This window comes from Lepisma saccharinum, chromosome 1 (genome assembly GCF_977018435.1).
Source record: "Lepisma saccharinum chromosome 1, izLepSacc3.1, whole genome shotgun sequence".
NCBI classification, from domain to species: domain Eukaryota; kingdom Metazoa; phylum Arthropoda; class Insecta; order Zygentoma; family Lepismatidae; genus Lepisma; species Lepisma saccharinum.
The window spans coordinates 173,275,882-173,564,239 of NC_139229.1; the positions used below are offsets into that span (position 1 = coordinate 173,275,882).

Here is a 288,358-nt window from a genome sequence, read left to right on the forward strand (position 1 = left end):
CTGATCTTCTTGGAAACCGTCATGGAAATCTGCACCGCGAACAGGAGTATTTAGAGTAGCTTGAAGTCAGCTTGGAAATGGAAATATGTTCACTAAATAGAACGTAGAAGCTTTTAAAAGGGGGAAATATATTGACGAGGCATAAATTTCGTGGTTATGAAGACAAAACAATCAAAGTACAATAGTACTGTGCTACAATTTTGAATATGTCAGTCAATTTCAAAAATTATTTTTCATTGATTCGTGAATCGCTGATTGTATCGTGTCGTGGTTAAATAAACTTCCTTTGTCAAACAGACTAGTGCCCACGCTGTCGTTTTGACAGTGGCGCAACTACAGGGGAGCAGGGAGGCATTGTCCCCCAAACCTTCGACGGAAGTATATTCTAAGGGGGCAAACGTTGACGGCCAAGGGCATTTCCAGGGGGCACATAGGAGCAATTGCCCCCCCATTGATTTCAAATATTGTGCAAATAAAAATACATTTCGTAAAATTTTCTTGCACGCTTCGCTCGCACTGTCTGGTTTTCTCAATCTCGTCAAGTTCAGAGCCGTAGTTAGGGGGCGGCGGGAGTCGGCCATGGACGCTGAGCGATCTAAATTTTTAAAAAAAGCTATAAAAGAGAGAATGCCATTGCGCCCCGTGAAATTATTTGCGTCATATTAAATCAATATTCTTTTCAGTTTGGAAAAATTGGATCTAAAAATTTTCATATACGCTTTTCTCGCAATACAATTGTTTTCTGTAATGTAATATATTTAGGCAATATACATCTGTTGTACATATATGTATTGAATAAATTTTGAATTTGTACACAATTTAGTGGCAGCATGTTGCATATGTATTTTCTTATTTTATGTCGCTCCATGTTGCATATGTGTTCAACATATGATGTACATGAAAGTTATACATGTCATGTGTACGAAAAGAATTATAATCAGAATGCATTTATCGTGCATTTTCTGCCATTCAAAAATACAGTTTGTGTGATTGTGTTCCATTATTAGCTAATGTGAAATTGAACGTGTTGAAAAGATATTTCAAATAGTTTGACCAAGCAAATACTTTAGCACCGACTTCTACCCCCTTTTTGCGTAATTTAAGAGGATGATAACGTTTTTGATGCTGCTGCTGCTACTACTACTACTACTACTACTACTACTACTAATAATAATAATAATAATAATAATAATAATAATAATCGTTTATTTTAAGTGTTGAGCACAGTATGAAACCTTATACAGCACTAAGTCAAATACAAATACAAAAGCACAAAGTTACACGAATAAAATACATAAGCTGCAGAATAACATAACATAACAAGTTAGCATATCCACACCTCAAGTTACAGTTTTCAATGAGATCCATTATATCTCTGATACTAATAATTGTTTATTGTTATATAATATTGTGCAATTAACTGTGTATTGTTCTAATAATAGTAATGATCATATTTATTGAAGTGATGATAACGATTAAACAACCACTATGTTATACAAAATTAAAAAATTGAATACATAATTATAAAATAAAACAGTGGATCCTACAATTTTATACATCAACATAAATTCAAATTGTAGGTTTCAACAAGATCAGCTACTAAACCTCTTGCCTTGTTTAGGCATGTGACAATTGAGATATACCTATGGGAATATCTGGGAATTTTATAAGCTATATTATTCAAAAAGTATTCACTGTCAACTTGGAAATTTAATATCTTCTCTACAAAATTTAACCTTCTCATTTTTCTTCTTTCTCCTAAGGAAAACATATTCAACTGTGATAACCATTCAGAGTAATGTTGGTCATAGTAATTTTTTTTAAACTTTGTGCATAATAACCTGATAAAAAGTTTTTGAACTGATTCAACTTTTTGAAGGTGACTGGTTGCAGTCAAAAACCATAATTCATTTGCATATTCAAGAATAGGACGAACTATCGTTTTATACAGGAATATTAAGGTATCTTTCTTTTTAAAAACTTTCCATGAGAAAAATATATAACCAAGCATTCTCTTTGCTCTTTAGCAAATTTCTCAAATGTGCTCATCAAATATGAGAGAGGAGTCTATTACTATTCCTAAGTCTTTATGACTGTCGCACACTTGGATTTTATTTTCATAAATAAAATAGTTTGAGACTATATAATGAACTTTCTTAGTACATCTTAAAACTTTACACTTTCTCAAGTTAATTTCCATTTCATTAATCTTGCACCAATATGTCATTCTATCGAGATCAGCCTGAAGTTGAGCGACATCATTATTTGTTAAAATACTCTTAAAAATTTTTATATCATCTGCATATAGTAAACATGTGCTAGATTTAAAACATAATGTAACATCATTGATAAAAACAGCGAACAGAATTGGGCCAAGTGGCGACCCTTGAGGTACTCCACAAAGTATTTCTTTTTTAGAAGAAGTTGTTTCACCAATCTTAACAGAGAAACTTCTATTTACTAAAAAGTTGGAAAACCATTTCAGAAATCGTGGTGATAATCCCATTTGGTCGAGTTTGTAAATTAATAGCTGATGGCTGACACTATCAAAGGCTTTAGCCAAGTCAATAAATAAAATATCGGTCTGGGATTGCTTCCTAATGTTAGATTTAAGAGAGTCTATTAAAACCAATAAATTTGTGATAGTAGACCTTTTTCTAAAAAATCCATGCTGATTTCCATCAATATATTGTTTAAAAGAAAAAGACAAATAGTCAGCAATTATGTGTTCAAAAACCTTTGCCATGGAATTTAATATAGTAATTGGTCTATAATTGTTAAGATCATTGGCTTTTCCATCTTTGTTTTTAGTTACAGGTACAATAAACACATTTTTCCAGATATCTGGAAATATTCCAGAAGTAAGTGACATGTTGTAAATTTTAGTTAACAATGGTACAAAAACATCTTTGTTTGCTTTCAAAATAAAATTAGGTATGCCATCAGGACCTATAGAAGACCTGCCTTTTAGTTTCTTAATTGTATCACTTACATCCTTTTCCAAGATAACAGGTACATCAATTAGGTTGGTGTATGAATGAAGATTAATATTTTTAAAATTTACATGACTTCTTTTTGAGAAAGATTTGTGAAAAAGCTCACTAAAAGCATTAGCGATATCATATTCATTGAATAGTACATCATTATCATAAATAATTTCAGTGATAGTATTTTCTCTCTTCTTTCTATTAAAGTGAAACCAAAAAGCATTCTTGTCACCATTAACATTGTTTTCTAAGGAGGAGTAGTAATGCTCCTTTACATTAGAATATTCCTTTTTAACATCTTTCCTTAATTGGGAATAAGTACTGTAATATACACACTTATTTGTAAGTTTAAATTTATCATGATACCTTCTCTTTTTATTGATCATTCTCTTAAGTTTCCTTGTCATCCAAGGCAGTTGATTGTTTGTTCTTTTAACTTTTGAAGGAATATTGTTTTTTAATATTGCATACACATTTCTAGTCAGTTCCATAACAGATTGTTGTACATCATTATATATTTCAACCATATATGGTAAATGCAACAATTCATTATAAACATTCACATAATCACCTCTGGCGAAATTAAGACATCTATAAATATTATTTTCCCTTGTATCTATATTGTCTTTTTTAGACCTATGCAATTCAATATAAAATGAAAACGGTGGATGAAACTTATCAATTTTAGATAAAGGATGTTCATTAAAACTAATGTTACAAGTGGAAATGTTAGTAAGTAGAAGATCTAAAACATTAAAAGGCAGTGAAGGGTCATACGATACATTGTGCTGAATTAGATTTGAAAGTGTTGCGATTTCAACAATTTTTTCAGCCTTTCTTTTAACATAATAATTAGAACAATACAAATTTCCAGTAGCCCAGTCAATTCCACCAGCATTAAAATCTCCAACTAAAATTATTTTATTGTGTTTCATTAACATTTCTTGAACTACCCAATCCAAGTAGCTTGCAAACAAGTCACAGTTTAAATCAGGTGGCAAGTAATGCAATCCTATTATGGTAGGATCAGAATTATTTGACATTAATTTTACCCAAATTACATCCAATTCTGTAAAAGGTGATTCCAAGATCATAAACTGAACCTTGCTTTTGATAAATAAAAGACAACCACCACCACCAGATTTCTGTTTGTTTAAATCCAGATTTCTATCTTTTCTGATCACCCTGTACATTGGATCTAAATCTATAAAATAATCTCTATCTTGTTTACACCAACTTTCTGTAAGAAAAATTATGTCATAATTTTCAATATTTATATTGCTTACTAATGTTTCAAATTTGGTGTTAATTCCTCTAACATTCTGATAAAAACATTTAATCATATTATTACTAAGGAAAGAACTACTTAGTTTTTTGAAGTTGAGTTTTCTCCAGACTTACTGTTACTATTTGTATCAGATACACTTTTGTCTTTGTTGGCAACTATATTGTCATTTTTCAATTCGCCAAAAAACCTTGTTACTAATACCCCCTTAGGCCAGATATTTTCATCGAATAGTACATCATAGTCATCCTGGGAAACAGCTACATGAAAAGAAGAGTAAGAATCATATTTAGTTTTCAGCCTTGTACATATCATTTTCTTTACGGAAGAAGTTTCAGCAATATATTGCTGAAGGTCAGTATTTGAAAGTTCAGGATGAAGTCGAGTCACAAATAGAGCTCTTTGAGGAAAAACCTTGCGTTGCACTGCTAACCTAGTAGATGGATTCTGACCTTGCACTGATTTCTTCACGTCGTTCACCTGTTTCTTTACATTTTGCAAGGTCGAAGCTTGATGAGTGTTTTTGGAACCAGATGTATTTAAAACCTGGTTGTTTTCTATCGACTGCACTGATTGACCCAGAAACTTATCAGATCCCTTATCTGTGCGAGTTTTATGAGCTACTGTAGATAAAGGTAAACAAGGAGTACTGCGGGGCATTCCGATTGTGTTTTGTTTTTCTTTCGGAAGATTCGTTTGAATTACGTGTGCATAAGTGTTTTGTAGAATCTTTTTTTCTTCTGTTTTCATTAGTACTTCATTCTGTTCTTTCAATACAATCACTTCGGCTTTAAGAGATTGAATTTGATCACTTAAATTCTGCACTGTCGAGATCAATGTTGACATAATGTCTTTAACATGGCAGCAACTGAAACAGTTTACATTACCTGGCTTTTGTCCTCCAAGTTGATGTTCTTGATCAATATCATCTTCATCACTATTATCACTATGTATTGCCATTTCTTCATTATTTTCTCTATTTATGTCCATGTTTTCATTGGCACTATCGCGAGCAGCTACACGATTCACCGGAACGGGTCGTGGCGTCACAGGAGTTTCATCGCTACGCTGTTGTAAACATTTCGTACATTTATAGGTAGATATGTCGTTCACCATAAAAAATTCAACTTCATATTTAGAAAGTTTCAAACATGGTTTAACGTGAAACCTTGTATTACACAGACAACATGCCAATACCTGTTGCTTTCCATAAATTCCTTTGGAGCAAATTCCACAGTGATCAGAGGCAGGCGCCATGTTGAATTAATATTATAATAATTATAATTATAATAATAATAATAATAATAATGTCATTTTTACTGCTACTACAGCTATTGGTACTTTTACCCTGGTACTTGCCCCCCCCCCCCACCGACAAAATTCGTTGTTGCACCTCTGCGTTTTGGAATCCATGGATTCCACTTCTAGCTGGTGGACAATTTAGTACTTCTCCCATTATAATTGTAGGTGCAGTAGATATTAGCTTATTTGAGCATAAAGTTTACGTCTAACAAACTACATCCCTTGATAACGAATATAAAATATTACTACCTTGTTGATGGGCAATGTACATTGCTTCTTTTTCTTCTTATTTTGAACCGCCCCCTGATGCGGAGTGGTTAGCACATCGCGTTACGACGCAAGGGGTCCCGGGTTCGACTGTCGGCTTGTGCATGGATGTTTGTGAGTCACCATTCATTAATTTCATCATATCATCTCATCACGCATCCCATCTTCACAATTAGCCAAAATTGGCACAAAAGCGGAGTACAATAAAGCAAATCAATCAATCAATCAATTCGTATTTTGGTTTCTTCACGTTCCAATTATACTTCTCTAGAATAGCAACGATAAAGATACATGAATAAGGAATAGGCGAGGGAACACAAAGAAAAACCCATATCTGGGCACATGAAACTTTTCATTTCATTTTCTCTCCCCAAAAAACTATTTCACTTCATTTTTTTTTCGGAAGAAATCCGTCATAATACGGTCAGTGTTTCGATTAATAAATAATCACATGATAATCACATGCGTTTAACAGAGTGGGTTATAGCAAAGATACTACGAATATCATATGCTACTGCTGCCTACACCCCATGTAATTCGTCTCGATTTTAAGAGAACACAACGTTGCAATTACCAAACATTTAGTTTAGTTTATTTTCCGTCAAGAAAATTTGTTGATTGAACCTCTACCAGGTAAATGGAAATCTGATCGTAATGATATGAATGCTGTTCTTTTAACGAATGTGGTTACAGTAACGTCATTGTCAATAGGGGAAACAGTCGAGTACTCGCTTGCTCCTACCTGTTTGCATATGAGGCATCGATACTGAATGGGAATTATTAAATTATTTCATTCCCATTCTCAATTCCTTTGCCTCTGTCTACATATCTATACATAATGTGAACACTGAGAAATATTTGACGGCATATATTTCACAAGACCTGGGTAGTATGAGGGGATAGCAACAACAAGTAAATTAAAAAAGAGGAACATAGATAAGAAGAGGAATAAAAAGGACTGATGTGGGGTGAGAGGGCAATATGTTAAGAGAAACAAGTATGTTGTAAAAGAATGCATGCAAATACACACACACACGCATATATATATAAGAAATGTAACTGATACTATAATTGAGGAAATATTTAATTAATTAATTGTCAAGTGCCAAAAAAACAATAGGAAAGTTAAAGAAATATACGATTGGCATGCAGACACTGCGCTGTTTTGTTTCACAATGTCGAAAACATTGGCAGACTACTTTTAGAGTTCTATCTTTATTCATCACATCAATCAACAACTTCTAATATTTTTTACGCTTGCCAGATCTTATCCACGACATCTGACAAAAACCGAATTTTTCGTACCCTTGGTTTGCGACATAGTGGATACATATGTTCTTTAAAACTAAACTTGGTACTGTAAGACACACCAGGATCCGTTATTTTTTATCCTCTTGTTACTTTGCTTTCCTCCCGTTTGACAGTGAAAGTTTTTATGTTTTATGTATGCGTCAGATATTTGGCCTCGAAACCACTGGAATATTGCTAAGTTCTCATTTTTATTTAAAACACAATCGATTTATGATAAAATTACATTACTTGATTATTAAGGGATAAATGTTGAGAAATATGCATGTGTGAAGACAATACAATAAAATTGGTAGTTATCATTCCATGGACATAATTGAAGGGAAATTGGAAAGATCAAACTCCACTTTTCAGTTTTTAAACCGAGCCCGGAAAACAGTAGATATTAATGTGTACGTGTATAATGTCTAACAATGAGGGTGCAAATTGAAAAGCACTAAAAGCCCTCAAATAGGCAGACAAATGGGCACAAAAATAAATAAAAAATAAGCACTTCAAAAAACACCCTAAAATCAAAAGACAGATTAATATTTATTTCCCACATGGGAAAAATATGTAATTTTATGTAATGGCCTTGTTTAAAACTATCAGCTGGTTACGTGATTTTTGCGGCTACTCCGAAAACGTATCCAGGACAGGGTTTGTTTTTCTACCTATCACTTTTAAAAAAAGAGGATGAGCAGTGCTCGAAGTGAGGGGGCATGGTTTCCCCGAGTTAGCAACATTTTCACAGATCATCTCCCCGCTGCCACACTGTTATCATGTCACCACGTTAAAGTTAAAGTAGGTCGGTATTGCTGCTACAGCCGTTTTCATCTTTTTCTTCTAAGAGAACTACTCCGCGGCGGAGTAGTTAGCACTGCGCGCTACGATGGCACAGGTCTCGGGTTGGAATCCTGGCCTGGATAGGTGTTCTTTGTGAGTGTCCCTTCTTCAGTTTTAAAATATCATCACTAGGGTGCGGATTTTTGCTTATTTGCCTTCTTTATTCCTTTGCAGAAAAACATAGGCTTTAATGTTTAAAGTTCGTTTCATGGTGTTTATAGTCCGAAAACGTTTAGTGCGTATAAATGCCTATTTTGAGGGTTAGTGTCTATTTTGCTTAATCGTGCCTAAACATGCCTATTCTGCCTTTTTTGATAACTTCAGCTTGTTTTATGCGTCTTTGGCTTTCCCTACATTGAAGAAGGTTAGCCATTGGTTACATTGAACTAACTGAAACATGGTATTCGCCAAATTTGAACCCACTACTTCTTTTTTTCCACCTGAAATTCTCTAGTGTCAACCAGTACTCATCTTCTTTGTTGAGCGTGTGACAGGAGATAGGCAGTTACGTGTGGAGATATCGTGTTCATATGTTTAAAAATGCCAAAGCACAAGGCAGCCAGAAGTGTATTAATCAAAAATGGATTGATGCAGAAGGTTGTTTTACGGTTGAAAACTTGATTTTTGTTATTTAGCGCCGCTTTTCTCCACGTTTGGCTAATCGCATCGATGAGGATGAGTGATATGATGAAACTGATGAAGAGACACTCAGAAGCAGTGGCGTGCACAAGGGGGGCTTGATGGGGGTTATAACCCCCTTTCGCAAAGTATTCCTAAAAAAAAGAACGTCAAAGGTAGGAAAATATGACAAAATGAGGGCTGACTACCAAGAAAAAATATACATAACCTCTCCCTTTCGAAAATCCTGGGCACGACACTGCTCACAAGGAACACCCATGCACAGGCCGGGATTCCAACCCGGGACCCCTGAGTTGTAGCCTTGTTGTACTAACAACTCCGCCACGGAGGTCGTCCCCACACGGAAAAGTAATTTTCTGTCAAGCTTGTATGAAGCAGACATCTTTAACTGTTAAATTACTTCCAAATAAACAATTTCTTTCACATGGGAAATATCACATGTACCTAGGTACTACATATGTATAGTTTTATGTATTGCACTTGTTCAAAACTCTGAGCTGCTCACGCATAAATTCCCACTCCTCAGAAAATATTTTTCTACCTCTCGCGTTGTTTGGGAACAAGGATAAATGGTGAACAATGCACATTGTGACGAGCCTTCAGCTTACATTACCTCAGTTCTAAATGTAACAATACTATGTTATGTGACAAACTTCTTTTAGTGGCTTTGTGTTGAATATGGAGAATTACACTAATAGCGTGTCTTGGCGCTAGTTGCGAGGATGCCATCCGCTCGCATGCCGACTCACTTCGAGCACTGACACTAAGTCAAACGATATTATTTATTCTAAAATGTTATGCGCATACACAGATGAACAGCTCATCTACTCGTGCAAAAAGTGCAAGTAAAATACATTCAAATAAATAAATTAACCAGGTTGTGTTATCCTAGCTTCCATGCAAATGATCATTTCATTCAAACTATTGTCAATTCTTTGTGAAATATATGTGCGCAATTAGTACAGTGGGTAACAGAAATTCATTTCTCCGGAGAAATTTTAATCGGAACATCCTTTAAAATATTTTTTGTTAAAATGGTGCAAATCCTTTTTTTCATCACTTCAGAACAATTATTCACGTAACAATCGTTAGCTCAAGTTATTTCTGCGAGAATTACTTTAACTGACGATTCTCTGAAATTTGTGAATTGTTAGCACACTTTTATATGTAAACTGGAATGCTAATACAGTAAGCATGTGCATTGGAAGTAAAAAATGCCTATTTTAATGTATTTTTATTTTAGTTGCCTATTTTAGAGTCCTTTTAAGTGCCTATTTGCACCATTTTGGTGCCTATTGCCTGCCTATTTCAGAGGATTTTAGTGGCTATAAATCCGTACCCATACATCACACATCCTCATCTTCGAGACCATCCAAGAAAATGTAAGTAAAATAAACAAAATCAATCAATGGAAATTCGTACATTAGGCTAAAACTTAATGAAGATGTTTTCAGGTTTAGTTCTGCTCCGTCCAGTGTGTCCGATATTGAGCTACATGTGCAAGTTATACTTCTTGTAAATATATCTGCAAAAATATACCATTATATTAAATTTTAATTTCAAACTGTGAAATGCGAGAAATTTCTCAATTTTCAAGTAAAATCATAATAATTGTATTTACCACTTTTATTCTCACCATTTTTATCGTTGCCATTTTATCCGCTTGCCATTTTCAATTTGCCACTTTTTCCGTTTCCACTATTACCTTTGCCATTTTTACGTAAATTCCACCAGTTTCATGCCCAATTGTTTCCAAGTTATGAAAAAAAATTGCACCCTTAAAATAAATTGTGGATGTTCCCAATAAAATGTATCTGAAGAAATGAACTTGGGTTACTCATTGCGCTGATTGCGCACATTACACCAATACGTGAGCTGTTAATTTGTATGGCATTACATTTTAGAATAAATAGCATCGTTGACTTATGCAACACAAAGGCACTACACTAAGTTTTTCACATAACTTAGCATTGTTTCATTCAAAACTGAGGCAATGTAAGAGGGTTCATCTCGGTGTGCATTGTTCACCATTTATTCTTGTTTCCTAATAACGCGATAGGTAGAAAAACATTTTCAGAGGAGCCTAAAATCACGTACAGAGAACCTGAGTTTTGAACAAGGATATTTTGTAAAACTATATAGGTATGTGTATGTGGGATAGAATATTTATTTGTATAGTAATTTAACACAAGCTTGACAGAAAATTACTTTTCTGTCAGTGGGGTCGATATCCGTGGGGAAGTGGATAGCACAGCAAGGGTTCCAGGTTCGAATCCTGGCCTGGGCATGGATGTTCTTTGCGAGTGTTCCTTCATAAATGTCATCATGTCTTCCCTCATCCGAATCCTCGCGATTAGCCAAAAGTGGAAGAAAAGCGATGCTGAATAACAAAAATCAAATTTTCCGTCGGTGGTTAAACAAACTTTTGCAGAAATCCATTTTTAAATCAATACACATCTGGCAGTCTTGTGCTTTTGGCATTTTCAAAAATATGAACATGATATCTCCACAGATAACTGTCTACTTCCTTTCACACACACACACAACAAAGCAAATGGGTACGGATTGACTGCTACAAGATTTCAGGTGGAAAAAAGAAAGGGTAGTTAGGCGGTAGGTGTCGTTATGTCCACGGTGATGACTGATGAGTCACCAACAGGTTGTCCAGTTTGCTTACCCCGATTGAGGCTTTGTCAGTTCAACGTCAACGAAGGCTTCCATTCAACATAGGGAAAGCCAAAGGCGCATAACAAAGCTGAAATAAGCAAAAATGGCAGAATAGGCATTTTAGGCATGATTAAGCAAAATAGGCACTCACCTAATAGGCATTTATAGGCAATATAAAAATGCGTTTTTGGACTAGAAACACCATGAAACGAAATAAAAATATTAAAGCCTATGTTTTACTACGAAAGAATGAAAAAGGCAAATACGTAAAAAATCCGAAAGCTATTGATATGTAAACATCTCACTTCATCCTCTGCACAAATATGTTGAACTTGATCTCACTACGTGACAATTACTAGACTTCCATGGAAAAGGAAGACTTGCCCCGCAGGTGTTCAAAACCCCTACCTCCACCCCATCCTTTGTTGTAAGAGGGACAGATTCGATTTGAAGAAAGACATTCATTCTTGGAAACCATGATGGTAATCTCACAGAAGGAACAGGAGCATTTACTATAGCTTGGTGAATGAAGAGTTTTGAAGACAGAGTGGACATGGAAATATAATGTACTGGGTGGAAGTTTTTGAAAAGAGAAAATGAATGAGACAGAACAACAATCAAAGTACAAGTACAATAGTACTATGTTATAATTTTAAATATGTCAGTCAATTTCTACAATTATTTTCCATGGTTAATTGTATCGTGGGGTTCCCTATGGTTAACTCCCATATAATGTAGTGCCCACGCTTTCGCTTTGAAATCCAAGGATCTCGGGAATCCACTACTAGCAGACACACAATTTGCTTACCCCACTGGCGTACGCGGAGGAGGGGGAATGGGAATAAGGGGCTACAACCCCTCCCCGAAATTTCTTGACAATAAGAAAATCTAAAGAAGTTGGGAAAACTTCCCTTTAAATTACCCTCCAGCAACCATTTTTTTTCTTTGAGTTACTTCTGAAACGAAAGTTTAAAATAATTATTGGAGCTCCTATGTCATGAAAAGGGAAATACAACAGCGAGGCAGTGGCGGCGATTAGAGGGCGAGGGGGCAATTGCAACCCAAATTTTCTTGATATCAAACCAGAATTGCCAATAATGTTATTAATATCTTGATTACTATTTGTATTCTAATTTAAATAAATAGTGCGCTTTCATGTGCTAACGAATGCCTAAAAGATAGTACAATTTTGTTGCTGAAAAATATTTTTTTGATTTGTGGCGATTTTATCATGATATCAAGACAGAATCGCCACAATAAACTCATTAATATCTTGATTAATATTTGTGTGCTTATGAAAATACATAGTGTGCATTCATGTGCTAACTATGTGCAAACGTTTGAGATATAATATCATAATTTATTAATATGTGGCGATTTCCACTTGACATACTTTTTTCCACCGCCTCACCACTCACCATCACCAGTTCCAGGTAGAAACGAAACGGCCTTGTCATTGTGAAGGACTTTTAATTCAATGGAAGCGTCACACTGTAAATTGTTCGCATGAACCATTCATAATGCGCAGCTCTTCTTAAAATCGTGTGCAATGGCATGCGAACTTCTCTCCCTAGACATCTCTTTGATCTCGATGCGTTACCGATGCGCTAAACAAATTTTAATACATTTTTCTAACACCTCGAAAAGGAGCAAATTGGTACAAGAATTCAGTCATAACCTTTTACTGGTTAAAGATACGTCGAAAAAACCTCCACCATTGCATTTCTCGTGAAATTCTAGCCTGATTTGATATATCATATCACCCCCTTCCCATTTAAAATTCTGAAGTTGAATTCAAGATGGTTGACATCAAGATGGCCGTCGACCACACGGTGGCGTCAATGTGGTTCCTTCTTGGCCTGATAACGATTGGTCATCACCATTTCCATGTTGCGCGCTGCAGTGGCCTTGTACCGGGGGTGTTAAGTGACTTTTTGAGCCACCCTGTACAATTAAATTCAACACATTTTTGTACTTAATACATCATTTGTATTTATTCTTTTACAAACAAAATATAGTTCCACCAGAAGGGAATTTTGCAGCACATATTACTTGCCCTATTTGAGAAATGTTACACCTTTATGCCCATTCGGTTAACCTGCTCATTGTCTCTCCTACTAAATAATATAATTCTAATAATTTGGATAATGGCCTCTCTTGGCTCACCAGAACATGTGCACTTAGAAGATCAAAATCAAATCTTTCTTATTCTATAATTTGATGCACATACACAGATAAACAGGTCATATAATCGTACAAAAATAAAATAATGCAAATGCTTTCAATTAATCAGGTTATGTTATCTTAGCTTTCATGCAAATGAGAATATGATTAAAATTATAATCCATTGTCAATGAAACATTTGTGCGCAATTAGCGCAATAGGTAACACCATTTAAAATATTTTTTTTTGGTTAAAAGGATGCAAATTGCTTTTCATCCCTTTTTGTGCGTACAATTGAACACAAAATTGCATGTAGTCCAGTTTCGCCTAATCCCCTTTGCCTAACTGCTTATCGGCACAGTACGCGTATAATGTGATTTATGAAATTTAACGGTCTCTCCACAGGCCGAAATACCTGTTTTTTCCTGCTGCATTTATTGAAAAAAATTGTCTTAATATATGTACATTTAGAAACTTTTTCGTTTTACCTACTTTATACCCTACTGCCTATATCTTTACTTTTTACGCCTGTTTTTTTAATTTTCAATGACATTTTTAGAATGTGTTTTTAAAAAATTGTACATAACTTAGTTTTCTTTCAAAAACATTATTTATTAGCACATTACGATGTTGCCAGTTGCCAGAAACAATTACAAAGCTGGGAAAAAGAGGTGAAACTCTTATCCATTAAAGTCTTGGAGGAATCGGTGCAGCTACTAATTGAAGTATCAGGAGAAAAAGTTAGCTGTTGCAGAAAAGTGCAAAGGTGTAATGAGTAAAAATGTAGAACTGGAAAACTTGAAAACGATTTGTGATATTCTTAAACGAGAAAAAACATTTTATTCACGATATGAATCCAGTTCTTACAATAGCCTATTTCATGGGTGGTCAAATGAGATCATTCTCGTTATGAAAATCATTCTTTCTGACAGACGGCTATCAATGAATGTTCAAGAAAGCAAAAAACAAAAAAATACTAGTGGTTGTGTGTAATCAAGGCAACAAATGAAAGTAAATATGTTGTTTACTAGTTGATTTTAAAATGAAATTATAGAGATAAATTATTTGGAACTTTCCCACTTTATTTTTGTTTATTGTGCCTATTTTTTAATTTGGTGCCTATTTTCCACATTATAAATGCCTTTTTGTCTGCCTATTCTAACCAAAATAAATGCCCGAACTCCGGTGCAAGTTATGAAAATCATTCTTAGTTATCCTTGATATCACACACCTGGTTAGGTTAGATAAAACAAGAACAAGCAGAACATTAAGCGTCAATGAAGCAGCTTAGAGTTTCTAATGAGACTAAAGTCAGAGATTGAAGGGGGACGAGTGGAGGATTGTTTCTGCTTACTAAAAGATAGACCAAGAAATGGAGTCATATTTTCCTTTATGTTGTAGAAAATATAACAGACACCCCCGGCTGCTGGATTGTGTGACAATGCTCCTTTTTCGGAGCAACACCTGACTATTTGGCATGGGCATATGTTGGGAATTGTTTGGTGTTTACTTGGATCAAAATTTCCCTCATTCCCCCTTCCGACCGGTTTAGGCGGTTAGGCGAAATGGGATGCCATCCGAAATTGGGGTATTTGTTCAAATTGGCCAAATGGTTAGTGCAAGTTCTTTATATCAGAATTACTTTAATTCACAATTCCCTGCGAAGATGAATTATAATTAATACCAGTGGCGTGTCCAGGATTTTCGCAGTAATTTCTATCATTTACTGCCTTTCACTTTTTTAAAGTAATACTGGAGCAAAGGGTAGGGGTTATGAACCCCACCGATCCCCTCTTGGCACGCCACTGATTAATACATTTCTGGCTGTCATATCCCTTGTCATTTTGAAACACATGATACCTCCTCATACAACCACATTTTTTCACAGGCTCAACAAAGCAAATGAGTACTGATTGATTCCCACAAATCTTTCAGGGGAAAAAAAGAAGGGGAGAGCTGGCGTCGTTACGTCCACATATATGATGAGTCACTAACAGATTGTCCAGTTTGCTTACCCCGATTGAGGCTTTCAGGCAGTTCAACGTCAACGAACGCTTACATTCAATATCGGGAAAGCCAAAGGCGCATAACAAAGCTGAAATAAGCAAAAATGGCAGAATAGGCATTTTAGGGACGATTAAGCAAAATAGGCACTCACCTAATAGGCATTTATATGCAATATAAAAATGCGTTTTTGGACTAAAAACACAATGAAACGAATTAAAAATATTAAAGCCTATTTCTTACTAGACCCGGTGAAGGAGGCACATTGTAGTTCGGATCCAACTTTAAACAAGAGGTGGTCATTTTCGTTCAATCTCCCTCACCTTCATGCCTCGCCCTCACACGCCTTCACCCTCACGGCTCGCCCTCACCCTCACATGGCCTCACGACTCGCCTTTCACCCTCACGGATTTTCCTTGCCCTCGCCCTCACCCTCACACGCCCTCACCCTCACAACTCGCCTTTCGCCCTCACACACCCTCACCCTCACGACTCGACTTCTTCCTCACCCTCACACGCCCTCACCCTCACGGATTGACATGGCCCTCACCCTCACATGCCCTCACCCTCACGACTCGCCTTTCGCCCTCACCCTCACATGCCCTCACCCTCACGACTCGACTTCCCCCTCACCCTCACGCACCCTCACCCTCACGGATTGACATGGCCCTCACCCTCACACGCCCTCACCCTCACGACTCACAGGTCGCCCTCACCCTCACACGCCCTCACCCTCACGATTTGCCTTTCGCCCTCACCCTCACACGCCCTCACCCTCACGATTCAGCAGTCGCCCTCACCCTCACACGCCCTCACCCTCACGACTCACCAGTCGCCCTCACCCTCACACGCCCTCACCCTCACACGCCCTCACCCTCCCGACTCACCAGTCGCCCTCACCCTCACACGCCCTCACCCTCACGGATCGATCTCGTCCTCACCCTCACACGCCCTCACCCTCACGGCTCGGCTTCGCCCTCACCCTCACACGCCCTCACCCTCACGGGTCGATCTCGCCCTCACCCTCACACACCCTCACCCTCACAAGTCTTCGGAGGGTGAGGGTGAGGGTGAGGTCTGCCCTCATGAGGGTCGCCCTCCGGAGGGTGACCACCTCTGTCTTGAAGTGACTCCATAGGCATGCGCACGGGGGCAATTGCGCACATTTCAGAGACAATTTATATTAAAGAAACTTTAAATACGTACCCAATTTAGTGTTAACATTTTACTTATGTATTTTCTTATTTTACGTCGCTCCATGTGTGAAAGATATGTTCACATGAAAGTTTTCTGTCCTTCAGAAATACACCCTGTGTGCTTGTGTTCCATTATTAACTAATGTGAAATTGAACGTGTTGAAAAAATATTTCAAGTCGTTTGTTCCAACACAAATGTTTTAGCACAGACTTCTGCCACTTTTTCCGTGATTTAAGAGGATAATAACATCTTTGATACTACTACCACTACTACTGCTAATAATAATAAAACTGTTATTATTATTATTGGCACGTTTGTACTGGTATTGCCCCCTCCCCGACAAAAATACGTGGTTACGGCTCCGGGTGTGCATTATTTTTTATACAATCGAAAACTATCCTGCTTCGTTTTCTGGCAAATTTATTATTATTAACACTCACATGCTTGACTGATCGATTGATTTGGTGTTTCAAGTCCACTTTGTGCACAGAAAGGCTAATGGATTGGACCTACAGTTTAAAGTAGAATCCGAACCACTATGTGCCTCCACTGGGTATCGAACCGGGGACCCCTTGCTTTCACATGATTTATTCATTTTGCTGCCTCTATGTTGCTGCATTACACACACACCCACACACACACACATATCAATGTAATAAAAAAAAAACAGACAAAATTATTTTTTTCTTTCCAGATTCCATACTGAACTTTACTCAAGGCTTTTGCCCCCCTTAATCAGAGGTTATGTGCACACCTTTCATCTAGCTCAGTGGTTTCCAACTTCAAAAGGTCCGAGGGCCAAAATTATATCCAGCAGTTGATTGGCGGGCCGCATTTTTTTTGGAGGGGGGGATTAAAAATTACAAAAATCATAAGTACTGAACTGAAAATGTAGTACTTTTCCATGACCTAAATGATGCATTAAAAACAATGGAATCACAAATCAAAATTGTATAATTACAATTTATTTCACAAAAACCCAATACTAATGGATGAATTGAAAGAAATGAATAACACGCCATACAAATAAGAATCCCTCATAGTAAGCAGTGGCGGTCCCTCCATGGAACAGAGGGAACAGGCTGTCGCCCTTTTTAGCTATTTAAATTATCTATAATTACATAATAAGAACACTTCTTTCTTCCGAAATCAACACGCCGAAGAAAAACTTTCACCGTGACTGGACGTTTGTTTACTTCACCCACCCTCCTCGTCCCACGCTCTGCTGTCTGTTGCCGAGTATTTCCGACCACGCGCGAAGGTAAACGATCCTCATGGTGCCACGGAAGCTGAAATCTCTAGCTGTTCCCTACGAGAGACATAGCGAATTCGTTTTCCTTCGAGTTTTTGCTATGTGCTAAAGTTTAATTGCGTCGTAGTGATAGTTTTGAGTGTAGTAAGTCTATAGTTTCCTAATCTCATTGCAAAATTGCGTCTGTCATTCATAACGAACTGGAAAAATCTTCTACAGTCTAAGCGTCTGCTAAATGCCTTGGCTAACCGCTGCAAAATAGTTTCCGAGGGAACAGCTCGCATCCACCTGTTCCACCAGCCCCAAGACGCACGCAGCGGCAGGACAAAGCGAATGTTGCGAGTGTTGTATGATCGACCGGCTGAAGACGAAAGCTTTTAGTTCATTGAACTTTACAGAAAAGACAGCAAACCAACACCTATCCTAACCGAAATAAAAACTAAAACTAAATCGTACACAAGGCATTTTCAAACAAGTTACTACAACTCTGTAACTGTATACTCTTCCAGTGGCAAATTATTGTTGTCCTTGTTTGTTCCCGAAAAGGGAGTTTGAAACAGTTCGGGTTTTGTCACAATTTCTACAAATGTGGTGGACGCATGGACGTCCGCAGGATTTTTTTCCAGGGAAAGCAAAGGAAGGCATTTTTTTTCAGGGGACACAAGCAAGGTACCTCTTCCCCAATGATAGTGTTGTACCTTCAAAAAAACATTGCTTAAATTTGAATTTATCATATTCATGCAATAATTAACACATATTATTGTGGCTGAAATGAAATTATATGTGACAAATATATAATTTTTGGTTGACTTTCATTTTCCGGGGGGGGGGGGGCGGACAAGGCCCCCCTTGCTCCCCTTCTGGACGCCCATGAGTGGACGTCATAAAAAAACTCGGCCATCTGATTGCCATTATTGCATTGAGGACGTTTGAATTACAATGCTCAAGTATAAAAAAAAATGTCAACTTAATCTACAAATAGAGAGATGAAACCGGTTTCGACAAAACATTTTTTCTCTGATCACTCATAAATTGCTTTTATTAATGTTTCCTATGTTGCGCATCAACAATTTTGTTTTTAATGAGTAGTGTAAAATACAATATAACCAGCGCAGGAAAGGATGAGCCCCTCTCAGGCCGATTTGGCTACACTTAAAACAGGCTCAACATGCCCATATGAGCTTTTTGCTCAAGTGTGGAACCCCGTCTAATCCAAGATTTTTGTGAAAATGCCCTCGGGAATTTCCCGTGAAATGATGAGCCCCCTCAGATTGATTTGCCTACACTTATAAAAGGCACTTCTGTGAGATTGTTGTCCATAATCCTGTCAAAAATATGCCCCTCCTCATATTTTTTTTGACCACACCTGAAACTACGCCAAACGTATTAACACACACACACACACACACACACACCCACACACACACACACACATACACATATTTACTTCCGGTTTAAGTTCAATTGGGCACCAGGCTCAACTTGTATATCTAGTATTAAGATAATATAATTTTTCTAGAATTGTTCTGTGACTCTCTCATTTCTTACATCATAAACATATGATTTTTCACCTATGAGAATAACACTACATATGGTGTCATCAGGTAATGCCTCATGGAATTCACAGATAATTTTAATGTTTGTCCTGTCATTCACCACAACTTGTTTCCTTTTTGAAGCATTGATTACAAACATGGGTCTCTGTGCTTTGAATTCATCTGGTGTGTAATACATGTCAGTATTGCCAGTAGTGACCCTTTTGTATGCTGTAAATGCTTCATATAATTTAAGGAAATCATCCTTGGAAATGTCTAAATTATAATTTTCTCTAGGGAATACCTCATTTCTGCCATTTTTAAGATATATGTTCTTGATGTTGCAGTTATCAAATCTACTTGAATTTTTCTCCTGATTATTGTGTCTTCCATTCTGAAACAATACCACCACAAAATCCGGCATGTCATATTGTATACTGGAGAATGAATTTGTAGCATCAAACTCATAATAAGTACCAGTTGCGGGCTTCTGTACACATTGATATGTATAAAATTGTAAAGGAATCTGTGGATTTTTTATTATATCTGCTTTGTATTTAAGAGCATAACTGGCCTCATATTCAACAACTGGGATTCTTAGCTCCATAGTCTGAATAATGCATTTGCCCTCATCAGGTAGGGTATTGGGCAGAGCTTCCCCTGTAGAGTTTAATGTGCTGTACCTCATCAAAGCATTATTATCATTGGCAGCTCTTCTAAATGTGATTCTTAAACCACCCTTCCACATTATATCTTTGTAATCTGAGAAGAATCCTGGCAACAGGCGCATGGGGAACAGCACTGTGTGGCTCTTGGATAATATTTTATCACCAGCCTCAAATCCACCAATTTTGTAGTAAGAAGCCTCGGTTTTGGATAATTTTAGTGTGGCCAAAGCTGTGGAGGTAATGCCGGGATAATCCACTCTGTTTATAACAACACCATGCTTTCTGATCTCAATTTCAGAGAACAGATGCGGCACAAAATTATCCACCAATCTTATATTTGAATTTGCCGGATAATCTGTTCCATCGAGCTTTACAACATCAAATTTGATGTATAGATCTGCTCTGTGGGGGTGTATAAAGCCATCCCCTACATCAAGATCAACCTCAATTTCTGTGTTGGGTTGATTTAAATTTGCAAATGTCCTCCTGTTTGGGGGGAATGATTGTAGCTCATAACTCTCAATATTTTCCATTTTTTTTTGTATGTATTTTTATTTAAATATTAATCTCTATGATTGCAGTTGTTGTGGCTCCAGCAAAATCAACTAATTCTTCTTTTTCATTAGTGACCATCAATTCAATATTATCTATTCTATTATGGCACACAGGAAAATATAATGTTGGGGATGGATTGTAGATGATGGGCTCCATAAATTCAGAATTAGGTTTAAATGTTGCAATGATGCCAGTTTGCTTGCCATTTGATTTGGTGATCATACCCTCAGCCACATTACAGTGAATATTTAGAGTCTCTATGGCTAAGAATTTAGGTATATTAATAGCAGTGTGTTTGATGGCCGGTTCAAGTTTTGTGTTGTTCTCAAAGCCTAACAGCTCTCCTATAGTACCCAGATCTACTATTTCTGTAGCAGATACAATCTCTACTCTGTGAGTGACAGAATTTTGAGTTAATACTATACCTCTGGGTAAATGAGCATTTAGAGTGGACAGATTATACTGCCCTGGAGTGATGACAATTTTTTGATCCCCTACTGCAATTGTATTGTTGTGGTGTGTAATATTAGGGATCAAGTACATGCCATAAAATGCTCTGAGAGCTATTGTTTTGGGATACACTATGTCATCATGTAATTTGAGTTTCAATATTGAATTTTGGCTGGTGAGATGGAATACCCCCATGATGTTTCAGATACAACAGGGCCTTTTGAAAATTTTCAATTGATGGTTTATTTATTTGAGACATATATCTAAGAACAGATAAACACAAATGTCCGCAATTAACATCTTTGAAATTTTGAACACGGGCATTATTGTAATAAAGATTAGCTGAATTTAGATATTTTATTAAATTTTCAGGTGGAACACCTCCAAATGAATCAAACACAAATGCCTTATTGTTTAAATACACTCTTTGTTGAGTGGTTGTTCTGGTAAAGAATCAGACATGTACACACCTCTAAAATTTTTGATGCCCAGTGGCTTGATTAAAGCTTCAATATCTTGGTTTGTAAGCGGCTCTTGTTTTTTTTAAACTTATTCATGGCTCTCTTAACACCTTTGCCTTTTTTCTCCATGGCCAGGTTATGGCGCTTCTGCTCATCTAATTCTGCATTATTTTTCTTGGCATCTATTACTGTTTTTGCTATGGCAGCTGATCCCCCAGCCAAGCTCACAACAGCCCCAAGTGCTGCTAAGATGGCAGGGATAGTAAATATGAAACCCCCCACATGTGATTTTTTTCTTGATTGCTGTAATTTTTTTAATTGGGGGGGTACTAAGCAACAATTTCATACCATGTCCCTTTGCAATACAAGAATTTTTTTTCTTGCGCTGCTTTTTGGTCAAAAGGCTATCAATAGGCCCAAGAGATTTGAGACCTGCATAAGGTATTTGATACATAACACCCTTGGCCTTCATTGTAGGTTTATTATATACATATTCACAGCCCCCACCCCAGTTTTTGTTTGGTGCTCATAGCTATGGTGGTTCCCAATGCTGCTATTTTTTCACTTAAAGAAGCATCTTTGCTTACAAATCTACCAAATGCAGCCTCTTCTAATTTCTTGTCTGCAACATGTCTCTTGTCAAGATCAGTATGTGTGTTGTATGCTATGTCATGGTCTCTACAAGCAGCATCTAGGGGATTTACACCAGGATCCCCTCTGTTTAATCTATGATCCAATTTTGTGCCTGGACCACAATACTGATAGCCTGGAATATGTAGTTCAAATGGCAGCTTGTTTATAATGTCATTAACCAGGGCCCAACCCTCAGAAATATTCCAAAATTTAGGTGGTAGAGTATTAATAATTTTTATAAGATATCCAATCCCCTTAGTGTCATTCACTATAAAATTAGATAATTTGGTGCTTATCATGTCCATAATTCCAACCTTTTCATTGTAAAAATTGTGGTTCCCAGCATTTTCCTCCCCAGCTATCACCAATAACCTATCTACAAGTTTACTGACATCATCAACCCACACAAATTCTTTAGGCAGGGTGTTGTATTGTTTGATTCCACTGCCAGTCTTGATCTGTGACCATATGGGCTTGATTAAATTATTGTATTTTGCCCCACTGCTAGACTTGACTCTTTTTTGTTTGGGATCATTGTTCTGGTATAGAGCATCTGATTTTATTAATATTTCTTTGTAATGTTCATAATCTTGATCTGTATAGCTGCCAGGCCTTTTCCTAGTCATCAGTTCCCACAATCCAGGTGTTCCGAGATATTTAACAAAACCACCTCTTTGTCCAAGATGAGATTCTGAATATACAATTATATCATCTCCCATAAATGTTACTCTGAAATTGCCAATTCTATGTATGATGCTACCATCACGCTCTGTGTCAGCATATAAGCCAAAGACCTCATCTTTGTTGTCTTTAGGTGTGCTTAAATATTTTTGAGCAAGAAGACCCAATTCAATAGGATCCTGAGTAGCTTCAATTCTTCGAGGAGCAATAGGACTAGGTGTATGAATACTGGAAAGTGGGGTGATTGGATAATCTAATATGTTCCTTGCAGCTACAGGTACAAGCTCTGTGATCAAATTTTGATTTTGCTCTGTAACAGTTTTGATATTTTTACCTAATTCACTAATAGCATCAATGATAGGCTGTTCTGTTTGTTTGTGTTGTTCATAAATTCCTCGGTTCTGTGATTTCCATCCCTTAAATCTTTTTACAAGATAATCTCTTAATTTAAGATCATCAATGATTGGCCTTTTCATGGTTATTTATATATGTTTCAATGTCTAGAAAATTGTTGATTTTATTTCTGTATTTGCCACTATTGGGTTTTCTTGTCATATCAATTGTGACAAACCCATAACTGTACTGGTTCCAGCACCTACTGCAAAACTTGGAAAAATCATTGTAGCTCAAGTCCCCACCTACATATTCATCATGTATGTGTTTGAGGTTGGTATGATCTTGATGAAACACACATATAAAATTGCTGTTGTCTCGGATCAGCTGCTTCGGAATTTTAGAAAAAGTCTGTGCCAGGTAGAAACAATCAATGTTTTTGTGCCGCCCCTGTGTAAAAAAATTTCTAACCTTGTTTTGATTATCCAATATAATGTCATCAAACACAACAACAGAATTATCGAGACATTCATGGAGTGGCTTAACATCTGGTTCAAAAGTGGCAATATCCAATCCATCATATAGCTTCATCAGCTGCTGATATTTTAATTGTTCCAAGCTCTTAGAGAAGACATACAAGTGCCTGTTTTTCCAGTCTAACCATTTGGGTGCCAATAAAAAATTATCAACCATTAGTGTAGTTTTACCACAAGCAGATGGCCCAACAATAAGACACCTAATATTATCAGGCAGCAAGTTGCCATTTCTCTTATTCTGTTGTTCAGGTTCTGGCAGCCTTTTTATAACATCCCAGGTGCTCATATTATTATTTTGTTTGCATCGATCCAGCTGTGTTCTGGAAGTCCTAGCCATTTGACAAATAACTTGTTGCTTTTTCTGCGGATGATTTTTTCTATGAGATATGTGTCAGGCTGTTTAGTTTTGCTGAGCTCTTCTTCATAGAATCTGCCTTTGACAATTTCTCCTCGATGATCCTTTATTATATATGTGTTAAGGGTCCCGGGTTTAACTTGAACCACTGTAAATAATTCAGTGCTCCAGTTTCTTGTAAAGCCTCTTTTGAATAAGTGCTTATATTTGCTGATTCTTACTTGATCACCCACCCTGTATTTGGCCTTTCTTGTTGTTGGCTGGTATTTAGGATAATAAACAGTGCTGATCAATTTTTGCTCATCAGATGAAGTTACTTCAGAGGGTTTCATGTTGATTGTGGAATGGACCGAGTTGTTATATTTATGTAGAAGTTCTGGAAGAATATTAATCCATTTATAATTATCTTGAAGTGTAAATTGTTTATACATAAGATTTTTTAGGGTTCTGTTGAATCTCTCTACAATTGAGGCCTTGAGATCACTGTAACTCGAATAATGTTGTATTGCCTGGCTTTTAATAAATTGTTGAAACACTGAATTATAAAATTCTTTGCAATTATCTGTTTGCAAATAGCGCGGTGATCTTCCACTCTGATTGATGATTGTTCTGATGGCTTCTGTAACACATGTTCCAGTCTTGGATTTGAGTGGCACAGCCCAGGCAAATTTTGAAAATGTATCTATGACAGTGAGTAGATACTTGTAGCCCTTGTTGATTTTGTCTAAGTTTTTCAACTGTCCACTTGCCATTTCAATCAAGTCGCTCTGCCATAAATCATCTATGCCCTTTGTGACTACTGGGAGTCTCTTAAAATTATGTCTGGCCTGTCTGTGTAATTCATCAACAATAATTTTTCTAGACATAATATGTAAACAAGAATATTGCAACTATGGGGTGTTCAGCAGCTGATACTGCAGGATTTTCTAAATATAATTTGTCTCCTATTTGTATTTTAAATTCCAGAGAGCCATCATCTTCAACATATGCTGTTTCTAATGTATTGGGATCTGTAAAATCCTCCAATTCTACACTGGTGATTTTTGGTTTGTTGTCAGCATTTGTTATTGATAAGGTGGGGTAGTGGTGTGCCTGTGGTTGTAGCCAATATTTGATCTTGATTGGCCTCAATGTGCCCCCAATAAAAAACTGGTAATAAAATTGTGCAGGGGACAGCATATATATTTTGCCACCTGGTGTAAATGGAGAATCATATTCTTTGTTGGGGATGCTGTACAATTCAAGAATTACTGTATGTTTTGGATTCTCGATTATGCCTGTTATTTCTTTTTCTGCTGTAAGCAATCTGCTTGTTACAGATTCAAGGTGCTCATTGATGGTCCTAACAACATCATCATGGCCTGGCTTGATTTTTATGTCCACAATAAGTTTCTTGTATTGTTGCACAATCTCTTGAAGCTGGGTGGCAAAAACAGACAGAGCATTTGCTTGATTGGATTCCATGGTTCCTAGCTGTTGCTTGATATTAGCTACAATTTGTTACAAATTTTCAACAACTGCCAATTTTGAATTTTGAGCAGTAAGATCATGGACCTGTCTTCTGATATCCTCAAACAGGGCATGCAGTTCATTAATATGTTGATTGGTTGGTAGAGTGGCCACTGTCTGAGTGAGATGTTTGATCTCTGCTTGGATATTCTTGATATCTTCTGATTTCAATATCCTATTCACTGCCCTCTTAATATTTTTAAGTTCCTGTGATGTAGGAAGATTTGATCATGGCCGTAGGCAGGAAAAAATTTCGGGGGGGGTTCATTCATAATTGTTAACATGGGCGTCGCCAGAAATTTGAATAATAGAAATAATAACAATAATTGTACAATAATAATTAAAATTTCATAATAATAATAAAAAAATATTCCATAATAATAATAATAATAATTATATTATTGTTATATCCTTGAGGAGACTTACTCAATCCAGCAGATGAGTGAATATCCAGCACAAGTTTTTTATTTTTTTTTCACGTTTCATACAGTGTGTACTGAAATGCACAATTATTATACTTCGTCATTAAACTTTAGATACCTTCAAGAGAAAAGCTTTAAAAGTTAGATGGAAATTTTAGTCATAAAGCTTTTGTTGTTTGACTTTAAAATTAAATTTTTGGAATTTTGAAAAGTGTGGAACCAGTTATTCTTTTTAAAAACTTAGCCTGGTGCATGGATTGTAACCTCAATCGCGAACGAAATGCGCTACAAAACTGGAGATCCTAGGTTTGAACTCCTATCAAGGGGGATTTTCGACTTTATCGGACAGGGAATTTAAAAGCTGGAAAGGGAATTTTGGGACAATCATAAGGGAATCTTCAGTCTATATTCCTTGTGACGCAGGAGCAACACTGGAAAGATGACAATAGAAGTGATAATGGAGGGGTCGCGGGTGGGTTAGGATTCTGAGAATAAATCCTGTTTCACTCAAGTTTCAGAATTCCAAATGTATGAAAATTCTAGCTCGATCGTTTCAACATTGTCTCCATGTATTTTTGTGATGCTTCGAAAAAAAAATTGAAAATTTGTTACAGATTTTGGTTTTTGAACTTTCATTAATCCAACATGTCAGAAGTTTCGGGGGGGGTTTGAACCCTAGAAACCCCCCCTCTAAATACGGCCATGGATTTGATACTGTATTTTGCAAAGATTCAAGTGCCAATTTTACATTGTTTAATTCAGAAGCATCAGCCACATTTTGCATAGCATTTTGGAGCAGGGCTATATCTGCCTGAGTGGGTGTGGATTGTTGTAAAATTTCAAGTTTTGTTTGAATATCATCAATCAAATGATGAAAATGAGATAGTTCAGATTCAGTGTTGAGGTTTTCAAGCTTTGTGATTTGGTGCTGGACACTAACAAGAGTATCTACAATAACGGGCAGGCGAGATTCTAGAGTTTCTTGTACATTTGCCAAATCACTTTGCACTGCTGCTATTGTACCTTCAAGATGGGTTATGGTACTTTGAATTTTTCCAAAATCTTCATATGTTTCAAGTTGCAGCTTAATATTTGCTACACTCCGAGTTATTGCACTCAAAGCATCAGAAGATGGCAAATTGTTCATAAAATTTTCAAGTGTCTCAATTTTTTCTTTAACCTCGGCTATGGCATTGTGCAGAGGATCCAGATTAGGTATTTGGAGTGATTGAATCTGTTCTTTTAGAGTGGAAATCACTAGATCAAAATCTTCTTGTGATTTTATGCTTTGGACAATTGTTTGGAGCTGTGCCTGGGCATTATCTATTTGCTCTTCCAATTGTTGTTTCAATTGCTCAGAATTGGTGGCCTGGGTCTTAAATTTGGCTTGAAGAGCTGCTACAGCTTCTTCTAAACTTTGAAAATTATCTAATGTTGCCAGATCAGTATATTTCTGAAGCAGCACTTTGAGTTCAGAATCAATTTTAAGAAGAGGGTCCATGCATTGTGATTGTAAATTTGTAATTTCTAATTGAAGACTGGCATTGAGTGTGGTTTGTAAAGCTTGTAAATCACTTCTTAATTTCTTGACTCTGACATCAAGCATCAGAATCTCATCACTGTGATCTTCATGCCTTGTATGGCCAAATATATCATTAGGCATTTTTGTTTTAGTGGTTATTTATTATAGAGTATCTGATTCTTAATTCTATAAAAAAGGGTATAAGCTTGTCATATGATCCCGGGACCTCAATATATAAGCAGTCACCAGCAGAAACAGTATAAACAGTGCCAGAAATCATGTTTGAGTGCTTAATTCTATAAATATTTCTCCCTATTGAAATCTTGACATTGCCCTCAGGGGTTGTAATAAATTGCAATTGCCCACCTACAGGTAATTGGTAATGATTTAAATTATTGTTAAATATGTACAATGTTTTGCCTGTTTCATCATCAACATCTGTAAGTATGCTGTTCAGATGAATAATTAAGAAACCACTCAGTTTAGATATCATATCAGAAGAGGGTTGTGGTGTCGGCAGGTCCATAATACCTTGTTTTTTAAACCCAAATAAGTTCATAGGCATGTTTATTTATTTCAAATCATGCTCTGTGTTTGGGCATTGATTGCCATTTTTCAAATCACAATGCCCCCATGGTAGAGTATGTATGCCACATGATAAAATGCATCTCTTATCATCATGTGGGTCCAGAGCCACTTTTCTTACAATATTGCTAGTCAATAAGTGATCCACACTCTGAATTCTGGATTCTGATGTTTTGATTGTGCTACATGATTTGAGACAATTTTTATAATCTTCAAATTGGAGCTCTTTTTCAACAGTTACTCTGCCAATGCCCTTGGCTTTTTTGGCAACAGCACCACTACATGTTTCAAAACTGTACATCTTGGCTCTTAACCCAGCAAATGCCACAATAGCATCACCAAGTGTCTCATCTTTTAACTTGCCAGGCACCTTTTTGTTGTGGTGTTGAATCTCTGTATGTTCACTGGTATCAAAATATTTAAACAATTCAGGCTGTGCAATATCTTGATAAACATCTTCTGTTTGAATATCAAGAACAAAACTATCCGTGTCCATGTACATCAATTTTACACAATCACCATAAAAAGGTTTCAACACATCATAATACAATTTTAACATGTGTAATTTGGCCAATTCCAATATCACAGCCCCTACATAAATAGGTTTATCAAACTTAATTTTTGTTTTTTTCATGTTGAAAAGTGCCATATTTTCATCATAAATTCTTCTATAATTGAAATTAGGCTTTGAAACCAATTTTTTGCTCCGGCTGGGGTCAGTAATTATTTTAACATCGGTATGTTTTCTGACATTTTCAATAGTTTTGCCATATACAGAATTGACCATCAATTTAAACAAGGCCTTATCAAATTGGCTCAATGCAGATGTTCGAAGCTCTGTGTTTGTATCAATATATGGCTTCAACCATTTTAAGTGCCTGAACCTCAAAACTTTTCCAACTTTGGTCACTTGAACACCATGATGCATCAGGAACTGGAGGTTTTTGTAATATATAACATAACCCTGTTTTGGCTCCAGTGTCATCATCAATTTCTTCTGTTTAGAGCCAGGTGAGCACTGAACCTCGGGAATTGGGGGCAGATCAGAAAATTTGTTGTGTAAATCATCAGGAATTGTCAGATCAACCTCTAAGAAGAGGCCATAGTCACTGTCATCAAAATCCTTAAGATTCTCAATATTAAAATCTTCGACCCATTCAAGCCCTGCATATGGCAGTTTATCCATCATGGCATAACCATAGAGGCTGTTTGCATCTACATACAGTATATAATTTGATGGCAGTGCTGGATCATAATCAGGAATATATTTGTTATTTGCTCTGGCATATCTCTGAGAACATTGCACCATGCCTCCTCTTATACATTGTTCCATAAACAGATACATATCTTGATCTTGGATCAGATCCAATTGCATTTTAGTGTTTAAAAACATTGCAGACCATGCTAGGCCCGGGGCACTGTAAAAATATATTGGATCTAGTTCATAATTTTGCATGGAAGATTTTCTGAATGCCTGCAGTATATCAGCTAAGAGGGTCACATCAAGTTTTAAATAAGCCTTGTGATAATCACCAAATGTCTTGCATTTTAAATTGTTCCACATCAATTGGGCATGGTGATAATCATCATCAGTGATTCCAGATGCTCTGATTTTGCTGTAAAACTCTTGTTGTGGTGGCAGAGAACACTCATCAAATTTAGAAAAATCTGTAACATAATCATATGGATATACACCCTTCCGCCTAATTAATTTCAGGTCCTGATTTGGAAACAAAGCACATGTGATTTTGAATTGATCATCAGATAATTGAGTGGCCAGTGTAGCCAGGCTAGCCAATAAAATTCTGTAAGAATCAAGAAATCTTTTGTGAATAGGAACACCATTAACTTTAATTATTTTGTTAATGGCAATATATTTTTCATCATTTTCAGCTAAAATATTTAAATTATGCTTCTCAAACCCCTCGTACCTGATCAGATGATGGAAATCATAATTGGATGCTCCATGGCAAAATATAGGGATAAATTTTGGTCTCTTGATCTTAATATTACAGCTATTACACAGGGCCATTAAGAATTTACCATCTGTATGAGAATGGTGTTTCACCTTGATATTTATATCTGAAAATTCAGAATCACATACCGGGCATTTTTCTGCATTGTTGAAATCTTCAATCTGTTTCTCTGTTAAAGGCAACATGGGTTTTGATTTTAATAAAATATTAGATGCTATGTCATGGCACTCATTTTCTATTCTAAGTGCAAATTCTTTGATGGCATCTGCTCCCATGTATAAATTTTCTTTACTAACAACACCATCCTGTACAACCACATAATAAAAGCTGGAAGGTTCATGTAGCTGGTATGGTGTAATTGAAGATTCTTCAGGATCTGGATTGCAGAATGCAAGAGGTTTGAGGTTTGATTCAAAATCACAGACAATATATGCTGGGTGTTCCAACAAGGCTTCAAACTTTTTGAATTTTGCTTTTTCACTTGGATTAGGCATAAGCATATGAACAGGTTTATAATTGCAACAGTATTTCAGATGCTCAATTAGCTTGTTTTTAGCAATTTCTGCACTCACTTCCCGAACCCCATTTATTATTTTTTGACCATCAAATACACTTAAACATCTTCTACACAACTTGAATATTGTATTGGATTTGTCTAGTTGTGTTCTCACTAAAGCTTCAAGATTATGTATCAGAGTGTAATGATTTGTGCCATCTCCTTTAATTAAGAGCAGATCAATCGGAATAGCAGATTCATCATCAAGTGTACTGATTCTGAGAGGATCTATCAAGCAATTGTCACGGCCAGTGGAACAAATAAATACATTAATAGATAATTGTTTGCCATTGATGTGCCTGGCCTTTTTTTCAAATTTATCAATATTCTGAACAGGCATTGGATATTCTAAACCCTCCATTGCCTCATCAAAATCATTTTCATGTTGTTTATAATAAGTTATTCGCTGAGGATCCTTTGAAACTGGATACAAAGCAGCTAAAATACACCACAAAAAGCATTTCTGGTCATTATTTTTTATATTAACCACGGCTGTTTTGTTTTTGATATTGGCAGGTAATGGCACATAAGTGGAACCTTGTAATGGGTTGAATTCAGAAATATTAACATATAACTTGTGTGGAGATCCGCATAGGCTCCATCCAGACTCTTTTGCAGCAAATTCAGTGTGTTTAATATTCAATTGATCTATCAAATTGCTTATTATTTTGTCTGAATTTGTATTTGAATATATCGGTACAGTTTCTGTTATGTGGGACTGTGTAAATTTTGTGCCATTTGGCTTCTTATATTGTGTAAACAATTTGAGGGACAGCTTATAAGACCCATTTTGTTCATTTAGAATTGCCTGCACATTAGGATTTACACTGTTCAAAAAATTCTTAATGCCACATCTTGGCTCTGATACAAACCGGTAATCCCTTAATTGGCCTTTAAAACTGCTATGGATGGGTTCATAGCGTGGCTGCTTTGCCGGTGAAGCATTAACAGGTGTTTCATGCTTCCTTTTCAGACCAGATGTAGATGGTTGTGGGGGCAATGTTGATAACTGTGCAGAGCAAGTATTTTTATGTGTATATGTGAAGTATTGCATGCTATATTCTCTATGGCATTTAGGGCATATTTTTGTGGGAGTTCTGCATTTGTCTGGATTACAATTCCTTTGATGCCTGGCCCAATTGGGGCTGGATATATTCTTTTTGCATTGATTACAATATTTTTGATTTGGCATTTTTGTTGTTGTTTATTATATACAATTTCCTGGGGTCCAAATCAAAATTCTATGCTTAATAAAAAATATCAGTTGGGTTCAGCAGTGTGATTTGTATATTTTGTGTGTGTATGTGTGTATGTGTGTTAATATTTTTGGCTTTGGTATTTATATAAAATTTCTTGGGGTCCAAATCAAAACTTTATACTTAATAAACCTATGACAGGTTGTCAAAAATTCTGTATATTAAATCAAATAGATTTGTAATTCAATTTATACAGATCTGCAATATTTTTGTGTTTAAAAAATATGAGCAGCACTGCAACAACACATCTGTACTCTTCAACAACTTTTTCAATACTGGCTGATATGCAATGCAAAATCTCTTTATATACCCTAAGCACGGACCGCATTGAAAACATCTGAAACAATAAGCCAATCAGAATTTAACACGTCATCACATTATGTCATAAGCAACCAATCAGAAAACAACACGTGTCTAATGCATAATATTGGGTAATAATTTGTTGCAAAACATAATGCAACAGAAATAAAGCAGAAATAGGCCACAAGTGGACCGGAAGTAAATATATGTGTGTAGGTGGGTGTGGGTGTGTGTGTGTGTGGGTGTGTGTGTGTGTGTGTGTGGGTGGGTGTGGGTGTGTATGTGGGTGGGTGTAGGTGTGTATGTGGGTGGGTGTGGGTGGGTGTGGGTGTGTATGTGGGTGGGTGTAGGTGTGTATGTGGGTGGGTGTGGGTGGGTGTGGGTGTGTGTGGGTGGGTGTGGGTGGGTGTAGGTGTGTATGTGGGTGGGTGTGGGTGTGTATGTGGGTGGGTGTGGGTGTGTGTGTGTGTGGGTGTGGGTGTGTATGTGGGTGGGTGTAGGTGTGTATGTGGGTGGGTGTGGGTGTGTATGTGGGTGTGTGTGTGTGTGTGTGTGTGTGTGTGTGTGTGTGTGTGTGTTAATACGTTTGCGTAGTTTTAGGTGTGGTCAAAAAAAATATGAAGAGGGGCATATTTTTGACAGGATTATGGACAACAATCTCACAGAAGTGCCTTTTATAAGTGTAGGCAAATCAATCTGAGGGGGCTCATCATTTCACGGGAACTTCCCGAGGGCATTTTTACAAAAATCTTGGATTAGGCAGGGTTCCACACTTGAGCAAAAAGCTCATATGGGCATGTTGAGCCTGTTTTAAGTGTAGCCAAATCTGCCTGAGAGGGGCTCATCCTTTCCTGCGCTGGTTATATTGTATTTTACACTACTTTAATGTTTTCTTTACATTATATCATATTTGCTTTAACATTGGTATTTTCATAATTTTAACGTGCTTCATGTATGTGACTTCTGAAATTTTTTAGCATATGTTTCGTATGTTTATTTGGTTCATTTGAACAAGGGTTGAATTTTACTTGGTCTACTGTATTATATTACGATAGGTATGGGAGGGGAGGGGGCAAGTGCATGTCACCTGTTCCCCTGCCTGATTTAGCACCGCACGCCACTGATAGTAAGTGTTCAATGTGAAAATTGAGGCCGATCTGCTTCTTTTATTTGGAATGTCCACTTCAATGTCTGTTTTTGAAAGTCTCAGAAGGTGAAGCAGTGAAGAATCTGCCAGTCGGCTTCTGTAGCTGTTCTTGATGAACTTCATTGAAGAAAAAACACTTTCACACGGGTATGTGCTGCCGAACATCGATGTCATTCTTTGCCCAAAACTACGAAGGTTTGGAAAGCGTTCCTTTGAAAGGTATTCGAAAAACTCTGGCACCTTTTCTTGCCTAGTTTGAAGGAACACATCACATCGCCTTGCAAATCACACAACTCAAGTTGGAGAGAAGCTTCTTGTTCGACGTTAATGCCAAGAGGATTGCTAAATAGCTGGATGCTGCTTTTAAGTTCTTCAAAATCTTTAATCTGGAGTCAAACTCATCCATTATTTCTTTAATATTTGCACTGAATTAAAAAAAAGTCCAGTGTTTCTTCATCTTCTGCTAGCCGCCGACAGCTTGGAAAATGGACAGGTTATTCCTCTCCAAAATAACGTTGAAAATCTTCAGTTTATTACAAAACCCATTTGTGTTTCCCATTAAATCTGACACCAGCTGGTCTCTTCCCTGCAGTTTCATGTTCAGTTCATTCAGATGACCTGTGATATCTGTTAGAAACGCCAGTTGTTTAAGGAAATCTATACTCTGAAACTGTTCCTTCAGTAAAAATAGAACGTATTTTAATAAAAATACATAAAATTAATGTATTTTGCAAACTGACTTTACGGGCCGCAAAAAAAAAAGGCATTGTGGGCCGCCAGTTGGAAACCCCTGATCTAGCTGTCTAACTGTGCATAAGGTGAACATAATTCAAAATTCCAATTCATATAATAGAAGCTACAGAGCTGCCTAGAATATATTTTCAGAATGGAAGGAACTAAACTCAAAGAGTTACTTTAATGCAATTATTTGGCAAACATTTTACCATGACATGTTTAACATACACATAATATGTAATTGAAGATTAAACCTTTTGAGTCCAAAGGCCATTTTCACAAGTAAGCCTCACGGTCCCGAGCCGATTTTGAGCAAAATGCAGAGTTTCAATTAAATGAGTGTAGATCGGAGACTAATTGCCCTAGAGAGATCAGTGATATACCGTTGTACGCGGAATGAACCAGAGATTCAGACTATATGAAATTTATGCAAATTCGGCGTATATATGGAGGGGGAAAGGGGGGAAATCCCCTGAAAATACTATTTTTTTAAAAAAATTGGGTTTCGCCCCCCTCCCGCCCCCCCCCCCGAAAAAAAGTACATGACAGTGTCGACATGCACATGGAAATGATTGCTGACATGTAAGGAACACAAAAATATTTGCATTATTATCATATGACCAATGTAACTTGAGTTGTACCCCCAAAAGGAATGGTCAGCACACCACTGATTCAAGCTTCAAAATGCAGCGGTACCTTGAAATGACTTTAGCTCAGAGACTATTTGCCCTGGAGATATGAACGATATACCGTTGTACGCAGAATGAATCACAGATTCAGACGATATATAATTTATGCACATTCGGCGTGTATATATGGAGGGGAAAGGGAGGAAATCCCCTGAAAATACTTTTTTTTAAAATGGGGTTTCGCCCCCCCCCCCCGAAAAAAAGGATATGAAAAGTTCAAAATGCACATAGAAATTATCGCTGGCATGTAAAAAACAGAAAAATGTTTGCATCATTGTCGTATGACCAATGTAACTTGAGTTGTACCACCAAAAGGAATGGTGGGCACGCCACTGATTCAAGCTTCAAAATGCAGTGGTACCTTGAAATGACTATAGCTCAGAAACTAAATGCCCTAGAGATATGAAAGATATACCGTTGTACGCAGAATGAATCACAGATTCAGACGATATATAATTTATGCACATTCGGCGTACATATGGAGGGGGAAATGGGGGAAAATCCCCTCAAAAATACTTTTCTTAAAAAAAATATTGTTTCCCTCCGCCCCCCCGAAAAAATGTCAAAATGCAAAATTTATGCAAATTTGGCGTATATATGGAGGGGGAAGGGAGAAAACCCCAAAAAATTATTTTAAAAAATTGTTGAAATGTTTGAAATTTATCTTTTCCCTTGAAAAGAGACGCAAAAAAAAAGTCCCTTTTCCCGCCTTTTCACCTCCATTTTCATGAAGAAAAAAAAAAGGTGCAAGAAACATTTCTGTTAAATACATGTGTTAGGAACAATATAAAAAAATCGAAATTCTAGCCAAAAATAGAAAAATTATAACGTAAAAACTACGACCTTGACACAGTGTCTCGATCGAGACGCTTGGGACCGTGAGGGTTACTTTTAGGTATCTCGATCGAGACGCTTGGGATCCAAAAGGCTTTAGGCACACACAGATGTACTACGTAGAAAAAGTTTCAGCGAAAAATCCAGGCTCGACCAGGACTCGAACCTGGGTCTCTGGCATACCGTGCCATTTCTCTAACCACTGAGCTACCAAGCCGGCCAAGCCTCACCTGATTTTTTGCTATCACTGTTTTACCTGCGTGGAATCGTCTCTGCCTGTGCTACCGCAACGGGATCTGTTGCCTTTGAAACACAGTAGACTTCGACGTTGCCTGGTTCCTCCCAGCGTAGAGATGTTAATAACTGAAGATTAGGTACACACAGGAGATGTACTACGTAGAAATGTTCAGCAAAAAAAGCATAAACTACATAATATGTAGTTTAGGACTGTAGCTGGGCCAATAATTTAAATTTTAAGATTTTGAGAAATTTTTACACTTGCAAGAAACCATCGAGCATTGTTATCCTGTTTTATTGTTGTAAATATTTGTGAAGGCATTTCAGGGGTGGGCAAAACTTTTTTTTCCCAGCTTCAAATTAGAATTTTTGGTCATTCCATGTCAGTTCAACCAGGGCCTCCATGTCATAGTCTTCCACTTCAATGAAATTTGACATGATAGTCCAATCATATCTGGCATGTTTGTATTCCAAATGTTAGGTTTCTCCGAAAAATAGTTCGACTTGTAGCCTGTCGAAGAAGGTGGTGCGCAACAGAAAATGTGAAGCAAATCTGAGAAATAAGCCTTGGAGCTGACTTCAGGACTCAATCCCTTTGGAGCTATTGATCACAGCCCAGTGATGTACACATCTAACCAAGCTCCAACCAAGGAACACATGCATTGTTTCTAATACCCACAGCTTGGTTACATTAGCAAATAAAAAAATCCAAAATATGCCGTAAAAAGTCTTATGCATATTTGGTGCATCTGGATAGAAAGCTTAACACTTCAATATAAACATAAAAGAAGATTAATAGCAACAGAGATGAAATATCTCAGAAAGGTGGTAGGAAAACTAGACGAGATGGTCTAAAATTAAAATTATGGTACAGCCTCAAATTGAACCAACTGAGGGGATAATAAGAGAAGCAATGATGTGCGGTGACCTCAGCACTTAGGGTAACAATTGATCATGGCTTTAAAGCATAGCGTATCCTCCCCCACACCCCCACCCAGACATCGAAATGAATAATTTCAGTCTTGTTTCAATACAGACAAAAGAATTTAACACATTTCATGGAAGTGGTAATTTGACTTGAAACCTAAATTTTATTTATCTGTATCCACATGTGCAAATACCTGAATCTTCTATTAAGTTTCACTTTCAAAATTAAGCACGATTTGTATCTAACATTATAGTGGATCAGTCCTCATCCTCACTTTCGCAATTAAATAGATCTGAAATATAAACAAATGATAAATAAACAAATACAAACTGGAAACTGTGTTATGATGGCCATAAATCCCCTTTTGGACTTAATTTTCTTTAAAAAAATAAGTAATTTTAATTATTTTTACCACTTTCCTACCAATGATGACATTCAAAATATTTTTTGCGAGCTAGAAGAGAGAGAGAGAGAGAGATAACGGGAATTTTAAGAAATCACTCCTTGAAAACAATAAGCACTTGTAACAAAGGTCTTGAGTTCAAATTCCGAGTACGGTATGAATGTTTGATTTTCCTCATCATTAGCCATTTTCATTGTTTCATCGCAATTAAAGTTAAAAAAAACAGAAAAGTGATGTGAAATGACAAAAATGTAAATCAGCACGAGAAAAGAGATATGTAATTTGACCCTTGTACTTTGTACCCTTCACTGTACTTTGTCTGACAAAGTGCAATATACCAACCCCACACTCCACCACGAATATACAAATTCCAGATTATTAGGCTTATCAAAATGTATTAACGAGTTCTCGTACTTGCAAACAAAAGATTAGTGTATATAAAGATAATACTACTAAAATGAAAAATTGAGGGTTTTTTACTTAATTTCCTTTCTTACTTGAGAAAGAGGAACTGCTTCCAGTAATTCGTCCACACACAAATTACTCACTTTCTCATTTCATAAATAATAAGACTTAAAGCCATATGCTATTACTAGGGACATGAAGTTTCTAGTTTTATTTTTCCATGAATTCCAATGTTATTTTTTTTTACTGCAATTCGGTGTTATTTTTCTCTATGCTTAAGATTTTCACATGGTTTTTATTCTGGACAATTGACACAAATTTTAGTTTTAATGACCAAAAAATATGGCTTACCTTTGTGAAAAATGACCAAATTTCTTCTATTTGGAAAACTATTTGATCTCATCAGCCACTAAATATGAAATGTTTATTGAATGATGATACCCAAATCTTTGAACACAATAAAACACATCATATTTACCTTACAATGCCAAAAAAAATCCTTCTGCGACCGTTTTGTGTACACACACATATACATACCCTTCCCCCACAAAACAAACCTGTTCCTCTCCCTGAAAATTTTCCCATTCCTATGAAATATCCCTTCTGAGAAGATCCCCTGAGCAGATTCTATTTCAGGACGAGGTTAAACACTGTCAGTCATGCCTGCGGCAAACTGCAATAAATGAAGCGTGATGATCTCTTTTGAATTGAACTATTACCAGTTACACTACAAATGACAGAATAGTGCTTCAGGTAGTTCTTTTTGAACAGAAGACTGTTATTCTATTTATATTGCATATTTTGCAGCATTTATAGCATTAAGGTGTAAAACTCTGTTTTATTCTGAAAAATGGCATAATTTGCATTATTTCGCGCGATTCCGAAACACCGAAAACTTGCCTCCTTTACCTACCAAAATACATTTTAAACACTTTATTTTGCTTTCCTCAACTTTTCAGTATTATCGTTAAAACGAAAACTTCACGTCCCTAGCTATTACACATAAATATAATGCAGAAAATTTGTGATATAAATATTGGAATCACTCCCCCAAGCTTCTTGGGTGAAATTAAAGGGACTCTAGGGGGGGGGGGGACCAATCTTCTAACACCTTATATAGGCAATAGACTGGGGCACCTGAAAGCATGGGCTTTCAACCATTGCACTGGCAGTCGGGTTCAAGGCAAGGAGGTGGGGGAGTAAACACAGAAATCTTCTCTTCTCCCAACAGGTTCTACCAGAAACTAGTCTGTCTTGTGGTCGGAAAGCCCCCTAGGGTAGCTCCTTCCAGCCTGCCTGGCAATCGTATCTAGGGATGAGAAGAACATGAAACAAAGTGTTGCACATGACATGTGGCTTTGAAAAGACAATAAATATGGCAATTTAAAAAAAATTACATGAGTGAGATCAATAATCTATCACTCTAGACTCGCTACTCCTCAGTGTACGTCACTGGAGAAGGACATTTTAATCCTGTACGTAACAGCCCATGAAGGGCCTTAGCTTACCTACCGACTGCCGGTCTCCCTCCCATGCTTTCCTTCGTCACCTCTAAGCGTGCAGATCGTCAACCAGTATTTGAATAGTCGGGTGGTCAGCCTGACGTATCCCCAGCCATTATAGTAGGCCTCCGCGACCGGATTGCGCTTACTCATTCGAAGCTCCTAAATTTTTACTCACGACGGTAGGTTGCCACCAGCCCTATACACAGGCCGAAAATTCCCGGAGATTGAACCCGGGATCGAACCCATGTCGTCCCACAGCCGCCGTCGAAAGCAAGGTGCCTTAGACCGGACAGCCATGAAGGAGGACGGAGAGAAGGACATTAGGTTAATATATTCATGTTAGCAGAATGGAAGAAGAGGGAACCAAAGCAAATACTGGAAGCGAGGCCAGAAAGTAGTAGAGGAAGGAGAAGACTTAGAATATAATGGGAAAAGAGGGAAGTCAGTATTGGAAGTTAAGAAAATGGCTTAAGATAGGAAAATGTTTAGAAGATGGCTGAAGGACCCCCAACGCCTAACAGCGCAAAGGAAAAGAAGAAGCATGATAGAAAACCAGGAAGAGTGAATTCAAATAGTGCCAGGGCCGTATTTAGGCCCTAGGCTGAAACTGTGGTACGGGCCCTACCAGGAGGAATATTTTTGAAAAAAAAATTTCAATTGAAAACAATATTTTAATTTTAAGTAAACATGTTAGGCAAATTTTTTTGAAAATAATATTTCAATTGAAAATAATATTTTAATTTTAAAAATAACATATTGTAATTTTAAGTAAACATATTAGGCAAATGAAAGATAAAAAAAAAGGAATGTGACAAACAAGCAAACTTTACTTACGAGATTTAATTCAAATACAGTACTTTCCCAAACAATGAGACTTAAAATGAAAGTGTCAAATAATCTTAGTGGCTAATTGGTTTGCGCCTACACTTCATACTAATGAAGCTACTTATGATATCTTCATAACTTAGTTCTGTCTTAAAATATAACTTTCAATGCTGAGCAAAGCCAAAACGTTGAGCCTGCATTCTAACATAAAGGTTCGAAGCCTGCTTTTGATCAACTTCAATTTTGAAAATGACTTTCTCCACTGCTGTTTGTGACCATAAGTGGCAGACAACTACATTCTTAGAGTGACCTCGATATTAGGAAAACAATCTTTGACTTTTTTTCTAGGAGTAGTTTATACATCCACCTCTTCTGACTAATGACTTTTTAATTTTCCTCATCATCTTTTTGAAACTCGTGGTAAAAAGCCTTGAACTGAATAAGTTAATTTCCCATGATCATCTAAGTCATTGTTATATGTTTCTACTAAGTTTTGAGCTCCTGCAATTATTTCTTCATTAGTAAGTGTATCCAACTTGTTGAGAAACCAAAAATGGGTATCAACTAGTTTGTATGCCTCAAGCCTCTGCCGCAATGAAGATTCAAATTGATCTATGACAGGAAGGAAACTGTATTCGAAATTTTTCTGATGGGGTCAGCTCAACTTTCTGGTGATTTGGACACAGTCAAGAGGTGCCAAATGCACGTTTATTTTGCGCTATGTTTCACTTTCATACTCAGTGCAATCAGCTAACTCAGCAGCTTTCACCACATATTCTTCAAAATTATCCCATTTTGTTCCTATGAAGATTCTTACCGACGTCAGTGCTGAGACGGCTGTGTTCACGTCCAATCTAGGGTTCTGCAGAGTTTCACTAGTTTTGTTTACTTGTCCCAAGATATCAGCCCAAAATGTTGTAGAGCCCCATTTCCATCTTTGGCATTCTGTTATGCAAACTTAGAGCAGTAACACGTGATTATCCTGAATCTCTTTTATCCTCTGAAATTTCAAAAAGTGAATTTTTTATTTCTTTATAGCCTCGCAAGAGGGCTTTTGTAGAATCTGCTTGGCATGACCAATGTGTTGTTGTTGTCCTTTTTGGCATGAGAATGAGTTTGTCAGTTTCTGCTTTTTTCAAGCAATCTGTTAGAATTTTATATTTGTTAGTTGAAACTGTAAAATATACATCAAGTGCTTCCAAAAATTAAAAAACATCTTCTATGATTGTAAGAGGACCCGCACCACAGTATTAAAACAGAGACATTTTTTTTTATTTTAGTCTAATCACAATTAAAATTTTAAACAGGTTTTGTATTTGTTTCTTTGTGCGGGCCCATAGGCTGCAGCCTAGATAGCCTGTGCGTAAATGCGGCCCTGACTAGTGCACTAGATTACAGACTACTCACAGAAATACAGAGCAATAAAATTACAAGTAATTTTCTAACTGATGTAATCAGCAGCTCTAATGGCCATTTTTCATTTTCCTGGTTGAGTCACATTATTTTCAGCCAATACTTTTTGTAATCCATGATGGAGATTTAGAGAAAAATAAAGATCTTGACCAGACCCTTGCACTGAACCCAGGCAAGTAGTTTTACGTGTGTAGGATCAGATGGTAAGTTATTTTTACCATATTTTGAGTATCTTATTTCTTAAAATTCTTCACCGTTTGAAAGCAATTTTTTCATTACCAATGGAGGTATTGATGGCACAATTGAGATACTGATCCAGCAGTGTTTTCCTGGTATCCAAGCAACACAATCTAAAACTCCTCAAATATCTTGTCATTATGCCATGGAGTGCACTGTAAGCAATTGCAAAGAAAAAATCAATTTTACTTTCACAATTTGATAGATTTCAACCTCACAATTGTTATGTAAATTTGGAGAAATATATTTAAGATAAATGGGTACTAGCCATTCAGAAAAAGAGTCCAAATATTAACAAATGCAATTCAAACAGTTTATCACAGAATGTATTCTTCGATTTTTCATATGATACACATGCATACAACATGCACAATCATAAAATTTAAGGCCATAAAACCAATTAGCTAATAAAATATTATTACAATAGTGAAGCAGCAATGACTTTGAACAAATAAAATCCATTAACATGCTCTAATAATTATAATATCCAAAGAGAAAAATAAATTTATTTCACCATTAAGAAATATATGAACATAAAAACTCATTGAAATATCGATTATTACATTTGAAATTTAATACGATCAAGTGTTCCTAAATCATAAATAATTCTCCTAAATGTTTATAAAATCCAGTATTTATGAAAAGAAAGTATAGGACTGACCATTAACCTTTTATGTGTTTTGTTCAGTTGCTGCAGATCTAGTTTAATTTATCACTAATCTGCCAATCAGTTACAGATTTATATCACACATTTTCCTAGTTACTTTCAATTAACTTGTTAACTATTATTATGCAATACTTTCACTTGCTGTTTTCATACTAATAAGTAATGTTTATTCTGCAACTATGGTAGGAATTACATCAAATATCCAATGATTAAAAAATGAAATTTTAAAGCCAAGGTAATACAGCTGGTAATGATCTTTAACTCAGACAAAGGGTATGGCCTTAGTGTGTTGGCACAAAATCATAAGACAAACACATTCAAGTACCAGGGCTGGCTCCACGCATTCATCATACTTGTGCGATTTAACATTTATAACTATTTATAGAAGTTTCGATTTGATAAAATATTTCCATATTAGTATTAATCACACTGGTGACAATAAAATGTGGTTCGTTACTTACACTAAAAGAATTGCATAATTACATTTTCTTACAATACAAGAAATGCTTCATGAACTGCATTAATGCTCATCTGTGTAACCTATTACAGAAGGAAGCTATACAAAAAAGAAAAATTCGCCACATATTCTAAAGGCACTTCAAGCAATATCTTGCAAATACTAGAAGAAACATTCTTGACAAAAAAACAAATAACTTTTTCCTTTGAGGTCAGAGGCTCTGTTAAAAAGTAATTTTACAAGTTTACAACACTCTGTAAATATATTGTTACTTGTATCAGTACAAGCCCACAAATCACGTTATCACACACAAAAATTACAGTTGTTTTATTTTAAATCTGTGTGTTGCGTTGGAATTTCTGGGCCTAGATTGATACAGAAACATGTTCCTTCAGGGTGTGGCATAATAAATAAGTTACTTAGATGAAGGTCAAGAATAGTAGGGAACAAAGTTTCAGTCATGGTTAAAATTATTCGAGTTTGGATGAAGCTGAATTACAGAAACAAGACTTTTGAAAGTAGTCTTTGGAAAATAATTCTTTTTGGAAGAATTCAAATGCATATTTACCATTTGTACTTGCAGAATTATTCATCCTTTAAAAAATACAATAATACCTGAGATATACTATGGCAGAGCAAGAATTAAAGTTCTTCAAAAGAAGAAAAATAGATAAAATGAAAGGGAGAAAAAAAGCAAACAAGCCTGGATTTAGAGCCTCCACTTGCTTTGAAAAGGCAAACAAAATGAAAAATGATAATATTTGAAATGTGGTAAAAATATCAGAAATAATCAATCATCTCATATGACTTGGGCTAACATGTAATATTGTTGGCATTTGAGAAGGGTGCTCTGCAAGTGTGAATTTATAGCAGCATTTGAACCTCCACAATTGAACAAAAAAAAGATGATAGGTAAATTAGGATTACAATGTGTGTATGAAATGTCTTGCATGGACTGCACTAAAAAATCAGTAAGAGAAAGTGGAAGCCACATGTTAGAGAATGAGGAAAAACCTGAAGACACAAAAGTGGGAAATCTAGTGAACAGGTTTTGAAAGAGAGCTGAACCACACATGCAAATATTTCCAAAAAGGAAATTGGAAATAAACAGTAATTTACAAAGAGTGGAAGGAAGTTGGAAAAAAAAATAAGGATAGGAGATGCATGTATGTATGTGTATGTATGTAGTCAGATGTACTAAGAGGAACTGTTGATTTACATAGTTATTATTTTAAATTCAGTTTCTTCAATGTTTACTGTGGTTGTGATTTATTAATGAACAAGAAGACAAGATATCCTATGCATTATATATAATTGAAGAAACCTGAACATGCAGAGCTATTACCATCATTTTTTTTCTTTTAATTACATCTCTTGTAATCTGATTACATCAGTTTACACCCAGGAGTGAAAGTTATCTCAAACCAGTTTGTAAATACAGGACTGAGGAGAGAGTAGGAGATAGGAATGATCGCTGAAACACTGGAACTACCAGAAGATGCCTGGAAAGTGGGAATAGGAGGCAGAGAGATGCTGTCGAGTTTTAGTCATTGAGGCCTACCTTTTGAAGTTCAGTGGCCTTGCGTAGATGTAATATTTGCCTGGCTCACAATGTGTGTGTTTATTAAAATGAGTTTTTTGTGTGTGAAAAAAAAATAACCCCACTACAATAACATAAAAAAGTTAGACATTCTTCTGAATGGCTGAAACTATATTCATACGACATAGGTGCTAGACTTCCATTGAACTGAATATTGAAAGTTTGCTACCAGAGAGAAACATGCAATAGACAGGGCTCGAAAAATCCCTGTCGCCAGGGCGACTAAAAATTTCAGCCTGGCGACTGTGATCTTTTGCTGTAATATGTACGAAATTTTGATGATTCCAAGTTCAAATTGCAGTAGAGCGTAAGTTAGCAAATGTTTTTCTTTCTTTTATCAACTCCATAGAGTCAGTAACAATTTCTTACCCTTTGTCCCCCAACACCCCATTTCCTGCTTTCTCAAATAATTTAGCAATGTTTCGAATACCGTGATGCTCAGCATCTTATACAGTGTGTTTCAAAAGTCGCACAACACAAACTTTGGAAATGTATATCATGAAAACTGTAAGAGATATTTACACCGGGTTATCTGCATTATAAAGCCTCATCCATTCAGATATTTTTCAATGCTTACAATTCAGTTCACTCCGTATAAAAAAATTATATAAATTAATAACCGACGGAAAGCAGCATTCAATTTTTTTCCAGAAATGAACTTATGAGTAAGAAAAATATGTAAGAAATGATCGAAGGGTCATAATTAGACATTTGATGACTGATGCCATGTCAGTCTGTCATTTGCGACAAATATTGATCATGTGCAACATTTGATGAATTTTTGACTGGCGATTTTATGGGTTGAGTGAAAAGTGCTATTTTTTGGGCCATATCTCCATATATAGCAACACTAGCAGGTCGAAATATTGCCCAACGTTGCATGCAACATGTGTCTAAGTATTGGCTATATATTTAATTGAAAGTTGTAAATTAAGATTTTGTGCCGAAATAGGACTCTTGAGAGAATCCTAGGCTGCCCCTGCTTACATTGAATTCTCTTCGCTCAGTTTCGCCGCTGCTGTGCCTGTTTTTTTAAATTGATTCAGCATGGTGTATTCATTGGAGCAGTGCGTGTGCATTGCTGAAGAATATTTTACTACTCATTCTTACACTCACTTGCAAGGGGTTTTCCATTAAAAATGCCCTGCTTCTGCTGTACCTCACAAAGCAACTATTTTACAACCAGTCAAACACCACCAAATTATCCCACAAATTGTTGTTCAGATGTTTTCAGCAAATTAACAATGTTTTATTTAAAAATAATGTAATTGCATTTATTTAGATAAATGCTAACATAAATTTATGAACTCAGTGATAGCCTACAGGATTAGTTTAGTGCAGAAAACCCGGCGTAAATATCTCTTACGATTTTCATGATATACATTTTCAAAGTTTGGATTGCGCGACTTTTGAAACATACTGTAGTATGCAGATTTACTAGTAGGTGGTTTCCTGGCACCTGATTTTCAGAGCTGCCACCTAGCTCTGAAGAAAATTTTTCGAGCACTGGAAATAGATAATTCAACACCTTTGTAGTTACTGTATAGTCAGATAAATTTGGACTAGTAAAACTAGAGCAGTTCATTAAATATTACTCTTCCACAATACATACATTTTGTCACTAATATGAATACCTGTTTTAATGACCTTTACAATCCACACGTTACAAATCACTTTCTATTCTGCCTGCAAAATGAAGTTAGCCAGTAAATAATCATGAACAAATTATTACATTGTTCTTGAGCAAAGCCAGGTTATTCATAACTAACACCAAGTATAAAACATTATGGACATTGTAATGGCTTTACTTTACTTATCTCCTTTAAATCCCAATTTCCATTTTTAAATCACCTGATTATACATTATACACCATGCTGTATTCTTGCAAACTGGACATTGTGTTTTCCTTCTTACTTGTAATAAACAATGGCATATATGCAAAATAGTATACAAGCTTATTCACATACAAGTTTCATAAAAATATATATTGTACATGAACAAAAATATATCTAGGAATATACCTGAAGAGCAGTACAATAGTTTAAACAACATTCCCACTGTTAATTAAAAAATTTCAAATAAATAACTGCACCTAATATGCCTAGCTCAAGAATTATTATCAGGACCAAAATAATCTTATTGGTTATCACTTTGAAGTACATTTTCCTCAAAATCCTACGAGTTTCACTGAGACCTTCATCAGTGTCCCCAAGTCGTCGCTTTGTTCGCAGCAATGTCTCTCGTTGCTGCGTAAGTTCATCGACCACCTGAATGCCAATCTGTTCAGTTTCCACAGCCGTGCGCTGCGACCGTACCAAACTGTCCGAAGTTCTTTCAAGTATGGCTTTGCCTTCCAACACACGCCTTCGGTTGTCATCTTCTGCACTCACCAAAGCTGGAGTAGATGAAAATCTTTGATTACCACCGTATGGGACACCTAAATTAGATACCTGCTGCCGGTATTCACGTGATATCCTTGCCACCCTGTCTCGCATATGGCCCACCTGCAGCAGCATCTCTTGCTTGTAACTCAGAGGAGCGAGTCTGGCTTCGGCCTCCAAGTCTTGCAGCTGGCCTTCAGCTTCCTCTATCTGACCTTCAATACGGCCCACCAGATGCCTTCTCTCCTCACCAAAGGCATTACCAAGTTGATCTCTGACACTACGCTCAACTCCATAGCAAAGTGTTTGCAGTCCATCGTGTAAGTCTTCGAATCTTTTAGAAGACATTTTTCCACTGTCAAGTGTAACCCAGTTTCACACCATTCAATTCTTCAGTGCTGGAAAGAAAAGTGTACATGAATATTGATACAAATACTTTATAATTTATACAATTATAAGTAATGAAATGGAATTCAAATATTAAGAAAATTGTTTCTTGATATAGTCCTAGTGAGGTAGTATAGTAATTGGGGGATTCCGAAAACCAAACTGAAACCAAAAACTGAACTATGGCAATGTAAAATACTAAAACATCATAATGGGATAACCCGTCAATACAATGAAACCTGAAATGTTTACATTTTTAATATCGCTGAGCACACAAGGGGATCCTTGACTGAGTGTGCCCCCTCAAGAATTATACTGAATTACTTTAAATTGCTCAATTTAGCTTTTTTTAATGTAATATAAAATGTGTTGCAAAGCACGGAAACCACAATTAACCAAGGTATGTGATCCCAAATTATGGTCTGCATAATGCCAGCTGAAGACTGTTTTGTCGCATCTTCACTTTTCATCAGAGATGAGTTGACGACGTTAACGTGTTCCTTACAGGTTAATGTGTCATGTTCCAAAGCAATGGATCTGAACTATCAACATTAATAAAATGTTCGCAAAAATCTTGTAGTGCACTAAAAATCCATATTTGACTTCAAAGATGGACATGCGGCAACACAGAATTCAGGTGGCAAAAAAAAACTATCTCTGGATACTTTCACAGATTTTTAGCATAAAAACTATTTATGTGCACACTCAAATAGCTAACAAAACATGTGCAAATGATAATGCTACAAAATGCTTAGCATGCCAAATCTAACAACATAAAATTATTTACACCAATTAATCTATCAATCTTAATGATAGATTTGCTTCTAGCTTGGTTTCACAAATTTTCAGTTCTTTATGTTGATTTAATTTATCTTATAATACATTTTACACCAAACTTCAAATGTTAATTGTTCATTTGACTTTTGTCAATAGTATTTTGTGTCTATGAGCCATCATGTTGGGTGCTAGTTGTACAAAGCCTACAGGTTGGGTTGCTTCAGACTAAGGTTAAGGCTTGGCTAGACCTTTGGCCGATGCTTTAACAGACTTTAGCCATGAAACTATTAATGTTATCTAGGCAACAGTGGAAGCAAACTTCATGAAGATTCACGTGAATGTTCTTGAAAGAATTATAAGCTGATGTAATTTTTCAGATTTTAGAGTATCATAAGGTAAACGTCCCTAATTTCGACAATGTGCCTAAGTTCGACAGGGTATTTGAAAAATCGTAAAAGATAAGGAAACTATGAGATGCAGAAAATTGTGTATGTATCATGCGACAGTGTACAGGTTTACCTCACGTCGTGAAAAGGGCGGTTGCACCAGATGAGACATAGCAGCAGCGCGGGAGAAATTGTGACGACACTATTTGCTAACTGCGAAAAATCAACTGATTTTTAGTGGATTTCGTAAGAAGGTAAATTTTCTACGTAAGGTTTTTACCAGTTTTGTGTTGTTTCAAAACAAATTTCAATACTTTATTATTGTTTTAGAGCCATTTTCTGAGTTTCCTAGTCTGTTGCGGCAGACAAAGGTTGTTCATGTAACAAAATAAGGGGGGTGTCAAACATATGAGCACAAAAATGGATGGTGCACCAAATTTCGACAAGTGTTGAACCTTATTCGAAAATACACAATGTTGGGTTTTGATGTGCATTGAAAGGCATGTTGTTTACCATTTATGAAAATACCAGTTTCATTGCCCTATGGCAATTGCAACATTAATCCGACATGGGGGTGTCGAAGTTTGGTGCTGTGCATGTCGAATTTTGGGACATTCCCTGAAACGTCATTTCTGGGCTTTTTGCATACTTTTTCTCTCTTGTGTCATTGCTATTTCCATGAACTCACTCTCTTCCTGCGTCACTAAATGTGAGGGACCTGAACTATACAAAATTGCAATAATAATAATACCAAAAAATGTCATGTTATAATTAAGTGTTTATATTGACTTAATGTGATAAACTGAACTAAAACTCCATGCAAATTAAATTGCCGAATGATGAAAATTTTGTCTTGTGTACGATTTTTTAATGTTCTTAACAATTCTGTGAAAATGTTGCAAAATTGGCCTGATTAATGATAAATATTACACAGAACTAAAATTTGGCCTCATACAGTACACAATTTTCCATGTTCTACGATTTTGTGAATAATGTAGGAGTGTGTGGGACAGAATTTTTTGGGTTGGGGTGGGAAATGTTCAAAATTTCACAAAGCTCTGGAAATTTCGAATTCTACACATCATTTTCACTTTAAGTGATTGTTTTTGCATTTCTGGTACAAAAACAAACAATTTTCGATAAGTTCTAGCCATTTACAATGCAGAAAACATCAAGGAACGAAGGTTCTACACCGGAGCCGCTTGATAATTAATTTACATTAAACTCAGCCTAATTTGTTCCTTACTTTAGTTTCATTTGGCCAAGTCCAAAAACTTCCAAGAAAGCAAAGAGAAAGACTGCCTGCTGTGATTACATCTCCTTAAATGATCAAATACTTTACAAAGGAGGAGGATTTATTTCGTGTTTTAAGTCCACTTTATGCACAGTAAGGCTAATCGGGATTGCATCTACAGCTTAAAGTTGCATTGGAGATCGAACCCGGGACCCCTTGATTACAAGGCGATGACGCTACCACTGCTAACAAAGGAGGAGAAAAAGCATCAAGTAGATGAGGCAAAAGAGCTAGAGAGCTGAAGAAACTTGCTGCACAGAACTAGAAGACAGAGTTTAGGCAAAAAGGGAAAGAAATGGGTTGATGTGAGTGACTCAGAATCTTCAGATGAAAGTGCACTGTCATTGAAAGAATGTGATTCTAACTGGCAAGAGGAGGAGTCACATGAAATGACATTAGAGATTGTCAATGAAAGTGATGTAAAAGAAGGGGATTTCATTCTTGTGGAATTTTTAGGGTGGGAAAGAAATGCATCAAAATTTACTTACCTCTGTGTTGTTCAGGAGATCCTGGAAGATGTAATAAAAGTGATTGGACTTAAGAGTGTTGATGTGGCCAAGAAGGAATTTGTCACCAATGAAAGTAATGTTTCATTCATATCAGACCCTCAAACTATTGGTCCTGTTGAGTTGCCAGATTTGGTAATGAAGGGGGAAAGGGTCAGATATGTTTTCAAGAGAAAAAGTAAATGTCTAAGAGTTAGGTCTCTGATTTTGAGGACTCACACCTAACTTCAGACAGAAAGTTGTTTTGCATTTGTTTAAAATTTATGTTAATTAATTATTAGTGTTATATATAATGTTACCAATATCACAGATACCAACAGCAATTGTTCCTTAGCATCTAGGCTTGGCTAAGTAAATGTTATAATTAGTCCTCAAAATTTTTTCCTTGTTTTTGATACACCGTTGGGAATCACCCTGTAAAACTATGTTTCAAAGTTGTAATATAAACGCAATCAACATTTTCAGTGTTTTATTTGCTTAAATGTACCTAGCCTTTGGCATGGTAAGTAATTCATGTTAATATTTTAAATTTTGTTGAGCATAAAAGGGGGGGGAAGGGGTAACAACAAATCTTTTTTTGTTCAGTTCATGTCCTGATAAATCTGTAAATTTAGTTGAATATAATGAAATGCCAATAGAAGGATATGTGCAGTTATTGGTATTATTAACATCTGCATATTTAGTGTCTGATGTTGAGATATAAGGGGGTGTCGAATTTTGGTACACAAACTGTCGAAATTAAGGACAGGGTGTCGAACTTAGGGACATATTGTAGGATTCACTTTTTGATTTTTTAATAATTATGTAACATAACTGTTGGAATGCAAAATACTTTTTGGGTGAAAGTAGAATCTTTAAACTTTCAGGCAAAAAAAAAAATACTCGCATTTATGAAATATGAAAGCCACAACAAGCAATTAACTGCAAACATTTTCCTTAACTTGTCGAACTTAGGGACGTTTACCTTAGCAGTTTTTCGAAAGATGAGGAACATTTCAAAAAGCTGCCCTGGAATCGACCAAAGGTCCAGCTTAAGGTGAGGAGTTACAGTTACGCACCATGTGCGCATTTATTTCAATATCATCAGAATGGGCAATGTTACTAAAAAAATGTAAGAGTATGAATTTCTTCCCATGTTGCAAGTGGAAGCATTTTTTATGTTTATTATTAAACTAGACACTGTACTTGAAAAATATGATGAGTGAGAATTTTCAGAATCCCATGTATTCCTTATGGAGAAAAAAAAAACTCAACTTCAACTTGCAGCTAATCAAATGGAAGTTTGTACTTTTCAGCTGGTCTGAAGCTTCATCAAACTGCCCCCTTTCCATTGATATGTTTTTCTATGCCTTTGGAAGTTTGATATTCTGAAGAGAACAAATCAAATAATAACCCCCATAAGTGCAATGTATTTCTCCTTGCCTCCTACCGGCATCCTGGCAGTGTTGTCAAACCTAATGTGCATAAAAGAGCTAAATTTCACATTAAATTGAATTAAAACTGACTTTCAAGGAGCTAGATTTACAAAGGCTGGATAAAGTTCTTCCTAGGGTAATTTTAATTTTAGGTGTCAAAGGGGTGGGTGCACTGCTATTACCGTTAACTTTAAAGATTGACAATTTATTCCAAGTTTGCCGGTGGCATCACCCATCTCAACAATCCACCGATGGTCGTATGAAATCGAAAAGATAGGATTCTCGGCTAACAATATTACATCATCTCCACGGTGCTATAATAAAGTAGCTGGGAAGGTAAGAAGGGGTGGGGCGACGCAGCCAATATAAAAATATCACGTCACGTTCAAAATGTATACTCATGGCAAAAATTGATCTATGTGGACCGGAACCAGTGATGGTATCATAGTGGGGCATGAGGGAGGGTGCCCCAGTTCACAGCCAAACGAGTGCATAATAGAGCCAGATCTGACCCCAAAAGAGCTAAGTTGGCAACACTGACTCGGAGAGAAGAGCCTGGTGGAAACTTTCTGCGTGCCCTTAACCTTAACACAGGTACATTACTTCACTACAACACATCTCTGTGAGATAAAAACAGGAAACATTCATAAACAACGTAATCTCCAAGAAATGGCTTGTAACGTGTATGCTTTATAAAAGAAATCCCACACACTGACAAATCATGAGACCCAGTGAAAAGAGCACAAAGCTAGTTTCATGAAGGTAGTCACTTTGTTATATATTATGTTCAAACAATAGATAATATAAACCTTTACATGTCAGAAAAAAAAATATTGGGGAATAGAGGACATCTGGCAATCCTACATAAGCACAAATTACTTACACTAGGTACAGAGATTTCCATTCATAACTATACCATGTAAGCACTGTTTCCAAAGAGTAATCCTTCCAACTTTGGCAACCAAATATTTGGGTCTACAAAAATATGGCTCGAGTTCAGATTGTTTAATTCTGATTTCATCATGCTATGCAGGCATTTTTCCATGGTTCGATTTCTATTTATGCCTGTTAGCATATACTTCAGAGTTTTAGCGATTACTTACTGCTTGTTTGGTTTCTGACTTCCGTATACTCCTATATGTTTCTTCGCTTGCAAACAGGCATTTGTTTACTGTTGTCTTTGTTATGGACTGCTGCTGCCATCTAGGTAACCTGTGTGATGTAAAGGGGTTTCGTAGTTAGGTTAGGCAAGTCAGGTTTAAGGCTCTTAGAGCCGGTTTTTCAATGTGTGATCAAAGTTCTGGTTGGGTAAATAACTAGGGGTTACTGCAATTTTGAACTTGATCCGTGGTTCATCCGGAGGTCATTGATATGACTGGTAGTTTCGAACAAACATGGCTGTCTCATCGGAAGGAAAGATTGATCTTCAACAGGCGATTTCTCAGACACATTGAACGAGAAATAATGATACACTGGTGCAAAAATAAACTTCTTGTGCTTGGCAGAGTTCAAATGAAGTGTGTAGTAACAGGTAGAACAAAGGAAATTGTCGCCAGACTTTGATTTGTGTACATGCACCGAAGACATCTATCCTATCATGAAGCCAGTTTCAAAGTGGCAAGTTGGTGTAGTGGATAAAGGTAGTAGCTGGTAGTGGAAGTTCCATTTTATATTGCGAGTTCAAGAGAGGGGGGGGGGGGGTCAAGTCCTGCTGCAGGCCGTTCTTTTTATATACATATAGTTCACTAATCACGTTGGACATTGATTCTATATTTTATTTTGCACAAATTTAAAATAAAAAATTATAAAAAATTGTTACTTGGAATATCGTCGAGTAGAGATACTGTGTAAAAGTTGGCTGCAAAGTTTGAATGTTCAATGAAAATATTAAACTTCTCTGTGATGTGACATTCTCCCGGGTACGGTACGTGTACAAACTGGGATTAAAATTTTAGTCATAATATATGTGCAAATGTCAACTTATTTTTTTTTATTACATAGCTAGTATTTGCTCTCTCGTTCCATAAGAAAAAAATAACTATTTATACCAAATTACCATTTTGGTTTTGTGAAGTGGATCTGTTTCAAGAAAAAAGCCAAATGTGCAATAGGTTTTTCTCCTCATGTGTACTTATTTGTAGGAACGAAATACGTATCATATTGGGTTCTGTATTTTCAATGTAAACAATGAATTTCAACAACCACATATGTCTCTTATTGTAGTTCTACATTTTTACACCAGGCGAAATTTGATTTAAATTTACACACCTAGATGGCAGTGGGATCGAATTTCTCAATCAGCATTGCAAACTCACAATTGTTACGCACCGAACTTAAGGTCAAAGAACCTTTGGTTATTTTTACATTGAAAAACCATGTGTTGGTTAAGACTGGAGGTGAACTCCAACTGGTAGTTGGCTCACCAAAAAGTTGACCAGACATTGAAAAACCAGCACTTAGTATTCAAATAACATCTAGGATCGGAGCAAATTGACAATATAGAGAAAGTCTCCAATTTTGTTAATTTCCGGCATACTAACTAATTTTGGCCTCCTAATCACGAATCTGTTGTAAAAAAAACGGGGGTCACGTCTGGAAATTTGAAAAAAGCAGATTGAATTTTTTTTATGTATATAGGTGTATATGCGTAGTTTTACGAACGAAAATGTAATCTCCTGTCATTGTTTCCAACCACGCCGTTGTTTTACAAGGAAATGATTTATGATGTTCAATTCTAGTACGAACCCTATTTTTTTTTATGAATTTCGGGGTGAGTGCTAATGGAACCTAACCTAACAGGCCTAACCTAACCTTGTGTGAATGCTTTGTGGGGCTACCCGTGGATGGGTTTTGGGGTTAACGTCAATGGTTTGTGGGGCTAACGAACAATGTTTCATCAAAATGTACAATTTCCAGACGTGACCCACGGTTTTTTACAACAGATTCATGATTTGGAGGCCAAAATTGGTTAGTATAACGAAAATTAACAAAATTGGAGACTTTCTCTATATTGTCAATTCTTACCCTAGGATCTTTAAATGCTTTTGTGGCTGAGTTAGGCAGGCCAAGTATAGGGCTCTTAGCATTACAATAATTTCCCTGGTACCAGTTTCTTAGATCGGAGACACATTAAAATCGGATATTTTGTGTTTCGTACTTACCAATTGTGTATTGCGGAACATAGTTCAAGGTGCCATTATGCTTTTTACACGAAAACAAACACTTTTTCTACTAAAATAACGCATTTTTCTAAGTGCTACCGAACGCACATAACGGTGCGATATTGCTTCTTTTGTTTTCGAATATCAGTGTTTCCAACATTCTTCGCCGAAAAATACTTACTATCGTGTTCATCACGTGTGCAAATTGTACATTATGCACGGGTAGCTGATGGATAGCCTCACGAACCATTCCGATAAGGTTACGTTAGGTTTGGTTAGGCAAGCATAGTTAAAAAAAGGGGGGTTAGAAACAGTGACAGGGGGTTACGTCATCCAACGTATGGAGCATCCGGTTCACGTGTAGGAAAGCAATGGCAATTGTGCGTCGGTGAGATATTTCTATTGAAAAATACATGATTTCCAGGTCAAATAGATTCCACGATGAAAGAAAATACATCGACTAACGTTGGAAACCTTAGAGAAACTCATTTCCGTAAGTAGTTTCTTCTGTAAAAATGAAGAAATGTGTCTCCGATGTATGAAACTGTTACCAATTTCCCTACATGCTTTCAACATCTCATCATGTTGGTGCTAGTCTCAAGCATGAAACCCCTTAGGAGCTTTGTGTCAGCAGTAGTCTGTAGAACTAGTCTGCCTTGTCGATGGGAAGCAGTGATATTTGCATAAGGTACCTTTTACATCATCTTATCGCCGATAAAGAGGACTTTTCGGAACTGCAAACAGTACTAATTACTTTCAGAAAGCTACAAATTTATTTTCACAATCATTTCGCTATTCCACAATATTCCTGCTCATCTATGAACGAAAGATACCTTATCGTATGCGACTTTGCAAAAAAAACCATTAAACATTCGGAACCGTTACCAACATTTTCTTGAAGTTCATTGATATGAGTCAGTCCACCTTTTTCATCATTGCACATATTTCTGTTAGCAAAACTAATATATATTTTTCTTAACAAAAATAATGGTAACATTAAGAACATTGCAGGGCAGTACTCATTCGTGTTTTTTAATGGACAAAACGTCTCTAACAGGTAGTTCATATAAAAAGCTAGCTTCTAACATATAAAATCAGCTCATGAAACACCTTAAATTCATTGTGATGAACTAAGTTACATACAAATAACCTATATAATCGAAACTTCTTACGTACAATTAGGAAGTCTTTTACTAAAGTTCACAACCATTAAGGACGACTAAGAAGCTAATTATATTCTAACCAAACACCAGTCTCCCTAATATTTTCTTCTTGCATTCAATTAAGTACAGATTGTTCTTTGCAATACCTACATCAGTAGCATCGTATTAAACTCGGAACGAAAATGATTCTATAAATAACTTTTACTGAGTGTGAAAACTTGCATTGTTCGAGAGCCAGAGGTCTGGAATCTTTAGACTTTTATTCCACATAATGTTTTGACTACAGCGCTGTAGTTTTGCTGAAGTTCTGACGTCAGACGAGGAATGCCTACGTTAGGGGTTGTGCGAGATCCCGAAAAGTCGGGACTGGGATCGGAAAAAAAAATTCCCGTCCCGATCCCGACTTCGGGAAATGACTTCCCGACTTTTTGGGATCCCGAGCTGTCGGGAAATACCGAACGGTCATTTCAAAAAGTTCTTAATTCTCGACGTTTCCTGCATTGCAAGTGTCTGGAACTTATTGGAAATTGTTTGTTTTTATTCCAGAAATGCAAAAACAATCACTTAAGTTGAAAATGACGTGTAGAATCCGAGATTTTTAGAGCTTCGGTAAATTTCGAAAATGGCGAATTTTTCCCGTCCCGACCAAAAAAATTCTGTCCCGCACACCCCTAGTTAGGTTAGTTGAGTTGAGTTGGTGTTTTAAGTCCACTTTATGCACAGTACGGCTAATCGGGACTGGACCTACGGTTTAAAGTGGGATCCGAACAGTGACGGGGAAGGGAAAAGTGACTGGGTGGGCGGAAGGAGGGCGACAAATGATGTTGGGAGGCAGTCACATTGTATATTTGTGCTACACAATGTTCTTGGGAAGAATTTTGATATGTACGAGAAAAAGCGAACCTGCTTCTAATGATTGAAGAGTGGCAAATCGTAAAAAGCATTCTTTTACCTGCCCGCGATACAAATATATTTCTTGTTCCTATCTTGTAATGTATTTCGTTTCATCTGACATCAGTGCGTGCGAATACTTTTGCCTCTTCCACTTCCTGGCTTGATTTGCATTTTAAGGTTCAAGTTCAATACATTTTCGAATAATATCCCCTCATTTTGAAATTAACTTCAAGAGTATCGAAGAAATTCCCTTTGGTAAGGTTTGCCTCAGACTCATCATCTCGAAAATCAAGCCCCTGAATAGTAAGTAAGAAACCGCGATGCATCCACAACAACTGACATCTAGTGTCGGCTTTCTTCAATCACTTATGGTCCCGGGTTCGATACCCAGTGGAGGCACTTTAAACTGTAGGTCTAATCCCTATTAGCCTTAATGTGCATAAAGTGGACTAAAATCGCCAAATCAACCAACCAACCAAATGAAGACTAAAATTGGTAAACGCTTAAGTGCCACAAGAATTCAAACACCGTTTTCCACGTTAAACTGTGAAATGTGCCATGCTTTATAATGTGGTAAACGCGAAATGTGGCTGGTAGGCCTCGAAGTAGTTCAAAGGGAGTGTAAAGAGGTCACTAGTGTAAACGTTCTTACGAGCTGATGTGCTGAACGATGCGATTTTCCAACACTTTTGCCTTTGGCACTTTTAGTCCTCAAATCTTGAATCATCTTTGAATGTATTTTATTAAATAGAGTTGTCATTAACGACCCACGATTATAATAATTTGCCCGTACTACAGATGATGTTTTGTGGTTTTCAGAATGTTCGTGATGTTTTAAAACCATCCACATTCAACGCTTTTTTTTCCAGTTCTTTAAACTGGTTAAAACTTAGGTTAATTGAATGAGAAATGACCTACGGCCAGGTCGGCGCTCCAATCTTGAACAATAGTCAAAAACACACACACACACACACACACACACACACACATACACATATATACAAAACAAATTAATATTTTTAGTCAAGTTGGTATTATAAGCAGGAAAAGTGATAACATGCAGATGTTAGAAATAGTGAAAATCGTCATACTCTTAGAAATGAATTCTCTTATTATTCGATATTTCATTAACTTTAATTGGGGGCGCCCGCCACCTGCCCCTCCCCCTCTGGCGTCGTCACTGGATCCGAACCACTGTGCCATGTACCTCCACCACGTATCGAACCTGGGACCCCTGTTAGATTAGGTTCCATTAGGATAAATACAATGAAGAATTATTATTTAGGCTAAGAGAACTTAGCATAGCTAGCCTAACCTAACAACGTATGCATTTAGCCTAAAATTAAAAAGCTTTCTCCCGTGAAATCAGAACACAAGGTTGCAAATTAAGAACTTGTGATAAGGTATTTGGTGTAAATAAGTGTGGTTTTATCCCAGTCACTAGGGGGGGGGGGGTTCGAGATGAGGATATTCGAACTTTCCGGACAGGTTGGTGGATTCTCGTACTATTCAACTTGCTGACAAGGAAGTAAGTGAAGAGAGATGCTTACGCAAATGATTTCTACTGAGGAGGATGTTATTCCACTTCGAGGGCCGCATGACCTTGACTGCAGTAATATTTGATGTAATAATGTTCATTCCATTCAAAGCATATCTCCCAAAAATAAAGCACTTTTTTTTTTTTAAATATTTCAGTTTGCTTTGAATTCCATTAAGTATTTTTCTCTTTGGTGGTGAACATTGCTTGATCATTAATAATATATTATTAATAATAATTAATAACGTTAAATAATCAAGTGCAAAGTAGCAAAAGAAAATCAAATTACAATTAGTTATATGTCTCCTTTAAAAATAATGCTTTTATTACACCACGTAATTTACACAGCGGCGGCTGCTCCTTAGGTGGTAAAGCTGCACAACCAACACATATTTCTTGACATACATAGATAATTATTAAACTTATTTTGTAGAGAATGTTAGTTACATAATGCAATCATACGGATCTTTTTCCAAGATATTTCTATTGTTGTGGTGGTGTACTTGGTTTCTGCCACTTCAAGACGGCATTAGAGGTCTCCCCATCATTTTACAGGCGTTTCGGGCACTATACCTGCCTTTCCCCCATCCCAGTGTATTGGTGGCAGGTGGTTGCAGGCCATTACACGCATGTCAAAGGGAACAAACATATTCTTGTCTTCTGGACAGCACATTTGCATTTAACATTTTGTACAACACGATCGATTGATTGATTTTGTTTTTTAAGTCCACTTTATGCACAGTAAGGCTAATCGGGACTGGACCTACAGTGGGATCCGAACCACTATGTGCCTCCACCGGGTATCGAACCCGGTACCACGTTATTACAAGGCAACGACGTTACCACTACGCCATTGGGGAGGCCCCTTGAGAGCTGAGTAACAGCCGACTCCGTGGCGGCGTGGACAGCGTCAAACTTTGCGATGTCAGCTCCAAACTTCTAACCCTGGTCAAGGCATGGATGTATCCAAAGGGATGTATCATATTATTTGTCGGTCGGGTTCATCCATTTCATCTGTTCATCTTCATCGTCGCGATTAGACCACGAGGTAGAAAATGGACATAAAATAAACTCAATAGAAGTGGATGGAAATAGATCAATAAACGTTTCCCGATCCCATCCTATGTGCTGGGGGACGGGGTTCAGGTGGGTGTGTCGTTTGAAGGGGAGACATTTTTTCTGCTAATTCTTATATGAATAAATGCTCGTAAAATACACAATCACGTGCACACACAATATGACAAGAGATTTATGCAAATTTATTTTCTTTCACTGCAACCACCAAAGTACCGAACCATGAGAGTTGCCACGGATATTTACATTTGTAAATACACTCCTCACAAAAAGTTTGGAATATTAGGCAATAGGTGATAGGCACTTTGGCATATGTCGGCGAAAAGACGAGAACGTCCACCAGACAGACACCATGTGTTGTTGCATTCCATGGCCATGTCTATCATCTATTGTCTAACGTAACAATACTCCAAACTTTTTGTGAGGAGTGTCTGTTCTAGTAATTTATCAGATAATTCTGATTTAGTTTCCATAAGCTAATGCTCTGATTACATAACGATAACAAAAAAATAAGTCAAGGTATTTAGGGGTTTTGTACAATGCGGGGGGGGGGGGACTAGCTAATTATTGCACGTCTGTCCTCTCTTCTGTCATCATCACTTCATCACTGATACATTGTGGTATTCTGGATAAAAAAAATCACTATGGGACCCCAATATTTTACTTGCGGGGCGTCACAGAAAACTACGCTACTTCTGTGCATACAGCCTTTCCAAAGGAACGTGAATGTACCCTACCTGGTAATATCCTAATTATAGATATACTCATATAAAACTGACACATTTCATTATCAATGTATTCGAACAAGAATTAAGTTAGCAACACGTTATTGCATCTGCAATGTAGCATAATTATGGGAGTTTAATAAAATTTATATTCCGTGTTGAAAGTGTTCTTCCCCTCCTTCCCCTCCTGAAGGCACAGCTGGGAAAGTCGTTCCATGTTCCTAGTTGTTCGTGAATAGGCTGTTGTCAATACACGTTCGTAATGCTTTTCTTCAATTCGTGTTTGGTACGTGTCACCATTCTGTTGAAAATACCCTTGACGCAGTTCCATATCTTTCATTTGCTCAACAAACACCATGGAAATTCGTAGCGTGTACTGCACTTTTACAGCAAATGATACAATAAGACGATTAAAGCTATACCAAATACTGCACAGCTGTCAACTCTCTTGAGAATGTATAATTGTTCCAGATGTCCCGCGTCATGTGAGACTAACAAGGAGTAGTACGATCAGTGGCGTGCCCAAGGGGGTTGGTGGGGGTTATAACCCCCCTTTGGCCCAATATTCCTAAAAAAGAGTGTCAAAGGTAGGAAAATATGACAAAATGAGGGTTGACTACCAACAAAAAGTATACGTAACCCCCTCCCCTTCGACAATCCTTGGCACGCCACTGATTACGATGTATTCCTATTGAAATAAAACGTGAATGAAATGTGTTAGTTTTATATGAATCACCCTGTACAAGACCGTATAAAAGGGCGACAAATCAGCCATGTCGTCCCTCCTGCCTCCACTCGATCCTCAAAATATTTTAACGTGAATCTTTAAAAACCTACTAATATAACATTGACGATTTCTTTCAGATTTTGCAATAATTTCAATTTGTGTTTGCATAAATGGGTTGTCTGTGGAGAGAGGAAGGCTCCAGAAGGCTGCAGTTTGCAATATTTGTTAAATTTAGTTTTATAATCATAGACTACCAGACATCCCAATTTAGTTGGGACAGTACATTTTTCTCAATCCCCGTCCCGACTTTTTTTCGAACTGCAGTCGTGATGTTAAAATATCCCTTTTTCTTTTTTTGTTACTTACACATGTTCTTCATTATAAGAATCATTGCTAATACGTATAATAGATATATATGTATATCTTTACTTTACTTTGCTTTTGTGCTACATTTAGCTAATCGCGGAGATGAGAATGAGTGATGAGCAATGAAATCGATGAAGGGACTCTCATACAAAGACCCTTTCCCAGGCCGGGATTCGAACCAGTGACCCTGAGGTCGTAGCGCGCTGTGCTAACCACTCCGCCACAAAGGTCAGAAATTTGAAAACACTGTTAACTTGTGGAATACAGTACTATTCGAATGCTTCTGAGAATTGAATGTGTACGCCGTGTGAAAGTCTTTGTCTGTGTAAAGGCCCGTTTCCATTACCACAAATTTGCCGCGCAACATGACACGGGTCATGCGACGCGGCATGTGCTAATTGAAACTGTCTGTAACATGCCGCGGCGCAAGTGCCGGGAACAAAATTGCCCCAAACTATTTTGACGCACAACATGCGCCGCGGCAAGTTCCTGGGGCACGGGCACGGGCATGCGAACTAGAATACAAACAGACGACGCAACAACAACCACGTGCTCGCTGTTCGGACTGAAGCGGCGTCACGACACAACGTCCTGTTATTTGAGTGTATATTCCTTTTCCTGAATGTCTGGAGAAAGAGAACGCGAACGCGTCCTGCGCGCACGTTCCGGTGTGTGCCTCGTCCAATGAACGCGCGGAGGGAGGGGGGGGAGCGCTTGCCATAACCACAAAACTCGCCAGAGTTGTAGGCTATTCGCGATTAAAATTATCCGATATGCCATCTGGTGAGATTTTTAGGACCCACTCCACGTAGGACCTCGCTGCGCTTCGCCGTGTTGAAGCCGTTCAAAGCATGGGGAACATGCGAAAAAGTAGCATATACTGTTCAGTTTTTTGCTCTAAATCGTTTTGTGGTTCAGGACAAGTGAAAAGCTTACATGTGTTTTCCACCCCGTGGAATCAACAAAATGAAATGTTTAAATAAATCAGGGAAAACAGAACTGATTGACATAACTGAAATGCGGCAAGGAAATTACAAAGGAGTCTGTTCACTCTATTTTCCGAAATAATATTTCGGAAAGATGATTTTATTGCCATGATAGTAAGTTTCAAATTCTTCTTTATGAATATAACATTTTTTTTCAAAACAATGTATTATGTATGTAATTTGGAACAGGTGCAAGTCGATTAAGTGCAAAGATGAAAATATTTTGATAATTAATTAATGTCCGTAATCATAAAAATAAGTCAGAAAAACATAATTGACATGCTAATGTTGCTGTTTCACTCAATATGTCAATTTTCAGTGAAGACTGAAAATAGCCTCAATGAAATTGTTGTTATTGTTATTATTATTATCATTATCCGGTGTTGTTATTAAACCAGCCTACCTCTTTGGAGAAAAAACTGCAACAGCATGTTTTCATTTATTTCGTCCCAAGCTTTGCAATACAGGTGAATTGCTTTATTTTCAAATCATTTCTGAGAGCCCCAGTTAGGCAGTTACAACCGAGGTGCAGTGCAGATGAAACAGCGCGCTTTGAAAAACCAGTTCGTATACATTAGTTTCGTGTGCGTTTCCCGTGTTATTTTTATTATCATAATTAAATGCTTGGCTCTCAGCACAGCTTCACCTTCGTTATAGTTCCTGGAATTCACACCGCATTCGCAATATTTAAATATAACGCGTAATTTAAACGTTTCTTCCATACCAGCAATGACAACACGCTGCTATTACGTACTACCATATTCTATGGTACTACTACTGAATGTAAACAAATATCTATCCTACGTAGAGCGGCCATATTGGAAGCGACACTAGCGCTCAGGTGGTCATTTTAATCGCGAATTGTCCTTTTTACACAAGTTAAAAAACCATCAAATTATTACAATACAAGAGAAGAAACATTGAACTTCTCTAAAGCTACACTGCGGTCCTGGACTCTGGTGTTGTTGCGGCCGTATTTTGCAGAAGTAGTTTTAAATTGGAAACAGTGCACTAAATGACGCTGGAACGTGTCAGAATGGAAACTAGGCTTAAGCGACTGTGTTGCTGATTGTCGGGCCGGGCGATACTTTGGACCATGCTGTTGCGATTCTACAATTGTATGTCTAACTGCAATGCAACCATACCGTTGGCGTGTCACATCTAATATCCCAACAGCATTTCACCCAAATGTCAACGTCAACCTCACTTTCACGTAGTACACACTGGACTGCATTTTGCAGTTATTTGGGGTGCCTTAATGGGAGTTTAAATTGCCTGTCTGGTCAAAGTTAGCCTAATTGTCGTAACTTCATGTTCCTCTGAGTATACGGTCCTATAGATATATATCATGCATCAAAGCAAACCGTTGCCTATCACTCGTACTCACCTGAGGACTGCCTGAATTGAAATCACAAGATGAATGAAATGCTTTGATCAGAAATCTTTATTCCAATAGAATATCATAATTTACAAATTTTTACAAGGATCTTGGTTTTTCACCACCAGTCATCTTCTGTCTGGCACATAATCTTCATGAATTCTTCTTCATTCACTGAAAAACACACGTTGAATAATTCAACATATCAACTCTTTATCTTAGAATATGTTTACTTTTCTAAGAAATGGGCTTGTGTGCATAATAAATATGTATATGTAAGCACGTACAATGATGAGATGAATAAATTACGGGTGCATGGCAAGGAATGAAAGGGTTCCATTGCGGTGATGGAAATCTCGGTTAACTGCTCTTTAACTCTGTAGAATTTTCTTCATATGAAGGACGTTTTTAAGGGGGGGGGGTTTCAGTCACTAAATGACGCTGGAACTAACCAAGGAAAATATTTGTTGCTGTTCAGTGACGGCGATTCGGGTAAGTGGGGCGTCATTTACCCCCCAAGAAAAAGTAAACAGTCCTTGCGCACTCCCGCCCACCTCAGTTTTGGCACCAAATCGCAGCTACTGTGTAGAACTTGCACAGGGGTGAGGATTAGATGTGAATATACAGCTTTGCTTTAACAATGTCTGTGAAAATTTTTGCGTATCACTACTAATAATAAATCAACATAAAAAAATATAATACTTCACTTTTCATCGGCTGGACATTACAACTTTTTGTCATTAAAAAATACCCATTATTTTTTTTACATTAATTTCTTGGTAGGACAGCTGTTTTGTGATCTTAACCAGAGCCGGGGGCAACTCGGGCAGTCGCCCAAGGCCCGCGCTTCAGGGAGCCCCGCGGCAGATGAAAATTATTGTTCGTCTGCGGTTTATTACAAGTTGTAGGGCGCTGGTGCTTCCAATTAAGCAACTAATTTGATTTTTCACGACTTCATCAACTTCATGGATTGTTTCAACGTAGAAATATCCAAATTTACTGAAATCATATTCTAAACAAAACACTTTCTAAAAATCGTGTTCAAATAATTCAATCAAAAATCGTTCATATAGAATGTTCGTTTAATTATAGAATGAAATCACGAAGTTAAAATATTATTTTATATGAAACGATATAAATTTCCTAGTGTTAAAATTCAGTGGAAGGTAAACAAATGAAAATTATGATAGAGAACGTTATTGGATATGATTAAAAATTGCCACTTTGATAGATATTGAACACATCCAATTTTGTAATTAAATATCATGAACGTCGCGCCAGTGGCACATCAGAAATGGAAAGAAACACTAATTTAGAAACTTTTATTAGCCTCCCATAATTCTTAGGGCCTCCCCGAAGGCGCAGTGGTAGCGTCGTCGCCTTGTAATCAAGGGATCCCGGGTTCGATACCCGGTGAAGGCACAAGTGGTTCGGATCCAACTTTAAACTGTAGGTCCAGTCCCGATGAGCCTTACTGTGCATAAAGTGAACTTAATACAACGAATCAACCCAACCCACCCATAATTCTTTGTTTGGACCTTCAACATACGTTCTGCTTATTGCCCTTAGGTAATAATACGAAATGTATACATTAATTGTTTATTAGTTGTTGTTGTAGTAATGTTTAAATTGTGATCGTAGAGGTCGCCTGCACTTCAGACTAAGGAACAACAATGGTCATTTTTATCCGTCCATGCAATAATAATAATAATAATAATTAATAACTAAGATATTTTATTATTAATAATATCTTAATCTAATAAACCTATTGATTGTAAACGTTATATTATTATTATTATACATATTACTGTAGTATATGATACACTTGGTTCGGACCTACCTTCAAATCTAGTTCTAGGTACTTGCTTGCTTCTTACGCAATAGTTTTAATGCCAACTCTAATAATTTCATATATCTTATCTAAGGTGTTTTGTTATTAAATTAGTTTATGAGACTTACATACGAAGATAAGATAATTTTCCATCGAAGTTCCAGAGATGTCTAAGCTTTCAACCAGAATCTTTCATAAGGAAGGGGTTCTTCCCGCATTCAGGCAGATATTCCACCGATTTAATTTTTCAGAGTCGTCACCATCTCGGTATCGTCGTCGCCTTGTAATCAAGGGGTCCCGGGTTCGATACCCGGTGGAGGCACATAGTGGTTCGGATCCCACTTTAAACTGTAGGTCCAGTCCCGATTAGCCTTTCTGTGCATAAAGTGGACTTAAAACAACAATTCAATTCGATCAATCGTCACCATCTCCACCTACAGCCGAGTCAGGGTCTGGTTCGAGTACTGGTCTGGACACTCTTTTGTGATTCTCTCTTTACAAAGTTGATCTAATCGCTATTGATCCTTATCTTCGCGATTGGCAAACCAGAGAAGCGATATAAATACAAATACAAAAATCTTAATTAATTGACGATTTACATTAGTTTTAGACGCCTCGGGGCAACCGTGCCACTTACGGAGCTTTCAGACCGAAGCGACACGCCAATCTGGATGTGTCCCTCGGACTGGGTCATTTGTCAATATCGTGCATGGTGCATCGTGTCTCCTCGGTCTGTTGGTAGCGCATGCGCAATAAATGTTTTTCCACAGGTATTGTCGCTTATCACTTCGGTGTGAAATCCCTGTGCCGCTTCGGTCTGAAAGCTCCCTGAATCATTTAATGGTTCCATTTGTAATGGGGGCCTTCCCGTTTTGTGTATTGATAATATTGTCACTTCGTAATCAAGGAATCCCGGGTTCATTTCCCTCTGGACGCACATAATGCCGAGGTTCGGATCCCATTTTAAACTTTAGATGCAGTCGCAATTAACCTAGCTGAGCATTAAGTGGACTTAAAAAAGTCATTATCTTTTGACTTTTTATATAAAATGGTTTCACCCTCCTCCTTTGCCAGAAATAGTGTAGTAAGCATGATTAACTCCAATACGCTTCCTAAAGCTTGCTATACAAGCAGCTTAAATTTTGCTTGATTTCAAGGCTTTATAAGATTCATTATTCAGAGTGACATTGGAATTTCAGTTTGATAACAATTCATTAAATAATTAGCGATAGTCAGCACACTGTCATGTGGAAGAAATTAAGTTGTATAGTTGGCAGAGTGCGTAGAGCAGTCGACTCACGATCTCTCTATCAAAGGTGCCAGGTTCGATTCATAGGTTTCATCTGTCATCATTCATCCTCATCATAAGTGATACAAAATCGACGTAAAATAAGAAAAAAAAATACAAAATACCTTTACCATCTCCATCGCAGTCAAACTGGACAATCATGTCCATTAGCTCTTCGTCTGTAACGTCCTCTCCTATTTCCACAGCAACTCGCCGTAGGTCGCTAAATGTTATGCCATCAGATTGCCTGCTGCTGAATAATTTAAATGCCCGTTTCATGTCTTCGATCGGATCCTGCCTGATCATCATATCTGTCACTGAAATGTGTAAGTTTAACTTTTTTTAAGCTCTTATGAATCGATTGCACATTTATCTTGTTATATTACACGCTATTCACACTTGTAGATTATAGTGAATGTAGTATTATAAAAATGTCCAAGGTGAGGGGGATTCCAGTAGGTTCTTTCTAAATATAAGAATATTATAGTTATAGCATTTGCAACCAGATGCAATATAAAGAGGGGGTAATACTCCCCACTCATTGCTGTACGTACAAATACCTACCTGATTATATCTATACTATATGTCCGTATTTTTACATATGTTTTAGAGAGGCCAGCACTAGAATATTAAAAAAAAAAATACCTGAGAGACTGTATGATAAACAGGATCACTGTGCATCAACCTGAAATCGAACCCTGGACCTGTTACTATAACAGTAGCCACTACGCTATCGGTGAGGCCTTATTCGTCTATAGTTTTATATGACAATTGATCACATGAAGTGCTATTGGCAGGAAGGCACAAAAAATTTTTGAAGTTCCATCAAAAAGTTCCATGTCAATGTTCAGATGTCGCAACAGTTTCCGGTGTGCGTTTTCAGGAAAATGGGACTCGACGATGTCAAGGTGGAAATCACGAAATTTATGAGTCAGACTAAGAATCACCGTATCTTTTGAAGAAGGATGTTACATCAACAACCAAAGATTGTATTTTACAAAGTTAAAGTTGTCGACCAGTCTTTCCATGAATCCAAGGGGGTAAGGGCAGAGGTAGTTCGTGATTGGCAAATTATTATCATGGAATGTTTTCTTTAAGAGCTTGACTATTTGGTTAACGTAAGGTATGGGTGATTCCTTGTATTCCTTCATCATTCATTATCGGCGTCACAATCCAATTATCCTAGAAGCTATGAAAGTCACGTAATATAACCCATTATATATATATATATATATATATATGTGTGTGTGTGTGTGTGTGTGTGTGTGTGTGTGTGTGTGTGTGTGTGTGTGTGTGTGTGTGTGTCAGGCGTGGTTGGCCCTATAGCGCACAGGATCAGTGAACCCCCACTTATAATATTTATAATATACGGCATTTACCTTGAGAATGGACAATAAACAATGTCTTTACCTTTTGACAATTTTCCGCTAAAATTTCTACACAAGAAGGCATGTATTTGTGTCCGTAACACGGCAAATTATATTGCTTAGAAAGAGAAACCGCGAGTCGGCCGCCCTCGTGCAGGCCCTCAGCTGAACCCCCACAGGAGAGCTCCTGCCATAGGGAAGGTTCGGGCGACAGGCAGAAGAAGCTCGGGTAGCTATATGAGCAAATGCAAAATACATGGAAGAGGATATTGAGGAACCTCGATATCCAACCAACGGTCATGCGCAGTTCGTGCTCTCTCAGAAGCCACAGCAGAAGCCAGAAGGTCCTTGCTGCAAGCGAGACCCAGCTGGTTCCTCCCTTCCAGTGTTGCCCTGTGAGGTTCAAGTTTGAAGCGCATTCGTTACATATTCAATCTTCTCTGTTGAATAATTTTTGTGCCGAACTTCTTGGCATAAATGTAAAATTGGGCAGATAAGGATGAGTAGAAATTAATGAAAGCTGGAAATAGACGCGATGAATTAAAATAAAAGAAATACATTACTAAAATAATTCGAGCATGTATTCAGACTTTTTTCCTTAAAGATGGAAACACTTCGGATATGTGAAAGTAAAAGAATGGCGCGATCTTAGACAAGAAAGGAAGACGTGACAAATCCTGTCGGTGTCAATGTTTCAAGTTTATAAGTTTTCGAAGTGCTTTCATAGTTGTTGCAAAGTATTGATGCTCCGAAGGATGGACTATGTTACGTCATTTGATGCAGTGTAGGTGTTGCCGTCTGCGCAGGTAAGAAATGACCGCTAAAATGCATACAATTAACGGAAACAAATTTTCTCGTCTGTTGAAAGAGAATTAGAGATAAAGCGGTGCTGGTCGACCAACTCCAAATTTGAAAAAAGAAAAAAAGCTGTAGCGTTTCAATGATAGGGTCTCACGTATCTGGTACGCACATGCCATTGGTTGCCATTTCCCTTTAATAATTGTAGAACCATTGTGAATATTCGTTTTATAATTGCAGGCATGGACTTCCGAAGGGAAAAAAGGGGTCACACCCGCCTGGAAAATTAATGTCAACGTAAAACTATTTATTATCCACATATAATTTCATTTCAGTCACAGTAACTTATGATAATTATTATGAAACTCTGCTATGAAACCTCATTCTATGAAATAATTATATATAATCTTTTAAGCTCCCCCTCCCCCCGATCCCTTTGTTTCGCGACGAAAGTATTTGCGGAAACTGAATATGTGACATATGACTTCGGTGAACCCCCAGGAAAATAATGCACGAGCCGCGGCTGGTGTGTGTGTTTGTAAATAAAAGAACAAGTTCCTTGTTATGTATATACATATGGGGGAGAGGGGTGTATGAAGAAAACTTTTGGTTTCCTAATTTTTTTCAGGAGGTCGTGATACTATTCCATCTTCACTATTTCGTGTCATGAAAAGATAAGTGCAAATAGAAACATAACTTACTTTCAAAGGAGAGAAGATAACGCTGGATAATTTTAATTTGTTACAAATAAATAATTATGCGTCACAAGAGCAGTCAAGTATACAAACGATAGGTTCGTTCTCATCAGATAAAAGGTTTTATATTAATTCAACATCGACATTTCCTTAATACCAATCAATATCATACTTCACGCAATTTAATGTGAACGTTCCAAAAGGTTCAGTGTGAATCATCAGAATAGAATGTGATAACGTTTCTGGTTGATTTGTTTATCATTGTAACCACATATTGATTGTAGTTATTTCAACAGGAAGAATTGTCGATTTCATCACCTGCACAGTGCAGTGACTCCAATCGCAAACTGTTAAAAATTCGCCACAGAATTTTTTCCTGACAGCCTCGGTAGGATCGACACAAGAAGTTACGTGGTACCAGTGGCGGATCTAGAAGATACAGTTGGGTTGGGAGGAGCGAATTTCAGGAGAGCTCACCTCACCGATAATCAATTCTAACCTACACTAACACGGTATGGTTCTGCTAGCTGTAACCATGCTCTAGAGATCATATTTTATTTTTATTCTTTTTAGCAGCGATCCAGATCTGGAAGAGATGGTTATTATTGTATGTCGTCATTACCATAATTCCTCCCATTATCACGGTAGACCTAACGATCAGATGCGAAGAGTATTATGAATAAACAAAGAAACAAAATCACTTCCCTGCAGGAGTCTCGGGTTCGATTCCATTTTGAGACATCTTGCAGAGTATTTCGAATCCAAATTTAAACTGTAAGTCCAGTTCGGATTATCGTATCGAGCAAGAAGTGGGCCTAATTTAAACTTTAAAAAATATTCTAGTGGCTGTTAAACTTGGTGATAAAAGACAAAGCTGTTGAGTCTTGAAAAATATAAGGCATAAAAATATATCTAAAATACATGGCAGTTGGGGGGTGCGATCACCCCTATCGTCCTTCCCGTGGATCCGCGCCTGCGTGTTACCTAGTGTCTTGGGTTATTCTCGAGTTGGAAATGCCTGTCGTCTCGAAGGGCTATTCTCGGCCTCGTATGGCGTTAATACCAAAAGCATGATATGAACAATATACACAACGTTTCACCGCACAAACTTTCACAGCATGCAAAAGTCAAAAGTTTTCTACTTTTTTGACGCCTTGTTTTGATTTTCGAGAAACGGAATTTTATCCTGAATTTATCTCGTTCTCGTCTCGATTCGATTTTTACAAGCCTGTCTCGAAAACAGACATAAGCCTCGGTGTTTGAACACATTCAGTGGTCCACAACTTTAGGGTTCGTGTACTGGTCGGACTTAAGTGTTGCTTTGTTAGTGTGTCTTCATCAATTTAATCTAATCAGCATTCATCCTCATTGGCCTCAAGAGCCAAAAAAGGAACGTAAAATAAGACAAAATACAAAAACTTGCAATACATGCGAATCATACTTATTGAAGGGACCGGCTACTAAATTCCCGTAACCGAAACTATAAGTTAGCATCAGCAATATACTTACTAACATCATAAAAATCTTCAAAACCAATTCTCTTCTGGTGCTTTCTGTCGTATGTTTTCATTATCTTCATTACATCTTCCTTTTTTACAGAAAATCCCAAAGCTCTCATGGAAGCTTTCAACTCAAGATAATCCAAATATCCATCACGATCTGAATCAAACACTTCAAATGCCTCCTTAATTTCCCTTTTCTTGTCTTCAGAAAGTACTCGAAGTTGCTTTCTCTGGCCCTGACCCGAAGAACTACAAACTGTAACAATTCAATAAAACAAGAACCCTATAGTTAAAGAAAACTTTCAAAAATGTGATTACGAATGAATGGGGACATCACACGTCAAAACAGAAGAGGGAGCAGAGGATGGCTACTGCCCCATACCTGGAAATCAAATGCAGAGGAAAAATTGCGAATTGCATAACGTAATGTCAATGCATATTACGTATAAAATTGTAAGACAGTTTTGTTTAATTCAAAGATTATATAACAGTAATTATCAATGTTTCAAGTAAATTGCATCATAATCTGATCTAGAGATCTAAAGTTAGGTAACTATCAATAGTTATTTCTTTGCATTAGATACACTTTCAGATAAACTGCAAAAACAGCGTTATGTGTTGTTGTTCGTATTTGTAGCCTTCACCAGAAAGCACACATGAAAAAGAGTCCAATTAATAGATAACATATAAAATAGATAACCCGTGGCTCTACAGCCCCGTTAGGGCCTTGGCCTATCACCCGGTCACGGATATCTCCTATAACGGCTGGGGGTTCGACGTGCTGACCACACGTCACCCCCATTACTGGTTAAAAATCTCCATACCTCTACGTAGGATTGTGGGAGGGAGACTGGCAGTCGGGAGATAGGCCAATCGATAAAATAATAGATAAAAACAAGAATAAAATTCATGGATAAAAATGCTTTATAAATACGCAAGTTTTTTCTTTTACCTGTATTACATGCAAAATGTTAAACAATTTGATAGCAAATTACGAACACTTGGAATACATAGCTATTCATAAAGACAAGTTTAAAAGGAAACTATTAGTTCAATTTTAATACTGTTATTTGCAGTGTACGTTACCTTGTCTTGCAGCCATCTTTGATATGTATCTTTTATTTATTTTTCTGCAGCAGCTTCTTCTTGTTTCACGTGTTTCACCATCACCACTATCAGGATTGACTGTTTTTGCCCAACAAAATCCTTATTCCACAAGTTTTAAGGGATTTCAAATCAGGCAGGTGCTGATCCATGATCTTTCTGATTTGGACCATTTTGGGTGAACGAATGTGAATCATATTTTAATCAAACCCCGAACAAGGGTTTCGGATAAAAATAAAATTTGTCCTATTTTTAGGACACGTACAGTGGGATCCATGAGTATTATCGTGCAAATTGTCCATCACCGTGTTCGTGCACTTTATTTGACCCAATAAGAGCTTCAAGAATTAAGAAAAAACTCAAAACAAGCTGTTGACAACTTCTGCACCAGCATACATAAAAATCCATTGCTTATAAACACGTAGCATGTAAGAGAAAAATTAATCAAAATAGTCATGGACAATTTGCAGGGCAATACTCATGGATCCCACTGTACAGTGGGATCCTTGAGTATTACCGTGCAAATTGTCCATGACTATTTTCATTAATTTTTATCTTACATCCGATGTGTTTTTAAGCGATGGATTTTTATGTATGATGGTGCAGAAGTTGTCAACAGCTTGTTTTGAGTTTTCTTTTAATTCTTGAAGCTCCTATTGGGTCAAATAAAGTACACGAACATGGTGATGGACAATTTGCTTGGAAATTATCGAATACCATATTATCGAAATTCGTGTTTTAAAGTGCGTACCGGTATATCTCTGGAACAAATGAAGACAAGAAGATGGAAACGAACTTATTTCGAAGATAAAGAGTCAATAATCCATATAATCTGCCCCGACACCATGACCTCTTAATATTAAGCCTTGTCTATCAAGAGAAACTAAAATGTTCTCCCCACTACCCCTTTACTTTCGCACTGCCGCTCAATCGCCAGCACTGCTTTCGTTTCATTTATATCGTGATATTTGCCCAATGTACAGTCTGATCTTCGGTGGACCATGCCCCCCCCCCTTTCCCTCTCCAATACTCACTATCTCTTCTACTAGTATGGAACTCTTGTTTAAAAAATTATCACGTTTACATGCTGTCGCAAATTTATGAGCTTTGCTATTTCAGTAGTCCTTGACTTGAAAGTCATTGTTAAAAATACTTTGCAATTTATTTGCACACAATAGAAATAGCCAATGACTTTAAGATGTTACATAACTGTCATGACGTAACAATGACTATTGTGGACTTTTTTTAAATCCTGAACTTTTCAACTTCGTGTCTTTATTCGCAATCATTAGAGGTGTGCGGGCCAATTTTTTGTCGGGACGGGAATTTTTTTAATCCCGACATTCGGGACGGGAAAAATTCGCCATTTCCAGACATAGTCGGGAAATTTTCGGAATGGGAAATGTTCGAAATTTCCCCAAGCTCTGAAAATCTCGAATTCTACACGTCATTTTCAACTTAAGTGATTGCTTTTGTATTTCTGTAATAAAAACAAACAATTTCCGATAAGTTCCAGACACTTGCAATGCAGAAAACGTCTAGAATTAAAATGATCATTCGGTATTTCCCGACTGCTCGGGATCCCGAAAAGTCGGAAAGTCATTTCACGAAGTCGGTATCAGTACGGGATTTTTTTTTCTGATCCCGGTCCCGACATTTCGAGATCCCGTACACCCCTAGAAATCATACAACTTATTCTTCTCTAATCAAATAGAGTATGCAGCTTTTTCCTCGTTTTAAGTATAATTTCCACGGAAAAGGAAGGCAATAACCGTAATTTAGGAACAGACGCTTCTATTTAATGACCATAAAAGAAAGTAATGAACATACATTATAGTGGAACCAGAAGCAAAAAAGCCTGCGCAGACCCGCGACTCCTGTGCACCGTACCCGCGTGAAGGGGAGTGGAGCAGGCACGTATCCAGAGGGGGGGCTCAGGGGGCTCGAGCCCCCTCCGAAATGTTTCGATTTACACTAGATAAAATGAGTTTTTTTGGCTTGTGTGTGTGAAATAAAATATTGTGATTATATTTTAAGGAGAGATATAATTATCGACGAAAGGCGGAGAATTTTCTAGAACCCTGAGGGATAACCCTGTTATTGATAATATTGTATGTAAACTTTTCTTGCTCTTACGGTGTTGTCGCAACGAACTTGAGCATTATTTAAAGATTTGTCAGCATTTGGAAGTTGCACAACAAAGCACTGTTGAAGGTAGCGCCACGAGTCGGGCGATTCGTTGCGTTACTAATTCTCTGAAAAGCTCGAGAGGGAACGTTCTTGAATAGGAGGTGGAGTCGAACTACTGGCGGAACATTCCAGAATATAATATGAATATAAATACACGAATTCAATTTCACAGTTGGTCTGTACAACAGAATTATTCAATAAGACTTCAGGAGTAAGTGTGACAGTGTCCATTGACAATTTTATAAGATGTAGATATTCGGGGGGAAGGGGGGGGAGAGGACTAGTGATGCATTTTCCTGGAAAGTGCTGAAGTCTACCACTAGTACAAGTTCGGGTCCAAAGCTGAAGACACTGCCGACCGTGTAGTGCTAGTTTCGGGTCATGAGCCGAAGAGATCGAAGGTCTCTAGTACAGTAAATATTTCAACAGTAATGGGCATTGGAGCATCATTTATTTCTTTTCTAAAAAAAGAAATAAGGTGCACAGATCGACTGAAAATCTAAGTTTTGAGTGACGATTTATTAGTGACCTGACCAAGTTTCGTGTATGCAGTCCGAGAGTTTCGTGGGTTAAAAAAGGACTTTTAAGTCAACTGTTTTGGAAAAACACTCAACACTAACTACCACAAAGAGGCAGCCAGGAAGGCCGAAAATTTTATGAATGTCGAGAAGTGAAAGCAAGATGATGTTGCATATGTGGAAATTTTAGCGGAAAAAGCAAGCTCGACCATGACTCGAAAACCAGGGTCTCTGGCATATACCGTGCCATTATTTGTTCTACCAAGTGAGCTACCGAGTCACCCTTGGCTTCGCTTGATCTTTTGCTGTCGCTGTAGAGCAATGGCACGGTATGCCTGGTGGAGCCTGCATTTTAAGCTAAAATTTCTGCATAGCACATGTCTTGTGTATGCCCAACCGTAAGATGTTGCCTGTTTAATTAACAAGCTGAGAAAGGGGATAGAATAAAACTAAGGGACATTCCCACCGGTTGACAAGATATTTTTCTTCTGTGGTCAACACGAGCTGCCGTTTCAAGGTGACAATAAGATTGACTCACCAGGTTTCACACCGAAGCTTCACAAATCGAACACAGGCTTGTGCAGCCTGTCGTGCCGCTACGGTGTGAAAAGTTTCTGTTGATTGGGTCACTCATTGCAAACGACGTGTGTGTGCCTTCGGTCTGAATTCTTCCTAAATCTTGAAGATCCAAGTCATAAGGATGGAAAATTAGGATTTTTGTTAAAATTACGTTTCGAAGGCAGGCGACAACACCATAAAGGATCATATCCAAACCTGGGAGAACACATTCGAATAGATTGTCCATTGCATAACAGCTTCGTGAAACGGACACACATACACATACTGAGATCGTTTCGGCACAAACACAACATTCGTACTTTGCAACAGAGGAGTCGAGTGATAAAAATGTACCCATGTCACGTTCTGAAAGAAAGAAGAAATTACAAAACAAAGAAAACAGCAGCTTAGACAGTGGCAGATTTAGGAGATAGTTGCTCTCCATTTTTGGCCCCACACTATGGCTTTTTAATGCTAACCTTTGTCTACCAAGAGAAAGTAAACTTTTCTTGCACCTCCTTCCTTCCGTTTTGGAACTGAATCGCCCGCATCGACCTTAAACCTTGCGAGGTTCTATCTATACTCCTGTAAAAAAATTATATTTAGCCCTCCCCGAAAAGAATTTCTGGATACGTGCCTGGAGTGGAGCATGCTTCCTTTTGGCCCGAGTTGAACGGAAGAAGGGAGAGGTGCGCGGAGACTTTTCGGCGAAGGTTCTTTTGTTTTATGGTCGCTCTACAGCTAACCTCATGTCATTATTTCAGATGATATCATGGGTAGATTTACTTCGGTTAATTTCTACACAGTGATATGCACTTTATTTTATTTTAGACATGTCGTGCTTGTTCATGCATACGTATTAACTTTATGTCATATTTGATTTCTACTTGTCGGGGAAGGGACAAGGCAATATTGTCAATGTCATTGTCAGCTCGCCTTTATCTAGCAAATGTTGCAACAGTGCCTTCCTGTCGTCTTGCTTTTTTCCCTTTTTTTTCGTGTAGTTGCACAGACAACTAAAGTCATATTATCATCTTTCATATTTTGTGCGACTTTATTATATGGTCTGAATTTTGTTGAAGTGGGTATATATAAATAATTATTATTAATTTAGTTTTTGCAAATAACATATAAATCAACCTGATGTGATGAAGTTCTTGAATTTCTTATGACTCATTGATTTCCGGTGTTAGGAACACTGGGCAAGTGGGGTCATCCTAACAAGATGGCAAAGACGTATGATTATTTATTTAAATTACTGTTAATTGGAGACTCCGGTGTTGGTAAAACGTGTGTTTTGTTTAGGTTTTCAGAGGATGCTTTCAACACAACTTTTATTTCAACTATAGGTAAGTATTGCTCATATTGGGTGTGTGCCATACATTTTGCTGGGTTCATTTATTGTTGTAGATTTGGATTTGAAACGAATGAAACTGTATTGGATAATAATAATTTAAAAAAATGTACATGCAATGTTTAGTAGGTTATGATTAAACTTCGTTCGCTGCGAAATATTCTCGTGATTTTTAGAATTTGTTACTGTAATGTACATTTAGCCAGTTATGCCTTAATTCCAAGCTTCCGTAGAACTCGCATTAACCCTTGTAATGATAATTGAATTTCGTAAATATCTGGTCACTTATCTTATTTTAAAAACCGGTGCACTTGGTTTTGGTGCTATTCACTGTTTGGTACTGTACTAAAGTGTAACGAATAAAATAATGGAAGAATTCTTCCGTGCAGCATCACCTATAACAACAAATGCATGCACAGTTCATCCTGTTAACATTGTGTACATCTCAGTAATGTTTTATGCATTACTTTATCGGTGTAAAGTAATATTAATGAAGGCTAGCTTCTTTACAGAAATCAGAGATGGAGAATTTATTACAGAGCTAAATTTGGAAACTTGTTTCATTAATAACATCAAATCACAATACAGGCAATTAATGGTGTACTGATGTCTGTATTTAAACATTATTGGTCAGTTCTCCAAATTGTTCTTGGAAACATAATTTATAGTGTCTGAATTTCCATTTCTCAATTTAGTGTTCCCGTTGTAATGAATTTTAAAATTCTCAGCATGATCCAATTTGCATTGAATTATTTCTTAAATAGAAGACTATTTTGGTTAGTTGTGTGTGTTATGAACCTAAAATTTGTTTCAATGGCATCTAACCAAGATATTATTTGGTCCCAAAATGTGCCCCATGTATTATAAAAACCAATTGTACGCATACTCCAAAAAAATTACATGCTAACAGCACCAACCACACTCCTAACCTAACAGCAAAATTATTAACACCCCTAACCAAATAAAGCCTATCATATATATATATAAGAAACAGAAATATGCATACACACTTTGAAAATGTGTTTTTTCTGCTATGTGGTTTCAGGATGATATGTGCAAAATGACACATGAATTATGTACTATAAACACAGCCCAGACCACCTTCACCATTTCTTTAAATAAAGTGTCATTATACACATAAATATTGGTAAAACTTTGGTATGGTCCCAACGGATATCTTCATTTTTACACAAAAAACTACTTACGGAAATTAGTTTCTATAGCATTTAGAAGTTCGTGGAGGTATTTTCTTTCATCGTGCAATCTATTTCACCAGAAAATCATGTATTTTTGAACAGAAATATCTCTCCGACTCACAATTGTTTTTCCTTTCATTTCCTTGCACTTCGTGAACCAAATGTTGCAAATGTTTGATCATATAACTCCCTGTCAGTGTTTCCAACCATGCCGTTTTTAGCAAGAAGATGACAATTTTAACTATGTTTGTCTAATGTAACCTAACCTTGCCATGCATGGTTTGTGGGGCTAAGCGTGAATGGTTCGTGGGGATTTTTTGGTTGACAAGGTTGGAAACACTGCATACCCAATGATGATGTACCACGCTAGTCAAGCTGTCTCGCCATATTGTGTCTTACGGAAGTGAAGTAAGGAACAACAATAATTACTCCTCATGTCACAAATTGAAATTATTTTCGTGAAAAAAGCAAAATACCACCTTGAAGAATCTTTCGTAATGCAGAATAGGTAAGTACGAATGTTAAAAATGACTGAAGAAACTAGTGAAAGGTGTTGGGACCATACCGAAGTTTTATCCTAAATATTAAACCTAACCTACTTGTGGAAATTATAATACACTGGTGTGCAAAACCTAAGGAAGAAAGTAAGTTTCACATGCTGTGTCAGTTACAAGCGGCATAGATCGGTGAAACTTGAACCATACATACAAAGTAATGTTACAGTATGATACAGGAAAGAACAGAGAAAAACACGTGATGATCAGAACAGAAAATGACATTTTTACGCATAGACCGGAAATTACACGGAAGGCACTGCGACTCATGATGGCCCCGTGACATTACAGAAGTAATGAAATGGTCCTTAGAAGGGTGTGTGATCACCACGTACAACGATGCATGCTCTGCAACGTGCTCCCATGCTGCTCACAAGGTTGGTAATGAGTTCTTGTGGTATAGTAGCGCTGTTGTCAACTGTTGGATGGTTGTTGGTGCATATGGACGTGCTGCAAGACGTCTCCCCATTGCATCCCACACGTGCTCGATGGGATTCAAGTCGGGGGAACGGGCAGGCCACTCCATACGCCGAATATCCTCTCGTTCCAAGAGCTCCGCCACTTGCGCTGTTCTATGCGCTCGCGCATTATCATCCATAAAGATGAATTCGGGGCCGACTGCACCTCTGAAAAGATGCACGTGGGGAAGGAGAACAGTTTCACAATAACGTTGACCGGTGACTGTACCGCGTTCAAAAATTTGGAGCTCGGTACGCGCATGCAACATTATGCCTCCCCACGCAAGAACACCTGCACCACCAAAACGATCATGCTCGACAATGTTCCTAGGTTCATTGCATGTTCCCACCTCTCGCCAGACGAGTGTACGTCCAGAATCACTACTCGAACTGAATCTGCTCTCGTCTGAGAAGAGAACGTGACCCCACTCCTCCTCAGTCCAGTCCTGATGTTCTTGGCACCACCGCAAACGGTGCCGCCGATGCGTGGGTGTCAACGGAACACAACGTAATGGCCATCGGGCAAAGAGACCACACCCATGCAGTCGACGTGTCACTGTGGATCGTGAGATGGACGAATCGCGGTCCTGTTAAATGTGTTTGCAATTCCACCCGCTGTTTGACGTTGGTCCCTGCGTGCCTGTTGCACAATGTAGCGGTCGTCCGCTGCTGTAGTTGACCGTGGTCGACCACCACCTCTTCTTTGCACGGCAGTGCCTGTGGTTCGGAACGCTCTCCATGCACGTGAAACAATGCTGTGGGCAATCCCAAACTCCTGGGCCACACTCGTCACACTTCGTCCTTCTTCCAGTTTCCCGATGATTCTTCCCCGTGTGAACGCATCCAAATGTTGTCTCCGGGCCATGTTGTTGTGAGTAACACCACCACAATGCACCTTAACAGCCCTCTGACTGACACACACTGTCTCGTCCCATTCATTCAACTGCTTCGTGTTGTTGGAGCTGACCCATTCGGCGCAATGGTCACGCTGGCGTTATGCCATGCAACTTCTTGGTCCCTGTGCATGTGTAGTCAACCTCTGGCAACATGCTGCCGGGCTTTCATTCATTTGCACTGACTACGAAATATTTTATGTTACTTTATCTATCTCGTCCTTAGGTTTTGCACACCAGTGTAGTATTAATCCTAATGCTCCTAACCACAAACAATGTAAAATCACTACTATGTTCACTGCCAGTTGTGCACATGGGTCATTTCATGTGAAATCACCCAATTGAAACACAAGAAGTTACTTCATAGTCACAGATTTACTTACAATTATTTTTACTGATAGATACTTGGTCCAATATGACAAATATGCAATATTAGACTTGTCCAACAAATATGGCAAAGTTGTAGGGTCGTCACCTTTTAATCAACCACCTTTTGATACCCGGTGGAGGCACAAGTGGTTCAGATCCCACTTTAAACTCTAGGTCCAGTCCCGATTAGCTTTACTGTGCATAAAGCGGACTTAAAACACCAAATCAATCAATCAAATATGTTGAAAGTTACAAATCTCCCAAGTTCCTTTTCTTTTATTGCGAATTCATGATGCTACGAATGCAATTTTTACATGGTTTGATTTCGATTTACGTCTGTTGACACATACTGCGGAGTTTTAGCAATTACTTTAGATTTTGTTCAATATATGGTTAGGTTAGGCAGGTCAGGTTTGGTTCTCTTAGCTTTATAATGAGTCCCTAAATGCATTCTACTAAGGTTTCGATTTACTTCCAAATTCATTCCTACTAGTCTACGATATTTACTGTCACTTGTCAACGGAGAATACCTTGTCCATTGGAAGCACGCATGCTTGTGTAAGGTAATGTTTAAGTTGTTTTTTTCAACGTAAGTAACTTTTTCGAATCCAAACAGTGCTCCTTACTTCAAGGAAGGTTCAAATTTCGTGTGACAATGATTTCCAAAATTCTACGATAAAAATCATTAAACAATCGGAACTGTTACAGTTACAAATTTTTGAAAATTTGAAGATTTTCAGAAATTGAGTGGACAAACTAACTCTCCACATGACACAAAATATGCCATATCTCGGAAACTATGTGGAATATTGTGATGATTTAGGTATTGTTGGAGAGAAGAAGGACAGTACTATCTCTAGTTAGTACCAGAGCCCGGAAGTTTGGCAAAATGCCTCTTTATCTACTGCATATATATTGATAAAAATTTTCCGGATATTCGTTTTTTATGTTGTTTCAAATGTTTTAGAAGCCTTTTCATTTTGCCTATTTCTAATTATAATGCCCTTTTCTTTCAATTTTTAATGAAATTTGACCATTTTTTTAAAAAAAAATGTGTGTGTAAATTATTTTCCTCCCAAAAAACGTTGTTGGCATTTATTTTCCACCATTTATTACGTGAATAATTTTCACCTTATTTAAGTAATATTGAACTCACGCATGTTTCAACATTGCTGAAGGAGAAAAGTGTGAGAAAAAAGTATTTCATGCTGAGTTAGGTTATTAACATTTCCTTGTGCATGATTGACTGCTGAAAACCTGTTGCAGAACTGCAAAATTACGTCATCACGTCCAGCGTCCGTGTCAGGAGGTTATTGACACTTCATAGATAATCCCTTCCTCTTCTCTGTTTTCCTTTTTCTTGCTGGAAATGAATGGCTATGAGAAGGATGATAGACTGGACATAATCAGAAGAAGGAAGAAAAGTGGCAGGGGAGAATTGGAAGAGAAAGAAAAAGAAAGGAGGTTTGGAATAAGGAGTATGGGGAAGACCACAGAAAAGATATGCAAAATGCAACACGAGAGAAAAAGGACATGACATAGAGTGGGATGAGGCTAAGCAGATAGGAAGGGATAAGAGAATACTAGTAAGAAAATGGAAGGAGGCCAAGGAAATAGAAAAGAAAGGTGAAGAAGAGACAATGAATTACTCTTTTCAATGCCTTTGTCTTTTTAAGTATATGCTTCTACTTGATGTGAGCTGATAAATCTGTTCGTGGGTCTAAATTTGTAATATCAAAGTCGATGTCCATGCCATTTTATGGTTGTTACAAGCCTTTAAACAAAGTTTTTGTTGTAATGTATTGTTATAACTGTAACATTGATCGAAAACTACAAATAATTGTCTGGGTGTGTGTGTTATCCTGAAACATTACATTAACATGTATAAATGCTGGTAATAACTATGAACATATAAGAAGAAATATCACATGGAGTTAGCCACAATGTGACGTGATACGTAGTACCACATAATACCATTATTTTCACCACTATAACATATCTCCACAAGTTAAAAACAACATGAAACTTTCTTCATAAACCATGCTGAAATTTCCACTTTCTCGCAGAAGTATGAAGGGTCACAAACATCAACATTGTTATTACACTGAACATATAAAATGGATGATAGAACAAACACAATGGAAATGTTGAAGACATCCTCGTTTGATATCAGCCAGTTCAGTTCTGGATATGCTCATAAAAACTCACAAGCTTATCCATAAGCAGAACTCACCTGGTTGATATCCCGAGAGAATCTCATCAACATTCACCGCCAAGAAAGCTTAAGGAATTATTTCCAATAAACATACATTTGACATGACCCAGGATTCAAACCTGGGACCTCTGGCATGGCAGCACATTACACAGACCACTCCACCATGAAGACCAGTTTTAAACAGAAAAATAATTTTCACTGTGTTTGTACATAATGCATTTTTGCACTAATGTCAGTATTGAAATCAAATGCCATTGTTAAATAATTGTCATTCTCTTGCAGGTATTGATTTTAAAATTAGGACAATAGAACTAGATGGGAAAAAGATTAAACTGCAAATCTGGTAAGTTGTCTGTTATGTTGTATCTGATGTTATTGGTATGAAAGCTGGAAATAAGAACAAATATAAATTATCAAGTCCATTTCTGGGAAGTCTCAAGTCACACATTTTCTTAAGTGCATACTGATTGCTAACTCATTTTAAGTATATTCTCATGATTTGAAATAAATTGCATCAGTTTAAGTTTTAACATACAATGTTCCACAATTTTTAGTAACTATTCCAAAATTGTATCGTGCTAATTGTGACTTATATCAATAAGAGAAAATATGGGTGGATCAGTAAGTTAAAATGTCTAAAAAAGTGTGGAATGAGTTTACTTATGAGTGATTGAATTCCAGATCTTCCTTCCAAAGGTTTCAGGACTGTTTCCAGTTCTTTCTTAGGGATGGGTAGGAATTAAACCATTAACAAGGCTAAAAATAGAAGAAAATGAATCAAGGTTATGATCAAAGTGGTCTTAAAAATAATGCAATGTACAATTGAGTGCCTTGTCAGTAGTGTGTGTTCTGTAATTTTTTTATCGCAAGAAATTTCAACACCTCCAACAGCTTTTTTTATTCTGTAAATATATGAGGATGGTGTATATTTAATCTCGGAAATTTGCCCATGGTGTCTCCATCTTTGCATATATAAAAAACATTAACAACATATATCTTGTGGATTATTATTACATTGTTTAGTCCTTTCATTGCTTCTGTTTCGGTATAATGGCACAAAAATTCATTTAAATTAGAGGACAATAATAAAAAGTGTGCTTTTTTATTTACAAAACATGTCTTCAATCATTGTGCCTCCATTACCTATTCACGTAAGCATTTAGTTTTATTCCACTCCTCTCCCTCCAAAAATAAAACAAATCCATTGAATATACAAAGCAAACAGAATTTAATCTGGTAATCACTGATCATAAGCACATCTGCCAGCACTACTCCATGTCATGAGCAACAGTTGACAAATTGGTGCTCTTTGTGAAACAAACATATGTAAATATCTGTAACAGTAAAGTAGTTCTGCATGAAAGATGCAGTTTGCATTCAATGTTTCTTTTAGCCATACAGTCAATTCTTGTGATGAGGAACAAGGCACATGTATAATCAGGGCTTGAAAAATCCCGGCCAGCCTTGCGACTGTGATGTTTTGCTGTAATATTGCAATTTTTTCAAATTTGCATGTACAAAATTTTGAAGATTCTAAGTTCAATTTGCAGAACAGTATAAATGATTTTTTTATCAATGTTGTGAACATTCCATGGAATCAGTAACAATTTCTTACTCTTGTCCCCCACCCCCATCTTCCCGCTTTGTCTTTGCTAGTACTTCGTAATTAAATGCTCACATGATTCAGCCATGTTTTGAATTCGGTGATGCTGCTCAGCTTCTTATAGTATGCACAATTGCTAGTAGGTGGTTTCCTGGCACCTGATTTTCAGAGCTGACGCCTAGCTCTGAGGAAGATTTTTCGAGCACTGTGTATAATGAAGAAATCGGCATCTAGTAATCAGAAGTTGGACACACTAGTATATTTGTTAATTTGTTTTACATAAGCCACTGCTTCATTTTCTTTGATAACGGCGAAGTAAGGTTAAATTAGCACACTGAAGCAAATGAATCAATGTTTTAACAAGATGTAAATAAACCACTTTTGGCAAACATCTTCCTCACATTTTATGTCTACCTGAGCTGAGGATGATTCAGATTCACTGTGTAGAAATGGTTTAAAAGTTTTGAAATATTTCCGTACAAGCAATTTATAGATTCATTTGATTGTGTACTATTGTTATTATTAGGCAGTCTTCTTCTAAGATATAACTATACAAATGTTATATTTGCATTTGCAGGGACACAGCAGGCCAAGAAAGGTTTCGCACAATAACAACTGCTTACTATAGAGGAGCCATGGGGATAATGCTGGTGTATGATATTACAAATGAAAAGAGCTTTGAAAATATTAAGAACTGGATTAGGAACATAGAAGAGAATGCTTCCTCAGATGTTGAGAAAATGATGCTTGGTAATAAATGTGATATGAATGACAAACGGCAGGTATGTAGCATTTACACGCTGTAAGAAGAATGTAGGGTGGTCCATAAGTATGGAAACATCTATCTATGTTGAGGAAAACATGAATTTTATTTCCCTGTACATATTTTGTTAAAAAAAATGGGAAGGTGGTTACATATCAAAATGGACAAAAATTTCATAAGTAGAGCCTGGATAGTTATGCACTAAAATGGTGCAAACTATGCAAATAAATATGAAAAAAAACTTATCTTTTTTCAGTAAATTCAAGAACCTTTAGATGTACACAGATATTTGTTCTTTTTTCAGCTCATACGATTTTGGATGTAATAAATGTAAAAGTTGCAGTTCTGAATTCTTCCACTCACACTTGTTTACTTTACACTACTATTTTATAAATGAAAGGAGAAATACATTACTTGCAGATCATGATTGCACTTATTCTGTTTCCAGCTTTAAAACAAAGTAGGTGTGACCAATAAGTTACCGAAATTTGTATTAGTGCATACCGTGCCCACTTTCTATTCGCCAGCACTTCCCCCTTCCTCCCAGCGTACGTGTTAGCTCCAGTGTCAGTATTTTCCACAACGTGTCAAAACTAGAGTTAAAATGAACACTGTTGTAAATACGAGAGATGAAGAAAATTTAATAATATAGAGGTAAAACACTTGCCAATGATGTCGGTTCTCATCAGTGGTAATATACCATGTAAGAAGAATTCACACAGCTGGCCATTGTAGCGGAGTGGTTATCATTGCACACTACGATGCCAGGAGTCCCGAGTTTGAATCTTGGCTTGGGCTTGGATGTTCTTTGCGAGTGTTCCTTCATCAATTTCACCATATCATCACTGATGCTCATCCTCGCGAGCATCAGTGGCATCATACTGGCCCAACCCAGTTTTCCCCATGCAGGTTTTTTCAGAAAAACCCACCTTGAAAAACCCCAGTCAGAAAGTGTTTTTTTAAGAAAATGTAAATTATTGCTTTGAATACTTGTCAGGTTCTACGATTGTCAAAAAGTTTTGAATACTTGTAAAGGAGAGCTTATAATGCCAAAAATAATGAATGTAGTACAAGTCATAGTGGGTTTTTCAGACTACTTTCCTCAAATCATGATAAAAATGGACTTTCAACAGAAATAAAAATAATACATATCCAAGGAACAAAAAATAAAAAAAAGATCAGATTTTTTTAGATAAATCATTTGCATTGTAACGTTGAACAAAGTTTATAATTTTAAAATGTTTTAGCTTTTTGGTTATCAGTCACTTCCTTATGTGGGGGAAGTAATAGTGACACATAATAGTTTCACTGTGGTGATACAATACATTTATGAACAAGCATTACAAAGGAGAATTGAGTACATTTTTTGAAATGTCGTTAATTGTGGCATAATTAAATCGGAACATTCTTTAAATGATTTTTCTCATTTCTCATCATAATGGGTTGCTTGCCTATGCAAGATGAATATTAATTATGTTTGTTTAGTACCTTGTTACCCATATAAGTCTTGCACCTTCATGATCTACCACAACGTAATTTTTTTCTTTTTTTCTTCTTACTTTTTAACAGTGTATAGGGTACACAAGTAAATACAGTGTACATGTATACTTCCATATTTTGATCATTTTTGACATTTTCAAACATTTGAATAGGCTATAGTTTTGAGCTTTGTGCATGAAACTTACAGGAGCATTATCTACTTGCACTATATTTTGACAAAAAATTATCCAATTATGGTGCATGATTTAGGAGGAGCATGAGTTAGGGTGGATGAGCAGAGGGATGTCATCAGTTTAGTGGCCATGATAACTGCAATACATTTACAATCATTTCTAAAGGTAAAATTATTTCTGCAGCTAGAAAACTTGAGTAAAATTGGACAATGTGTTTCAAGATGGTGGATGAAACACTGATTTTCCCCATGTTGCAGGCTCTATGCTATGCTCTACACTTTTTTTTTTGTTCAAAACTGTCTAGAATATCTTTTCTGAGTATAAGGAATTAAACTGAGTCATTTTAGAGATTTCATTGGTCCGCAATTTTGCAGTAAGACTTTTAAAATAATATTTCATAGCGTAGGAGAGGAGTGGTGGTAAAATCACAAATGTATTTATGATAACCACTATAAATGGAAAGCTTTTGAGTTGCAATTTTTATAGTTGCAAGATAACTTGAAGGATTAGTCTCACATTCTATTTGCACAAAATTGGTCATCATGTTTAAAAATAGTAGACGACAGACCGGTTTAACATGTATTCCAAGAGCTTTAAATTGTGCTCATATTTGACTAGGTTACATTTTCGTAGATTAAGAAAACAAGTCTCAGCAATGTTACGGCATCACTTGAGTTTTAAGCCTTTAATAAAACCTCTGTAATATAGTGCGTGCTTTAGGAAGAGTGGGGATAAGTCACCAATTTTGAGACCATGATAACTGCAGCAAAGTTAGAGGTTTTTAGCTGAAATGAATCACAACTAGATACACCTTGGGAACGATTTATTTTTTGCATTTGTTCAAAGCATTTCAAGATTGTAAATGAAAAATGGATTTTTCATATGCTGAGGTAGATTCCAAATTCTGGTAACTTTCAAATGCCTAAACTACATTTCTGGAGATTAAGAAAAGAAACTTTTAATAATTTTAGACAATAAATGTTTTGAAATATAGTGCATGTTTGGGGAACGTTGGGGACCAAATTGATGGTCACTGATGTTTTGACCATTTGAATTGCCATTCTCATAGCAGCCAGATATTTTGGAGGATGTATAAGTTATTCCATTTGGACTAAATCAGCCAGACAATTAAATGTGGCAAAATTGTAATTTGGTATGTTAATACATAGATGCTTGAAACATCCAGAAAAATAATGGGGAAACATAACTGTGATAAACTGTGAAATAACTGTATTGAAGCAGATTGAAAACATTGTGTTGCATAATACAGTGTGTTTCACAGTAGAGTCTTCCACAGAGTGGCATCCATTACATTGGGCAGCGAAAGCATGTCTGCCGGCAAACTGGATGCAACGTTCACGTAACTGGAACCGCTAGCTATGTAATGAAAAAAACTCATACAATTACATTGACAGTTACAATTAAAATGAACCTTGATACAACAGGTGTTGGAAATAATGTCCTCCAGCTTCCAAAAATTTACGGCATTTTCTAAGGAAATTTTCACTAACACGTATCAGTTCCTCTTCCGAAATTGCTTCAATTACTCTCCTGATATTTTCTTTAAATTCTTCTATTGTATGGTTTCAGGTTTAAAAGCTTGGTAGCTCGCCATGCAGACATTATACAAATGTCTGTTTCTTGTGCAAGGCACCGGAGGGATTTTTGAAAAGTGTGTACCAAGCGTGTTCCAACGTCGTCTAGTTTCTGCCCAGTAAGCACACACCGCTTCTTATCAAGAACAGACCGAGTTTCCCTAAATTTGCTCATAAGTTCTCGAACATTGTCGATGTGTGGAACATGAACATTTGGGAATTCTGCTGCCAAACGCCTTCTGACTTCCCTACAAGAATTCGTAATGACATAACAGTCGTACATAAAAATGCGTAGTTTTAAATTGTACGTAGCATTATTTGGACAGCAGAAAAGCAACAGTAATACATAAACTAAAACAAAACAATCTAAAACACTTGTTAACATCTTAACACTTCAAAAACATGTGCAAACTGGACAGCAGCCATCTGGATACTGAAGCACTAGCACATTCCGTGCCAAGGTCAGCGTACAGCTGTTGGTCTAAATTCCGGCAGATGCCCTCCCACCACCCGGCATGTTAGTCGGCACTTCACGGAAGACTCGACCACCACCCGGCATGTTAGTCGCCACTTCACGGAAGACTCGACAGAGAAAGACACTGTATTTTTGGATTATTTAATGGTCTAAATATGGAAATCAACAAGAAAACTGCACAATTAAGTGGGGATATTTTTACCTTTATAGACAAATGTATCTAATTATGTAACTTTGCATTTATAACACTTTCCTTTCAATTATAGGTGAGCAAAGAAAGAGGAGAGCAGTTAGCAATAGAATATGGCATAAAGTTTATGGAAACAAGTGCGAAGGCTTCCATCCATGTAGAAGATGCTTTTTATACATTAGCACTAGACATAAAGGCGAAAATGGAAAAGAAATTGGTAAGTATTTAACAGTCCATTCAATTGTGTAAAACAAACTGCAATGATATAAACATGCGTAGAAAATACAGGGTGATTCTTTATGTAGTTTACAACTTCAATAATTTATAATTATTTATTGGAACCACATACAGACTTGATTTATATGTCATTACGCAGCAAAAAACTTCAAGTTTTTTATTAGAAATCTGTTATGGTTCAATGTGTGCATCGTTGGTCATCCTGGACACATCCCAACGAAAGTCAATTTCCGGCCAAACATTAACCAGCATTTCAGGGGTAACATAAGCAATGGCTGTTGTGATGCGATCTTGAAGTTCATGAAGGTTATGAGGTAGGGCAGGGGTGTACACCCTATCTTTCACAAACCCCCACAAAAAAAGTCGAGTGGAGTGTAATCTGGAAACCGTGGCACTTAGCTCTTTCCGCACCAGTGAAAGTCGCCATTTTCAACGATAGACTGGTGGTGCCGCATGTGATCAGCTCCGCAACTACACACTACGTGAGTCAAAACTTGAAGTGTCTTGCTGCATAATGACATATAAACAAAGTCTGTATGTGGTTCCAATAAATAATTATAATTTATTGAAATTGTAAACTACATAAAGAATCACCCTGTAAGTTAATGTTTTATTTTTATTCGTGAATAATAATGTATTGTAACAAAATATAGTTGGAAAGCATAATAGGATTAAAATATAGCAGAAAAAAAATAACATAAACTATTGAAATATCCTAAAAGAGATCTGACCGAAACCATTGTGAAAGTTTCGGTGTGGAGTCTTATACTGTAACATCAGTTCTTTCCATGTGGGCACACTTTTAGATTATTTTTCAAGATAGAGGAATTATAGGAGCTCCACAACGACACCTAATCAGGGGATTCTGGGATCGATCCCCAGTTGAGGTACATTTCACAATGAATCGGATCATATTTTAAACTGTAGGTCTACTCCTGATTAGACTGTCTGAACATAAAATGGACTTAAACCAAGTGTAGATTTGAAATGAAGATGTTTGTTTCAGGTACCTTCCCTTCTGTGAATCATTATTGTTACCTGATTATACCAAACATAGAGGTAGTTTAAATGCATTCTGAATATCAATCCAAACTGTTCAAAACAGCTGGTGTATACAAGCATGGCTAGGGCTTTCCCAGGTTCCAGGAATTAAGTTTACATTTAGTCTTGATGCAGGTGCAAGTAGGAGAAGGAAAATAAATTCCTTTTCAGTGAGCCCTTGCTGCCCCACAATAAAGGAAAGTGATTAAAAATTTTCAAAATGTAGCACAGCCATGTACCTAAAGTTGTGCTTAGTAGAAAATTGATCCATAGTTTATCTCTAAAAAAAATGAAATGTATTAAACACTCAACTGTTCCCAAGTAGGCTATTGGTTCTGGCAATGGGCTGTACATCTTGGCATTTGAATTTTATACCATAAAATACCACTCCATGAGAAAATATTACCTTTTTTTTTTTTTTTAGAATTTATGGAAAATAGAAAAACAAGAAGCTCCTTAAAGATTTTTTTGTCCTGTTTAAGCCCTATTATATGCATGGTGAGGAAAATGGTTTGCCATACACGTCTATATAGGGTACCTATAATCCATTACATACTGTACTACTAAACTAAGTATCCATGGTAGATGTGCTGTTTTAATATTGCATATGAAACATCACTTATGCAGTAAAGTAATTATTGCCTTCAATCCAGCTTCATTTATTGTTATTGATTTGCTTTATTTTACTTCACTTTTTGTACCATTTTGGCTAATTTGCAAAGATGGGAATGAGTGATGATATGATGAAATTGATGAACGGACACTCACAAACATCCATGCCCAGGCTGGGATTCAAACCTGGGACCCCTGTCATCGTAGCACGATGTGCTAACCACTCTGCCACGGGACCTGGCCCAGCTTCATTTAGTATTACATAATACAATTATATTTTTTTGTGGTTATCAACACAATTTCACATGGTTGTAGAACTATAACAGTATTACACTTTAGAATTTTTGATGCATTCACTTCAGTTCATTGCAGGGGCCACAGGAACCTTCCCAATAGGAAATTCTGTGTAAAATTTAGATTTTCTTATTCTAAATGTTTGTTGCGAAGGCGATACAGTTTTTTTCCGCACGTGATCATGATTTTTTCATAAATAAACAAAATCAACCCCAACTATCTATGGTAAATAGTTGTCCTTTTACGATTTTTTTGGTGTGTGTGTGTGTGTGTGTGTATGCATCACTGCACATTTGAAAATCACATACCTGAAACTCTCCCATTTCGAGAGGCTAACATACATAAAAGGTATGTATAATCCTTGTATGTGATTAATGGTTATAACATACCATTACAATTGTACACATGCCTAATATCGTAATGAACTTTGTATACATTCCTAGTGCCTAATATAGTAATGCATAAAATTGTTTTTAATGGGTCTAACACACTGTTTTTCTCTTTTCCTTCCTTCCTTTGGATGTGGTGATGGCAGAAGGTAAAATATTATATTGTTTTAGTTGCATCCAGCTAGCATGCCAAGCTTGAAGTGCAGGAACTTATGATAAAATATGTACATGCAGTGATAGTGTTTTTTGTTGCTTGTGTAAATATTGTGTAGAAAGCATGCCGCTTTAATCATTACTTACCTAATTAATGATTCATATGAGGAATGTATCAATCCTTTTGTAACTACAGTCTGACATTATCAGAGTACAAGGTGATTAACAAAAGGCTGACTTCCGTCTTGAAACCTTACCTTAGAAATCTCTACATTCAACACTTGTTCATTATAAGGTTGATCCGTAGTGCCATTAAATGCTAGTGTATAAAAAAATAGTTTTGTTTTTAATAATCATTCTCTATACAAGCATGCTTGTTGCTAGCTAGCCTTTTTATTTCTTATTCTAAGGAATCAAAACAGTAATTTACCAAGCTTTTGTGCAATGAATGGATGTTTGTGTCAACCTTGTATTCTCCCCATAACATTTTCCTTACCTGTGTAAAAACCGGTCCATAAAAGGAAACGCAGCACACAAAAAGATAAAAAAAACTGACATTAACTTGTTAACTTTTCGTGTGGTGTATTTGATTTTATGGTCCAGTTTTTATACAGGTGAGGAGACATGATCTGTTCAGCTAATGGCATGAGAACTTATTTATATGGACATTTTTCTGATGTCATATAAATACATTGGAATGTAGATTATACATTTTTCAAAGGACTAAAACTGAAGCACTTACAATGCTGGGAAATGTAAATGTGGGACTGAGTCCATGGACGTCTGCAGGATTTTTTTCCAGGGAGGGACAAAGGAGGCATATTTTCCCCCATAATAGTGATACCCCCTCAAAAACCACTATTTCAGTCTGAAATTATAATTTTTGTTCAACGAAGTTATAATAATTAACATAAATTACTGTGACTGAAATGAATTTATGTGTGAAATATATAATTTTTAGGTGTACATTCATTTTTCCAGAGGGGTCGTGCCCTCTTCCTGACGTCCATGACTGAGTCTACAACTTTGATATGATACCAATGCCTAGGGTACAGTGGTAATCACAAGGTCTGATTAGAATGTCTGAGCATAAAATGGATGTAAACAAAACTGCCAAATCACTATAAGCATAAGAGTACATACTATTCCAAAATGTATTAGTATTGGCTGATACCAGTGGTATCAGAAAGGTTCTGTTGGATTTTATTTACTGATACTGGGCGATGCTTTTCTGACATTTTGGTCTTTTGCTCGGTCTGCAAAAGTCCTGCACAACACTTTTACAGAGTCTAATTATCCTGGAAATTATGAAAATTGAAAATTTTCATTTACTTTACACTAATATTGTGTGAAGAAACTATTCTGTGATTACGTAACAGGTAATTTATTATTCTGATGTAATTCTTGAATATTTTAATGAAAACTCAGGTAAATTGATGCTAATACGTGGGTCGGTCGGAAAAGAACGTTACTCACCTGGACATGAAGGGGGCTGTCGACCCACTGTACCCCCTCGAGAATTACGTCGATTTTTTTTAATCGACAGATTTCAACGTTTTACGTAATATAAAAGCGGTTCCAGCGTTAGGAAACCACAAATAACTGAGATATTTGATCGCAAAGCATGACCCTCGTAAGCACAAGAAACTACTATTCCGGACTACTATCGCTAATTTTTCCCGTAAAAAATTCCCAAACAGCAGCAAAATTAACACTCCTGGCGTATCCTGACATTACTACGACCCCAAATTTTAACTATGTTTGCCTAACCCAAAATAAACTAACCTTACCATCCATGGTTCGTGGGGCTATCCATGAATGGTTTGTGGGGCTACCCGTGCATGACGTCAGCGCCAAATTTTAACTGCAAATTCGTGATTACGAGGTCTACATTTTTGACTATGCGAAAAATGAAAGAAATTGGGAACTGTCCGGTATTGTAAAATCATGCCACAACCATTTCCAATACAAACGAGAATATATAATTTTAAAAAGTGCTAACCTTAAAACAATGCACTTTCTGCTGCATGGTTGCCCGGCCGAAGAACGCCACGATACTGAAAATCTCTATACACTCCCCAATATGCATTTTCAATGAATAGCACTTAGCCACTTACCACACTAAAAATTCATGCCCACCTTGCAAACAAAATCCCAGTACCATGTGACATGAACCGAAAGATCGTCTGCAGTAAATCTCATATGGCCTGACGTAACAACAGTATTGCCAACCTTCAATCTCAGATATTTCCAACACAAAACACAAATAACGTAACAACATGTTCCTTCATATCACATGCAGATGGCAACGATGAAAATGACGTCATAAATAGTCCCATCAAAAAAACTCTCATTACTCCACTATAATACATCTCCTAAAGCTAAAAACAACACAAATCGTTCGTATAGAACATAATCTTCATAAATGACACAAAAATCATCACCTCATCGCGGGGGTACGGAGTGTCGACTGTACCGACATGAAGATCCCACAGCAGGAACTTGACATTTTTAGGCATGCTGGTCGTATTTTCCCCCTACCTCAATATGTCGATGCCATCTGTCTGGAAGCTTCGTAAGTGCCTGACAGAACCAGTATTTTGGGCCCGTAGAACAACAGAAGTGTACAGCCTCCTGTAAGTGCCAGTCATTGATGAATTTCCGTGTCGCAGACAACCAGTATCAGGACAAGGATAGACTAACCTGTAGATGTCAACCGTGCAACGAGATTTGCAAACGAATGACACACAGGCTAAGGGACGAAATCCGGCAGAACCCACTTCCTTTTAAATAGGTTTTTTCCCCACCGTTTCTTGTATTGCTGGTTTACTTCCCGTTAGGTTACTGAATGCATTTCTTGCTTTGTTTTTAACAGTACATAATGTGGCTGGTTGTAGCTACGTCATTTTTCAAAGAATACGTGTGATCCTTGCACCGCTTCAGGACAGGAAATTACATCACAGATTTTAAACACAATCAACTCTGAATGTAGTGAATACAGTGAAACCTCGATTTTACATTTTTCAGGAAACCAAGCTGAAAAAACTTAAAATGCAGGAAAATTTTATAACATTTTTCTTGGTTGGAACTACAGCACCTTGAATAACGTAGTGTGGAAAACGACCCAAGAAACTGGTTCCCCGAGACGATGACAAGTAGATGGCAGTGCGATCGACCCAGATGCTAGTTTTGTTATGAAAGTAATGCGGCTTAGTTAGTTTTTGGAATATATTGTGTAGATTTGTTTCTCTAGAAAGGCAGGAAGTGAATTGATGGAATAGAATAGAATAGAATGGTCTTTATTTAAGCAGGCGTGTTTCGGCCTCATGGGCCGTTCTTACAACCAACCCTTGTCAAAGATACAATAAATGAATAAAAACAAAAAGAAAGAAAAAAACATAATGATCATGATAATACAATAAAGATAATATAAAGATTATACAATGATAAAATAATACATTGATTAGATTAGTATATATACTGTTGAGTAAAGATAAGTAATAAGTCTTCGGTAGTTCAATGTGTATGCCGGGGGGGGGTAGGTTAGGTATGCATTATATGATGTATAAGTGCAGGTGCAATTGTTAACATATGAAGGTTAATTAAGTTGTTGGGACAATAGTAAGTTCTTCAGATTTTTCTTAAAACTTTGATGGCAAATAATGTTAGTCAATGGTGCAGGCAGTTTGTTCCATTCCCTGATCCCTGTAACAATGATGGACTTGTTATATGTGGCGGTTTTATGTTTGGGGATTTTTAGATTGTGCTTGTTGCGGATATTATGTTCGGCTGATGTTCTATGAGAACAGATCTTATCGGATAAGTATTTTGGGGAGCCACTCTTAAGTATTTTGTGCATCAAGGTGAGTGTTAAGTATTTTCTTCTATTGTTAATGTTTAGCCAAGAAAGTTTCTTTAAATAGGGGGATACATGTTCCTTTCTGTTTAGGTTAAATATGAAACGTATACAACAATTCTGAATTTTTTGAAGTTTATAGTTTAAGCCCTGGGATTAGAGGCACATATTTTTGGTAAATAAAAAAGCAAAATTTCGGTACAAAAACAGAGTCAATTTCGGGTTCAAAAGCGGTAAATAATATAAAATATCGGTGTTATAGCGGTGAAAAAATGGATGAAAAGTGGTATATAAAAATACATATTGGTTTTAAAATTGTGAATATAATCCTAAATTTGATTTAAAAACTACATTTATTCCACAGAATTAACATTTCACTTCTAATAGCACATTTATGTAGTTATCAGAGTATTAAGTTTATTTCTGTGTAAAGGAGTCCATTTTTGCTTCTCCAATATTAACAGCAGAAATAATCACTTTTCCGGGAATTGCATAACTCTCAGGATAATTCAGACCTCGGAAGGTGTCGCGTCGGTGAATAAACCCTGAATTTCGTGTTTAAGAGTTAATTTCGCTTTTTGCAGTTCATTTCGCATTATTTCGTGACAAAATATGGTCACAAAATGCATCTCACAGCTTTCAAAAACATAAAAAATTAACACTACAATGTGTTTTTTCAAATTTCGTTTTTTCGTCAAAAACGAAATATGCATGCCCCTACCTGGGATATATTACTGTACACTGGAGCGCAATAGTCTAACGTGGATAGGACGAGTGATTGCATAAGACGATCTTTAACATTAGCGTCCAGAGCATGTTTTAAATGATACAAAGATTTAAGTTTCCCCATACAGTTTTTCACAATAAATTCGACTTGTGGCTCCCAATTTAAGTGTCTATCGAACACAATCCCCAAGTTTTTGCTTGTATCCACTTCGCATAGCGGTATACTGCCAAGAGTTGGAGGAGAAGGTGCGTTTTTGTGAAGTTTCTTAAGTGTACCATGAGTTCCTATGGTCATGAAGCAAGATTTTGTTGGATTTAATTGAAGGGAGTTCCTCCGTGACCAATTTGTTATAGCATCAAGGTCGAATTGAAGTTTGGTCATCGCATTATCGTAGTTTTCTGTATTACACTGAATATAGATTTGCGAATCGTCAGCATACTGATGGTAGTGGCAATATTGGACAGCGCGGTCGAAATCAGCTACGTAAATCATGTATAGTAGAGGACCCAATATACTTCCTTGAGGGACGCCTTGTTGAACAACTAACCATTTAGAGTATGTGACTTCCGGTTCCCGATATTTCACACGTTGTTTCCTGTTGCCGAGATATGATCGAAACCAATTTAACGCGTTTCCGATAACGCCATAGTGATACAGTTTGGCCAATAACAATTCATGATTGATCGAGTCGAACGCTCTTGAATAGTCCAACAAGACTAAAAGTGTAACTTCATTTTCATCTATTCCTTTACTTACATTGTCTACGATATCTACCAGCGCAGTGCAAGTACTATGCATTTTTCTGAAACCAGATTGAAAGTGTGGTAGGAAACCTTGAATATGTGAAAGTATTTGTTCATAAATTACTTTTTCAAGTATTTTGGACATTGTGGATAGAATGCTAATAGGTCGTAGATCTTTTATTTCCGTGGGGTTGGATTTTTTAGGTATAGGTGTTACTTCGCATTTTTTCCACTCTTGAGGGAACCAACCTTTGGAAAGGGAAAGATTAATAATGTGCGTAAGAGCTTCTAAACAAAAGGGGATGCAATACTGTAAAATAGTTAGGTTTATGCCATCATAACCGCACGCTTTCGATTTCATTTTGTTAAAAATTTTACGTACTTGTTCGCTACTTACTGGGGTAAAAAAGAACGTGTCATTGTTGGGTTGCTCAAGATACGTGTTGGTTTCATCAATCACCGCTGCATTGTTATCTGAGGGTGCACTCGGCTTAACAAAGAACTCGTTTACCGCATTCGGCCGAAATGTATCTGGGGAGAGCGCATTACTCTTTTTATTTGGTAAAAGTCCCTGGCTTCTGAGGTTAGACCATAAATTTTTAGCATTTTTTACATTCATATTTACAGTTTCGTTATAGTGCTTAAATTTTGCGTTTCTGACTGCTTTTTTGGCTCTGTTTCTGAAGTATTTGTACGATAGGAGAGCGTCTGGGTCTCCTGTATTTACATATCTCAGATGAAAGAAGTCGCGCAACTTCCAGAATTCCCTTACTTGATTTGAAATCCAGGGGGCGGGAGGTTTGGTTACACGAATTTTTCGCTGGGGGGCGTGCTTATCTATTAATCTGATAATGTTATCATTCAAGGCCTCCACCGCTGCATCTACGTCCTCGTTTCTTTCGATTTTGCACCATTCCACATTTTCCGCGTCTTTACGAAACTTGTCCAAGTCCATGGTTTTGAAATTTCTAATTTTGATAATTTTTTTAGGTTGCTTTGGTGTGTACAGGTCAAATATGGAGTATGTTATATGGTGATCTGTGATTCCAGGTAACTCGCTCTGCCCAATTTGCTTTACAATTAAATCTTGTGAACAAACGATTAAATCAATTAATGACTTTGACGTCGCTGTCACTCTGGTTGGCTTGGTAATTAATTGTTTCCCGTGAACTTCCTTGATTATACTCTGAAGGAGTCTAGTACTGCTTTCGTTTTTTCTTAACATGTTGATATTCCAGTCGCCTAACGCAATGAAGTAATCGTAATTTAAGTATAGGTGTTGGAGGATATCTGCTACGTGACTGATGTGAGTATAGCTGACATTTGGGGGTTTATATGCTACCATAAGTCCAATTTTTTTCCTATCGATAGTTAATTCGATTACAAGGTACTCTACGCCGATATCATTATTAACGAACCCGTCTAAAAGTTTCCATTTAAGCGATTTAGAAATGTATAAGCACACACCACCTCTAGATTTGTTTAATCTATCTTGTCGAACTAATGTGTAATTTTCGAAGTCTACTATATTATTACTAATATTCGGTTTTAACCAGCTTTCTGTAATGGCTATCAGGTCAAAGTTTAAGTTCGATATCATTTCTTTAAATTCATCTATGGAGTTGAGTAAACCTTGAATATTTAGATGACATAATTTAAAGCCATTTTCAGATCTATTTATTTCAGCTTCGAGCTGTTCCTTTATATTGTAATTGCTGTGGCGGATATTAATGGGCGACTCTTCAAAGTAACTGGAGTGAATTCTGATTGGGAGTGGCGTTTCTGCACCATTGACTACATTGGTAGGGTCATTTATATTTATCGTTTCCTCCACTGTTGGTCATGAAGTATATATTCTGTCCCAAGTGTGAATTGCATATTGGAATAACAATGAAGATGTGCATACGCATAAAAAAACAGGTGCTAGTTATCATAGTGACTTATTACTACAATCAAATTTTTAAAAATGTAAAAAAATAAATGAAAAATTTAAGAATAAAAAAGTAAAAATTAATATAAAAATGTGAATACTGACACAAAAAAATAAAAATAAAAAAAATGAAAATATTTGTTGATTAACTAAAAATGGGAGAAATATAGATTTTTGAGCTTGCCGATATATTCTGGCGTGAGTTAGAATACAAGCTGAGGGTTGTTTACATTTATATAACAGTCTATTATGCGACAGGTTCATGCCCTCCTTTCGCCACCATTGAGGAATGCAGAGAGTATTGCAAGCTTTGTATGGTTCGGCGCGGAATGTTCTCCTGCATTCCCCTACCCTCTACTTTTGACTGGTCACCGTTGCCCGTACGTCATTGATGGGGGAAGCAGTTCCAAAAATAAACACAACCACCGTTAGGAGGGGAGTGTGGCGGAACAGCGTTACTTTCTGCTGAACTTTGCGATGTCCTCCGGGTCACTAATCCTAACCACGTTTCCGTTGTGTAGGGCAAGTACATTCCCATCGGTTGTCCATACTCGTTCGAATATTTTACTAAGCCTTACCTTGTGAAAAAGGTCCAAATTTGTTTTTGTTAGGTTTTCAGTTATGAAAATACCTGTCCCTGTAGCCTTGAGGTTGTAGACCAAGTCTCTCTGGGCGTAGGTGACAAAGCGCGCAATGATCGGCCAGGGTTTGCCATCACGTCGCGGTGCTCCCAGTCGGTGAACACGATGAAACACATTTTGTGGCACTTTCACTTTCACCTGCTCATTGATGATTTTTGAAGCAATCACTTCACACTTTTCACCCTCACTTTCATTGATGCCATGAAAAACAAGGTTCAGGCGACGGTCATATTGTTCCAGGGAATTCAGATCCTTTCGCACTTGCTTCACTTGCTTGTCTAGCTCAGAGATTTTCCTCTCGAGATCGTTTTTTACTTCTTGAATGGCATCCTCCACTGCAGATTTAATTGCAGTGGTCAGCGCTGGTTTAATTTCTTTCAACACCGCATCACTTGCAAATGCCAGGGCGATGCGTCTGTCCAGGTCTCCGAACTGTTGGTTGAGTTCCTTCGCTATGGCTGTCGAGATGGAGTTTTCAATCCGTTGCCACTCAGCTTTGCTGATTCCCATTTTTCGGGCAATACTGCTCTTAACAATTAAAAAAAATACGACAGAGTAAGTACTTGTGCTGCAGTATCCCCTCCTCCGTGCAAGCTCGAGTTGGGTAGACGGACCCTCTTACATGCGGTTCACAGCGGGCGACTCAAGCGGAAAGAGAGAGCTATTCATGCACGTCCGAACTCCTTGAAGGCTGACTCGAGAATGTTATTATTTGTGGAGTGATTTGCAGTCACGAAATGGCATTAATTTGGAAAGAAAAGTAAAATAAAATTAATAAATAAATAGCATGTGTAACACAAGAAGAAACATCGCAATGTGATTCCGGACGTCAGGTCTTGGACTGTGTATTAGTGTTTATTTTTCTATGTTATTAGAATATAAATAGTATCCAGAGAGATATTTCATACCGAGGCGACAAACCACAAATGTCGCTTGAAAGCGAGCAGTCGGAAAGCAATGCAGCCTTTCGAATCGTAGGGACAAAAGCTCTGACTGCATAGTTTCCTCAAGGAGATTTTACACCAAAGCGACACGCGACAAACGATACGAGGATTTCACACCAAAGCGACACGGGTCCTTCGGTCCAAGGCAACTTTCACACCGAAGCGACACATGTTGCTTGGAAACGACGGTTGGTGAAATCCTCAAGCGATAAGTGTCGCGTGCCGCTTGTTGCTTTGGTGCGCAATCTCACTAAAGCAAGACATTCATTGCATCGCGTATGCGCGAACAACAAACCACGGCAACATGTTGCAAGCTATTGAGGAAATGGCCCAGTTTGAGCGACACAGAAGCGACAAAGCGACACGTGTTGCTTATCGTGTCGCCTAGATCTGTAGTTGTAATTTTACGGTTTATCGTGTCGCCTATCTGTTGTTCGCAAGCAACGCTTGCTAATAGACTGAAGGCACCATGTCGCTTGTCACTTAGTTGGGAACTCCCCCTATAGTGCGTCGCTTCGGTCTCAGCACCCTTCCTTTAAGGAGCTTTCCGACCGAAGTAACAAGTTGCACGCGAATACGCCATATGAACGTGTCGTTTGCTGTTTGCACCCTCATGTGCAATGAATGCTATTTTACAGTCTGGAAGTGTGTGTCACTAGTGTGACAGTGTGAACATCCCGTGTCGCTTGTCCCATTGGTTTGAAAGTTGCCTTACAATCATGTCGATGGCACTAAGAAAGTTTTGTGGGGTTCCCCTTGTCGTTTCATGCAATCATCATTATCATCATCGCCGCGATTAGTTTAAAGCGGAAGAAAATATACAGTAAATATCAAAAATACAAATGCTTCAGTGTGTATATCTTTAAAAGAAATGATGATGATAATAATAACGAACCTAATTCATACACAAAAATTTAGTTGCCAAGAGCATTCCACGCGTATTTTTTCTCCCGTATTATTAACGAAAGTATGACGATAACAGGACGTGGTCGACTGTCTAGAATGTTCGTTAATATCTTCGCGACCACTGTACCAAATATCATAGCAATTATCACATTCATAGAAATGCTTCATGTAAAAGAATCAGACGTTGCAGCGAAAACTCCATTTACTTCCATTATAAGCAGTCGAACACCAAGCACCGGGGTCAACACCAGCGCCTCTAGCGGATCATTTTTGAGTGGAACCATCCAGAGAGCGCAGAAGCATGCCGTTTTCCACACTACGTTATTCTAGGCACTGTAGTTGGAACCAACAAGGTTGAATGTATAATGCAGGAAAATGTAAAATCCGGGAACATTGGGGTTCCACTGTATTCGGCTATAGTGAGCCTAAATCGATATACATGAGAAATTTTGTTTAGAGTGAACCTTGAAATTTGATTTTATTGAGCCTAAAAAGTGCAATGTCTATGAAAATTATCAGCATAAGTACAGTACTTCAAGACAGACGTCTTATATTTGAAGACAAAGAAACAGGTTTCTTTATTTTTTGTAGCATGCAGAGCCACTAAAATGAAATGGGGAAGGCCAAGAAAATGGGCAAAGGGGCAGGGTTGTGACTCATGGTGATGATGAAACACATATTTCAAGGAACAGCCTGTCTCTGTCTGTGAAGTTAAAAATTTTGAAAAGTGAGTGTTAATACATTGAAGCTTAAGGTGCTTTGATTGGATGATAGGACAAACTTTATTGGTGACGTCGAACATGATCTTTCGGAAGTAGACTTTGTTTGAAAGTATGGTTTAAGTTAATCAACATTAGTAACATGCTTAAAAACAAGGACTAAGTTCCGAGTGCCTTAGGTGCAAACAAGACACAAGTAAAAATAATTAATTAATACATTGTGTCAGTCAAACTACTTCCACATTGGGTCTTATTTCCTCTGTCACTAGTAACCTAAGACATTTCCCTTGTGATGAATCATGCAAATGTTTGTGTTATTTTCATTTTGGTTATGTTTAACATACTCTTCTGTGCACTTTTTCAGGAGGCTAGTAATCCACCAAAGGGAGGACACCAACTAAAAGCTAACGAGCCACAAAGGAAACCAACGAGTTGGTTATCAAGATGTTCATTGCTATGACACATGCACAGAACTTGCTCCTTGCTTTCAGCTCTTCGCAAAACACATGCAGCATGTAGTCTTTGGTGCAAAACCTCTGCAAGGCTGCAGAAGATATGAACTTTTAAAATAAAAGAAAACAAGTAAATTTGTATGAGACTGTGTGTCCTGGCCTGGGTTAACTTAAAACAAAAATAATCCAACCTCCACATCGCAGGAATGCGAAGTGTTGTTCATTTTGAACAAAAGATCTTCATACTATTTGGGTCCATTGGTAGGAACCATCTCAATACAATGTACACTCTAACTAGGAGGCATGATTTATATATAGAAAATGTAATTTTTCATAATATTGTTTCCTTCTGTCGTATTTTGGAATACAAACAACAATTTTTATAGAAGCAAAACATTGTCTTTGTAATTTTCCTCTCTCTAATATTGTATTTCTTTTCTACCAGATTTTCAGGATAGATATACTTAAGCAGAACATAAAACAGTATTTTTCCAAGCTCTGAAAAGAAGAATTATAATAATGAGAAGTTAAAAGAAAATTTTTGTAGTGTTATATTTTATTCATTTTGTATTGTAACTAGGTTCAATATGGGGAAAATACATATAAACAATACCAAACATGTTTTTTACATGCATGTAAAATTAGCATGAATGATATTATTTGGGATATGTGCTGGTACATACATCCCAGAGTTATAAAAACAATTAATAAAGCCAAATAATTAGGTGATAATCCTGTTAACAGGTATGTAGTAAGGCACTTGACAATGAAAAAAAAAAGAATAAATTTTACAAGTTTTGTATATTACTGTTTATTGTATATATTGAATTTTTCTCCAATGCTTTTTTTTCAATTTGTTGAAATAATAATGTATATTTCTGTTTGCTGGAAAATATCACTGTAGCACAGAACACTCCACACTGACAATACTGCTATAATTCTCCAGGTATTAATTAAGAGGTATGTGTTGCAAGTTATGGGTAAGCAGTATTTTGTGACATAATTCAGCAGGTCCCCAAAATCCTTTCAAGTCCAAGGTGAATAGAAATACTAATGGATGGAGAAACAGGGTTTTTTAAAAATGGACCATTTATAATAAATAAATAATGCTACTGTAGTACAATGAGATGCAATTTTGAAAAATGAAATTGTTGTAATTTTTTTTTGAGCAAAGATTTTTTAATATCTTTGTGAGTAAAAATTACAAAGTGTATTGGAACTAAAATAATTGCAGGGAAATGTTTCTGCAGATTCAAATGCCAATACTCTGATAACTTCTGTGATAGATAAATTTTACTGTTGTTCTGGGCCCGGTAGTTGTATAGTGCTAAATATTATGATGTGAGGTGACAGAAAAACAAAATCAATGATGGCAAAACCAACCACATACTAATGTTGAATAGACAAACGTGTATGTGTTGTAATGAGTACAGCAACTCCAGACTTTTACGCCAACTGTATTATTCCAGTAATACTTTGGATCAGTTGCAAACATTTATTCTGAAATTTTATACACTAAAATAATAGAAACTGGGGCCCGGAGGTGTATGACTTGTTTTATTTTTAGTTTAACTTGAGTAATTCTTTGTTACAGAGTAAGCAGTCTTTTTTCTTTGCATGGTTGTAGTAAATATAGTGGACTGAAGTAAGTGCATGGGTACATGTAGGAAGTATTCAGCACCCTTTCCTGTCTTATTTCTCTTAACCGTCTTCATCTTTGATTAAGCAAAACTTGGCCTTGGGACTGGTTATAAGCATGGGTGTAATGTGTACATATGGGAAATCCATATTCTTTTCTACAGCTATTTATTTATACATTTTTGTTATTTATTTATTTATTCATTAGCTGGATGTAGGGTGTATTATTTGTCCTGTTTTGCAGAAGTTAACTTATCTTCTTGTACGTAGAAGTAGTACAAGATCATAAATATTCTTAAGAATTGAAGTTTCATTTTTTCAATATTGTCTGTAAGAGAAGTTTCCTCTCATAAATCCATTTTTTTTTCGGTGTCAAGACATTAAAGGCAAGGTTAATCCTAAAAGTATGAAGCAGTTTCCACCATCTTAGAATCTAAGCAACATTTTCAAGGATTATGGGTTGGTTGGTATAAATTCTGAGATTCTTTACATAGTCTTGGTACCAGTGTAGCAGGTCATATGTTGTATGAAGCATGCTCCTCAAGGTTCATTTATTGATACAGTAACAGTCTATATAGTGTTGCTCATATATTGTGACCACTTTGTTCCAATAAATGTCAAACTACCCAGTTACATTTGTTGTCTAGATGTTACATCTAGAGAAAGATTTAGAAAATAACTCTGAATGTAGACACTAAAACTTCAGCATATATTACCACACACTAGTAGGTCTTCCAAGAAAGACCAGTTCAATTTGAACCTGTCTCAACAATTTTCATGGTATGTATGCTACATAGTAACTATAATGATTAAACATATATTTTCATATGATTAGATACATTCATATATGCTGGTGGGAGAGATGTTTGCAATGTGTGTGAACAAGACCATCCCCGACCTTCATGCAAATTTACAAAATCACTTCAAAACTTCCTTGTGTGAGTAAAATATTTAGTGTTCACAAAAATCCAATCCATGTCTTACCATATTTAGTCATATAAAGCTTCAGAAATTATTGTTGCAGTTAAGCAAGCTGTTGCTATTGTGTTTCAGAAAAGACTGAATTTTCTCAAAAGTATCCTTTTCCATAATACAGAAATGTATACACCTAACTATCTCACATACAGTATATTGTATAGCCTTATTGTTTCCTTCACAGGCATGTAACATCAATATAAATGTATGTAGATTTTATTTGCTTTACAGCCCGATCCTGTGGCCGAGTGGTTAGCACATCGTGCTGCGATGCCAAGGGTCCTGGGTTCGAATCCCGGTCGGGCTTGGTTGTTTGTGAATGTCCATTCATCAATTTCATCACTCATTCCCATCTTCGCAAATTAGCCAAGAGGCACAAAACGCGAAGTAAAATAAACTAAATCAATCATATTTGCTTTACAAACATCAGCAGGATATTACTCAATATATAGTATGTGTTTAATCCTTTTTCCATATAAAGTAAAGTAGATAATAATTACATGCAATATAAAGTATCAGAATATGTTAAAATTCTGGAGTTTCACAATTAGTAACTACGTGAAATGTATTTTTAATAAATTATATACATGGTGACAAATTTTGTGATTGGTTTTCCAGCCATCATTGACTAGGCTCTCTCTTTCTAAAAGTGTATCTACCTTGTGTTCAACATTGTATTTGGTAATAGTGATTGTAGGATAATGCTTCCCATTATACAAGGTAATGATGTGCTGTACATTTTGGGAACAGTGCACTTGCAAGATGTTGCAACACATATAAGCATATGTCAAGTGCACTTCAAAATATTATTGATGCTACATCCTATATTTGTATTGAGAAGAAAAAGAAACATTTGATTTTTCAAGACAAAATATAATGTACATAATATATAATTGCTTAGCATTATTTGATACTCTGACTTGAGTTGTCCTTGATTTTATCAGCGGTATTAGTGAAGGTTCCATATAGTATGGTATTTAGAATTTCCAGCTTCCATGAAATCTAAACATGTATATAATTTTGTTTTGAAATTCAAGGGAGTATTTATACCTGCATTTTTCAAGTGTGGTATTATTGGTACCAATTGTATAGTGGGTGTACGTTCAATTTTTTTTGTATTTTTATGTAATTAATAGAGGATGTACAGCATTATAAACTTACGATTTTTTTTCTTTTCCTTATTTCAAGAGCTGCATACAACTTTTAAGTATTGTGTTGAATGCACTATTTTAGCTGGTGCTTCTTTTTTATTTTTCCAATAGTGCACCTTTGCTACACAATTCTTGTAGCTGAATCACATTTTAGCAGATGCTGCGCCAGAAAATTTTGATGGTGGACATGAGCCATGGGGAACAGATAATAAATTAATGAGTTTCATAAACATTTATTCTCTCTCCTCCTCCCCATTTCTCTCGAATTCCTTTGTATTTCTATCTCCATTTCTCTTTGCTGTTGTATATCTTCTTATTTATTCTTTTCTGTTATTTTGCTCCCTCTCTTGCTTGCTTTCACAAAGACATTCATGCATATAAAGAGACAGGATTTCTAATTAAAATTTTAATATAACTTTCATTAATATTCCTCATACAATAGGATTTCTAATTAAAATTTTAATATAACTTTCACTAATATTCCTCATACAATCCATTCATCAATTTTCTCATATTAGTGTGTGTATCCACTCCAATCTAGAAAAAGTGTCAAACTGACGCAATACCGTCACGAGTACAAAACCACTCATCAGGTGTTGGACCTCAAGAGTTGTTGCTTCTCAGGTTTTCCCCTCCTCTCCATCATTTCCTCCATCTTTCCTATGTCAATCTTGATATAATATCCCTATTTCTTTCTCACTTACGTTTCCCTTCTTTTCATTGTATCCTCCATTTATGTCTTTCAACTGCTCATTGTGTACTTCACTTGGTACAGTGGATATTTTGTCTCGTGCCTTTAAATTAACCTTTAGACTGCCGGGCGGGTTTTACGGAAGTAACCCCTGTTTCGCCGAGGCTTTTCCATGCGAATTTTAAATTTGTACTTTTTGGAGAAAAATCGTAAGAACTCTGGTACTATGAGAGCAATCTACTTCGGATAACTTTTGTTTTGCAGCTACCGTGTGCAATTCGGAACATCGAACCAAGGTTTTTTTTGGAGTTTCCCCCTCTTCCCTCGCAATATGGGAAGAGACATGAACTTGAGTCTTATTTTCAAAGAACAACCCTGCATTCCTCGCACTCTATGCTTGTTGTCCTGGTTATCCTTTGTCTGTAGCTTACCTTGCACCTCCTGCGGGAAGTCTTTCTAGGCCAATGCTTGCAATCTCATAACCTCGGGAGGTGCAAGATCAACGGCACCAAGCAAAGGCCTAGAAGGACCAGCCTGTTCCACAATTCCCCTTCGAGCCAGGTATTCGATCAAACCTATCCGGAAATCGCGATGTGAGCATTTCCGGGAGACTTTTCTGAGGAGGATGTGGGCATTGAGGATGGATTGGTTTACCAGGTAGAAAAATAGTTTGTTTGTCCACTTCATTTTCAGTCTGCCAGTCAGGTATGTGCATGTCTTCCTTGTCGACGTAACCCATATGTCTATTGTAGTCCATTACTATCTCGGGTTTCAATTGGTTACCGTGGTCATCAGCAAAGTTCCCTTGTGCAGGGGGTTGTTGAAAATTTGTCAGCACAAGGACGTCACGTTTGTCGGCCCAACGTACAGCTGTCAAGTCTCCCTTCGTACGTACGTCCAGGTTGCCACGTTTTGTCTTACTCATCCTGAGGTCGATGGGCATGGAACGCCGATTCTTATTGACAGTCCCACAACATTGCAGTTGCTTTGTTGCGAGATCATCAAAAAGTTCGGGGAAGGAAAAGTAATTGTTCATAAAAAGTTTGACTAATTCCTTGAACTCCCCTACTTAGTTCCATGATCAGGGCATTGGTGGCTGTCATAGTTGGAGTCTGTCTGGCTCTGTCCTTTCCAAGATAAACCACAATGTCATAGGCATACCCCAAAGAATCACAGAGCAAGTACAGCTTGAAGCCAAATCGCTTGTGCTTCTTTGGAATATACTGTTTGAATAGTACTTTACCTTTGAAAAGAACAATAGCCTCGTCAATGGCAATGTGTTCAGTCGGCTGGTATGAGTCAAAGTACCTTTGTCTGAAATGTTCCAAAGTCTGTCTCAGTTTCCACAGTCGGTCGCTACTGTCTGCCGGGGGAGAAGAATTGTCTACAAAGTGGAGGAAACTGAGGATATGCCGGAAACGGTTGCAGGATAGAATACTGCCGACCCAAGGAGTCTGGAAAAGATTTTTCTGCCAGTAAGAGTCGAGGTTGTCATGCTTGTTATGTCTGAAGTAAAACCAGAGAGCAAAGAAAAGGAATAGTTTGCCTAGGGTAATTGGGGGGGCTCTACCCTGGTCTGATGATTCTTGTCAACAAACTGCTGGTAGTATCTGTTGGATTCTACCAGCAGAACCTTGGAAAAAAGCATCCGTCCAGAATAGTCTGAAGGAAACGAATGGCAAAGAGTCTGGTGTCAGATCAGGCATCTTAGGTCCAGGTCGGCCAGTGAAGGGGAAAGGATTTGGACCCTGAACATGAGAGGGTCGCGGGTCCCAGGTTAACGAAGCTGATGATGTTGATGGGATGGCATCATTTTCATCCGAAGAAGATTCGGATACATCCCCCAATCAGCATCATCGTCTTCTGCCCCTTCGTCACTCTCAGGCCCTAAATTCTCACATTCAGTGTCCATGTCATCCAAGAACTCGGTAATCTCCCTCTGACTCAATCCCTTTTTCCCGGACATGACGACCAGAGCGCCAGATGAATGAAAAAAAGTAGTTAGGCAAAACAAAAGATGGAAAGGACTTACCACAAAACCAAGGAATCCCAAGAACACACCAAACAAACAAGGCACAAACACAGAGCGATTGTTGTCGCCACGAGAGACTGGCCGTATCTGTTCTGCCCTTTCTGCAACGCAAAAATAGGAAAAGGGTGGTTGTAGGGGGAGGGGACGTTGGAGGCGAACAGAATTGCACCGTCGGACCAAGAATTCCCCGAAAATGTATTTCCTTCCTGTAGTCATCGTGCAGTTTGTCTTCGCTTGGTCTATATTTAGCCTCGGGTCAGGCTAAGGACCGGAGGCATCGAAGAGACCACCCTGGAAGGCAATGACAAAAGATAGCTCGGGTTACCCAAGCCTGGGTTGAGGAAAACCATAAAATTCATTGTGTTTGTTTCGCAGCTGTCAAGGTAAACCTTGGAAATGTGGCATGGATGTGTTGCGGAAAGGAAGGGAGTTCATCCATGTGACTTTTCCAAGCTTGATCTAAACCTGTGTCAGTGTTTCCAACCAAACATAAAAGTATGTTGGTCCAAAAAACACATTAATTTTGTAATCAGCAAAATAATATGAAATCATATCAAAATCCAAGTTGGACCTTACTTTTGATGATACGAATTTGTATAAAAATCCAAGTAAAGGTTAAAGAAGGAATTTTCCATAGTCTATACTTTTTGTAGCCTTCGATGCCTTTTGAATTTGTTCCGTATTTGTCGCACGAATTAAACAACATACTCTAATTTGCTTCGGAGTGTAGGGTCACCTTTACAAGATATCCAAATGTCAAGCTTTCTTCCATGTAGTAAACCTTGGACTGCATTTTGCAGACTAATGAGGCTCTGGCATCTGGACTCAAAGCCAGTATAATTCTCTGAGGGCCTTGTGTTACATCCTGCCCATACATTTGTGATTGTTCCTTCATCCATTTCATCTTCTCACAATTTATCCTCATCTTCACGATTAGCCAAAAGAGGCAAAAGTTAAATAAAACAAATCAACTTATCTAATGTGCTTCGTTCACCTAACAAAGTATTTATATGTGTGGAACTAGTGCCACTCCTACGAGACTCAAGGCCTCACACAAAACCTAAGGTCCTGTTCATCAACTTGAGCTCTGGGGAGAAAGTATAGGAATTGACCACGAAGGCAGTGACGACTCCATAATCATAAGGAGTTCTCCACACTTCAAAAGTAGTGTTTACAACCACACTTCATTTCTTGCTATTCACAAGAAATGTTTTATTCGACAAAAATATAGATCGGCCTTCTAATCTAACCTACTACAGCTATGTTTGCTTAGTACACAATTCTATGAGCTCCTTTTCTTGCCATTTCATTTCCTCTCCATTTCGTAACAGAAGTCGTTATGTTAAAATGTCCATCCACCCCTATGGTATAATTACGTATATACGTTACAGTATTGTCGATATTATATTTTTTCACTAAGGGGGCCCAAATATTTTACTTCTTTACATGTTTTGTCTAAATAGTACACAGCTCTTCCAGTATTTTGTCACTCATGAATATGTCTCAAGAATTGCATGTGCAATACAACACTATCTGGTTTCTCATGAAAATCTTTGTTGAATATTTTTTTTAATTTTATATATATTAAGCAATAGATCATGCAAACATTACCTTAATGATGTGGCCCTGAATCGAAAATTGATTTTTCTCGCAGACCAGATAATTGTTTGCAACTGTAGGTCGCAACATTGAAATTTTGCTGCACCAGCCTGCTTTTTTGCTGACTGGTTTTGTCACTTTCCACAGAGCTTAAGTTGTCGTGCTAAGACTATAGCAGCAAAACTATTTGAAATTTAATTTTAGATTTGGAAAGTTTGTTTCAAAACTGCCCATCTTTGTGTGCAATTATTAACGTACTTTTGAAAATAATGAACTACTACTACTGTGAATCTGGTCCTGGCAACCCTGGGAAGTTGGTAGCACTAAATGGCATATACAATGCTGCTCACATCATCTTGCCATTTAGTAATCATGGATCAGAGGAGTGATGATACAGTGGGGTCAAGTTGTGATTGCACGCGATATTTAATCTGGAAGCGGCTGCGCGGCAATCGCAACTTCACGATAAGATTGAATACCCTCACTATATATCACAAATTACAATTTGTGTCGCACTTCTCGCACGACAATGCAGGAGTCAACAGGCAAAATCGACGAGAAGTGCGAGACAAGCCCTGTAAGAAAATGCACACACAAATATACGTAAATGTACGTGTAAAGTCAAAGGGTCCAGCAATGAATAACATGCCATGCCTTCTTCATTGCGTTAGTTTGTCCTCGAAAATCCGTATCTTATTCACCCTCCTTATCGTATATGTCTACGATTATCAAATGGTACTTTTGTCTTCAAATTATAATTGCCTCGTAACGTGTATTTTATATATATATATATATATTGACTTACTATAGATTATAGGTAAGGTAAAACTACAACTTATGTTTGTCAATTATCAACAACAAAATGCATTACTCAATTAACATATATGTATTTCGTAAATAACAAGCAACTCGTAAAAGAGTCCAGAATTATCAAGGTCGGTATAAGTCAAATTGCAAGTTCACAAAGACGACGTGCGTCCACGTCAAAAATTCCTAACACGTCCTGCGTGTATATTTAAATTCATATCAGTTAATCAAACACAATTAACAATAGGTAACAAGTACGCGTACGTGTCTTTAACCCGACCCAATTAAACAATATACATTAGACAATTAGACAATACCTTTCAACTATCTTCCAGATGTGTTAAATACACTGCAAATCTTCCTTTATATTGTCACGCTAATTTACTTTATGATAGTCGTTTCACCCATTCATTAATATTGTCCCAATTCTCCCGACTTTTAATGCTAATATTTAAAAAAAAATGGAAAGGTGTAAATGGAACAACAGTCCCGAATTGACTAAAGGAGGGGTGGAAGGTTCGTGGAACGTCAAACGTGGGTCGAAGAATTACATTACAAGATCGACAAAATGCAATTAATACGTTCGTCCACTCAAAAGGGGAGTACACAATTGTTAAGAGATCATTTACGTCGACAATAAATCTTTAGCGACCAAAATAGTATTTTGAATCCATGGTCAAGCAAAAGTTATGCAATTCAGTTCTCGCTAATTTGGTCAATAGTTTTTCTTAGTTCACTTAGTACATTCACTGCACCCAAAAAGGCGACACAAACAAGGGGGGGAAGGGGAATAAGAGTACAAAAAAAAAGGTTTTTTTTTTGAACGGCACCTTATGCGTGATAAAAGGGCAAAGGGGGGGGGGGCGACCTGGAACGATGGAACGATGTTATTAAGTCCCTATAGCACAGTAGAGAGTTTTACGTACCTAAACCAACAGTGTTCAGCCTCTATAGCCATGTAATGCAGCACTCCGATTATTGTCCTTATTCTCTTAGTAGTGGCCCATTTCACGAGTGAAACACCAGGAAGGCTTCCGTCCACCAAGGCAGCATGCTAGGTACGCCTCTCGCCGGCCAAGTAGAGCCAAAGGGTTGTTGCCGTTCCGTTCCAGTCGATAGAAGCGACTCTGAAGCACTGCTGAGGTTTTGCGCACAGCCGCTTGTACCGAGTCTGCCGCTAGAGGCAGCACCGGTAGAGCTATCGAGGACAACGGCCTCTGATGGCCGAAAATTGAACTACGGATATTTACGTCGAATTTTCAGTTTATGTAATGTTTATAATATGTGGATATTAAAAACGTTACAGCAGCATGCCTTTGCAGTCAAAGCATATTTCAAGGAACGGTGACATTGCATGGCCCCCAAGATCACCTGACCTCACAGAATATGATTTCTTCTTGTGGGGTCATCTTAAGAGCAGGGTTTACCATACTACACCTGCTATGACAGAACTTACGGCAAGAATACGAGAGGAAATTGCCAGGATTCCTGTTGCAATGTTACGTTGCGTCATGCACAATCTCTCTCTCGCAGACTGTAGCGATTTTTCCGCAGAGAAGGTGGTTATCTTCCAAGAAATCTCAATGGTATGAAATTCAACAATGGTGTACTCTGTATTATTCACTGATCTCAGTTCCAAAATTTGCTGTTCTTTTGAACCACCCTGAATAAGTATGGTCCCGGTGGAGGCACATAGTGGTTTGGATCCCACTATGAACTGTAGGTCCAGTTCAGATTAGCCTTTCTGTGCATAAAGTGGACTTAAAAAAAAACTCAAACTGAAGGAAGTACGGTAAACACAGACAATAATAAATAAATATTCTTTGTTTTCTCCCAACATTTGAATGATCGATCTTGAATATGTAGTTTTAATAATAATATGAGTTTTTTTTTTAACTGTTTCTTTGTTGAGGGTTAATGAAGGAAGTTTCACAGGAGGTTTTCCAAATTCATGTGTATGTGAATCTTTGTGTTAATTTTGCATTAAACTTTCCTCACATTTCCTCAAGGAAAAACTGAAAAATGCTACATATAAAGGAATTAATGCAAAATGAATATCGGAAAATCGATGCCATTACAGAAATGATCACTTGCTGAAGTATATCTTGACCTGACTGATCCAGGAAAGAGAGATGCTAAACATGGTTCAATAGAAATACTTTAAATATACTTACCATACAAGCTTAATAAGTCATCTATTATTCAAAATGCTGGGTTAAAGCAGCCTGGTCATGAATCTAAGTTCCTTCCATACCATATAGGAGTAACTTGAAAATGATTATTTTATTTATTTATTTGCTTGCTTGTAGACATTTTTATCATATAACGTATGATTTTTTTCTCTACTCTCAGAAAACATGCACTTTGCCATATCCACTCAGTGCATATGGCACTGTGTCAAGAAGGCACATTATAGGGGATGTGGGAGTAGGGCCTACACATTCTCGATTTTGGCCATTTTGGAGGTGATATGATCAGCACCATGATCCTGCTGCCTTTCCCCCACCCCAGACACATATTTATTTGCTACATCCAGATATTGCATTAGTTTCAAGTTTTAAATAAGGAATACAATTAATTATAGAAAGTATTATCCACCATCATATATTGCTAGGGTTTCCACTATCTTAGTAAACTAATGTAAATCCCAACACAGCAGAATTTCTTATAGGACGGTAATTTATGTACCTTTCTAGTATCAACAGTATTCATAAGAAAAATATGCATGGAGAGACAAGAATATCTAATTTTATTGAAGCATTGTCATTTTTCTGAATACATACTAATTAATACTTCTCAGTCCCTAAAAAATGTAGAATTGAGGTTCCACTGGTGGCATATAGTGTCTAATAATCCTTCTCCAGACTGAGATATAAGGCATTTGGAGCAAGGTTGCTGCAAAAGTCCATCCTCTTGCCCAATTTTGGGGGAAAGGTGAAAACAACTTTTACGGGGTCCTAGTGTACATTAAGTGTGCTACTGTATCCTTAAGGACTTTCAAAAATTTGTACCATTTGGAATAAATTACATATTTTTTCAGATCCTGTCAATCAGCCTAACTTAGATTTTTAGAACTTGTTTATTAAAAAAAAAATACAAAACACTCACTTTATACATGCAGAAACTTTACAATACAACAATTTGTCAGCAATGCAACATGGATTCTTTAACAAGGCAATATGAACTCTGCTTCTGATGATGATGACTCGTGCTCTTCCTGATCATCTGCGAAAAATTGTCCCTTAACCATCTCTGTAAATATTCAAAAGAAGAATTGATTAACTTAAAGGTCAACCTACAGGAACAAATATATCTACTACTATCACTATGTGAACTAAAATGTTGTATCACAACATTCCAAATGCAGAGTAAACTGCTCTCATCATATGCAATAGGTATTTTCAGTTGAATTAGAAAATAAACTTCAGAAACTTTAATTCAACTTGTGTGTGAAGTGTGGGCAGAACACCTTTTGAGTCCCAAGGTCTTTTTCACATGTAAGCCTCTTGGTCCCGAGCCGATTTTGAGCAAAATGCAGAGTTTCAATTAAATGAGTGTAGATCGGAGACTAATCGCCCTAGAGAGATGAGTGATATACCGTTGTACGCGGAATGAACCAGAGATTCAGACTATATGAAATTTATGCAAATTCGGCGTATATGTGGCAGGGTGGAGGGGGCTAACTTTCAAAATTCCAAAATTTCGGAAAAAAAATTTGGTTCCCACACCCTCCCCTCAAGAAAAAAGTACATGACAGTGTCGACATGGAAATGATCGCTGACATGTAAGGAACACAAAAATATTTGCATTATTATCATATGACCAATGTAACTTGAGTTGTACCCCCAAAAGGAATGGTCAGCACGCCACTGATTCAAACTTCAAAATGCAGCGGTACCTTGAAATGACTTTAGCTCAGAGACTATTTGCCCTGGAGATATGAACGATATACCGTTGTACGCAGAATGAATCACAGATTCAGATGATATATAATTTTATGCACATTCGGCATATATATGGAGGGGGAAAGGGGGGAAATCCCCTGAAAATACTATATTTTTTTAAAAAATGGGGTTTCTCCCCCCCCCCCCTGCTCCACCGAAAAAAGGATATGAAAAGTTCAAAATACACATAGAAATTATCGCTGGCATGTAAGAAACAGAAAAATATTTTCATTTTTGTCATATGACCAATATTACGCGAGTTGTACCCCTGAAACGAAAGGCTTGTACGCCACTATCTCAAGCTTCGGAATTGAGCGAACTGCAGTTACATTGAAATGACTATAGCTCAGAAACTAAATGCCCTAGATATAAGAAAGATATACCGTTGTACGCAGAATGAATCACAGATTCAGACGATATATAATTTATGCACATTCGGCGTACATATGGAGGGGGAAAGGGGGGAAATCCCCTAAAAAATACTTTTTTAAAAAAAATGATGTTTCCCCCTGCCCCCCCGAAAAAAATGTCAAAATGCAAAATTTATGCAAATTTGGCGTATATATGGAGGGGGAAGGGAGAAAACCCCCAAAAATTATTTTAAAAAATTGTCACCACCCAAAAAAATGTCCTCGCACTTGACACAGCGTCTCGATCGAGACGCTTGGGACCGTGAGGGTTACATTTGGGTATCTCGATTGAGACGCTTGGGACCCAAAAGGTTAAAGAGGGCAGTTAGAACACCTGCACTGTGAAACACTTAAGGGCAGGGAAGGAGGGAGGATCATACTTTCAGAGGAAGTAGAAGTTTGTCATCCCATCTCTAAAGAAATGCAGTCTGAAGAAGAAAAATAACATTTACGCAACCACTTCTCCTGTACTGAGTCTCTTATGTATATTGTATTTTTTTTTAATTTCCTTTGTGCCATTTTTTTTTTTAATTAATCGGGGTGATGAGGGTGAAATGGTGATTGCATGAAATAGATGAACACTCGCAAACCCAATAACACAACTGCTCAACATGTTTAGCCAGTGAAGAAGGCTCGCAAGTTATAACCAACACCATGAATCAAAGTGAATACAAAAAGATTCAGACATAGCATTTAATGCTATGTACCTGTAAGTGTGCAAAGCAACATTGAAAAACATTTGATTGTTGTATTTTGTTTTTTTTTAAGTATTGCACTATCATAGGATTTAATTGTACCTTTGCACGATTGATAAGCTGTACCTTGACCTGAAATATATTACAAAAGAAAAAAAGTATATATATATTTAAATCCTTAGGCTCATAACAGTAGTTAATTTTTTGTTTTCTATTCCTTCTGGTTTATTGTGGAACCCATTGTGCTTGATGGAAATGGGAATAAAAATTTATTTTCATATGATAACTTGATTCTTCCCCTTAAAAGGTACAAAAAGAAGAGCTTATAGCACAATAAGGTCTGATATAAGGTAAAGGTGAATATGAAGGTGCTCTTACATAAAAACATGTAATTAGGATTAGTGAACACCTGCACAATACTAATGCTTTGCAGAATAGAAAGGTTGACATCTTTTTAAGTGAGGACAATTTTTAAGAGACCATGGTAACAAGGATAGAAAAGTAGAATAAAAACGTGACAAAAGTGCTTGCTTATTTTCAATCTCATGAATGGACAACATTGTTGCCATGGTTATATCATCTACCTGCCGCACTGGGTGGAATGCACTGAGTGATCAACTTGCACCTGCCACCAAAGATTCCAGTTTTTGAGTTCCGGCTGGCCATTCTATTACTCTCTAATTTTAGTATTGAACATGTACCAGAAATTTGAGAAGACATATCGTCCTAAAATTTAAAAACACTTATGACAGAAACGCTATGTTAATAATATGCAAAAATGTTGTGCTTTTTATGCATTAATTTTGGGATATTGCTTGAATATGTGTTACCGTTCAATGATTTCGAAACTCTCAAATCAAGTTCCCTTTTGTTGATCGTCTCTGCAGAATCCATGTCAATAGGGGACAGATCAGTGCTTCTGATTCCAGGTGATCCTGTTATATTCATCTGCTTCTTCCTTTTCAAAGATTCTCCTTCTCGAATGATGCTCTCGAGCTGCAGCTGCTCCACCTGAAAGACACAAATTGTTCCCAAGTCGCTAAAATGCAAAATCAACTATTATAAAAGTACAAAATTCATTAGTAGCACCCAGTTTATAGGCAATAAAACTGCCCGAATAAAGCAGGCAAATAGGCTTCTAAATAGATTTTTTTTCTGGAAAAATTGTCAACTTACAAAGGTACAAGGACATTTCAATTAAACATTAACAAGTTTTAGTTTGCACTATGAAAGCCCTAGTTCAATACACTCAAAGGATAACTATTTGTTAGTATGATGAATCACACTCCTTGCTAACAATTTAGTGATTGCTCACATTTCCCCACACCATTTTTCTGTTTATCAAACTATAGCTATGCTAAACTTTTAGACCAGTGTATAATAATATATATATTATATAACTCTGTGTGTGTGTGTACAATTTTGTAAAAACAAAATTCCCAGACTTTTTCAGACCAAATCAGTACAGCAATTAGTGTACATGAATGTATCTAGAAGAAGGTTACTACATTTCAGCTAAACACTCACTTAGAATTCAACTTAATCAAGTTTTTGAATATTAACTTTCCATGTAAACATAATAATATGTTGGGTAGGGGGAGGGAAGCAATTAAGTATCAGAAGTGAGTTTGTGTATAATACTTGAAAGGTTTTTACCAATGATTAACAAAGAATTCCTTTCTTTTCCCTAAAAATTCAAAACAAATACAATGAAAATAATGCATAACTAAAGTAAAATTTAGTAACATATTACTCCAAATAACTATTTACCAAACTCTCCCAAAAAGAAAATTGCAACAAGAAAGTGGTAAATACCAATAACCACTTATTCTAGTAGATTTTGACACCATTAACCCTTAAAGGATGGGCCGTGACATAGGTGTCAAAGCAGGCATGTATTTCCCTTAAGGATGGTTTGTGTAGGGTTACCAGATCGCTGTAAGGGAAATGTAGGACATGATGTCCCAAAACGTAGGACATTAAGTCAAAATGTAGGACACAAAACATTCTCAATAAATAATACATATTTCTACAGAACACGTTAGAAAGTAGTTGTAAAATGACGCTTTTCAGTTTTAAAAAAATGAATTCTTAATGAATTTTTAAATGCAAAATTTCAAAACTTGCAATCATACTAATCAATGCACCTCTTACTACATGATTTAAGTGTTACTTCTCAGAGAAGATATTTTTTATCAAAATTTCATGTTAGTCGAACTATATTTATATTAGAGTGGACAGTCGAACTCTTTGAAATTATAGAGATCAGTACCAAACATTTTACAGACTTCATGAAAAAAATAATTTCTCTTGTGAGTCTGTTGTGTTGATTGTAATGAAAGAACTCTCTCAACATTTGAATTATGACCTGTAATGGCAAACAAATATTCAGCAATTACCGTAATTTAAAATGGTTCCAGAAGTTTCATCTTGGGTAGTTTTTAGATCAATAACAGGGTGTCTACCAAAATAACACATCCAGAATTCTGGACTTTTCTAGACCTTTTTTTCCATTTTTCTTAACTTTTATTTATTCGACCCCTACTTAGGTAAAGTTGGAAATTTGTAATTAAAAAAATAAATATTTATTTAATGAAAACCTCTACCAAAGGGCCAGTTAAGATAATAACTGAAGCTGAACTTATGAAGAGAATTAGATCTGCTTTCTCGTATTAATGTATCCTGAACTGTGTTTGGCAGCAAGCGAGGATTTGACGTCTGGACTCACATATAATCTTATGTGGGGCTTGTATTGGTTGTCCCTATATGTTTGAGATTATCCCTTTATCCATCTTATTGTAAAACCATTCATCCTCATCTTCGCGATTAGCCAAAGAGACATAAAAAGTTAAGTAAAATAAACTAAATCAACCAATCAGTCATTATGATAGCAAGAATTCTTGACCACAAGAATAATTTGTTGCCTTTTTTATTGACTTTCTTGACCTACTTATTGATTTCTTTACTTTTTCTTGACTTCCATGACTTTCTTGACTGGCAGACACCCTGAATAACTTTGTTCTCTATACCCCTGCTTTACAATCAAATTATATTGAATAAGAATAGGCAACACCTTATTCCATCAGTATAAACCCTAATGCAAGAAATTCTGTTCAGGCATTGAACAGTGACATCAGAAAGTGGTCCCAAAACTTTGTTCATTAATTGTTTCAGTTTTCCCGTTTGTTTAATAGCAGGACAAACTTTTTCTTTCTTTTTGGACAATGACTGAATCAAAATAAATTTCACTATTGAGTTTGGAAGCGAGTCCATAGACTTGTAACTTGCATGATTTTTTTCTGTTACATATTTTCCTAATTAATATTATGCGATGCTCAAAATGTAGGACATTTATGATATTTTTCAAATTCCTCCCGGATGCCAGACATAAGGCTAAAATGTAGGACATGTCCGGAAAAAACCGGACGTCTGGTAATCCTAAGCTTGTGACACTGGTGTCACAAGCAGCTTTTTCTCGTAGTATGTTATTTTTTTAACATACTGTAACTTGGATAATGATCGAAGATACATGTTTTGAGTTCTGCATGAGTCTAGAGGTATGTCATTAAAAGTTAGTAAAGTTTAATTTCATTGACACTATTGGGAGGGGGGGGGGGTGATGTCCGAAAAATTAATTTCTTTGTGATTTATTTTCATTGGTTTTGAAAACATCACTTCTTTCTCAATTTTGATGTTTCAAAACACACTTTTGGCAATAGAAGTACAACCTTCAGACATTCGATGAATTTCAAGTTTTGTGTAAAAAAATAGTTACTTTCCCTTTTTCTTCTTCTTCTTCTTCTAACTGATTACGGAACACTTATATTTTTTTCCATCAGGATTATAGCCCAAAGTATACTAAACAAAATGAGGTATATGTTTCCTCTAACGTTCTTAGACCCGAAAATATAAAAATTAATTTAGAAGCATGCAGAATTTCAAATTTCCCGCTGAAAACACGCTTGGCATTTATGCAAACACCTCAAAAATCAGCCTCGGCATCTAAGGATTAAGAGTTGAAACATAAACTCTTTCTGGAGCAATTAATGTAAAAAATTCTGTTATAACTACCAGTAAAACTAAATGCATGGCCATGAAATTAGGCAGGTGGCAGGAGTTTGCACTGTTACCACCTCAGTGTGTTCGGAGGTTTAAGAGAATGAAAGATCTCATTGTAGAATTTAGTCTTTGTAATCCATGTGATACAAACTGACATTATTTGCTTGACAGGTCCGGATGACACAAAAGTGCCCCGGAAAGAGGTTAGTCTGAAGCTCGAACTAGGCAATGCAGCCCGGTTGACGTTGCCCCACAGTGCATGGAAACCAGTGACTTTTGCCCCACTCCTTCGCTTCACTTGTTCCATATGTGGCACCAGTGCAATTCTTCCCAGCTGGCTATTTTCATGACTGCATTTAAGTACAGTGGATTCTCTTTAATTCGAACTTGGATAACTCTAATTACTAGGTAATTTGAACAGAAATTTATTCCCCTTGAAGCCATCATTAATGATGTGATGTTTTTGTTAATTCAAATTTCACCTTGGAGTTTGAATTAAAAAGTCCCTACTGTATATCAAACTTAAGTGAACTTTGTCAACTGCAACAAATTAAAAATTCCTTGTGTGTCAATTTTCTTTTGTTAAAAAAAACTATTTTTCTTGCACTACTACAAGAATGTTGATTTTTTTCAGACTTTTGCAGAAAAAGTTTATTCCTTGACTTTCCAAGATATCCTGACTACTAGACATCTTCATATGTTGTAAAATATTATTTGTCTGTCAAAATTTGTTTAAAAAATTTAACGTAATTAGCAAGGAGTAGTACACCGGCCCCTGGCCCTTATAGTTCTCTTGGGGTCTACATCATGGGCAGATTAAGGAAGGAAGGAAGGAGGGCGTTATCTACTACCAAAATAAGTTCACAACAAACAATAAGTTTGGCATGCAATGTTAATTTATCATTATCCATTGTGTAGTGCTAGAAACTATACTTATTCTAAAACTACGTTTCGGAAGAGCAGCTAGTCTCTCGTCTTCAGTTGGAATTTCTTTTGCCGGTGGTGAAAATTGACCCTACGACAGACTTGTGAATTTTACTACAAATTCATTGCTCTAACCCACTACTCCAGGGTGCCTCCCAGAATTCTGTACAAATTTTTGCTACTATTTATAATTTTTGAGGAGAGGGAACTGTATGTGCTTGAATCCTACACTAGGATGACTTGTAGGGTTTTGGACCATTGCTATGACGGCTGCTTCTTTCATATTTCTAGTTTCCAATTACGTTATTTGTGCAGTACTGTTATGTTGCTCCTTCTGGCTACCAGAACAAGTCCTGGTACTCAAATAAAAACCCAATTATGCTTATACTTCATACTATTGTAACATATGTAATAACATAAATAAAGTGAAAAAATAAAATAAACGAGGAACTGGTAAATTCTGAGCAAACTGATGCCCTGCACTGGTTTATATATTTAAAGGCACCAGGGCACAAAGTGCATATCCCTGAAAGTAAATGGGTGGAGGTGGTCAATCTCAGGAGGTTACCCCCTTTATATGTATGTTATGTTGCTCCACTGAATTCTATGTGATCTGTTTCACCTTTACATCTGTACCACTTATCATCTATCCTTTCCATCATCCTGATTCTTCATGTAAACTCGCCTGCATTCACGTGGTATGTTGTGTATGCAGTTTTTGCTAACTTGTATGGGGTTCTCTGGTTTGGTGTTTGATAGTATGCTTCTTGGTGTCTTTTTACTGCTGAATGATGACCTGATGTCCTAAGTTGGAATTTTAAACCAATTCTACTATCTTTTCTGCAGGGAGGTATGGTATGCATATTATGCCTTTTGAGAGTCAATCTTTTTATCTCGCTGTTTGTCTGTGGATGGCTCTTTTTGTTATGGTTGGTGGATACCCATTGAGTTTCACTGTATTTATGATATGTTCCTGTTATTGAGTCTTTGTCAGTTATGTTACGCCATACTCCCAAAATGGACAAACAGCATATTACCATGTGACAGTAGATTGGAATGCATTTCTTGCATCAAATAAAAATACAGTATGTGTCAGTCCTTAGAATTTCTGTGTAAACACAGCGTCAATTTATAGTCTAGCAGTATATTTCTAACAGGAAATTCTAACAGGAAATATGATTGTACAGACCCTACCACAATGAGCTTCTCTCTGATGGCCATCATCTCATACAAACCATGAGAGTGGAAAATTTTGCATGGAAAATTATGTTTCATCTGAACGAGTAATGAATACGAGTACGTGGAATCATTTATGACAACTCTACATGTGGTAACTTACTTTTTTCTGGGTGTTGTGTATAAAATATAACTAACTTTTTTGTGTGTGTTGTGTATAAAATATAACTAATTTTGAATGTTATAGTGCAGTAAAGAATAGGATAAGAAATGTATTGGAAAACAACTTGCATATGGTTATGTTCCTGTGTAAATAATATAGAATTATCGTATTGGTCATTAACAATTATCACGAATAGTAGTAGTTGAAAGTTGGCCACACTGATGTAATATCAGCAACCCACTTCTGTCTTCTTCGCAAAGATGAGTGTGTCACATTGTTCGACTAGTTTTGAAATCTAAGTCTGATGCCGATAGCAATTTTGCATTATTGTTCGGTTAGGATAGTTAAGTTTGATGCTCACAGTAATTTTACATTCTTCTATGAATTTTGTGTGTTTTTTGTGTGTTGAACATACTTTAACAAAAGTGGTGCGGGGTACAAGGAATTGGACGTATATTGGTCACACTGAAGGGTTAAGTATTTCGCTTATTTGTGATTTATAAAATCTCGGGAGTAAATTTCAGACTTTGTACTGTGTGCCACTTGACACATTTCGCTCCTGCAACCATATAGCCTGCTTTACATTGGTTGATTAGACAGGAGTGTAGCTGGAGCAAGTAGAGCAAAGCTAGATACTCTCCCCTTGTAAACAACTGGGTAGATTACTGGGGCCAGTACTCGCTACAGTAGTCAGGACAGTCGAGTGGCTGTCCACGGAGTTATTCGGACCGATTTTACTATACCGGACACTTCCCCATTTTTTCTCATATTTCGCATACTCAATAATTTAGGCCTCCTAATCACGAATCTGCAGTTAAAATTTGGTGCTCACGTGGAAAACAAGTGGGTCCGTGATCGCAATAGACGTGTCGTGGATGCATGGTGAAATTCAGGTAAGCTTTCCGTATCCTAGAAACGAATCTCTTCAAATTTAAAAGTTTGGGGCTCATTTGGGGGCAGGTGACTCCGGCCAATTTCTAACATGCCTTTAACAGGGACTCTAGAGAAAGCCGAGGAGCAGAGCGGAGGGTGCGCCACGTTAGCGGTTGGGGGCAGTAGGTTAATTACCCCGGAATCCGGAGCCCGGAATCGGTGGGAAATTTGGAAATCGAGGGTGTAGAAATAAGAACTTAATTTAGATTATTTTGCTATTTCCACATGTGAGCGCCAAATTTTAACTGCAGATTCGTGATTAGGGGGGCCAAAATTAGTGAGTATGCCGAATTTCAAACAAAATGGAGAAATTCCCGGTATTGTAAAATCGCTCCCCGATGTTAGACAATGCTACAGGAACTTATTACGGTAAGTAGTTAAAATGAAGAAATCTGTTTGAACTATAGTAAATTAGTACCATTCATCGTAATGTGTAGATTAACAATAACAAAAGCCGATATTTTCGGCCCCTCAAAGTGTACAGTGTTCGATCTCCGGTGGAGGTACATGACACAGTAGTTTCCATTCCATTTGAAACTGTTGGTCCAATCTCTATTAGCCTATCTGAGCGTAAGTGGTCTTAAGAAAAAGTTTGTGGTGAACACTACGTATTTACCTGTAAGCTATGTAACTGTGTTTTAACTTTAAAGATCATGTCTCGAATGATAACTTCCTCCTTCGTGAGCATTCTCTGTTCAGCAAGCAACGTCGCTAACTCTGTCATGCTGACTGCTTTCTTTACTGTCCAACAAAAAATATTTCACAACACTGCACAACCACAAATCATATCATATGTTCTCCCGTCTGTCTGTAGCGTCTTCACTGGAATTGGAAACAAAAGATGCCAACCAAATGTTTCACTACTACTGGTCGCTCAAAAGAGGGTAGTCGTATTTGAAATTTTCTTTTTTATAGAGGTAACGCATTATATAAGTATTATTTTTCAGTCTTCCAAATAATAAAAATACTCAATGAATGGGAAAAAAATGACAGTTGTATCATCAATGTTTGGAACAACAGGAAACAAGCTAACGAGAAAGATATATTAGTTTGCTGCAAACAATTAGATGTTTTATCGTCTTGTCACCAGATGGTGTTGACGTAGTGAAATAATGGAGTAGTAACAAGAAAATTGTAGACGTTTATGTTGAATTATGTTTGTTTTGTCAGTCGTTTGATGGAGTAGTTACATTTTTATAAAGAACACTGTGGTTATCAATAACTATACTTTTCATTTGTGATGCTTGTTAGTTTAATGGAAACAACAACTCGAAGGTAGCAGTTTGTCTGCTAAAATCTCTGGCCTGGTGGTACAAAACATTAACCAGTACAGGATCGCCAATGTAAGTTTTATTTTTAAGTTGTACGTTATTTATGAACATACTTTGGTAAATTTCTCGTATCGGACAAACGGCTGAAATTTGCTAGTTCATTTAATTTGAATATCCGTACTTACGTATTCTGCATTGAGAAACATTGCTGAAGGTGGCATTTCGCTTATTTCACGGAAATAAGCTCTATTTGCGACATATCGAGTAAGTTTTCTTCGTTTCTTTTTGCCTTCAGTAACACGCAAAATGGCGGTAACAGTTCCACTACTGTACTCGGCATGCAGTATTTCCAACCCACTGCACCCAAAAATACCTATGTAACCCCACAAACCATTGATGCATAGCCCCACGAACCATTCATACATAGCCCCACGAACCATTTCCGGTAAGGTTAGGTTAGGTAGGGTCACTATAGGTTACAATAGTGAAAAATTGGTTTCGAAAAAAATATGCGTAGCCCAACACACCATTCTCACATAGCCCCACGAACCATTGACACATAGCCCCACGAACCATTGATACATAGCCCCAAGAACCATTGACACATAGCCCCACAAACCATTTGTGGAAACGTACCTTCTTCAGTTACAAAAACATGTGTTTGGAAACACTGACCGGGATTACGTCATCAGACACAGGTTACATCCACATGGAAGTAAATGGATGCAAGAGCTTTCGTGCATCGGTCACACATTTATATCGAAAAATAGATGATTTACCGGGAAAATTCAATGAACGATGCAAGAAAACACTTCCCCGAACTTCCACAAGTCTAAAGAAACTGCATTCGGTAAGTAATTTTTCCTGTAAATTTGAAGAAAGCCGTTTGTCCGATACGAGAAATTTACCCATACTTTTAAGTAATATGTGTATATTGACGTATAAATTAATAGAAAATAACACTTATAAATTACACTTTCACTGTTTGAAACTTCCTAGATCTGAGTGGAAATGGAGTTATTGACGTGAGAGGTAATTAATTGCTTAGTGTTAATTTGTGTTTAACCTATGTAATATGTATCTTGATGTGTTGGAATTTACTTTTAAATATTTACCAATCTAAGAGAACATCACTTTCCAACACATTTTAATTTCATGCAAATGAGAGCAAGCAGAGAAGTTCCACTCAGAATTTTTAAGTACTGGATTACATTTATACCCATTTAATTATTATTATTATGCCCCATAACATATGCAATCTCGGAATTACGAGCCAAATGAACCCTTTTCTTTCACCCCCATTGTTTCCCCAGCGCTGTGAAAGTAATTGCCTTCCCTCCACTGTCCTACTTTTACTGTTGTCTTTTTTATGTTGTACTGTTACAGGTCTAATGTATTTGAGTCACCACATATAGTAGCGTAAATAATAATAATAACTAATTTTGCAATAATGCAACACACATTTCCAGATTTTAGCAACACAGCACAAACCTTTGTATTAAGCAGTCACTTCCCCATCACTAAAACCACTGACTTTTCCTCACCACCAAGGGTTGAACACTAGCAACATCACTTCAAGGCCAGAGCCATGAATATGTTCATTTTTTTGGTCACAAATAAACTTAGTGTGGAATTACCGTGTGTTGTAATGTTAATCACATAACATTAAGTCTAATATAAAAATCTCAATATTACTATACAGTAGTGGCTCACTGTTTGGATAAGCTTCCTTTCGGAGCAAATTAAGAATATAGAGAATATCTCCAATTTCGTTAATTTTTGGTATACTAACTTCTGTTGTTAAAATGCGGGGGTCACGTCTGGAAATAGGGGAAAAAGCCAATATAAGTTCAGAATTTTTTTCGTATGAGTAGGGTATAGGGAAAACACATTTCACTCATTTATTTCCTAATTATTTACATTTCTAGTTACCTGTTATGCATAGCGGAACATTTTTGATCGTGGGATTTTGATTTTTACACTGAAAAAAGCATAATTTTTTGCATTACAAGTATTTATTGTTCGTTGCTAATTCACTTTTGTTACACATAATATGGCAGGCAAATCTTGACTCTCGTTGTCTATCGTCAGCTGATATGCAGTGTTTCCAAATTTATTAACCGAAAAATGCCGCACAAACTATTCACAGAATGTTTTTAAGCAAAAATTGATCCACAAACCATTCACGGAAGGTTAGGTTCAGTTAGGTTAGGCAAACATAGAAAATTAAATTGGAAAAAAAATATTCACAATCCAACCTTCACACATCATCTTGTAAAACTACTGCATGGTTGCTACACTAACAGGGGGTTACATAATCGAACACACAAAACATTTAATTCAGGTAGTCGACATAATGGTCGCAAGTGCTATCTTGCATTGCAGATACATTTATGTCGAAAAATACATGATTTACCGGCCGAATAAGTTGAACGAAGGGAGAAAACACTTCCACGAGCTTCCAAAAGTCTACAGAAAATCGGTTCCATAAGTAGTTTCTCCTGTAAATTTGAAGAAATGTGTTTTCACTATACCATACTGTAGAAGAAATGTGTTTTCACTATACCATACTGTAACATTTTTTTTTAAGCTGTATTGCTTTGCAAACAAAATTTTAACTAAGCTTGCCTAACCTAACCTTACTGGAAATGGTTCGTGGTGCTATGCGTGAATGGTTTGTGGGGCTACCCGTGCATGGTTCGTGGTAACATATATATACATAAGTGTACAATTTTTTCATGTAACCCCCGCATTTTAACAACAGATTCGTGATTAGAAGGCCAAATTTAGTTAGTATACCAAAAATTAACGAAATTGGAGACATTCTCTGTATTCGTAATTCTTACCTTCCTTTCTGCTGGTATAGTGGTAATGACAAGCAGCCAGTGACAGCTATATCAACTTAAAGATACATGCTATCAGCACCAAACCTGACCTGCCTAACCCAACATGTTTTTTCTTGTATGTACACATTGCTAAAGACTATGTTCTAATAATAAGGATATCAAAAATGAAGTAGAAAGGCTTTTTAATATAGCAAAAGAAAATGGCTTTCACACTAACAGAAGAAACCAAATCAAAAAAACAAGTCGCAAGAAAAACTAAAGGAAAAGAGAAATACAGACAAACATGACAAATATGTCAAAAATAAATTTGTGTGCATTCCATTCCACAAGGGATTCTCACATAAAATTGCCAACATTTTTAGAAGATTTAATTTCAAAATTGTTTTTAGATCACCAAGAAGTTTGGAATGTACATTTAATGAATTCAAAATGAGAAACTCGCTACCAGATGTGGAAACCACAGGAATATATAATACAGGGAGGTTATTGCAGCATGCCACCGCAAGAGCGTCTGCCGCTTGCCGGCCCAGTCATGCAACAGGTGCCGGCAAATTGCGTAACAGATAGCCCGTTACACAAACCGCTTGTTTTGTAATGTTTCCACTTTTCACAATTATAGTTACAATTACAACTTAAATAAGCACGTACCTTGTCGTAAGGATGCTGGAAAAGGTGTCCTCTAAAATACAAATATTTCTGGCACTTTATTTTTGACATGTAATCTTTCTTAGACACCGCGATAGCGTCGGCCGCTTACCGGCCTTGTCATGCATCAGGTGCCGCCAAATTGCATAACAGATAGTCCGTAACAGAAACCGCTTGTTTTGTAATGTTTCCACTTTTCACAATTACAGTTACAATTACAACCTTATTTCAGACATCTAATCTTTCTTAGACATCTCTACTTTATCCTCGGTTGACAGAAAGGGAAGACAGCATCGCGGCGCATAAAGCAAACCGTAAGTGTAAAATTATATTTAAAACTAATAATAATGATGATCACTAACCTTCTGTGTTATAAATGATGTTGAAAATGACCTCCTTCAACACCAATACATTTCCGGCATCTGCGTATGAAATTCCTCTGAACATCCATAAGCTCCTCAGGTGTGATTCTGGCAATTTCTCTTCTTATATTTTCTTTTAAATCCTCTATTGTACGCGGGTTATTCTGATACACTTTGTTTTTTAATGTTCCCCATAAATAATAATCACAAGGAGTAAGATCGGGGCTACGAGAGGGCCACAACTCAGTACTGATAATTCTGTCCTCAAAAATCTCGGCAATAAAATTAAGTGATTCATAAGCAGTGTGAGCAGTAGCAGAGTCCTGCTGAAAAAATGACTGCTGGCATTCAGTGTCCGTTAATTGTTCAAAAAAAGGTTGTAGTATGTCTCTTCGATACCTTTCACCATTGATAGTACCTTCATAAAAAATAGGCCCTATTATTCTGTGCGCATTCAAACCACACCACACACCAATTTTTGCAGGATGGAGCGGAACTTCATGCACAAGGTCAGGTTTTTCTGCGCTCCAATAGCGATTGTTTTGTGAAATAACTCGGCCATTCAATTCGAACCAAGCTTCGTCTGAAAATATGATTAATTCTGGATTTACTCTGCCAGCAACAATATTATCCAGCATCCAGTTACAGAATCGAACTCTAGTCGCGTGATCGCGCGGTTGCAATTCATGAACCACTGTAATTTTGTAGGGTTTTAATCTAAGTAATTTAGTGGCATTTCGTGCTGAGGATTTTGAAATGCCTGTTTCCTGAGCAAGCCGACGGAGGGATTTTTTTGGAGTATGTTCAAGTCGTTCACCAATTTCGTCTAGCTTTTCTTCCGTAAGAACACGTCGTCTGGAAACACGTTTCTTAGGTTCAAGAGATCCTGTCTCTCGTAATCTTTTAACGAGGTTGTAAACAGTATGTCTGTCCGGAACAGGATTGCCAGGAAATTTTCTTGCGAATCGCCTGACTACTTTTCTGCAAGAGACGCAAACCGAAGTGAACACGTCTAAACAACTGGTAGCCGACAGCTGTCGCATTCGCGTAGTATCGAGAGGCTTCTCGCGGCTAACCACTACTCCGATAAGCCGCTGACGCTCTTGCGACATCTGAGGAATTTCGCTTCTAGCGTCGGCTCTATAGACACTGGATGGACCAAATTTTGAGGGAAGCACAACAAAAGACTACTCTATGAGGATATGTAATGCTCCTGCCGCAACTTTGAAAAAAAAATATGGAAATTACGACGTTCAGAAATTTTGCGTAATTACGGGGAAAATAGAACTTTGGGATTTGGCCCCCGTTTCCCCCTGGACTCACAATTGTCGGAATTTACATAAAATGTTGCTTTTTGTTCATTCTTACATTTAGAATTTAAATTTCTTAAAAAGATGCAGTTGTTGAGCAGTTATAGCCTTTTATATTCAGTTTATCCCATAGTAGCAAAAGGGGAAAAGTGCTTATTTCAAATGGCGCTCTCAGAAAGAAAAACGCACACAGTGTATGATCGCTACTTTACTTCAAAAATATTCACACGTTAAAATTAAGTGACACTGTTAAATAATTCGTTTATCTGCGCTTTCGTTTTGCATAATAATGTATACGTAACCTCCCCCCTCGAAAATCTTGGGCACGCCACTGACTCTAGTGTTCAAAAGGATTAATCTTGTGTTATCTGCAAAATAAGAGTCACGGTTTTGTTTATTCGAAGGCAAGACAAGAATGAAAAATTGAATCCTTTATGTTGGATGAGTCATTGCTGTCAGAAGCGATATGGGCAGAAATAAAGTGCCAGAAATATTTGTATTTTAGAGGACACCTTTTCCAGCATCCTTACGACAAGGTACGTGCTTATTTAAGTTGTAATTGTAACTATAATTGTGAAAAGTGGAAACATTACAAAACAAGCGGTTTGTGTAACGGGCTATCTGTTACGCAATTTGCCGGCACCTGATGCATGACAAGGCCGGTAAGCGGCCGACGCTCTCGCGGTGTCTAAGAAAGATTACATGTTAAAATAAAGTGCCAGAAATATTTGTATTTTAGAGGACACCTTTTCCAGCATCCTTACGACAAGGTACGTGCTTATTTAAGTTGTAATTGTAACTATAATTGTGAAAAGTGGAAACATTACAAAACAAGCGGTTTGTGTAACGGGCTATCTGTTACGCAATTTGCCGGCACCTGTTGCATGACTGGGCCGGCAAGCGGCCGACGCTATTGCGGTGGCATGCTGCAATAACCTCCATGTATAAGTTGTTCATGTTCAAAGGATTATGTAGGACAAACAGCAAGGAAAATGGCAATGAGATGGCATGAACACGATTTGGACATTATAAATCTAAACCCAAGAACAGGTTTGTCAGCTCACATCATCGAAGAAAAGCATTTGATTAAAAATGTCTGGGAAGCTTCGTTCATTGCAGAAGAACACTGGAATAAATTAAATAATGAAAATGGTAACATAGATCCAGTATGGAGTTTTCTTTTTTACAAATGGAGTAAGCCACCATCTTTAAAATTTAATGTAACAGAAAATATCAAGAGACTTTGTGAAAACAATGATGACTTTGCATTACCTGATGATATTTAGGATTCATAATTTTAAATAAAAAAGAATGTGATCAATTTTTTTTATCTGAAATAAAAATGAAACAGACTGCTTCTTTTCACAGTAAAGTTGCTATACTACAACAATGTAACATTGACAACATCCATTATATTAGGGATTCTTTTTGTTTCAAAAATTGCTAACCATTGTTATAACTGTATCTTTAGTCAAAATGAAAATAAATGTCTGATGAAGGGAGCGTGTGTTCTCCTAAAACGTCACAGCGAAAAACTGTTTTCTTATGCTTGTAATAACCGTAAACTACAGGAAAATAACCCAACATGTTTATCTAAGGTATTTGATTCATGTCTGAGTAGGTTAGCCAGGTCAGGTTTGGTACTTTTAGCATATATATATATCTCCCAAGTTGCTATAGCTGCTTGTATGGTAATGCTGTCACTTTGTAATCAAGAGGACCCAGGTTTGATTGTCAGTGCTTTGATATCGCTTTACACTGTAAGTCCAGTTCCAATTAGCCTATCTGAATATAAAGTTGATATAATAAAATATTTTTGTCTTGGTGTAAATCTCTGGCTGTGCACCTACTTTAATCGGTACCCATGACCCTCTGTACCCCGTAGAGAAAGTGAAATATTTTTTTTTGCATGATATGTGAAGATTTTGTTGTTTATGAACATTTTCAGTTGATTTTAGCTCGTGGAAATGTGGCGCATGATGATATGTGATGTACGTAAAACATCAAAATCTGTGGATTAATACAAATCTTGACGTAATTGTCGAGGGGTTACGGTGGGTAAACAGCTACCTTTATTTAATCTTTACTCGTAATAGAAAGTTGGTGCAAGTTCCTAAAGGTGAGGAATTTTTGTAGTAACTAGTGGAGGGAGGTGAGAGGTATATGAGCTGATGGGCTATATTTTTCTTTTAAAAAAAGTGATACACGAAAAATAAATCATGAACAAATAAACAGCTAACTACTAAAAAATAAATCATGCCCCATCTATGCATCTATATAGTTTGAAAACCTAAACTCCACTTTCAATGCATAATGAGTACTAGGCTTACCTCATTTTCTGCTTAACATTTTGACAGTTCATTTCTCTCTTCATGGTTCTTCTATAAGTGTACTTAACTTACACTACCGACAAAAAGTTTAAGACCACCATAAAAAACGGCCAAACAATCAGTATGGAGTGTTGTATGGAACCAACGGTTCCTGTCCAAGAAAGACATGATGATGATACACATGGAAAATGCAATGTAGTCTAGTTTTTGCCAAAATGGAAAGTGACAAAAACATGCTGAAGCTGGCAAGATTGCAGCTGTGTGCGTGAAACCGGTCAGTACGGTAGCCAGCCTCATGCACATCCTTATCAATAGCTCAGGGTCAGTTGCTGTTCATGCAGGCGACATTGCGAGCCCATTATTGTGTGTGAGGTGTGCAAGGTAAGTGGAGCTGTGTGAAATGGCCCGTCAGTTGAAAAGCGTGCTGTGATATGTGCACTGAAAAATGAAGGTTATTCGGAACGCGAAATAGCAAGAAAACTGAATATTTCCGAGACTGGTGTTCATTGTGCATTGGACAGATACTGTAAAACCAACAGTCATGCTGACCGTGCACGTAGTGGAAGAGCTCGTGTAACGTCTGCAGCTGACGATAGATATATTGCAGTAACTAGCAAACGGAACAGGCACCTAACAGCACCAGTCATCGCTGCTTCCCTGAATAACAGCCTGTGTCTGTGTCAACGTTGAAGAATAGGTTGCGTGAAGAAGGGCTGCATATCAGAGTAGCTGCTAGAAAGCCATTGTTACAATGTGTGAACAAGACGAAACTATTGGCCTGGGCTAAAATGCACCAAGGTTGGACTATGGATAACTGGAAACGGGTACTCTGGACCGACGAATCCAAATATTAATTATTTGGCAGCAATAGGCGAATCTTTGTCCATCGAAAGGTCAGTGAGAGAATGAAAGAAGAGTGTCTTGTTCCCACAGTGAAACATGGGGGTGGAAGTGTAATGGTGTGGGGATGTTTTGCCAGAAACCAGATGGGGGACCTTCATAAAATTCAGGGAACATTGGTAAAAGAAGGGTATCATCAGATATTGGTGCACCATGCCATCCCCTCTGGTCGTCATCTTGTTGGTAATGGGTTTATTTTTCAACAAGATAATGATCCCAAACATGCATCCAAATTGTGCACGTGGTATTTGGAATGCAAGGCAACAGAAGGGGCATTAGTTCTCATGGCGTGGCCACCACAGTCTGCTGATCTTTCACCAATTGAACTGCTATGGAACCAAATCGATAGGGACATCAGGAAGAAGTTACCCAGCTATGGGAATTCATCAACGATGCCTGGCGTAACATTCAACAATCCTATCTGGACAAACTATTGGAGCGCATGCCACGTGTTTGTGCTGCTGTCATTAAGGCCCATGGTGGACATATTGATGAAAGCAAAATAAGAAGTGACATTAATATGTATAGTGGATGTACCTATGTTTGTACATTGTCAAGCAGATTCTTACATCTGTTTCTTGTACATTAATTATGAAATACATTCATTTCTACTGATTTTTGGCACTTTTTCCTGGTGGTCTTAAACTTTTTGTCGGTAGTGTAAGTGTACTTTACTAGAAAGCATTGCTTTTTCTCCTCTATTTTGTTCTGCTTCTCTGTGCCTATAGACTGATTACAATGATAGTGAATGATGATCAGATGAAACTAGTGAAGCGACACTTGTAAATAAACATCCATGCTAGGACTTGAACCTGGCAAACTTCAGTGGTGATATTGTGAGTTGACCATTCATCACACTCAACCAGGGAGTGTCTCAATTACAAATAACAGCTCATTTTTAATTTTTTTTTTTTTTAGGAATTCTAACTGTAAGTAGCTTACTTTTAAAAGTAAGCTGTAACTACAACAGAGTTATTTTTTACAGTAGAAGTAATGTTATCAACAGTTACTTTGACAATGAACTAACTTTAAAATGTGGGTAAAAGTTTGGTATATCGGAGACACATTTCTTCATTTTTACATAAGAAACTACTTACGGAAATGAGTTTCTGCAAGCTTTCCAACATTCGTTGAGGTATTTTCTTTCATCGTGGAATATACGAGGTGTGGCTAGAAAAAACCCGGACTGTTGCTACAAAATCTTTTATTGGTAATTTTGTACAATATGAACATTATCCCCTTCAAAGTACTCCCCTGCACTATCGATACACTGCTCCATACGAATCTTCCATTGCTGGAAACACTGCTGGAAATCATTTTCTCAAAACCATGTTCATGACCTCCGTCGCTTTTATTTTCACAGATTCTACGGTCTTAAATCTGGTTCCTTTCAGTGTTGATTTGACCTTTGGGAATAAAAAATGTCGCACGGAATGAGATCCGGTGAATAGGGTGGATGTTCTAACACTGGGATCCCATACTTGGCCAGTAAAGCCTTGACTGACAATGCCGCGTGGGCAAGAACATTGTCCTGATGAAGAATCCATGACTTGCTTTTCCACAAATCAGGTCGTCGTCATCTTACTCGCCCACGCAGGGTCGTCATCACCGTAATAAAATAATGTTTGTTGACAGTTTGACCTTCGGGTACACAATTCGAATTAATTCACCAACATTTGCAATGTTTGATTCCATTTTTGATGTGCAAGACCGTCTAGGACGCTAGTCGTCCGCAATCACTTCTCGTCCTTCTTTAAACCTTTGAAACCACTCAAACACTTGAGTGCGTGATAAACACTCATCTCCGTACACTTCCTTCAACAAATCATAAGTTTCTGTGGTAGGATATTCCGATTTTCATAAGAAACTTCAGATTGATACGCTGTTCCACTTTCACACTTAATTTTTTTTTTTCGACGGAGCCAAGATGTATGGTTCACTTCGTCCACAAGCTACAGAGGAACTGAGCGCCACACCCTGGGCAATCACACAGTCGATAGGTAAGATATCACGTTATACACTCATGAATCGCTTGACCTTGACACGCTTGCCATTTGTCGACAGCAATATCAATCCAGTTTTTTCTAGCCACACCTCGTATTTGACTGGAAAATCATGTATTTTTCAAGAGAAATAACTCACATACGCACAATTGCCATTGCTTTCCCTACATGAACTGCATGCTGTGTACATTTGATGACATAAGCCCCTGTCAGTGTTTCCAACTCCTTTTTTTCACTATGCTTGCCTAACCTAACCTTATCGGAAATGGTACGTGGGGCTATCCGTCAGCTACCGTACATAATGTACAATTTCCACCGGTGACTAACACGACAGTAGGTATTTTCAGTGAAGGAGGTTGGAAACACTGCATACCCACAATGTGAGTCAAAATGTGCATGCCATAATGTGTGTTACAGAAGCGAAGAAAGGAATGAAAAAAATCACTCTATGTGAAAAATTGTCTTTGTTTTCGTGTAAAAAGCATAATGGCACCTTGAACTATGTTCCGCAATACACAATTGGTAAGTACGAACCATGCGAAACACAAAATATCCGATTTTAATGTGTCTCCGATATACCGAACTTTTACCAAAATGTGTAACATGGGAACGTGTTTCCAATCATGTGTCTTCTCTGGGTGCTAAGGTGAAAGGATTTTCATGGAATCACCCAAGGCAAGGAAGTTGGGTTTTGTTGCATACCAAATTTAGAACATCCACACTTTACTGTAATTCATAGTTTCTAATTTGAGTTCATTAAATTTTGCACACACAGGAGATGTACTACGTAGAAATTTTCAGCAAGAAACGCAGGCTCGACCAGGACTCAAACCTGGGTCTCTGGCATACCAAGCCACTGGTAGAGAAATGGTACAGTATGCCAGAGACCCGGGTTCGAGTCCTGGTCAAGCCTGCATTTTTCACTCAAAGTTTCTACGTAGAATATTTGAGGGTTTTGGGTAGATTGCAACATTCATTTGGAATGTCGTAGTCGAACTAGAAAGAAGTTTGAGGTCTGTATAGTACATAGTAACATAGTAATTAATTTTTGGAAAAGGGTCCAAAATGCTACGTTGGCTGTGATATTTCCATTTCTATGTATATGCATCAAAAGGGTTAACTTAGCTGACTAACTAGCTCAAGGAATAAGTGTGGAATATTGTGCAATTTCCATGAATAAATTGAAAGTGCATATTGCAACTTCTGGTTGCATGCACACATTAACTTCTTTGTAATTTTGCTCTCAAATGTGTTCCCATTGTTGTAGAATATCTGTAAGTTTGCATTGAATAACATAAGAATATGGCTTTTTTTTTTTTTTTTTTCAACATGGTGCACTTTTCTTTCATAGAGTACCCCAGTACTTAGCAAAGATGCCTGAGACAAGATTGAAAACTCTCTACATGGCCAAATCATTTGGTGATTTGCAAAAGAAGACCAATGTCCCGTTTACTAATGCAAAAGCAAGAATGTGAGTATACAATTATAATAATTATACTTAAGGTTTTCTTGTTCACCAGGGAGTGAATTTTTATTGTCATTCTCTTTGCTTTGTGGATTCAATACATGCAGTAGAAGACTGGATATTCAGGAAAACATGCTGTAGATTAGGGATCGCGAAACCGTCGGATCGCGAGCTATAACTGCAAGTTAAATCGAATGTCAATTTAACTTGCAGTTAACTTACATGCTATCTGGGCGGTAGCTCGCAAGGGGTTTGGATGCAGTACTCTGTGGGTACGAGCAACAATACTAAGAGAAACCTTAGCAATGTCTTGTCTTAATGCTGATTGCACTGAGGGGATATGAGACAATGGTATTCTCCCAGCTAGCAAAATTTTCTCAAAGCATTCCCAGCTGTCTGTGTCGCCATGTGAAACCATAGTAGTGTATCCCTAAGATAGCCTCAAGGCTTGACCAAACATCCCTTCAGCTAAAATTTCCACTTCAAGCTCTGGATGTTATTCATATACACGAGTCCCAAGACCCTTTCTCTCTGTAGTTTTGCTGTATTTTAATGCTACTAATTAAATATATGTTTCATGTAAACTTTCCAGGAATGGTGTGTTGAAACAATAATGGCACATTCAAGTAAGATGAATATTTTTCTTTCATTCGGAGTGGGAGGAGAATTATTTCTGTACATAAATTGAGGGTGACAGTGTTTGCTTATTGTTAGTGCTCGAAGTGGAAATTCCTAGCTGAGGGACACTTGGTTAAGTTTCAAATTTGTTTCCTTCAACTGGGTTGTCAATATGGTAACATACTGCTTCACAATGAGGTTTGATGGTCGAGTAGAGGGGGAGGACTTCTACGACGTTTCAATTAATTGCTGCCTAAGATCATGGAGTTTATTGAAGAATGTGGCAAACAGTACCCACCCTTTGACATTCCTGATGGACATAACAGAAGAGCTGGATGAACTTAATTTCCAACTGCAGGGCAAAGATAAGTATTGGCAGAAATGATTTCCAATGTGTGGGCATTTAAAAGGAGATTTAAGTTGTGGGAAATGAATCTTACTTGTGTTGATATCCAACATTTTCCCTGTTTGAAAGACAAGCTGGAAATGCAGCCATCACAGCCTTAGGGTAAAAACATGGTGAGGCACAGGGACCTTTGCTCATTGCACGGAGTCCGGTCAAGTCATAAAAATGTCAGGATATAATGAATGAACTGGCTGTCGGACAGGCACCTTGAACACCATCGCACAAGCTTGCAAACGATAACTCTGTCAAAAAAAAAGTGGGGAAAAAGGAGGGTGTCTTCCAAAAAAAAAAAAAAAAAAAGAAGTGACCTTGAGTGGACCAATCACGGAGCCATCCACTTGAAACAAGGAATGAGCGGGGCTCCACTATGTTTTCCCTCGTTTAACTCCATGGTTTTGAATTACTGGAAACTTGTCCCTGCAAGTTTCTGGCGACGAGCGATGTGCTTCACTGTGTTTTTACCCTTACTGTAGTAAATACAGTGTTGAAATGCTTTCGTGTCTGAGAGAGCAATTTCAGAAACGTTTTCAAGATAAAAAAAAAAAAAAATCATCTTATGCAGCAGTTCATCACATTGGCTTTCATGGACATTGATACTGAGAAATTTTCAAATTGTGTCATGCAATGTTCTAAAAAAGAGACTCTGCAGCTGAAATGGAACACGTAGTGTGGAAAATGACCCAAGAAACTGGTTCCCGGGACGGATTACAACATAGATGGCAGTGCAACCAGTACAGCTGCTAATTTTCTTATGAAAGTAATGCATCTTAGTTACTATTTGGATTATATCGTGTAGATTTCTTTGCCTTAAAAGGTGGTATGGGAATTAATGCAAACAGTTATATTTGTGGAGTGATTTGCAGTCACGAAGTGGCATTAATTTCGAAAGAAAAGTAAAATAAAATTAATAAATAAATATCATGCATAACAAGAAGAAACATCGCAATGTGATTCCGGACGTCAGGTGTTGGATTGTGTACTAGAGTTTATTTTCTATGTTATTAGAATATAAATAGTATCCTGAGAGATATTTCATACCGAGGTGACAAATCACAAGTGTCGCTTGGAAGCGAGCAGTCGATAATCAATGCAGCCTTTCGAACCGTATGGACACAAGATCTGACTGCACCGTTTCCTCAAGAAGATTTTAGACCAAAACGGCAATCGATATGGGGATTTCACACAGCTTAGGGTCCTTCTGTCCAAGGCAGCTTTCATACTGAAGCAAGACGCGACACATGTCGCTTGGAAACTAGCCAATCAAGAGCAACAGTTCACATCGTTGCTGCATGACTAGCAGCACAGGCCAGCATTCGGTTGGTGAAATCCTCAAGCAATAAGTGTCACGTGCTGCTTGTCACTTTGGTGGGCAATCTCCCTAAAGCAAGACACTCATTGCATCACGCATGCGCAAACAACAAACCACAGCAACATGTTGCAAGCTATTGAGGAAATGGCCCAGTTTGAGCGACATACAAGTGACAAAGAAACACATGTGGCTTATTGTGTCGCCTAGATCTGTTGTTGTAACCTGCGGTTTATCGTGTCCCCTAGATCTGTTGTTCGCTCAATTAGCAGCAAACGCTTGCTAATAGACTGAAGGCACCATGTCGCTTGTCACTTAGTTGGGAACTCCCCATGTGGCACGTCGCTTCGGTCTAAGCGCCCTTCCTTTAAGGAGCTTTCCGACCGAAGTAACAAGTAGCACACAAATACGACATATGAATGTGTCATTTGTTGTTTGGACCCTCATGCACAGTGAATGTTATTTTACAGTCTGGAAGTGTCTGTGTCACTAGTCACATCAGTGTGAACATCCTGTGTCGCTTGTCCCATTGGTCTGAAAGTTTCCTTGCACTCATGTCGATGGCTCTAAGGAAGTTTTGTGGGTTTCCCCTTTTTGTTTCACGGAAGTATCATCGCCGCGATTAGTTTAAAGCGGAAGAAAAGAGACGGTATATATCAAAAATACAAATGCTTCAGTGTGTATATCTTTAAAAGAAATGATAATGATGATCATAATAATAATGAACCTAATTCATACACAATAATTTAGTTACCAAGAGAATTCCACAGAGTGACAAATCATGAGACTTGATGAAAGTAGTACAAAAGCTGGATTCACCACTTCATTACTCTAGGGTGACCAGATTTTCTGAAACAAAAAGCATGCGTAAGAGGGGATTGCAGCTATATCTAAAGGAGCACAGGATCAATCAAGTTCATCCCCCCCCCCCTTGCAAAGGAAAAGTACGTGTCTCCTGAAATATTATACAATTCTCTTTAACCAATCAAGATGTGCGAAATTTGTAGCTCCGCTCTTTATCTGTTTTGCGCTTGTGCTAGTACGAATCTGCGTAGTGAAAAAGTGTTTTCCACCTTGTGAAATTGCAGTTAATGATGAGAACATATGTTGAGATGGCAATTAAATGGTTTTATGTTGCGAGTAGTTGTTTGTTTTAAGTCCACTTCATGCTAAGCTAGACTAATCAGAACTGGAACTAGAGTTTGAAGTGGAATCCAAACGATCAGCCAGGACAAAAGCAGCTTTTGTCACATGATCAATTGGCTGGTGCCAGTATAAAATACTGAAGGTAGTAACAAAATAGGGCACAGGCTATTGGAGAAAAATATTTGGCGTACTAGTTAGAATGCAAGGGCTTAGTCTAGTTTAGTGGCAAGTACTGCATTTAAGTAGAAAAGGTAATTATGTAATGTATACAATCGGTGTAAACCAATCTCTTTTTGGGATGGTTCTCAAAGGTTGCAAATGCAAACTCTAGTTGACCACAATTCTATTTGTTTATTCACAGGCTGGTTCAGACAGCAGAAAAATTGTTCCTGAGTGCAGAACAGGCAAAGCGAGCTGGAGATGAAGAACTGAGCTACATATTATTCATGCGATATTTAGGTATTGTTACCTACATACAGAAGTCTGACGAATGTAAGAAAGACCCAAAGTTTTTCAATTTGCAGTTGGGATCGGTCAAAGTGAACATTGCTCTTGACAATGCAGAGAAACTGAGCCAAAGTTTGTCCGAAAGGTTAGTGAATGCTGAGAATTTTTCAAGACATTGATACGCACATCATTTCTAGATCAGCTTGTACAATAGCATTTAAGGGAAGTGCATCACCTAGGAATTTCATCTTTCTAGCCCTTTTACGTATAACCAGACAAGTAGAATTAAAAGCAAAGGTTATTAAGGCTGAACCAACACACTTACTATTTTTCACTGATACTGATATTTTAATATGCAAGAACTTGAACTATACCATATCAATCTGCCAGGTTTTATTTTCAAACATTCATCGTTCAGCAATGATGATTTTGAAGTGCCTGATGATATTTGGGATTCATAATTTTTAAATAAAAAATAGTGTGATTAAAATTTTTATCTGAAATAAAAATAAAACGGACTGCTTGTTTTCACAGATAAGTTGCTATATTACTGCAATGTGACATTGACAACATCCATTGTATAACATTCTTTTTTTTAACCATTGTTATAACTGTATCTTTAGTCAAACTAAAAATAAATGTCTGATGAAGGGAGCGTGTGTTCTGAAATGTCACATCGAAAAACTGTGTTTTTATGCTTGTAACAACCATATACTACAAGAGAAATAATTCTATAATGCAAGCAATGCATACATACAAGAAAAACTGTCATGATATTTGGCTAATATATATATATATTTTGTGTAAGCGATATATCGATATGATATTTGGCAATATATATTGTGGAGGTGATATATCGCTGATATCACAATACGGAAAAATATCATTTTGTTTGTGCGATATTTTCTTGATGATATATCACAATATCAAGTTTCCGACATTGTCCATCCCGTAGAGCTAAATAAGTCTGAAGGGGGTCGTGATTCCAATACCACTCCCCTCTACATTTGGTGTGCCTATGCCTGCAGTTCATGATGGCATCATTTGTTTATTGGGAAGGTAGGGGAAGGGTAATGCAGATTCCACATGACACAAACCATTCTCTTCAGGTTTCAGGTCTAGGGTTTTCAAATAACATGAAATTTTAATGGGTGGTGCACTTTCTTTGACCATCAATGTAATTGTGATGTAATCTTTTTGAGCCAAGGTACTAAGTGATTCAAATATGACCGGGACTGATTCTTTTTACCAAATCAAATCCCTTATTGTCAAATACTTATTTGCACATGTCACCCTTCAAAGTACTCCCTTCCAGAGTCCATACATTTTTTTCCAACGTTCTGGAAGCATCTTAATGCTGTTTTCATAAAGGTTTTTCAGTTGGCTGTGTATCCACTCCCTAACACTGCTGATGACGGCGTCGTTATCTGCAAACTGCATGCCTTCCAAGTCTGATTTAAGCCTTCCAAACAGGTAGAATTCACTTGGGGCCAAATCGGGATTGTATGGCAGAAGGTTCCATTTCAATTTGCTGAGGGTTGCCATAGTTGTTTTGGCTGTATGAGGCCGTGCATTGTCTTGAAGGAAGGCTACCCGCTCAAACACATGGGTTTGTGACAGATACACTAACCCATACTGTTGTTTGAGTCTCTGCGAAATTTCAGATGACTGGACGTTTTCTCCAACAAGAAATTTGCTCTCAATGTGTTGTTCCAAGCTCCGCGGCACCTTCTGTTTGCTCATCATTCTAGCAAAGCTCAGAAACGACTTAACAGGTTCTAACCTGCACGGGAGGGAGGGTGGAGGTTGTGGCTCTATTCTCCCAAGGATGGACATGGCAGGTTGTTTTAAAAAAAAAAATCAGTCCCTGTCATATTTGAATGACCTAGTACTTCTCCATGCTATGTTCTGTTATTGTTCTCATCAGTTAATGGTAGAATAAAATTACTGTCTCATGATGCTAATTGGTTCCAGATTTGAATCCTGGCCTGGGCATGGGTGTTCTTGTCAGTGTCCCTTCATCAATTTCATCATGTCATCATCACTCATCCTCATTGTCACAATTTGCCAACAGTGGCAGGAGAGCGACACTAAATATCAAAATTTTAAAACAATCATGCTACTTTTCGTAAGGTGAGGACAAAGTCAACTCCAAAAGAAATTAAGATATCCCCTGTACGCAACAGAGTATGTGTGGTACATAGTTGTAAATAGTGGTCATTGCATTTTTGATCCATTTTTGTTACAATAATATGTAAATACTAAAGGTGTGCTTGTGCTAATAATTTAAGCTTACTGGCGTGTCCAAGGTAAATAAAGTTATTCAATATTTTGCATTGTGACTTGTCATCACACGTTGACATTCTAGATGAATGTGCAGTTATTTCCCCTTTGATTTTATCAAAGATGACAATTAAAAATTATGTTAACAGTGATCAAATCCTTATATGAATGTTTGTGACAGTGTTTCTATATTACCATGTAGTGCTAATTTGACTTTATCCATTGTGTAGTGCTCCTACTTTTTATGCTGTATTTTGAGAGAGCACCTCTTCCCTCATCTTCAGGTGAATAAATTTCTATTTTGCCATTGGTGTGGATCAAAGCTACACCTGCAGTTTGTTCCAAATCCAGGGTGCTAACCAACTTCTCCACGGTGTCCTCCAAAATTCTGTACTACATTTTGCAACTTTTAAGTTACTTTTTCCATTTCCAGGGAAGAGAGGGGGTGCTTATATTTCCTTGAATTCAACACTGGGATGGCTCATTGGTTTTTTGAGGCAGGTCTACGAAGGTGGCGGCTTTGAGTTTCCAATTTCGTTACTTATGTAGAACTATTATGTTGTTCCATCGAATTCTCTGCAATTATTCTTGGCTACTTTCAGCTTTTCTATTTTTCCTTTCCACGTGTGTGCTTCTTGTGTTCATCTATCTGCTTTTCTAGAGGGTGTGAAGTAGGGTGGTTCGAAAAAATGCTTTTTTCGAAATTGGCTTATGGCTGGTGCTAATTTTTGGCCAATTTGGCTCAATAATACGTGTGCAAAATTTCAGCTCGATCAGTGCATGTCTTCAGGTGCCACATTGTACCTAAAGTTTGAAAAAAATTGAAAAAAGTCAGTTTTGGTGAAAAATTTTAAAAATATTTTTTTTTCCCCTAGTGATGGTATTTTGCATGTAGATCAACTCTAAATGATGTAAAGAACTCTAGAAATAATAATAATGGGCATTGCCGGACCTCTTTAGGCATACTTAAGGGCTAAATTTAAACCAAAATTTGCGAAAAATAGGCAAAATGTGTGTGTTTCTTTATTGCATTTGTGTTAGTTGTGAATAAATCGAGGCGCATTTATTTTTGACAACAACTTACATCTTTTATAATGTGTTATCTGCAGCTCTTCGCCTATTTTCAAAAGAAAAACTTTTTTTTTCTGAAAAGAGCCCAGAACTCACCACGAGGAGGTGGCTGCAGTTCGAGTTCCACCCACCCTCCCACCCATGCATATATTGGTTTAGTACACTATGCAATGATCAGGAGGTTTCTGTATTCCTATGTAGTAGTTTAGTATCTGACTTAGTGGAAAACTTCGAAATATGGTCCCGAAACTTCAATGTTGCCAAAATTAACTTATGGGCGCTTCTCTTTGCCACACACTGACGCTGCCGCCTCCGTCACAAGCTTCACATGTCTTTCGACTGCTTGCGTATGAGCTGGAAAACAGGTGATATCTACTCCCGGATAAGAAGCTGATTTTATGTTGTCCTGAAGTTGTTCCAAGCTTAAGTGTCGTGTCAACGGTGGTTCAGCCAATTTGCACTTAAACCAATCAATCATGTCGACGTATTTTTCTGCATCGACCTTCTACGGCACTGTGAATTCTCGGGTGGCTTTCGGAGATGAAGATGTTCTTACTTTTAGGATTCTCCTCCAACCAAGTACCCTTATGTCTGGGTTGTCCTCGGAAATCATTGTCAGAAGGAGGTTTTCCTGTTGGGCAAACCAGGCGTTTCGCTGTAGGACAAGATTGATTATTTTTCTGTACTTGACGTCCATGCAGCGGGAAGCGGATAAAAATCTCCACAGGTGTCGGCCTCGTTCAACACACGATGGCTTTTTCTTGATGGAAAACCAAATAGGAGCATACACGTTCACAATGTACTGGACGAATGCCTGCAGCATTTCCGACGTATTCTTCGTTGCAATGTAGAGACGTAGTATTCTATTGGCAGCTGTCAGCCACCTGGCATGATGCAACTTTCCAGGATGCCTCTCAGCCAATCCATCGTCGCATCGCTGGTCGAAACCGCTTTACAGATGCACAGGAGATACCTTGGGTCGGATGTTAGGTGCTCTTCTGTTAAGTCGTCAGTCCAAGACACTGGCACAAGCTGAAAGCGTTGCTCCAGCTCCAGCATATTCTCGCAACCTTGTAGTGCCACTCCAATTGGCCCTGCGAGCATAGTAGGTCCAGTACTTTTTCCGTCAATTTCTTGAATTTCCTTATGACAGAAGTAAAAAGGCCTACGCCTTCCAAAAGAGATCAAGCTAGAAGAGCAGCTTTCCGTTTAGAAATTTGGGTTCTGTAAACCGCACTGGCGAATTTAGGAAGTTTCAGTCTCTTTTGCTGGAAAGGTTCTGTCGAAGTTTTTGTCTTTTAGAAGGGTTGAACTCCTTGTCTGAATCTGAAGCTCCCTCCATCTCAGTTTCATTTGTAAGAACTGCAGCGGTAGAACTTGAGACACCTTGCATGATTTTCATTTGTTTTAGATCTCTCTTTTTTACGACGAGTCTGTTTTAGTCGACGTTCAGTCTCTTTTATGTCTAAGCTTCCAATAAACATCTTCCTTTCAGTGCACTGATCAATCAAGAAGGGTATTTCCAAGGAAGGAACTGATTTCCTTTTTCCACAACTGCAATGAACAAGTGGGTTGACGCACTTACATGTTGCTATACCAAACAAGCTATTAGCAGTCTTCTGAAATTCAGCCAGTTTAGAAGCATTTGATGGCCTCTTTAACGACTTCTGAAGCTGACGGATTTGTGAATGATACTCCAATATTCGGGCTATGATTCTCTGTTCAGTTAAGACAGCTTCCAAATCTTGATTACTTTACGGGCAACTAACTTTGCTATTTCTTTGGCAGATGGATCCTTCTTAGAATCAAGCTCTCTTTTAATCTTCTCTATCTCCCACAAAAAAAAAGTTTAAGGACAGAAGCCACAGTCGGCAAGTGCGCTTCATAAAGTTCCTGTGGTACTCCAATTATGTCGTGAACAAAATCACTGGATCTCAAAATTGTCCTCTTGGCCATTGATCCACGATAATGAGCCACTGACACACGTGCCACGTCCAAACACTACAGTCAATATCACTTAACGAAATCAAGTCACTTTTAGTAGTAAATGAAACACAATACCAATAACTAATACTTCCACTTAAAATAGTTTCACTAGAGTATAAGAACGATTGATGTTAAAACTGAAAACAAACAATGCACTTCTGAATGCAAGGAACTAACCACAACCAGACCACGCAATCACTCTGGCAACACTAGGAGACCGATACTAATCTGTTGTCGACGTTCGCAACTTGGGCGAGTGCATTACGCATTGCACCATAGTTCAGATTTCGCATCAAAGTAGACTGGCCCTTTGTTTTCTTTCTGATAACACTTTCTTAGCAATAACATGGTGACATAGTTATTAAGGAATATTGTGCTAGTCGTGAAAATAAAATATTTTCAGATAATTTATTTAGTCGGTGAGTAATGAGCTAAACTCTGGCGTGATCAATGTAAAAAATTATTGCTTCGCACACTTAAACACAAAATACATCCTTAAAAAAAATTTAACTAATACAAAATGATAAAAACCTAATATATCTGTACATAAAAGTTCTTGTATCCAATTCAAATCACGTAAAATAAAAGTCCATTAAGCCTATTTTTCGCAAATTTTGGTTTAAGTTTAGGCCTTAAGTATGCCTAAAGAAGTCCGGCAATGCCCATTATTATTATTTCTAGAGTTCTTTACATCATTTAGAGTTTATCTACATGCAAAATACCATCACTAGGGTAAAAAATATATTTTTAAAATTTTTCACCAAAATTTACTTTTTGCAATTTTTTCCAAACTTTAGGTACAGTGCGGCCCCTCAAGACATGCACCTATCGAACTGAAATTTTTCACACATATTATTGAGCCAATTTGGCCAAAAATTAGCACTAGCCGTAAGCCAATTTCGAAAAAAAGTGTTTTTTTGAACCACCCTAGTGTGCAGATTCTCCTATGTAAGCTCTTCTACATTCCCAAGGTATGGTGCATGTGAAGTATATGAAGTGAGGGAAGGCCTTGTACAATAATTATACATTTGTTATTTGTGCTTTTAAGGTACAAGTTGTTGAAGGAGCAAGAGAAAATGGACAAGCTGCTTATCGAACAGGAGATAAAAGATGCAGAGGAAGAAGAAAATAATAGGAAACTGGAAGAGATTAAGAATAAAAAGGGCATTCCAAATGGGATTCCAGGTAGATATGTTTCTTAAATAAACTTACCAATAAGCTTCAATAAACACCTTGTTATCATATACAGCAGTGGCGAAGCATGACATTTTTACGTAGTCATCGCAAGACTTGCAAAATGTCAGGGTCAATCTTTCAACTGGTGTTAATGATAACAGTGTTTGTACGTGACATGTGAAGTAGAGATGGCCAAATCCATTTTTTTTTTCTACAGAGTGTATAATCATAAAATAAGGAAGACGAAACTTTCTTAATAAATTCTACCTGGAAAAATGGGAAGATTGTTAAACCTCTCTCTATGAAATTGTGATTGCCTCCGAAATCTGGGTAGTAAAGTTTTTGAATCGAGATTTTAAATTTTCCTGAATCCTGATGTTTTTGGCCATCCTTGGTGTGAAGGTAAAATATGTTGGGGAAAAGGTTCTGTCTGAGTAAGTGCGAGGGGCATGTAAAAAAAAAGGGCTGATTGGTTATTACAGAGAATAAAATCAAGCGAGAAAATTTTTATTTTGATGCTATACAAGTGCATACCCTGGCTATTTTTCTACATAGTCACCATGACGCTCCAAGCATTTTTGGTACCATGGAACAAGTTTACGTAGACCCTCTGCATAGAAATCGGCCGACTAGGATCTCAGCCAGTCTAGAACTGATGTCTTGAGAACTTCTCTATCATCGAAACGTTAAGAAGCAAGCCACTTTTTGAGATGAGGGAACTGAAAGTAATCACTTGGGGGTAAGATCGGGACTGTATGGTGGATGATTAAAATGTTCCCATCGGAATTTTTGAATTGTCCCAACAGTATGGTCAGCTGTGTGTGGGCAGGCATTGTCATGAATAAGCAGAATTCCAGACCGTAACATCCCTTTTTGGTCCCAAAACAGGGTTGCCATGATTTTGCGATGCAAAGATGTTTGCTTGAATTTCTTCGGTTGTGGTGAACCGGAGTGACACCATTGCATGGATTGCTGCTTCGACTCACCAGTGACATACAATATCTAGGTTTAGTCTCCAGTCACTATGTGAGAAAACAAGTCATCCCCATCCTTCTCCCAACAGGCGAAAAAATCACGTATTGATTTCATTCTTTCATCTTTGTGAGTGTTTGTCAACATTTTTGGTACCCACCTCGCAAACAGTTTGCGATAACCCACATTGTCCGTTACAATTTGGTGAAATGTTTTATCAGACACTTCAGGAAACTCCTTGCCTAGATCAGTAATGGTGAAATGGCGATTGGATCTCACTTTCTCATCAACACGTTGCACAAGGTCGTCCGTCTGAACACTAGGCCTGCCGCTCCGCTCGTCATCATGTACATTTCAACATCCTTCCCGAAAAGCACAGCACCATTGTCTTACCTTTCGTTCACTCATTACTGTTGGCCCATAAATGGCACACGATTCCAGATGAATGTCAGCTGCACTCAGTCCTTTTGCGTTAAGGAATCTAATCACCGACCTCACCTTGTATTTGGCAGGATTTTCTACTACAGCAGCCATTTCTACTTCCTGCTACTCGCACGTACGCACCTCCACACTGAGAAATAGACCTCTGTTGCAGGCAAAGAATACTAAAGCATGCTTCTGTGCAAGTGCAGCTTCGTCAGTGTTGCCAGTCCCAAGTAAAAAAATTATCGGCCCTTTTTTTGACATGTGCCTCGTATTTATGTCACCTCGAGAACAAAAATCTTGATGAGTCTTGTCATTTGTAAGCATTGTAAAGATAAAACTATAGAAAGTACTTCATATTTTGTAAAGCAACAACATTTTTTTCAGAAATCTATATTTGAAGTGAAATTAAAAGGAGCCATACTATGAAGAAAATACAATGGATCCAGAGCTGCTTTTTTTTTTATTCAGTTCTTTCTAGCACTAACAGTCGGGAAATTTATGCTTTTGCTTACTTACATTTTTTTCTATGCACAATTACTTTCATCTGTGTGTAAGTTGTGCTGCGATGCTCTTCAATATGTGTTTTTCTCTTAAAAACAAGATTATAACACCATTAAGCTTTGTTTCCACGATATGAAAAACTCAATATGCTGACCAAGGGAGAAATTTATTTTATTATAAAACATAAACTAAATATAACGTTTCAACCTTCTAGCAAGGTTTTTTTCAGACTCTGCACCAAGTACAAATGTAACAAGGTACCAAACCAGGCGATATATATACACAAAAATTACTCCCCCCAAGACTATTAGAAAGTTGTTCTGGAACATTCTAGCAGGTGGCTTTCCCTTGTCAACTGTACTTTCACCTGAAAGGCTAAACATTTTCTTCCATATGGAATGTGGTTGTACTCTTTATCTCACGCTCTTTTTCCTTCATTCTTCTTCCCTCCTCTTTCTCTCTTCTCCTTTTCACTCTTTCTAACATCTTCTTCCATTCCTTGTTTATCTTCAATCCCCCATTCTAGTTCATTGTGTCTTCTTCACCTTTCTTTTCTATTTCCTTGGCCTCCTTCCATTTTCTCTTCTCCCTTCCTATCTGCTTAGCCTCATCCCAATCTATGTCATGTCCTGTTTCTCTCGTGTGATTAAATATCGCATTTCTCTCTCTCTTAAGTCGTACATCATCCCTATGTTGTTTCAACCTGTCTTTCAGCCTCTTTTTCGTTTCTCCTATGTACACACTCTGACATTCTCTACATTTTACTTCGTAGATAATCCCTTCCTCTTCCTCTTCTCTGTTCTCTATTTTCTTGTTTGCATTCTTCGCTATTCTTAAGATGCTTCTCCCTCCCTTCCTGTAAGTTTTAATGCCCGCTTTCCTAAGCACTTTGCATATCTTTTCTGTGGTCTTCCCCATACTCCTTATTCCAAACCTCATCTCTTTTTCTTTCTCTACCAATTCTCCCCTGCCACTTTTCTTCCTTCTTCTGTTTATGTCCAGTCTATCGTCCTTCTCATAGCCATTCTTTTCCAGCTGTTTTCATAGGCTATTTATTTTGCCTTCTTTTTCACATTCTTTCGTGCATGTTTTCTTGATTCTGTCCTCCATATTCTTTATAAAATTTCTTTGTGTCACCTCACTTACATCACTTCTTTTGTGGCAGAATACCCCTGCTGCACACTTCTGATACCAAGCGGTTACAATTTCTTGTCCTCTCTTCCTATTCATCAATATATCTAGGTAGCTTATCTTGTCTTCTTCTATTTCGAGTTCCAATAATATCCCTCTTTCTTCATCTTGAATTTCTTTGGCAAATATAGATATATTGATGAAAAGGAAGAGAGGACAAGAAATTTAAACCGCTTGGCATCAGAAGAAATGTGCAGCAGGGGTATTCTGCCACAAAAGAAGTGATGTAAGTGAGGTGACTAAAAGAAATTTTATAAAGAATATGGAGGACAGAATCAAGAAAATATGCACGAAAGGATGTGAAAAAGAAGGCAAAATAATATATATGTAAATATTCTGACTTTTTTTTTTACCTCTTCTCTAAAATATTTAAAAAGCAATATTTTTATTATTTTGCTTTCCCATCGCCGCATCATCGACCAGATCCGGCCTCGCCTCTGATATACAGTCATAGACACTTCTGGGTTGTAACAATCCCGTTGAACCCCACAGGGGACATAACAACCCAGAAGTGTCCATGACTATACGTTCATTTAAATATCAGTGCATTATTAAACTTTTGCATTTGCATTACCTTATCAATTTTGTTTGTATTAATGCTTTGGTCTGTGGTAAAACTTATGAGAAATCAATGTATTATAATCAGACTTGTGTATCAACAATATAGAGTGCTCATGAAAAGTTGTGTTTTTACTGTGTTAAATGCCCCCCACAGTTGAGAAATGGTTTTCATTTAACATATTATGTAAAATAATATTAGAGTGATAAGTTGGCATCTCTGTTTAAGGTACATACAGGCTTCGTCAAACTAAAATGTCCTTCGTTTCCCCAATCTGAGTGAAAACCACAGCCATAAATCTAGGGGTGTAGTGCACACTGACAAAGGAGAGCTAGTTAGTAGTTGCCAAGTATCATGCCTCTCCCACTCCCACCCCTAAAACAGGACAGAGAGAGTGTGGCACAGGTGGGCATTCTTTCCTTGCACCCTTGAACATTTTTCGAGAGTGGTAAAAGATAGGGTGACCAGATGCATACATTAAAAAAAGAGGACAGACATGGTGAAAAAGGAGGACAAATCACAAAAAAAGAGGACACCACAAAAAATGCAAATATATTTGTCATTAATCTTAATTTAATCACTATAAAAATCTTACCTACAGTTTGCTTACACATACTTATCAGATGATCTGATTTTTTCCAACAACTTTGGAGTTTTTAAAAGATAATCGTAGAAGTCAATACAAGAATATTCTTTGAAATTGTATTGAATCATGATAAGCCCCTTTACAGAATCTACACTCAACCTGTTCCTTTCATCTGTCCATTGTGTTGATATTAGTGAGAAAATTCTCTCCACATTTGCATTATGTCCAGGTATCGAAAAGAAATATTCTGCTATCTTTAGAAGTTCCGAATGTCAGTCAGAAGACTTGCTTGATTGGAAATATGTGGTCCATTTCTCGTTACAGCTCATATTTTGTAATTCAGGATTACCACTAACAAACTGCTTCAAGTTACAAAATTGGTCAAAACATTTAACATCGTCAACGTGAATTGCTTTGGACCCTAAGTATTTCATACATTCTTCAACATCACTGTACTTCAGATTTGTTAAATTCATCCACTTAAACTCATCAAAACTTTGTGACCACTTTTGTATGTATTCAACACAAGACTCATACAGCAACATAGCATCCTTCATGAATTGTTCTACCTCTTTAACAAACCCATCTTTTTCAGCACTTTCAATAATTTCTCTTACCTTTAAACAAAGAAAGCTACCTTCTAATCTATTCGTCAACACCTGACAAACATAACTAAGAATGTCTATAATCTCAAGCACAGAATTTTGTTCTTTTTCCAATTCTTGGATTTTAGAATGGAATATGCCCATAATTGAATGTAAATGCAACAAATAAGCTTTACTTAACCTGTTTTCAAAGAACTGAATTAAAATTTTATGTGGCTTAAGTTGTGACAAGAAATACGATTTTAATGCCGTGAACATTTCCAGCACTCTTTCAATGGCAGGGAAAAGTGACAACCACCTTGTTTTGGAATGGGACAGCAATTGCTTGTAATTAATATCAACAAACTCGCAGAAAGACTTTAGCTCCTCTGTTCTAACGGTATAAATTGAAAAATAATTGTACATTTTCAAGGTTATACACTCTATGTCTATTGATAAATTATCAGCTCCATGCTGTACAGCATTGTGTAAAATATGAGCTGGACAACCCACACCTAATAGATTCTCATTTAGTGATTTCTTTAGGTTGCCGTAAATATTCTTCCCTTCTCTTCGATTGACTCCTCCAAAATTAGTATTTGTATTTTCCCCTGCAAAAGCTACACACTTATCTGACAAACCTAGATTTTCTAATGTTTCCTTAACGTAACTTGTTATGGTTTCAGCTTTCTCATTTGGAGTTGTCTTTAGTTCAATTACTTTTGTTTTGATGCCACCCACTTTGTAATTGTAGTACTGTATTAGAATAGGAAACATTTTCATACACCCATGGTTACTTCCATCAGTTGATACTCCAAAACAAGAAATTCCCTTCAAACACTGAATAGTTACATCTAAGGAATGTGGAGCAATAACATTATTTATAATACACCGAGTATTTGTTCTTCCTGTCGATACTTTCTTTGCAATATCTGAATCACTGTATATAACTTGATTTAATTTTGGTGTACAATCCATAGATCTGTAGCTAAAATGGTGCCTAACTGTATGAAATGCTAGACCTCCCTCGGCTGCAAGTACACGATGAGCTAGCGCTGAAGTAGACTCTTGTTGAAGAAATATCTTTTCCAGTGGAGTTGATGAACTGGAACACTGAAGGCTTTTCTTGTGTTTATGGGATGCAATATGATGTTCCAAATCTTGACTACCTGTAACAAAATATTTTAATATTAGGGCTCGGAAGTTGATGACCTAAAAAATGTAAAAAAAAAAGACCACCCCTTAACAATGAAAGCTTGATTTTTCACAAATTACAAGAGTAGTTGAATAATTTGATAAAATCAGTTTCATGGTTTAAACTATGAAAGAAAAGGGAAAAAAAGCAGTTAAGTGCTAATGTAATTTTCTATAATTTTACTTCAAGGTTATTTTAAATACTCCACAAGTCATTCACCTCCATTCAGAATGGGCCTTGCATGACAGTAGTCAGTCAGAACCTGAAAATACAGTTTTGCTTCGTGAGCAATTGTGCTGATCACAGACCACTTAATTTCGGTTATTTTGCAATTTGTACGCGTGACCGCCAAATTTTAACTGCAGATTCGTGATTAGGAGAGCAAAAGTAGTGAGTATGTCGAATTTGAAACAAATTGGAGAAACTCCCGGTATTGTAAAATCGCTTCACAATCATGGCCTAAAAATAATAGTGCCCTCTTGAATTGACCATATTTATGATTAATGGCATACTTGCTAATAAGATGACCATGTGTGGTAATTTGGTTCTAGTTAGATATAGCGAAAACACATTTAACTCGTTTATTTTCAAATTAATTTCATTTGTACTTACCTCATATGCATAGTGAAACATTTTTCAACTTGGGATTACTTTTTTTTTTCAAATCTTGATTCACGCTGTCTATCGTCAGCTGATATGCAGTGTTACCAAACTTATGAACTGATAATTGCCGCACAAACTGTTCACAAAGGTTTTTCAAGCGAAAATTGATCCACAAACCATTCACGGAAGGTTAGGTTAGGCAAACATAGAAAATTGAATTGAAAAAAAAAAAAAAACCTCGCACGTTATCTTGTAAAACTACTGTGTGGTTGCTACACTAACACTTATTAACTGAAAAATGATTGTTTTTAAGCTAAAATTGATCCACAAACCATTCACGGAAGGTTAGGTTAGGCAAACAGAAAATTAAATTGAAAAAAAAAAAAAACGCTCACACGTGATCTTGTAAAACTACCGCGTGGTTGCTACACTGACAGGGGGTTACATAATCGAAGGCTTGGAACATTTGATTCACGTATTCCACGGTAATGGTGGCACAAGCTATCGTGCAACGGAGATACATGAATGTCGAAAATTACATTATTTACCGGCCAAATAAATTGCAGGAATGAAAAAAACACTATTCCCAGCTTCCAAAAGTGCACAGAAACTCAATTCCATAAGTACTTTCCCGTCTTTTCTCCTGTAAATTTCAAGAAATGTATTTTCGCTATATCTAACTGTTACCGGTAATTTATGTAAGGTATGCTAGCAAATGCATTTAAAATTCTTGAAACAACTGGGAGAAAAAAATGATACTAAAAATGCAACAAAAACAAGAATAATACTGCAAAAATGGACTAAAAACCAAAAGGGCAGAAAATGCAAAATAAAAACAATATTTTCTGGTTCTGACTGAAGTGAAACAGACTAGTTTCATGTTTAGTATTCTCTTCAACGCCCAGAAAAAAGATGATTTGTCAATTCCCTGACCCTATTTATGATAGCTACTCAATGAAGTACTATGTAATGAATAGTGTTATGATTAATAATAATTGCAATTTCGTTCCATCACTATTTTTTTAGCATTAAAAGTGGCATTCGATCGATTTCGATGCTTTTTGCAATATGAAATGTGTCTCAGTGTATGAAAACAACAAACAACAGATATAGGCTATTTCATCCTAAAGTACTTCCACCATTTATTCTTAAAATTTGGCTGTATGCACACACTATAAAAAAAAAAAAAAAAAACCTTGCAAATGATTTATCACACCTAACACTCCAAACACAACAATCTACAATTATAAACACTACTAAATCTCAAACAATCTAAAATTGTAAACACTACTAAATCTAGCCCTTGTAACGGTAATTTTAAATTTTGGTTTCGTTTTCAGTACGTCGTGTTTAATTTGCTTTATTTGATAATACATTTTAATGTAATGAATGGTTGCAATGTTGGAAACATGACTATTACTTTCTATATGCAAACATGTGTTCTTACTACGTATTTATCTACTTGAATTATTACATGTACCTACCTTTGTTTGCTACTGAGACGTAAGTTCCAGCAGTGCATATCTTACATTCAGCTTCATATTTGTTTCTTCCTTCCTTAAAAGCAGGATATTTTCTTCCGAGATCGTTAGTGAATTTACACTTTCGCTTCGGCATTTCATGAAAAGAAAATTCTCACCACATTTTTCTGTATCGCTCGTATGACCCACGTGTATCATAGATAAAACTTGCGGCGAATGAAAAACTGCACTCGTAAACAAGGTTAATGCACAGACTAAATGCACACACGCTATATGCGCACAGATTAGAAATAGGCTATATACGTTTCCGCTTGCATCTGGGACGCATCCAGTATCTACGCGTTCAGCGGGCAAAGCAACGAGAAGTTGGAATCTGATGACTGATTCGTGTAAAGTGTTCGTGGTTCGGATCGCAGATGATGATCAGTGAGCATTGCTCGAATACTTAACACGCCAAGTGAGGTTTTTGGACGTAAAATAACAAGTGGTGATCGTTATGCGTGGAACAATTTCATGAGCAGTATATTGACAATGGTCCAAAAAGGAGGGCATTTTCCGATTTTTCAGAAATCCGTCCGGACGCCGGACAGACACCGAAAAAGGAGGACATGTCCGGATAAAAGAGGACGTCTGGTCACCCTAGGTAAAAGATTATGTTGTCTTCATTCCTCGCTCACGTACATGCTGCTGGGCAATGCAGTGACCATACCCAGAAGAGGGCTGACTGCTGTAGACAAGAAAGGATGTGGCAAGGCGTTTGACTGTCAACCCTGGCATGCATTGTGGTTTCTGCATGAACAGGGGTGGGGTAAGGACACTATAACATGACGAGTTCTTTGATTTAACTTACGTATTGTATTTTTTGTATGTCAAGTACATTTGTTCTTATTCTCTGTTAATTGTACTAATTGGTGAACTGCTCATTCCAGAAGATGATGATCAAAGCATATGTATTTCTTCAAAGCAGTTGTACAGATTGATATTGGATGGGCAAAAGAATATTCTTGTGTTGGATGTCAGACCAGAAGCAGACTACAAAGCATCACATATGACACTTGGAAACTGCATAAACGTACCAGAAGAGATTGTTAAGCCTGGGTATGTACTTGTATTTTTTACAGTAACATTGTAATGTTAATTTGAGTGTGTATGTTTAGAGATTGGACCATTAATTGTTACGGCTGTTATCAACTGATAATGGAGTATTCCTAAAATAGCCAATTCTACTGATACATTGTTTCATTTTATAGCCAGTAACTAATTCCCATATTTTTATCAATGATGGATTCTGGGTTTGATACCTGGTGGAGGCACACTGCACAGTGGTTCAGATTCCACTTTAAACTGTAGGTCCAGTCCCGATTAGTCTATCTGTACATAAAGTGGACTTTAAACAACAGCAATTCATTTATCAGTGATGAAAAATATTGGTGTGATTTTAATAACTAATAGTATTCAACAGAAAGTATAAATGTGGATGGTCATAATGAATATATATGCTGATTTTTATGGTTTGGGTAACATCCTGGATAAAAACAGCTTGACGCTCTTATGAGAGCATGGAAAGGTGCAGTCAATTTTATTGTTATTGTATTTGATATTTCTGTTACTGCTGCCATGTTGGCTAGGTGGCTGTGTCAGTAAAGGGCTTGATACATTCTCCCACATGTGAAACTTTTGCTTTGAATCCCAGCTGGCTATCAGGCTTATAGCAGGGAGAGGGATGTCGGTCTCATCTGTTAACACCCCCCTTGTGTGAGATGTTTCAGAATAGAAAAGAAAAACATTAAGTTTATGTGAAATTTATACATTCTATTTTTTTAAATTTCATTTATTTATTATTATACAGCCCACCCACACCTGCATATAAGTAAATTTATCTAGTTTATGTAATTTTTCACTGTACATCAAAAAGTAGTAGAGATACTACTACTTTTTATATATATATATATATATACACACTCCTGAAAAAAGTTTGGAATGATGTTATATTAGACAATAGGTGATAGACGCGACACGGCCTTGGAATGCAACAACACATGGTATCTGTCTGCTGGACGTTCTCGTCTTTTCACCGATATATGCCACCATGTCTATCACCTAAACATGGTGACATTTTGATCATTTTTGAGTTACAAATTAAAATGTGCCATCCTTCTATTTTCGAGTGAAATTGCCATGTCACACAATTTGCATTGGACTCAGTGAAGCCTTCTGAAATTTGTAAACACAACACAAAAATAATTTATGTACAATATAGCTTCTAATAACCTTTTTTCTTAATGAACTCAGAAATAACCAAATTGTCACTTACCATGTTTTACAACCAAGCCCTTCATATATCAAAGGAATAAATGCCAGTGATTAATCTGCAATTAGAGCTTTGTGGTGTTATATTTTTCTCTCTCTCTAAACAGAACAAGTGCAGCTGGTATAGAAAAAGAACTGCAACATGAAGCAAAAGAAAAATGGAAGATCAGACAAACCTTTGACCTGTTAGTGTTGTTTGATTGGAGAACCAGAAAGGAAACATTCTCAACAACTTCAAAAGTCTTCCTTCTGAAAAACATTTTGTTGAAGGTAAATATTTTTTTTCCAGGGCTTTATTTTTGTATAAATGTAAAGGTAGACAAATTTGGTGTTAATGGAATTTCTGACCAAAGGGCAAAGGTTTTGCAATTTCATAAATATCATTACATCAAATTATTGCAGTAATGTTCTGTTCCACATTTACACTATCTGAACATTATTTATTTCTAGAAACATGATGTTATGTAATATACAGTGCAAAAGTCGGAATCACAAACCTTACTGCTGCAGGGTGGGGGAGAAGGGAAGCAGAGGAGCCGTTATATAATACAGAGGTGTTCACCATCCGGATGGTGACATCATAAGGGCAAAAAGAACAAAACATATTTTCATTTAGCAAGAAGACGACGATCAAAGTAAAAAATTATTTTTTCTTTCTTCGAAATTTTTATTTTTGTCAAGCCCCCACGTAGGCAATGCTGGTACAAGAGCATTCAAAATTATTGCCTGCATTATGTGTTCCATTCTTGTGTGAAGAATTGCACATTTTGTGCTGATTCTTTCAGAGAGAAACATGTTTTCGAATGTAAAAACCGGGCTTGTTTTCTGTGGGAAATTTAAAATCTCCCCCTCCCCCCTCAAATATAGCAAGAATGAAATTAAACTTTTACTAATGAGATACCCCAAGGTTCATGTAGCACTCAAAATGTCTATCTCTGAACATTACTTGAATATGTTCCCAAAATCAAAAACATTCCATGTGACGTGTGTCACATTAGGTGTTTAATGATAATTTATATGGAAATTAGTGCAGGGTGATTTTGCTTCCTTAATACTTACTTACTTACTTACTTATTCTAATCCTCTTCTACCGATTGGTGTCGAGGTTTTGTAGAGAGCTCGCCATCTGTCACGATCTTCTGCCAACTTCCTTCCTTCACTCCACGTGATGTTCCTCCTGCTCAGGATATCCTTCGTTCCCTCATTCCATGTCCTACGTGGTCTTCCTTTCGGTCTCTTTGCATCCAATCCTCCCATTCTTGCTTCCCATACCTGTTTAGGTATTCAATGTTCAGGCATTCTGCTGAGGTGTCCAAACCATCTGAGTTGTGCTTGCTCAACATCCTGATATATTGGTTTTGTGTTTAATGTTATTCTGATTGTTTGATTTCTGATTTTGTCCCTTCTGGTCTTTCCCACTGTTCTCCTCAAATATTTCATTTCTACTGTTTGTAAGTTTTGTTTTTGTTTTTCATTGATTTGTACACAATCATTTTTGTTTTTTGGCTTGTTTCCTTTTTCCCTAAAAATCCTTTGTTTATGGCATAATATAATCTGTTTGTATTCTTTATTCGAGTGTTTAATTCTTCATCTATTTTTCCATTACTATTGATTGTAACACCTAGATACTTAAAACTTTGTACTTGTTTTAGCTCTGAATCTTCAAGGCTTCTTATGCAGGGTTTTTCTATTCTCCCTATCCTTAACACAGTTGTTTTATCTTTGTTTATTTTCATATGTTTCTTTGACATATTACGATTTATTATTTCTAAATTTCTTTGTAGGTTTGCTTGTGAATTTGCAAACAATACAATATCATCTGCATATAAAAGTTCAGATACAGTTACAGTTTTCAGTTTCCAATTTCCTACTTTGAATTTTCTCATCTTTAGTTTTATTTCTTTCAGAACATCATCCATTAGAATGATAAACAAGTATGGGGATAAAATATCACCTTGTCTTACTCCTGTTGATGTTATGAATTCCTCTGATCTGTTATTGCCAGTTCTGACATAACATCTATTTGTTCTGTAGAAACTTTGTATTGCTTCTACTAATTCTTTGTTTACATTGTTTTTCTTTAGGGTTTTCCATAGCTCTTGCCATGGCACCCTATCGAAAGCATTTTCCAAATCTATAAAGCATAGGTATAATTCTCTATTGTATTCTATAACTTTCTCTATTATTTGCCTTATTGTAAATATGTGATCTTGGACACCTCTACCTGGTCTGAATCCACTTTGTGTCTCCTCTAATTTATCCTCTATTTCATGTCTTAGTCTAGTTTCCAAAATTCTTGAATAGACTTTGCCAGGCACACTGAGTAGTGAAATACCTCTGTGATTTCCGCATTCCCTGTTATCTCCTTTCTTATATATTGGTATTAGTATTGATATTTCCCAATCTTTCACTATCTTCTTTTCCTTCCATGCCACATTTATTATTCTGAGCAGCAAATCTTCTCCTTCCTTTCCCATATACTTGATCATTTCTGGTGCAATGCCATCATGACCAGCTGCCTTTCCTAGTTTCATTCTACTAATAGCTTTCTTTAACTCTTCCCGTGTGATTACTTCTTGTTCTACATCTAGTATATCTGGTTCTTCAGGTCTTCTCTCCTCCTCCTCCTCCTCCTCTTCATTTGGTACGTTTCTTTCGTTTTCACTTAACAATTTTTGGAAGTAGTTTTTCCATCTTTTCATTATTTCTTCAGAATTTGTTAATAATTTCTTATTTTCATCGTATATAAATTTTAAAGGGCAATCTTTTTGTTTCCTCATAACTAACTAACTAACTAACTCTCTAGCCTTCTTAAACCCGAAGGTTCATGGCTGCAGCAACACAGGCCTTCCATCTGTCCCTATCTTGAGCAAGATCTATATACTCTTTTCCATCCCTACCGATTTCCCTTAGGTCCATCTCGACGTTGTCCCTCCATCTTCGTCTTGGCCTTCCTACTGGTCTCTTACCATCATATTTACCAACAAGAATCCTGAAAACTCCTCTTTCCTCTCCCATTCGTGCCACATGGCCTGCCCACCTAAGTCTTCTTGATTTAATTATTCTAATAATGTCTGGACATGAATACAAATTATGTAGTTCTAAATTATGTAACCTTCTCCACTCACCTGTCTCCTCATCCCTTTTAGGTCCAAATATTTTCCTAAGGATCCTATTTTCAAATACTCTCAATTTATGTTCCTCTTTCAATGTAAGGGACCAAGTTTCACACCCATATAATACTACAGGCAAAATTACGGTTTTGTATTTTAACTTTGTTTCCTCATGTTCTTCAAAACTTTGTGCCCGGCCCTGTGGCCGAGTGGTTAGCACATCGCGCTGCGACGCCAAGGGTCCCGGGTTCGAATCCCGGTCGGGCTTGGTTGTTTGTGAATGTCCATTCATCAATTTCATCATTTCATCACTCATCCCCATCTTCGCAAATTAGCCAAGAGGCACAAAACGCGAAGTAAAATAAACTAAATCAATCAATCATTCAAAACTTTGTAAAAAGGTTTTTGATTTTCCTTACGATTTTGCTCCATATTTCTTCCAAATTGCTCCCACATTTCTTTCTTTGCCTCTTGAACCACTTTCTTCACTTTATCCCTCTGCTTTCTATATTCTTCAAATGCCTCCAGAGTACCCACAGACAGGTATTTCTTCCATTTTTCTTTCTTATCTTTTACCTCTGCTTCTATTTCTGGATTCCACCAATTTGTTATCTTCTTCTTGCTTCCTACTCTATATGTTCCACATACTTGTTCAGCTTCAGATATTATTGCCCCTTTCCATTTACTCCAGATTTTTTCTAAGTCCTCTTCTCTTTCTTCTACATGCTCATTCGCTAGTTCTTCTTTCACTTTCTTTCTAAATTCTTCTTGAACATTTTTCTCTTTCAACTTGTATACCTTTATCTTCTCTCGTATGTTGTAATTTATCGTTTTCTTCCTTCTATTCATCCTTGATGTCTTACTTTTAGCCCTATGGTCATATCTAATATGAGAAGTTTATGACCAGTGTTTACTTCTGGCCCTCTTTTAACTCTTGCATCTCTTATGAACTTTTTCATATCTCTCCGCACAATGATGTAATCTATTATAGATTTTTCATTTCTACTTGGTTCTTCTCTAGTATATTTGTGTATGTCTTTATGTATATACATAGTGTTGGTGATAATCAGATCATTTATTATGCTGAGTTCCAATAGTCTCTCTCCATTGTTATTTATAACTTCTTCTCCATACTTTCCTATTACTTTTCCCCATCGATCAGTTTTATTTCCCACTCTGGCATTCATATCTCCTAGGATAATAACTTCTTTATCTATGTCTTCAATAGTTCTTTGTAGTATTTCATAAAACTGATCTTTGTTGTTTGAAGTTTCATTCTCGTTAGGGGCATATACAATCACTAGAGTTAATTCTTTCTGCTCTAAAATGTCTACTGTCATTATTCTCTCATTTATAAATTTCCATCCCTTGACATTTTCCTTTCTATCTTTATGTATCATACATGCCACTCCTGATCTTGCTCTTTCTTGTTTTGGTACTCCACTGTAGAATAGAAGAAAGTTTTCATCAAGTTCTTCAATTCTTTTACCTTTCTTCTTTGTTTCTGTAACTGCAAGGTATTTCACTTTTGTTTCCTTTATCTCTCTTACTAATTCACATTCTTTCCCATTTAGACCCCTTACATTCCATGTTCCAACATTCACTGAGCCATATCCTCGCCAATTCGTCGTCGTCGTCGTCGTGATCTATCCGGCTTGCTCTCTTGTTCTTCTTTTAATCATTGTAGGTTCAAATGTTCAGGGGATTGGCCTACAGCATTTTAGCCCAGTGGAGGGGCTGCCTCCTTTCTGCCTCTGGGCTTGCAGTGAGCATAGCTTAGCTGTTCTTAGCTGTTCTGCTCTACGTTTTACGGGTAGAGTTAAAGTCTCACACTCCAACCCCCAACCTGGGGGACCAGGATTTTCTTTCGGGGTTTACTCCCTTAGCCTTTGAAGTTCCCCTTCTCCACAAGGCAGTGGTTTCCCTCTTCTCCCAAGAGGGTGGGTTGCCTCTTCCGCCATCTCTGCCGTTCCTAAGGTCTCCTTCTCCGCCACATATGTCGTTGAGGTCTTCACCGTAACCCTGGCAAGGGGCCCTTACAAGGTGCTACCATCCGGAGCCAGATGGACCAAGGTTTTTTATAGAGGTATTACTCCTCTAGGTTCCTCCGCCTCCTCAGCCGTTGAGATGACCATCCATCTTCTTCCGCCTTTGGAGCCGTTAACCTGCTTCCTTAATAAAAGAGAAAAATACCTGAATAACATAAGCACTTTTTATTGTTACACCTCTGGATCTCCTTACTTAATATTTATTTATAAATCCTTAAATTTACAAGTAAATGTATGATGCAGGGAGTGTGTTGTGTCATGAAATGCAACAATCTATAATGTTTATGTTCTTTTCAGTAAAAATGTATTATTCAATACAAACTATGCATGCATGCATGTGCCATGGCTGAAATGAAGTCCATAGAATAAAATATAATTGAAAAGTTTTGTTTCCTTATGTATTTGTAGTGGGATCCAGGAATAATTTATAAGAGAGAACCATTGCTGTTGGAAGGAGGATATGAAGATTGGTTGCTGACTTATCCTCCATATTCATCCAATCCAAATGTAATTTCGCCTTTTGGAGATAACGGTCCTTGTTTGGATGATCTTCTAAGTATGTATTATCAAGCCTAATTGTTTTTTTTTAAGTTTTTGATTCCCGTAACAACTATCAAAAGTATTGATGCTATGCCAGTCAGATACGTATCTCAAAATTCAAGGGAATTTGATGCCAACTCTGTGGGTGAGCATATTAAGTGGTCAACATAAGATCTTACCATCAAAGTTCCCAGGTTCAAGTCCTGGAGTGTGCATGGGTATTCTTTGTGAGTGTCCCTTCATCAGTTTCATCTAACCATCAATCATCCCCATCATGCAATTAGTGAAAAATGGCCTAAAATAACAAATTACAAATACAAGATAATTTGATAATATATGCAATTAATTCCTGTGTGGTTAATATAATTACATTGGAGGTAATTATGACTTCTTTAAAGTAGGTATACAGTAGATATATGTGAAACACATGATCTTACTTTGTAAGGTTCTTCAGTTCTCGCCAGGGCATTGACATTCGTTTGTGTTTTAATTTAATCATCGTTCATGGGCGTGGAAGGCAAAGGGCCAATTTTCGAAATTTGCCCAGACTACGTGGCATAATTAATGTGCCATTTCCTAAGAAACTATACACTATATTTCAGTTCTGTCTTTTTTGTTCATTAGTATACCTCTAAAGGTATTACATACTCGAATTACAAGACAATGTATCCGTTGTTACTATTATTAACAAGAGCCGTTATACCTTGTGACTTTTATATTTTAATGCAGTCTCACAAGTTAATATTGTCTGAATTAAATTTTGAATTGATAATTATAATGTATATTTTACAGATGACATTGAGTACCCAGTACTAAATGAAAACACGAACGATGAGTCTAGTCTCTTGAGTGCAATGCAAAGGATTGAGCAGAGTCAGTATCCAGATATTTCATCCCTTGTACATACACCGAGTGTGAACAGATCAATAAAGCCTCGCACTTCTATCTCCGAAGACCATTTCAGTAGTTCAGACATGGCGAATCACTTTGGTAGTGACGGGGATAACAATAGGAGTTCAAATTACATGCCCGTTGTGGACAGAAGCTTAAAAGCAAAGGCAGTTTTAACGTACGAGGAGCGTGCGAAAGCTATCGAAGACATTTTAAAAGCAAAGGAAGTTGTCGCGGATAACTCTGTGGAGCTTGAAAGACAAAGGTTGAATGCTGAAAAGGACTGGGAAATTCTTCGCATAGAGAAAGAGAAAGAAGCAGAGGAGGAAATGAGAATGCAACTGCAGGAGAAGGAAGAAGAACTGATTCGGAAGATTATAGACCTTCAGGAAAAGCAGCAGCAAAAGGTAAGTTGATATTATTGCTTGCACTGGCACCAGGAATTTTTGAAATAGCAATAACTTTGGGAATTTTTTTATGTGAAGGGGAAGGTAAGGCAGAATTTCAGTGTGAATTCAAGCCACAGTTGGATGTATCTTCCAAATTAGTTGTAAAACTGATATTTTTTTTATTTGCTGTGGTTTTTATATTTATTTCCACAATTTTTTTTCAGTTAAAATTTTTATTGTTTTTGAAGGTTCCAACTGTTTTTATTTGCTAATACAGTTGTGTTCAGGTTCAAATCACTGTTATTATTCAGGGTTCACTGGAAACCCTTGGAAAGATGGGGAATATCAACCTATGACTAAAGAAGTCTTTGTAAATTACCTGAATGCATGGTCTGAATGTGGATTTCTTACATATTTGTAAGCACTAATTTTCTAGAACAGGTGCTACATGTAAAATGGAATGCTAAATCATCATTAGTAGCCAAAAGTGACAGAGAAATGACGTAAAATAAACAAAATCAAATGAAAGAAATGCTTTTTTTTTCCTATTAACTGTAGCCAGTTGTTGATTGTTTCCACTCTAAAAATGTACTGTAAACTGAGTTGAATTAAGTTAAAACACTACAAAATAGCATGGAAATTTCTCTTCAAATATCTGGAGAAATCTTGGTCTCTCATGGCCAAGTCTATCATATTTCTGCAATATATTCATGGTTGTTCAATTTTGTATGTGAAGTGTACATGCATGCCAAATGCATAGTAAGAGTGTAAAGTATATCTTAAAAGAGTATTTCGATGCTTCCTTTAAAAAAAAAATTGAAACTATCTATTCTCAATTCAACGCTGTATTGGCCAGATGCCTCAGTGGTCAAGTAGAGTGAGAATAGGGCACACGATCTCAGCATGGTCCCAGGTTTGAATCCTGACATGATGTTCCTTTGTGAGACTTTCTTTATCAATTCCATCCAATCATTGTTCATATCCATATTCGTAGTTAGCCTAAAGAGGCAAAGAGGCAATGTGAAATAATCAAAATGAAAAGAAAGTCCATGTTGCAACAACTCCTAAAGATCCAAGGCCTGTCATCGAATTTTCGTTGGCTGATGTATGTTCATCTCATTGGGTCTGATCTGACCAGAGAAAAGTATGAACACATGGCAGATATACTGTATTTCTTTTATCATAACTTCGAAGTAACAATAACTTCATACATTGTACCTGTTGCATGTGTTGGATATAATTTCAACATGTGACATTCTTACTACATCTTCATCCCTTAACTGGTTGGTTGATCACCCACCTTTGCTGACACATATGAAAGTGAGGTTGGCAGTCGGTAGGTAGGCCCTGGCCTTCAAGGGCTTGTGTCATGCGATATTATTGTTTTCTTTATTATTATAATAATGTTAATGCACATCCAAGTGTTCACTCACTTTCTAAAGTTTAATTTCTTTGTGCAAGAAAATTGAAGCAAAGTCCATAAATTCTCTGTAATTTTAACAATATACTGCTTCCATATTTTTTTGTATACGCTCAATGCACAAAAAGTAGACACATGTATTCACTTCTAAACATTTGATTTATCCCAACTCTGTGCTTGAACGGTGTTACAAATCTTATATATTTTCCAGGATAAAGAGAATGAGTTACTCAAGAAGGAGCTTGAAGAGTATAGAAACAAAGAGCTGGCACAATCTAAAACCCCTCCAACTCCAGAGAAAAACCTGGTGATAGAAGAACGAAGACTTCAGGATATAATCAAGACTAAGGAAGAAGAAAGGAAGAAAATAGAGAAGGAGCGTGAGACAATCATGAACAACAGAAAAAATAAAGACCAAAGACAGGAAATGGAGTAAGTTGCATTCAGTATAAATTGTAGACAGACAATAAGCTAATTTATTTACGAATATAGGATATGCCATATTTGCCGGCTTATAAGATGTACTTTTTCCCCTTTAAAATAGGTCTGAAAAACAGTATCTTATACGCCGATACTCAGTTTTTGATTACATTCATTTCTGGAAATCTTCTCTGCTCTGATTTGGTCGATTTTCTTGCAGTGTGTGACAAGGAAGATTAAAATATATTCTTTCCTAGTTAGATTAGGTAAGTTATTTGTTGAAAGTAGACATACATACTACTTTATATTTGAAATACTGGAAATTAATTACAAATTCAGTGCCCGCAAATACGGTACATTGTGCCAGCCTCCGTGGCAGAGTGGTTAGCACATCATGCTATGATTGATGTGCCTGGGGTCCCAGGTTTGGATCCCATCCTGGGTGTAAGTGTTCTTAGTAAGTGTCCCTTCAACTTTATCATATCATCACTCATCCCCATCTTCACGATTAACCAAAAGTGGCAGAAAAGTTAAGTAAAATAAACCAAATCAATCAATTCAATACATTGCTTTACGTGGACTTGAAAGTGGGACATCAGTGCTAGATAGAATTTTGATATTTTAAGAGAATCCAATTTGATGTTTTTGGTACAAACACTTCTGTTAATTAAACTGTTCTCATACTGTATGGCATTAGACTTGAACTACTTTTTTGTAACTTTGTGGATATTTTTTTATTTTATTATATTAGTTGTTTGCATATTGGTAGGATTTGCTTCTTTTTTTTTTACGATGTTTGAGCATAGGATTTTAGGTTATATTTTGTAGGGGTCCATGTTCTAGTGTTTCAGAGACTTTTCTGGCTCCAAAATGTCAGAATACAACTACATTACAACAATGGTTAAAAGTCTAATTCCATACAGTACGAGTCAACAACAACTAAGCACCTATGATGATGATCTACAAGGGTCGTTCAAGGTTGACCAAGACTTTACTTTCTAGAAAAAAATTGGAAAGTCCTACAAGCACCAAACTATGTGAGTTTTTCAAAGAAATCCCCCTGAGCATCCAGGCATCATGTCAGATCCGCGAGTCTTTTGACGTAGAAGAAAGTTGACTGCTGTCAAAGGTCTTTTCTTGCAAACGGCACCCTTCATCAATGTGCAGGAATACTGCTCATTAATCACGACCCTTTCCCAGTCGGACAAATGTGTCTATGCGGTTCATTTGTCAGCAACTAGAGTTCTTTGCCAAACTGTTGACATCATTCGTACACTTTCCTGTGACATTGTTTGTTTCCCATACTGTGCTTGCAATCTTCTCAACTGGCTTCAGGTTCTCCTTCACAAGGAATTTGATCATACACCGCTGTTCCACAGCTACAGACACATTACTTGCCACCATTTTTGCTAACACTACTGCGCATGTGCCAACTACATAGGGGCGAATACACACAACTCACGAAGGATGAAGGTACATCCTCTGGCAGTTTTATCGTTCTCCAGCTATTTACCACTTTTGTATCCACAAATGTTTGTCAACGTTGAATGACCCTTGTATGTTGCTTTCAAAGAATATTTTAATTTCCTGTACTTATCTGGGCATAGGATATACACATAGATCATAACCTATCCTCTGTGTATTTTTTTTCAATGTGTGGAAACTTTCTTTTCTAGGAGGATACAAAAGGAAAGGCAAGAAGAACAGAGGAAGAAGAGAGAAATAGAGGAAGTGAGGCAAAGGCAAGAACAAAGGATAGGTGAGTATTTTTTTTACATGTTCAAACTCTGATATAGTTCTCTCATTAATATTAATAGAATGGTACCTCGATTTTACATTTTTCAGCAAAAAAAAAAAAAATTAAAATGCTGGAAAATGTAAAATGTAGGAAAATTTTATAACATTTTGCTATTTGCAACCATCAAGATTAAATGTATAATACAGTAAAGTACCCAGGAACGTAAAAACGGGATTCCACTGTAATTTTAATGTGTCTCAGGTAACACAAATATTGAAAAAAATATATAAATTTACTTCTTTGTACAAAGTAAGAACTTTCAATGTTTACTTGCAAACAGATGTATTAAAATGCCTTTCAATTTTTGGTGACTTAAAGCAGTTAGTTTAAAATTGGATGTTTATTTTGAGCCTATGTTAACCCAGCCAGTTACTTAGTCATTGAAACAATGGATTAGATAAAATTATTTTTTTTACAGGAATTCATAAAAGAAAACGTTTACGGTACAAAATCGGCAAAGTTGATGAATTGAAGGCAGTGATTAAATGAGAATACATAATTATTCCGAAAGAAATTATTCTTGATGTTAGCGATTTCACTTCACGTTTCTAGCACTCCCTGCACCAGAACAGTCATCAGTTTAGAAAAAACATTGACAAGGAAAACATATTCATGTCTGCATTCATATTTTAAATTTTGAAAATCAACTTTGTCTTAATAAACACTTATGTTATAATCATTCAAAGTGTGTATACATTTTTTTGGCACCTCCTGTATATGCATATGTTTAATTAGTGTCCATGACAATATTGTTTCTGTAAAACAAAATTATATTAAAAATAATTTCCTTGGAGTATGGATATGTATCTGAATTTTGTATTGGAGAATTTTTATATGATAGTTCATGATATATATACACTTCAGGAGGTGGAACAAGAAAGGTAAATTTTTATATTTACATTAAGAAGGCAGATTGTAACTGTTGTAAAGGTAAAATCAATGACAGGCCATGACTTTTCAAGGAAACATGCTACAGTCGTTCAAATCTTGCTATCTGAATTAGGGTATTTTACGTAATGTGAACTTTAAAAGAAATTTAGACCTCCTTGATAAAAAGTAAGAAGTAGATATCAGAAGGTGGTGCCTACGTAGCGCATGTGCGAAAGCTATAGCCTCTGAATTGCAGCATGTTTAGATTCAAATTTGATTGCACATGGATACATGAGTCACATCCTAATACCCGTTAGACACATGGAAAAGATTTCTCTACAATCGATGCAATTTCTGAAAGTTTCTCCTAACCATGGGCTGTGTCCTGTGATACAAAGGTGCTTTCCCAGTGAAGATCTTAGGAAAATATCCCTCCGCATGCTTGCTGAACTATGTTATGCTATCAGTAGCCTGGAAACTTCAAAAGAGCACTAGGAATATGTAGTGTTTGTTTAAAAGGTATTGAGTCTAAATACGGAATTAATTGAAAGTTAAACTTGAATTTACCTAGTTTAAATTAGGAAATGCATCTTTCTTTTACATATTACATGCTATAGCACAGTAGCCCATCTTAATCAGCCACCACTGAGAAGTTGAAGGGGCAGAAAGTATTGTCACAACAAGGCTGTCCACAGTAATGTAATGAGTTGCGTGCATCAACACGCCCAAACACACATTACATACAGCCGACCTCCATGATGGAGGGGTTTATCACTGCATGCTATGATACCAAGGATCCCGGGTTGGGATCCTGGTCTAGGCATGGGTGTTCTTTGTGAACATCCCTTCAATTTCAACATATCATCACACAACCTCATCTTCACAATTAGCCAAAAGTGGCAGAAAAGAGAAGAAAAAAATTCAAATCAATCTGTCATTACTAGAGCCCGGAAGTTCAGGCATTTATTTTCGTTAAAATAGGCAGGCAAAAAGGCACTTATAATGTGGAAAATAGGCACTAAAAATGAAAAAAAGGCACATTTGGAAGTTGCTTACTTTTATCTATAATCTCTGGCAAAATGTTAAAATCTACATTGGGAAGAGCATTTCAATTTTCTCCGTCTTGATTGCTCATAACTACAAGGTGTTTTTTTAAGTTCTCAACATTCATTGATAGTCGTCTGTCGGAGAGAATGTTTTTCATAATAGAAAATGATCTTTCTACTTCGATAGAAGTTATTGGAGCATACATAAAACAAGCTAATGTAGCTGGACTCATTTCGGTAACAGCATTTTCACCTTTTAGAATATCACAAATTGTTTTTAATTGTTTCAGGTCCTCATTTGCACTAGCTACCCGTTTGCACTTTTCCGCAACAGCTGACCCCTTTTCTCCTGGCACTTCCATCATCTGCTGCATAGATTCCTCAAAGATTTTCATGGATGCTATAAGAGTCTCGCCTCTTTTTTCTAGCTTTGTAATTGTCTCTGGCAATGCACCGTAATGTGTAAAAATAAACAACAGTTCATTCTTGAGTTCTGAATAGCACAGGAGTTTTTTCACTTCACGAATCGAAGCCGCTTCATTTTCTGGAAGAGCATCGATCACCTCACTGATTTTTTCAAGGTTGTTAGCATAATATATAGCTGCTGATATCCAGGTTCCCCATCTCGTCAAGACTGGTTCCGGAGGTAAACTAAGCTCAGGCGCAACTTCCTGAAATTTTCGGGTTTGAGAGGGAGATTTCAGAAATATCTTCTTTGTGTTCGAAATCAACCTGTCCTCTTCTGGGTGCAACACTCTAACTTCTTCGGCGATTCTGTGCATTGCGTGGGCTACACATGTGATATGTAGCAAGTTCGGGAAGAGAATTTTCAATGCTCTGGCAGCCTTCTTCATATAGGGAGCTGCATCACTGATAAAAAGTAACACATCATCATGATGTACACCATCTGGCCAGAGCAGAAGTAGGGAATTTGAGAATAACTGAGCTATTGACGAACCATTGGCTCTCTAGTTGTTCTGACGTGAGAAGAAATGACGAGGATTCTCCGCATGTTGGTTCCATAGTTCCTATGATGACGTTGGCTATGTAGCGTCCCATAGCGTCATCTATTGAAGTCCAGATCTTTTTTCCACCAACTTCAGCACAAATTCTTTGCAGAGATTCTTTGTAGCAGACGCTTAAATATGTTTTCTGCAGCGTAGATTCCGACGGCACCGTTTCTGTAGTGTATTTCTTCTTGGAATTTCCTCAGTGACTTGTTTTCCACTTTCCAGAAAGGTATTCCTGCTTCCATGAAAGCTTTGCACAGTTCAAGAGAAAACTGAGATTGCCTGTTGGATGAAGTGCCCACTGTTGAAATTAGGGATATCTTCTTCTGTCCGATCATTTTAGCAGCTGCAGATTTATGTTTTGCTGTTGACACATGCTGAAATATAAAGTATTTTTTCTCATGGTTGATTGTTTTTTCACATATCTTGCAGAGAAGAATAGTACCGTCTGTCGAAAATGTGCTTTCACCAAATTCACACACGTAACCATGTAACTTACCACTTAATGGCACACTAAATTTCGCCATGATGACAACTACACGATCCTTTCCCTCCAAAGTTCAGAACTAAACTAAAGATAGAGAACTTGATTTTGGAATCCATGCAAAGGCCCTTGGGCATTAGTGCTGTTTCTTGTCAATAACCTCCGGACACGGACGCTGGACGTGATCACGTAATTGTGCAGGTGTTCTGCAACAGGTATTCATCAGTCAATCATGCACAAAGAAATGTTAACGGAAAGGCAATATCCTAAATCAGCATGAAATACTTTTTTCTCACACTTTTCTCCTTCAGCAATGTTGAAACATACCTGAGTTCAATATTACTTTAATAAGGCGAAAATTATTCACATAATAAACGGAAGAAAAATAAATGCCAACAACATTTTTTGGGAGAAAAATAATTTATCCTACACATTTTTTTAAAAGAAATTGTTAAATTTCATTGAAAAAGGCAAAAAAAGGCATTATAATTAAAAATAGGCAGTGGGGTCCCAAATAGGCAAAATAGGCAAAATGAAAAGACTTCTAAAACATTTGAAACAATATAAAAAACGTATATCCGGAAAAAGTTTATCAATATATGCAGTAGATAAAAAGAGGCATTTTGCCGGGCTCTAGTCATTACATACAAAGTAATTTTCCACGTTGCATGAATAGTGCTGTAGTTTATTTATTATTTTTTATGCAATTTATATTTATTGTTATTATATTTACTTTGCATTACTTTCAGGTGAGGGAACATATTATACAAAACTAAGAGCAGATCTAGCAGACACGGGAACAGGAATGAAAAGGTCTCACTCTTCTCCAAATATAGCCCAGGTAATGATCCTGTATGTTTGTGTGTGTATATATATATTAATCTCTACCAATATTATTTGTGAAGGAAATATCTATTAAAACCAGATGTTGGTTGTGCTGTATATCTGCCTGGAGACATCATTTAGAAAGATTTATTTACCAATTAACTTGGCTGCTTTGCCTGAGGATTTCTTCTAACAGTTAGTTCGTTCAGTCACAGGGCACTGTGGTCAGTTGTGAATGCACATATTATCTTTACATTCAATGTTCACTGTTGAATGCAGTTTGTTGCAAATAAAGGTAAAGGATTAGCCTCTAACTGTTCAGTTTTTTATGCATAGCACAGATGTGGTTAAAAATCACTACTTATGTTTGCATATATATATATAAAATGAAAGAGGGGAGAGGAAACACTCACCGGACCAAGAAAAAATTCAAATTTTCGTGATGGTATGTAACATCTTCAGGAGTAGAGAGACGTTGTAGAACTAAGTGACTAGAGGGAAGAGTAAGCATGACCTGCAGTTTTGCCAGGTCCCAAAGGAAAAAAAATTGTTGACAGTACCACAAAAAAAACTGCAACACTTTTTTTTCCTTTGGGACCTGGCAAAACTGCAGGTCATGCTTACTCTTCCCTCTAGTCACTTAGTTCTACAACGTCTCTCTACTCCTGAAGATGTGACATACCATCACGAAAATTTGAATTTTTTCTTTGTCCGGTGAGTGTTTCCCATCTCCTCTTTCACTTTTTATTTAGCCCTTGTGGCCCTCCTTCCTTTTATCCTATATATAATATATATATATATATTATGTGAATATAAAATGTGAAATAGACTCTTAAAAATGAAATTTATTGTTTATTTACCGACATGACACTCTCTGAACTTCGAATTATCCTGCAAGTTATGCGATTCACAGAAAATTGATTCATTTTGCTGTAAATATCTGAGAAGCAAAAATGGACTCCTTTATACAGGAATAAACTTAATACTCTGTTAACTACATAAATGTATTATTAGAAGAGATATGTTTATTTTGTGTAATAAGTGGAGTTTTTAAATCAAATTTAGGATTATATTCACAATTTTCAAACCAAAATCTCATTTTTACGAACTGCTTTTGATCCGATTTTTCGCCGCTATAACACTGACATTTTATTTTATTTACCAAAAGTATGTGCCTTTATCAATAGCGTAAACTAAAACAAATTACCTTCTGTAAAAATTGACTGTGAATCATCAACATTGGTAGGCTGATAAAGATACAATTTTTGCAGATAGCAGGGAATCGGTATTTATTTGTATATGTCCTTGTTTTAATTGTATTGGAAATGTAGCTGTTGTGTTCCTCTGGGATGGTAGGTTATATCTTGTATACTTAGTGTCTTAGTGTCAATAGTATAATAGTGGCTGTGGTGGCTCAGTCGGTAACGCGTCTGACTACAATGCTAAAGGTGCTAGGTTTGATCCCCGGCCGGTTCAAATCCGGGAACTTTTCTAACGATGGAAGCGGCCCTGGTGCCCACCCAGCGTCAAATAACATGGGTACCTGGGGGAAACCCTAGGGGGTAAAGGTGGTCAGGGGCATGATGCTGATCACATCACCCCGACTCACGACCGGATCAAGAAAGTGTGGGGCGTTACCCCCACACCCCCTATACGCCTTCATGGCATGGTGCTAAGCACAGGGGAACACTTTACCTTTACTTTTTTTTTACCTTTTACTTAGTGTCAATATCTGTGCAATATCTTTAAACATAGTAAATTTTATTGTTATAAGAATTGTAAGCATAGTGGTCCGTCACATTAGAAAGATGATGTTGCAATGGAAAGTCAGTAATTAACATTCCCTATTTTTTCTCTGAATGTATTAACCAGAGCAAGAAATCAGTTTAGTTTAGTTTAGTTTAGTTTATTTGCATCCAAGGACTACTGTGTGCATACAAATAACTGTACATGGTAATATAGGACATGCCAATACATTACAATAGTATTTTAATATATCTTACACATACAAATACAGAATACAATACCAAGAATTGGGCCTTACTTCGGTATTACATCAAAATCACAAAAACAAGCATAACATGAGAAGATATAGAACAGTACAGTCTACTACTAGGTGACACTAATTATCCAGGTTCCTTTGACATTTAAATTTATAAGAAGAATATTTGATTATTCTACGTTACATAAAGTTATATACATTTTGTCTTATGTAAGAGTCGCTTCCATGTATTCAGCTATAGAATAAAGAACATGCTTCAGAAGCATGGATTTTATCTTGTGCTTGAATATGAACAACTTTGGTTTCCTCACATCTTGTGGTAGTTTGTTAATGATGTCAATGGATGAGTTTAAGGGACCTTTTGTACTTAAGTTAAGCCGGCAGTGTTAGATGTGAAGTTTGTCTTTATTTCTGTTGTTTAGCCCATGCATTTCCTCATTTGTGGCAAAGTTGGAAATACGAGGGTGGTTCAGCATGCTCCGCCCCTGACCCATTTCCATTGATAGTAGAGACCTGTAATTTTATATGTAACATTGTTCATTCTTTAGACTAATATCCACAAAGTTTCAAGAATTTACAACCATTTCTCTCTTTGTTACACGTTGATGATCAGTAAGAAATGTAGCCACATGTGATACAATGGAAAAATCTGAGGTCCGAGCAGTGATAAAATATTTACTCAAGAAAAATCTAACACTGAAAGACATCCATGCAGATATGGTGGGAACTCTTGGAGACTCTAGTAACTCATATGATCCAGTGAAGAGATGGTGCCGTGAATTTAAATGTGGTCGGCAGACCTGTGAAGATGAGCATGGTGGTGGCTCATCTGCAACGGTGACCACAGCAGAAATGATTACAAAAGTGCATGACATGATTTTGGCAGACCGGCGAGTGACTGTCCGCCATATAGCAGACACATGTGGCATCTCAACTGGCAGTGTGCATTCAATTTTTCATCATCATTTGATAATGGAAAAAATCTCTGCACATTGGGTCCCGAGAATGCTGACGGTCAACCAAAAGGGGACACGTCGTGTGACAAGTCAGAACCTGTTGCGGACAATAAAGGCTGACAAGCCAAAGTTTCTGAAGAGATTTGTTACAATGGATGAAACGTGGGTTCACCACTTCGATCCCAAAAGTAAACGCCAAAGCATGCAATGGAAACACCCCCAAAGAAATTCAAGGTTCAACCATCAAAGGCCAGAGTGATGGCATCTGTGTTCTGGGATGCAGAAGGAATCCTTTTGATAGATTATCTCCAACAGGGAAAGACAATCACAGGTGTTTATTTTTCAACCCTAATTGAAGAATTACGTACTGCCATCAAGGAGAAACACCGCGGAATGTTCGCCCGTGGTGTGTTGTTCCATTGTGACAATGCTCCCGCCCACAGCTCCCAAGTTGCGGTGGCTGCAATTCATGCAGCAGGGTTTGAAATTGTCCCTCATGCCCCTTATTCTCCAGATCTGGTCCCCAGTGACTTCCACCTGTTCCCGAACATGAAGAAACACCTTTGTGCAAAACATTTTGCCAGTGATTCCGAGGTTATGGATGTTGTGAATGCTTGGTTACAGGACCAACCAAAATATTTTTTTTCTGCTGGGATTGAAGCACTGGAAGGCCGATTGGAAAAGTGTGTTAATGTTGCAGGGGACTATGCTGAAAAGTGACAGTGATTTGGTTTTCCTACGAGGGTTCCTTCTATGTCAGGGGCGGAGCATGCTGAACCACCCTCGTATGTTGCTTAATGTAAATTAAGCATTCATAAATGTGCATGTAAGGGAGAGTTAACACATTAAATTTACGGAAAAGTGTTCTACATTTTATGTTAGGATAGGATATACACTACTTTTCCACATAATTGCCAAGTTTGGTGAGGCACTTGCCCAAGTTAGAAATGCACTTTTCCATGCTGCTGCAGTAGAAGTCAGAGACTTGTATATTTCACCACTCATGAACTGCAGATTTCACTTTGTCATCTGTTGTGGCCTTCCTCCCGTGGAAATGTTGCTTCAGGTGCATCATTTCACCCTGGGTTCAAAACCCACATCAAAGCAGTGGAAGTATGTGGACTCCCAAAACATTTTGAGCAATTTCTTCAGCAGGCAAAACTGTGTACAATTTTTTTTGGAACAAAAGTGGCATCATACATATGGATTTTCTGCCGTTGTGTAACCATCATCAAGTTTACTACTGCTAGGTTCTGAAAGATTTGCATAATGCACTCAAGAAAATGACCTGTTGATCACTAAAGGCATTTTGCAAGACAATGCACATCTGCATGCTGCCTGCATGATTTGCACACTACAGGAACTTGGCTAAGAGGCCAGCATTTCAACAGTAACAAAGTGATGAAGCAAGCAGACTGATCTTGGCTCCAGCATGTTGAGAAATCTTTCTACAAGGGTCGTTTGAAAAGTTATAAGAATGACAAAGGAAAAGACAGAGTTACCTGTTGAATTTGGTTTTATTTTTCTACATAGTCTCCCTTGAGATCAATGCACTTCATCCAGTGATGTTCCAGCACCATGACTCCCATCACGAAATGCAGATTCCTCAATGCTTGCAAAATAGTCCTTCACTGCTTCTTTCACGTCTTCATCTGATGAAAATCACTTTCCACGAAGGAATTTTTTAAGCTGTGGGAAGAGATGAAAATCTGAGGGTGCCAGGTCAGGCGAATAAGGGGGGGGCAGCAAAATCGTACTTTAATTGGGCTATTTTTGCCATTGCAACAATACACATGGGTGGGCAGGCATTGTCCTGATGAATGATGATTTTCTTCTTCTTCAATCCTGGTCTCATTGCACGAAGATTTGTCGCCAGAAAGTTAGCATAGTAATGTCCACTGATGATGGATCCAGTTGGGAGATAATGTATCAATAGGATACCCTTAACTTCCCAAAAATCGATGGCATGTTTTTTCCAGCTTATTTGATCTTCTTCGCCTTCTTTGGTGGTGGGTAATCATGAGGCTTCCACTGTTTTGATTGTTCTTTTGTTTCTGGAGTGTAGTAGTATATCCATGTTTCATCTGTAGTTATGAATCTTCGCACAAAATCTGTTGTGTTCTTCTTAAAATGGGCTAGACATTCATTGGACACTCACATCTGAGTTCGCTTTTGATTGACTGTTAACAAACGTGGCACCCATCTTGCAGACATTTTTCTCAACCCCAATTCTTCCATCAAAATATGGAACACCCATTCACTTGAGATGCCTATAGCTTCAGCAATTTCACGCACCTTCAGACAACAGTCTTCCAACACCATATCATAGACCTTTTCAATAATTTGTTCCGTTGTTGCTGATTTGGCCTTGCACTAAAGGAGTCATCATCTAAGCTCTCATGACAATGTTTGAACTTGGTAGTCCACTTTGACACAGTGCAAATAAAGGAGCAGAGTCCCCTAAAGTGTCATTTCCGTTTTCACAAAGTACTGTGCTCAATTTTCTCCATTTTACCCTTCACTCGCACATGCTCTGCTGTTCCTGCCTCTCAACACAAAATAAATGAAGGTACTCTTGCGATACTGTGCACATGTTCCCTTGAAGGGTGGGGAACTGTGCCCATCCCCCAAGGCTAATGGTGTGTCACCCTCTATACTAATACATTGATAGTTATCTCGTTTATTATTATTATTGTGTTTTGTTATTCTTCGAATCGTAATTTCAGATTTTTTAAAATTTAAATTTTTAAAAAAGGTGATAAAATGAACTGCAATAATTACCGTGGAATTTCTCTACTCTCCACAACATACAAAATATTGTCTAACATTCTTTTATCAAGACTAACATCATATGCTAATGAAATTATAGGTGATTATCAATGTGGATTTAAACGTAACAGATCAACTATGGATCAAATTTTTCACATCAGACAGACACTTGAAAAAAGTGGGAATATAATCAAAATGTCCATCAGCTATTCATTGATTTCAAAAAAGCATATGATTCGGTCAAAAGAGATAAATTATATAATATATTAGTAGAGTTTGGTATACCTAAGAAGCTTGTTAGTATGATAAAAATATGCACCAGTGAAACAGAAAGTAAAATTTGTGTGGGTATTAATATGTCTGACAAATTTACAATTCATGATGGGTTAAAACAAGGAGATGCATTATCTCCTTTGCTCTTTAATTTTGCCTTAGAATATGCTATTAGGTAAAAAAAAAGGTAAAGTGCTCCCCTGTGCTTAGCACTACGCCATGAAGGCGTATAGGGGGTGTGGGGGTAACGCCCCACACTTTCTTGATCCAGTCGTGAGTGGGGGTGATGTGATCAGCATCATGCCCCTGACTGCCTTTACCCCCCAGGTACCCATGTCATTCGACGCTGAGTGGGCACCGGAGCCACTTCCAACGTTAGAAAAGTTCCCGGATTTGAAGGTAAAAGAAACTAAAGAAGGACTAAAATTAAACGGTGTGACTCAGTTGTTAGCATATGCAGATGATGTAGACTTACTGGGGGATGATACAAATACAATTAAGAATAATGCTAAAATATTTTTCAAAACTGCTAAAGAGATAGGTTTGGAAGTTAACAAAGAGAAAACTAAATATATGCTTACAGGCCGAATCCAAGTGTTAGGTAATAATCAAAATCTAATTATTGATAACTCGTTTGAACCAGTTTCCAAATTCAAATACTTTGGAGTAATATTAACAAATGAAAATTATATTAAAGAGGAAATAAAAAATAGGCCTAATTCAGGAAATGCATGTTACTTCTCTCTTCATGAACTTTTGTCTTCTCGTTTAATATCTAAGAAACTAAAAGTTAAAATATACAAAACAGTAATTTTGCCTGTAGTATTATATGGATGTGAAACTTGGTCCCTTACATTGAAAGAGGAACATAAATTGAGAGTATTTGAAAATAAGATCCTTAGGAAAATCTTTGGACCAAAAAGGGATGAGGAGACAGGTGGGTGGAGAAGGTTACATAATTTAGAACTACATAATTTGTATTCATGTCCAGATATTATTAGAATAATTAAATCAAGAAGACTTAGGTGGGCAGGCCATGTGGCACGAATGGGAGAGGAAAGAGGAGTTTACAGGATTCTTGTTGGTAAATATGATGGTAAGAGACCTGTAGGAAGGCCAAGACGAAGATGGAGGGACAACGTTGAGATGGACTTAAGGGAAATCGGTAGGGATGGAAAAGAGTATATAGAACTTGCTCAAGATAGGGAAAGATGGAAGGCCTGTGTTGCTGCAGCCATGAACCTTTGGGTTTAAGAAGGCTAGAGAGTTAGTTTGTTAGTAATTTCAGAATTGAATGTTTGTTGGCACTTTTCAGAAGCAGTATGAAATATTTCACTGAACTCTTTTATCTGAAATCTTCCGAAGTCTCTGAAGTAGTTCTGTGACATCTCTTGGCTAAGAGAAAGCAGAGGCTAAATTGTGATGATTGATCTAAATACTTTGACAACTCTTCAGTAAATCTGAAAAACTTTTCTCAGATAAGGAGTACAATTAAGAAAGTCCTCTTTTCAACTATGGCTAGAAGATCACTTGCTTGGGATGGTTCACTCGGACAACTCCACTTAACTGACAAGGTTGAAGAAATTTAACAGAAATATGGAGAATGTCTGGCACATAATGCAATGTATTTGTTTTTAGTATTTTATCTCTGCATGTATTATTAAAAAAATACATCAACTTCACTTACTGTACCAAACAGTTAAAAAAAAACCTTAGGATATGTTATTTTCAGAATCCACAAAAAAATAAAGAAATTTGGGGGGGTCTGAACCCTCTTCTTTTATGCAATTATTAAAATATCACTTTCTGTAATTTTTATTGCATTTAAAACTTCATGAATGAATCTAAGGTTAAACTAGCAGAATATTGCCATAGTGACCGAGCAAGTTGAGTGCTCACTCACGATCTCACTGTTTGGGGTTCAAGCCGAGATGTGGGGGCATGAGTGTTTCATCAGCTTCATCTAATCATAATCCATCCTTATCGTTTCAAATAGCCTAAAGGAGCAGAACAGCACTGTAAAATAAAAAATACAAACCAACAGAATGGGAAAATATATCGAAAAATGTTAAGAAGGTTATGCTTGTGTGTGGTTGTGTCCTTGTTCTTTTAACATTTCAAAACCATTTCCTGTTTTGTCAGTGATAACTTGAAATTAAAATGTTACCTGTTGTCAAAATTATGTTCACATTTTTTTTTTTATTTAAACCTTTTATCCAACCATCTTATATGTTGTAATTTCTAGCTATCCCTAAAGAAGAATCCAGAAAAAGTTTTGAAATGTTGAGAGAATAAGAATACACCCACATATACGTACACCCTTCTTCATAGTTTTCTTTAATGTCAGTGGTATGTGAAAATTTAAGGTTAGGTGACATATGAAATGCCATTGTAATTTACCTTTAAGTGATTGTGTAAACCCAGATCTGCGTAAGTCTACAGTTATCTGGTTTTATTTACAGATGGATGATATAGATATTGGCTTAAAACACAAAACACCTCAATTTGATCGAGCAATCAAACCACTCAATAAGGCACAGCCAGTCAGGCAGAGAAATTTCTACCCTGTGTATGGAACTTTGGTAATTATAACAAGTTTTTATTTGCCATTCAAACAAAGTTCTGCATGACAACATAGGCACGTTCATATATGAGTTTTTATATAAATGCAGTGGCACCAAGTTATGTGAGCCCGGACCACCCAATAGCTTGTCATCCGATTATTATTATATTGTGTAATAATAATAATGTTGTGTACCATGCACACACACGTACCAAAAAGGAACATAGATTTAAGTTATATTCTTTGAATGTACCTTACGTCTCAAAGCTAGAATATTATCATACTATTAATTTTAGGTACAAACGCAGTCTACAATTGATTTGAATTTTTAAATGAAAATCTCCGTATTAGAAAAAAACTTGGTAATCAAAAATTCTCAGAATAAGCTACCTAAGACTTAATACTAAGGTTTTCAATACTATGCTGCACATGTAATTAACATTAGGAGATATGCCTGGAATTTGAAATAATCGTGTTTTTGTCATAAAATTATCAACTTCCTACCTACACATCACACTGTAATTTTAAAAAGCTTAGTTCTTGAATTTAAGAGTAGTTGTTTTGGTTTTTTGCAGGGCAGAGGCCTAACTGGATTGAAGAATCTAGGCAACACATGTTATATGAATTCCATCATTCAGTGCTTGAACAGCACGACATCATTAGCATTTTACTTTTGTTCTGGCAATTACAAGTGAGTGATACTTTGTGAAATGTTAGAAATGGAATTGGCACTGTCAAACAAACATAAAAATCTATGTCTATAATTAGTTTTAAGATGCAATAGAACACCATGTACAGGAAAGAAAATGTTTTAATTTATTTTATTTTGAGTTGACAACACCCCCGGTGCATGATCAATAATTTTTAAAGCCCTGAAGTTGCAAAAGGAGCTTTTGAAATATTAGAAACCTTTTATTTTTTTTTGTTAATGTTTTTGGTGATTTCAGTGCTATGTGCTTGAGAATGTCCATTTCATTTTGTTTCTTCCCTTTTTTAGGCTGTCTACCAGTCTGGAAAACATGGAAAAGTCAGGGAAATTTACTATTTTTCTGGAAAGATTTGTATTTTTGTTTCTGTGCCATGCCAAAGCTAGTGACTTGCTACTGGTATTTCAAGAAGGTGTAAAAGGTATCTATTTGAAAAACATAGTGCAAAGATCCATGGATGGACCAGCAGTTAACTGGAAATTTCTCACCTTTTTCAAGGAAAGCATGGCTATTAATGAGCCAGAAAGTACAACATTGCTGGAAATAGGAAACCGTGGACTTCATGTTCTTCATCGTGCTTTCAAAGCATCTTTTCAGAGTTCTGGTTGGAACATAGTGGTATTCTTAAGAGCAGTGTACAATTTATTTAAAAATTTTCTAGCTCTGAGAGCAGATTTCACAAGAATTACAGGATCAGAAGTTTTTCCAAAAAAGTTTTATCCAATTTGGTGGTTAGACAATGGAAGTGTGGTGGAAAATGCAAAGCACAGTAACTTTTACCATTTCTGAAAATCTATGCTGACTGAGTTTCTGGTACCAAGGAACAACCAAGGTGTGAAAGCTTTAAAACTATTAAGTCACAAGTGAGGAATCCTCTATTACCAATTCTCTTTCATACGTCTTTCTTGCAGCTGGTATAGAACCCTTTCTTGTGAGGTTTCAGTCTGATTCACCAATGGTGCCTTTCCTTTATGAACATTTGCTCAAGGTATTGAAATCCCTTACGTCCAGGTTTATAAAGCTGCTTGAAGCTGTAAGTTCTGAAGATCTTTTGAAACTAAATCTAACTGATCCAGAATGTGTGTTTTCTACAAAAGAAGTTTACATTGGATTTGCAACCCGAGCAGCATTTAGATCTGTGAAACTATCTAAGATTCAGGTATTACATTTTCGTGAAGATTGTCTGAAAATATTACAATGTTTGTGTATGAGATCACCATTGAAATATAGGCTCCCATGTAGTGCAGCATATCTCTCTCCAGCATCTGTTTTGGATGGAAAAGTAGGTGAAAACCAAGTAAATGTGGCATTACAAGTCCTATTAGAAGAGTCCCATTTTTCTGGTCCTGCTGCAGATGATATAAAACGGTTCTAGACTGACTTTTGTAGTAATGACAGTGTGATTGCAAGAATGAGAAATTTTGACATTGCTGTTGATCTGCTGGATCAGATGTGGATGACAGTTCTCGAGGACTGTAACAACAGTGCCTTTATACTGTTTATCCAGAAGATTTTAATGTTTCCACATGGAAATGCTTCTGTTGAGTGCAGTTTCTCTGTAAATAAGCGATGCCTTGTGGATAATCTTGATGAGGACTCACTTATTGCCCAACGATGTATACATATGCAGTTGTAAGTTATGGAGGGGTTGAAAAAGTCCCTATAACAAAATCTTTAATCCATGCAGCAAGGAATGCAAATCAAAAGTGGAAGGAAGCATGATACAACAAAAACTCAGAAGACTCATTTAGAAGAGAGGATAAGAAGTATGGCAGAACTGAAAGAACTGAGTACAAAGAAAGCTAAAATCCTCGAGAGATCTGCAAAGGAAATCCAAGAATTTGATTAAAAGATGAAAGCATTAAAGAAGAAAATAGTGTAGTTGTGTTTTTCGAGTAATGTGTTCTTTTGCATTTATTTTAAAGGAAGAAAACTATTATACAAAATTACATTCAGTTTATAAAATATATTATTTTTCTTGTGGCTACTGAATTGTTATGGAAATAAATTAATTAAATGGCTATAAGGTGTGAAGGGAAGCCATCAATAATTTTACAATGTGATAATGAAAGCTTGCTAGTATATTGGTAAATTCCCATAAATATACAGGTACAAGAGGATAAAGTATGCTTTGTGGTGAAAAGATTAATCTGATGTACTACAGTTTACGGTCTTAAACTTGAGTGTAACTAAGTGTGAATTTTCATCTAAGTGCTCTGATTTTCTTACATATATCACCTTTGACTGGGTGCCAAAACTTTGGGGTTGGGGCAAGGACAGTTAATTTTCTGTTGGTAGATAAGGGATAGCATTAAGAGATGATACTGGTGGGGCAAGAAATAGGGGGACAATCCCCCCCCATACTCTCCCCTAATCGCTGCTACTGTACATACATGTTCATGTACATTAAGTGCCCTAATGACTTGGTCTGGAAAACCTGGAAAAGTCAGGGAACTTTGTTTTCACAAAATAGTAGACACCCTGTTTTTGCCATGCCTGTTTGGTGATATCAAGCTACATAATATGTGTATCTTTCTTCTGTTACTACTATGAATAAATTATTTATATTAGTATTCCTTGTGCAGCACTTCATACTTCATTCTTAGTAGGAGCATGCATATTTTGTTTTTGACGAAAAAACGAAATGTCAAGAAACACATTGTAGTGTTAATTTTTCATGTTTTTGAAAGGTGTGAGATGCATTTTGCTACCATGTTTTGTCACGAAGTAATGCTAAATAAACTACAAAATGCGAAATAAACTCTTAAACACGAAATTTAGGGTTTATTTACAGGCAAATGTCCTGTGAGTTATGCAATTCATGGAAAATTAATTCTACTGTTAATATTGTAGAAGCAACAATGAACTCCTTTACACATAAATAAACTTAATACTCTCATAACTACATACATGTCACTCTCGTAACTACATAACTGTGATATTAGAAGTGAAATGTTAATTTTGTGTAATAAGTGTAGTTTTTAAATCAAATTTAGGATTATATTCACAATTTTAAAACAAAAATGTATTTTTATATACCACTTTTCATCCGATTTTTCACCACTTTTGAACCCAAAATTAACTGTTTTTGTACCAAAATTTTGTTTGTTTATTTATCCAAATTATATTATTATGATTCACTCACTCGCTGCTTTTATGTTATGGAAATGTGTAGTTCAGTTATTTTATGTTAGGGATACATGTAGTTCAGTTATTGTAGAACTTTTGTTGTTGAAAAACTACGAGATAAGATTTAATTAATAGATTGATTTACCAGTTTATACCATTGCCTTATACTTACCATTTCAGGGATGATGTGAATCGAAACAATAAAGTGACTCATGGAGAAGTTGCTGAAGAAGTAGGTGCTGTGATACGAGCGCTGTGGTCTGGCCAGTACCGATCTATTGCCTGCATTGATCTCAAGGTTAGCATTGCCTTTCACTGTTGATTGGAAGAGTGGTTCTGAGTTTATACCATGCATGGCTGAAGTATTGTTGACCTCATGACCAACCTCCAACCTGGAGGACCAGGGACTGTTCTGTTAAGGTTATCAGTCCATAGCGAAGATGTCCTGGTTTTCGGCAACCAGACGTTTGCCTTCACCTTTCCCATTCTTGCAGAGGATTTTCTGGTTCTTTTGGGTAGATGACAGTATTTCTTGGGCTCTAGTGGTTACACTTACACCTACTCTACATCAGCGAACCCTCATGTGTTTGTAACTAATCTTTCTACTATTAGTAGAAACTGCTCTAAAGTAATTTACTCGGTTTATGCCAGTGGCATGGCATAATGTTTTCGAAACTAAGCAATGACCCCATCATTGAACAATTTTAACTACAATTACCAGTAATGAATTTCACAAAAGTCTACATTAGAGGATAATAGTATATATTACTATCAATATTTACCTGAAAATAGAGTAATAGACTGCAAAACCGAAGCATCTACTACTTTCACTATTAGCGAGTCATGTAAGGATAACAAGTGCTACACTATATGATGCACAATTTCTCAGTTTGGTGAGTCACCAGGTCTTTTACTGCAAACAGTTCTAGGGCGTTCGGGGTAAAAAAGTACTTAAGTCAAAAAATGAAATTTTACAACAGGCAGGTATTTATGTTAATTCTTGTAAGAGGAAACATTTCTGGCATGATGTACATGTTGCATCATCACTGTTAAATCTTTACGCTTGCCCAGTATAAAATTATGCTCATAATATTTTCTTTAATTGATTCAGCATGACTTAAATTAAAGTAACAGAACAGAAAATTGCAGTTTGTGACTTAAGTGCTTTTTCCCGAACACCCTAGAGTTTCACAAATAACTTTACGCTCTAATCATGAAATTTAACGCAGTAAATGTACTACATATCTTGCACTAAACAATTTTACCATCAACAAGTCTTCAATCATAACATTACAGTAATTTTCAATTGACAATGACCTTCCTGTGGATGAAGACATTACCAAAATATTGAATATGTCGCTCAAAGTTCAGAGCATAATAATTCTTCCAGTTGCTTACAAGGCACGTTATGGTCATATACTGCAGCGTGACGTGGGTAGCAGGAAGCAATTACTGTTATCTGGCCAGAGCAGCAAACTCATTGCTTACATCAGGGTGTGTACCAGTCTGGAGAACCTGGAAATCCTGGACTTTTTCTGGAAAAGTTGTGGAAATGTCAGGAAAATTTACTGTTTTTCTGGAAAAATCAATGTTTTTGTAGTAGTGCACTAAAAGTAGATTTTTGAGAAACAAAGAAGAAATAAACTTTGTTGTGGGTAGCCTATATTCAATTTGATATTGTATTATCAGTAGTTACAGTAAAAATTGTATATTAAATACTGTAGGAAAAGGTCATGCTTTGTAATATTTTCACATAGAAATTTACTACAGTAAGTGACTATTGAAATTTACCACTTTCTTTTACAATGTTTTTGGTTGTTTGGTATATATTAGGATTAATACAGATAGTATTACTAAATTTTACTACAATTTTGTATTTTTAATGTTATAATTGTTATATTTTGTAAAAAAATCTTTGTTAACCATAAGCCACTACATGCAAGCATTATGTAAAAGCTCACCCTTGATGCCCCTTTCCAACAGTCAATTTCTATTCAGTTTCTCTTATATGTGAAGTGAATTCTAAAAACTTGGTTTGGTGAGATTCTAAGTTTGGTGTTAGTTTAAAATATTGTGACTGTCTTACACACATGTTCAAATACATGAATTGCCATTAATGGGCTTAGTCTGTAAAATTTTGATTCTTGATCTGAAAAAGCCAGATTTGTTTCTATGAAATTGTTGACACTTTGTATGTGCATCTTACTGTGGCATCTGTTGGCCTTATTTAATACTATATCCAAACAAGCCAGTCACACTGATTAATATTTAAATATGTTAAATTTCACCATGTATGTGAGATATGTTATTTTTCATTTGTTATCATTGCTTACTTGCATGCCATGCTCCTGGTTTTTACCATAGTGAAGCTAAATTTTTTCAGTAATTTTTCAACAAATTATTGTGGTTTCTTACATAGAATGTTGAGTTGTGCTTTTTCACAAAATATTGTATGTTTGAACTGTAGAATTAATTGCCACTATGTTTGTTGCAGAGGGTAGTTGGACAATATCACAAATCCTTTCAAGGGTATGAACAGCAGGACTCGCATGAGTTCCTCACAGAACTTATAAATTGGCTAAATGATGATTTGTGCAAGGTAAGCTTATATTCCTCTATTTTCTTTTTATATGGACCAAAATTAATAACGAAAAAGTAAGTGTGTTGTTCCACAACAATGATTTTACAAGCACAAATGCATTATTTTGTTACATTTTCATGAGGTCAAGATGGTGGGGATTTGTGCCTTGTGATAGAAATGCATTTTATTTTAACATTTATAAGTTCAGAGGACTTGTTTTACAAATCGCAACGGGTGATGTTTCGTAAACTTCTTGTTCCTATCTTCGGACTCAATTGAGTTTCAAGAAGTTTGTCAAATGTCATTTTTACACAGGGACGGCGACAGGGATGGGCATGCACCCACCCAAAAATTCCTGTATCCACCCGATGGCCCACCCAATCAAATTAAATTAATATATACAATTAGGGAAATGTAAACGGTTCTGTAAGTATAGGCTGGTCCTCACTCCATGTATATTTTACTTGTAAATATTGTAGATACTAGAAAGTTCACAAGTTTCATCCCATAACGAGCTTTGCTGTCATTTGGCGAATTGTCTAAGTAAGTAAGTTTACAAAGATTAGAGCAAATATCTTGTTGAATGAAATTAATTTAAGCTTTTCTTTCTACTTCCTTAATTTTATCATTGGAAAGCTAAAGGAACTCTCATAACTCTTTTTTAAAATGTAATCTAATGAACACTGCTATGTAGAAGCAATCAACAGGCTTAGTAAGTTTTATTGGATATTGACAATTATGAGGTATGCTATATGATCAAGAAGTAATCAGGATTTAGAAGGATTTGGAGGGTTGCAGCTCCCAGCCTTCAATGGGCAAAAATTGCTTTGAAATCGGCCATGTATTGCGGGGGGGGGGGGGGAAGGGCATTAGGAGTGGAAGTATAAAAAGTGTAACTAATCATCTGTCATGACTTGGGCTAAAGGTTATAGACTAACTGAAACTGTGCATAGATGGAAGTGAGTTCTTGATGTTGTCAGCACCGGACCTCCACATAAATTTCGGCCTGGGTATGATCAAAGTAATAAACGATTAAAAACATCTTCTTTGCCTTAATCTCAATGATGAGTATAAATGATGATGATGAAAGTGATGAAGGGACACTCACAAAAACACCCATGCTCAGACCGGGATTCAAACCTGGGACCCCTGCCATCATAACACACTGCGATAACCACTCCGCAGATAATTTCATGTGTCACTTTCTTTATTCAAGCACAGTGTTTTTTTTTCTTTTTTCTTCTTCTTTTTTTCCCCATAACTGTCATCTTCAAATAATGCAATGTTACTAAAATTACCATACCGAGGTGACCAAACTTTAGTGTAACAGTTTTGTAGGCTTGGAAAAAATCTACAGAATTACTGATCTGATATTATTAGTGGCTAGCACTATTTACAAGTTCTCCTCCAACATATAAATTTTCACTATCAGTGATGCAATTCTTATGATTAACTTGCATGAATTTCAAAGAAGATGAAGGAAGGGGTGGAAAGAAACCTTGACTCGAGGGTGTCAGAGACCTATAATGAGGCAGCCAAATTAAATAACAAAATAAATAATCAGGATAATAATCCAGGAGTGATTTTTTTTTTAAAGGTCCACATGTTCAAATAGGCTAATTGTCACTGGATCTTCATTTTAAGCTGTAGTCCTAACAAGTGTGCATTGGGCTTCCACTGGGGATTGAACCCAGGACCCCTTAATTATAAGACGAGAGCGTTAAACGATCAGGGAGACGATATACAGAAATAACTCCGTCAACCGTATCATTTTATCATAACAAAAGATGTGTCCATTTAAGTAGTGGATTACACTATTCTTATGATTGGCCCATGGACGTCCGCAGCATTTTTTCCAGGGAGGAGCAAACATGGTAATTTGTTCAAGGGGAGGCAAACGAGACATATTCCCCCCAATAATAGTGCCCCCCTTATTAAAATTGAAGCTGTCATTATCCTGCAGCACCCTTCCAATAATTAACATAAATTACTGTGAATGAAATGAAATATATGTGTGCAATGTATAAGTTTATGGTAAGACCCATTTTCCAGGGGGGGCATGGCCCCTTGTACCCCCTTCTTCCGGACACCCATCGATTGGCCTGAGATTTAAACTACTTCTTTCCTGTACAGACAAAAATATCTGAGATTTAGATAATACCACATCGTTGTTCGCAGAGTTATCTATTTTGATAAAAAATGAATCATTGTGGAGTTGAAATTACTACCTCAACTTTTGATGTGCTATTAACTATTCATACTCTATTTGTGGAAAGTAATCAAGACTGATTTGACTCATTGTCATATTTCGAATCGAATTTCTGCTAGTTTTGACCAATGGTGATGGTGAGGTTGAGTGGTAATTAGATTAACGTCATGAAGGAACGAACACAAACATGCAAGGACACAAAACACCAAGAGGATTATCTTGACTGCGGTTACAGGTGCCAGAGACTCATTTGCCTACAAGAGTACAGTTTCCAGGGTGTACTATTCAGGAGGGAGGTTGACATTTGAGTGTGTTCGAAAAGGTCACACTTACAGCCCAAGTGATCTGTAAAAAAGATACAATGATTGGGTTTGATGAATTCCTTGTGTCCAAATTGCTTTCTACACAAGGTAAAAGGGAAATCTCGAGTGAGAGAGAGAGAGAGGGGGGGGGGGATACGTGTTAGTCAAACTCACCTAATGCCTTACGTTTGTACTGCCTACCCTAATTTATCAATATAGAGCTTCTTCCCACCCGGTCGAAAAATTCTGGTGCCTCCCCTGTTTTTACACCCCCTAAATCATAGTTATCAATTAATCTGTACACATTATCTGTACCTAGTCATATCATAAATTCTGTTGCAAAGTTTAGACAGGGATGGCAACACTGGTTGGCAAGCTAACCCCGCAATGTTGGATCGAACAACAACCAGTGTCATTGTGTGTTTGGCTGTGGTAGCGGAAAGGTGAATTTCACTTTCAAGTCGAATGGAGTGTGGTGTATACGAGAACCGTGTGGCAGTATTCGCACTGCACAAAGTTGGCAAATCACCATTGGACATTTTTAACACCCTGAAAAAGCTGAATATCAGCAGGGTGTTCGTGCATCGGACCATCAACAGATACTGTGACACAAGGACAATTGAGGAATGCCCCTGGAAAGGTAGACCTCACAGTGGGAGAAGCCAGAAGCTCGTGAAAGCAGTGGCGGCGTGGATTTGACGAAATCCTGTCAGGAAAGAAGCAGTGATGGCTCGAGAGCTGAACATTTCGAAAATGTTGATGTCGTGTGTGCTCCGAAGTGACCTAGAACTTCGAGCTTATCAGCGAAGTACTGGTCACTTCCTCACTCCACAGCTTAATGTTCAGAGGGATCAGAATACAAAAAGGCTCCTTCAGCATTACGCAAATGGTGGTCACAGGAGGATCCTTTTCATGGACTAAAAAATATTCACGATTGAAGAGTCTTACAATCGTCAAGACGACCATGTTTATGCCTCGACATCCCAGGAATCTCGTGAAAACATGCCAGGGATCCTCAGAGGCCATCATCCCACCTTAGTGATGGTTTGGTGGGGGTTTCGTATGATGGCACAACTGACCTCCACTTCTGTGAACATGGTGTGAAAACATCTGCAAAAGTGTACCAAGCAACAGTGTTGGAACCACTTGTAAAATTGTTGACCCGCACCATGTTCAACAATAAGCCGTGGAGCTTCCAGCAGGACTCAGCACCGGCCCACAAGGCAAAGACCACACAGGAGTGGCTTCAGAAAATTGTGCCTGATTTCATTGCTCCGGCTGATTGTCCCTCCAGCAGCCTGACCTCAGCCCATTGGACTGCAGGTTGTGGTCCGGTTTGAAGGGCATGGTCTGTAGGAAGAGGCATCCAAACCTTGCAAGTCTCAAGCGTTCTCTTGTGAAGGCAGTGGCGGACTTTCTCCTCGAGACCTGTGTGAAGGTCAGAGGTGGCCGTCCATTTTGAACAGTGATTGGTGCTTTGTGTTGGCAAGGCCTGTACCTTTGTAACATTCAAATATTAATACATTAGCTTCCTCACTGTGCCTGTATTTCATTATTAACTTTGTAACAGAATTTATGATATGACTAGGTATACCCTGAGGCATTTCATACTATGTAGGTTGTAAGTTCCAATCATAAGAAATACATTTTTATTTATACAAAAATATATAATGTGTGTGTGCAAGCAAAATATACAGTTAAAGAACAGTTTGCATAAATAATATGAATGCATCGAAGTTCCTTTTTTTTAAAAGTTAATACGTAGAATACAGAATTTTCATGCTTGTATATTTAATGCTCTTGTAAACAATATAAGACTTCTAAAAATATGAAAAGAGTGTACTTACAAATGAATAAATTCCAGATTTTCTTTCCAATGTTTGAGCTGCTTCTTCATGGCTGTCCAGAAATTAAGACATTAATGGCTGGTTTTTCAATGTACGATTAAGGTTCAAGTTAGCACATAACTGGAAGTTTGGTGGCGATTTTCTTAACAGCTACTCCTTCTTGCAGTTACCAGATTAACAGGAAATTGCAAAGCAGCATGGCTGTCTTATGGAGCTATCAGAGTTCCACACTCAAGGACTTAACTGTCAGATTAAACAATAAATAAATCACTAAAAAGTTACATTGCTATAAAAAAGACTCTTTTGTGGGGCAGAGCTCAGCCAGTGTCCATGTAAACAGAGAACGTAAGCAGCGTGGTTTGCTTGAGGGGTTGGTTTTGGATACTTTGTCATGAATGATATCCAGTCTACCAGTCATCCCAATCTCTGACCTGAAATTTGGTGCAGTAGTTAGCAGCAGCAGCTTGAGGAGCACATTATATTTTATAATATGAGTTTGAGTCTTCCCTCCTCCCCTGGTTCTTTTATATATATATATATATATGTATTTATGTGCTATTCGATTCAGTTTAAAACTAGAATAAGAGATGGCATGCAGATCGGTTTCCTAATATTTCCATGCTTCAGCATTGCCAGGTCGCTGTTTTGAAATGGCAGGTTTGATGCCCGGTGGAGGCACATAGTGGTTTGGATCCCACTTTAAACTGTAGGTTCAGTCTTAAAATGGGAAGTTGAGATTACTTACAGCACATTTGGTTTAGCCTGAGCCCTGGCATGCGCAAAGCAGGAAATGTTTGTCATCTGCAGAAGACGTGTTGCAATTCACGGAAGTTACAATTCTACTAGACATGAAACTGACAAAAGCCATATGCTGTTGTCTCATTAAAAAAAATACTTACGAATCGAAAGTAGGATGTTCTTCATGATCGTGAAATTCGTCAATTGATCTACGAATAACACACTTGTCAAATTCGTCCACGTCACTTTAAATTTCTTTTTCTGCGTGGTTTGTTAGGTGTTACTAAATCCTTCCCAGTTGCTTTGTTGCGATCATTTTCGTTTAAGATGTGTTTCAAAGTACTTACTGACACACCAGTACCCGCAGAACCATGATTTTGTACTTGTTTAACATTCAACTCAAGACTACTGTCAGTTTCTTTCTTCATAAAGTTATGCACGTTAAGATAATTTCTCTACTCTGACTGTGAATAATAACTTTGCTATCTCCAATATTCTTTCCAGTTTTCACCTCAGCTTCTATTGAATAAAAACACCCTAAGCAACACAGGTCAATAATCATCATACTTGTGGTAACACGATCTACTCCCTCTCCCCCTCCCCCCCTTGGAGAGGAAGAGGAGGAGAGGGAGGATGCCTCTTTTGCTGAGGGGGCTTAATCAATGGTGGTTTCACTGATAAAAAGAATCCTATGTCATTCTTTTCCTTGAACAATCACCTTCTCAAACTGTCGCTTTTTTAAAGAAAAACTAAATGCAGACACCAGTAAGTGCCGAACACCCCTACCAATAAGCTCTGAAATCAGATTATGGATATAGGTAATTGTTAAGGTGGTTAACAACTCTGATCTCAGTAGAACTATCGCATCGTCGCGCTGACTGCAGACTTCTGTGCAGCTGAAGGCCAGAGCTCAAGCTAAACCAAATGGCCTGTAACTGCTGCTTACTGTCATATTGAAAAGCTAGGTGCTGGTTAGAACTGGCAGATAGTTAATCAGAATGATTAACTGGACATTGAAAAATCATCTGCAAGATTTTTAAAAGATGGGCATATTTTGTGTAGGTTAACATGAGTGGCTATGTGAACATGGCAAAAAGTGAAAAGATATTAAATATTTTCTCCTCAATGGTGACAGTCATTTAATATGAAATTTATTTATAATTTTAGTTCTGTGGATTTTGCTGTATATTTTTCCATTAGGGGGTTATTTGTTGCCTTCATTCTGAGTCTGCGTGTAGTCCATAATCATTATTGTGTAATCACCACCCACCCATCATGTATCTGTTGAGACAAATATGCATATGTTCATATATTCCATTTGTACTTTACTTTTACTTTGCTTTGTATTAATCACCCAGATAAGGGTTTGTTGTAAGAGAAGCCCTTGAGGCTGAAACACGTGCATAAAGTTGACTTAAAACCACAAATCAGTCAATCACATAGATGATATCTGGTCTGGTGTTTGTTATTGTTTTGTCTGCTGTGATAGCTATCCCTGTACAGTTTGTGTGGGTCTGCTTGTCTTCTGGTGTATAATTTTTGGTCCTTTACAATATATTTTTTCGTATTGATTAGTTGGTCCTGGATGGCCATCATCATCATTTATTCTACTATGCTTGTATCTTCAAGGATGGTTTTTAAGGATTTGTGTTGTTATTTTACAGGTGTCGCAGAAATCTGCTTCAGTAGATTCCTTCAGCAGCAATAACAAGGATGAAATAGCTGCAGAGAAAGCTTGGAGGGAATTTACAAACTCAAAAGAGTCTCTTATATTGACACTATTTTATGGATTGCAACGGTCAAAAGTAACATGTCAGGACTGCCGCAATGAGTCTGTTACCTTTGAATTAATTTCACATCTCTCACTTCCTCTACCCAACAACAACAAGTGCTCTTTGAATGTAAGTATAACTTACCACAATTAAAAGATCTATTACTATCATAAATCTTGTTACTGAATATTGTTACTAGTAAGGTTGGCAAAGAAATGTGCTTGATGTTCATTGTGCATTAATTAGAAGTAATTTTCTAGCATGTAAAAACTCTCTCTTGTGAGTATTCCAAAGCTTTTTCATTAAAAATGTTAGAATGAAATCATGTATGTAATTCAAAGCACATTCCGATGCAACACTTGTGTTTTTGAAATTAGATGTCATAGGATAAGCAGAATCACTCCTGGCATAGAGCTAATAGCCTTGGTTTCATCCTTGAAGAATTGCATGCAATTATTATTATGATTACTCCTTTAGGAAGTTCACTTTGTTAACATTCTAGTATTTAATTTGGGTCAGTTGGAAGGAGAATGGCATGTAACACTATTAGACAAGTGAATTTTGACGTGACTGCCTAGCACTGCTGACTACCTGTTCTTCTTTTACACACACCCTCTCGTTGGTGAAGTCAGTGAAATCGAATTTTAGGTTATACACGATTATCCTGCCTTTTCTGAAAATCTTGAAAATAGGAATACATACTGTATTTGCATTTGTATACGCTACATTTTTTTTTAAATCCAGAATCTTTTTCTTGCAGGATTGCATGACGATGTATTTAAATGGAGAGAAAATTAGTGGCTACAATTGTCCAGAGTGCAAAACAAGTAGAATTGCTATAAAGAAGTTTGATATCTGGAAGCTTCCTCCAATTCTTATCATACATTTATCAAGGTAAGTTAGAAACTGAAACAATTGAGAAGCAAGTCTTAATGTTTAGGATGAATTAGAAAGGCTATTAAAAATTTGCTTGGGATCAGTTGAATGTGATTCAATACTTAAACTTTAAAACTCACTTTAATCTGTAGGGTCAGTTTCAGTTATCATACCCGAGAGGACAAACTGGAGTTAAATCAAATAACACCAATCCCGCACACACGCAGACACAAAACCTGAGGACATTTCATTCTTAGAACCGAGTTGTTACATGAAGTGAATCTGAATCATTAATAACCAGTGAGATCCTATTCTGTGTTCCTCAGTCATATCTGTATCAAATTTAGAAACTAATCTTATAAGATTCTTCTTTGAGCTGGTTGATGTTTGCAAAAGTTACGTCTGCAGAACACATTATAATATTGTCCATGAAGAGATCCATGTTAGCATGGTTTCCATCACTTAATTTTAGAAATGAACCAACCAACCCGTTAGAATTTTCTTCGGATAAGATAGATTGAGAGTATTTGACTTCTTTCCCAGGTTTTATAATGATTCTTCTTGGTGGAGAAAGCGGCAGATATTTGTAGATTTTCCTATACGGGATTTTAACATGAAGCCTTTCACAGTCGTCCCAAGCCAAAGGTACACCAACTTTAACCTGTATGGTGTGTCTAACCACTATGGCACAATGGAGGGTGGCCATTACACTGCCTACTGCAAGAGCAGTACCTTAAATTCGTAAGTTGTGCTTTATATTTATTTTCTTAGCATCTTTGTTGTTTAATAACAAATTTTCCCTTGTTATACAAGGTAACCAAAAAAAGTTCTTGCTGTTTTTGACATCCCATTAATCATGTGCTCACAGAGAGGAAACGAAATGACGCACGTGCCTGCCAAGCGATCGGGAGTTAGTCTGACCATCGACTGTCAGTAATGCAGGCATGTTGCGCACACACAGCAGTCATAGCTCGTCCAGTGTCGAAGAGAAATGGAGGTATCGAAGCAGCTTGTTCGCGAGTGTTTGTTGTATGGCTTTAAAGTGGGCCTGTCAGCTGCCGCATCAAGTCGCAGAATTTGGCAGGCATTTGGGGAGAATGCCGTGAACGAACGCACTGCCAGGCAGTGGTTCCAGAAATTCCGTTCGGGAGATGTGAGCCTTTCGGATGAACCTCGCAGTGGACGACCACATGTGTTGGATGACGAGGCCCTGAAAGAAGCCATCAAGGAGGACAGTGGTCTAACGTGTGATGAACTTGCAGAAAGGTTCCATGTTTCCGCTGAAACAATCAGACTGCACCTGCATGGGATAGGGAAGTCATACAAGTTAAGCAAGTGGGTGCCCCACCCTATAATAAAAATTAATATTTCATATATTTACATTATCGGCAACCAACAAGGAACAACGAGTGACAGCCTGTTTGTCCTTGCTCACTCGGCACCTGAACACACCCATATTTAATCGCTTGCTCACTGGTGACGAAAATTGGGTCCTCTATGACACTCCCAAGCGTACCAGACATTTGTTGTCGCCACGTGACCCTGTTCCTCACACCTCAAGACCACCTCTGCACCCACAAAAGGTTATGCTCCCTGTATGGTGGAATTGTCGGCAAGTGGTGCATTACAAGCTCCTTCCACCTGGTCAGACCATCACTGCTGACCTCTACTCTCAGCAGAAGGAGCCGGCATTGGTGAATCGCAAGGGTGTGCTGTTCCTGCATGACAATGCCAAACCACATGTGGCAAAGAGGACCCGGGAGACCCTTCAGCAACTTGGCTAGGAGACACTGTGCCATCCACCATATTCACCGGACCTTGCACCAACAGATTACCACCTGTTTCATTCCCTCGACAACCACCTCTGTGGGAGATCCTTCGCAAATGAGGGAGACCTGCGGAATGCACTCACGAACTTCTTTGCATCCAAGCCCGCCAAGTTTTATCACCAGGGTATTGTTCAGCTGCAGGAACGTTGGCAAAAGGTGTTGGATGCTGATGGAGATTACTTCGAAACCTCTAGGTACGTATCGTCCACTGTATTGCTCTTTGTTGATCACTGCTCTAGAACGGCAAGAACTTTTTTGGTTACCTTGTATTTTGTTAGTTTCTTACGAACAGTAAGTTGCAAATTTAATTAGGAAATGTACTGATATTGTGCTACTGATATTAAGTGGCAAATGTTGCATGAGCATGAAAGATTCATTTGTCTCCTTAATAATGTAGAACACTAATGTTTTTTCTTTAGGTCACGTTTAGACTTGTGTGCCATGCATCTAGTTCCATCTGCTCTTGCCTTCACACATTCAATGCACATGCAAGTAGACACTTGTCAATTGCCCTTTGCATGTGTGAGCTGCTTTGTATTGACACTAGAGGGAACAAATACACACTCAGTATGCTGCCGCTGCAGTGAACTGAACCACTGTTGTATGTAAATTTCTATTATCCATATCATATCCATATCATGTGTGAAGAATCTTTAAAGAAATGAAAGAGTTTATCATTGTTTTAAAAGGAAGAATTTAGCTATATTCCATGCATTTACAAAAATTCTGATTCTATATTTTTGTGGAAACCTTTTATTACATTAAGGTACACTAGTTTTTCATGTATTTTTAATAATTTTTTTATGAAGTGGTGGTAGAGATATTCACTTTCTTGCCAATTGCTGATGTGAAATGATTACATTGGAGTTTTGGCACAAGGTGAGATATACATCATGAAAATTTTAATGCACTTGTGTTGGTATGTCCACAATGAAAAGAAAAGCACATTTAAGGAGAACTAATTTTGTGCTTCGTTGTTTTCCAGATGGTATAGGTTTGATGACACAGATGTTTCGGAAATTTCCCTAGGTGACGTTAAATCAACAGCAGCATATATTCTCTTCTATACTTCAGTGGATTGCAATGTCCCCAAAATCATTAACTGAAGAACGAACGGGTATGCTGCGACTGTGTAATTATGTATAGATTGTTGTATAAATGTACAGGCATTAGTGAATTGTTTTAAAAGACTGTACCACATGAGAATTTCTCTTTCCAATTTGTTTGTTATATAGTGGAGAGAGATGGTAAGAGCCAGTTACATAGTGCAGTTATCTTTAATTTGTTGATTATAATAATAAACATAATTACAACATTCCACAAAAAAATATTAGTTTTTCATTGCGGTAAAAAATATCTAACATTGAGCTGACACATAAAAGTTTATTTCACAGGAATCAATTTTAAGAAAGATAAAGATGTACGAATTAATTTCTTAGTTTTCAATATACCTTTTGGCAAAATTGCATAAAATACGTTTAATTGTTAAATAATAGCCAAGAAATCACTTACATATATTTTTTTTTTTATTTTGGAGAACAGAAAGTGAAGTGATGAAAATTTGAAATGAATTACTTTGTCATGATGAGTTAGTCATGAAAGCATGAAATGTAAACTAGCATAGTATTTCAACACTTTCTGTAACATTGTAATTCATATTACAATTAAAATCAGCTACAACAAGGAGACGATGCTGTTAATTTTGCAGATTTTTACTGGGTGTTCTTATTCATAATGCTGATTTAAATTTATTTGAATAATTTTCAAGCTGCTGCTCATCTTTTTATAATACACTAAAAAAACACGATAGCATTTTAAAAATATTTCACTTGATATAGAGTAATTATTAAAATTATCTCATTAATAAGTTTTAGCTGGATCTTTTACTTATTGTTGCACATGTGATGATGTCGTGGAAATTAAATAAGCCTTTATAAATATTTACTTTTAGTAACATTTTTTATCATTTTCAGGTTCATTATTGACTATGTTTACATAAAAAAATATTCTAATCCTTCAATTCCACTTTTTTTTACCCATTGTGTTTCCTAATCGTAACTTCCTTCTTCAGTTCTTTGTGGGATTTTTATTGCTCAGTGTTTTGCACTTTAGAAGGTGAACATTATTATTATATTTTTTTCTTGTTGGTCACGAGTTAGCTACACAAAATGCACTAGTATAATATCAAAGTGATGTCCAGAAATTATAAAGAAAGTAATGTGGAAATATGTTACCAGCTATTTTTCACAAATATATCATTTGTATACTTTTCATGCAATTTAAAGTTCCATTAATGAAGTAAAAATTTTTATTAATAGGATCAGTCCTACTTTTTGAATAGACTAGCTATATGACTAGTCCAACAGAATGTAGTAGTTTGTAGGGGTGATCTGTCTTCATGCTTGACACATTAAGGATATCAAAGAGTAGTTCTTTTTATAATTTAATGTTACACGTGCATAATATGAATATCAGAGTTAAAGATCATTCTTGTAATGGTACCTGACTGCGTTATATCAATGAAGTTGCATTCACCATTTCTTTGTTACTGGTAATTGTCAATTAAACTATTATTCGCCATGATTTTTACATGGTGATTTTGTTTGGATTGCAAGATCCTTCTCGTAAATAGTTTGTTCTTGTTGGTGCTGCCAGAAGCATATATATTAGAATTACATAAAATATGTTAGTGGTACAGATGTATGTTACTTGTGCATATGAAGATTCCAATCTTATACAGGGTGCGACAGCATTCATAGCATAACTTGAATTTGATATTACAATGGTGCTGGCAACTGTGTCGTTATACTGTGCATGAATTGCCATTTTCAGTAGACTGTGCTTCAGTTGTTGCTTGTAGGCCAACTTCTGTGGCAGAATGGTTAGCACACCATGCTATGATGCCAGGGAACCCGGGTTCAAATCTCAGCCTGGGCATGGGTGTTATTTGTGAGTATTCTTCATCAATTTCATCACTCGTCCTCATTTGCGCAAATAGTCAAAAATGGCAGAAAAGCAAAGTAAAATAAACCAAATCAGTCATCAGTTGTTGCTTGTTGCAGCATACCTTTACACACAACGTAATGACATTCTGTGATTAGCTTGGTCCCCAGGTGTTGTCTCTTGGGACTTCTTCCTATGGGGTATTCTTAAGCAAGAAGTATTCCAAACATGTTCTGCAACGACCTTGAAACTGAAAGATCGTATCAGAGATGTTGTTACCAGTATCCCAACAAACATGGTAAAATGATTGGAAGAATGTGTGGCATGCCGTGCTACTCATTTGCCAGGGGTCATATTCAAACATTAATTGGTAAATGATATTCCTTTCTGTACAAATAGGTACTAAGATCATTCAATAAAAATATTTTTTTCCATACGTAATTGCGACTTTAAATTACACCATGAATGCTGCTGCACCCTGTATTAAGATTAATTCTGGTCATAGAGTTTTAACACCTCAACCACAACATTGCAGTTTATGGTATGTCTGAGGCAATACCAGTATATCAGTGTTGGAAAGTATGAATGAGGATTTAATCATTGGTACCAGTCAGTGTGTTTATGGAGCCCCGGTACTCTACAAGATACGCAAAATGCACGAATTTTTGTTAATTGTGGCAAAAATGGATTTTGTGATTAAATGACGATATTTTAATGTTCTAATTATTTAGTGAATTAATTAAAATTATACATAAAAGCTCAGTACATTTGTATGGAACAGTTGCAGTTTAATAATTATGTATTTAACATTCTGAGATATTTTGAATTGCACTAATGAAGCATCTACAGAGACTGATGTTGGTAAGAGTATCAATATAGGAGAAAAAGTTAGAGACTCAGTTTTGGTTCATAGAATTTACAGTTTCTTCACTTAGGATTTCCTTTTGCATAGCTATATTTACTAAACTGATAATTGTGTAATACGGAATGTACTGGATTTTTGTTTTCATTTGGTCTTTTTAGAAAAGTAAATCTGAAGTCAGTTATGTTACAAAGAATGGGTAATGCGAACAACAGAAGAAGAGTGCCATTGGATGAGTTTGCGCTTGCCGTTGCATCAAAAAGTGCAATCTATATTTTGTGAGTCTTTCAAAAATGTATATTTTGTTAAATTGTTGCAATCATGAAAAACTGTGTAATAAAAAGCTCAATGATAAATTAGTGATAATTGTTCCAAAAAGGATTAAATGTACTCTCATCAAGGTTTTATGTTGTAACTATATTTTTGCTAATATGATGAATCTTCTCCCAGTTTTCAAATACTGTATTTAAGAAAAAGATAAACCAGTTCATTTTCATGTATTGTTAAATGAAGGGAAAGTATTTTACATATAGATTGGTTCTTTTTCGTTTTTGTTCTCAGAGTTGTGAAATGAAGTTCATGCATTCCAAGTTGTATGCAGTGTTGCTTTATAATGCATGAAATTTAATACCAGTTAAACTAGAAAAGCTAGAGAAATGTGAGTTGTTGGAATAAAGTTTGACAAATAAAATAGAATAGAAAATAGGGAAAGGAGGCTTCATGCTCTGTGATAACAAAACCAGATGAGAAGTATTTGTTGCAACAGATAAAGGTAATCCATATTTTTCAATTTTGAATCATTTGTTGCAAAATTAAGTATTGTCTTTTTTTTTTAATCATCTTGTTTAAAATAATGGTTAAATTTGATTCATAATTATTCCATCTCCAAAAAATATAGTTGTGTATGTTTTGTTTTGGGTCTCCCCGATAGCATAGTGGTAACGTCGTCACCTTGTAATCAAGGGGTCGCAGGTTTGATACCCGGTGGAGGCACATAGTGGTCCGGATCCTACTTTAAACTGTAGGTCCAGTCCAGATTAGCCATACTGTGCATAAAGTGGACTGAAGAAACACAAACTCAATCAATTATGTTTTGTTTTCTGATTTCCGTTGCTTTACTCTCAAGCTTTCTTTAGCTGTATCTCCTTATATCATGAAAATAATCCACTTTCATAAAACTTCAATTACTTTTCTAATATTTATGTTACTCGTAATGCAAGATTTACCTGTGTGTATAAAATCTGCTGATTCACATGATATCTTCTGTATTAATGGCATTAGCTTTTGCATAGACGGGAATTGACACTGGGAGGAGTAAGCCCATACAATTTACTTGTTGAACTTATTTCCTAATTGAAAAGTGATGTCTTGAAATTTATATTGTTGCTAGTGATTTTTACATCACTGTTATCAATTTCAAATGCCATACATTTATGTTGTTGCTAAGGCTAAGATGCTGAATGAATAGTATTGTTAATGTTAAAACTTGTGTAAAATATTTTGACTCTCACTTTATTATTTATTAAAATAATTTTATATTTTTTATTATTTTTTAATCTCTTCCACATCACTTCATTCTTTAAGAAATTACAGATCTTTAAAACTAATGTAGGGACAAACTGGCAATTTTCTCAGAAATAATCTGAACCAAAATGATTAACTTGTTTTCCATCACTGTAACTGTATTTATTAAGTAATCACAGTTTCTTTATGTGGGAGATAGGTGTTGATATCTAATAGATTTGAATGAGTAGACTTTTTTCTTTTGATACAATGTGATGACTAGCCAAAGTAGAGTACTCATATACAACAAATCCTTGTGTTATATGAAGAAAGGCACCTTGTACAGTCTTGGAGAGAAGGGAAAATCATTGTAGTTTTTATTTTTTAACATGTTTGTAAAAAAAGAGGGTACTTGTTTATAGACTCAATAGCATATGTTATTACTATGTTGTGTACATATTGTATTTACTACATGCCTGAAATATATTACTATATATATATATATATATACAAACAAGAATACACATACTCAATCTCTTCTTCTATGATGAACTGAATACATATACTTGTTCAATCCTTCCCCTTCCTCCCGTGGTTCTTATGTTCAAAATTAGTCCAATGAGCAGTAATGAACTTAATTTCAAAGTTAATTTTTGTGGACCTGTACAATATGATTACATGCATACATTCAGAAAAAATTTCCATTTTAGAGGATTTGGAGCATCAAAATAGAATAGCTTTATTAAGAAAACTGTTTACCATAATGACCTGTATATGCTGTGGAAGTTTGTGCAGTGACACACACTATATGTTCCTTCTACAATTCTAGAAATACCCTACCCCCTTTTTTTTGCGCACTTGAGTTAATAACACATTACTGAAGTTACAAATAGAATTGTAATTGTATCTCGTGACTTTGCGTTACTAGTGTCCCCTCTTGATAAATTCAAAAGTGGAGGAACAGGACAAAACATGCTTCGTTGTGTTATTTTAAAGCTTGTAAAGTAACATGTTAAACCATAAAAGCATCTCCTCAGTAATGGTAATATGTTACATGCAGACATATGGATGCAGAGTAGTATTTGAAAGGGAGTTGAGGGTGAATTGCCTCCCTGTGGTCTCTGGGAGGGATTTATATACAGTGGAACCCCGATTTGATGTACCCAGATATACTTTCCCACATTTTATGTTCAATTTTCATGGTCCCAGTTAAGCAACATGTTAACAAAAAATTTTCCCAAATAATACATTTTCCTGAATTTGGAGTTTTTTTCATCTTGATACCCTGAAGAACAAAAAATTGAGCTTCCATTGTATATATCTGGTTGATTCAGGAGTAGTTACTGAATTTCCCCACTGCAAATTTTTCAAATACAATAGTAGTAACGTTACTTATTACTTTGGAAGCAAAGTAACTGACATTGTAACATGCTACTTCCCAACTCTGATACTATGTATTCTCAAGACTCGAGACATGTGTTTATCGATTGAGATGAGAATTAGACTCCTCTTTTTGACATCATTCTTACTTCAGCAAATATAAATAAGATTCTATCTTATTAGATTCCATTAAGATGCCCTAGCCTTGTACCTTTTTTTTTTTTTTACTTATGTAACACCTCCAAAAGGAACTTCAGTGGAGCCAGATATTATATTTCCACCCATCAGATTCATACCTTTCCTAATCCAACAAACCAAGAAGTTACAAAACTCCCAGGATTCTACATCTCTCATATTAAAAAGAGTTTTCGGTACACACCCTTGTCTACACAATTCGCTATACAATAAGTATTGTACTTACAATGTCCACATGCTTGTTTACATCATCGTTCAGTTCTTATTAATTTCTGGTTCTAGGCGGACAGGAAACCGACATTACAAAAGAAAGCAATCTTTTTTGTCTTCCAGAGAAGAAGGTGACAGTAATCACCAAAATTGATAAGAACTGAATGAGGAAGTAGATAGAGATGCAGTGACTGTAAGTACTAATACATTTCTGAGATTGATATTAATTTATTCTATTTATTTATAATCATAATTAATCATTCTGTCCATATCTATTTCATTGTATAATATGTCGTCTCATGAGCAGGATATGTTGAGGAATGCCAAAGGATTTTTTTTTATGAAGTAAAAAGGGGTGTTTCTAAAAAGTCTTAATGAACCATGAGAATGAAATGAAATTAAAAGAAAAATACTTGTGAACTTGGTAAAACTGGGAACAAGCTAAGTGAAAATATCAGTCAAGTATTTTGTGTATGGAGCATCCAGCAAAAGACCAGTGCCTCCGGTCCAGTGGCGGAGTAAAGGCATTGTCTTGTAGGGATCAGGCATGCTTATAATGTTTTTAAGTCTGAAAATCTGCATTGTGTGGCTGATGTTATTGAAAGAAGTTTGCATTTTTACAACAAAACAAATAATGATTGTACATTAAACACATATCGAACAATCAAGAAATAAGTAATGATATTAAATTCAGCTAACACAATTATTTGCAAAAAACTAAAACTTTCGCTTTCATCCCGAGATCCTTTTTGATTGAAATAAATTAGTTTTCATAGATCATTTTCCTTTTAACACTTCATTCTCTCTTGTGTTGAAATTACTTCCAAGTGAAGAGTTCTTTTTCTTGTTAACCTCCAGTGACTTTTCTGCTTTGATTGATTTGCTTTATTTTACTTTGCTTCTTGTGCCACTTTTGGCTAAATTGCAAAGATGGAGATGAGTGATGATATGATGAAATTGATGGATGGACACTCTCAAACATCCATGCCCAGGCCAGGACTCGAACCCAGGACCCCTGGCATCATACCGTGATGTGCTAACCACTGTGCCATGGGGGCCGGCTTTTCTGCTGTGTAAGAAAGAAAACAATGTAGGTTGCTCAACTCAGGAGAGTCGTCATTAATTATTGGCATGGCAGACTGAAAATAAGGGACTCTCATTTCAAATAAAATTCAAAAATCTGTCTGTCTGAAAATTGGGCTATTAATTTTCAGTTTTCAATGTTAATTAGGTGAGCTTACAATTTGTTTCATTACAGTAATGTTTTCATTCAGAAATTGTTGAATTTTTTTCTATTAGTAACAATTAAGATGACACAGTTCATCATAAAATGTTTCTTGCTGTTTTCATGTTATACTCATGACCGGAGAAAAGTAGAGAGTTTGCAGGAAAGTAAGAAATTAATGCTTGGTACAGTTCTGGGCTAAGTGGATTCGAAACCTAAGCAATGTGCAGAATCCAGTGGCGGCGATTAGGAGTGCACAAAGGGGTCAGTTGCCCCCACGTTATGGCATCGTAATGCTAAGCCTTGTCTATCAAGAGGAAGTAAACTTCCCTGCCCCCCTCCCCCATAGTTTTGGCACCTAATCACCACCATGGCTGTACCTATACCAAAAATCTTTAATGCATTCAAGCAGGGGTGCCTATCCCCCCCCCAAGGCCAATGATGCATCCCCCGCCAAAATCATGTCATGTCCCCCCCCAATCATATTTTTAACCACCATATCATTCTCACCCTTAAACCCTATCGTAATCCCCACAAAATATTTAATTACGACAGCGTGTCTACTAGAGTTGCAAAAAAGCCGGCTTTTTTGAAGACTGTTTTTTCCGAAAAATTTTGGGGATAATCTGGAATTTTTGACTTTTTACCAATTACAGCTAACCTATTTCACTTGAAGTTACTGTTATGAGTTTACAGGTTTGTAGTGGCATATCTTACAACTAGCTAAAATAAATTTACATAATGTGCCAACCAAGAGACAGATATTGACAAAGTGTACACATGTTGCATATGGTTCAGATACAATTTTAACCCTAGCTTACAGAGGGCAGGGGCGCTTGCAGACCCACCTCCTGTATTTTTTTAGATTTTTCAACTGTTCGAAAGTAAATTGCATTGTTACCTAGGATGTTCCCAATATTTCTTTATTACTTTTGTTCATAAAAACAAATGTAATGTATGCGTAATTAGGAGGCAAAATGTACTTGGTGTGCATATCAGGCGCCATCTTTGAATGTCTCATTCGACACACTCATGCCAGTGACAGTGTACAATTGATTGGTAATGATGGTAATCAGTGGAGGCAATTGGGTTCGAAAACCCAGGGGAGGGGCAATATACAAACCATGGGGGGGGGCAAGGACAGTATATTTCCCTTTGTAGATAAGGTTTAGCATCACCGCCACTGATGGTAATTATTATATTTAATAAACAACTGCACTTCTGCAAACTAAAAAGCATTAATAAAAAAATATTATGGTTTCTGTGAGTTTTAGTGAATGCTAAAATATATGAGACCCACACATTAGTTATAATTTTTTATTAATGATAGTAATTTTTGTAATTATTATAATTAATAAATAACTGCACATATATAATCAGCAAACGAAGCAGAGATTCAATAATAAAATGATTTCTTGAATTTTAGCTATAAAAAAAAGTGTAGGCCTGTGACCCCCCCCCCCCCCCCCCCCCAGGTATGTAAGTTTCTCGTTCGGCAGCGGTAAGCTAGTGTTAAAATTAAACGTGAAGTCCTAATGAGCACATCTGACCATGAAATTGACTTAAAACAAGCTTTTACATGTTTGTGTCTCAATTTAAATGTTGTCATATAATATGAAACAAATGTTAATATAAAAATATTCGATGTTTCGGGACAATTAAAAATCTTTACTGTTCACAACACATATGCAGAAGTATACATATTACATGAATTTGTGTACATATCCTATTAACAGAGCTTTGAGATGGAAGCGACACATGGCTCTTGGAAACCAACCCTTACAAGTAAATTCAACCTTTCGAACTGAAGCAACATAAGCTGCAAGTGTCGCTTGTCACTTGGCCTGTACCATTTTCTCAGGGAACTTTCAGACCGAAGCAACAAGTGACATATGTCACTTGGAAGCAGACCCTCAGTAATCCATTCAACCTTTTGAACAGAAGCACGACAACGAGCTAAACATGTCACTTGCATGTTGCTCGGACTATACTGTTTTCTCAATGGCATGCATCGTGTCGCTTCGGTCTGTTATTCTTGCATGCAGGGTGAATGTTTTGCTTTATACTGATGAATGTGTTGCTTGCCATCTATGACTTCAGTCTGAAAGTTCCTTCATTGACGCGCATCATGTAGCCTCGGTCTTGTTTGTGCATGCTTAGTGGATGCTTGCTTAGACTGAAGAGGCCCATGTCACTTCAATGTGAAGCCCCTCCCCCCTCACTGTCATGTGTTGCTTCGGTCTGAATGTTCTCTGTACTTAACAAGACTGTTAGCTTAGTTACTTCATCAGAGATTAAGATTTCATTTAGGCTGTAAATCACAGAGTAAAAATTGCAAGTACTGTTGTTGGGCAAAGGCTAGCTTTTTTATACAAGGATCCTTTCATAATCATGAATGGGCCTCTGGAGTGGTATAAAGTAATGCTGTTGCCTTGAAATAAGAAGCGGTCTGAGTTTCAATCCTCAGTGGAGGCAGAGTGCTTTGGATCTTATTTCAAACTGTAGGTCCTGTCCAATTTATTTTTTTTCCAGTCTTATTTGCTTCTGCTATAGTGCTAGTGCCAGTGTTTTCAACTGCTGAACCGCAAAAAGTCCGTTGCACCCAGGGATTGACGAGAAATTTAAATCTAATTTTATATTTGACAGCAAGTCTATACATAATTGAACTATGATTATGCCATACTTGATATATTAATATTAATTAAGGTTGCATATTAATTTCCATATAAACTTTAAAGATCAGAAATGTATTTATGAGTGAAATTGTTGGGATCAGGGCGTCTACTTGTAAGAAATACATTTACTGGGCTGTGGTCTCACAAAGGTTGAGAACCACTGCAACAAGCAGCCAAAATACATCACTAGTTGCTCCATGACCAGGTTTAGGGGCCATTTAACCAAATTATACATGATGTACTGGAAAGCCAGAATACAAATATCTATATATTTTACTGAACACAAAATTTAATGTAAAGAGATTTGATACTAGATTTTCAAAAGGTAGAGCAATATTTTCTTTTTTGCTTCATGTACATGTTCGTATAACAAATTCAAACATTGAATATCATATCATATACTATTAGGTTATATTAAAAACGCATACAAAACTACTCTAGTTATGTGAATATGTTTATACTACATAGATATGTTTAATAAGCAGTGACGTGCGGTGACGTCGACACTTGGGGTAGCAATGAGTGGCGTGCCCAATGGGCCATAATCCCACCCCACCCCTTTTTAGGGCTCAGTATTCCTAAAAGAAGAACGTCAAATACAGGAAAAATTGCAAAGTTAGGAATGAGTACAAAAAATTGTACACATAACTCCCACCCACTTTCGAAAATCAAAAACAATTTGATTTGACTACTGAGCCAGAGATGCCGGATTTGAATCTCGGCTTGGCAATGGGTGAGCTTTGTGTGTCCCTTGATCAATTCTATCGTATCGTCTTCGCAATTAGCCAAAATGGCGGAAAGCGAAGTAAAATAAACCAAATGAAACAATCAATCAATGAATGATTTGATTTGATTCGCTTTTTTGACACATTTGGTTAATCGCGAAGATGATACGACAAAATTAATGAAGGGACAAACACGAACACCCATGTCCAGGTAGGGGTTCGAACTAGGGATGGCCAAACGGATCCGGATCCGTAAGTTTTGGGATCTGGATCCGGATCCGAAAGTTTTGGGATCCTGATCCGGATCCGAAAATTTTTTTCAAGTGTTGTTCCTAAAATACTTTGCTACGCATCGGCTAACACACTCGTGCACAAAAATAATCTTCCTTGTTTAACATAAAATGTCAGAGGTGATTTTGTAAATGCCATTGAAACGAATATGTATTCATTCGAATGTATTGGAAATGGAAACACACATAAATGTGAGACATTCCATTCCATTATGAAACCTTTAACACATAGAACAAGATAGAAATGTTATACAAAAATTATACAATTGTTCTACAGTTCCAGTTTTACAAATTAAAATAAAACATTATAATATATGCAGTGTTATATAATTACAAAGTGTAAGACTAACAGGGGAGGTTATCTAAGTGTCCCACTCCGATTTCCATGAAACTTGGCAGGTGTATAGAGGGGCCCAATGGAAGAAATACGTGTTTTTTTTGTTTCAGCTAAAAAACTGTTTTAGGGGGCAAAACACCCTCAAATGTCAAGATGAGGACAAATTGAAGTGAGGATCTGACCCCTGTGTCCCCCTCCGATTTCCATGATACTTGGCAGGTGTGTGTATAAACGGGCCCAAATGAAGAAATACGTGTTTTTTTTGTTTCGGCTAAAAAACTGTTTTAGACGGCAACCCCCCTCAAATGTCAATATGAGGACAAATTTAAGTGGGTATTTGACCTATGTGTCCCCATCCGATTTCCATGAAACTTGGCAGGTGTATAGAGGGGCCCAAAGGAAGAAATACGTGTTTTTTTTTGTTTCGGCTAAAAAATTGTTTTAGGGGGCAAAACCCGCCTCAAATGTCAAGATGAGGAAAAATTGACGTGAGGATCATCTGACCCCTGTGTCCCCCTCCGATTCCCATGAAATTTGACAGGTGTATAGAGAAGCCCTATGCCCCCTGTTTCTTCCTATGCCATATTTACGTAGTTTCGGGGTCAGATCCCCACTTCAATTTCTCCTCATCTTGACATTTGGGGGGGGGCCTCTATACACCTGCCAAGTTTCATGGAAGTTCGGAGGGGGAAACTTAGACCTCCCTTGTAAGTGTATTAATTAATTACAAATCGCGCACGCGCGCACACACACTATATATATATATATATATATATATATATATATATATATATATGTGTGTGTGTGTGTGTGTGTGTGTGTGTGTGTGTGTATGTATGTATATATATATATATATATATTAGCAGGTAACAATATGTTATAAGCACATTCTTACTTTCCAAAGAAGCGCATGTTGGATGGCAAAACGGATCCGGATCCGGATCGAAAAGTACCGGATCCGAAAGTTCTGGATCCGGATCCGAAATTACCGGATTCGGATCCGGATCCGAAAAACTGCATTTTTCCTGAGTAGTAATTTTCAATTGAATTTTTGAAATACCATCTATATATATGATTAATTTTTTTCAAAAATTTTGCATTGCTTGATTTCCCTAATTTCCCCATCTCACGATCTCGTTACTGAAGGATCCGGACTCGAGCCCTGGCCTTTGCATGAGTGTTTATTTGCAACCACTCTTCACCCGTTTAATTTATTCAACGTTCATCGTCATGGCTGAAATTAGGTAAAGCGATGGAAGAGAGAAGAAAATACAAATAATTTCCTCCCAGTGCATCTGCAGGGCACTGTGAAATCAGGAGCCTAGAATTCTCTGTTCATGATTGTCCCTTACGACTTTCCAAGCTCTTAGCTACTTATTGCGATTAAATCTATACAGCGAGAAAAAGCGATGGGTAACAAAACACACCTTTAAACAAACCTTTTTTCTACTTTCTTCAATGATATTCATTTGGCTTTTTGAGATCTGGGATACATTTTTCATTTCTAATTTTTTCATTATTCACTGCAGGCAGAGTACAACACATAAGAACAAGAATACACGCTCGTCACTAATTCCGGCCTGAATTGTTCTTTGTGAGGTCCCATCATCACTTTCATCATATCATCACTCATCCTCATTTTCGCGATAACCAAATGTGGCAGAAAAGCGAAGTAAAATAAACTAAACCAACAATAAGAATTAGAACGCGCGTTCACTTGCCCAAATAAGTACATCCGTATTTATGATTGTTTAGCTTGTCCATTTTTGTATTGGAGGCCAAGAGATTAGTATATTTAAATAAAACAGTACTAAAACGAGAACAAGAGAGAGCGTGAGCAAATATTTGTTAATTAATCATTATATATTCCATATTTTTAAAAAAGCATAGCCTAACATTTTTGTCTGCACATAAGACGTTTCAAATGCATAAATAATAAAAAAAAAATCCCATATTATACATACATATTGTACAACGTGTAAAAAGTAGTGTAAATACAGAGAACAGAAGTACTGCAAAAAAAATTCCCCTTAGTTCTTTAGAGGATTTACAAAGGAAGCGAAGGGAAACCAATCCCCTATCTGTCCTATAGGAGATAGACTGGAGGACCTGAAAGCCTGGGCTTTCAACCATTGGAGCGGGGGATGAGGTGGCAAGGGAGGTAGAGGCAGAAATCTAAACTTTCCCTTCGAAAACCCGTTTCTACCTGGAACTGTGAGGCGGAGAAAGAGCGAGCTAGGCCGCTGAACGCACCGAGGGACGAGAAGCGCGTGAAAAAAAAGTGTTGCATATGAACTGTGGCTTCAAGAAAACAATAAATATTTTGATTTGAAAATAATTAGAGATTTGAGATTGATTGATCTATCTCTGCTAGACTAGCTACTCCTCAGTGCACGTCACTGTTAATAAGCCTACCAAAATATGAAGATAACAAAAAAGCCAGTGTTGTTGAAAACACTGTTTATGTCTAGGTACGAATTTCATATTGTAAATTGTATTTTATATTTAGAAATGAGTGTCTATATTACAGTAGGGAGATAACCGAAAACTATGAAACAGGAAAAATACTGCTTACTCCTGTATTTTCATTGATTTGACACACTTTTGTGAAAAAAGCCCAACCAAAAAAGCCTCGGAAAAATCTCCGGGTTTTTTTTCCAAAAAAAAAGCCGGTTTTTTCCACCACTTCCAACTCTAGTGTCTACAGAAAGTATTTTTTTCTTAGCTTTACTGAACACTGTACTTGATCTGCCACTCCTCCCTTAATAGGGGTTCCCATCACTCATGACCACCCCTAAAATAGTTCATTATAATTCCCCCAAAATAGTTTGGATGAATACATAATAATTGATGTACGGTATATTTGAATGAAATACCATGTTAAACTGTCCATATTTTTTAATTGTTCGATTTTCGGGAAAAAAAAACAACTTGTGAACGAAGCGAACTAGAATTTTTTTACATCCATTTCTTTGCAGGCTTTCAAGAATATTGATTTAGGATCCCGAGATATTTAGTTTTTTCCCGCTTCTCTTTTGGCACGTTCGGGGTCGAAATGTCATTAAATACAGTCTTCAAAATTTAATGTTTGAACTCTCTCTCCACTACAGAAATCCCTTGACAATCTAAGATGTAACACTTTATCAAGAGCTTCCTATCTCCCCCTTTAAATTTAATACTCAATCCTACCACCAAAATTTCCAAGCCAATTTTAGACTTAGTGTTGATATTGAAGAGTGGATATTCGCGATTAAAATTACCACCTGAGCGCTAGTGTCGCTTCCAATATGGCCGCTCTAAGTAGGACAAATCTTTGTTTACATTCAGCAGTAGTACAAAATAGCAGCGTGTTGTCATGATTGGTATGGTAGAAAACGTTTAAATTACGCATTATATTTAAATATTGCGAATGCGATGTGAATTCCAGGTACTCTAACAAACGTGAAGCTGCACTGAGAACGAAGGATTTAATTATGATAGGCAAAAATAACACTGAAAATGCAGACGAAACTATGTATACGCACTGGTTGTCCAAATCAGTGCTGTATCATCTGCATGTCATGTTGTAACTGGGGTTCTCGGAAATTATTTGAAAATAAAGGAATTGAAATTGACCTGTACTTGAAAAGCTGGGACAGGAGAAAATTGCGAACATATCGATGCAGTTCTTTCTCGAAAGAGAAAGGCTGGTTTAATAATAATATTCACGATTTCATGACCAGGCTATACTCACTGAAAAAAGACATCGTACTGAATGAAACATGAAAATTAGCATGTCCACTTTTTTTTCTGGTTACATTTGACATTAATTCGTTCTCAAACTATTTTCATCTTCTCTCTTAATCGACTTGCACCTGTTCCAAATTTCACACATACGTAATACCGGTAATACATGGACGCATTGGGTAAGACCCTTCATGATTTTTCGGGAAAAAAAGCTTTATTTATAAAGTACAATTTAAAACTTTACTTTCATGAATATATATATATATATATATATATATCGAAAAAATAATGTAAGCAGACTCGTGCATTCTTCGTAATTTCCTTGCCGAATTACAGTGTTATATCCCCCATACCAATCTTCTGTCAATTACGTTTTCCTTGACTTATTAACAAATTTCATTTTGTTGATTCCACGGGGTGGAAACACATGAAACCTTTTAATTTGTTCTGACCCATAAAACGATTTAGAGAAAAAAAAAAACCTGAACAGTAGACCTTATACTCTCTCGCATATTCCCCATGCTTTAAACGACTTCAACACAACGTATCCTACTTAGAGTACTTCCTGAAAATCCCACCAGATGGCACATCGGTTAATTTTAATCGCGAATTGCCTCCTACTAAAAATTCATTCTCATTCTCCACACAGGAATTCCCGGAACAGTCTCAGACAATAGTAATACACAAGAATTGGATACCCCCTCAATGTAATGCTCAATACCCCTCTAACTAAAATACCCGCCATAATCTAAGACCTAGAGTTGGATGGATACGTTCCCCCCCCCCACGTTTAATTCCGAATCCTCCCCTCCCAGAAGCCACGTGTCAATATGTAAGAGTTGGATATTTCTGCCCCCCCCCCCCCTTTTCCTCCTTCGATAATACCCTTAAACACTTCCTTTTCTTCATCTAATGGATTAAATATGGTGCAGTTAAGGTGTAAAATTTTTACTTGTAGTATTTTGGAAAAATATATAAATGATGATTTTTATATTGTTTGAAGGGAAAAATCCCCCCAAAAAAATCTCGATGGCGCAGCCTGCACCATATTTCCCACCTGTGGACACCCCTGCATTCAAGAGATAATCTGGGATCAGTGGTATACACAAGATTACAAACAAGCTGTCCACAGGTTTTTTTCTCAGTAAGTGCAATGTGGGGTAATGCTTTTCCCCAGTTAAGAGAATTCTCATAAAGCATCCACAGCACTAGGATAATTTGCACAGGCACTTAATCTGCTGTCTTTCACGGCACCTCTCGTCTATGTTTTCACGCTACAATTTCAAAATTTGAATTGTGTAAGTCTTTCGAGAAAGGGGGGGGGGACAAGTGCCCCTCCCCTCTGCGGGCGCCCTTGGTAGTTAATTAATGATATGCATCTAATACGCGGATCCTGGGGTCAATATGCCAGTTGCCCCCTACCCTTATGCCTGGCTCACCTCAATCATCAAGATGAGATGTTTCAATTCGTCATTTCATCGCAGCATCGATGATTACGAAACAATACACTTTGCGACATCACACAATCATTCAGATCCTGTTCCCTAAAGCATCGTGCCGAACAATAGGAATATTGCCATGTTTGGGCAACGAATCGGACAAGTTCCCAAGATCCAGCAAATTGTATATCTGAAATATCAGATGCATAATTTGATTATTTCGTTGGCAGCAACGTAGGGAGACCATACCGACGCTCTTTCCCAGGGGTTCGTGACCTCTTTGAAACATGCCATTTGAAATCCGGCACGGACCTCGTTGCTACTGTACACAAATCTTGTCACGTTAACTCCCTTCTTACGGCGCGATGCAATGACCTTGACGAAGACATCGAGGAGTGCTTCGGTTTGATCCGAGTCGAATGAACGACCTTTTGCCGGACACGACGGGCGATTGTCAGAATGGACAATGAAAAACGTGAAACGTGTAATGAAACTCACGTCCTCGGAGTTGGAAGTCCATTCGACAAATGCCACGTCCATGAGAAAAGACGTCTGGAGTAGTTGGATGAGTTCTTTAGTATGTCACTCTTCCGCAGAACTAGTTTTTTCCTTCTTTTTATTTAGTTTGCCTGGCGATGCATAGGAATTTCCAAGTAACTGCACAAAAGTATGGACTGAAGCGCGTAGCAATAGAGAGGGCTATCTTATAACAGTGACGCACTTATCCATGTACTTAAAATATGACACACCACCTCCCCTTCCCCAGTGCCAGGCTTATAACTTTGTGCAGAGTGGTTAGCAGTAGCACAGCGCGCTACGACAGCAGTGGCCCCGGGTTCGAACTTCGAATCCTCATCAATTTCATTATATCATCCCTCATCCTCATCTTCGCGATTAGCCAAAAGTGGCAGAAAAGTGAAGAAAAATAAACCAAATCAGTCAATTAAATTCCTGAACACACCACGCACTGCTGCTAGATACATTGGGAAAACGATAAACGCCAGATTTTGTCCAGTAGTAATGAGAAGATAATTTTACTGTGCCATTTCAATTCTGATTGTATGGTATTTTTCTTATGTTTAACCTGTTATTTTTACCCCTTTTAATTAAACGCGACAATAAGGATGAACCGATTATTACATAAAACATTTAGAACCGAGATCACTAATTGCGGTCTTTAAATCGGTACACATGATAACTGTTTTAATCGTATGTAGTGATAACAAGAAGAAATAAAATGTCAGTAGAAACAGTGAATCTGTTGCGTGGATACAGGATAGAAAATTCTGTTTTCGAGGACCCGCGCATCCTCAGCAAACAAAATACTAACAAAGAAAAGTCGTTTGTCTTGAAATCCTCTACGAGCTTTGAAAAATTGTCGGTGTTGTACGGCGACACCCCGTATTCGCGATTCAAATTGCCACTGTGGCGCTAGTGTCCCTGCCAGTATGGTCGCTGGAAATGGATTGCAGCGTTTGTTTAATTTCGTTTACTACAGGGTGATGCGTGGCAAAGGGCATTGCTCAGAATAGAGGAAACGTAATTTTTGGAATATTGTTTGCGAATCCAGTGTGAACTCGGTGAGATGTAGAAAAGTTGGAAACCTAACTTGTGTCCAGTGTTTACTTACGAATGTGAGCAGAACCAAAAACTCAATATGCTTACCAAGGCAGATTTTTTCTTTTTTTTTACAGTCTGAAAAAGACCTTGCTAGAACGTTGAAACGTAACGTTTAGTTTATGTTTTAAATTAAAATAAATTCTGCCTTGGTCAGCATATTGAGTTTTTGGTTATCATGGAAACAAGGCCCAATGGTGTTATCATGTGAGCAGAAATATAGAAAATTCAGTTACAATAAGTTGAGCAGAAATATTGAAAATTCAGTCACAATGAGTGCATATGCAATATACATTTATATTGTAAAATAGTGTTATTCGTACCTCGTGTTATAACTGCATATTTTAAAGATGTTATACGTATTAAATTTACTTTTCTAGAGTAGACTGGTGGTGATCAGGGGAGCAGTTGCCCCTCCCCCCACACTTTTTGCCACTTTTTTACCCCGCTTTATGGCCTCAATTCTAAGCCTTGTCTACATGGATGAAGTAAATTGTCCTTGCCACCGCAGTTTTGGCATCCAATTCGCCGCTACTGCTAGTACCGTTGCATCTCATACGTATTTTGAGATGCACTTTTATGTTGCTTTTTATTTTCAAATATTCTTTGAGGAGAGGAAAAAATATAAATGACATAAAAATGTCACGGAGGAGGCTTTGGGTGGATGTGGTTGGTTTTAAGTATCTCTGAACAAAAACATTTTCTTAATAATCTTTTCCTGTTTTCTCCATTTGGGTCCACATGGCGGAACAAACATTTCCAGACAGAGTAGTTCCAAAATATCTCGCCAGATGTCATATCAGATATCTGTAATCGCTAATATACTTCCGTTTGCTGGGTTCACGTGTACACAAAAAGTAGGACATTGCTAGTTTGCAAGGGTATCCGCTCCTTTTTTTTAAGTTGGAGGATACGTAAATTCACAGTGCTATAGAATAAAGTTAGTGATTACACAAAAAAGTTAAAATAATATATTAAAAACTACATAGTGAATCATTCATTTCGTGAGAAGTCACTTAACCGAGTAATCTTTGAACTTCTATGAACTTCCGGAAACTATACATCGCGTTTCTGTTTAAACGATTAACAAAATTAGGCACCTATGGAAGCAGTTGAATCCTCTCCTATGAAGTACTTGCATTGTGTGTGTCAGCTATAATAAGCGTATATTCTAGGCTAGCTTGGTTTTATCTGCGAAGAGTCTAAAAGAAAAAAAGCAATTAGAAAACTGCATTAAATTATTTATTCCAATATGAAGATGGCGTTTCAGGAGTTGACAATCTCTCCTAGCCTATTTGAATATATAAGGAATACGGTAAGTGGGGGAGGGGTTGCAGGCATGGATCCATGGGGAGAGCGACGGGCAATCGGCCCCTCCCAACTACCAGGTTTTCGGATATATTTATATTATTATGCCTAATGTTTTTTTACGACTCAGACGTTCTGTCTTTTATCACAATGTTTAGCAGGCTCGAGAATAAGCTGAATATTCCCCCCCCCCCTCAAATAATGCTCAATCCACCCACTTTGAAGACTCCAGACATTTTACGACCTAATTCCGACATTGTTCCCCCAGAATAGTACTTTCCCCCACTCTATGATTCCTTTACCACTATTCAAGTTGCTATTAATCCATAAGAATAACTAGGCTATTATACGATGACGTATTCAACTTCTGTCTAATACGGAATGAATTAATCGTCAAATTTATATTACAGGAAATTCAATTTCAAGAGTCCCGTGGATGCAATCTGTGTCTTGGAACCCCTGGTTTAATCTCATTGACTGAAAGCAACAATAATTTGTCCTAGTTTCTTTGCTCTGCTATAGTTTGATATTAAGTGCACATTCTTAATTTTTGGTAACCACCTGAAACGTTGAATTCGAGTATGTACAAATTGCTAATTCGGTATGCCTGCTGGCTAACAGCTATTTCTGGCGAGAACAGTTGGGAAAAACACGTCCCCACTTGTCCCTAGTCACTGAATTATTGTTGGGGACTCTTCTCCCCGTCCTCCTGCTAAAGATGTCCGTGCTGTGATGGCATTCGAAAGCAGGGATTGTTTTATAGAAAATGCAACGTTCTTGTGTTCTGCAGGATTGTCTTGTTTGACTTTCATAGCATGTTGTCTGAAGAATCGAAGGAATTGTATACAGTGGGGTGCCCAAGGGGGAATAGTGGGAGTCACACCCCCACCCTTGGACCGGCGTTCCTAAAAACAAGGTCGTCGATTGCTGGAGAAAATGTCAAAATATTTGGAGTGACTACTAAAATACAAGACAAAACCTACCGTTTGCGCTCATATCCCCTCCCCCTTTTGAAAATCCTGGACACACCACTACGCCACGCTACGGCATCAAACAAATTATGCTTGGATAAAACTAGCGAATTCACCGTATCAAAACACGCTGTTGCAAAGGCTGGGAATTGCAGTTGCTCCCCATCCCTCTCACGTTTTTATTGGTGGAGAGCAGTCTCGCGTCACTACTTGCGCAGAGACTTGTTTTCGTTCCCTTGCTCCAAATATCCACGGAACAGAGTGTAGGAAACTCCAAACATTCTGGACTTAACTAACGCCACGTATCGGAAAAACAAAGCACGTCAGAATGGTCTTTAATAATACGTGTAGCTTTAGGCTATTACAACCACATTGAACTGTTTAATCTTATATTAAGTTGAGAAAGTTACGTGAAGTGAAATGATCTCGTAAATGTCTGACCTATTCCTTGTATATTCGACATACTTTTTACAGTTCATTCTGAGAACTGCAAAATGAACAGCAGAATGTAAAACAGGCTGTTCTCGAAGCAAAATACGTTATGGAATGCCAAGACCTTCTCGAAATCCGATAGTTTAAGGTCCTTTATGCCATAATGTCGATGCTATCTTTCCCCTTCCTCATCCATTTTCCCATTCTTCAGTTCAGAGGCTCTGCGTGATCCTGGTTCGGGCCGCCCAATGCCTCGGAGCTTGCGAGTTAGAGAACCAGAGAATTATGAACGTGATTTTGAGTATGATACAAGCTCTTTTCTTCTTGCTACGTTGACCACGATCTCTGTTCACGTTCTTAACGACAATGACCGCTCAAAAAACAACCAAAAGTGCCACGAATGCCAACTAATACTCGGCCCCTCCCCTTTTCGTCCGTATCTGCGTTTTTCCTTGTCTCCGATCTACAAAGCGGAGAGGAAAAGACATAACAATATAATCAGCCAATTAAGAGTGCTACATTAGCACGATTAAAACATTGTATGATGTATGGGTGTTCTCTTCTGGTAGAGGAGTGTGGTAAGCGTCGGGCCCTAAAGGCATACGGGAAGGGGGGGGGTTTAATGGTGAGAATCGGGAACGTGTTTAGAGAGGGGATATATAAGGGGTCCGGACTCACTCGAAATATTTAAAAAGTATATAGGCACAATATTTACAAGTTGCTTGATAAAATGGTGTTTATATTTGCAGATTTTGCATATATGTTAGATTGGATTGAATTAGTTGAAGATTAAATTATTGATTGATTGATTTGGTTTATTTTACTTCTCATTTCTGTCACTTTTGGCTAATCGCGAAGATGAGAATGAGTTATGATATGATTAAATTGATGGGACATACAAAGAGCACCCATGCACAGGCCGGGATTCGAACTCGGTACCCCTGGAATTGTATGTGATGATTAGACCTCGGATTTTAGGTTTTTTACCAATTTTTTTCTTTTACAGGTATGAAATAATAAGTTATGTCAACGTTTGATTAAAAAACGTAACAACTGATGAAGTTTTATTGTGCCTATAAAAACCTATTTCTTTTTAGATTTTTGCGCCTAAATCGAGCCTTTTTTTAGGTTTTTATATATTTTTAAAGGTTTTACAGAATTTTTATGTCACACAGAGGCATTTGCTTTGTTTGGTCGCGAAAAAATTAAATGACGAACGTGTTTGAAACATACTCTCTGTCGATTTCCCTTCCTCCAAGTCCATGGTGATTTTTCAAAGCTCTGAACAAAGCAAAATGTCTGGTGCCACTGTTAACTGTACAGTCTTGGACACAGCTGGCTTGTAACGACCCTATTGAAGAAGCAGTGAAGCAAGCCATGCATGTCTGACCACCAAGCGCCTTGTGACTAGACAACCCAAACAGCATTGCAATTTTGCGGCTTGTATACCAGTCACGGGTATACATCTCTGTAAATTGAATAGTGATGCCAAAGAGAAATACGAGATGAAGATTGTCGATCGTAATGTCTCGTGTTCTCGACATGGAATAATACACGGTCCACGTTACGTTCCATTATTTAATGTTGTTTGGGAATGAACCTGACGGACTAGGTTTATATTTTCAATCCTTGCATTACAGTAAATTCCATATTTTACAATTATATTAATGCTTTGAACGAAAATAATGCCCAGAAAAACATCGAACATACGTTCACATCATTCTTCTCACACACATGCACGTGAAAACAAACACACAAAGCTAAGTTTTAACTTCCAAGTGAATGTCCAAATAACAGTAAATGGAGAAGCACGATGTGCGAAACATGGGATTTTTCACAGAAAGAATGCGTCTATTTGTGACATACGTGGTTTCTATTAATAAACAATGAAACAATTATGAGAGAAATTAACATCCATTTTCGTCTTCAGGTGCTGAGGAAGGAAACAGACTGACTGGAAGAAAGAAAGCATGGTGCTATTGATAGGCTGTTGGTTAGCGTACAGAGCTTTCATCAGTGAGGTCTAGGTTCGATCCCCACCAAGGACATTTATTTTTATTCTTTTCTATTAGTGAAGAAGTATGTAATGTTGTTTTCTAGGCTTTTTGACGAAAGGATACGCATCAAATTTGTTCGTTTAATATGTATTTTCATTCTTCTAATAAGTTCTCTATCGCAAGGGGATATAGAGATTCTCTATCTAGGCGATGGATATCTTCTCAATGGTTACGTAACTGCGATTCTCCAGTCCCTTACACCCACTTGTCTTATTTATTTACTTCATTTCATATCTAACGAAAACACACAGATATAGTTAGAACAAGAAACACACCTCGCGTCGAAGGTTCCAGACTCGAGTTCTGGCTTTTTTTTGCGAGGGTGATTATTCTTGTGTGTTTGTTTATCATCTTTGTCAAAAAAATATTCCTCATTATTGCCGTGATTAACCTAGGGAGAGACGAAAGCGACTCAAATAACAAAAGTACAGAAAATGCAAGACACATCTGCCTAGGCATGTTATACCTTGGGAATTAGCAATCTGAAAATTAACTTGCGTTTCAGTCCACTACTTGCGAAAGAGTTTCGTGTTGTCTCGTTTGGAGTGTTGGTTATTGTGTCGGACCAGCATGCGGGCAACCCGAGTTCGAGCCCAGCGGATGGCAAGTTTTTTTTTTTGTCTAATTTCATCCAAACTTATTTATAAAACTGAAGTTTCTGCAAAACCTTTTGAATTGCATGCGACTTCGTATGTTGGTAATCTGAAAGCATCAAAGATGAAAATTTGATGTTTCGAAGCGACGATGTATTTGTGCATGTGTTGAAAAAACGCAGTCATTTATTAACGAAAAACATGCAGCCACGTGATCATTGAGAACGCTTCCTAGTTGTCAGTGCTAATATGGCAGTAACTACAGTCTGTCAATACACATCAACTTTCACGTTTCCCGTAAAATGATTACCTTTCCATGTTTCAAAATCATGAGTGCTGTCTAAAGCAATACTTTGATACTTGCGTTTGCATGTTCGAATCTAAAGTAATACGAAACTTTTTTCCCAACAAATGACATTCAAACCATTAATAACATAACCCACAGCGCTACAGCCCTTGAAGGGCCTTGGCTTACCTACCGACTGCTGGTCTTCCTCCCACACTGTTCCTCCGTCACCTGTTATAGCGTGGAGGTCTTAGACCAGTATTGGGGTGATCAGCCCGACGAACCCTCAGCCGTTGTTGTAGGTCTTCTCGACCGGGTTACGCTCACTCACTCGGAGCTTCCCAATTTCCTCACGATGGTGGGTTGCCACCGGCCCTATACGTAGGCCGAATAAATTCCGACCAGAGCCGGATTCGAACCTACGCCGTCCCAGCGAACGATCTCAAGACGAGTGAACGCCTTAACCCGCCGCTCGACTACGGAGGAGGACTTCAAACCATTAATAACTGTTTGAAATGTGATACTGATATCATATATAGAAATAATAAAAATGGAGAATTTCGCTTAATACAACTTATAAATAGGGACCGGAAGTTGATGAAATGTCATTTTTTTTCTGACATCTCGGACGCGATGCCCATTAAATATACACAATATTACACTTCATCTAGAACCCAAAAAAGGTAATTTTAAAGTGCATTTTTTTGCATTTGTTGCCATTTGTCAGGTTTTAGGTCATTTTCCCGGATTTTCGGCATTTACCCGTCATTTTTTGCAATATTCGGTATATTGTTTCATCATATTTTGTCACTTCTTTAATTTTGGTAATATTCTTGAATCTTTTCACCAAGGTATATATATCTCGCAGGGTTGCAATTTACGAGCATAAGAAATGTTGAACTGGTGACAGTCTTTGTTGTGTCGGGGGAAACCACCAGGTGCCCGTCTGGGGCAAACTCAAATTTAAGATCAGAAAAGGAGAGGCTTGAAATACCATAGCTAGACCCCGTTTGCACTGAAAATCCTCGTTGCATATTTTAATTGAATGTGCATGTGCTATCATTTGGTGCCCTTTTTTTTAAAGCAAGATTGCATTTTGTTTAATTTCATTTTCATTTCAATTTTTAAACTGAAACTAACAAATTTGATGGTCATTTCTTGCATTTTACGTCATTTTTTCCCCATTTTTAGGATATTCTATAGGTCATATACCTATATTTTTTAGGTCATCAACTTCCGCTCCCTACTTATAAATATATTAAATTATGTGGATACCTGATGTGAAACGTACGATGCACGATCAGAGAGCCTGAATGTTGCATTGAAAACTGCAGAGAACAATGACTGACTTATGAACAGTGAAAGGTTTTTCCATGCTCCAATGGGATTTTATTTATAACTATAAATAAACAAGAGAGAAGGACACAGGTGGGTATGATGAACTAAATTGTAATCTAAAAGTTTTAATTGAAGAAACAAAACACGTTCGCGGTTAAAAATAGGGCATTCAATTTCAGGCACATTACACTAACTGAAAGACTATTTTCAAAATTAATAATATTTGGATAACCGGCAAATCCAAACTTGATGTTAACCACGTAATGCACTTGATAATCAAAGAAACATAATTTTTCTTGAGCATGGCCTTTATTTTGTGTCTTGATTGTTGAAATAATACGTTGAAACGAACAGTAGTATGTTTTAGAGTGTGTTTAGAATCTCTTGTGTACTGCATGTAAATACTGAAGTCATTTCAGTATCCTAATCAAATAACAATTATTCAGTGTAATCCTTTAAAAGGAAAGCCTTTGTTTCTTTGCAGCTGTTCATGACAGAAATTCAATTGCAAGACAAGTTACCAAATTAGCAATAGTTCTCTTACATATTTGTGGTATGTGCTTGTCTGCCTTATACCGGATGATGAAGGAAGCAGATATAAAAGATAGACAATTACTGTTCTTGTGTAGCTCGTCCTGCTTTTGTCAGAAAACCTGATCAGCATACTGAACCAAGCCATCACACGAGATACGACTTCAATAATATAATCCCGTTTCTGTGGCCAAATACCTCCAAAAAAAAAAGGCAATAAAATTGTCAGTGTGAGGAGACGGAGAAATAATTTCCTTTTATCTTACATTATACTCTGTCTGTATGCCTAGTGTGGTTTGTCTGTCCCAAAGCTGAAGACAAACCTCTGTCTGTTGTAACGCGTGGCATGTTTTCTTCCAGTTTACAAATCACGTAAAATACCTTCGTTCACTTCAGTGTGCTGGTTCTGCTGGCTCAAGGTCATGTCGACTGATAACGAGATAGACCACGTGACTCCGGGGCCAACTGTCAGCACCGAAGACAAGCTTCAGTAACTTTTGCGAGGTTCCTTCTAGTCCTTGACAGAGCGCATGCTCCGTAATTATGTGCAGAAAACCCATGTTTTCTGTGTATAAAATTTACGTATGTATGGATTGTGTGCTCAAATGTTGCAGTAAACATAACTCCGTGACACACAACAACAATTACAAGTGCCTCAAAGATTAGAAACTTAGCAAGCGTTACTCATAAGACGATTAGATTGTCCAACTGACAGAAGACCAGGTGGTGGGTTGGTAGCGTGTAAGTTTGACACGCAGGAGATACTGGGTTCGATTCCCCTTTGATTGCCTCCAATTTTTTTTCTTAACTCGAGCGACTGTATATTTGAATTTATTTATTGCGAACATTCTTATTTTATTTGCTGTGCGAATTGTTGAATTTTGTTTTCCAAACGATTACGATAATTTCTTGTGAATAATATTATATGTATTTCTGGATCATTTTCTCGAAATAAATGTATACTTTTCGCCAGGCATAACATTTTGTTGAGTATGTTTGTAAAATGATGAGACATATGGAAAAAACTATCGCAAAAAATAATTTTCACAAATAAAATTTAAAACAGTAAAGTAAAGATTTCCACCCAAAAATAAAGTAAAAATGTATTTAACTTTTACTCAAATAAATTATTACATAAAATGCAATAATTAGTTGCTCGAGTTATATAAAAAAACATAGGGCAATAGAACGGTAATCGAACTCAAAGCCTTCTGTACGTGAAACTTATCCGCTACCACGGGGCCACTTGACCACTTGAAAATCATGTAATAGCTTCGCCTCATAAAGGCACTTGGAACTCATGAAAACCTTCAAGAGCTTTTCCTCGATTTTTTCCTTCTTTTTAAGTCCACTTTATGCACAGTAAGAAAACTGGATCTATAATTTAAAGTGGGATTTTAACCACTTGGAACCACTAAACCGCGTATCAAACTTTTCCTCTGGAATTGTTGGCTAGCGTGCGATATTACCAATACTCGGTTCGGGCATGGATGTGGGTGTTTGTCCCAATGAGAATACAGATAATATAGAGGAAATTGACATGTGTCACAACTGAGAAAAAGGTGAAGAACGAGGATACTATTAATTTTGAAAATACTCTTTCAGTTAGTGTAATGTGTCTGAATGTGAATGCTCTATTTTTAACCGCGAACGTGTTTTGTTTCTTCAATTAAAACTTTTAGATTACAATTTAGTTCATCATACCCACCTGTGTCCTTCTCTCTTGTTTATTTATAGTTATAAATAAAATCCCATTGGAGCATGGAAAAACCTTTCACTGTTCATAAGTCAGTCATTGTTCTCTGCAGTTTTCAATGCAACATTCAGGCTCTCTGATCGTGCATCGTACGTTTCACATCAGGTATCCACATAATTTAATATATTTATAAGTAGGGAGCGGAAGTTGATGACCTAAAAAATATAGGTATATGACCTATAGAATATCCTAAAAATGGGGAAAAAATGACGTAAAATGCAAGAAATGACCATCAAATTTGTTAGTTTCAGTTTAAAAATTGAAATGAAAATGAAATTAAACAAAATGCAATCTTGCTTTAAAAAAAAGGGCACCAAATGATAGCACATGCACATTCAATTAAAATATGCAACGAGGATTTTCAGTGCAAACGGGGTCTAGCTATGGTATTTCAAGCCTCTCCTTTTCTGATCTTAAATCTGAGTTTGCCCCAGACGGGCACCTGGTGGTTTCCCCCGACACAACAAAGACTGTCACCAGTTCAACATTTCTTATGCTCGTAAATTGCAACCCTGCGAGATATATATACCTTGGTGAAAAGATTCAAGAATATTACCAAAATTAAAGAAGTGACAAAATATGATGAAACAATATACCGAATATTGCAAAAAATGACGGGTAAATGCCGAAAATCCGGGAAAATGACCTAAAACCTGACAAATGGCAACAAATGCAAAAAAATGCACTTTAAAATTACCTTTTTTGGGTTCTAGATGAAGTGTAATATTGTGTATATTTAATGGGCATCGCGTCCGAGATGTCAGAAAAAAAATGACATTTCATCAACTTCCGGTCCCTATTTATAAGTTGTATTAAGCGAAATTCTCCATTTTTATTATTTCTATATATGATATCAGTATCACATTTCAAACAGTTATTAATGGTTTGAAGTCCTCCTCCGTAGTCGAGCGGCGGGTTAAGGCGTTCACTCGTCTTGAGATCGTTCGCTGGGACGGCGTAGGTTCGAATCCGGCTCTGGTCGGAATTTATTCGGCCTACGTATAGGGCCGGTGGCAACCCACCATCGTGAGGAAATTGGGAAGCTCCGAGTGAGTGAGCGTAACCCGGTCGAGAAGACCTACAACAACGGCTGAGGGTTCGTCGGGCTGATCACCCCAATACTGGTCTAAGACCTCCACGCTATAACAGGTGACGGAGGAACAGTGTGGGAGGAAGACCAGCAGTCGGTAGGTAAGCCAAGGCCCTTCAAGGGCTGTAGCGCTGTGGGTTATGTTATTAATGGTTTGAATGTCATTTGTTGGGAAAAAAGTTTCGTATTACTTTAGATTCGAACATGCAAACGCAAGTATCAAAGTATTGCTTTAGACAGCACTCATGATTTTGAAACGTGGAAAGGTAATCATTTTACGGGAAACGTGAAAGTTGATGTGTATTGACAGACTGTAGTTACTGCCATATTAGCACTGACAACTAGGAAGCGTTCTCAATGATCACGTGGCTGCATGTTTTTCGTTAATAAATAACTGCGTTTTTTCAACACATGCACAAATACTTCGTCGCTTCGAAACATCAAATTTTCATCTTTGATGCTTTCAGATTACCAACATACGAAGTCGCATGCAATTCAAAAGGTTTTGCAGAAACTTCAGTTTTATAAATAAGTTTGGATGAAATTAGACAAAAAAAAAAAACTTGCCATCCGCTGGGCTCGAACTCGGGTTGCCCGCATGCTGGTCCGACACGATAACCAACACTCCAAACGAGACCAATACGAAACTCTTTCGCAAGTAGTGGACTGAAACGCAAGTTAATTTTCAGATTGCTAATTCCCAAGGTATAACATGCCTAGGCAGATGTGTCTTGCATTTTCTGTACTTTTGTTATTTGAGTCGCTTTCGTCTCTCCCTAGGTTAATCACGGCAATAATGAGGAATATTTTTTTGACAAAGATGATAAACAAGCACACAAGAATAATCACCCTCGCAAAAAAAAAAAGCCAGAACTCGAGTCTTGAACCTTCGTCGCGAGGTGTTTGATTGATTGATTGATTGAATTTATTTTACTTCGCGTTTTGTGCCTCTAGGCTAATTTTCGAAGATGGGGATGAGTGATGAAATGATGAAATTTGATGAATGGACATTCAGAAACATCCAAGCCCGACCGGGATTCGAACCCGGACCCTTCGACGCGAGGTGTGTTTCTTGTTCTAACTATATCTGTGTGTTTTCGTTAGATATGAAATGAAGTAAATAAATAAGACAAGTGGGTGTAAGGGACTGGAGAATCGCAGCTACGTAACCATTGAGAAGATATCCATCGCCTAGACAGAGAATCTCTATATCCCATTGCGAAAGAGAACTTATTAGAAGAATGAAAATACATATTAAACGAACAAATTTGATGCGTATCCTTTCGTCAAAAAGCCTGGAAAACAACATTACATACTTCTTCACTAATAGAAAAGAATAAAAATAAATGTCCTTGGTGGGGATCGAACCTAGACCTCACTGATGAAAGTTCTGTACGCTAACCAACAGCCTATCAATAGCACCATGCTTTCTTTTTTCCAGTCAGTCTGTTTCCTTCCTCAGCACCTGAAGACGAAAATGCATGTTAATTTCTCTCATAATTGTTTCATTGTCTATTAATAGAAACCACGTATGTCACAAATAGACGCATTCTTTCTGTGAAAAATCCCATGTTTCGCACATCGTGCTTCTCCATTTACTGTTATTTGGACATTCACTTGGAAGTTAAAACTTAGCTTTGTGTTTGTTTTCACGTGCATGTGTGTGAGAAGAATGGTGTGAACGTGTGTTCGATGTTTTTCTGGGTATTATTTTCGTCCAAAGCATTCATATAATTGTAAAATATGGAATTTACTGTAATGCAAGGATTGAAAATATAAACCTAGTCCGTCAGGTTCATTCCCAAACAACATTAAATAATGGAACGTAACGTGGACCGTGTATTATTCCATGTCGAGAACACGAGACATTACGATCGACAATCTTCATCTCGTATTTCTCTTTGGCATTACTATTCAATTTACAGAGATGTATACCCGTGACTGGTATACAAGCAGCAAAATTGCAATGCTGTTTGGGTTGTCTAGTCACAAGGCGCTTGGTGGTCAGACATGCATGGCTTGCTTCACTGCTTCTTCAATAGGGTCGTTACAAGCCAGCTGTGTCCAAGACTGTACAATCCAAAGTGGTCTGATCTGTGTGGTCTTGCTCACTTTCGCGTCACTTCGGTGCTTTGTGGCAAACTAACATTGCACCACTGACTATGTTTTTGTTGAAAGATTATTTTCAGCATATAAGATGATCCTCACTGACAAAATTGTGGAGTTTGACTGTGTATGACATGAATAAAGATTGTTGCCTAACTATACAGAGAAAGAGGATTTTTAATAGCAAATTTCTAATGGTAAGTTCTGCCATTGCCGTAGGGTTAGGCAACACACATAACGCAAAATAATACGTATTTCAGGATATAGGTGACTATACCTAATCAGCATTTTTCAGGAATTTTTAACTAATTTAATTTTTTTTTTAACCTACTTCAGGATTTTTCGGCCCTAACTTAATATTTTTAGGACCTATTTTAGGATTTTTAGAGCCTATTTTAGGACCTAAAAGCACACTTTTTAGAACCTAAAAATCCGAGGTCTAGTGATGATGCATTAGGTTTCAAGATGACTGCGGGGAAATAGGCTTCACACAAAGACCAGACGTTGTCTGCTCACAAATTTGTATTTTTTTCTGAATTCAGTTGCTTTTCTGCCTCTCTACGTTAATCGCGACGATGCGAATGAGGAATGTTTAGAGATGAAACCGATTAAGGAACATCCATGCCAAGGTCAGGACTCGAACCCGGAGTTGCCGATCTCGTGGCGGAGTGGTTAGCAGAGCGCGGTACGACACCAGAGGTCCCGGGTTCGAATCCCGGCACGGGCATGGGCGTTCTTTGTCGGTGTCCCTTCATCATATCGTCGCGATTAGCCAGAAGTGGAAGAAAATCGACCCTAAATAACAAAAATCAAATTCAAAATCAAACCCAGAGTCTTCGATTACGAGGTCAGTAGGCGACAACTCAAAGCGTAGTTTAATGCAAACCCTATTCGGCATTATTTTTAAAATATTACATTAGGAGGAAACATTGTACTTCATGTGATGACCAGAGACTGCATTTTGTCAGCTGTAACCAACCATCTTTCTTTCTCAGCATATCATGCGTTTCTGATCATCTCGACAAGGTGTCTTTCGTGTGTGTGTTTGTGTGTGACTTGGATAGAGGGAATCTAGGTTCCCAGAAGCTAGCGATACGAAGTGTGGATGTACGCAAGCATTTGGATATTTCCTTTACTGCTCGCTGGATTGGACGTGGAGGTTCTATTCCCTGGCCTGCAAGGTCACCCAACCTGAATTCAATCGATTTTTCGTCTGGAGATATCACAGATCATTTGTTTATGATACCCCAGTAGACAAGGATATGTAACTAGTCGCCAGGATTGTCGCTGCCTGTAATGTGATTCGCAATATACCATCGATATTTGGAAGTTTGCGGCAGAATCTCGTATGCCACTATCGGCCGTCGTTTTGAACAACTATTGTGAGGATATCTAATTGTACGTTAACACCGGTTTTACATTGCCGCCGTGACATTAGTTTCCAAATATACAAGCATGTAGCTCATACGCGTAAATCAATGTCTATAGACTAATTTTACGGCGGCAAACGAGGAATGTTTCCCTTGTAATAGTGTTGCCCCGTCAAAAACATTCCTTCAGTTTGATCAATTTCCTGCAACAAACTTTCTAATAATTGACACAAATTGCTGTGACTGAAATAACATGTGTGAAATATACATTTTAGGCTGACTCCTTCAGGACATCCATTAAAATAGACGAAAAATAAAAAAAATTATAAACATTTGAAATCGTAAATTTTCAATGTCCCAATTAACCGCAGCACCAAGTAAATTCCAGAACTAACTTTCTACGGACTTTTAAAACGTACCAGACTAGCATGGCATGGAGAAGAGGGAAAGATTAAATGGAAAATCTTCGCTGGTATTCGGTAACTTGCTTCACCGCAGGAATTTTGTGGACATTCTCGGCAACTCTTTGTGAATCACTAAGTAGCTCACTTGGGGTGCCTCGAATGGCGCATTAAATATACAAGATGTCAAGACATGTTACACTGACACTGATAAATACTTATTCCTTCGTCTCCCACTATGACCCTTCCGAAAGAGGGCGGGGGGGATCAAGCAAGAAGCGCATAAGCACGTAAACGGAGAAAATGCAACCCATACATCAAAACAACAACATATTTTTGCTTGGACTGTCACTCTTGTCGAAACTGACAACATTTCAATTGTTTTGTGTGTATGTGCAATACAGGTAGAAAAGTGGAAACAACCTGACTGGTTTGTATTTATTTTACCTAGGAATGACCTTTTAGCACGAACAGTGCCTAAAAATTCGTGTGGTTTCTTTCTTCATCATGTCAAATTCGTGTGATCTCAAGTATCATGTGTGCATGTTACGTGATGCAATTATTATTTTTTCAGACGATTCATTGAAGTTCTAAAGTTGCATTGAAATACAACATTCAGTGCAATATAGCCCAACACTGTCATTTTTACGCGAGAATGGTGTATTGTATGGAATTCAGTTTATTCACTCAAGAGTTAGAAAATTTCTATTGCATAAATAGATACATTTACAATGTTTTCACAGGGCTACAAAGCGCGTTGAAAATTCGAGTTCTGGTGTTGCCATGGGTTTTCCATTTGTGTGTTACTTCATCAATTCATCTAATCATCCTCATGGTTGTGACTAACGAAGATAATAGAAAAGCGAGACTAAAGGAGAGAAATATAAATCAATTGAAAACTTCAATAATATCTAAGTAGAAATATTGTTATGACTATCACACAAAGAGAAATCGGGATTAGGATCTGTTATTGTTTTGCTTGTCTGAATTTTGCTCTCCTGTGATGTTCTAATCTTGTACGGAAAATATAAATTATGCGGTGTTATATACGGTAATTGTATGCGACTTGTGTTTCCATGTTAACTTCGGTACTTTATACATTTAGACTTAGTTAGCTATTTTAACCTCGCGTCTGAAAGAAAATCTGCTACAATCTCTACAAATACTAGCACAACAAAACAGCATTTCCATCCTCACCACACCACTTTTAATCGAGTGAAAACACGCCACTTTTAAAAGGGGGCAAAGTACATGTGAAAAAATGTATTTTGAAAATCCATATTCTTGAAACTTTCTGACCGATGCGCTACAAAGAAAGTTGCGAGTTCTCCTTTAGAATTTCGTCATTTTACAAATCGTAATATAATTTTAACAAAAACGTGGCATGCTAAAGAAGAATTAAAGAGTTTTAAAAAATAATTGATTAATAGACTAGTTTATTTTACTTCGCTTATCTGTCACATATGGCTAATCGCAAAGAGGAGGATGCGTGATGAAATGATGAAATTGATGAAAGGAAAGTAGACCCATGCCCGGGCGGGGATTCGAACCTAGGTGCCCTTGGCATCGTAAAGCGTTGTGCTAACCACTTCGCCACGGAGGTCAGCATTACGAGGAAATAAACAGAAAATGACAATCATATGGCATCTATGTTTTAATATGCGAGAAACATTTGCGAGGAGGTTATTGAAGTAACAAATAATTATTACAAGACGTTATGATGAAAATTATTAATATATCTGAAATATGGAGAGTTGACCTTGCAGTCTCTAAATGTACTTTTAGGGTTACGCAAAACCTTTACTCAAAATTGCTATTGTAAATTTATAAGCTATTAAAATTTAAAACTTATTCCTGTTCGAAAAAAGAAACTGCCAAGTCAAATTAATATGTTGTATAAATACATATATTTTTATTTCATGAGGCCAGGACAGTATTTGGAGGGGACGGTGGCTTGGGAAGGCTATATCCCCGGATCTCGATCCGCACAGGGGCTTCCCGTGGGAAAACATTGCTATGAAATAGTCCAGAAGAAGGGGCGAAATGATTTTTTTAAAAAAATGGTTCAAAAATACAAAGATATAAGTGGACATTTGACAAGCTTAGTCTAAAACTTACAACTGAAATCGTACGTGTTTGGGGGGGGGGCTACGTGAGGTAACACAGTGGAATATGATTCACAATACTAAAATTAAAATAAATATGTGGGAACAATAGAAATCAAAATATGTTGTAGCTAGTGACGGCGCAATAGAAAAGATGGAGGGTTAAATCATTTTCCAGGTGCAATCATGTTTATTATTCCGTTACATACGACACAAAAATGCATATTTTGGCTAAAAGAGCATTAATTCATTTATTTATTTTTGTCGTTTTACTGGGGCAGATAAGAGAGAAAGAGCGAAATTGTCGAACGAGAATAGGGTGGCGTTCCTTTCCCCCCTGTAGTGTGGTCACTGCCTGGAGAAGAATGCACTAATTAATACGTTATTAAATAAAACAGATACTTTTAAAACTTTTAATCAAATTATTTGTGAACTATCATTTAAATTTAGAGAGAGCACATACCAGTTTAATTTAATTTGGATGAGTAAACCTGCCACTTCCGAGCCTTCTTCCTTTGTAAGTGCACTGCCCTTTGAGCCCTAGCTGCTGCGTTCAGATGGCGGAACGAGCAGAATACTAATTAAAACAAATATGTGACAAAATATATATATATATATAAAACAACGTGTTGAAGCTATTGACGGCGCCAAAGAAAAGACAGAAGAGAAACGTGGAGAGTGCAGTGATATTTTACGGGAAGCAGTCACGTTTATTACACTCTTACATTTACATACAATATTAAAAAGTTCTGCTTTTAGATCTCGCACAATGCCTTTTTCACAAAAATGGGCAATCCCGCATTTTTTATATCAATCAAGCTGTGATATTTTAGATTTCTTCCGTTAGTTTTCTGATAATAGTTTTCACAGCTTTCCATGGCATTTAGGCATGATTTCAGTTGACAAGAACAAAATAATCTTATTTCAAAACATGCAGCAAAAAGAAATCCAACGCGCTTAAGTTAAAACTCCCTTACATTGGAAGCCTGGAGAGAACAAGACAGGGGTTCCTTCGTAACACGATTTCTTGAAAACCATTTTACACATTTGAATCAACTTTGCGATAAATTGATTAGAAAGGATGAATCTTAACAGTAAAAGTTGTAACTTTCCCCCTGCTACTATATTTTAGAAGATATTCGTTGTCAAATATCTCAATATTTGCATAAGTAAGCAGCCTTTTCCGTGTTGAGCTTTTCGACAATGACGTAATGCATCCACGGACAACTGCGCATACGATCTGTGCCGCCGAACGAGCACCCCCTAATGGCAACTATGTGCCCGATTCACAGATCTGTATGGATTTCGCAGACACGCCTCTGACGTGAATAGTACAGAGTTGAGCCTCACAGACTATAGTTATTTATTTCTTGCTTTTTCACGGATTGCTATACAAATTGCCGGGACAGGGCCTCGGTCTTTACACTTACTCAATCTTTCACTTAGGTCTTTGGACCTAACACAGCTTCTGAGATTCGGTCTTCCCACCAGATGGCATGAACATCGCTTAAATAAATCTTAATGCATTGCGTTTTCATGAATCAGAAAACTATTTTTAACAAAGTAAACATTATCAGTAATAATTATATTTTATTTAGCATTTTCCTTGTAATAACTGGGAGGCAGCTATAAAAACATAGTGCAGGTTGGAAAGTTGTTACAAGATGACTTGGTAATGCCACCATATATGCACAAGTTTACCATCTGTGACCATTTGGGTTTTGCTTAAATTCACAACGCCATTTAAGTCTATTAATCTGCATGACGCCACTGACGGCAGCATCCTGAGAATAATATATTTCTGCGCTGATTTAATAAAATTAAGTTTTGCATGACATTGAGAAACATTATCTGTCTTGTTCCAATGGAACTTGCAACTATGTGAATCATATTCACTTTAAATATGGCGTTAGGCACAAAGCTTTTGATTTTGCGTGATAACTCTGCAAGGTTGAGGCGCCAAATAATTTTTCAAATCCTACGCACGATTCTTAATGCATCTGCACTCTTATGTACACCTAACAAAGGGTTGTGAAATTTGTTCGCCCTGACACTCTAATAAAAGGTGTCCTGGCCATGACGTCGTAAAAACAACTGCAAACAATGAAGATAAACTTGAGCACAGATACACGAATTCTTTCTCCTAACATTTAACTGCAAGGTTCTATGTCAATAGTATGCAGTTCGTGGCGAGGAAAAGATATATATCCGATACTTTTCCTCCGTCCGATGCCGCCATCTACGTAGGAGAAGGAGAATATTGCGCCCGTGCAAAGTTATGTTACCTGTAACCGGTGTGTCTGAGAGTCCGCAGGGGTCCTGAACCAACAATGTCTTGTCTGTTCCAAGTTACGAGCGAGTCTTGTGTCCTTCTGATGAGCTTAGTTCGTGGGTGGTGTCATAACTCCACCATCAACAAAGGCAAACTAAAAGACTGACCTTCGGGGATAAAGAATTTATGAAAAATGAAAAATGCCTAACGTCTTGTTACGAGGACATGTTCTTATCTCTTCTTTTTTAACGACAAAATTGCCGCGTAACTTTCTACTTACTCCTCCGTCTCTCCCCCTTCTCTACCAAATTGGGCTTTCTTCTTGTCGTCTTTCTTGGTATGATAATATATTTGTCTTTCCTAAGTTGAATTCTAAAATCTGATAGCGGCATGAGGGTTCGTTGAAGCTACGGGTAGCTAAGATTCAACAAACCTTGTATAGGTGTGGAAACTTCCATACCGGGCAGCGACAAAAATGTCTTCTTTCCGTGAGATGGCTCTGCTTCCTGCGCACTGACTTCAACTGTTTATGGTAACGTCGTGAGGAACAGGCTATCGCCAGGGTGCATGGATTTATACGTAACTGAAAGATATCTCAATTTTTCGATCAACATACTTTTCTAACAAGGAGATGCCCAGTAGTGAGGCTACACAATTTTAGCAGGTAAGGTCTAGAAGGAAATGTATGAAAGTGTTGAGCTCATCAAAAAGTTGCTCCCGGAAAATACATAGAATGGTGTTATTTGTCTGTGGTGCATTCAAAAAGATTGCTTTGTTCATAAGAGATACTGATATCTCCCGAAGTTATGCATAACAGAGACCATTCACTTCATCTTCAATTCTTTGCGCGCTTCAATTTTTCGGCTAGCAGATTTCATTCGATTTGCGGTGTTCTGTTTCAGAGATTACACCTTTTTATCACACATTCTTATTTCTCGGATGTTCTTTTGAAAGTGGGCTAACATAAAAGTATTTAACACACAGAAACCCGTGCTCTTTGCAGTCATTCAGAACGTTCACAGCAATAAATGTTCATGCATCGTTTATGTTCTGATAACTGTCGTCCATGTTTGTTACTTTATCTGCAAGGAAAAGGACATAAAACCAATCATCATACTATTCTCATCCTTATCTTGACTGATTCTTTAGTACTACGTGTTTCTTTTGTTTCTTCTATACTTCCAATCAACATGTGAAAGATTACTATGGATCGAACACTCAAGGCGAAAAACATACAAAAATCCTCTCATTTTGAACACTCCTTCAAATGGCAAGTTAATCAATCAAACGATTCATAATAATTATTTCATTGTAATATTCACTTATAAATTTGGACCTTTATTTTTCGCAAAGGCGATAACACCGAAAAATGTTAATTGTTGTCCAAAAGGGTTTAATAAAAAAAATAAAAAAATAAAAAATTGCTTTAATAAAAAGCAATAAAAATGGGGCACTATCCTGAAATATTCTCTTCCGTGCAATGCGTTATGTGTGTTGCGTAACTCTACGGCGCTAAGTGGATTTTAATAGCCAATTTTCAACGGCAACTTCTACTTCCATCGTAGAGTTAAGAACAAACGTAATGTCCTGCAGGGAAGCGAGTATTTCAGGATCTATGTATCCCATTTGTATTACCGGTGACTGTACAATAACATGCTCTAATCATATTTCTCATACACTTGATATTGCGAAATATTGCCAATTTGACAAAAAATGCGAATTGTGATCTTTTTCGCGAATTTCAACACATTTTGTGCTTAGAGCACAAAAATACCGAGAAGATAAAACGTTCTTGTGGGTGTGTAACGTGCACGTTTTCCAAAATTTTATCCAGCCTCCCCCCCCCCCCCCAAAGACAACATCTAAGGTGCGTGCTATAAATGGAACAATTCCGAGAGCTACATGACTACATGAGACCACGTGTAAGTTTATGTTTATGTTTTCGCCTTGTACGTATGTGAACGTTGCATCATGTAGCAAAGTTGCTGGATCATAAAGATCGAGTAGTCATCTACCGCCAAACAGGAGCCGTAACATAGACATTTGTCGCCTGAGAAACGTTTTGCTTCACCGGCCGCAATGGCGAGGTTATGCCGGCCATCGAGTGCGCAGCTGCTAGAGTAAGGCATCGCTCGCTCGTTTGAGTCTCCCACCCTCGGCCGTGCTACACTCTAGTGTATACAATGGGATATCATTTTAATGTGACATTGACAATAATCGTAGGCACATACATGTAAAATATCCACCATGGTAGTTCAGCCCACAATCATCTATTTCATTTTCATATATCATTATGCATTGGTAATATGGACTAAACATTTTAACATGGAGATGATGACAATGTTCAATTTCACTTCGTCTTCAAGTTCATGATCCATATTAGCACAAATAAATTACGATTATACGTGTACTACTGGGCTTCGAGTGCATACCGCTCGTTTTACCTGTTCGAGCGTTATCGCTCGAGCGAAGAAACTCTTCAATTCCGTACGCTATCTAGCGTCGTCCGTGCGAACTATTCGGCGAAATCTTCTCCCTGCAGCACACTCTAGCATAGGCGTGCGCAGACCCTCTGATTAGGGAGGGGGGGCAAAGGCCTTGATGAAGGTTCAGTCGGGAAAGAAAAATCTCATTTTATCTCACTCTTTTAGCTCTATGGCATTGATGGGTGTATACGTGCGTGCGTGTGTGTATAACATATTATTTAAATACATTACATAATCAATCCATCCACCCCATAACAAACCAAATGCAAAAATGATATAAATTGTCTTTGAAATGTGCGCGCTCCTTTTCCTCCAAACCAAACTGTTATAGTAGCAACTGTCTGAAGTACTTAGCTGTTCTTACTTGTCTCTCTGTAATTCACAATGCATTACAGAAAAGAAAGAAATTGCTAGCGAAGCTAGCATGAAAAATGTTCGATCCAAATTTATATAAATTGAAAACAGTATTGATTTAATAGCACGCAAAAGATTACATGGGATGTACAATTTTTCTCATTCAGATCGATCGGTGTAGAGGGACAACTCTTGCAGCTCCCTAGCAAGAAAATTTTACGAAATGAATTTTTTATTTGTATAAAATTTAAAGTCGAGTGGGCAATTATCCCTCTTTGCCCCACTCCAGGTGCTCCTGGATGTCTGGAAGAAATAATGCAAAAAGACGTGAAAACTAATTCCATCTTCAGTATCCTTTTGTCCTGCTAGTCTTGCATTATTTTACTTCAATGTTTGTCTCCTTAGAATTGATTAACAAAGTTGGGAGAAGGCAATGCCCCCCTGCTCCCTTGTTGTTGCGCCACTAAACCTCCTTCCCCCGTATTTGCTTCGAACTTTTATCGGCTTGAAAATACTTCATTTTCTTTAAGAGTATGATATCGTTTAATAACAGCAATAAGATTCCGCTACACCAGCGGTGGCCAACCTCTTGGTTTGAAGGCTAATTAACATTTCAAGTATCACTGGCGGTCTACTTATCGTATTAGACCTAACAACGAGAGCCTAAAAAAGGAAGCAAAGGGCCAATACCATAAAACTGACATTGATTATTTTATTTTATTTTATGTATTTATTTGTTGATTTACTTATTTATTTAATAAATAAGTTTTGGCTTCAGTACTGTGAGCCTGGCACCTGTTTTAGGGTGCCATCATTAGCATCTTTTCATCCTTTTAATGAGAAGGTATTTTTTATTTACATAAACATAATTACTACAATTTTATTCTTTCATAAACACTCATTTTAACAAAAGTATTTCGCTTGTTGCTGGCCATCAGTAAAAAAATTACACAACTATTTTGTACTTTTCAGCAGTCACTTCACTTGTTTCCAGACACTTGACACTGCATTCCGCCAATGAGTTTATCATGTTGCAAGTCATATGACGTTACTGCTACTCTCAAGCAGGAAATCAAGTGATCGTCAGTTAATCGATTCCTCTCCTTTCATTTTATCGCATTCATTGTAGAGAACGCTGACTCACATAGATATGTAGATCCGAAAATTGCAGTCCAATAAAACGTCACTTTGCGAATATTTGGATAGAAGTCTTCACGCAATAGTTTTAAGATTTCTGCTAAAATGTTTTGTGACTATGCATAATAAAATCCGTATACCTAGGTAATATGACAGAGCACCCCGGGCTACCTCTCGCGGCTTGCCGGTCGACGCGTTGGCCACCCCTGCTCTACACTAAGTGAAAGTATAGTAATATAGGGGCATGGAACGTCTGGAAGGAGAGGCAAGGATGACCATCCCTCCCCCTTCGAAAACAAATGTCAACCTACAAGTATATATTTTACACGTATAATTTGATTTTAGTCATAGTAATTTACATGAATTATTATGCGATAATTTGAAATTCAAGTGTTCTTTTGTGAGGGGGCAACACTATTATCGGGGTAATATGCCCCATGGAAAAATACCTTGCTTGTCCCTTCGTAAAAAAAATCTGCGAACGTCCGTGATTAGGGTCGGGGGGCAACTGCCCCCTCGTGCGCATCTACCACCTACCGTCACACGTAAGCTGTAACGTAACATTGGTTTTGATTGATTTGGTTAATTTCCTTCGCTTGTGCAATTTTTGGCTAATTTGCGAAGGTGTGGTGTGGATGTATGATGACATGATGAAATTGATAAATGGACAATCCCAAACATCCATGCCCAAGCCGGGATTCGAACCCGGGACCCCTGGCGTCGTTGCGCAATGTGATAATCACTCCGCCACGGGGGCCGGCGACTGTAGCATTGGTATTTGTCGCGTGAGAAATAATGGAAACCTCAAAAATCGTTTCCGAAGTGTTAAACTGTCACGAACAGTCCTAGATTATGCGACCTACAAGTTAATACACTTCTTTAAAAACACAATAAGGTTGAAATTTTAGGTATATTTGGTAGAAAAGTATGCTAGAATAAAAATGCGAATTTTGGGAAATATAACACTGAAGAGTTAAAAAGGAATGATATAACATCGAGAATTCGATTCCCTTCCCTACGCTACCTATTATCTTCACGAAGCTGCGAACAGCAAAATTTTGAAACTTGCGCGATATCCCGCACCGAAACCATGAGTGCTGGCTGACCTTATGGCTACGAGGGATCTTTGGTTCATTTTTTCTAAATGATTGTAAATCTTATGTAAAAGTTGCATATCCATGAGTGAAGGAACGAAGTGCCACGTGTTTCTCGCTGGGTATTACTTAATATAAATAGGTTTTACCACAGATAACCCTTATCTGTGGTTTTACAGTAGAACAGAGGCTCTTTTGACAATATTTTTTGTTAAAAGGGAATTTTTTTTGTATCAAAAGCAGTTCATAGTCGATTAATGGGAAGTCTGTTACTCAAGTTCAGTAGCGAATAGTGGTGCAAGAAAAATATTAACGTTTTATTTGTCATTTTAATGACGAGTACAGCTTGGTTGTTGAATACGTGAATTTTGAGAAAAATAACGAAAAAAGTTTTTGCATAATTAAACACGAAAAATTAAAATGAAATTGTTAATATTGGTTTCTATATCGAATTAGAAATGCATTGTAACCGTTTCATTAAATAACGCGTTCTATATAAGTTATTTTCGACGAAGTGAAATGTGATTGGCTCACTGATTACTCTAAAAACCCTGTGCCCCCACCCAATATACACATCATTGATTTAGTAAGTAGTCTAGTGTGTATATATTTTCACATTTATCCATTTCATGTAATAGTTTGATTACATCATTGCTATTCTTGCTCCGAGCATGATCATGAATTTTTATATATTTTTTACATCATACCGACATGTGAATACCACCCTGGGCAAAAAGTTTAATTTGGGCACTTGGAGCTGCTCATTTTTGCAAAACCAGTTCGCTGGATTTGATTCTGCAGAACGATCAATGTCTCCTTGTCAGTGACAGGGAGGTCCAAATTGAAAAACATTGAATGGTTTACGAAGGTTGGCCTTCACAGCATGGTAACTAGCATATTGATTCCCCCCCTCCGTCCTGATGCTACGCAGAACAAAGAATGTAACCATTGTTTTCTTTTTTTTAAAGTCGATAGAAAAATGGCGGCATCCATTTCTGTTCTCCCAATGCATTCTGAGATAGAGGGAGAGAGAGAGAGAGAGAGAGAGAGAGAGAGCTCTTGTTTGTGATTTCATTCGCTCTGTATGTCAATAACGAGAACCATTGCCGGCTTATTGAGTTATTTGAATAACGTATTGTCTTCCCCGTAATGGGGGTTTGCTTTACGTGTTGCTTTTGTTTCTTTGCATGAGGCGCCCCCGCTGGTTCTTTAACGAACCGTGACGTCAAACGAGGAGCTAGGAGCGTGCCCCGCCATCTTGCGGCTAGCGCATTTGAAGCTGCTCACAAGGGAACACATGCCAACATGCATTGCGTTGCTAATTTATCACTCGTCTCCTTGACTAATGGCAAGAAGAACGCGAAATCACTGTCCTTGTTAGACTCTGACATACACAAAAAAATGAAAGTGGTTTCGGAAATCAGGTATTTTATCTATCTTTCTACCATCTTTGTATTCTAATCAAAAGGAAGAAGAATGTTATCGTTAAGAACTTAGTGTTAATAAACTAACTATTGTTCTCATTAGCAGTTGTGATGATGATGATAATGAAAATAATACAAATTATAGTTGATTTTAAGTGATTTCAACTCAATACAGCACAATAATATCTCACTTTTCGACATGATTAGTAAAACTTATCCTCTGTTTTATGTATAAATTTATTGAGAAGAATGGTTATTTAAAAAATCTTATCTTGTTTTTCACGTTCAGGGTCTGAATTGTAATTATAATTTTTACAGGTGTTCTTAACAAAAAAGGAGACGTTGACATTAATTATTATTGGAGAGGGCACACTACACGCATGACAATTAATGCATTTTTCTGCATTATTTGTGGAATTTCTCCGATTCCGACACACGCTGTTGAATTAATGCATAATCGTAACCAGAAAAGAACAGAAAACATAATGTAGAATCATTTTTTTTTATTGTGAACCTAGGCACTTGCTAACAACACAAATGACACCAAGTTTAGTACTCATTGTACATAAACATACGCCATTTAGCTTTTTCTACCATGCACTTTAAAATAGTAATTTTAGCTTCACAAGAATGTAATATTCGGAAACTTATGACTTACTATATTAAAAAACTCAATATGCTGACCAAGGCAGAACTTATTTTATTTTAAAACATAAACTAAACGTTACGTTTCAACCTTCTAGCACCTAAAAGGTTTTCGGAACACATTTTTATTGTCCATTTACGTGAGATCCACTTTACTTCGGTGAAAGTAACGTTTGAATAGCAAGCACACTACATAGCGCTCCAATGTAAAGCAGGGCAACCAAATGACGAACGAAATTCTATGAGAATACAACTTGGGTGGTGTCACCACTTGAAAAATTTTGCAGTGAGTCTGTACTGCAGGGTTGCATATGTATTCACGATAACAATTCCGCTTTTAGGGCTTGGAGCGTCGAAACGTGGTGTCATACAGAAATAAAAAAAAACATAATTTGAGAAAATATGTTTGTCTTAATGACATCTATATGCTGTAAAACTTTGGGCTGTATAGTAGTATATATTGTGAAACTCGAGACAAGACCGAGAATTTGTCCTTCGAAACCGAGAACGAGAGAGTGGCATTTACCAATGAAGACAAGACTGAGACACTGCAATCCCTATAATATCTATATCCAAACCTCTTATGCACAGGGAACAACTTTACATTTTGCTTTACAGTGTCCCGGATTACGAGGATTGAGAGAGATTTCCTCCAACAATAATCTTGCCCCAAAAAATTCCTCTAATATTATTTTTCGGGCAGAGAATTCCTTTGTTATAAAAAGAAAGATAAGGAATTAGTTACAACAGTGTTTATGTAAATGGGACACCAATCGGTAGGACATCTGACTGAAACACGGGAGACACGGTTATGTGTAATTTCAGGTCAGAATTTTTCCAATACTGTCCCTGCATAAAGCAAATCTGGGGCTCACCCGATATGTACCTGTGGGCAGCTGCGAGGGGTACACAGGCACTCGGAGCACTATGGTTGAGAAGTACAGTTGGGAGCTGAGAAGACTGCGAGGCTGAGGAATGCGAAACTGACCTGCCTGTTGTCGCCGTGTGCAGCCAGCTCTTCTTCCTTTCAGGGTGGCAGCGGCATAAATAAAAAAAGGCATGGTACGAAAACGAATGGAACGTATTACATAGTAACAAGTGAAAGCAACACTAATAATGGAGTAAAACTTCATAAATCAAAGCAATCTGCTTCCAACGTGACTAAGAAAGTAAGGGTGTGTGCGTGCTTTTTGTGTATTTCCTAGCGTCTTATTAATGCTTCTTTCCTGGACATGGATCAATTAATTTTAACTTATGCAGGGTACTACATTTTCTCTTGTTTGTATTTACATTTTGGTATGTAGCATCGCTTTTCTGCAACTTTCGGATTATGGAACATGAAGTTGTAATGTCTCGGCCCCAGTGATTTATCCACCAACTACGCCCTAACACCCCACACAATTTTTATAAAAGGACAAATTTATGGTCATTTTGGCTCTAAGTATACTTTTTCACACCCATAAACACAAACTTACACCCCTCAAATAGAAAATTCTGAATAAACCTTTGCTCAACCCCCGAGCCGACTTTCCCGCTTTTTGTTGCATGTTAATTTTATTGACAGTTAACCTTCAGCGACCCAGTTTACTAGATATAGTCTGCTCTACACATATACATTTACTTATACACACACGCCAGAACATTCATTCGATTTTTAAAACAAATTTATTTCCGAAAACACGGAAGAAGTGGAGGTTCACGAATGGTTCCGAACTTTGGCGTAACACCAGACTGCACCTCACACTGTAAGTCCCGATTCCATTATCAGATTCTCACCCTTTCCTACAGGGACTTCTGCATGTCTGGCAACACTGAAAATTTGGACACCAAGTCGAAGCTTCCCTCCCCACACTTCCTCCCCGTTCACCCCGAACCCAGTGACGTGCACTGAGGAGTAGCTAGTCTAGCAGAGATAGATCAATCAATCTCACATCTCGAATTATATTCAAATCACAATATTTATTGTCTTGTTAAAGCCACCACAGCTCATACGCAACACTTTCTTTTCCACGCACTTCTCGTCCATCGGTGTTCTCCGCGGGCAAAGCAGGCTGGATACCCTAGCTCGCTCTTCTTCAGCCAGGCCAGTTTCCAGGTAGAAACGGCCGGCCCAAGGAAAAGGAAGATTTCGACCTCTAGTTCCCTTGCCCCCACGCTCCCCGCTGCAATGGTTGAAAGCCCAGGCTTTCAGGTCCCCCAGTCTATCTCCTATAGGACAGATAGGGGATTGGTTTCTCATAATTTTTTTGTAAATCCTCTAAAGAACACAGGGTAAAATTTTCTGCAGTACTTATGTTCTCTGTATTTACACAACCTTTTACACGTTGTACAATATGTGTGTATGTATATTGTGGGATGTAGTTTTATTATTTATAAAATAGGAACGTGTTATGTGCAGACAATAATGTTATGCTTTCTTTCTTTTTTTCTTTTTCAAATATGGAATATATAATGATTAAATTACAAATATGTGCTCAGGCTCTCTCTGACTCTCGTTTTAGTAGTGTTTTATTTAAATATACTAATATATTGGCCTGTAACAGTCATAAATACGGCTGTATTTATTTGGGCAAGAGAACGCGTGTTCATATTGTTGTTGGTTTGGTTTATTTTACTTCGCTTTTCTGCCACATTTGGTTATCGCGAAAATGAGGATTGAGTGATAATATGATGAAATTGGTTAAGGGACCTCATATGAACAATCCAGGCCAGGATTCGAACCCGTGATGAGTGTGCATTCTTGTCCTATGTGTTGCAGTGAATAATGAAATAATTTGGAATAAAAAATGTATCTCAGAACTCAAAAAGTCAAATGAATATCATTGAAGAAACTACAAAAAAGTGTGTTGTGTTTTGTTACCTGTCACCAAATCAACCAAGCGTGGGGGGACTGGTTATCATAGCGCGCTACGACACCAGGATTTCCGGGTTCGAACCCCGACCCAGGCATGGGCGTTCCCTGTGCTCGTCCCTTCATCAATTTCATCGTATCTTCGCAATTAACCAAATGTGACAAAAAAGCGACGCTAAGTAACAAAAATGAAATCAAATCATTGATTGATTGCTCAATTTGGTTCATTTTACTTCGCTTTTCTGCCACCTTTGGTACAACAAAATAGATGAAGGAACACACACAAAGAACACAAATGGCCAATCCGAGATTCGAACCCAGGATCTCTGGCTTAGAGTCAAATCAAATAGTTTTTTACTTTCGAATGTGGGTGGGGGTTACGTGTAATTTTTTCTGGTACTCATTCATAATTTTGCAATCTTTTCCTGTTATTGACATTCTTCTTTTTTGTAGGAATACTGGCCCTAAAGGGAGGAGGGGTGTGACCCACACCAACCCCTCCCTTGAGCACGCCACTGACTGCTACCCCAAGTGTCGACGTCACCGCACGTCACTGCCCGAACCTCACCCCGCACTCGCAGTCTTCTCAGCTCCCAACTGTAGAGTGTATGGAGCCCTACCTTCTCCAAACATTTGATACGGTTTTCGCACCCTGACAACAGTGGCTTTGGAGGCAAATGGGTAGACGTGAGACTTCCAACAACAAGCAGTGAAAAATTGTGGAAATTTATGTTACTAAAACCCGTCGGTTTGCAAGATGGCTACATTGATGCTTAAAGACACACGAAGTTAAAGAAACAAACAGAAAAATGACATTCGCGCCGTTCGACCCCCATGGTTTCTTCAGTTTTGGATAATTAATGGCGCGTCCCGCGGAGATGTCCTCATGTACCACTAGCGGAGGGACACTGCAGCGTCCCTGACCCAGGGCGAGGTCAGGGGGACCTTCCGGCAGACATTTTTTCCCAGACGCCACAGGGTTTCCGCTCGGTCCTTTTCTTGCCTCGCGAAATTTATGAGGTACAAACCGACGTAATAACGCGCGTTTTTTTATATTGGGCCATGAGTGTGTGGTTGGTGTGTCTGGCCAGCGAAGGCTGCGTGGGGCTCTCGGATGCTTGCATTCCAAAAAGTTGCCTCTCTGGTTTCACTACAGGGTCCAAAAATCGTTTAGGTTGTGTTTACACTCGTGGTTGATTCTTCTGCTGAGGTGGGAGGAGGTCCATCCTCTTGGAATTGTTAATGACTCAATTGTTTTTAATGAGCTGTGCAGTCAGTGTTGTTTTGTTGCTGGGAAAGTTGATTGACTTCTTTTAGTCACTCCATTGTTTGGAATGTTTAGCATATATACAGCGTAATGGGTAACTGCATAAACACCAGAGAACTTAAGTTGCTAATACTTTTTGAGGTCAAAATAAGTTTGGAATAAATATAGAAAAATTATGAAAAATCATGGCAGTGTTTGTCTATACTGAACAAATTTTATCTCAAGTAGATTAACTACCATTCCACAGAGAAAAACTAGTATGTGCCATTTGAAGTATCAGAAAACAATAGAAGACTTGCTTTTGTAACTAAGGCCAAACGGTAATATTTTATTTCCATTTACAAATATTAACACAAAAATTAATCCGTAATGCGAATTATTTGAATAAACTTGGTAGATTCGAAACAACAACAGCAAGAAAACCAGCAAATAATTACGTGGTGGTCACATTTTCTTCACATTAGTTCTCGATTATCATGAAATACTACGATTTACTTCAAAAGCTATGATTGTTTTTCGTGTTTAAAAAGGCAATCGTCATAATCGGAATCTGAAATATGAGATGAATTTAATCTTTAGCAAATATGCTGTCTCTACAACGAAACAAATTGCATGCTTACAAATGGTTTATTTTACTTCGCTTTTCTCCAACCTTTGGCTAATCGCGAAGATGAGGATGGGTGATGAAATTGATGAAGGGACATTCACAAGGAGCACCCATGCCCAGGCCAGGATTCGAACCCGGGATCCCTGACGTCGTAGCGCACTGTGTTAACTACTTCGCCGCGGAGGTCAGACTTAAGGTATCGAACCTTCATTTATAGATTCTCGTTTATTTCATAACGAACAAGGAGCGTTAAGGTGGAGAAGACTAGCGTGAAATTCGCACATTGAATCTATGAATCGTATTAGGATAATTTGTGTTTAGATTCAACCTTCCCCACCCACCACCCATAATAAACACCCGCCCGGCAGGGTGTGTTGCCTGTTTCAAGCTGTCCCCGTGTTGCGTGGGCTGCAATGTCCATGACTTTAATGTCCAGCGCTTTCCTCTAAATTCTCTGCGCATACTGTCAAACTTGTCACAAAAACCGTACTCGTTGTAAAGTAAGCAGTAGTAAATAACAATAAAAATCAAAGAGGGATTGGTTAAAGTAAAGGAACAACGGTACGTGCATCTGACAAATACCTGAGTGTATTTTTAAAAGGTGGCAATAAACAATTGCCATACACGGGGATCTGCAGCAGCGCCACTCTTTTTACCAGCCACCGCTTGCCTCTGAGGAAGATATACGGGTAATCCGAAGCCATCCACAGACATAAAAGCTGCTTCCTTCTTGTTTACTTCCTGGTTAATAATTCCGTGTGAGCTCATATGCGGTGAATATTTGAATTTGAGGAATTGCTGTCCTTTTCCCACTGTAGAATCAAGCATATTTTGTTGCTATGATTATACTGTACGTGTGTGCACGTGAACGCAATGGAAATAAAATGTACAAAAGAAGCTTAAGTAAACGTGAGTTTTATACCGCCAAACCAGTTGCTAGGATGATAGCATCTCGCCCAGCAGTATGCCGAAGGCTTCAACTGTATTTCCGGGAATACTTCTTGAAGTTAGATATCTGCGAGGGCCAATCGTGAACAATAGCTATTGGAACGCATTATTCTTCAGATTCGAAAGATTTTAAAAGTCTAGAATTTCCAGTCTTACCTCTTCCAAGGTAGATTTGTGCTTAGCAAGAAGGCTGTAAAGGGACGTGACGTCACTTTGGCACCATAGATCAGCCAATGCCATTGAAACGTTAATTAAGATGAAAGGATCGTAAACTTCCTTCTTACACCTGCACGTATCCGAGACACTACTCCGAGCCACCTGGTGACAAGTTTCAAACCGCACCTCTTTCATAACTAACAATTACACAATAATGCTACATCGTCATTTAGTTAGCATAAATGCCACGTGCGATGGTAATTTCCAAACTTGCGCTCTTTTTTCATTATTGATGCATAAAATATAATTGAAATGCAAGTGTACTAATTGTAAAAAAAGACAAGTTTTGTAAGTAACCACATACGTTACGAGAAAAGATAAATCTTTACTCTAGCTTACCCGTGGGGCGGGGAGCGGCCAGGCCCAGCACCCCTTGTTTTTCGATTTTACAACTGTGAACATTTTTTTATTAAAAAATGAAAATAAACTACGTTGTTTCCTAGGGTGTTACCAAAGTTTCTGTTTTACTTTTGTTCATAAAATTATAAAGGAAAAATTCACGTGGAGGGTCTATCAGGGATGTGTGTTCAGACATGACACCCATGCCATTGGCATTGTACAATTGGTTGCTACTGATGGTAATTACTGTAATTATTATAATTGCTACATAACTGTACCTATGTTAAAAAAATGAAGCAAAATTAATATATTTTTAGGTTTATTGAATGATAAAATTTGATTGTGACACTCGTGTAATAATTGGTTCTTGATTTTTATTAATGATGATCATTTTTGTAATTATTATAACAGCGCCAATATAAACAAAAAGGAAGCAATTATTAAAGAACAAAATGCTTTATTAAATTTTAGTGATGAAAAATGTGTGGGCCTCTGAGCCCCCTTCTTTCAGGTAAGTAAGTTTCTTGTACGGCACGGGTAATCTAGGGTTAAGTGGTCAAGTGCATTCTCGCGTGCAGTTGCAGAAATTACTTTATTTTCTATAATATTTCAAACGTTCAAGTTTCTATCCTTTTACAATTTCAATGATAGGAATGACGTAATATCATTCCAACTGTTTCGTGGTGACAACTCAATCGAGTGCTGAACATGCTAGAAATCCTGTCTCGGTCGTTGATTTAAAGGTGGAGGTTTGGCCCTCCTAAGAAGCAGCGTGAGGGTGTCATATTAACAGCGAGTAAGCAGAGTGAAATGAAATATACGTGGCTAGGTCACCGCTGGAATAGCGAGAAGTAGTCCACACGAGCGTTCGGCGAACGTCGTACAGCTCACACCAATGTTTTAAAACTTCATAATGATATATTAATGGGCAGATAAATTGATACAAAGCATACGTGAGCTTTATGTAGAAGTGGATTCACTCCGTGTTCATAATGTATGACTACTAAGACAAGTGGTGTGTATGTGTAGGCGTAGGTAGGAAATAAATCAAGGTAATTTTGTTCTCAAAAGAAGAATAACCACTCGTATTCTTTTGTTAGACCGAGATGAACGATGAAGAAAATAGTGTTTTTCCTGTAAACGTGACCTTGGAATTTTTGCTGTTGACCTCAGCCAGTTATCAACTTTGTTTTATTACTTGTAAAAATAACTAAAGTAACCACATGTTACTTTGACTACGTGCATCTCATAAACGTGTTACTTGTTGCTAACAAGAAACATTTACCTAAATAACTCGACGGAGTACCTTGAGACTTATGGAGACACAAAAATGCAGGTAAAAATAATTGAAGTATGGAAATATAAGACCTATTAAGGTTGAGACACACATTTCAGGGCCGGTTCAGGACCGGATTTCGTTCAATTCGTTGATCAGTCCGGCCCGGAAGCGCACGTGCTACACTGTTCCGGCGTACGATATTTTCCCACGCATTTCTCAGCCTGGAAATACACGTAGTAATAATAATAAAAATGGATGAAAACATTACACCTGTGTTGTTAAAGGTCCAGGAATCCATAAATTCTAATGGGTTCTGTTGTAATCAAAGAGTCCCGGGTTCGATGCTTAGTATCTGTAGAGACATATACCGGTTCGGATCCCACTTTAAACTGTAGGTCCAGTCCAAATTAGCCTTACTGTGCATAAAGTGGACTTAAAACAACAATTCAAACCATTTAGGAAGAGGAGTTTCAGAATGTGTCTTTAGAACTTCCAGCATCATTCCAATCAATGCGTAAAGAGACAATTACAAATGAACAAATACGTTTAATTTGATTTTTCATTCCCGCATAAGAAAAAAACATCATTCGAGGAACTTTTTGGACAAATCTCGTCTGTTCCCGGCGACAAGTCCTGGGCCGTATATTTTAGAAACCCGGCGCGTAACTGGGGCGTGTCTAATGGCAACAGCAAATAGCAGCGCGTTTCTTACATGACGTAACGGTCTATCAGTTATGTGGGCTGCTACATGCGCTACGAAGGTAATATAATTTAAAACGTATTAAAACTGTAATGAATGTACGTGAATAATTTAAGAAATGTTGACATGCATGATAAAGCATGCTAAAGATATCAACAAAAAAAACGGTAATTTACTGAAAAATATTTTCTCTCAATTTACTATTTTACAAGGAGTAAAAAAAAGCAAATAACTGTAATTCTTAAAGCAAAACATTTTCTATAAATACAGGGTAAACTGTCCTCGGAAACTCTTTATTGAGAAAGAGGGGCAGAAATGTATTTTCATAAAACTTGTGAGCCACGAACGGATAGTCGAAAACTCCAGAACACAGGGTCAAACAGACCACTTCTGTGAATTCTACCTTGGTCTCTAACAATAATGATGATGATGAAGAATTTATTTATATTATGTATTGTGCTTACAGCTCTGCAAAAAGCGGTATTCCCAAATAAATTAAAATAATTAAATGGGTTTTACATTTGGCTGTTTTAGCCCAACATAAATTTTGAACTAAACTTTTTAGACGTAAAGTGAAATACATTCATATTTGCACAAAACTGTTAAAATTATATTTATTCTTCGTTAATTCAAGGGTTGGGTTCAATGCCTACGCCATTTAATAGAGTTCGTTGAATACGACGGACGGACTCGACTGTAATAAATTCCACCTTCGCTATGGCAGGAGAGACTTGTCTGTGGGAGTTCACGGTAGATGGAGCCCCTGTTCCAAGACAGTCTAAAACATCGACACAAAGGTAGGCTTTTTACGGCTGCGCAGGAGGGACATTCTGACAATGCTTTCCCACAAGATTATCTTTTTTGACAGCTGAACGCGAAGGAGTTAGACAAAGAAGAATCTAGGATAACACATGCTGTCACATCTTCCTCGACTTTTTCTGTCGCCGTTCTTTCTTTATTGTGCTTGCCCGGTGTCGGTTCCACCCGGTGACTTGGACATTTTAGCAATCTATAGAATTTTTTAACCTGTTACGACTTTTCGACAACTTTTATGAGCCTACTATTCTTGGTGTTGCAACACGGAACAATGTATAATAGGCTAATCATTGTCTTGCTGCAATATCTTTTACGTTTGGACACTGTACGAATTAAGCTTTTTGCTTGGGGGGGGGGGTCCACGCAGCAGCGTATTTGTGGTTTTATTTCGGGAAGTTTTTTGGGGGTATGAAAATTTGTACAAATACAGTAAAACCTCGTTAAGCGGACCCCGATAATCCGGACAGGCACAAGGCCAAAAAGAAAAAAAAGCAGAATGCAAAGTTTTAGATGTGGCTAGAAGTCAACAAGTGAACTTCCCAAAGAAAGGCAGTCAACCACTGATGAAATTCTGTTTCCCGCAGACTGAACTGTACTGTATAGTGTATTTAGGCTTATGCCTTTTAAATACACCATAATAAACGTGTTTTGTTGCTATAAACGGAGTTTTCATGCACTTTCTACTGTTCTTTTGGTTATTTCAGTTAATCCCGTTTTACTGTACAGTCAGTACTAAACTAAACTATTGCCTTGCGTTCTAACCTAAGTCATCACATCTTACGATAACATTTACATGTAATTTGGAAACACTTTGGATTTTCTTAGAATGTAAATATACTAACACGAACACAAAAAGAGCTATCGAACTAGTAACACCGAAAACTGAATTTCTATATATTTCTATGTAACTTGATTTCCATTTAACCTACTTACAAATTTCTTGTGAACATTTTAATGCATGTTGTAGGTGAGGTTGATCAGTTGTAGAATGGTGTCATCCTTCAATCAACAAGGCTGCGTAGTTTTCTGCAGGAAATCTTTAGTGATGATTTTTCAGTTATGTTTATTACGTAATTAAGAAATGTTCATTCTAGTTTTTTGACTTTTAACCACTGTAGGTAAATCTCTTTAAAAAATAACAGTGGTTAAAAGTCTAAAAACTAGAATGAATAAATCACCACTGATTAGCTACAAAGAAGAATTAAGAAATATTGTATTATATGCTTTCAATTCATTTTATTTGAGATGGATTAAAAACATCCCTGGTAGGGATAAAAATAATTTTATTTTGCCGGGAATGAAATGTTTTATAGGGGTGAAAACCCCGGCATCCCCCCCCCCCGTTAATTCGCACACTGCGTTTAGACCTAACTTAAATAGAATTGGTCTGTACAATATACAATAGTGTTGATCCGTTATACATTGAATCATTCTCGTCATCGGTTTAAGTATGTGCAGGACCTTCGTTTCATGCAATCAATATGTTAACTTACTACTTACGTTCAGTCATCCTTGGAAAGTATTTTAATATGGAACAGGCCCAGATAGGAATTGTACCGAGTCCGAGATTTTTTTTTTTTTTTACCAGACCTTTCCAGACGGGCTGTGGCAGAGTGGTCAGTGTAACGTGCTGCGAAAAAAGAAGTCCAATTTCGAATCCTAGTTAATGCGTTCTGTTTGTTTATTTATCAGGCCATCATTCATCCTCATCGTCGTGATTTGTCCAAGAACTAGAAAATCGATCTAAACCTGAATAAAAAGGAAGATACGATATCCATTTTATCGATTTATCTCTTCTGGCAAATAATCGAACTCGATCGATGCTTATTAATTACTCGTGAGATACAAAAATATAATTTAGTGGGCTAACTGGGACAAAAATAATAATCTCAGTCGGTAGGTTCGTCTGTCTGTGGGAGGTCAACAATCGATAAATCTCGAACCCTCAGTATCTTAGAAGCCGACGTTTTAAATCAGTAAATCGCTGAAATTATGTATTGGCGTATATCTGTGAATCTGTACTTAAATTCTGCGTAGAATTTCATGAAATGCACATTCAGGTCCTTTCGAAGTAAACCGTTCTTCCCATCGCTAATATATTCGCTTCAGTTGCCATAAACATTCGAGTCCTACGCTTAAATCTGACTCAGCTGTTTTTTCGTAAAAAGTCTTTCCTCTTCGGCCTTTTTGTTTGCTTAGTGTTTCTTTTTTTTCCCCTCGCATCGTACCAAAATCCTTCCGAAGTACTCTTGTGATGAAGAGGGAATCCTAGGCGTGTCCCGGCCACCCACAAAGCCCTAAGGAACCTTCCAACAATGCCGTCAGGGTGTGTCCACGAGAACTGCAGCCAGTAGCCACGACAGTTCAACCATTGTCCACCAGGTTGCGCCACCACAACAGATCCTCTTGGCTTTGTCCGTCTTCCTTTCAAACCACACGAGAGTCTTTTCGGCGATATTTCACCTCTTTGCAAAGAGATCAACTCGGGTGACACCTCTTTAGGTCTAACTTGCATTTTATCCTTCTCAATTTCTTTTCCTCGCGGTTGCAAACAGGGGTGGTCTGTTTCTTCTGTGGAAAAGTTTTCACCTTCTTCTTCTCGGAAATTCAGTGTATATAACCAAAAATGCACTGCCACCGAAGAATTTTTTTTTTTTTTTTTTTTTTTTGCTACCTCAGTTGTTATGTTGGCCACAATTCATTATTCACGCTTGAACACTTCTTCCTGCAACCATTCATTCTGTTGAATAACTCCTCTTGCCAGGGTCCCGATATTCTCATTAAGTGGCGTTGAGAATGGTGTGGTATTTCCAAAGGTATTTCTTTCACAGCTTACCGATTCTTAAGTATTCAAAGCTAAGTGTTTGCTTTAGGATGATGTAGTGTGAAATTCTTTGTTAGCTCACACCATTGCTTCTTCCAGTCTCCTGTGTGTGTAGTGTGTGTAGCTTTGTGATATTTGGTCATCCTTGTGGTGACACTGGAGAAGAAGTTGTAGAGCTTCCTGTCGCTTTATGCACAAAGTCTACTGTTGTTGTTTGACACATCTTCCCCACTAATTGTCAGCCACCGCCTGGAACGATTTCTCTCGTCTGTGACTTGAGTTTTTCCCCCCTCAAACATTGTGTTCTCACCGTCACGGTTGAGTAGAACTCAACTTGTAAGAGCAGAGGCGCAACCACGAAATTTTGTCTGGGGGGGGGGGGGCAAGTATCAGGATAAACGTACCAATAATAATAATATAATGTTATTATTATTAATAATATTATTATTATTGATATTTTTCAAGACGTTCAATTTCACATTAATAATGAAAAAGGATCCAAACTGTATTTTTTAAATGCATGATAAATTCATTCCGAACATAATTGTTTTTTTACATATAAGATGTATATCTTTTATTACAACATATGTTTTACACATATGAAGCATGGAGCGCCGTAAAATAATTAAATGCATGTGCAACATGCTAACACTAAATTGTGCACGTATTGAAAGTTTATTTAATATATGTATATACAACATATATTATTTAAATACATTACATAATAAATTCATCCACCTCATAATAAACCAACAGAAAAAATATATTATTGTATCTCAAATGTGCACGCTCCTTTTCCTCAAAACAATTGTTCATGCATATAAGTCAAAACAAAGTAAGATAAGTCTTATTTCTCTCTCTGGTAATTTATAATGCGTTACAGAAAACAAAGATATGTTACGAGCGAAGCGAGAAAGAAAATTTTAGATTCAAATTTTTGCAAACTAAGCGAGCAGTGACGGCGCCAGCCTGAAATAGGTGGGGGGTATAGATTTCGGAGTTAAATTTCTGGGGGGGGCTAACCTATACAGGCAAAAGGGTATTTACGTAATACTTTACTACGGTATAATTTTACCATTACATATTTTACAGTCAGCCCCAAAGATAAATCACTGCATCTTGTTCCAGGCACGAAATCTTTTATGGGCCTCCCCAATGGCGCAGTGGTAGCGTCGCCGCCTTGAAATCAAGGGGTCCCGGGTTCGATGCTCGGTGGGTGGAGGCACATAGTGGTTCGGATCCCCGATTAGCCTTACTGTGCATAAAGTGGACTTAAAACACGAACTCGATAATTGGAAGGTTTTAGAAGAACTAAACATATCTTTTTATGCATCGTACAACTTTGCTTCTTTTCACCCTACTTTTACAGTTTTTCTTCCTAAGAATTTCACTGAGTATAACACGCTACGAAACCAGAGGTCCAAGGTTCGGACATTGGACAGGTATGGTTGTATCATGTCTGTCCCATCGCCATTCCTTCGGCTCATCATTCATCCTCATCGTCGCATTTAACCCAGGAGGTAGAAATGCGGCGTAATATAGAAATGATTGATTTTGTTTATTTTACTTCGCTTTTCTGACACTTTTTGGCTAATCGTGAAGATGAAGATGACAATGAGTGATGTGAAATAGATGAGAGGACCATCATAAAGAACACACACGCCCAGTCCGGGATTCGAACCCAGGACCCCTGGCATCGTAATGCGCCTTGTTAACCACTGCACAACAAATAGAAACAGAAAATGCTTGATAAGTTATTTGCTTCTCCATAACTCATGATTATATTATAAGTATTATTCGCTGTATCACTAGGGATTAATTATATTTGTATGTCTATCCAACCTAGCCACCTAAGCAGCAGCAGCTTCCGCATTTCCAGGTGGAGGCTAAATGAAGAAAAATCACAGAAAGTCAGAAAGGTATACAAATTTTGTAACATAATACTTATAGAGCATGCAGACGGCTGTAAAAACAATTGCTACATACCTAGTTTCCTTCCTTAATTGAAACGTGGTTTATTCTTCATTATACATGAGATCAACCACCCTGGGAGTCGAACCCAGGATCTTGTGTGGTAGTCAGACTCTCTTTTAGAATGCCAATATGTTGGATATTTGGTCGATCCTGATCCATTGTTTCCAGAGGAAGACAATCTGGCAGCTTCTCATTCGACATTTTACTCGCGATGTTGGAAAACGAGATCACAAACATTTCGTGATGCTATCTTCTCGCGTTTACAGAAGTTTACCACCGCTCGGACAACAAATCCTACTTCAAACTGTCAGATATAAACTGTCCACCAAATCAACAGATGAACCGACCGCTTCGATGTTTCTCCGAATTTTCAGAAAGTGGCCTTTCCCTTCTTGCAGGGCAGGTCATTAGCAGGAGGGTTGAGTGCATGTGAGAAGAACCGCTATGTCATTAATTCACATGCCGAAAAAGGGACAAGCAATAGAATTCTGTTCTTGGAATTTGATATTCTTGATATCTTTTCTGAACCATAAAATAATTAACGCAGAAAGTTCTAGCCACCCGTAGCTAAATCTTCCTGTTTGTGTCGTCCTTTCGGTGCCCATGGAACCAGTGCAGGGCCAGATGAAGAGAAAGTGCGGGTTTTGGGGGGCAACCTGGATCTGGTGTGCAGCAGGGAGGAAAAGTGCATTTTCAATAGGTCTCAGACTTCCCTGACCGGGGCGGACCACATAACCATTAACTGCATCCCCTCCCAATACATCTGTTTGTGTTCAACAAGCAAGAAACAGGGAAATAAGAAAGAAATGCCTTGATTGGGTTCGTGCTACTGAAAATTGAAGAAGTGTTTCAAACTGCAAGCAAAATTTACTGAAGAATTATCTTACAATATTTGTCATCAAAGTAACATTTCCAGCAAATACAGAACAGTTTCCCTGGGCCACGTGGACGTTTGCCGGTGCCAGTGCCCCCGCGTGCCCCCCCCCCTTAACGACGTCCCTGTTCGTTTACCTCTCCAGGTTTTTGTGTATAACATTGCTTTTCGCGATGAGTACCTATTCAAGATGAACAGCGACATGCCATAAAATTTTGTTGGCGTTTAGGGAAAAGTGCTGTGGAAACATATGCAATGTTTCAACAGGCATATGCCGATCAAGACAGACTGAGTAGAGCCACAGTGTACCGATGGCACAAGTTTTTCGAAGATGGGCGCGAATCAGGCGCTTTGCTTCCGCATCCTGGACAAAGACCGTCCGTGATTAACGAGACGCTAGTGAATACGGTTGCATACCGCGCGGGCTTTTCAGGATTACGCGACGAAGAGAAAAATAGACATTTCCCCGCATCCAGCATACAGCCCGGACCTTGCACCCTGCGACTTTTGGCTATTTCCACTTTGAAAGGCCGCTTTACGTGGTCGTCATTTCATGACGAAGATTGAAGTGATCACTGCAGCGCAATTTTAATTCAGTTCGCTACCTGACGACGAATTTTCAAAGACATTCACAAACTGGCAGGATTGTATGGACGCTTGCTTAGCTGTCAATGGAGCCTATTTTGAAAAAAGATGTACGTCTTCTCGATATGGCTGATTCTGAATAAACATTTTGTGGGTTGTACTTTTTTGTTTCATTTTAATGATTCTTGGAGGGGTCCATGTACATGCTTGTCTTTTAACTGCTACGCAGTCACAACTTTTTGACCTATTGCGCTCATTTTGGTCTCAATCGGCAGCTAATGAACCAAATTTTCATCCTAGTACATTTGCTAGCCAATGGAGGTCGCTGTTTTCCTATACAGGAATTAGTCTCACCTTCTCTGCGACAGCCTTGTAATTGGGCCAATTGGCGACCCTTGAGGTACTCCACAAAATATTTCTTTTTTAGAGGAAATTGTTTCACCAATCTTAACAGAGAAAGTTCTATTTACTAGAAAGTTGGAAAACCATTTCTAAAATCGTGGTGATAATCCAATTTGGTCGAGTTTATAAATTAATAGCTGATGGCTGACATTATCAAAGGCTTTAGCCTAGTCATTAAATAAAATATCAGTCTGGGATTGCTTCCTAATGTTAGATGTAAGTGTGTCTATTAAAACCAATAAATTTGTAATAGTTGACCTTTTTCTAAAAAAAAAAAACAAAAAAAACATGCTGATTTCCATCAATATATTGTTTAAAAGAGAAAGACAAATAGTCAGCAATTATGTGTTCAAAACTCTTTGCCATGGCATTTAATATAGTAATTGGTCTGTAATAATTTTCCACCTATGTTTTTAGTTACAGGCACAATAAACACATTTTTCCATATATCTGTAAATATTCCAGAAGTAAGTGACATATTGTAAATTTTAGTTAACAATGGTATGTACAAACGTGTGCATTATCGCTGATGAAGCGAGTGTCTGTAGTTTTTCGATTTTTTGATGTCATTGGAGAAGGAATATATTTACTGCATTCTACTCTATACTGCAGCGCCATTCTTCTATACCTGTCACAAGCTGCACGTGTGAGAGACAGCTTTCTCCAAGCTTTCCCAAGTTAAAACTAAATTAAGAGCAACTCAGAAGCAGGATAGTTTGGAAGCCCTGCTCTTGCTATTTGTGGAACAGGAAAAAGCTTAGTCTATTGATGTAAATGAAGTTATTGATGGGTTTAGGAACATTGTACCTTTTGACAGACGTCTCTTGTTATAGATGACGTGTATTTTGATGTATTTATTTGTAACATTTATGAACATTTTGTGTGTGTGTAATTTCTATGCAATTTGATTTTTTTCTACTACATATATTCAGAAATTTTCAACACTGTCATTTAGTGAATTTATATTCCTTTACAATCATCAGTGCAGTTAAAGAGCCAAGTTTTGTGTTGCAAAATATGCTATTAAAAAGGTACAAGACCTCATATTTTTTCTTTGTGCACACTCAAATATAAAGTTATAGCTACGCCTATGACTATAACACAAACTCTTACCCTCCGAAAATTTTAATGGGGGAAAATTTTTAATAGAACAAGATCGTTGGTGGGAAGGTGGGAGATCCCCCTTCTGCCATGGGAATTCGTACCCTGAATGTGACCACCAACGCTATGGAATTATCCTTATAATGAAGAACATGTCTGAATGTGAATTTACCACTAAAAGAGGTCATTTTCTCATTAAGACTGGAGTTCGAAAAAAGTCAAAACAGGGAGTAAATATGGTGAGCTGTCCCGACGAAATTGGAACATTTAATAGCTTTGCATAAATGGTTATAAAACTGAAATTACTAAATATAGTAGACTGCAGACTTCTGCAGTCTGCCTCTCTCCAGAGACAATCCATTGATTTATGCAAGAAGAAAATCTAAATTCTTGAAAAACCTTAGAGATTATCCATGTTATTTTTGTAGGTTTGCATCAAAAGATATCATGGCTCGAGGGGGGGCATGCCCCCCCCCGGGTACGGGCCTGTATAGGATAGAAAATGCTGTTTTTGTAGGATTCATAACATTGAAATGAAAAGTGCCACTTTTGATGCTAAGATGAGGACGAGTGATGATACAGTGAAATTGATAAAAATATACTTACAAACACCCATGCTCAGTCCAGGATTCGAACCCGAGACTCCTGGCGTCGTAGCGCGCTGTGCTAACCACTTCGCCACAGAGGGCGGGGGAGTTTTTTGTGAGTGACCGCCCTCTCATGACATGAATTTCATATACTCCTCATCCTCATCGTCTCGCTTACAGGGAAAGCGCTACAGGGGGGCTGAAGCCCCTCAAAACAGCACTCAGCCCCCTGTAGCCCCTTAGATTTTTGTAGTACGCTAGACGCATTTCGACTGAAAACTTAAAAAGTAGAAATTTACATTTTCCATTATAAAACTTTCACTCGGGCAAGTACAATGTTCAAGTACATTTTCTAGTACGGTTAGATCGCTAGGTTACTTTATTACGATGTGTTGTAAAATCAAGAGGAGGGAGGGCAGCTGCAGATATGCCTGGATAATAGTTGCCAATGATCATTTGATACTAAGTAATTGGCCAAACTTGCTACGAAATCTGCTGCCTGCCTGGTAGGTGGACGTATTCAGTGGCTGTGATATTGTTCTTTCATTGTTGACACATACAACTAAACGTGTAGCTACACTTATTAGCCTTTACAAATCGTATAACTGTATTTCGCAATAGGTCTAACAGGTGTGACAAATTAATTTCTACCAGTAAAATCTAAAGAACGTCATATTTCTTTTCTATTAGGCCTAGTTCTTCATTCGACGATTGCACGAGTGTTAAATGATGTTCTCTCATTGGTTTCCTTTCATCTATCCTTATTGCCGCAAATATTTGAGAGGGAGAAATACGATGTTAAAGAATTAAGAGTACACAAACTACCTATTTCTTAAATACTAAGAATTGGAAATATTAAAATCGGGCTCTCACCCGATAAAACTGCTGCCTTGATATCAAGTGATCACGGGTTCGATCCCGCAGGAGATAACATTTCAGTAAGTAGTTCGGATTCCACTATAATCTGTAGCTCCCGTCCCGATTAGCCTGTGTGCATATAGTGGACCTTTCATGAACTAATCATTGCAATACGGTGCGAAAATCAGCATGCTTGGGTAATATTATTGCTCGCATCATTTGTGAGGTTAGAAAATATTATTTCTACAGTAACTACCGTCATAGTGGCCAAATTTGATTCCGTGCAGGAGAATCAATCCTTGAAGCACATATAAAACCAATTCTGATCAGTATTTATGCATAATATATTCTTCAATAAAATTATTATCTTAGTAGAGTATTTTTGTGCATCTGAGGCCAACTCTGATTTCTCGACCAAACGACCGCAAAAAGTTGAAAAACTCACTTTCTCCCCCTGTTCCGCGCCTCATTTATTACGCTGACGATGTTTCACGGGCGCAAAAAGGCAGTGATGAGTGAAAGATGAGCTCTCATCCTCTCATCCTTCTCATCTTTCTCATTCTCTTTTTATTCTCTCATCTTCCTCTCATCCTCCTCTCATCCTCCCATCTTTCTCTTATCCTCTCATTTTTTTATTTTCTTATTTTCTTATTTTTTGAAAGATGAGTGCATCTTATCGTAATTTTCCAAGTCTGGGACCAAATGTTTATATATCGTGACCTACGTAAACCTTTTTTCTCATTCTCTCATTCTCTCATTCTCTTATTTTTTGAAGGATGAGTGCATTTTATCGTAATTTTCCAAGTTTGGGACCAAATGTTTATATATCGTGATCTTCGTAAACCTCTCTTCTTATTCTCTTATTCTCTCATCCTCTCATTCTCTCATTCTCTCATTCTCTCATTCTCTCTACCTTTAGAATATTGTCGTCAACATTAGAGATGAAGTTGGAGTGCTGGAATCAACGGGGCCAAATGTTTATATATAGTGATCTTCGTAAACCTCTCTCTCGGGGGGGAGGGGGGACGATGTGCCACACACATACGTGCGCGCGTGCGTATGCCTCTTATTATTTTCCGTATTGTGACGCAAGCAAACAAAATAATAATTGTTGTTTTTTAGGATGCCTGGCCCCTATAACCTCACCAGGATACATGGTAACGGCGAAATCATCACGAGTTTAGATTTGTACTGCGAATGTTGTCAAAAATTTAATCAATGTTGTTTATTCTCGATGCTAGAATCTTACATAGATTATTCTCTAAAAACGAAAATTGATAATCCTATGCCAAGCCCCCAAGGCATTCAGGCAATTTCTAATGTTCGCGTGGATAGCGACGCTCGGTAGAATTTTTCCTGTCCCCTGTGGAGCAATTGTGTTTCGTCGCCCAATGTAACATTTTCATCACGGACCAAACTATCCACAGCAACCCCTCCCCGAACCCATTCACCTTGCATCCTCTTTCGCCCGAAGAGATTCTATTTTTTTTCAGCTTTCCCACGGTTCTGAATGAAGAATCCATCACATCCCCGATAACAATAGAATCAGAGGGGGATGTGGCGGAAGCAAACACAGCAGCATCTTCCGCTTTTTGAGTTTTATACTGGGAATCGTTTGTTTCACACACCACACCCTGACGGGGCGTGGAATAGAGGCCGAGGGGAAATGATCGACAATACATACATGGGTGGAACTATCAACGTCCCGTTTATTGTTATTTGTCCCCCACAGGATATTGTGCGCATCACAAAATTTTTGTTGAAAAAAATATAACATGAGTAAATCAGTCAACAAGGGTTTTTATTTGCTAGGACATTGACTATAGCGCTCATTGTGTTTTCACCAAAGAGAGTCGCGTGGAGTAGGAAGGAGAGAAGGAGAAAAAGGAGAGGAGTTCCTATATAACCTACCAGTTTTTTGTACGTCATTGTCATAGTGAACGTCAATCGTGGCAGTTCAGTATTTTTTAATTTGTTTGTCTGGCAGTATACATATATATCATCGTGGAAGTTTTAGTGAGCTACAAGTTTTATTTTGAAGTTTCTCTATCTCTCTTGAAAGGTGAACGTCAATCGTGGCAGTTCAGTATTCTTAATTGTTTATCTGGCAGTATACATATATATTATCGTGGAAGTTTTAGTGAGCTACAAGTTTTTATTTTGAAGTCTCTCTCTATCTCTGTTGAAAGGTAAGTTTTTATTTTCATGATATATTAATATTTTTTGTTTTTGCGTCTGACACACACATATTCAGAGGAGTCATAAAAAATTGACACACACTTACATGTCGTATATTTTTAACCTCCTACAACAGTGCACGCACACATACATACATACATACATACATACATACATACATACTGTTTGCGTCTAATATATATATGTGGAAGGAAAAAATATCTAGCATTTTTTCAACTTTTTTTTCCTTCTGTTTCAGTGCGCTTTCCACTACCATCACCACAACCCCCCAAAAAATTTCTCTGTGTATATATATATAAATAACAGAAGGAAAAAATGGAATCGCAACCAGGTCCCTCCGGTCTTTGCGGGAAAGTGGCATGTCGCAACTGTGGAAAGTTGATTTCTAAACCTAATATTGCTAGGCATTTGAAAAAATGTCGTCTTCCGGATCATGATGTCGTAGTCCCGCCGGCAAAGAAACCTCGCATTGATGAGCATGAGGAGGGTGCTTTGAATAAAAGTGCACGTATCATAACGTATAAATCTGGAAGGGATGAAAAGTGTGACTCGAGCATCTTCCTCAACAATGTGAAATCTCTGGTAGTCGATAAATTACGTGATTGCCTCGTCAATGTTGCAATTAAAATTCATCTCGTCTTGACCCTGCTGTATGAGAAAGTTGTCTCGTCCGAGTCAAGCACTTTCAGCTTTTACGAAGGGTGTGAAAGCTTACACGATGACAATAACGAGAATCTTGACGAGATAGTGACACGGCTATTTGAGCACCTGACACAAAAACAAGAAGAGTTTGAAGGTAGAGGAAGTGGATGGAGTCTTTGCGGTCACAACCACATGTTAGAACTTCGAGTCTGCAATTTCAAACCATTACGCAGCACTCAAAAAAAAACAAAAAAACAAAAAAAGCAAAATGCAGTGTTGAACATACAAAGTAATGATCAGAAGAGTTTCTTATGGTCTGTCATCGCTGCATTACACCCAGCAAATAATCACCCCCAACGTCTGTCCAATTACAGAGGATACGAGGGAAGATACGAGAATATGATGAGAGGAATTTCCTATCCTGTGCCCCTGAATAAGATCAATCAATTTTTAAAAAACTATAGGGAGGAAAAAGGAGAATATATCGATATTTCTGTGTTTGGGGTTGACGATTCCGGCAATATTCGTGTGTTAAGACCTGCGAGAAGGCAGAATAATGTAATTCGACTCTTGCTTGTAGATGGCCGTTACAGTTTGATACGGAATTTCTCAGGATTAGTAGGAAGGCAGATCAGCAAGAATCACGATAAGATCGAAATTTGCGATCGGTGTTTGAGAATTTTTCGCGGGGGTAAGAAGATGGGAGAACAGCACAAGTGTTTTGGCTCCGTGAATGCAGAACCTGAAGATGTCATGCCGGAACCCGGAACCAAGATGAAATTTCAGAAACACCAGGCTCTTCTCCACCATCCCGTCGTTCTTTATGCCGACTTTGAAAGCTTCCAAGTTCCTATGACGTCTTGCAACCCTGATCCCTCTACCTCAAGCACGACCCAAATTTTTCACCACGAGCCTTGCAGTTTCTCCATCTACGGAGAAAAATTGAATGATGTCATCTTGTATTGCGGACCCGATGCGGCAAAACATTTTGTTGAGAAGATAGCGGAATGCGCGAGAGAACTTGCACCCGGCCTGAAAGGCTCTTACGTTTCTCCACCTGCTCTCACAACAGAACAACAACAGAGACATGACGCGGCGACAAGATGCGAGGAGTGTAACCAGGCTTTCACCCCCGAAAATTACAAGGTCGTCCACCATAACCACCAGAATGGATTATTTCTAAGCACCATCTGTAATTCGTGCAATCTTAAAATTAAGGAGTCGCATTTTGTTGCCGTGTTTCTGCACTACACGGAGAAGTACGACACACATCTCTTCGTCAAAGAGCTCCACAACATAACTCCTCGAATCAACATCATTCCGAGAACGAGAGAGAAGTATATTACAGTGAGAGTGTGGATCCCTCTCGAAGAAGGAGGAAGTGTGGAAGTGCGAATCCTGGACTCTTACAATTTCCTGTCCTCCAGCCTCGCAAGCCTTGCATCTCAACTTGGCGACGAAGATCTTGTGGCCACCAAGCAAAAATGTTTTTCGGGGAGAGATGAGAATTTGAATCTGTTGCGTCGCAAGGGCGTCTACCCCTACGAGTACGTCAATGATTTCGAGAAATTTGATGAGACGGAACTTCCACCCCGGGAGGTATTTTATTCTTCTCTCACGGAGGACGTCTGTTCTGAAGAGGACTACGAACACGCTCGTAGTGTGTGGACGGCATTCAATTGCCAAACTTTTCGGGATTATCACGATCTTTATCTGAAATTGGACGTGACTCTCCTCACGGACATTTTCGAATCGTTTCGTAAGAGATGCATCGCGATATACAAGTTGGATCCTGCGTATTTCTTCACCACGCCGGGATTGACTTGGGAATCGATGATGAAATACACCAACGTGGAACTGGGCCTCATCGCAGAGAAGGAACAGTATGCTTTCATGGAGAGTGCGATACGCGGTGGCATCGTCCAATGTCCCCGACGCCATGCTCAGGCAAACAATCCTCATACGCCTGGTTACGATGCATCGAAGCCCAACACCTACATTGTCTACTGGGATGTCAACAACCTGTACGGTCACTCCATGTCCCAGTGTCTTCCCATCAGCGACTACGCATGGATGACCGAAGAGGAACTCTCCTGCGAGGATTTTCTCAACTGGAGCGAAGATAATGAATGGGGTTGTTTCTTGGAAGTGGATCTCGATTATCCCGAAACACTTCACGAGAAACATCATGGATTGGCCCTGGCCCCCTCCAAAAAGAAGCCACCTGGAGGATCGGAGCCAAAACTCATACTAAGCATGGAGAACAAGCGGAATTACGTTCTGCACTACCGACTCCTCCAATTTTACATAAGTCACGGCTTGCAGTTGAAGAAAGTTCATAGAGGATTGAAGTTCCGACAGAGCAAGTGGCTGGAACCCTACATAACCGAGAACACGCGCCGCAGAGCGCAATCGACATCGCCTGCAGACAAGGATCTGTACAAACTGTTCAATAACGCCATCTACGGCAAGACGATGGAGAACGTGCGTAATTACATCGACGCAACGTTGGTCACGGACGAAAAGAAATTTGAAAAGATCGTCGCGTCCCCCTACTTCAAAAACTTCACTATTTTCGACGAGAATCTAGTATTCGTCGAGAGGAACAAGAAGCAAGTGATGCTCAACAAGCCGATTGCCATAGGTGCCACTGTCCTTGAACTATCAAAATTGCACATGTACCAATCGTACTACGATCAGTTTCAACCTTTTTATGGAGATAACATCCAAATATGTTACATTGACACGGATAGCTTCATTTTTCTAATCCAAACACCAAGCCTCGAACATGATCTGACTAAGATAAAGCATCTGTTTGATTTTAGCAACTTACCATCAGGCCATCACTTACATTCGGCAGAAAACAAAATGACGATTGGAAAGTTCAAAGATGAAGTTGGCGGGGAGTACATCAGCGAATTTGCGGGGCTTCGTGCCAAAATGTACTGTGTAAAGATTGCAGAAGAAAAAGAGATCAAGAAAGCGAAGGGGGTGGGAAAAATAAGTACCAGCAAATTTAGCATGCAAGACTACAAGGAATGCCTTTTTCATGGTAAAAGGCAACTCAGCACCGATCATCGCATTGCAAGTAAATTGCATGATTTGTACACGACGCGCGTAACCAAAGTAGCATTGGATGCAACGGACAATAAGTTACGTGTTCTCGATTGTAAAATCCACACGCGAGAGTGGGGGCACTACAATGGAAGCGATAAATGTGACGTGTGTTAACTGTAACCCCATAGCCATGAAGTCCGCTGTGTTTTTTCCTCTTCAAAAGCAGGCGGAGGAAAAGAATGAAAGAGGGAGCCCTCGGGCGATTAAGAGTTGAATTTAATGAGCCTCAGTTTGGAGCGGGCTTAACAACATAATAACAGGTTGCAACTTTTAATCGCCCGAGGGCTCCCTCTTTCATTCTTTTCCTCTGTATATTTTGAAGAATAGCAAAGGCACGTGTTAAATACCTAACAAGGACAATGAATCTCTTTGGTTTTCGCAAACAAAGCAACATGGACACTGCATTACCAAATTCCAATAACCTCTTACCTTCCGTGTTATCTAAACTCAATGGTCTACTAATTGTACATCTTAATAGTATATGGACGGAAATAAATAACGATGTGGGCAAGATGTTTTATGTTTTTAATAACAATTTACATTTCTATGAAATTCCGATCGACGGGAAACTTCAAATCACCGTGAATCCGGAGAACACAGGCGAAATCAAAATTTCTACCGGCAAGAACATTTTTCGAATGAAGCACGACAAGATACTTTCTAACATGTCGTACGATGTGTCTGCAGGAGATTATCTTTACGTGGAACTCCTAGGAGATTACGACAAACTTATTCCTCTCTTCGTAGAATTACGAATCGTCTATCCTATTATAAATAACCGTTAACCAAAAATGCCTAACGACATTTTCGGCAACACCAAGCGTGTAGACCATGCAGAAGAGATTCTCATGCTGGACGTTCGAGTTAAGAAGTTGAGGACCGATTTGATCGCTTTGCAGGAGACCTTAAACAAAAGTTTAGAGTCTGAGATCGCTACGCTCCAAACGCAATGTCTCGATCCCATTCTGAAAATCGATTCCGAACTGAAAACACTGATAAAAAATTATGTCGACGTACCTTCTTACGACAACATTCAAAATATACAGTTGAGCATGGATTCGCTTCAAAATGATTTGGCCAAATTACAGCAATTTCAATCGAAAAATGAAGATTTGGAAAAATTGAAACTCGAAATCGAAGAGCGAACTTCCGCAATAGAAAAGAATTTCTCTGAACTTCAAACCGTGGTGAATGATATTGATATAGAACGCTTGCAGGTCGTTGTTTCTAAATTACAAGAAGAATTCACCGGCACGTTGGAAGAAATCAAATCCAAGTTGCAGACTTTGGAAGATACCATGACGAACCTACCATCGTCGGACGAACTGCAGGTCATCGGTAAAAGCGTCGCGAACATAAAAATTCAATTGGAGCCCTATCAAGATTTCGAACACATTCAAACCACCATCGCTACGCTTCAGGCGTCCTTGGAATTGATCAACGAAGAAATTAAAAATATTCACGCTGAAGCAAGTGTGTTGACGAGTATTCAGGACACGTTGAGCACGGTTCAGCAGAAGATCCAATATTTGGAAAATTTGAACGTCGAATCCAATCTTACTCATTTTCATCACGTACTGGACAACATACAGGGTGACTTGGAATCGTTACGAACAAGCGTGCCTTCGAGCGAAGATTTGGAAAAATTGAAAACGGCGGTGACGGCACTATCAGATTCGAGTGACATCAAAAGTTCGTTGAGCGATCTCGAGAGTAAAGTGGCCAATCTCCCCACCTCCAAAGAATTACATGCCTTGAAAAGGAACATATCACGTATGCTGAAACGACTGGAAACGGAAACGGCGAACGTGGAACAGATTCGAGATGAACTTGCCTCGCTGGTGTCGACGCTGCCCACTTCGCAGAGCGTCGCCGACCTTCACACGCAGTTTACAGAGATGCGAAGCATCGTGAACGATCTTACCGAGAAGAGCTCGAAATTGAATCAAGTCGAGAACCTTCAGAACATCGTCGTCAACATCAGAGATCAAGTTGGAGTGCTGGAATCAACGCAGGAATCAACGCTGACCTCTTTCGGTGCCAAGTTGCAAGAACTCAACGAAAGCTACAAGCAGTTGAACGTGGAAGTGAAAATCAAACCGTCATTTTCTACCGTAACGGATACCATAGTCGAACATTTGTTGCCCGTACAAAACACACTGGGTCAGCTTCACAGTAACCTCGTTAGCGTCGACACTAAATTCGCTAAACTGCATTCTCTGCAAGCCATCGAAATCAACAGCGTACCCAATCAACAGAGAATCTCCACGTTCGTCGAAGGTAACAAACTGTACATGCTACATCCTTATCATCCGTACTACAAGTTTCTCCTCGATGGCACGATTCAGATAAACGAATTTTCGTACTGGTCTCACGGTAGAAAAGCTAGCGTTCCCACCATGACTTTGATATCGAATCGTGGTGTCCAGAAAGCAGGAAACATTCCTCTGGCACGTTGGAACGAAACGCGCAACATATATGAAATACACGAAGACGAAGATCTCACCGTTTTCGACGTGAGTGCCGGCGATAAGCTGATCATTCAAAACACGAGCGAAGTGCCACCCTCTTTGAATCCCATCACGCTGGTGCTTCTCTTCAAACGTAATCTCTAAAAATAATAAAAATGTCTAGGCAAGCCATCGTCCAAGAATTGCATAAACCTGCACGCCGCAACTACAAACGTTTGGCTGTGGTAACCAAGGGAATTGACGACCTCTGGGAAAGTGACCTCGTCGAAATGAGTAGCGGCAAGTTAAAAAACGTACATAAATTGAACAAAAACAACAAGTACCTCCTCACCGTCATAGACACATTTTCGAAATTCGCATGGGCTCTACCTTTGAAGGCAAAAACAGGAACGTGCGTCACGGAAGCATTCAAGACAATTTTTCGCGAAAGCGGCGGCAGACGACCTCGGTTTCTGCACACGGACAAAGGGAAGGAATTTTACAATGCCGTATTCCAAAAGTTTATTCGGAAACACAACGTTCAACATTACTCGACCTTCAGTGACGTCAAGGCCAGCATCGTGGAAAGATTCAATCGCACTCTGAAATCGCGCATGTGGTCACGCTTCACGCTTCAGGGAAGCTACAAGTGGGTCACTATTCTTCCGGAACTTGTTAACGACTATAATCACACACGGCACGCAACGATAGGCATGAAGCCAGCTGACGTTACCAGGTCTGACGAGCAACGTTTAATTTCTAGCGTTTACTGTCCAAAGTACACGCCCACGAGAAAAAAGGCTAAATACAAAATTGGAGAACAGGTGAGGGTTAGTAAATTGAAGCGAACGTTCGACAGGGGTTTTACACGAAACTGGAGTACTGAACTTTTTACCGTGGTTCGAGTTCTACCCGGGAACCGTCACACGTATATAATAAAAGACAGTGGCGGTGAAATTTTATTGGGGCGCTTCTACGAGGAGGAACTCTCTAAAACTAAATACCCCGACACGTACCTTATCGAAAAAGTTTTGCGCAAGAGAGGCAACAAACTTTTGGTGAAATGGCTGGGACTTCCGGAAACAAGTTGGATCGATTCAAACGAAGTGATTCTATGAGTACGTGGAATGTTGTGAAACGTTTACCTAATTCGGAAAGTCAAACGAAGAAAAAGAACGGCGAATTGCTCCCCGACAGCATTCGCTGTCTGATCGTAGGTCCTTCGGGGTGTGGGAAAACGACACTGCTCGTGGACAATTTTCTCCTTGCACCGAATTGGTTAGATTGGAAGAACAGGCACCTGTACGTGTTCTCGAAAAGTTTGGAGCAATCCAAATACCAGCAACTGATGAAACTGTACGATGGTCTGGACATTGCAACGTTCGCCTCGGAAATAAAACCTCTCGACGATTGTCGTGAAAATTCAGTTGTTGTGTTCGACGACGCCATCCTGGAAAATCAAAATGAAATTCGCAACTTTTTCACGCAAGGTCGTCACAAAGGAATGGATTGTTTTTACCTAGCTCAAACGTTTTCCAAAATTCCAAAACAGTTAGTGCGCGACAACGCTAATTTCATATGTTTGTTTCGCCAAGATCACACCAACCTCAAGCACGCGTACGATGACTACGTAGGGGGAGACATGAACTACAATCAATTTTCGGAACGCTGCTGCTCTACTTGCTGGAACGGTGACGATTTCGGATTTGTGACGATCGACATGACGAGGAAACCCAACGACGGAAAATACAGAAACAAAATCAACGACTTTCTAAACGTTGCAACGTTGTGAGAAACGACGTATATAAATAACGTCATGACGAAACGAAAAATCGAAGACGAAAATCTCAAGCTTCGCGATTACCTCGCGAAACGCTTCAAAGGTTGGAAATCCGAAAATCGCGGATTCTACGAAGAGAAGAAACGTCAGGATCAACCTGTGATCGATGCCATCAGCAGTCTAGGTAAAGAAATTAAAAGTGTCACGGAACAAAATAAAAATTTGATTAATGAACTCGTACCGCTCGCAGCTAAAAGTTACGTTGTACCCACGCCCATTTCGAGCATTCCTTCGACGCCGTTCGAACTGAAGGATGCACCGGCACGACGTCGAGCCATAGGCAGCACGTCGTCGTCTTCGGATAAGATCGAGTTGGGACCTTTGGCACGAGACTACCTGAGCACGGGGAAATTCGACAAGGATGAAGTGTTCGGATTGTATCCCAGCATGGAAACCAGCGAAGGCGGCGGTGTGGTGTGGAAGATTGGGAAATCGAAGGTGACCTTCGAAGGCAACGACATTAAAGTCAATTTAGGCGACAAGGATAGTTGGAACAGGTATCCGGGCACGGTGGGACTGTGGGAACTCGTCGCCAAAAAGCAGCCGAAAGATTACACCGACGAAGATTACCAGAGTTACAAGGAAATTCTGATCATGACGGATGCCTTGTACCAGAACAACGACGCCTCGCAGAATAGGGTGAAATCGAGCAGCGGCGAGAAGTACAGGAATCTCATCAAACCGATTTGGAACCAGGTCAAAACAGGCAGCGGCGTCAAACGCTACAACACGTTACCCAAAGAATTCGTTTGGGTGGACGACGTGAGGAAGCTCGTGGACCGATTGTTGGTGATAGCCGGCGAAGAGAATGCAGGCAACCGTAATTTCTACAACGAGAAGGTTGGCATCGTGGACATGATCAGCACGAAACTTTCCAACTTCATCGTGAACGACGACAAGGGCATAGGTTACCTGATCAAAATCATCAACACGCTGCCTCCGAAATTTTGGAACGTGGCCGAAGGAAAGGGACTTGTGAACGACATCATCAACAAGTTACCTTTCGAGATGCATCTACCTGGCTACCAGTACTGTGGACCGGGTACCAAACTCGAGAAAAGATTGGAGAGAGGAGACAAGGGTGTGAATCCGTTGGACGCCGCATGCAAAGATCACGACATCGCCTACAACACCACGCAGACGGATCTGGATGCACGTCACGAAGCAGATAGAAAGTTAGAGCACGCAGCTTTCGAAAGGTTCGTGAGCAGAGACGCATCGTTGGGTGAACGGGTCGCCGCACTAGGCACCACCATCGCCATGAACACGAAACAAAAATTGGGGTGGGGTATATAAATAACATACAGTAAAAAAAACAACATGGCTTGCATAACTGATTTGCCACACGAACTACTATCTAAAATATTCAAAAAGGTAGTTAACGGAGATGTTAATAAACTTGTGATCATAGCAAAAACAACGCCGGAATTTCGCATCCCTTGTGAAATGGTTCTCAAGGACCATCTTCGGGAGATCAGCGGCCTGAGGTGCGATGATCTCAACATTCTGCTTTCGGCTGCAGGGGAAAAATTAAACGATAGGTTGGACGAACTGCACGAGGCAATGCAGGGAAGAAGACGGTATACTGATGATTGGTACAAGTCTATGCAGGAGAGGGAAGATATCATTACGCACATCATCGCGTTCTCCGAAGCACGGACTTTCTTCCTCTGTTAAAATAATAATATATATATACCTGTCAAAAAAACTTGATATATAAATAACACACATCGTGAAAAAATAATCTTCGGTATATATAAATAACACACATCGTGAAAAAACAATTAAATTTCTCTAACACACACACTGAAATTTTTCTCTTCTTCGATATGACAACTGAAAAAATGAGTGATCTCCAAGCATTAAAACAAATGCTAAATTTGTCAGTCGAGTATGTAAAAATTCGGGAATTGGAAGTCGACAAACCTTACACGATAACTTCCGGTTCAATCGTTTCTACCCAGTATGGTCCCAAGGTACGCCTGTTGCTCAACGCACAATACAGTCTATTTTTACCAGATCGATACGCTAACATGTTATGCGACGAGAAGCTATCTATTTTAATCGAGAACAAAACTCGAATTGTGTACAAGGGGACAAAAGAACTTCTTGGCAAGAAAACGAAGCACGTTATAGAATTTGTGTAACGACTGCGAGGCCTTGAAAATATATAAATAACATACCGTAAAAAAACTACACAAGAAAAAATCTCAGAATATATATAAATAACATACCGTGAAAATAACACATAGAGCATCAACATGAAGCCCAAGGGTGTCGTGTACCAGATACCATACTCCAATCTTAAAAATCTAGGTGCCCTCGATGGGTTACTCACCAAGAAACAACGCGAGAAGAAACGTTCTTGCTTGTCGAAAGGACATGGAATGAAATTACTGCTCAGCACACCTCAATTGAAAAGATTGCAGCGTTCGCGGAAACAGCAAAAGATCGGAGGTTTCATATTCAGCATCCCGGCCATCCTAGCAGCATTGGGGGCCGTTGGAAGTTTGGCTGGCGGAAGTGCCGCCATTGCGAAAACCGTCATCGACTCGAAGAAGAACAAAGCGGAATTGGAAGAACAGAAACGTCACAACCTGGCCATGGAGAAGAAAGGAGGAAAGGGCGTGATGAAAAAGTTTAAAAAAAAAGAAACAGAAGCACTCACCAACCGAGACATTGAATCTCTGATCGAACCGTTACAAATCAAACACTTCAGAGGAGTTTTTATGTCCGACTCGTTACCTTCAAGCGTGAAAAGAAGAGAATGTGGAGTAGTCAACTTGGACGGTCAAGAAAATCCAGGCACGCATTGGATATGTTACCACAAAAATGATGATAAAGCATTCGTTTTCGATTCTTTCGGAGGTGTTCCACCTACAAATTTAATTCATTATCTGAAAACGAGCGAAACCTCTATATACTACAACGACGAACGCATTCAAGATTTCGGAGACGTAAACTGCGGTCATCTCTGCCTCTCCGTGCTCGCGTTTTTCTCTAAAATAAATAACCCTACGGTCGAAGATTTCCAGAAAGTACTGTGGAACCTGAAACAGCATCACTAGGATGGGCGTGTTCCATCTCACGAGCGAATCTTCAATCTTGAAACTCACGCTGCACGACGACATTGTCTATCCTAAATCCGTGGCTCTGCGTGCATTCTACAGCATGTACCTCATACCTAATGTTACGCAGCACAACAACAAAATTAGCGTCGGAAGCGAACACATCGTCGTCACGCCAGGACAATACAATCTTTCCACTTTGCAAGCTCAGTTACCCAAAGGCACATACTTTTCTCAAAATTCGGTCACTCACAGAGTGGAAATCCTATCCGCGACGGAGACCGTGGACCTGGGCACCATAGGAGAACTTTTAGGTTTCGAGAACGACACCAAACTCGAAGCTGGCATCAAGCACACAGCAACCAACATTCCTAAATTCTTGGCCATAGAGACTCTGAACGTACACTGTAACGTGGCAGAAGGTATGATCACGAAATCCTCGGACGGATTGTTAGGAAGTCACAAGCAGACGGGAATCATAGCCACTTTCAAACCAAGTTCCGAATTCATGGAACCGATCATCTACACGCCCTCTTCGCCGATCTATTTTCCAGTATGTCGCAACCGCATAGACGACATAGAGTTGGTGGTGACGAACGAGAAAGGAGACGTGGTGGATTTCGCAGGTGCAACAACTACTGCCATCGTGGAGATCAACGTATAATAAATAACCATACATGTAAAATGGAGCAAATCGAAAGTTACGAATTGCAATCTTTCCCTCCCAACCGTCGCACGTTTGCCAATCTGAACGAAGCGAACAGGGAGATCGAATACGATGTGGACGTAGGCGACGGGTTCATTCATCCTCACAGAGCGGACCTCTACCTTCAATTCGACGTGGTGAAGAAAGAAAGCGGAGACGCGTTTCCTGCAGCAGCAAACTTGATACTCGTGGACAACTTCGTGCCTCACCTGTTCTCGCAGGTAGAGGTGAGGAAACACAATACCGTCATCGACAGAATAGACTATCCAGGCATCACGTCGACGGCAGTGGGAACATTGAAATTATCCAAAACAGACGCAGCGTACTATCAGGCAGGAGGATTCGAAGCCGGGACCAAAATATCGACGAGAAGTCACACGGTGCTCTTTCCCATGCGTCTGCTTCCAGGATTTTTTTCGGACTACAAGGAGATCATGTGGAAGGGAGGACTGAGAGTCACGTTTCGAAGAGCGGCCAACGACAACGACGCACTGATGCGATACGCTACTTTGGGTCCGGACGGCACCACGCCGATAGCCAACACTCTACCCGAAGCAGCGAAATGCGTCATCCAAAGCATGGAATTGAGAATGCCGGTGGTGGAATACGAAACGAACTACGCCCTCAAGTACAAAGCGGAGATCTTGAAAAGTCCGCAGGTGCCGATTCACTTTCACGGTTACCAGTGCGTGCAGAAGATGGCGTCCGGAAGTCACATGGAATTCGACGTGACGACGCAGTTCAACAACATACAGTTCGACATGCCAGATTTCGTCGTAGTGCTTTTTCAGACCGGGAGGGACAAGAATCAGGAAAAAGATTCCAGCAAATTCGACGACTGCAAGATCAAGAACGTTTATCTGAAGAATGGCAGGAACGAAGTGTTCCCGCGCGAGAATTACAACCTCGACATGACCAAAAACAATTACCTCAAACTTTACGAAGCGTTTTCGGCTTACAAACGCGTGACCGAGGGAAGTGTGGACATGTACTACACGCCCAGCGAGTTCAAAGCACGGAGACCCATGACCGTCATCAACACATCTAAGAGAAAGAAGGTTGTGGTCAACGATCGAACCAACATCAAGGTCGTCTGCGAGTTCCACGATGCCTTGCCCGAGGATACCCTATGCAGCGTCATCCTGATTGCAGAGAAGTCCTTCGCCTACGACGTGAAGAACGAGAGGGTCACAGAGCAGTTTTAACAAGTTTTTAACATCTATTTTCTTGCACAATAAGAAATTTTTAGTACTAGCACAATCAGTTATAATGGCACAATACGAATTTCACTAGTTCAGATCAGTTACAATGTTAATTTCATTAGTTATCAGTTACAATATCTTTTTCATCACTATAGCACGAGACAATCAGAAAATTTGCACAAAAAAATTTGTTGTTGTTTTTACACAAGAAAATTAACAATAAAATTCTTTCTTTTTTATCGTTTCAGATGCTGTCGAAACATCAAAAACACATACACACACACTAGAAAAAAAGCATGCAACTTTATTTGTAACACACACACATACATTCTCCATCTTCATCAAGAAAATATTAATAATAAACATAATTATTTTTATCTATATCTCACAATAAAACTCTATATCCAAAAATATCACAACATCAAATAACACTAGAGTCGTTAGTACACGTTGCATGCATTACGGAGGTCCTCTGTAGGGTTTCATGGAAGTTTGGGGGAAAAAAAAAAACACGTGAAACTCTACAGAGGTGCGGTAATCTATAACCGCAGCCATTAGAAAACTTTTACATTTTTGGTTGGGCACCACGCACCCTGGCGAGGTTATAGGGGCCAGGCATCCTAAAAAACAACAATTATTATTTTGTTTGCTTGCGTCACAATACGGAAAATAATAAGAGGCATACGCACGCGCGCACGTATGTGTGTGGCACATCGTTCCCTCCCCGAGAGAGAGGTTTACGTAGGTCGCAATATATAAACATTTGGCCCCGGACTTGGGAAATTACGATAAAATACACTCATCTTTCAAAAATAAGAGGATGAGAGGAGAGGTTTACAAATATCACAATATATATAAACATTTGGGTCCCGGACTTGGAAAATTACAATAAGATGCACTCATTTTTCAAAAATGAGAAGATGAGAAGATGAGAGGAGAGGTTTACGTAGGTCGCAATATATAAACATTTGGTCCCGGACTTGGAAAATTACGATAAAATACACTCATCTTTCAAAATAAAAGAATAAGAGAATAAGAGAATAAGAGAATAAAAAAATGAGAAGATGAGAGCGCGCGCGTGTGTATGTGTGTGCCACATCCTTCCCCCGAGAGAGAGGTTTACAAAGGTCACGATCTACAAACATTTGGTCCTTCAAAAATAAGAAAATAAGAAGATGAGAAGATGAGAGCTCATCTTTCACTCATCACTGCTTTTCTGCACCCTGAAACATCGCCAGCGTAATAAATAAGGCACGGAACGTGGAGAGAAAATGAGTGTATGTGTGTATGTGTGTGTATGTGTGTGTATGTGTCTGTATGTGTGTGTGGCACATCGTTCTCGAGAGAGAGGTTTACAAAGGTCACGATCTACAAACATTTTGGAGGATGAGAAGATGAGAGAATAAAAAAAGAATGAGAAAGATGAGAAGGATGAGAGGATGAGAGCTCATCTTTCACTCATCACTGCCTTTTTGCGCCCGTGAAACATCGTCAGCGTAATAAATGAGGCGCGGAACAGGGGGAGAAAGTGAGTTTTTCAACTTTTTGTGGTCGTTTGGTCGAGAAATCAGAGTTGGCCTCAGATGCACAAAAATACTCTACTTATCTTCAGCAGTTATTTTCACTAATCAAAATGCCTATTGCAACAGTTGCAATATTCGTTACTTTTATGTAAATATATTTGTCTCCTAGTGGAGGTGAATTTGTAGTGAAAATTTTTCTGTAACTTGATAGTGGCAGCTCCTAAGTGGACGGTATTTCTCGCATCCTCCCCATTTTAGCCCTAACTTCTGAATTCCAATCGCTGAACAAGAAAACGTAAGATATTTCATCATGACAGAAAAAATGATATCATTAACACACTTTCTATTGGAGTGTGGTATTGTTTATTTGACGCCTATTTTATAAAGTTAGTGCCGCTTTTCTGAAGCACGAAAAGCTGCTATCTTGCTATCTTTCGCCGCTGCCTACTGTTGTGATATGGACAGTTTAGTTTAGAATTGTGGCATACTATGAGGCGGAAAAGAACTTCAGCAGCTGCTTGCAATAGTTGAAACATTCAAAATTACCTTTTACGAACTTTATAAGATTTGTGTTATTGAAATGTGCATACCCCATCTACGACTGCTTGCGACAAATCAAGGGTTACCTTCGTAATCGAATTGGTAACGAGTGCTCTATCTATTCTGTCCTTTGAGAAAGAGCTTGCAAAATCTTTGGGTTTAAACAAGGCTGAAGCAGACTTATCTTATCGTAGTTTTTTGCTGTGGTTCATTTTCTCATTTTGACAAAAAAAATTCTAAAACTCTACATGAAAATAGTGTTGCGTGTAGTATTTATATGTGTATGCAGCGAGTTAATAATTGTAGTTCTTATGGCGTATTTTGTATTGTTCATATAAATAGTAAGTCTGTGATATTATTCCACTCAATAATGGCTTAGGAAAAGTAAACAATATAACTATTACATTTTATTTGATAAAAGATTTCCTGATTGATTGATTGAATTAGTGTTTTAAGTCCACTTTATGCACAGTAAGGCTAATCGGAACTGTACCTACAGTTTAAAGTGGGATCCGAACCACTATGTGTCTCCACCGGGTATCGAACACGGGGCCCCTTGATTACAAGACGACGACGCTACCACTGCGCCATCGGGGAGGCCCATAAAAGATTTCGTGCCTGGAACAAGATGCAGTGATTTATCTTTGGGCCTGACTGTAAAATATGTCATGGTAAAATTATACCGTAGTAAAGTATTACGTAAATACCTTTTTGCCGGTATAAGTTACCCCCCCCCAAGAATTTGACTCGGAAATCTGTAGCCCCCTCACCTATTTCAGGCTGGCGCTTACTAAAAGTGTGAGAAGTAGTACATAGTATAGTTTGATAGTTTGTTTCTTCCAATCACTTGTTTATGTTTAGCTGCTAAACGAATTTATCAAACTTATACGTACTGCAATTCATAAACATGACGCCACAGAGACTACACAATATTCCAGTTCAGAACCTATTCTCGATTTTGACACTTTTAGATTTCTTCCACTAAATGGCAGAAGCACACACCAGTGTTATAAGAAAGACTTATTCAGAATTGTTGTTAAGAACAAAGAGGGAAAAGTCAAATTTTAAGCCAAAAGTATAGAAAATGCAAAGTCCAAAGGAGGAAGAATTTTCCATAGACAAGAGTTATACGCATCAAAGAAATTTCATTAATTGCTTGTTACCAAAAGGAACAGAAAAATACACCCATCAAAGCATGTACTGATAAAAAATAAGAAATTTTAGTGCAATACGGCTAACGTAAATATCGTATCAGAAGTTTAAACAAAGAAAATTATATCATATATTGTATAATTAGAATGATAAAAAATACATGTAACACAAAATTTAGTTTTCAAGAAATTATACAGAACCAGGTCCAGCCAAACACAATATAGGGTATCTTCGCCACTTTCAGCTGACTGCAATACGTCCAAAGGAGATATCGGGGCTCATTGACACTTCCGGTCGTTTGCAATACGTCCAAGGGAGATATCGGGCATCCTGGCTGAATTCATTCGATTGCAATATGTCCAAAGGAGATATCGGCCCTCATGGTCACTTCCGGTCGTTTGCAATACGTCCAAGGGAGATATCGGGCATCCTGGCTGAATTCATTCGATTGCAATACGTCCAAAGGAGATATCGGCCCTCATGGTCACTTCCGGTCGTTTGCAATACGTCTAAAGGAGATATCGGGCCTCCTGGCCCCTTTCGTTCGATTATTGCAATACGTCCAAAATAAATATCGAGCCTCATGGCCACTTCCGGTCGTTTGCTATACGTCTAAACGAGATATCGGGCTTACTGGCCCCTTTCGTTCGATTATTGCAATACGTCCAAGGGAAATATGGAGCCTCATGGCCACTTCCGGTCGTTTGCAATACGTCTAAAGGAGATATCGGGCATCCTGGCCGCATTCATTCGATTGCTATACGTTCAAACTAGATATTGACGTGTTCCAAACTCATTTTATCAACTTACATTGTTTAATGAGTATTGCTATAGTGCTTCTCATTGTTTAGGGGTTTTACATTGTTTATAACATTATTTTGAAACATATTTCCAATATAAGAGTGGCCTGACAGGCTTTTACTATCCGCGTCAAAAATATTGAGCCCTCGATTTAAGTGCTTGTAAAATTGTACTCCATGGGTGGAAAAACGTCAAATATACGTACCTCATTGGAAAGCCAGAAGTATTTTCTTTGAGACTGTTTAGAGGAAGACAAAATTATTCTAACGCTGTCTGTTCTTTATACAAACAAAAATGTTCGTAAATGTGTATTTTTCTTGGGTTTTATATTTTTCGGTGTGTAACTTGTAAGCCTGTCGTAAAAATATGATTTTTTTATGACTCAAGCTTGTTTATGTGAAAACATTTCAGCCATATATAATGTTGCTATCATTTGTAGAACAGCCACAATTAATGCTTGATCAATGTTGCAATCTCTGTAATGGTCAGCCCAATGGTCATGCAATGCAAATCAAAATGATGGCCGTGGAATAACAATAAAATTTACATATCTCATCCTTGTACAGTGTCTCTCAAAAGTTTTAGGACATTTTAAATTAGGCAACCCAATCTACACAAGGAGTTGGTGGGTTGCATGTTGAGTTAGGCTCAATTTCACGGTTGCCAAATGCAAAATAGATATTTATGAAATACGTGAAAGAAATAAAAACAAATATTATTGTATAAAATTATAAAAACATCACTATTACATGGCAAATGACAAAATTCTGTCTGAAAGAAAAATATAGGTTTTCTTGTATTTCATCGCTAAAGAGTCTACAGAGAGGAAAAGAAGTGAAACAAAAGGTGACAAAGGAGAGGAGACAGAGAAAACAAAAGGAGAAGATTAAAAGTAGAGGATATCCAAAGAGAAGATAGACGAGGAGAGAAGAAGTAGTGAGAAGAAAGGGAAAAGATTCGAGGACAGATGAGGAGAATGGAGCAAAGATACGAAGAGAGGAGGGAAACGAGAGGAGAGGAGTGGAGAAGACGAGAAGAGGGGAGTGGAGAGTAGAGTAAAAGAGAGAAACAGAGAAGAACGGAAAGACGAATGCAGTGGAGTCGGAAATCTAAGACAGGAGAGGAGATAAGAGGAGTGGAGAAGAGTGGGATGGAGACAAGATGCGAGAAAAGTAGGGAAGGTGATATGAGATAAAAGCAGATGAGAAGGAGAGGAAAGATGAAGGAGGAGGAGAAGATAAGAACAGAAGGGACTGGAGACGAGAGGAGATAAGAGATAATTGTAGAAAATATCGTCTCGGTGTCAAGAATTGGTGCATTGATCAAATTATCGACATGAAACATTCAATAACATTTTAAAATGTATTGGAGAGTGCATTAGATCGGTTCGAAATGAGTTTTGGCTGAGTTCAGAGCAAAATAAAATCTTCCACGTAAGATCTTTGATTTTACTTGCGATGATATCACCAAAAACATGAATGTAATTTTAATATTTATAAGAATTATCCAATTTTTCTCCACTATTCGGTTCGTTGAAATGGAGATTTTGTAATTTAATATTTCCCCTCCCCTCCCCCATCGTTAATCCCAAACTGATTCATTCCGTTTCACACGGTGTGGACAATGAACACAATGGGGTATGTCTAAAACTTACGAAACTTCTGCCACCGGAAGGGTTTGAACCTACGACCATCAGGTTAACAATCCTTAAAGATAACCACTACCCTACATACAAGCTGTCGCTCCTGCAAGCAGGTAGAAGGAGCTGACCAACGTGAAATGTAGATGTAACTCTCCTCCTACATGTAATGTGCAAAGAATATTTGTTTGTAACAAAGAAAACGAAGGTAGTACGAATAGATGAAAACATGTAATGGAGAATTGCAGATGGTGAAAACTTTTCAGTCGATATTTGCGGACGTATCCTTGCATTGATCTCGAGTGGGAAAATGGGTAAAATTAGTATGTCCTGAATTGCCACAAATATAAATAGTTATTTCATTAATATTTGTCAATGTCTTCGAAGCAGTACACAATTATCGTTAAAGTGTTATAATTCACGATCTTATACATGAAAATATCCCTTTGAAAGTGTGTCAATTATTTTATTTTTATATATATAAATTCCAGATGATGCAGAACAATGTAGCCACTATGCACTGCTATTACAAATAAATGCCACAATGCTCTTGATTAATAGAAGGATAATTGAAAAAAAAAAGGAAGGAGGAGGATCGAACCTGGAACGGCTAGCAGCCCAATCGAGAACTCTAACCACTACAGCACGCCTTTACCTTTCGTAAAACAACATTTTTTAAGTATTCTGTCCCTCCAATATTGTAAATGTCGTTGGGTATACATGTAGTTGAACTTTTACTTTAGTTTTGAATTGCTTTCTTGTAGTTTAGCAGTTATCTTCGAGAAATAATTTTCTACCTGCTTTCAGGAGCGATAGCTTGTAGGGTAATGGTTATCGTTAAGGATTGTTAACCTGATGGTCGTAGGTTCAAACCCCTCCGGTGGCAGAAAATTTTCGTAAGTTTTAGACATATCCCATTGTGTTCATTGTCCACACCGTGTGAAACGGAATGAATCAGTTCGGAATTAAATTACAAATCTCCATTTCAACGAACCGAGTAGTGGAGAAAAATTGCATAATTCTTATAAATATTAAAATTACATTCATGTTTTTAGTGATATAATCGCAGGTAAAATCAAAGATCTTACGTGGAAGATTTTATTTTGCTCTGAACTCAGCCAAAAGGCATATCGCACCGATCTAATACATTCTCCAATACATTTCCAAATGTTATTGCATGTTTCATGTCGATAATTTGATCAGTGCATCAATTCTTGACGCCGAGACGATATTTTCTGCAACTACCTCTTCTCTCGACTCGTCTCCAGTTCCTTCTGTTCTTCTCTCCCTTCCTTCTCTTCTGCTTTTATCTCATATCACCTTTCCTACTGTTCTCGCATCTTTTCTCCACTCCTCTTATCTCCTCTCCTGTCTTAGATTTTCGACTCCACTGTACTTTTCTTATCGTTCTTCTCTTTTCCTCTCTTGTGCTCTACTCTCCACTCCCCTCTTCTCGTCTCGTCCTCTCTCCTCTCCTCCTCTTCTCTCATCTCGTTTTTCTCCTCGTATCTCCTCTTGCTCCATTTTCCTCATCTATCCTCGAATATTTTTCCTTTCTCCTCATTACTTCTCCTATCCACTTCAGTCGTCTATTTTCTTCCCACATTTACTTTTGCTCTTCCCCTTTCTCTGTTCTCCTCTCTTTTATCACCTTTCGTTTCCTCTCACCTCTTTTCCTTTCTGTAGACTCATCAGCGATGAAATACTAGAAAACCTATTATTTTTTTTCTTTCACAAAGAATTTTGTCATTTGCGATGTAATAGTGATATTTTTATAATTTTATACAATAATATTTGTTTCTATTTCTTTCGCGTATTTCATAAATATCTATTGTGCATGTGGCAACCCTGAAATTCAGCCTAACTCTACAGGCAACCCAACAACTCTTTGTGTAAATTGGGTTGCCTAGTTTAAAATGTAATTGTCCTGAAACTTTTGAGAGACACTGTACAAAAACATCTTTGTTTGCTTTCAAAATAACATTTGGTATACCATCAGGACCTATTGAAGACCTTCCTTATAGTTTGTTAATTGTGTCACTTAAATCAGTAAGGCTAAACGGGACTGGAACTACAGTTTAAAGTGGGATCCGAACCATTATGTGCCTCCAGCGGGCATCGAACCCGGGAACCCTTGATTATAAGGCGACGACTACTTTTTAAGAAAAAATTGTGAAAAATCTCACTAAAAGCATTAGCAATATCATATTCATTACATCATTACAGTACATCATTATCATAAATGATTTCAGTGATAATATTTTCTCTCTTCTTTCTATCAAAGTGAAACCAAAAAGCATTCTTGTCACCATTAACATTGTTTTCTAAGGAGGAATAGTATTGCTCCTTTACATTAGAATATTCCTTTTTAACATCTTTCCTTAATTGGGAATAAGTACTGTAATATTAATACTTATTTGTAGTTTTAAATTTATCATGATATCTTCTATTTTTATTGATCATTCTCTTTAAAATTTCCTTGTCATCCATAAAAGTTGATTGTTTGTTCTTTTAACTTTTGAAGGAATATTGTTCTTTAATATTGCATACACATTTCTAGTCAGTTCCATAACAGATTGCTGTACATAATAATAATAACAATAAAGTTTTTATCAATAGGTTAATGCGATGAAAATAATAATACTAAATAGGTAATTTAATTACCTTACGATTTGGCACACACAGGAAATGTACTACGTAGAAATTCCAGCTAGAAGTGCAGGCTCGACCAGGACTCGAATTCTGGTCTTTGGCATACCGTGCTGTTCCTCAACCAAGTGAGTAACGGAGCCAGCCCTACTTACACCGATATTTTGCTGTCGCTGTTCTACCTGTGCGAAATTGTCTCTGCCTGTAAATTAATAATAATTATTGTAGAACTACAACAACTTTGTTATTATTTCATGAACAGGTAAAAGATGCAGGTATTCATTATTTGGCCTATGTGTAATTAAGATCACTAACATTTGTATAAAAAGATTTTTAGGTTAGCTATGGGCGTCCGGAAGGGGTGCAAATGGGGCCGACGGCCCCCCCTGGAAAATGAATGTCCACCTAAAAAGTACATAATTAACACAAAATTTCATTTCAGTCACAGTACTTTATGTTAATTATTATAAGTGCATCGAAGGAACATGATAATTTCAGACTGAAACAGTGTTTTTTGAGAGGGCATGACTATTATGGGGGGAAATATGCCCCCTTCCCCCCTGGAAAAATACCTTGCTTGCCCCTCCCTGGAAAAAAATCTGCGGACGTCCATGGGTCAGGCTGATGATAAGTAAAGTTCATGATCATTATTTTTACTTTTTATTATTAGTAGTAGTGGTACACGTACATTTTCACAGGCACTGTTGACGCAAAGCTGCATATTTACAAACTAATCCATGCCTCTGTGTAAGTTCTGAGGAAGTAAATCAACTTTGTATTATACAACTGAAACAAGTATTTTGTCTTTTTTTTATAATTTTGGATATAGTTAGTCTTCCGGCGGTAGTCTGGACCCCTGGACCTACCCCTAAATACGTCCTTGACACAGATATACTGCCGTTATAATATTGCATCTGTATTTTTTCCTTCGAAATAACATTTGTAATTGATTGAATCCTTTGTATATCATTATCAGTGGGGTTTCAAGGCGTGGAAACGAATGATGAAATGCTAAAGATGAAATGCTGAATTCGAAAATATCAATTTTAGGTTTAATAGTTTAATAGGTTGATACATCATAACTTGATTCTCAAGCGACTGACGTAAACATATACGTAGAGCGTAAAAGTCCAGTCAAGACATCAATTAAACAAATCAAAGAATTTACACCCCCAAAATGAAAAATTCTGGATAGATCCGTGGTTCTTATGTGTTTGTGATTGTCCTTTGATCAATTTCATCATCGCCATTCATCCTCGTCTCCGCAATTATCCAGAAGTGCTAGAAAAGCCACGTAAAATAAATTTAAATAAATTAAATCAATCAATCGCTTCTAGAACAATATAAAGATTCTGGCTCTTCCACAATTCTTTCTGAAAAGATGTGAAGTGTGAAGTGCTAAATTATTAGTTAAGGAAGTGCAAGAACGCTTCCCACCATCCCCTCCACCTATAATTATCAGATCTAGATGCACTTTACTTGCATTAAATAATTGTACGTCAGTGTTAGAATTAGAGCATTTCCTTTTCTCTGCATTTGACATATTGACTTCCTCTCGGTGTGCCTGGTAACCATTTCTCCGCTTCGCATAATTCTCTGTTTTAAAATTATATTTGAACTTCACTTAAAACAATCTTTTCCCTGCCTCTTACCTAGCTCTGTTGACACTTTCAATGAATTTACACAGCCTGGAAAGAACATTCATTTTATTTTCTTTTGTTAAAACCATTCTTGTATCTTTGTCTAAAATTTTGTTTTTGTGTATTCGTATCTGCAATATTTGAGCGCTTGGTAAATTTCTCATATTGGTAGCGACTACACTCATAGCCATAATATTCGTTGGTAAACAGTGCATTTTATTATAATTATTTATAATTTTCCTATAAATTGTAGGTATTCTTGGTTCGAAAGTACGTGATGTTTCAGTTTGTGTGACTAGTCTTTGTTTTAGCATGCAATGTGCGCGTGGAACCATTGCCACTAACATTTGGAATTTGAATTTCAAATTTTGGGTGCGTCAGCACTTAGGCTATTTTGAACCCGTCACGTTATACGAGGTCCAGCCCCTTACCATAACAAATAACATAACTGTAATGTCGCATAACTAAAATCTTAAAATACATTCTGAATTAGGTTAAAAGCTGAGGCTGCAAAGGGGTACTCAGCACACATAAAGACAAAAAAAACAAAACAGGACGACACATAGAATTATACTGGCCATATGGTCAGTCGCCAGATCCTCGTTAGTCTGCAAAAAGCAGTACAGTGTGTACTACGTGGAAGTGAGGTTGACAATTGGGTGTACCACGTGAAAGCTCACCCCTTACACCCACATATGGTCCCTAGTTCGATACCCGGTGGAGGCACATAGGGGGGCACAGAGGAGAATTGCCCCCTTCGATTTCAAATTTTATGCAAATAAAAGTACAAGTAGTGTGATTTGTGGTACAACCAGGACCGGAAAGTATGAACCCCCCTCTGGCAGATTTGTCTACACTTAAAACTTGCTCAACATGCCCATATGAGCTTTTTGCTCAAGTGTGGAACCCCGTCTAATCCAAGATTTTTGTAAAAATGCCCTCGGGAATTTCCTGAGAAAGTATGACCCCCCTCAGATTGATTTGCCTACACTTATAAAAGGCACTTCTGTGAGATTGTTGTCCATAAACCTGTCAAAAATATGCCCCTCTTGATATTTTTTTTGGCCACACCTAAAACTACGCCAAACGTATTAACACACACACACCCATACCCACCCACACCCACCCACACACACACCCACACCCACCCATATTCACACATATTTATTTCCGGTCCATTTCTGGCCATTTCTGCCCACTTCCGGTCCACTTCCGGTCTATTTTCGGCCATTTCTACCCATTTCTGCCCACTTCCGGTCCACTTCCGGTCTATTTTCGGCCATTTCTACCCACTTCCGGTCCACTTCCGGTCTATTTTCGGCCATTTCTACCCATTTCTGCCCACTTCCGGTCCACTTCCGGTCCACTTGTGGCCTATTTCTGGTTTATTTATATTGCATCATGTTTTGCAACAAATTATTACCCAATATTAAGCAACAAATTATTAGACATGTGTTGTTTTCTGATTGGTTGCTTATGACATAATGTAATGATGTGTTATATTCTGATTGGCTTATTGTTTCAGATGTTTTCAATGCGGTCTGTACTTAGGCTATATAAAGAGATTTTGCATTGCATATCAGCCAGTATTGTGAGAGTTGTTGAAGAGTAAGGGTGTGTTGTTGCAGTGCTGATCATATTTTTTTAAACACAAAAATATTGCAAATTTATATAAATTGAATTACAAATCTATTTGATTTAATAGACAGAATTTTTGACAACCTGTCATAGGTTTATTAAGTATAGAGTTTTGATTTGAGCCCCAAGAAATTTTATATAAATACCAAAGCCAAAAATATTAACACACATACATACATACACACATACACTAAATATACAAATCACACTGCTGAACCCAACTGATATTTTTTATTAAGCATAGAATTTTGATTTGGACCCCAGGAAATCTTATATAATAAACAACAACAAAAATGCCAAATCAAAAATATTGTAATCAATGCAATAAGAATATATCCAGCCCCAATTGGGCTAAGCATCAAAAGATTTGTAATCCAGACAAATGCAGAACTTCCACAAAAATATGCCCTAAATGCCATAGAGAATATAGCATGCAATACTTCACATATACACATAAAGGTACTTGCTCTGCACAGTCATCAACATTGCCCCCACAACCATCTACATCTGGTCTGAAAAGGAAGCATGAAACACCTGTTAATGCTTCACCGGCAAAGCAGCCACGCTATGAACCCATTCATAGCAGTTTTAATGGCCAATTAAGGGATTACCGGTTTGTATCAGAGCCAAGATGTGGTATTAAGAATTTTTTGAACAGTGTAAATCCTGATGTGCAGGCAATTCTAAATGCACAAAATGGCTCTTATAAGCTGTCCCTCAAATTGTTTACACAATATAAGAAGCCAAATGGCACAAAATTTACACAGCCCCACATAACAGAAACTGTACCGGTATATTCAAATGCAAATTCAGACAAAATAATAAGCAGTTTGATAGATCAATTGAATATTAAACACTCTGAATTTGCAGCAAAAGAGTCTGGATGGAGCCTATGCGGATCTCCACACAAGTTATATGTTAATATTTCTGAATTCAACCCATTACAAGGTTCCACTTATGTGCCATTACCTGCCAATATCAAAAACAAAACAGCCGTGGTTAATATAAAAAATAATGACGAGAAATGCTTTTTGTGGTGTATTTTAGCTGCTTTGTATCCAGTTTCAAGGCATCCTGAGAGAATAACTTATTATAAACAACATGAAAATAATTTTGATGAGGCAATGAAGGGTTTAGAATATCCAATGCTTGTTCAGAATATTGATAAATTTGAAAAAAGGCCAGGCACATCAATGGCAAACAATTATCTATTAATGTATTTACTTGTTCTACTGGCCGTGACAATTGCTTGATAGATCCTCTCAGAATCAGTACACTTGATGATGAATCTGCTGTTCCGATTGATCTGCTCTTAATTGAAAAGGATGGCACAAATCATTACACTCTGATACATAATCTTGAAGCTTTAGTCAGAACACAACTAGACAAAACTCATAAAATATTCAAGTTGTGCAGAAGATGTTTGTCTGTATTTGATGGTCAAAAAATGGTGAAAGGGGTTTGTGAAGAGAATGCAGAAATTGCTAAAAACAAGTTAATTGAGCATCTGAAATACTGTAGCAACCATAAACCTGTTCATATGGTGATGCCAATGCC

The 288,358-nt window shown here is 37.6% G+C and overlaps 5 protein-coding genes across 8 annotated transcripts; 2 read left to right on the forward strand and 3 right to left on the reverse strand.

Annotated features, from left to right (window-relative positions):
• Positions 1–41,299: 41,299 nt before the first annotated feature.
• On the reverse strand, positions 41,300–56,014 carry LOC146004143 (vesicle transport through interaction with t-SNAREs homolog 1B-like). 3 transcript variants are annotated; one of them, XM_083142817.1, is made up of 3 exons: positions 55,932–56,014; positions 52,561–52,669; positions 41,301–47,090 (listed from the first exon to the last, which is right to left on the reverse strand). In XM_083142817.1, the coding sequence occupies exon 3, from the start codon at positions 47,038–47,040 to the stop codon at positions 46,372–46,374; it is 669 nt and encodes a 222-aa protein (XP_082998943.1). In that variant the 5' UTR covers positions 47,041–47,090; positions 52,561–52,669; positions 55,932–56,014; the 3' UTR covers positions 41,301–46,371. The 3 variants fall into 3 exon arrangements, with proteins under 3 accessions (XP_082998948.1, XP_082998943.1, XP_082998936.1); XM_083142810.1 differs by lacking the exon at positions 55,932–56,014 and adding an exon at positions 55,795–55,828; XM_083142822.1 differs by lacking the exons at positions 52,561–52,669; positions 55,932–56,014 and adding an exon at positions 55,795–55,826 and having other exon boundaries at positions 41,300–47,090.
• A 7,502-nt stretch (positions 56,015–63,516) lies between these two features.
• Positions 63,517–72,092, reverse strand: LOC145990184 (centrin-3-like). Its single transcript, XM_083125848.1, has 4 exons — positions 72,036–72,092; positions 70,957–71,205; positions 66,713–66,904; positions 63,517–63,642 (listed from the first exon to the last, which is right to left on the reverse strand). The coding sequence occupies exons 1-4, from the start codon at positions 72,049–72,051 to the stop codon at positions 63,587–63,589; spliced, it is 513 nt and encodes a 170-aa protein (XP_082981974.1). The 5' UTR covers positions 72,052–72,092; the 3' UTR covers positions 63,517–63,586.
• Positions 72,093–76,491: 4,399 nt separating this feature from the next.
• Positions 76,492–103,103, forward strand: Rab8 (RAS oncogene family member Rab8). Its single transcript, XM_083142827.1, has 5 exons — positions 76,492–76,668; positions 82,641–82,701; positions 84,539–84,743; positions 88,734–88,874; positions 102,214–103,103. Exons 1-5 carry the CDS (start codon positions 76,545–76,547, stop codon positions 102,307–102,309), a joined length of 627 nt encoding a protein of 208 aa, XP_082998953.1. The 5' UTR covers positions 76,492–76,544; the 3' UTR covers positions 102,310–103,103.
• A 10,833-nt stretch (positions 103,104–113,936) lies between these two features.
• On the reverse strand, positions 113,937–124,395 carry LOC146004175 (uncharacterized). Its single transcript, XM_083142845.1, has 3 exons — positions 124,115–124,395; positions 117,074–117,254; positions 113,937–114,446 (listed from the first exon to the last, which is right to left on the reverse strand). The coding sequence occupies exons 1-3, from the start codon at positions 124,220–124,222 to the stop codon at positions 114,361–114,363; spliced, it is 375 nt and encodes a 124-aa protein (XP_082998971.1). The 5' UTR covers positions 124,223–124,395; the 3' UTR covers positions 113,937–114,360.
• Positions 124,396–124,531: 136 nt separating this feature from the next.
• Positions 124,532–202,690, forward strand: Usp8 (Ubiquitin specific protease 8). Of its 2 annotated transcripts, XM_083142833.1 has the most exons (20): positions 124,532–124,841; positions 136,517–136,636; positions 140,468–140,698; positions 146,942–147,078; positions 156,097–156,265; positions 157,585–157,747; positions 163,047–163,194; positions 163,971–164,476; positions 166,090–166,310; positions 167,975–168,057; positions 172,256–172,347; positions 180,794–180,913; positions 181,470–181,585; positions 184,911–185,028; positions 187,225–187,329; positions 194,072–194,308; positions 194,940–195,073; positions 195,599–195,796; positions 197,870–198,001; positions 200,851–202,688. In XM_083142833.1, exons 2-19 carry the CDS (start codon positions 136,539–136,541, stop codon positions 197,988–197,990), a joined length of 2,997 nt encoding a protein of 998 aa, XP_082998959.1. In that variant the 5' UTR covers positions 124,532–124,841; positions 136,517–136,538; the 3' UTR covers positions 197,991–198,001; positions 200,851–202,688. The 2 variants fall into 2 exon arrangements, with proteins under 2 accessions (XP_082998959.1, XP_082998965.1); XM_083142839.1 differs by lacking the exon at positions 180,794–180,913 and having other exon boundaries at positions 197,870–202,690.
• The last annotated feature ends 85,668 nt before the right edge of the window (positions 202,691–288,358 follow it).

Excerpts from the sequence above, each read along its gene's own strand:
- LOC146004143 (XM_083142822.1), bottom strand. The coding sequence starts at position 47,040 with ATGTCTTCTAAAAGATTCGAAGACTTACACGATGGACTGCAAACACTT.
- LOC145990184 (XM_083125848.1), bottom strand. Across the intron at positions 66,905-70,956 it reads TGAAGATTTTTATGATGTTA|TGACAGATATGATGATCAGG; the intron begins GTAAGTATATTG and ends TACACATTTCAG. Across the intron at positions 63,643-66,712 it reads CTGCGATGGAGATGGTAAAG|TGAATGAAGAAGAATTCATG; the intron begins GTATTTTGTATT and ends TGTGTTTTTCAG.
- Rab8 (XM_083142827.1), top strand. The coding sequence starts at position 76,545 with ATGGCAAAGACGTATGATTATTTATTTAAATTACTGTTAATTGGAGAC. Across the intron at positions 76,669-82,640 it reads AACTTTTATTTCAACTATAG|GTATTGATTTTAAAATTAGG; the intron begins GTAAGTATTGCT and ends ATTCTCTTGCAG. Across the intron at positions 84,744-88,733 it reads ATATGAATGACAAACGGCAG|GTGAGCAAAGAAAGAGGAGA; the intron begins GTATGTAGCATT and ends TTTCAATTATAG.
- LOC146004175 (XM_083142845.1), bottom strand. The coding sequence starts at position 124,222 with ATGACAGAGTTAGCGACGTTGCTTGCTGAACAGAGAATGCTCACGAAG. Across the intron at positions 117,255-124,114 it reads CACAGTTACATAGCTTACAG|GTGGAGCAGCTGCAGCTCGA; the intron begins GTAAATACGTAG and ends TGTGTCTTTCAG. Across the intron at positions 114,447-117,073 it reads AGTTTCGAAATCATTGAACG|AGATGGTTAAGGGACAATTT; the intron begins GTAACACATATT and ends GAATATTTACAG.
- Usp8 (XM_083142833.1), top strand. The coding sequence starts at position 136,539 with ATGCCTGAGACAAGATTGAAAACTCTCTACATGGCCAAATCATTTGGT. Across the intron at positions 157,748-163,046 it reads TGAAAAACATTTTGTTGAAG|TGGGATCCAGGAATAATTTA; the intron begins GTAAATATTTTT and ends ATGTATTTGTAG. Across the intron at positions 180,914-181,469 it reads ACCCTGTGTATGGAACTTTG|GGCAGAGGCCTAACTGGATT; the intron begins GTAATTATAACA and ends GGTTTTTTGCAG.